At 36.6% G+C, this 288,358-nt stretch overlaps 4 protein-coding genes across 15 annotated transcripts in view; 3 read left to right on the top strand and 1 right to left on the bottom strand.

The window, feature by feature from the left end:
* The window catches only part of ANGPTL5 (angiopoietin like 5), a 15,931-nt gene extending 13,009 nt beyond the window's left edge, over positions 1–2,922 (bottom strand). The window contains exons 1-2 of the mRNA XM_058544516.1: positions 2,778–2,922; positions 872–1,016 (exon numbers count right to left, since the gene is read on the bottom strand). Coding sequence (XP_058400499.1) covers positions 872–1,016; positions 2,778–2,873 — 241 coding nt within the window. The 5' untranslated portion in view covers positions 2,874–2,922. The remainder of the gene's footprint in view (positions 1–871; positions 1,017–2,777) is intronic.
* A 4,912-nt stretch (positions 2,923–7,834) lies between these two features.
* On the top strand, positions 7,835–85,414 carry CEP126 (centrosomal protein 126). The gene is made up of 11 exons (XM_058545350.1): positions 7,835–8,170; positions 15,131–15,250; positions 37,862–38,007; positions 43,085–43,196; positions 53,309–53,507; positions 57,139–59,294; positions 69,316–69,427; positions 72,327–72,402; positions 74,035–74,244; positions 78,753–78,817; positions 85,227–85,414. Exons 1-11 carry the CDS (start codon positions 8,043–8,045, stop codon positions 85,287–85,289), a joined length of 3,387 nt encoding a protein of 1,128 aa, XP_058401333.1. The 5' UTR covers positions 7,835–8,042; the 3' UTR covers positions 85,290–85,414.
* Positions 85,415–131,280: 45,866 nt separating this feature from the next.
* Positions 131,281–158,084, top strand: CFAP300 (cilia and flagella associated protein 300). Its single transcript, XM_058545349.1, has 7 exons — positions 131,281–131,416; positions 131,633–131,714; positions 140,931–141,006; positions 147,502–147,668; positions 151,395–151,567; positions 156,626–156,692; positions 157,535–158,084. The coding sequence occupies exons 1-7, from the start codon at positions 131,307–131,309 to the stop codon at positions 157,661–157,663; spliced, it is 804 nt and encodes a 267-aa protein (XP_058401332.1). The 5' UTR covers positions 131,281–131,306; the 3' UTR covers positions 157,664–158,084.
* Positions 158,085–174,720: 16,636 nt separating this feature from the next.
* YAP1 (Yes1 associated transcriptional regulator) lies at positions 174,721–286,326 on the top strand. 12 transcript variants are annotated; one of them, XM_058545336.1, is made up of 9 exons: positions 174,721–175,473; positions 178,493–178,743; positions 228,655–228,770; positions 247,864–247,983; positions 263,234–263,427; positions 266,042–266,089; positions 277,130–277,260; positions 280,714–280,826; positions 282,621–286,326. In XM_058545336.1, exons 1-9 carry the CDS (start codon positions 175,153–175,155, stop codon positions 282,857–282,859), a joined length of 1,533 nt encoding a protein of 510 aa, XP_058401319.1. In that variant the 5' UTR covers positions 174,721–175,152; the 3' UTR covers positions 282,860–286,326. The 12 variants fall into 12 exon arrangements, with proteins under 12 accessions (XP_058401319.1, XP_058401327.1, XP_058401323.1 ...); XM_058545337.1 differs by having other exon boundaries at positions 174,722–175,473; positions 247,864–247,977; XM_058545338.1 differs by having other exon boundaries at positions 174,722–175,473; positions 263,234–263,415.
* Positions 286,327–288,358: the final 2,032 nt, after the last annotated feature.

Below are 288,358 nucleotides of genomic sequence, written 5' to 3'. Positions count from 1 at the left end.
TGATTTCCTTCATTAAGTAGTAGATAATAACAACAATAAACAAACACATAGGGACAGAGATTGGATTGGTGGTTACCAGAGGGGAAGGGGGGAGGGAGGAGGGTGAAAGGGATAATTCAGCACATGTGTGTGGTGATGGGTTGTAATTAGTATTTTGGTGGTGAACATAATGTAATCTATGCAGAAATAGAAGTACAATGATGTACACCTGAAATTTTTACAATGTTATAAACCAATGTTACTGCAATAAACAAAAAATTAAAAAAATTAAATAAAATGAGATTTTTATACTTTTTCACCTAGGAATTACAGTCCTATAAGAACTGGATTAGATTATCACCTCCTCTATTTCTGATCCCCCTTCTTCAACCCACCCTGTATATACATATAATAGACCATGAAAATTACTGCACTGTTACTAAATAGTTTTAACAAAAATTGAGATTTTAAAACGTTTTATTTTTTATGCTTTGCTACATAAATCAGCTGTGAATTTGTATTATACCTACCGGAACAGTTATTCAATATTAATTAATTTCCTCCTCAAAAATAAAGTGAAATTCCCCAGTGTTTTAGATGAAAGTGAGAAAATAGCCCAGGTGAATTGATACAATACTACCACCAGTGCCCTCTGGCTTGCCCCTTCCCTCTGGTCAGTTGATACCACAGGGCTATATGGAAGAAGGACTCATTCATTTACCAAATATTTACTAAGCACCTAGTATGTGCCAAACACATAAGACCTCTGGCCTAGGATGATCAGGATATATATAAAAAGACTCAAACAAAAGCTAAGGTGTATTTTTTCCATGTCTACCTTAGAAATAATAAATCATATACCTTTATAATTGCGGTTATTTTTAATACTTACTACACATGAAATGCTTTTCTTCTCGTGTAATTTTAGTTTTAACATCACAGAATTCCTCACAGTCTTCCTTATAAACAGTATCATTACTTTTACTTTCATCTTTTGCACTAGACACATCTTCTACAATGTTAACTACTGGAGAATCCTTCACATAAAAAAAATAAAAATAATAAAGAATATGTGAAATATGTTATATGACCTAATACATAACAAATAAGAAGACTACAGTGAAAAGATGAGATTTCAGGACATAACAAGGATGATTGCTAGAAAAAAAACATAATGAATTGGTTAGTACAAACTTCCATAAATAAACCTTATGGGTAGATTTTGGGTATGCATAATAAGTATATGTTACTTCAATTTTGTTCTCCTTTTTTTCCTCAAATTCCAAAAGGATTTATTTAGGGTTTGCTGCCCATAACTATGGCTCTATGGGCTTGACCTTTACCTTTCATGCATTTTCACCTTCTTCCAAGAATCTCACAATTTTGTTCTTGTCGTTGTTGAGAAAGATTTGCCCTGAGCTAACTTCTGTGCCAATCCTCCTCTATTTTGTGCGTGGTAGCTGCCACAGCATGGCTGGTGAGTGGTGTAGGTCTGTGCCTGGGATCCGAACCCACGAACCCAGGCCTCCAAAGCAGAGCACACCAAACTTAACCACTGCACCATGGGGCCAGCCCCATCTTGCAATTTTTAAGTTCCCTGAATGTGGACTAAGAAGGTTCCCTGAGATACCTACAACATTTCCATGCCAAATGGACTTTCTTTCACCAATTATTAAGAATCATGTTGGAGTGTGAGGGGTATGTGTAGGAGAATTGTTGCTTTTGTATAAGCTAAAGTATTCAAGATTTGAAAAGTATCAGTGATAGAAAAAAAAAACCATGGAATTTTGCTTTGCAAAATCAACAACAGATGTCATTTTAAGAAGCCAACTATAGCTGTCATTTCAAAGTTATCTATTCTTGTCGGTACTATTGGTTTCTTCAATGTTAAAACATTCTTTGGTAGAAGTTATACAGATTTAAATAACTCCCTTATTAAAAGAAAATAATAGCAAGCTCTGTCCTCCTTTGACCTGGATATTGAGAGAAAGATAAAGAGCTAATCATATTATAAAAGATATTTGCCCCAAAAAGATGCTTACATTTTGTTACATAGATCTATTTTTAAATTCTTGCTCTTTCCCCTCAACTCCTATAATAATTGACATACTAGATCTTTTCAAAAACCTAAGTTACAACTGTATTTTTTCAGATCTAAATAAGATTCTTAAATTTGTAGTATTTTAAGGAATTAAATTATTAATATTTCTGTAGCTTTCTTAGAATTTATTCTTGCTTGAACTTTGGAATTTGGTATTGATACAGTGGTAAATACATTTTATAACATCAAAAAATTATAAGCCAACATTTAAATATGTATTTAAATGAATTCCAAGCCCCATCTACTCATAGTATTGCATATACCATATTAGCTATTATTCTGACATTGTTTTGAAAAAAAATTTCTAATTTCCTAGATAACCACTCACAAGACTATATTTGAAATATGAAAGTTTATAGAATATTTTTTTAAAAAAACAAAGTGAATTTCTTTAATTACCCACCAGATATTTAATTATCAAAGTTAACCGGAAAGTTTGTGGCTAGTTTTTAACCTAGGCCTGCAATTTCTTTAAAAATTTTTCACAAGAAATGTGTTAAGAGTCAATACTCAGTTTATGGTTTCCTAAGTTTAAAAGTAGTATCATTTACGCTGTCTCAGCATTTCTAAATAACACCTTAATTTTTCCATAAATTATATTGGGTAGCATAATTAATCTTTTCAAACATCTAACATATATCTTGAAAACTATATAACCATGCTTTCCTAGCTAAAATAATATTTCTGAAATTCTTACCGTGGAATGATGTACACAGTTAGCTTGTATAGGTTCTCCACAAATACAAATACATATATTTAAGAATAAGAGTGAGGCTTGGGAAAGATACATCATACTTTTCTTGGAGAAATGAAAAGCTTCTTCAAATATCAGTCAGCTCTCTGTGAAAAGAACTACAGTGCGTAGAGTCTTCAGTTAAAAACTTCTGGAAGTTGTACAACAAAAACAGAAGCCAATACTTAGTAGTTTCCACACCCTCGTTTGAAGCAACACCCTTCATACGAAAAACAAGGTAGCCTCTAGAGATCCTGTCATCTTAAGTTATACAAACACTTATTTATTACTACATGCCTACACTATAAATCCATGCTTTTGGAATAAAGCAATAAATAGATATATAAATAAGTAAAGCAGGAATTTACAAATTCATCTAGTTTTTATGAGTCAGATTTTTTTTTTTTTTGGCCTTGGAAAAAATGCTTTTGGTAAGATATACCTCAATAATTGTGAACTGGTTTTCATAAAAATGGTAAGAAAGTAGAAATGAGTGATGGAGTGGGAATAGGATTACACGGGAATTATTTCTACAAAATGCTAAGTAGAAATTTAACCAATGTGGACATCCAGAGTAGATAATTCAGACTTAAAATATGCTTCTAACTGAATTTAGCTATCAATGATGCTCATATTAACCACATAAATGCCAAATTTCCAGGACTCTAACTGATTTGTATGTTTTTCATCTATATAGTTAAAACTTTAAAAATTCTGAACATAAAGGGAACTATTTTTATTGAAAATTACCACTCTCTGAAAGTTGATAGACCAATGTCTGTGATGAGTCTTCAAATTCTCCCATACAATGGCTCTTTCTCTTCATTATATAAAAATGCCTAAGTCTTCACTATCCTAAAATTAAGAGGCAAAGCAAAACTTTTCTGAGTCGTGCTTCCTGTTCAAGGTATTATTTCCTCTATTTCCTTTACCAGCCTAAGAACCACAGGACAAAGATCATAGTTTTTATGGTACTAGCATAGTGACTGGCATACAATGGGCACTCAAATATAAATTAATGAAGTAATATCTTAAACTAATTATCTATTCTCTGACTTTACTTCCTCACCACCTACTATTTAAACCCAAACACTCTTATCTGTTATTCTACTGAAACTTTCTCGGAGTTTCTCCAGTGGGGGGTGGGGGGTGGCTGGGAGTGCTGGCTCCAGGACAAGATTGCCTAGCTTTGAATCTTGATTCCACCACTCCCTTGCTCTGGAAACTTGGGCAAAGTTACCTAATATCACTACAGCTTAATTACTTCCTTTGTAGAATGGGGATTGTTGGGTAGATTCAACGATTTAATATATGTAAGCACTTAGCACAGTGCATAAGAGACAAGCACTCAAATGTTATGTGGTGTCATAATTATTATTATTATTATTATTATTTGACTTGATCTATAATATAGTTCTAACATTGCTGACAATATTAGTGACCTTTAAAATCTATGTTAGGAGTAGATGAGTATATATCTTTAATCTTAAATTACTAGTTGAAGTCTTTTGAAATTGAAATGAAGATGGCAGAACTTTAGCAATTTTAAATCAGCCAGACATTAAAATTCTTTGTTCTTTCACAGCTTGCCCAGAGACAAATTCAGGAAATTCTTACTTGAGCAAAAAAATACTTCAGCAGAAGATGGAACAAATAGCCTTAGCCAAGATGAAAGTGAAACTCAAAAAATTGATCATCACAGGCTGCCTCACATAACTCACAAGGTTATACCAGTATTCAAATTGGATAAGTTATATGAACGTGCTTTGTAACCATAAAGAGGTCATTATTAGTTTCTTTTGTAAATAGAACATCATTAACAATTTATAAGACCATGTTAATGAAGTTGGGTGTCTAATAGACATCTCATATTTAACATGTTTGAAGCCTGAATCTTATTCCTTCTCCCATCCTCAACCTATTCCTCCGCATCTTAGTAAACGGCAATATCCTTTATCCAGTTGTTCTAGTCCCAATCTGAGAGTGGCATTTGATTCTTTTTTTGTTTGTTTCTCTCACTTGCCACAACCATTCATCAACACATCTTATTGGCTCAAGGTTAAATTTTGAACACTTCTTGCCACCTCCATTACTACTGCCTAGTCCAAGTCTCCATAATCTCTCACCTAACCTACTATAATAACATTCAAACTAACCTCCTTGTCTCTAGTCTTATCAACTATAGTCTAAGTTTCCCCACAGCAGCTACAGTGATTCTTTTAAAGGTTAAATTAGATCATATTACTCTCCTATTCAAAATTCTCCAGTGGCTTTCCCACCACTGGAAGTTGAATTTTATATTAATTCCTTGCATACTATATAAGTCCCCACTGAATCCGCAGTACATCCCCATGTACTTCTCCAATCTCATGTCTAGCACACTTCCTCTACCTCACTCTGTTCTAGACCCGGTGGTCTTCTTACTGTTCTTTGAACACAACAAATATAACTCTGCCTTCAGAGCCTTTTATACTTAACAGCATCCTCTGCCTGTAATTTATTCTTCATCCAGATATTTGAATGGCTACCTTCTTTTTTCATTCAGATCTCTGCCCTAATTTTCCTTCCTCAGAGGCCTTCCCTTAGCACTCTATCTAAAATAGAACTGACATCAGGCTCTATCTCCCTACACTACTCCATTTTTCCTCATAGCACTTTTCACTACCTAATATATTCTGGTGGGAAAGAAAAATAAATACAAGCTTTATGAGTACAGAGACTTTGAGGTTTTGTTCACCACTGTTTTCCCAGCACCTAGAAAGTGATTGGCAGAGTCTCAGTATATATTTCCTTAATAAAAGAATGAATTATTTCATGATTTTGAAGTGTGAAAGAATCAAGCATTATGTTTAATACAGATGTCTCTTTTGACAAAATATAGAGATTTTAGTACAATATTCTTTTTTATTGCTTGAATCATACTTGCCTTTTCTGTCAAGAGATAAAGTTTATAAATGCCTCAAATTATCTTTCTATTATCCAAATATCTAACTTAAAGCCTTTTTTTCAGGATCTAGGACTATATAATTTAAATAAAACATGGAGAACCTGCTTAATATTTCAAAGACAGAAAGAAATAATTTAAAGGTCAAAAAGTAGTTCCCGTGATTAAAAAAAAATTTGGCAACATTGTGTTTAAAATTTATTTTCTTCTTGGTTATCACTGTAAAGCAACATTAGAATGAAGAGTGTTTATATGAGCAAGCATTTGTAGGTGATTGTGAAACCAAGTCACGCTTGCTAATATACCATGCAACAAAGCAATAAGATGCCTAGGAGTTATGAGATACCAAACTAATAGCAAAAGCCAGACTTTCAGGGGTCCAGCCTGGTGGTGCAAGCGGTTGGGTGCGCGCGCTCCGCTGCGGCAGCCTGGGGTTCGCAGGTTCGGATCCCAGGCACGCATCAACGCACTGCTTGGCAAGCCATGCTGTGGCGGCGTTCCATATAAAGTGGAGGAAGATGGGCACGGATGTTAGCCCAGGGCCAGTCTTCCTCAGCAAAAAAAGAGGAGGATTGGCAGATGTGAGCACAGGGCTGATCTCCTCCCAAGGAAAAATAAAAAAAGCTAGACTTTCAGGAAGGTTAAACATGCCTAAATACTCCAAACAGCAACCACAATCTTCTGTTATTCGTACTTTGCTCTGCCCTACTTTGCTTATGCTCTCTCTTTCTCTCTCTCTCAAATTGGCCCTAGAGAATCAGAGTTGTGATGACAGCAGTGCGAATACAATCAAGGTCAATGCCTGAGGCAAGGCCAGCTAAAAACTTGCCAAGATAGCTAATTGTCCAAGTGTACATATTTAGCCTTTCTTTGCCAAGATTATATATTCCGTCCTCTTGGCATGGTCCTGAAGGGAGCTTGCATTTTTTGTGTTGTAAATCAAAACTGGATTTGTCGTGGCATTTTAAAATCTCAGTCACCAGAGCACATTCCAGTTTGAGTCACTGCATCCAACTCCGCAAAAACTCTGTTTTAAATTGTTTCAACTGGAAAAGTTTATTATTTGAACTCTAAAAACGAATAAATTGATTCACAAAGGCAGAGACATTTGAACGGTGGGTGAGTGATCTTTATTTGGTTTGTACATTCTGCTTCCAATCTGGGAGTTTTTCCACCAAAAAAATCCTGGCTGAAATACAGTCGGAATTTATATGTACTTTTATAATGGGCTCCAACAAAAAGTTTCAGCCTTTTTTCAAATTTTCGCTTGCGTAGCTATTAAACTGATGGCTCAAAAATTCATTTAATTTTCCATAGCTCCTGAAATAATTTCAATATGATGATTTCTTTTGGCATATCTTCCCAGGAGATTACTAGGTTAAATCTGAACTTCTTTCCAGACCACAGACGCTGTGATGGTCTATTTCCAGAATCTGGCAGCAAGGCGGGCACCATTAGGAGCCTTTGAAATCTGTAGACCTTTTAAGTAGGGAAATGGCAAGGAAGTCGACTGCAGAGGGAATAGCAGAAGCATCATGGAGTGGGTGAGAAAATGCCGAGGAAGGAAATTTCCATTTCACAAAGCCTTTTTAAAGAGATGCCCCAGAAGGGCTCACAACTCAAACTCCACAAGAGGATTCGATAATTAAACAACCAATTCTACTCTGAATTATCCCCAAGGTAACCCTTTCAGAATCCCCACAGCGGCATTTGCCTGTATCTGGGGATTTTGCATCTCACTATCTTTCATCACTCTCAATACCCCCACGAAAACGTCGTCATAAAAAGGGAGGTAGAACTGAGTCAGTTCTAACGCACAATCCAACTCTCCTCTCCCGCAAAGACCCGGGTCCCTGGGAACGCCAAGGTTTCTACCGCCGCCAGCAGGGCAGCTCGGAGGAGGCGGGGGGCGGTACGGGAGGGGGAGGTGGGCCGCCGCAGCCTCCTATTGGCTGCCTTGGGCTCCCCGCCCCGCCCCGCGCCGACACCCTGGTTTCCGTCGCGAAGGACGCGGCGTCGGTTGGTTGTCAAGATGGCGACGACGGTGGTGAGGTTGCTGCCGCCACCTCTGCCACTGCCAAGCAAGGTCGCCGCCGCAGCTGCCGTCGCCACCACAGCCACCAGCGTCGCTGCGCGGGAACGAGAGCTGCCGAGGCCAACCCTTCCGCGCCCGTGACGCGGGGCCTAGAGACGAAGTGTTGGGAGGGGCCGAGGAGGAGGAGGAAGCCGGAGCTGCCATGAGGGAGGCGCTAGGGGCAAGCGGGGAGGCGTCTCTGAGGTGAAGGATGCTGGCCGGGAGGCCCGGAGTCCGGAGCGCGGTGGCAGGCCTGGGCCCTGAATCTTCGGACGCTCGCGACAGAGCCCCCCTCAGCCCTCGGTTGAGCGGCGGGCGTCACCGACCTGGCGCTTACCTGTATCCTTCCCAGCCGTGGCTGCCGGGGTAGCGGTGTTGGAAGCGGGGCCCATCTTTTTCCCATTAGATTCCCGTTACCACTGACGCAAGGTGATAGAAACTAGCCAGTCATCTTAGTGCGGATATTTGCTTTAGCAACTGTCGTTGCTCCCCTTAGTCCTGAAATTACACCATTTTATCCTGTTCTATGACGCTCTGCCCACCACCTGGTTATCCCACCCCCATTCAACTTTGGTGTAACATTTTTGCAAATTTTAAAATATATCAACCGTATGTTCTCTGGGGATTGTTTTCTTCTAGAATTATGCATTAAGTTCTTTACTTCATATTATCCACCTCCTGATTAATCATGCTACTTGGAGAGAAGAATTCCACCAATAAGTAAAATGTTTTGCTATCCTGAAGAAGTCCGTTTTAACAGTTAACCTAAAACACTCCTAATTCATTTACCAGAGCTGTTAAAGCCTAGCACAGCTGGGCAATTTGTTTTGTTTTCCATCCTCTGCCCGGTCTGTTGTCAGAGAGACAGCAGAGAGAAAATGAGAAGCAAAGGAACTGGACGCTTCACGCTGGGTTGTCTCTGACCTTTCCCTAAGAATTGGTCGAGTCTACCTTTGATGTTGCTGATGGTTGCACTGCAGAAAGTTGAAAGAGAGTGAAAGAGTTTTGTTTTCAAAATATGTAAACCATGTTTATTCCTTCAGAGAATGCTACAACAATTAGGCTTTAACCTTTGTACTCTCAAAGCCCTTGGTTGGCAGTGATGGTGCTGTATAATCATCTTATTCTTGTCAGAGAATGAAGTGTCCTCTCTTTCCACGTTAACCCCCATTTTCTTATTCCCATTTTCTCCCACTTCTGGGATGTTGCAATTTTAACAGCATTCAACAAACCATTTTAATTTAGTGCCTGCTCTTTGACAGTGCTAGGGGTACAACTCTAGTGAGGAAGACAGGTATGTACAGAGCTTCATTAATGGTCAAGGTCCCTCCTCTGATCATCATGCTTTCCTCAAGCTTCCATCCCTTCTGTCTTTTCTTTCTTTGGCCAAGTTCTCAAAATAGTAGCAGCTTCTAGTTCTTCTCATCTATTCATTATTAACCCCATTCACTTTGGCTTTTGCCATTGCTGCTCCCCAAAACTGTCCTCTCAGAGATGTATTCTGAAATAAACAGTATTGTTTTCTGTATGGATTTAATTCTGTCCCCTTGACATTGTATTTTCTTGGACACTCAACTCCTGTAACACTGACCCTGATTTATATGTCAATCAGAAAATAGGGAAGCATCGAAAGTGGCTCATTGACAAAGTGTATCTTTCCATCATTTTCATTAATGAAATGGTCGTAGACTTAATTTTTTTAAACTTATGTGGTATGAACATTGATACAAACATCAAAGAAAATATTTGTAAATAGAATTCGGCAGTACTTCAAATGAACAAAACCAAATAGACTTAATTCCAGCATTGGAATGATGGTTTCTTGTAAAGAAATATATTACTAAAAATAAATAGTAAATATATGGTTAAAATTAAGAAAGTTGCAAATGATCATTTCAGTAGATGCCCAAGAGGCTTTGATAAAATCCAACAACTTTTGTTTGTGTGTATATATCAATATATATAATATATAAATATCTACATATGTTTTTTGCTAGTTTGCATATATATTTGCTAGCATATATAAAAATATATATAGTGAATATATATATTGGGATAAAGGAGTTTTTGAACATAATAAAGACTATGACACTAAATCAGGAATATCATTACGTTTCTAGTTGGAGAAACACTTAAGCACCTCTTGCAAGTATTTTGGATGTTCATAGTGTCCGTAATGTTTCTCATTGGATACCTGGTACAAAGTAGGTGCTCAAATTTAATGAATGAATGACTAAATGAAAGAACTGTAGTCTTAAAATAAGCAAATGGCTTCGTAAAATTTCTACATTTGACTTCCAAATATGAATTCAATACTCAGAAGCCATCTAGCTTTTTGGTGAAGATATTTTCTTACTTGAGTCAGAATGTCCTGACTCTAAAGGATATCAAAGGACAAAACCTTATAAAGTTCATCTAATTAAAATTAGCTAGAGTTCTATCATTTCAATCTCTTAGAAGAATTCAAATAGAAATAAAATAAAGTTTGTTTAAAAAAAAAAGTGAAAGGTCTCTCATGTACCCTTCACGCTGTGCCTCTTTTTTTCTCATAAATATGTCCAGTCTTTTCCCCTCTCATTTTATCCTAGCACTCACCTTGCCTCTCTTTATTCCCTACCCAGTTTATACCCTATTCTTGATTAGCTACAAATATTTTCTCACTAACATCCTTGGTTCTTTGCACTCATCTCCTTCTGCCTCAACCACCAGTAACTACTGGAGTCCTATTTCTCTACTCCTTCACTCGAATAACCAAAATGCTGTCAGAGAAAAATCACAAAACAATAGACTGCCACCACTACAGATTGATGGTGTCCAGCCAGCTTCACCTAAACAAGAACAAGGTTCTCTCTTGTTCCTCTCAATGCCTATGGCAGATCTTTATCACCTCCCCTCTCAGTAGACAATCTTACCACTTCATAAGACAATGGATGCCATGAACTCCCTCAAGTCCCTCCCAACAAACAACAGAAACCCGCATACTCCCATCACCACCCCCAATCCCCTGCCCTGTCTTGTTTTCCAGGCTCACTGTTAGGATATCACCTTTACTGTAGAAGGTAAATCCATTCGCTTGTGCCGTTATTTCCATTACCTCTCTTCTCCGCAGTAACCCTGGATTATAAAGTATTCCGCCTCTCTCTTATAATTTACTTTCACCTTCTCTAATGGCCTTCTTTCCCTACAGCCTTTAGTCTTGGCTATCCTTAAAATTAACTAACCATCAAACCCTTTGAGCATAAGAACCCTTTTAACTATATTCTGATATCTCCTGTCTCCTTATTTTGACTTCTAAAAAGAGTAGTCTAAATCACTGTCTCTGCCATGAGTCACACTTTATACTACGTTCCAAAATAAACTTGAGCTGATAAAAAGGGTAAATATAAAATAAAATTGTAAAAGAAAACTGACAGAAAATAGAATTTCACATTTTTCATGTGTTTAGAGGTATAGTAACTTTACTGTTTGAGAAGAAAGAAGAAATTTCAAATGAAAAATATTTTAAAGATAACTCATTTAATTTAAAACTTTAAGGGGAAATTGTCTAAATAAATAAAATAACTATCGGGAAAATACTTGCAGTAACTGATAGAGGATTAATATCTACACTATTCTATCTCCATTAATTTTACTGAAATTGATTTTTTTAAAAATCAAGTTCTCAATAGATAAATGGCCAGTGACTCTGTACTAACAGTTCACCAAAGAGGAAAATAAAAATTAGTAATCAAAAGTGGAAAGTATTCTACTTCGCTAATATGTACCTTAAAAAACATGATTTTCTACCTGGTCTTTTGTTAAAAAAAAGAACTACCCTATGATCATGAGGTTTTGAAACATATACATATGTTTCTAATTACTTGTAAATTTATATAACCATTTTATAAACCAATTTGTCTATAAGGCACAAAAAACTATAAAAATGCGTATACCTTTTGTCCTAGTATATCTAGCTAGAATTTTCTCCTAAAATTTCTCTGAATGATTTCTTTTTATAAAATGATAGCTTTTATTAAGCCCTTACTATATTCTAAGCACGATGCCAGGCATTGGAGTTATAGAAATGTAGAGGAGACACATATGATGTACTCATGAAGGTGTCAAGTCATCCCACAGGGGCTAGAAAAAGCTTCATAGGGGAGGAACTGCTTTGAGGTATGCTCGAAAGATGAGGAGAGTTAGCCAAGCTTGTGCGGGGAGATAATGGCATGACACATCATGGCTTGTTTTGTTAATAAGTATCTTAGTGTGGCTGGGCATAGGATTCATGCAGGGAAATGTTGAAAAAGGAACTTGAAAAAACAGACTGGGTTATAGAATGCTTTATATTCCAAGAAATTTGGAATTTATCATGAAGGTGATAAGAGAGCTTTTGGAGAACAACAAAGAATGAGAAACCAAATCAGATTTGCGTTTAGCTGGCTTTGTGTAGGTTCAAAAGGAGGCGGGAAGGTTAGGAATAAGGAGATGAGTTGGAGGACTACTGAAGTAGTCCAGGCAAGGCATTTAGAGCGCCTGAGCCAGGGCTGTGGAAGAGGGTACAGAGAAGAAGAAAAAGAATCAGGACAGCTCTAATAAATTTGGAAAGAATATAGGTTGCATGATTCATGGTTATTTGTGATAGTAACATATTTAAAACAACCTAAATGAGCTGCAATTAGAGAAAGACTAAATTGGAAGAGGGGGAGATGAGAATGAGGTGGGGTAGATTAGGCTATGCTTTTAAATTATAATCATTACGTATTACTCACCCAATCCTACAACCCATAGTATTCTTGGGTGTTTGTTTTTTTTCAATTGTTAAATGTATGAACATTACCTTCCTTTGAACAGTGATTCTTAGGGAAATATCTTACCTGTATAATACAGCTTGTATGAAAAAAATTTAACCAGCCATCTCATATTTTTTAAACTTGAGTACCATACTTTGAAAGATGCAAAGACAGCAGCATTCTTTATAACTCAGCAGGCAAAAATTATATTTATATATAGAGAGAGAGAAAGAGAGAGTCATTTGGTTAAATTTGAGAATATATAGTTGTCAGAACATTACAAACATTACATTTGTGATTTTCTTTATGTTCTTGTGATGACATCTCAGGCATGTTAAACAGAGAACAGAATTGTCTCCACCTGTGTCATAGTCCTGCACACTCTCACCTGAGCCAAAGCAGCTTCTCCCTGTCCTCCCCCACAGTGTTGCTCTTGTGTGCCCTGAAAGGAAGTTGCACTTTCCTCCACTGTCGTGTTGTGACTTTTAGTAGCTAGCCATCTTGTAGAAATCAGACTCCTCCTAATAAAGTACTCTGTTAAAGAAGAACGAGATAAATCTTGAGCTGTTTCTATGCTAACAAAGAACTAGATTTCCTTCCTTTTTTGTTTCATTTTTATAAATCCTTCAAAAGAAACTTTAAGTAAAATATCATGTGTGTGAGGATGTGTGGGTATGATTATCTTGAGATAGTGCAAAATTTTATAATAAAGGTAAAATGAATTATGGCCAATGGTATAAAGATGGTTAAATAGCAACATAATTGAAAACAAATGAGCTCCCATTAGCAAAGTTTCAAATGACCAAAAAATACAAATAAACATGATTGTTTTGAAATATATAGTAAAGTTTTTTTCATAATGTTGATGCTGAAGCACCATAGGATCCTAAAATTAACACATTTTGAATTAACAAATTATGTACAACATAATTTATTACTGAATGTATTTCTTGTATTCTGTTTTACCATTAATAATTTATGTCATATAAAAAACCTTGATTATGTTGACCTCTTAAAAAGAATTTTGAATCTCTATTTTTGGGGGAAAAAAATTTAAACAGGCTCTTTATTCTAAAAAGACAAGTAGGCATACCCTGCAATATATAACTTCAGTACAATCTCATATGTATCTACATATAATGAAGTAGTACTGAATAATGGTGAAATAATTGAATTTTTTTAATTCAAAATCATTAAAAACAGAAAATACTGTGATAAATTTGGTAATGGTGTTCAACGACAGTTGAAACACAACTAAATAAATTGGGACATCAATTAACCACATCAATACAACTTATTTAAAGAAAGTTTAATTTTATATAATAAATTTCAAATGAATGGATGATTAGGATAACTAAAATATTTTCTTCTCTGGCAAACTTCTGAATAAACATTGCTATGCATGGTTTTCCTACTGGTTTTTTTTTGTAATTTATAAGTAAATCACTAAGTAAATAAACTATATTCCCAAACTCTCCTGTTATATTGCTATTTCATTTTTTAATATTTGAATATGATTTCATGCAATAGATTAAAGGATCTACTGAAACATTTAATTCATCTACTTTCTTTTTTTTAATTTTTAATTTTTTTTTTATTTTTTTGTGAGGAAGATTGGCCCTGAGCTAACATCTGTGCCAGTCTTCCTCTATTTTGTATGTGGAACACTGCCACAGCATGGCTTGATGAGCGGTGTGTAGGTCCACGCCTGGGATCCAAACCCGTGAACCCCAGGACGTTGAAGTGGAATGCATGAACTTACCCACTATGCCATGGGGCCAGCCCCAATTCGTCTAGTTTCTATTAGAAAAATATAACCTTCTTACATTTTCCTCTATACGTGCCTAAGAGAGTACTTTGTTAATAATTACTCGAATATCTGTGTAATGAATGAAAAGATATGCAGTCTCCTTGTCAGAGTTTATGAAATCTGAAAGTAATTTATTTTTTTTCCAGGGAAAGTGAGATATATCTTCAGTTCTAATACCAAGTCAGTATTTTTTTTTTTTTTAGAGAGACCTCAGTCTTTTATTGTATTTATTTATTTATTTATTTTTCATGAGGAAGATCAGCCCTGAGCTAACATCCATGCTAATCTTCCTCTTTTTGCTGAGGAAGACCAGCTCTGAGCTAACATCCATTGCCAATCCTCCTCCTTTTTTTTTGCCCCCCAAAGCCCCAGTAGATAGTTGTATGTCATAGTTGCACATCCTTCTAGTTGCTGTATGTGGGACGCGGCCTCAGCATGGCCAGAGAAGCGGTGCGTCGGTGCGCACCCGGGATCCAAACCCGGGCTGCCAGTAGCGGAGCACATGCACTTAACCGCTAAGCCACGGGGCCGGCCCCCAAGTCAGTATTTTTTTACATAAAACATCTGACAGTCATATACTAATACTAATGTGTACACATACTAATTGTTCCACAAAAAATCATTACATTATTAGTATGAGGCTATATTTATCAGATAGCACTGACACTCATCCACTAAAGATGTAAACCATTGTCCTTAACTTTATGCTATCGTTAGAGATATGAAAATCCATCTAGAGAAAAATTTAGAAGAAGAACGCCAAATATTACTGCAGCAACAAAAAATATGTCGAAATCGAGCACGTAGATATTTTGTGGAGTCAAATCGAAGAAGAAAGTAAGTAATTGTATTTTATCCAGAAGTGTATAAATTCAAAGTCATTATAAATTAATAGTTTCTCTACTTTGTAGCATTTTATGAACCTAAGTCATGACAGTGCTTTATCTATAAAACACTGATCAAGATTTGTATGGCTTTGTAAATTTTATTATTGTTTTTCTGCCTAAAGCACAAAGATAGTGGTGTATTATCTAGTTTACTGTGACCATAGCAGTCTTTTCTTGTCATAGAACTTTTTATTATAGTGTCATATACACTTCTTAAAATGAATATTAAACATATTATTGTCTTGGTTTTTATATCATTTCATCATAAATTAAAAGATTACCAATTAGCATTTAGTCTCTAATGAATATAATTTGATTTTAATTTATTATTCACTTCTATATAATTTTTCTATATATGCTACCCTCATTTATCCAATCAGAAAAATGGGGGAAATATGAATAATGGTGGAAACATGATAGAAAGAATTTTATAAATGACTACCATAGAAAAAGAGCTTTCTAGTATAAACTGGAAACTAAATAAGGTAAAAATGCATACCATCTAATCACTGATTAAAATTTTTCAAAATTTGTTTGAATTATTAGATTTTTTTTTAGACAAAGTAGTTATGCCATTTTTTAATGTTGTTTTTACCACCTTGTCCATATTTCTACAATACATGAATAGCAGAAAATCCCCAGAGTTTATTAACTACATCATTGGGCATATGTTGCAAATCCCATTTGGGGAATACAAAATTGTTTACCTGTAATTTTTTTCTGGCATTATATTTCTCTTTAGATTAACTCTTTTATTGTCTGGTGTAGTTGAAATTATTTAATGAAGCTTGTTTGTGTTTTTATTTTGTACTTGTGTATTTCTGTTTTTCTCCTACATTTCGGTTCCTGAAGCCTATAAAAGGCACATGACAGGTGTTCAATAAAGATCAATCATCTTATGTAAAAAGGGTCATGGGCTTTAAAGTCAGAGATCTAGGTTTAAATCCTAGCTCCATGAGTTAGAGCAAGTTATTTTCTTTGAGCCTCAGTTTCTCATTTATGATTGGAATTAATAGCATCTACTTCAAGGGATTGTTATGCAGAGCAAAAAAAGTATTTTTTCCTACTAGTAGAGACAGTCTCCTTTCACTATTTGTCGGTTATACTTTGACATATTTTGTGCTGTGACCCCAGTAGTACTCAAAAGATGTTCATAGCACCAAGTGCTCTTTATTTACATTAATTGCCTAAAATCACACACATTTTCATTTTCTTATTTACTACTTCCTTGTTTTTCTATTTGCCAATATTTTTCTTGTATGTTTTTATCACATTCTCAAGTTTTTTATTCTCTCACTCAGTGTCTATACAATGGAGTCTCTTTTGTTTCCCTCCAAGCCCTCTTCCGTTCATCAATAGGTACTGCTCCAAGAGATACTGGTTACCTTTAGGCCTAATGCACAACTGGCATCCCGAAACTTCCCTTTATTGCTCTTAGGAGTTGGAGCCACAGTTTCTTGCCTATGATAGCATCCCTGTTTTTGTTTTGTTTTATACCATTAGTTTGCTGGAGTACATCCTCAAGTAACTTTCTAATATGCTGCTTTGTAGACCAAGTAATTTTAAGATACATACACACATAAAGAAAATTAATTTATTTCCTACATATTTTTAATCTTCAATTTTAGAACTATCTTTTGGTAAATAAGTAAATATTAACTCAACAAGCATAGCTGATTGAGTACCAATGATTAGATATTATATCAGAAGAAAAAATTATTCTGTTTAATCTATTCTACCATTAAACTTTAGAAATGGCAATAATCTGATTTCATGTGACTTCATGAAGAGAATAAATTGAAATAAATTTTAAGAAGAACCCAAAAGGAGCCTTCAGATAGTTTTAAAACAACGTAATGTAAGCATATAGACTTAACAGTTCAGATCATCAGACAAAATTCCTATGTAATTAACTAACAGAATAAGAAAGAAAAGGACAGCATAGGGAAAATTGCCCAAATAAAGAGAAAAGGAAACACTACCAAATAATAGATGAGGGACAAGCACTTTGGAAGAGTCACTAAAATTTATAATAAAAAAGATTCCTTAAATATCCTAAAGGCAAAAAAAAAATTACCTAGAGAATCATGGAATGAATTACTTGGTGAACATGAAGTTTGGGGTAGCTGCATTATCTATTTGTGAGAATGATGGAGTTTGGATTTCACCATGAAGCAAGAAAAATGTACCCTTAGAATAGATAAGCAGGAATTGGACTTGAAGCAGTAAGTCATATTTATCAAACCTCCATATACGGATGTATGGTATAAGCTAAAAAATATAAATAGGTTCAAATAAGTTTAGGTATCCATAGGTTTAAATATCCATGGGTATATTATTTATAGTATATTCATAATATATTAAAGGAAACAAAGGAATTTAGGATATTTGGAAGTTATGTTTGTCGTAGAGGACAGCCATTTATTGATACTCAGCTGACATTTACTGGGTTTCCTATACTGGTGGATAAAAAATAAAATGAATACCTGGAAAAGTAAAGTCTTATTAGATAAGCAGGAGTTAGCCAGAGGACATGAGGGGTGAGGGAGAGAGAACAATATGTGAAAAAGCTTAATGTTATGAAATATAAGACAAGAGTTTTATGTGATTTGGGCACGGGAAAATGTGGAAGGGTATCAGGAGTATCAGGAGATGAAGCTATAGAGTTGGTGAGAGACATTTCATAAAATAACTTTTGTGCCGATCTAAAGAAATTAAACCCTATCCTTAGAACTCTGAGATGCTGTTGAAAGAGTAAATTCAGGTAAGTGTCATGATCAGATTTATATTTTAGCTCATTATAGCAAAGAGGGTAGAGGATGAATTGAAAGCATAGGCTGGAGGCAAAGACAACAGGTAGAAAGCTGTTATACTGACTTAAGCAAGAGAATGTGTCCGGAGGTAAAGTTGGGATTGAGTAGGTAGGGTCAATAGAAGTCAAAGGTCAATTAAGGGTGGTACACAAAGAGCACTGTCAGAAATGAAATATATATAGATTATGAAAACTTTAACATTTTTAATATCTTCCTAAATTACAATGCACATTACTGTAATCTTTTATACAGATGGTTATAAATATAGTTTGATCTTTTCTTCATGCCCTAGAATCATTATTATGAGTATCAAATAATCTATTCTGTTATATTACTGTATTACCCTTGATCTACTACACTTTATTTGGTTTACAATAGTAGCCTTTAACAGGTAAGCTTGGTGAATTCTTCTGTTAAAGATTTTCTCCCTCCCTGTTAGCTGTAATTTCTATTTTTTAAATTAAACTCTTTATTTTCAGATAATTATAGATTCACATGCAGTTGTAAAAAATAATACAGAGATCCCAAGATACCCTTTACTCTGTTTCCCCCAGTGGTAACATCTTGCAAAACTATAGTTCAATCTCACAAGCAGGATAATGACATTTATACAGTCAAGACACAGAACATTTCCATCACTATGAAGATTCCTCACATTGCTCTTTTATAGCCACACCCACTTCCCTCCTACACCTACTTCCTGGAAATCACTAATCTGTTCTCATTTCTACAATTTTTTTTTATTTCTTGAGTGTTATAAAAATGGGGTTATTCTGTATGTAACCTTTTGGGGTTGGCTTTTTTCACTCAACACATTTCTCTGAGATGCATCCCAGTTGTCGTATACATCAGTAGTTCATTCCTTTTTATTGCTGAGTATTATTCCATGATATGAATGCACCAGAGTTTGTTAACCATTCACTCATTGAAGGACATCTGAGTAATTTCCAGTTTGGGGTTACTATGAATAAAGCTGCTATAAATATTTATGTATAGGCTTTTGTGTGAACATAAGTTTTTATTCCTCTGAGATAAATGACCAGGAGTACAATTGCTGGGTCATATGGTGATTGCATGTTTAGTGTTTTAAGAAACTGCCAAATTGCTTTTCAGAGTGACTGTATGCAGCAGCAGTGTAAGAGTAATCCAGTTTTCCACATCCTCACTAGCACTGGTGTTGTCACTATTTTTTTGTGTGTGTGTGAGGAAGATCAGCCCTGAGCTAACATCCATGCTAATCCTCCTCTTTTTGCTGAGGAAGACGGGCTCTGAGCTAACATCTTGCCAATCCTCCTTTTTTTCCCCAAAGCCCCAGTAGATAGTTGTATGTCATAGTTGCACATCCTTCTAGTTGCTACATGTGGGACACGGCCTCAGCATGGCCGGAGAAGCGGTGCCTCGGTGCGCGCCCGGGATCCGAACCCGGGCAGCCAGTAGTGGAGCGCACACACTAAACCGCTAAGCCACGGGGCCGACCCTGTCACTATTTTTTATTTTAGCCATTTTTATACATGTGTAGTAATATCTCATTGTGGTTTTCATTTTCATTTCCTAATGGCTGATGATACAGAATATCTTTTTCAAGTGTTTATTTGCCATCTGCCTATCCTCTTTAATGGAATTTCTCTTTATGTCTTTTATCTATTTTCTAATTAGATTATTTGCTTTTTTTACTGTTGAGTGTTGAGAGCTCTCTGCATATTCTAGGTGCTAGTCCTTTGTCAGATATGTAGTTTACAAATATCTTCTCCTACACTGGAGCTTATCTTTTCACGTTTTTTAATTGAGTCTTTCCCAGCGCAAAAGTTTTTAATTTTTATGAAGTCCAGTTTATCAGTTTTGCTTTTTATGGATTGTGCTTTTGGTGTCAAGTTTAAGAACTCTGCTCAACCCTAGATCCTGAAGATTTTCTCCTAAAAGCCTATAGTTTTATAAACTATAAACATTTATAGTTTTACAGTTAAGTCCATGATCTATTTTAAGTTAATTTTTGTATAAGCTGTGAGACTTAGGTGAAGATTCTTTTTTTTTTTTCTGCCTATGGTTGTCCAATTAGTCCAACATCATTTGTTGGAAAAAGTATCTTTCCTCCATGAATTGTTTTTGCACCCTTGTCAAAAATCAATTGAGCATATTTATGTGGGTCTATTTCTGGGTTCTCTATTCTATTAATCCATGTCTCTCCCTCCACCAATACTACACAATTTTGATTACTGTAGATATACAATAAGTCTTCAAATCACACAGGCTGATTCCTCTCACTTTATTCTTCTTTTTCAAAATTTTTAGGTATTCTAATTCCTTTACGTTTACATATAAAATTTAGAATAATCTTGTCTATCTCAGCAAGATACTACCTCATTACTGACAGATGACGGTGGAAGTCTAGGTTTACCACCAGCCTCTGTTGACACCAAGTTGGGGAAGGGCTCCTTATTACTGCTGGGCAGTCGTGAGAGTTCCAGCTCCTCACATGGTCTCCAGTGACACCAAGATGAGAGTGGTCTTGTTACTGCTGGATGGTGATGAAAGTCTTATCTCTCCATGGCCTCCTCAGACACCATCCAACCAGGGAGAGGTAGGAGCACCTCGTTGCTACTGAGCGGGTGGAAATCCAGACTCCCCACATAGTCTCTACTAATACTGGGGGTGTGTGGCGGGGGGGCCTTATTACCATCAGGTGGGGATGAAAGCCCAACATTCTATTCAGCTTCTCTGATGCCATCCCGGCAGGAGGGTTGGGGGCGCCTTCTTACTGCCTGGCGAGGATGGAAATGAAATCTAGGCTCCCCACTCAGCCTTTGCTGGCAGGACCACAGTTTTTTTCTGTGGCGTTTGGACGTCGTAGTACGATTATTGTCTAAAATTTTCTCTCTTGGTAGGTTAGCCTTTTCCTCATCATGGGGCTAGAGAAAGCAAGCTTTAGTTGGGACTTTTTTTTTTTTTTGTTCAAGCCTGTTGGCATTGTCTGTTTCTCCCACTCCAAGTCTGGAATATATGAAGCCAAAAGAAAACCCAGGGAACTTACCACATGTCTTTCCTGTGGTCCTAAGGTCCCTAGCCAGTCTGCCTCCTTCTCTCCACCTTTCAGACTCTTCTTGTTTATTTTTAAATATATATAATGTCCAAGATTTTTATTTGTACTTAGTGGGAGAAACAGCAAAAAGTATGTTTACCTCTCTCTTCCCAGAAGCAAAATTTGTTTCTTTTTGATGTTAGTGTTTCTCCTTCCAAAAGACCCTTCACTCTTCTTCTTTTATATTTCTTATATATAATGACCTAAGTAAATAGAGGATTTTGTTGGAATTCAACCTAAAATGAGAATATATGTGAATAAGTACCTAAGAGACTCTTAGGATTAAAATTTATGAGCTTTAGTTAATTGATATTGACATGTTTATTTTGGCTGACACCTCAGCCTTTAGAGATATGAGGTACTATTATATTTTCTCTTTGTAGTATGTACATTACTAATTCTATGTGATAAATAAGAATATGGACCTTTGTTGTTTGGGTGTTTTCCTCTCCAATAGTGTGTTAAGGATCATTTTTGACTTTTCGTTTGTTTTCTTTTCCAGTCCAATGACAGTAACAGACAATAAGTTAGAAATATGATTTTCAATAGAGAATTTGGGGATTTCAAATAATTTCGAGTCTTGGCTAGAATAGGATTGACAACCTGGGACACATATGTTTCTTACCAAGCAATATAAAACTAATTTCTTATAGGCTGTTGACATTACTGTTTGTTACAAATGTTATGCTTTATTTTTAAAAACTATTTTTTCTCCAATTGGATTTTTTCATTTGAAAGAGTGATATTTTATCCTATTTTTAAATTTCTTTCATTTCTAATTATCTCAAAATATAGTTGTTTTAAACTTAAATAGGGTCATGTCTCTAGAAAGTTGTAACTACCTAAATCTGAAATATGGTTCCATTCAGCAAAAAGAAATGCATCACAAAAGGCCGGCTCTCCGTTACCGCCTGTCTCCTGTGACCTCAGATAATCTTAATACTATTGCTTGGGTTTTATTGTTAAAGAAAATTGTTGCTGTGCTTGTTATTTGTTCACTTCTTAAGAGTATTTCCAACAGAGGAAAATGATACTCCATAGTTGTGGATTCCTGGGAAACCAGAACAGTTTGGCATATGGCCATCATTTGATGAGGTGGCTCACTTTGAGCCAAAATGGTCTACATGTTTCATGAGGAAGAATTGCACATGTTAAACAGACCCTTCAAAAGTTGCTAAGGCACATTCTTCACAGTACCCAAGACATGGAAACAATCTAAGTGTCTGTTGACAGATGAATAGATAAAGAAAATATGATCTATGTATATATACATACCATGGAATATTATTCAGCCTTAAAAAAGAAGGAAATCTTGCCATTTGTGACAACATGGTTGAACCTGGAGGCAATTATGCTAAGTGAAATGAGCCAGACACAGAAAGACAAGTATCGCATAATGTCACTTATTTGTGGAATCTAAAAAAGAAGTGGAACTCATAGTAACAGAGTAGAATGGTGGTTTCCAGAGGCTGGGAGTGGGAGTAAGAGAAGGAGAGAAATTGATCAAAGAGTACAAACTTTCGGTTATAAGATGAATAAGTTCTAGAAACCTAATGTACAGCATGGTGACCATAGTTAATAATAATGTATTATATTCTGAAACTTTACTAAGAGAGTAGAGCCCAAGAGTTCTTACCACAAAAAAAAAAAAATGTTAACTATGGGAGGTGATGGATGTGTTAATTAGTTTGATTGTGGTAATCATATCACAATGTATACATATATAAAAATATGTTTTACACCTTAAATATAAACAATTTTTATTTATAATAAATAAGTTTTTTTAAGTTGCTAAGGCAGAACATGTTTCTTCTGTGAAAGAGGCTAATTCCAGGGTTAATGGGAAGCAGCAACATAGTCTTCCAACTCTAAATTCTACAATGACAGAGGAGCTATCTTTCTCATTTTTATCACCAGATCCTTCTATTCACACAGCACTTACCATAGTGCTTGGCACATAACAGCCTAAAAGGAAATCAATAACTAGTCATTAAGTGAATAAGGAAAGAACTATATTAATTATCACTACAATTGTTTATTTAAACTTTTTATTATTGGGCCTATCATTGAGTTTAGGACTGGAAACTTCTGCTTTTTGGTCACATTCTATCTCTAGATTAATTTGACTTAGTGTACACAGGCTTTATTCCCTATGGTCCTGGAAAGTAGTGTGTGAAATTATTATTACTATGTATATGTATTTTAGCCCAGAGAACAGAACCACTGTGGAAAATATCACCTCTTACCTTTGCAAAGCCGTCATTCCTCATTGCCAAACTCTGCTGAACTGATGGGATTGCCTCAGTTTCTCAAACATGCTAATTTTTTTTTTCTTTTTTCCCAACTCAGGACCTTTGGATACTGTTTCTTCTGCCTAGTGTACTTTCCCCCCATTCTTTTTGTGACTGGCCCCCTTATTCTGAAAATTTTAGCTTAAATGTCATGTCTCCAGGGAAATATTCCCTGTTTACCTCTTTTAAAGTGAGTTCCCTTGGTTCCGTATCTCGGACCAGAGTTTCTTTCCTTCATAGCACTTATGACAATTAGTAATTCTTTGTTTGCTTGGTTTTGTTAGCTTACCTCACTAGATTATAAATAACTACATAGACCATATCTGTTTTACTTACTGTTATATCACCAGCAGATAAATTATTAAGTCAAAATAATAGATGACTGCTTTTTAAAGTGCTGTGATCTATTTAAAGTTCACATATGGTCAAGCATTCATTCAACAATGTTTCTTAAGCATCTACCAGGTGCAAGGCTTTGTGTTAGGCCCAGAAATTCCAGAAGTTAAATTTTTAGCCCCTGCACTCAATGAACTTAGAGTCTGATGGAAGAGACAATCAATTAAAATGCAATTAATGCCTTCATTCAACAGTTCTACAGAGTGGCTGCTATGTTCCACGCACGGTGCTATGTGCTGTGGCAGACACTGTCCTTCTTATGATACTTAGTGTCTAATAAGCAATACTGAAAAGTAAATAGATCATTACAATTTACTGAGATAAATACTATGATAAAGTTAAACTTAGGGTTGATAGTAAGACAATCTTTTGTTATGTGTGAATATTGGGGATAGAAGTGCTTTGAAGAGAAGAGAAAAATTACAAAGTATGGTAGTTCAAAACCAGGCAAAATCAGACTGCCTAGTTTAAACTCCCAGTTCTTCCACTTAGTGATTATGTGACCTTGAAAAAATTACTTTATCTTTCTAAGACTCACTTTTTTCATCTGTAAACTATTCAACTCAGAGAACTGTTGTGAGATAAAACAAGGAAATACATATACAATACTTATCATATACAATGCTAGGACATAGGGAGCACTTGTAATAAATGATTATTATCATTGTACCATTTTCACAGGTCACCTTATGTGTAGTGATGAACTTTCCTTTGCTGGCCACCTTCCCCCAAACTTTCTGTCTAAATCAGTCCCTAGAATCCTGATCGTATCCCCTGTACAAAATACAAAAGTCAATTATATAAACACTTACCCACATGTATAGTGCCTTTGGGAAGAAAACAAACATGGAAAATGTTTACACCCTCCAAAAAAATTTAAGATTTAAAGCAGTTGAAGACGTGTGATTGTATTAGAAACTGTTCCTAGAACCTCAAATTGAGATCAATAGGTACGCAAGTAACTTTTCTGGTGTGTAACAAATTCTCTGCTTACAGCTTCTGTTTTTCTCTATGATAAAGAATGTGAGAGAGAGGTAGAAGGTGATACTATGGAAAGTGTGAAGAGACTAGTAGATATTTTACAGATACAACGGATGAGATATTTGGAGCCACTTTTGCTCTTCATTGTTGCTTCTAACCATTGCCCTCTCTTTTCTTTAAAATCCCTGAGCTCTTTTGAAGCACATCCCATCAAACTATACTGCACACCATTATCTCTCATTGCAGTCATCTATAGATTCTCTATGTCGTTCCTTAAAAGTTTTAGCACCTGGTTCTTTTTGTCTCCCTGCCACTATTCCAGTGACCATTCTTTGTAATTTCATTATCTGCATAGACCATCCATCTAACCTGGTGGCCTGTCATTTTCTTGAACTTCACCCACTCAGTGGCACCTCACCTCAGCTATTTCAATTACTCCTCCACCTACAAAATCGTGATTTCAGGAATCTCAGTCTCTCATCTATACCTCCTGTCTTTCCATGTCACTTCCTCTCATACTTGGAAGTCAGGCAATTCTAAGACCGCACCCCAATCCATTTACCTTATCACCCTTTCTCTGTGCATTCCATCCCTCATATCCTCACTTTTATTCAAACTGAGCTTCTTACTCCGTGTTCTGTCATCATCATTCCCTTGCATATACCTTCAAATCGTTGTAGTGAATCTCCACCCTCATAGTAAACACAGTTCTCATTTCTGTTATCAGAATTAGTTTTGCCCGTTTTTGCACTTTTGTTTCTGGCTTCTCTCGCTTAATGTTGAGATTCATCCATATCATTATATGTATCAATAGTTCATTCTGTTTTATTGCTGAGTAGAATTCCATTGTAAAAATATACTGTAATTTGTTTATCCCTTCTCCTATTGATGGACATTAGGTTGTTCTAATATGGGACTATTAATAAAGCTGCTGGCTGATAGATAATTCAAACTGAAATGGTAAAACATGAGAGAATCAATAAGTAAGAAATCTTTTTGTGGATATATGTTTCATTTCTTCTGAGTAAATACCTAAAAGTAAGAATTGCTGGGTCTTAAGGTATATGTATGTTTATTCATATGTGAAACTGTCAGTTTTCCAAAAGGGCGGATCATTTTACACACCCACCAGCACTGTACGTGAGTCCCAGTGGCTTCATAACCTTCCCACTCAGTCTTTTTAATTTTAATCGTATAGTAGGTATAAAATGGTTTTATTTTGTACTTCCCTGATTAGCCATCCCTATATATTTTTTGTGAAGTCTCTGTTCAAATATTTTGTCCATTCTTTAATTGAGTTTTCTTCTTCTTGTTAAGTTGTAAGATTGTTTATATGTTCTGAATACAGTTCTTTTGTCAGAGATATATATCGCAAGTATTTTCTTCCAATCTGTAGCTTATCTTTTCATTTATTTAATGAAATCTTTCAAAAGCCAGTTTTAAGTTTTGATGAAGTACAGTTTATCGATTTTTTGTTCTATAGATAGTTCTTTTTTTGTCCTCTCTATTTTGCCTACCCCAAGGGTATGAATATAGTCTTCTCGTTTTCTTCCAGAAAATTTATAGTTTTAGCTTTTAGGTTTAGGTTTATCATCTGTCTCAAATTGTGTGTGGTGTGCTATAAGGGTTGAGGTTCATTTTTTCCATAAGTTTCTCTACTTGCTCCAGCACTGTTTGTTGAAAAAAAAAATCCATTTCTCCATTTAGTGGCCTTGACACCTTTTTCAAAAATCAATGAACCATGTATGTTAGGGTCTACTTATGTGCCCGGTATTCTGTTCCATTGGTCTATTTATCCTTATACCAATACTACACTACCTTGATTATTGTAGCATTATAGCAGGAATTCTCAACAACCTCACTGTTGACATTTTGGATGAGATCATTCTTTGTTGTTGGGGGCTGCCCATGAATTGTAGGATGTTTAGCAGCATCCCTGGCCTCTATTCACTAGATAACAGTAGCACACACCAGTCATGACAATTAAAAATGTCTCCAGACTTGGCCAAAGATCCACTTAGGGGGAGTGGACAAAACTGGCCCCAGTTGAGAACCACTGTTTTATGGTGAAGTAAGATAGTGTGCGTCCTCCAATTTTGTTTTAATTCAAGACTATCTTGCCTATTCTAGTTATTTTTGCTTTTCCATATAAATAACTTGCCTGGTTTTGTGTGGAATTGTGGTGAATATGTAGATCAACTTAGGGGAATTTATAACTAACAATATTGAGTGTTGTAATACATGAAAGCCATGAACATGGTATGTCTCTCCTTTCCTTCCCCCTCTTTTTTTTTTAATTTCTCTCAAAAGATTTCTCCCAGAAAACCTCAGCATTTTCTGATTTTCAATCTAGAGTTCTTGCATATCATTTGTTAAATTACTCCTAAGTATTTCATATTTTGTGATGCTATTGTAAATGAATTTGTTTAAATTTCATTTTCCCTTGTTTGCTGTTTATATGTAGAAATACAATCGATTTTTCTATATTGACCTTGTATTCTGAGAACTTGTTGAATTCATTCATTAATTCTAGGAGTTATTTTATAAATTCCTTAGGATTTTCTATTTGTATAATTATGTCACCTGCAAATAAAAGGAATTTAACTTATATCTTTCCAATTTATATGCCTTTTATTTTTATGTTGGCCTAATTGAACTTTCTAGGACCTCCAGTGCAATGGGGAATAGAAGTAATAGGAGTGAGCATCTTTGCCTTCTACCCTTTTGGGGGGAAGTGTTCACCATTTCACCATTAACTATGTTACTAGCTAGGGATTTTTGGTAGATGGCCTTTACCACATTGAGGAAGTTTCCTTCCATTCCTAGTCTGCTGAGAGTTATCATGAATGTGCATTGAATATTGTCAAATACTTTTTTGTGTGTGTGTGTGTGTGTGTGAGAAAGATCAGTCCTGAGGTAACATCCATGCCAATCCTCCTCTTTTTGCTGAGGAAGACTGGCCCTGAGCTAACATCTATTGCCAATCCTCCTCCTTTTTTTTTTTCCTCTTTTTCTCCCCAAAGCCCCAGTAGATAGTTGTATGTCATAGTTGCACATCCTTCTAGTTGCTGTATGTGGGACGCCGCCTCAGCATAGCCAGACAAGCGGTGCGTTGGTGCGCGCCCAGGATCCGAACCCCAGGCCGTCAGTAGCGGAGCATGCGCACCCAACCGCCAAGCCACAGGGCCGGCCCCAGTCAAATACTTTTTATACATCTATTTTGACTATCGTATAGCTTTTTTCCTTTATTTTTCCAATATGGTGAATTGCACGGATTAATTTTGAAATGTTAAGTCAACTTTGCATTACAGAGATAACTCTGTAGGAGTTTATCAATTTTACAAACATTTTCATAAACAACTTTAGTCTATGTGGTCTCTGTTTTTTCTTTACTATTTCATTGGTTTCTTTTATTTTTATCAGTTTCTTCTTACTTTAGAATAAATTTTCTTCTAGCTTCTTAAGGTGAAAACTGAAATCATTGATTTTAAACCTTTCTCCTTTTCTAATATAGGCATTTAAAGTTATAAATTTCCCTCTAAAGAATCTTTTTTTGTTTGTTTGTTTGTTTGTTTGTTTATTGCAGTAACATTGGTTTATAACATTGTAAAAATTTCAGGTGTACATCATTGTACTTCTATTTCTGCATAGATTACATCATGTTCACCACCAAAATACTAATTACAACCCATCACCACACACATGTACCAAATTATCCCTTTCACCCTCCTCCCTCCCCCCTTCCCCTCTGGTAACCACCAATCCAATCTCTGTCCCTATGTGTTTGTTTATTGTTGTTATTATCTACTACTTAATGAAGGAAATCATACGGTATTTGACCTTCTCCCTCTGACTTATTTCACTTTGCATTATACCCTCAATGTCCATTAGATTAAACAAATGTGATATAGTGTATTTTCATTTTCATATAGTTTAAAATGTTTTCTTACTTCACTTTTAACTTCTTTTTTGACCCATGGCTTATTTAGAAATTTGTTGTTATTGTTGTTTTTAATTTCCAGTTATTTGGAGCTTTTCCAGATATCATAATTGATTTCTAATTTAAATCTATTTTGGTCAGGGAACATACTCTGTAAGATTTAAATCTTATGAAATTCATTGACATTTATTTTATGGCTCAACATAAGATTTCTTATGGTGTACTTGAAAAGAATGTGTAATACAATTGTTGGGTATAAATAATCAATGTAGTTGATCATGTTGTTCAAATCTGTATTCTTACTGATATTTTTTATCTGGTTGTTCTATCAAATATTAAGAGAGGGATGTTACAATATGTAACTATGATTGTGAATTTGTCAGTTTCTCCCTTTAGTTTTTGTTTGCTTCATATATCTTTAAGATCTGTTATTAGATGTATACATATTTATGATTTTTATGTCTTCCTGATGAATTGACCCTTTTATCATTAAGAAATAGTGTTTACATCTTTGGTAATACTCCTTGTCCTAAAGCCTACTTTGTCTGATATTAATTTAGTCAAATAAATTTCTTCTGCTTTCCCATCCTTTTGCTTTCAACCTATCTGTATTTGCAGTGATCTTCTTGGGTCTTGCTTTATATCCAATCTAGCAAGTGCTAAATCAGAAACTGTGAAGGGTCTGAGATTTTAACCTACTTGCAAGCTAGTGATTCAGCTTACCACAATTTCATATATATTGTGGCAGGCTGAAAGAAAACACAAAATCCCTCATTCAAAGACAAAGACTGTATTACTCATGGGAAAAGCAGCACCCAAAGCAATACCTTGTGTCAGTTCCCCAACCTCCAGTCCCCAAAGGGCAATGCATTGAGGGCCAGACAGTACCTGTACATGCAGTGGGGTTCATTATAGACTAGGAACCACAAAATTTGAAAACTCAGATCTTATACATGGCTGCTGCCTATCCTCACCTCCAAAGAGAGAAAAAGAGAAAGAGAAGCCTATCTTTACTCTGGAATGTAAGCAAGTATTATCTGGGGAAGCAAAGGAGAGACCTCTGTCTTTACTACCCCAGACTGTCTCCAGGAAGGGAGACGTCTCTTAGTTTTACTATCCTGGAATGCCTCCTTATACAAACATTTTTAACTTGGCTGTAAATGCCTTTACTCAGAGGACCTAGACTGTGCAGAAACATGAAATATTCAAAGAGAATGTCTCCCCAAAAATAATACTTTGTCTTTTAAATGGAGTGTTTAGTCCATTTACATGTAATAATTATTGAAATGGTTTGATGTAGTTTCACCGTTTCACTATTTGTTTTCTATTAATTCTATATTTTTTTCTATCATTTGTCTTTTCCTCCTTTCCTGCCATTCTTTGAGTTAATCCAAAAGAAATTCAATTTTACTTTTTTTAGTGGCTCCTCTAGGGATTACAATATGCATACTTAACTATTTAGACTTAATATTGGACCATTTCACATAAAAATGTAAGGATCTTTCAACATTGTAAGTCTATTTACCTCACGACCACCCCTGACATTCTTTGTGCTATTGTTATCATTTCTTTTACATCTACACATTATAAACCTCACAAGACAATGTTGTAATTTTTGCATTAAACGCTCAGTTGTCTTTTTAACAGTAAGAGAAAAGAGAATAACATACTCTTTTCCATTTACCCACGTATTTCTTGTTTCTGGTGTTCTTCGTTCCTTTGTGTAGATCCAAGTTTCCATCTGGTTTAATTTCCCTTGAGCCTGAATAACTTCCTTTGGCATTTCTTATAGTACAGGATTTCTGGCAACAAACACTGTCAGCTTTTGTTTATCTGAAGATAACTTTATTTTGCTTTCATTTTTGAAAGATAGTTACACTGAATATAGAATTCTGAGCTAACAGCTATTTTCTTTTAGCACTATAAAAATGCCACTCTCTTGTCTTCTGACCTCCTAATGATAGTTAGCTGTCATTCATATTGTTGTTCCTCTGTATGTAATGTGTCTTTTTTCTATGACTACTTTCAATATTGTATTTTTATCTTTGGTTTTCAGCAGTTTAGCTAAAATCTGCCTGGGTCTGTGTTCTTGATATTTGTCTTAGTAGGAGTTCACTGAGCTTTCATCTGTAATTTAATATTTTTTCACCAAATTTGGGAAATTTTAAGCCATAGTTATTCAAATGTTTTCTGCCTCATTCTTTTTCTTTCTCTTCTATTTTTGGGACTCTGATTACACATATATTGTACACATACACATAATAATGACCACTTATCATTTAGTGACCCATAGGTCACTAAAGCTGTTATTGATTATTTTCTCCATCTTTTTCATTCTGTTCTTCAAATTAGATAATTTCTATTAATCTGTCCTCATGTTTACTGACTCTTTTCTGATGTCTCCAATGTGCTCTTAAGCCTACTAGTAAAATTTTTAATTCAGATATTGTGCTTTCAGCTTCAAAATTTCCTTTTCACTCTTTTTTAATTATATTTTAATTATTTAATTTTATTATTAGTTATTTCAATGACTTTCATTTCTCTCATGTTTTTGTTTTCCTTTAAGTTCTCAAGCTGTAAAAGATCCTCACACATTTCCTATTTTGAATTTACTAATATAAAACCAATGTAAAGATCAATTATATTTTCTCTCTGTTACAATAGTAATAATGGATAATGTGTAACAAATTTTCATTTATTATTCCTTGCTTGCTAGAATTTCTTCAGGATCTCTTATCTTTACAGTACCAATGAGTTGGTTAATTCATTTTGCCTGTTTTGAGATACTAAACAATAACTTATTTTTTTGTTTTTGTGTCTGCTCTGCCACGTAAATGTTCACTGTCTTATTTGATGACTCAGATATGAGATATCACTGAACAACATCACATACTTGAATTAGAGGAAAGTTTACGTAACTGTTATTTAATAAATTCTCTTAAGCTGTAGGCAGCCATGGATTTCTCAAGCCAACTCTCAGATTTATCTAGAGTTAGCTCCATATCAGCCAGATTAAAGGACAGACCGTCAAAGCATTTGCCCAGGAAAAAACAAATCTAGAAAGATCACTGAAGCATCACTAAAATAAGTCAGTAATACGTATCAGCTAAGGTTTCCTCCTTACCTAGCTAGATAAATGTAAATTGTTCTTATTACCAGTGAAATAGACAGTGCTTTAGAAGAAAAATACAAAAATACAAAAAATACCTTGAACAGACAACTCTGTTAAAAAATTATATATACACATATATAGAGAGAGAGAAAGTGTAAATTGTTTTGTGCAATTACATGCTGCACTATCAGCCATGAGCCGTAGAGATGGCAGTTGGCGAAGTTGCCAGTTGCAATCCACTGATACTCTGAAACTATGGCATGAATAATTTATGGCATAGTGCTGTTTACTGAGAACACTTTATTTTATTATCAAAAACTAATTTCCAATATGCTCTTAAATTTTCTTAGTCAGAAAAGCATGTATAATAAATGGATGTAATAAATCCTTTATAATTAACATAAAGAAGTAAACAAATTTTATTAACAAATATTTATTCCCATCCCCACTAAATAAATAACTGGTTAAAAAAATATTAGTTTGAAGTTATTATTCTGGTTATTTATTGGTGTGTAACAAAAAGCCCTAAAACTGAGTGGCTTAAAACAATTTTTGCAGTTCTGTGTGTTGACTGGTTCAGGTGGTTGATTCTCACTTGGAAGTCTCATGCTGTTGCACTCAGATTTTGGCTGTGGATGGAGTTATCTGAAGGTTCTGAGCTAGAGATCCAAGATGGCTTCTTGTCACATGTTTTGTGCTTGGGCTGGGATGGCTAGAACAGCTGGAGGCTAGCCAGGCATCTCTCTCCATGCCCTCTCTCCCTTTTGCTAGCTTGGACTTCTCATCATGGTGACCTCAAGGTCGTCGAACTTCTTACATGGGATCTGGCTTTTCCTAGAGCAAGCATTCCAAAAGACCAAGTTGGAAGCTGCAGAGTTTCTATTCTAGACTAGGAAGTCACAGAGCATCAGCATCACTTATATAACATTCTATTGGTTATGAGAGTCGCAGGGCCAGACTGATTAACATGGAGAGGACTACATAATTATGGTTCATTGGAGACTATCTGTGGAGACTAGCTCCCAAGGGAGTGTACTCATATTTCAGTCACCTTGACACTGCCATTTTAATCTCAAGTAACAGCATATGAATTTAGAATTTTGAGTTAACTCTATCAGCTTCTGCCAAGTAAGCCTCAGCTCCCTCCTCCTAACAGAAAGTAGAATACTTTATTAATGCCTCCATTTAATTGCCTCTGTTTTCTTTATCTCTCTTCAAACACTACGTTAAAAAAATGAACTGATCTGCCATAAATACTTTATTTTTATTTTCTCAACTCCCAGTTCTCTCTTTATAATTATGTCCAATTTAGGTGTCTTAATATTCATGTCCAACTTGAACCTCTTCCTTCCTCCTTTCTCAAAGGTTACCTTTCTCTAATCTAATGGAAATTGAGGGTGGGAGTAGGGAAGTAGGTGTTTATCTTACCCCCCACCCTAATTGTTCACCAAGTGTTATTTCTCCATATAAACTGACCCTAGCCATCCCCAATTTTGTTGGGGCCTGCTGCTGGTTATTGCCAAGAAGTTTTGGAGCTAATCCTCTTGATAGAATGCTGTTCAGTCCTCATGTGTGGCAACAGAAGTGTAAATGTCTGATAGGTCCACCATTCTCCAACATTCCACCACACAAGGCTGTAGGCGTGTATCACACTTGATTGAAAGATTTCCCAGTGGGTGAGCCTTTAGTATTTGGAGTAGAATAATTCTTCTTTGTATGGAAATGTCCAATGCATTATATGACATTTATCCAATGCATTATATGACATTTAGCATCCCTGGTCCTGGGGAACTAAAATCTGGTAGGTCACCCCAATTATTGTGACAATCAAAACTCCTCCACAAATTCCCAAGCCCTCCTGGGGAAGGGAAAATATCCCAGGTTGAGGACTACTGGATTAGAGTAATTAGATGAAACTTTATTTAAAAACAGAAAAATTTTGTAAAATTAAATAACTATGTGTTTTCCTATGGTCTAAGGGAAAATACTTAAGAAGTTCAATTTATCCCTTTAAAGACCTTCCTAGTTTCTAACCTGGGTACCTTGTCCTCAAATCTTTGCCTGTCTACAAAAGCCCTTCCTCCTTCAGAAAATCACACTGCCTACCAGCAGAGATTCTAGTCTATTAAGATAGCCACCAGTCTCATGTATCTATTGAGCACTTAAAATGTAATTAGCCCAAATTCAGATGTAAAAATACACTTAGTACAAAAAAAGATATAAAATATTCCAATACTTTTTATATTGATACATGTTGAAATGATAATACTTTGGATATATTGAGTTAAATAAAATATTGAAATTAATTTTTCCTGTGTTTTTTTAAATGTAGCTATTAGAAAACGTAAAATTACATGTATGGCTTACATTTTATTTCTACTGGACAGTGCTAATAAATTATGTTTCAGTATGGAGGGGCTTAGGGGTTCAAGCTGGTTAGACAAAGGAACTTAAAGCTGCGCTTGTATTGTACATTACACAAGGTTGAGAAAACATCTTCAATATCAAGGACCTGGGGAGATTCTTATTTTTTGTTGTCTAAAATATACATAACATAAAATTTAGCATTTTTAAGTGTACAGTTGTGGCAGCAGGTATATTCACATTGTTGTGCAACCATTACCATCATACATCTGCAGAACTTTTTCATCTTTCCCAACAGAAACTCAATGCCCATTAAATACTAACTCCCCATACCCTCACTCCCTCTAGCCCCTAGCAACCACATTGTACCTTCTGTCTCTATGAATTTGACTACTCTAGGTACCACATGTAAGTGGAATCATACGGTATTCGTCATTTTGTGACTGGCTTATTTTTCTTATCAGAATGCCTTAAAATTTCATCGATGTTGTATCACGTGTCAGAATTTCCTTCCTTTTAAGGCTGAATAATATTTCATTGTATGTGTATGCCACATTTTCATTATCCATTCCTCTGTCAATGGACACTTGAGTTGCTTCCACTTTTTGGCTATTGTGAATAATGCTGCCATGAACATGAGTATACAAACATCTCTTTGAGCCCCTGATTTCATTTCTTTTGGGTATATTCCTAGAACTGGAATTGCTGGATCATATGGTAATTCTGTGTAATTTTTTGAGGAATCACCGTACCGTTTTCTATAGAAGCTGCTCATTTTACATTCCCACCAACAATGCATAAGTGTTCCAATTTCTCTACATGCTTGCCAACAGTTGTAATTTTCTGAGTTTTTTCTATAATAGCCATCCTGATAGGTGTGAAATGGTATCTCATTGTAGTTTTGATTTGCATTTTCCTAATGATTAGTGATACTGAGCATCTTTTCATGTGTTTATCTGCATTTGTATATCCTCTTTGGAGAAATGTCTATTAAAGTCCTTTTCCCATTGTTTAATCAGATTATTTTTGTTGTTATTGAATTGTAGGAGTTCTTTATATATTCTTGACATCTATCTTTTATCAGGTATATGATTTGCAAATATTTTCTCCCATTCCCTGTGTTGCCTTTTCACAATTGATAGTGTTCTTTGATCCATACAAGTTTTAAATTTCGATGAAGTCCAATTTATTTTTTCTTTTGTTGCCTATGCTTTTGGTGTCATATCCAAGAAATCATTGCCAAATCCAGTGAAGATTTCCTCTATGTTTTTTTCTAAGAGTTTTATAGTTTTAGCTCTTATGTTTAGATCTTTGATCCACTTTGAGTTAATTTTTGTATATGCTGTAAGATAAGGATCAACTTCATTCTTTTGCCTGTGAATATCCAGTTTTCCAAACACCATTTACTGAAAAGACTGTCCTTTCCTCAGTGACACAGGGTTTTGGCACCCTTGTGGAAAATCACCTGACCATGCAAGGGCTTGTTTCTGGGATCTCTAATCTACTCCACTGGCCTTTATGCCAGTACTACACTGCTTTGATTACCATAGATTTGCAGTAAGTTTTTAAATCAGGAAGTGTGAGACCTCCACCTTTGTTCTTTTTCAAGATTGTTTTGGCTATTTGGGGTCCCTTGAGATTTTATGTGAATTTTTGGATAATTTTTCTATTTCTGTAAAACACGTCATTGGGATTTTGATAAGAATTGTCACTTTGGGTCATGTTGACATCTTAACAATATTAAGTCTTCCATAACATGGGATGCCTTTCCATTTATTTGTGTCCTTTTAAATTTCTTTCATCAATGTTTTGTAGTTTCAGTGTACAAGTCTTTCACTTCTTTGGTTAAGTTTATTCCTAAATATTTTATTCTTTTTGATTCTATTGTAAATGGAATTGTTTTCTTAATTTCTTTTCCAGATTGTTTGTTGTTAGCATATAGATACATAACTGATTTTTGTGTGTTGATTTTGTATCCTGCAACTTTGCTGAACTTGTTTATTTATTCTAAAAGTGTTTTTGTGGAATCTTTAGGGTTTCCTACATTTAATATTACATCATCTGTGAACAGACATGATTTTACTTTTTCCTTTCCAATTCAGATATTTTTTATTTCTTTTTCTTGCCTAATTGCTCTGGCTAGGACTTCCAGTACTGTGTTGAATCAAGTGGTGAAAGCAGGCTTCCTGGTCCTGACCTAGGGGGATTCTTGGGGAAAATTATTTGGGGAGGTAAAAATTTTCTCTCCCACCTGTGATACTACACCACTATCTCCTACCTACCACAGGGGTTGAACCACTTGAAGATCTATAGCCCTACTGCTCAGAAGTATAGTTCCCTAAATATGAGTTATTTAGACCAGAATAATGATCCAGCCAGTGGAGGTCTTTGAAAGGATGGTTAATAGTAACCTGTGGCACTAAAAATCAAAAATTGCTCTTACCAAACATCCCCCAATCCCATGCTTTCCAAAGAGGTCACTTGGAGATTACCTTACCAATGAGTTGCAGGCTTGCCTTTTCATTTTTCTTATTGTCCAGCAGATAATTATTGAATCACACACACACATACATTTTCTACAGACAAAATTAATTCTTTGAAACAGTTTAAACTAGAGAACATAAACTCAAATACTTATGAACAATCAGAAATAAATGAAATGGGAAAGTTAACAAAAGTAGGGAATGGTAAGGATGATGGTTTGTAGCCATGTGTGAATAAGAGTAAAAGTTTGCCAAATCTTCCATATTTTCAAGAGAACTTGAGAATCAAGATTTTTATATAAATTGTCTGGACTTTTAGCATAGTTCAGACTTAACATGACAGCCACTTTTAAATTTTTGGTCTAAAAGAAAAGGAGAAATATACAGTATTTTCCTTACTGCCCAATAATTTACAAGGCTGCTTCTTTCACCAATGAATTAGTTCTTCACATTGCAAAACATAGTATAGCTTTTTAGAAAAGAATTTTTCCATAGCAGTGCTTGGGAGTGGGAACATGTGTGCAGGCCTGCCAAAAATAAGAAAGAGCCTCATTACAGAGCTTCTCCTAGTTGCAAAAGACCTGGGTGAGATTCTGAAATTATCACTTACAAGATATTTAAATTCTTAGCCAAGGGCCTTTTTTTTTTTAATTTAAAATTTGCTGTTTCTTTTTTTTTTTTTTTGTGAGGAAGATCAGCCCTGAGCTAACATCCGTGCTAATCCTCCTCTTTTTGCTGAGGAAGACCGGCTCTGAGCTAACATCTATTGCCAATCCTCCTCGTTTTTTTTCCCCAAAGCCCCAGTAGATAGTTTTATCTCATAGTTGCACATCCTTCTAGTTGCTGTATGTGGGACGCGGCCTCAGCATGGCCGGAGAAGCGGTGGGTCCGTGCGCGCCCGGGATCTGAACCTGGGCTGCCAGTAGCGGAGCGTGCCCACTTAACCGCTAAGCCATGGGGCTGGCCCCTAAAATTTCTAAGTAAGTAAACTTTTGAAATATGAAAACACTGTTATATAATAAATGCATAGTTTTGAGATATTCTCTGTGTTGAGATTTTAAAAACATTGCCTAATTCTGTTATCTACTGTATGTTTTAAATGTAGAGCTTTTGAAGAGAAACAAAAAGAACAAGAAGAAAGAGAACACCAAATCAGAGAACAAATACTTCAACAAAGAAAACAGAAGTTTGAGGAAGTTACTGAAAAATTCCAGCGTGCCCATATTCCTCTTTCACAGCGAAGGAGAGCAGGTACCTTAACTTCAACAACATGAGAACAAAAATGAAAGTTATAATTACATTCAACTTGAGTAGACAATAAAATGATAAATTAAGAAACAAAGTGGAAATTCAAGCTAAAAAGACCAGTATGTCTTTGAGTGACAGGACTTTAACCAAATGAAAAATTACAATTTAATTTAGGTTTAATTTGGAGAATATTTTGTTGGCTCTATTAGTAAATTTTGAAAGCTCACAAGTTTGATTCTACTTCATATTGCCTTACAATGTTTTGTATTTTTAAAATTGATTTAATAAAATAAGTATCTTAATAAAAAGAAAATTTAACATTTAGGTTCAATAAAGTAGTGTCACATTCATTATGGCATTTTATTCACATTTTGGTTTAAATTCATATTTGAGAGACTGGCAAAATAAAAAGAAAGTTTACAGAGTGATATAATCCAACAATCTAAGATCAGGAACCAATTAAGAATTTAAATATGATTACAGTTATTCTTTGGTATCACAGCTATATTTTTTAAACCTTAAAGAATAACACAGAATTAACAACAAAATGTGAAAGCTTCAAAAAGAAAAAAGACAGGCAGAACATTTATATACTAAGCAAACATATATTGTACCATGTTGTACTTAGCCCTGGGCTAAGCTGAGGTACAGAGAAATTTAAATATACTCTACCATTAAAGATCTCACAAAAAAGATCTTATTTTGGAGGTGAGAGTAATATAAACAATTAATGTCAAAAAATGTAATGATAATTGCTATAGTAGCAGAATGGGTAAAGTACTATAAGAGCACAGAGGAAAGAACAGTAAACCTATACAGGGACATCAAGGACATCATCTCCGGAAAAATGACATAATTTGAATCTTAAAGAATGAGCATTTTGCCAAGCAAAAAGAAAATTAAAAAACATTCCAGACAGAAGGAACAGCTTTTACAAATAAATTCTGTATTTCAGTATATCCAAAGCATAGGATGGGAAAAAAGAGAAGAAAAATGGATATGAGGCTAGAAAAATAAGTTGGAACCAATCCTCAAAGAGCTTTGTATGCCATGCTAGGAATTTCATCTTTATGCAAAGTGCAGTCCACTTAAAGTTTTTTAACTAGGAAGTAAGCCGTTACTGTATCATTAAGAGATCTTACTGTAAATAAGGGCAGCTAGTAACACAGCTAAAAATAACAATAGTTTAAACATGATAGGAGTTTATTTTTCTCTTATATATTGTGAAGTCCTGAGTTAGGCAGTCAAAAGCTGGTTTGATGATTCTGCAATGTCACTGGGAACCCAGACTCCTTCTGTCTCTCAGCTTAACCATCCTTAGCATGTGGTTTATATCATCACTCTCATGGTCACATGGTAGCTACTGGAGCTCCAGCCATCATGTCAGTGTTGTAGGCAGAAAGAAGGAAGAAATGTAAAGGACAGAAGGATATACCTTTGAGCTCCCTTTAAATTGTTTTCTAGAAGCGCCCATCTATCTGTTTATATCTAATTGGCAACTCCATCTACAAGGGAAACTGGAAAAAAAAGTTTTTTTAATGTGGCTATATTGCCACCCATGACAATATAGACTCTGTTGACAAGGAAGAAAGGGAAAATGGATATTACGTAGGAAACTAGGGGTCTCTGCTATAATTAGATTTGTTTGTTAGAAAGATAATTACAGTTACAGCATGGAAAATGGACTGAAGTAGAAACAAGCTAAAGTAGTTAGACTAGTAGGAGACTATGTCAGTTTTTGTGGCAAGAGGTGTTAAGCTGCTAAATTAAAACACTGCACTGGATGTGGAGATAAGAGGTAATATATTCAGGAGGTATAATTAATAGGATTCAGTTACTAATTGGTGGAGAGTGGTAGAAGAAAGGCTAGGAGGAGAGCAGTTCCCCTAGGACTTAGCAGAGAGCTTTACACATTTTTAGCATTCAATAAATACTTTTTTAATAAATTAATTATTTTGGTAGATGATGATATTTATCAAGGTTACAAATAAAGGAAGAGAATCAGGTTAGAGGTGTGAAAGATCATTTATTAATTTTTAAATGTATCGATTTTGAACCTCCCATGGCTCATCCAAATGGAGAAATCAAATCAGCAACTAGAAATATGGGTCTGAGACTTAAGAAAAAGATATGGAATAGAAATATATATTTAAGAGTCAATAATGAATAGATACATAGTTGATAAATGAAGCCATGGGAAAGATAAGCTAAATAACAGAAAGAATATAGACCACAAATTGAGGATAGGGCCTAAAATAAAACCTTAATGCATACTAGTATTTACTGCAGGTAGAGCAAGAAAAACTGAAAAATGGATTTTGAGAAGTAGTTATCAAGAAGGCAGGAGGGGAAACAAAAGCAAATAATGTATAAGAAGGCAAAAGAGACGGTAGTTTTAAGAATGAGGATGTGGTCAATTGTGTCAAGTGCCTCAGAGAAGTAGCCACCACTCGTGAGTATTATTTGCCCCAAAGAGGGTGCTGACTACCAAAGGATCTAGGTAGAAGAAGTCAGGAATTTTTGCAAAAACAGATGACATAGACATCCACCCAACAGAATGTTCTGAAACTTTAAAAAAATAATGGGGAAACTCACTATGGACTGATATGGAAAGATCTCTAGCAGAAGCAGATTTACCATGAAGCTAATGAGGGTTAAGTTTCTGGAGCCCTCACTGTTTGGCCCTTACATCTATTTTATATTAGTAGTTTTGCATTATTTTTCCTTAATGAGAGCCCCCGAATTGTATAGGCCTTATACTCTCATAAAACCTGGATCTGCCCCTGATTTCTAGGATATATTGTTAAGTATAAAAACAAGGTCCAGATCAGTATACGTAATATTCTGCCTTCTGTGTAAGAAAAGGGGAAAATTAGAATATATATTTATATTTATTTGTATTTGCTTAAAGAAAAAGTGAAAGAATACACAAATGACCAGTGAGAGCAAAACTTCCAAATGTGTATCATATATATTTTTTTGATTTCTGAATATTAATATATTACCTATACAAAATACTAAATTAATCTCTTAAGAAAATTCAATGTTATGAATGAAGAGCAAGAACAAAGATGTGAAAGACAACTACTTATTTAATTGTCTATTAGCTTACTCCTAAATTATGAGAGTTAAACTAAAGGTTCACCAGGTATGCATGATAGCTGACTCTTCTCCTTTCTACAAAGGATAACAGATTGGGGGTTTCAATGAGGTCAGAAAATTGTTGAAGTGAGAATATTAGCGTAAAAGAACTGGAAATATTAGAGCTAGCAGATTAAATGAGATGATAAAGCCCTAATACACAGTAAATACTCAAAAATGTAGGCTTAAACTATCATCAGTGAAGGAGAGGTAGTGACTGGAAGGTCATTAGATAACAGCAACAAGAAGCAGTAGTCAGTGGTTGTAAATTGACCTAAGTTAGTTTTAAAGTTAGTTTTTAAGTTCTCTTTGGTAGACAACAAGTGGTGAGGGTTGATAAAAGCAAGTGTCAGACTATAATCTAGCACAACTAGACATTTATTAGCAAAGCAGACACAAAACAATTTATACAACCGTTCAGTAAGTTTAACTAAAGTCCCAACTCTCTGTCCTTTTAGGTGCTCTGACTACACCTTACATGAAAGATTCACTCAAGCATGTACAACCACATTCCAGTGACAGAATTCTGTGCCTTCTGGCATTGGACAATGAGAAATGTTCCTATATTAATGGCTGGACACCAGACTGATTAGAGATCAAGCCTAAGATGCCATCTATAAGGGTGAAGGGTATAGATCTCTCTAGATTTTTATTCTCTGTTCATGCAAAGGTAGAAAGTGATCAAAATATGTTTAGGAAATCCACTTGTCGTGCATACCTTTAATTTCAACAAAGAAAGCCCATTTTTAACATTCATCAGGCTGTTCAACAGGCTATTATTTTCACGAATTAAAAACCATTTTTGACATTCAGTATGCTAATTAGAAAGACAGTCAATATGTAAAGCCTGATAGTATCTGCCTCAAGAGGATTGCTCCTTTATGATTAGAATATGCAGCAAACCATCCCATAACTGTGCGTTCTTCACTAGCATATTATGCCATCACCCTTCGATTAGGAAAATGGACTGTCTCTAGACTTCAATTTGAACTAACCATACATAATAATATACTGGTTTTGCTTAAACATTTTAAGGTAAATAACAAACATTGTAATACTAGAAAATCTGATTACATGTGGGTTTTTTCAAGGACAAAGGAGGAAAGACAATTTGGAGGTGTCAATGGAGAGCTAGAAAGTCACCTAGCCTACCTCTAGGCCTTGACTTATTTGTAGTGTGTCATGGGAGGAAAAGAACCTCTCCACTTAAGAGGGCTGCAGCAAAAGCAATATTCTTAAAAGACAGCTGTGTTTTAACTCGAACAAGAAGGTGAAAAGAATATTTAGAGAAGTAGGGGAAGTAGAGTATGTTGAGTACCAAAGTGCACAGGGGAAGGCTTTGGGAAATGGATGCCTCTGGGAGGTAGGGCTGGATTAGAGGTTATGCAGAGTAGTATGTGGATGAGTGTCCATATAATATGTGACCTTGAAGAAGTTACTTACCTTCTCTATGCTTCAGTTTCCTCAGTTGTAAAAAGGAGTTTCAAATAGCATCTGCCTCATAGGCTGTAGTGAGGGTTAAATTAGTTAATACTTAAAAAGTGCTTAAAAATATGTCTGCAACAGTAAGTGCTTAGTAAATGTTGGTTGGTGTTTTTATATCTTCCCCTTTTCTCATAAGAATATTTATAAATTTTGCCAGAAATGTGTGGAACTATGAGGTCAAATATAATGGGTTTTGCATGCCAGAACAAAGAGCCTAGGCATTTCTCAAAGTTTCTTTTTTCTGGATAAATATTCTTAAAATTGGTGCTGAGAATTTTGAGGTAACAGTTTCTCTTTGGGAAATTTGATGTCTAAATTTAAAATATTTACACTATTTTTTAAAATATTTTCTTTTTACAAAAGTTTTAAAGTAGTATTTTATCATTGATCAATAAGAGATCATTGAAGATGAAGTGATTCTGTACTATTTGATCTTTCTTTATTATCTCTTTAGTTTTCCAAAAACCAGTTCCTCCATTGGAAGAGGCCCTCAAACAAATTCAGGAATCCAACTTAAAATCAGAAGTAAACCTTCCCTCTTCCCACAGACCCACAATAAACCGGAGGTAAGTAATTCATGACTATTATGTGTAATTATTATATATAATAATTAAATAGCTTTCTAATTGCTGAGTTTGTAGGCTTTTTCATCAGTTACTCCTCACCTCTGTTTTAGAGTTTACTATTTTATTTTCACAGATTAAGTTGAGGTAGAGTGGAATATAAATTCCTTCAAAAATAAGGCAAAATCCTAATTTGTTGTCTTTGTTATTACAGTGCTGCCTATGTTGAATAATTTTCTATGGAAACTATCATCAAAACCATTTTATTTTATTTTATTTTTTTTATGAGGAAGATCAGCCCTGAGCAAACATTTGTGCTAATCCTCCTCTTTTTGCTGAGGAAGACCGGCTCTGAGCTAACATCTATTGCCAATCCTCCTCCTTTTTTTTTTTCCCCCCAAAGTAGATAGTTGTATGTCATAGCTGCACATCCTTATAGTTGCTGTATGTGGGAGGAGGCCTCAGCGTGGCTAGAGAAGCGGTGTGTCTGTGCGCGCCCAGGATCCGAACCCAGGCCGCCGGTAGCGGAGGGCGCACTTAACTGCTAAGCCACGGGGCCAGCCCAATCAAAACCATTTTAAAATATTGATATTGGTTACTCATCTTTCCTGAGAGGAAAAAATTGTGTTGAATTGTAGTGACATAAATTTAGGTAAAAAGAATGACTTTATTGTAGAAATACAATAAAGTCCCAGCTGAAAATCTTTCCTGGATGTCTTGAAAAAGCTACAATGTCTCCTAGTTCCTCTCCAGATTCACTTAAATGAATCATCTAGAAGCAATAGGATGGACCAACCAACCACAGAATACCCTCTGACATCCTCTATTTTCCATTTATTTATTATAAATGCTTATTGAAGCTACTACATGCTTAGCACTAGGTCAGGCATTGTAAAGGAGATATGGAGAAGTATGATATGGTAAAATACAATCCCTAGTATATATTCTAGGAGAGAGGTGAAATAATGCTTCAAAAAGTATGGAATAGTACCAAATGAGTAATGATAATAATATTTAATATTTATTTATACAAAGATATCTACAATTCAGACACAAATTATGTTAATTTTTACTTATACATAATGTTATTTACTAAAGTACTTCCATTTTTAGAATACATATGGCTAATAGTTCCTTTGTTCAGAGCTAGGAACAATTAAATTCATCCTCTCAGTCTTCATTATAGTTCAGGAAAGACCTCATGGAATAGAAGACTCTTCAGCAAGGCTTTGAAGAAAATAGAAGTTAATCATGAAACAAGTGGATAGATAGTATTCCAGACAGAGGGATCAGCATGTGCAAAGGCCTAGCATAAAGAAGGATTGATGTGTTCCAGGAGTAAGAGTATGGCTGAATGATAGAATGCAAAACACCAATAGCTTGGCTAGAGATGAGATTGGAGAGGTAAATGCATCGATACGCTAAGGAATATAAACTGTATCCCAAGAGTTTAAGACGAGTAATAGTGAAGGATTTTAAGCAGATGGATAATAAGATCAACTTTTTTAACATATCATTCCAATCTACTGTGAACAAATGTGGATAATGGATTGAAAGAAAACAAAAAAGGAGGCTATTTCAATATGTGTGAAATTATATGGGTCTAGAGCTCAAGAGAGAGATCTAGGCTTAAAATATTTGAAGCCAACACAATGGATGAGATCAGCCATGGAGAATACGTACTGTGACGACAGGACTAGGATAGAACACTGAAGAACAACAACATTTAAGGAAATGGAAAAAAGAGAAGCCTGCAAATAGGAACCGATGGTTGAGAGAACACTAGGAGAGGGTGGTATCATGGAAACTAAGGAAGTATAGAGTTTCGTGGAAAAAAACAGTTTACAGAGATCAAATGGCTTCTAGGGAGTCAGTAACGTAAAAAATTGTATCAGTCAGGATCCTGGCAGGAAACAGATGGCACAGTTAAAAATGGTGACTGAAAAGAGGTTTAATAAAGGGACTGGTAAGCCAACAAAGGATGGTGAAGCACCCCCAGAACTGACGACAAAGCCAGTATTACCACCACAGACGTGAACTAAAAAGAGCTGTAGCTGTAGAAGAGGGCTGCTAGCCAGACCTGTGGTCCTGGTAAAGCAACATTGCCACTGCTAAACCAACAGAGAGGAAGCCAGAGGAATAATTATCAAAAACCTTTCTTCTGTCACCCTCCCATCTCTTGCTAGTGCTTTCCTTTGGCCAAACTTAGCCATAAATCAAAAGGCAAGGGATCATTCAGTCTCTGCTGAGCAGAGACAAGTGGAGAAGTGTGGAATGTGAATCTGGAGGGGCAAAGAGTGAATATCCAGCACAGAAGCAATGTGTCCACTATATTTCACAACAAAAAAGTCATATAGGTGACTTTTGTCAGAGAAATCTCAGTGGAGGGATGGGGACAGAAAAGAGACAGCAGTGAGTTGAAAAGAAATGGAGAGCAAGCAAGTAAAGATAACAAGTGTAGCTTGGCTGTGAAAGAAAAAGAGAGGTAGAACAATAGCCAGAGGGAATGTAGGGCCAATATGGCTTTTTGTCTTAAGATGGAAAAGAAATCATGTTTAAGTATGGATGTCAAACTGATGAGTAACAGAATTTCAGTCTAGAAAAGTAGAAGAGAATAAAAATATGAAGTGTCTTAAGTACCTATTCTGTGCTGGACACTGATTAGCATTTGTTACACGTATGAATGAGACATGGTCCTTTGCCCAAGAAGGTTTATGTTACATTAAATTATAATACCATGCAGTTATGTTATAATACCATGTAATGATAGTTACATTATAATACACATGTAATACTGGGTAATGGGGGCTGTTACAGAAATATTAGCAAAGTGGTAAAAAAGTACAAAATTTAAAGTTGGTAAGAAGTCTTAAAGGATGAGTATGAATTGTCTAATGAAGCCCAGGTTGGTTTTAGGCATGTTCAGGCCTACCATGTTGTAAAAGGCACAGACCCAAAAGGAAATAGAACTTGTTTAGAGTGTCAGGTCTGTAGGATGTGTTGCCTGTAGGAGAGTAAATGATCTAGACATGTGGATTGAGATCAGATGTGAAATGCTTGTACGTCTAGCTAGGAAGATTAAACTTTATCCTATAACTAGTAGAGAACCAGTGGAGGTCTCTAAGCAGGGAGTGATATAATCCTCTTAATTATTTTAGAAAGATAATTGGTGTCAATAGAATAATACTAATTTTTATATTGAGGAAAGGATAAATTTGATAAAGGATTAAAAATATTTTGAGTGGTTAGAAGGAAAGGATGAGAGAGAAGAAAGAATGAGAATGCCTTTTCACAATGTAGAGAAGTGACATAAAGAATAAAGAGTTTAAGAATGTTGATCAAAAAGAAGTAGAAGAATTGGAGTATGGAGAGAATAGTGCCAGAAAAATCAGGAGGCATCCAGCTATGATTTTGAAAGGACTTACGTTAAAAGGGTGGTAGCGAAGTAGAAAAGAAAGAAAGAAAAGCTATTTCATGGAAAGAATAGATTATGAGTTTAGTATTTGATGGAATATAAAATGAAAAAAGCAAAAAAATCAAAAGAAGCTGAAATTTTGAGTCTTGATGGTTGAGGGAATTTGGTGCTTTAAAAATAAAAAGGAACATAATGAAAGAGTACAGGTTTGGCAAGATATTGCTAAATTGCATTTGAGCCTTCTGAGTGAGGGGATAAATATCCAAGTAGAAATGTACAAAAACAATTTGACCTAAGACGAAATGAGAGGTCAAGGCTATCAAAACAGATTTGAAAGTCATGATTGTATATGTTGTTGCTTAATTTTTATGTGTACTTATGTCTCCCCAACCTGATTGTAATATTATAGAGAACAATGGCTAAATCTTATACATGCAGGTATTCCCTATAGGGCTTAGCTCAGTGCTATGCGTGTTGGAGGTATTCAGTAAATACTTGGAGCAGAGAAACATCGCTTACATAAGTGAACGCTTCTCAGAGAGTATAAACTTGACCTGAAGCCTAATAGATGAGGAGGATATTCACCAAGGACAAACATTGAGAGAGAAATCCAGACAGAAGGAGTAAGTAGTATGTTAAAAGGCATAAAGGCATGAAAGGACATGTTGTGTTAAGGGAGCTGAAAGGAGTTCGATTTGGCTAGTGTGTACAGTGAGAAGAGAAGCTGTAAGCAGACAGATTGAAAGGAAGCCATGGGTTAAATCATGAAGAGCCTTGTTAAAGAGTTTGTCCTAAAAACAATTACTGAACGATTTGAAGCGGGCATACAACATCTATATTTTAGAAATATTGCCAGAATGGGAAAGAGTAGTGTAAGACTAAAGATGGGAAAATCAAATAAAGTTGTACTTTAGTTAGTGAAAATGATGACTTCCTGAGAGCCATTTAGGAGGTAGAATCAACATGATTTGGTAACTGTTTAAGAGTTGAAAGGTGAATGGGAGGAGTCAAGAATGACTCTGGAGATTGGGTTTGGTCAGTTAATGGATAATGAAACCATTTATCAAAATAAGGACTATTAGGAAAGAAGAGGTTTAAGGAAGGGAGTAACTGGAAGGAGGATTTATAAGTTGTGAGTTTGAGAGATTTATGAGATATTCCAGAGCCCAATTCTCATAGTAAGAAATCTGGGCCATGAATAAAGATATGATAGTTGCCAATGAATGGATGAAGTTAAAGCCATCATTCAGTACCCACCAGTGGTGGTCTTGGGTTAAGCTCAACAATCAAACTCCCATGACTACAATAGGTTTGGCTTCAATTAGAGGACAGAAAACACTGCATGTCAAGAGGCAGTGTTCTTCAATAAGAGGAATCCTCATGTCAAGCCACAAAGCAGTCAAAGGGCTAGTCTTTGCTATGCCTCTATCCAGACAAGTGACAGTCTGCTGCAGGGAAACAAGATCACAATGGGTAGGCATATAGCCACCCTGGGTTAGAAACCCCATGTTCCAAACAGGACCAATCTTCCTTGTAAGGGCTCCACATGAATAGCTTCCAGGTCCATGCAAGAGACATGTCCAGTTATAAGAATTACCACACTCAGGGAAACCTACAGCTATAGTTTCCTACCAGTTATCTCTGGTTGATTCACAGTCCTTTCAGTCCAGATGCAGTTTACTAAAGAAGGGGCATTTTAACTTAATCCTTGTAACACAGTTCAAATCCTACTAATAATCCAGGGGAACAAACTTAGAAAGTTAACTCAAAGTCAAATTCCACAGTGAAGAACGGATTTTGTTACCCCTTCACTCACATACAGATATAGATAAGATCACACAGACAGTATAAATAAGATCACACAGAGAGTATGGATAGAAAGCGATGAAGAGGGTCACATAACTCAAAAATTCCAGCATATAAAAGACAAGCAAAGAAAGAGGCGCTCAAGAAAGACCCTGAGAAAGAACAATCAGAGAAGTAGGCAAATAACCAGGAAAGCATGATGATATGGAAACCAGGGGAATTAAAGTCAGGAAAGATAGCCGTCAAGAAGTGTCTATTTTTACAATTATTAGGTCAATTAGTGAATCCTTAGCAAAAGCAGTGTATTGGAGTGGTAGAGGTGGGAGCCAGATTGCAGTGGGTTAAAGAACAAACGGAAGTTGAGGCAGTGAAGGCAATTTTAGAGTATTCCATGGAAAAGCTTGGCTGAAAAGGGAAGATGACAGACAATTAGAGCAGGTTTTAGGGTTCAGGGGGAAATAAGAGTGATAAAAAATTCCAAATCATTTAGTATAAAAATAACGTACATTTTTGTATAAGATTTTCTTCACTCTCAGGTTTCTTTTTCTGTGTAACAGTTGTTATCCTTTGTGTTATCAGATATTTTCAATTAAAAAAGCTCTTTCTATGAATGAAAGGGTAGACTTTTTTTGATCAACAGTATACAGTTCCTTGACGTCTTAGAAGAGATAAAGTGTCAGAATAATTTTGATTTCTCTATAGCAAACAAATATATTGTTATCATTATACCAAATCTGTGCTAGGACCATTAAATAACATATATCATCTTCATTTTATGAGAAATGACCTCCATTCTAAATTAGAATACATAGTTTTTATTTGTTATTGCAATGTACAATTATGACTATGACTTCATGATATCTATATCTATCTAGATGTATATACATACACACACACAAAAATGTAATGTATTTGGAAAACAACAAATTTATAGAGAGAACACTATGGTTTACTTATTACAAAGTTGAGCTTCTCTCCACAGATAACTAACAGTATTAAATAATATGTGCAAAAATGCTTTGTAAACTATAAAATGCTATACAAATATGAAATCTTGAAATATTAAGGATTCAGTGTCAGGCTAATAGAAATATTTATATGTATTATTTATTGAAAATATAACTAAGCTACAAATATTGATAAGCTATTGTCACATTAAAAATATATTTTCTGGGGCTGGCCTGGTGGCATAGTGGTTGAGTTCGCCCACTCCAGCGGGAGTGGAGGCCTGCAGTTTGCAGGTTTGGATCCCAAGCGCTGACCTATGCACCACTTATCAAGCCATGCTGTGGCAGGCGTCCCACATATAAAGTAGAAGAAGATGGGCATGGATATTAGCCCAGGGCCAATCTTCCTCACTAAAAAAGAGGAGGATTAGCAACAGATGTTAGCTCAGGGCTGATCTTCCTCACACTCACACACACACACAAAAAAATACATACTCTGAGGAATATAAACCTAAAATGTGTTAAAGAATAAAGTAATGCCAAGAAACACAGAGCTTCCATAGAAGTGGAAGTATATCAGTACTCATAAACGATTAGTCTAATGTGGAAAATATTAGTGGTAGATAAAAATAATTTAAGATGTTGGTAATGTGATAATCTAAAGGAGAAAAAAAAATGTATGAAAAATGGAGGATATTCAATGCTTAAGCCTCATGAAAAATCAGAGACTATGTCTATATGAAAATAGAAGCTGTTTCAGGAAATAATGAGATATGAAAATATTAATAAGGGACTAACATTAAAAATATAAGTAATCAGGGGCCGGCCCGGTGGCGCAAGCGGTTAAGTGCGCGCGCTCCGCTGCGGCGGCCCGGGGTTCGCTGGTTCGGATCCCGGGCGCGCACCGACGCACTGCTTGGTAAGCCATGCTGTGGCGGCGTCCCATATAAAGTGGAGGAAGATAGGCACAGATGTTAGCCCAGGGCCATCTTCCTCAGCAAAAAAAGAGGAGGATTGGCGGATGTTAGCTCAGGGCTGATCTCCTCACAAAAAAAAAAAAAAAAAAAAAAAAAAAAAAATATAAGTAATCAGCCTTCCATCACAACCAAATCCTTATCACAAAGATAATATACTTGACCGTTCTGGAAGGTGTAGGGTAAAAGAAGCTATATTTTCTCCCATATTAAATTTTTATACTTTAAGGTGATGATGTTAGATATCTATCTCCAATATCCATGTATTTGTGGTGAGACAGTTGATCCTGAACCACATGCTACCCTGAGAAATCTGGCCAGAGCTGAGCAGTGATTTATTTGACCTCTATTTGCCTTTTGTACCAGTACTTTAAACCAGGTTTTCTGACCCATATTCATTATCTGTATGACTACCAGGCTTCTGAAATGTGAAAATATTTTAAGAGCAAGGAATGAGAAAAGGGGAACCTGAATAAGCTATGTACATTTCTCATTCCATGTGAGAGGATACTGGTTGAACAGAAGAACATCATGTATGGACCCTCAGGACAAAAAAAATATATATGAATCAAAAGCCTAGAGACAGCCCAATAAACTAAACAACCATCTTAATAAGGCCATCTCTCTACCTGCCTGTCCAAATGCTTTTCCACCTGTGCAGATCCATTCCTGCCTGTCCAGCTGTCTCCACACCTGGTCCCTACTTACCTGATCAGCTGTCTCCTTCACGGGCCCCATTGCTATCCCACCATTCCCAAATTCTTCCTAGCTATCCAACTGTTTCTCCTAACCGCCAGCCCCATACCCTGCCTATCCGTCCATCTGTCCTCTCTGCTCTTCCAAAGACCTTTTTACCAGGCCCATTACTGTCCTACCCAGTCAAATATCTTCCTCGCCCTCCGGCCGCAGTTACTTCCAGCTTTTCTAGCAGTTTCCCTCGTCTACCAGCCCCAGTTCCTTCTGGCCCACCTGACCATCTACCCCACCCACCCCAAAGTTCTCCAGTCATTCCTGAGTCTGACCCACAGAGCAAGTTATTTTACAAAACTTTTAGGCCCAAACATTTCCTTCCAGCACAACATTCTACCCCAGCCACTCTAATGCCTGCCCTTGTTCATCGTTCCCTTCCAGCTCGACTGGTTGTTTCCCCAACCCCTTTGGAAGCTCTCCCTGTTTTGAAGCCTTCCTGTTTGTCCAGTCATCCCCTTCATCAACCAGTCCCCACTCTTTCTTATATCACTCCATTGCCTGAACATCCTGCTAGTTTAGATACTTTTCAGTCAGTCCAGCAATCTGTTCCACAAACCACAACATTGTCAAATCTGCCCCAGGCCTTTGTAGACCATCCACCTGCCTCAGTTCTCTCCCATCCACCTCCCTGTCATTCTCCATCCTCTTCTTTGTCTCTATCTCCTTCCACATCCTCTTCTTCGCCTTCTATAGAGGTTTCTTCCTCTTCATCCGTTCTTTCCTCTTCTTCACCTTGCTCTTCTACCTCTCCATTCTTACCTCCTTCATCTGTCCCTCTTTTTTCCTCTCCTTTGCATTCATCTCCCTCTCCATGTTTGCCCGCAATGTATTTAGATTTTCCTTCTCCAATTCCTCCTGTTTCTTCTTCCTTTATGATTTCTTCTTCCTTTCCTCCCATGCTTCACTCTCCCTCTCTTTCTACCTCCCCATCTCCTTTTATTCCTATCCATCCCTTCAATCCTCCTCACTGGGGGAAGGAAGTAGAGAAGAGAAGCAAGTGGAGTAGAGAAGAAAGGAATAGAGAAGAAAAAGTTGACGACAACTTTAAAGGTAAATAAATTGAGTTTATTAGATATTTTGTAGATTTAGCAATATTTTATTTGGGAAGGGTGATGAAGGGGAAGGTTTACGTAAGAGTAGGAAAGCCTAAAAGGAAGAGAGAGAAACATCCTCTCAATGTTCAGGAACTTGTGTTAAATACCTTCTTGCCCTCCCTGATCTCCCTGTGGTAACAAAAAGATAGTCAGAAATCTAGTAATCATTGACCTTGACTACTTCAGTTTGTCCAAATAAAGATATATATGGGTATTGGAGATAGGTATATGTCACATGTGGCCATGTGTCGCCTTCCAAAATATTTTCATCCTCATTGAATTGGGAATAATTCAAATGAATTGGAAATAAATGCCCTTGGGATTCACACTACAGCCCTAGTCAGCTATTTGATATACCTCATCCCCACCCACCCACCCCCAAATCTTCCTTTGTTCTTTGCTTTTCACTTTGTACATATGCTGAAATGTAACATGCTGTAAGTTTCCAGAAGATGCAAAGTTTTAATAGAAGGTGATGTCATTATCCACCGATAATTTTTGGGTGGTGCTTTGGCACACTAAAAGTAGACTCTGCATTAAAGGTACCCCTTCTGTGGCATGAAAACCGTGCTTATATTTGTGATACACCTGAACACAAATGTGTACACTCTCCTCCACGGAATAAGATCCAACCTTCCAAATCTAGTAAAGTTTTTTTTACAAGTAATTTTTATATTTTCTGTCTGCTTGAATCTTCAGCCAATTCTATTAGCGTTATAGGAATGCCTACCAGCCATGACATTGGCCTTAGAACTAAGGGTAATGCAGCATATTATTATCCAGATAGGAATGCTCTTAAAGAACTGAGGACTGAGTCTACACATCTATAGGAATTCCTTCTACATCCATCTCAAACAATAAAGGAATAGGATTTAATAATCAAAGCTGTGAATAATTGGGCATTCCTACATGAAGGTGGAGTGCTTTATTGGCACTATAATCTCACAAACATTTTTATTTTACTATTGACTGCCTTAATTCCCATTCTAATATGTCTATATATTTCTCCAATATCCTTATATGTGATTATCTGGACATATACACCCACACACACACATTACATGAATGTAATATATATATAAAGAAGTTTATTTAAATGTACTAAACATTTTTTATATATGGTTCACAGAACTATAAATAATGCCTTGGTTTCATCATTGTCAAAAAATGATCACAAGCATCAGAAACATCTCTTATCCAAAATCAATTGTGATAAAGAAATGAAGGAAAACAGCAGGGCAAACTTGACTACTAACAAAGATGCGTTCCAGCTTAAACTGGAGGAAACTCAGAAACTCCTAGAAGATCAGCATCTAAGCAGTTTGCAAGTATGAAACTATAAATATGTTATTAATATTTCAATATCTAGTAATAATTCTGTCCCATCTTTGCAGTGTTCACTAAAGAAATGTATGCCATTAGCTAAGGGTAGGATGTGGATGAATCAGCACAAATTCATCACAGATACTAAAGAAATATTCTTTTAGTTTTTTCCTTATCTTTTACTCATTTTTCTCTCTGCCTCCTCTATTCTTCTTTTACCATCACTCATATTCTGAAAAATATGCTTTATGACTGTTATTTTCTGACAAACATGAAGGCTATTTGAAAGTACAATGTAATATAAGTATCATTGTTAGATACTGGATTATAAAAAGCAACCTGAAAATTATAATACCTCTGGACCTTAGGTTCTTAATGAAAATATGGCACAATTAGCTAGAAATGGTATTTCTAGTCTCTCTCTACTAGGGCATTTATTTTGTTTTTTTCCCACAAATGAGTACAGATTTCACCTGATTTTCCTGAAATGTTCATACACTTTATTTTTCATGTGTAATTACACACATTTAGGCAATTCTTAATAGGCTGATATCAAAATTAAATTCATAACTTTGGCCTGATTTATCCAACAACGGAGCAATAATGGCAAGGCTACAAAAGCAAAGCAGGAGAATTCTTCTGGCTATAATGAAGTGCTTTCTTGGCATAAACAACTATAATTCTGAATAAAATATATGAAACAACTATTTTTAGATATTAGACAACAGGCACTACAGGATATAATCTTGAAATAAAGGGAAATAAGTGAGGTAAGCCCTGTAATAACATAGGCTTTTTACTTGGACACATTCTCTGGACAAGCCTCAAAAAAATTCACAGGTAACCCAACTGCCTGTCAAAAAAAACTTAACACTTTCTTAAAGAATACTGAAATCTAGTAATACAATATAATGCTTACAATGTCCAGCATTCAAGCAAAACTTGACATGTATAAAAGCAGGAAAATGTGACCCATAACCAGGAGAAAAATTAATCGGACACAGAAATTACAGAGATGATAGAATTCATAGACAAGGAATTTAAAACCATTTTTATAAACATTTTCAAGAAATTAAAGTAAAAATGAACATAATGAAAAAAGATCTTTTTTAAAGAACCAAATAGACTTTCTATATCTGAAAAACATATTATCTGAAATGAAAATTTCACTGAGTGGGCTTAACAGTGCAGGCATTACAGACAAAAAGATCAGTGGACTTGAAGTCATAGCAATAGAAATCATCCAAATTGAAGCACTGGGAGAAAAAAGACTGAAAAAAATTAACAGAATGTTAGTAACCTGTGAGACAATATCAGGCAATCTAACATACATTTAATTAAAATCCCACGAAGGGGAGAGGGAATATTTAAAGAACCAGGGGCTGATAATATTTTAAATATGATGAAATTATTAATCCACTGATCCAAGAAGCTCAACAAACTCCAAGAAGGACAAGTGTGCATATGCATTCACACTCACACACATACCCTTCACAGAGTCATATCAAAATTAAATTAAGACAAAAGAAAAAAAAACATACATTACATGCAGGTGAACAAAGATAAGATGGACCACACTAACTTCAAGCCAGAAGACAGTGAAACAACATTTTTAAAGTTCTGAGAAAGAAAAAACTACCAACCTAGAATTCTACATCCAACTAAAATACCCTTCTAAAATCAAGGCAAAATAGGCATTTTCAAACAAACAGCTGAACACCACTGCACTGCACCAGCATCTGCACTATAAGAAATGCTTTACAGAAAGTTTTTCAGGGAGAAGGAAAATGATATCAGTTGAAAACTCAGATCTGTAGTGATGGAAAGCAGATTAGTGGTTGTTAGGGATGGGTAGGTATTGACTACAAAGACACATGAAGGAACTTTCAGGAGATGAAAAGGTTCTATATATTGTTTGGTATGGTGGTTATGGGTGAATAATTTGTCAAAACCCATCAAACTATACATTTAAAATGAGTGCATTTTATTATAGATAAGTATGCTTCAATGAAGTTGATTTGAATACTAAAACACAAAAAAACTAAAACACAAAAGCATGTTAAATGTAGTACAGTGCATATCAGTAACTTATAAGAAAACCTTGAATTAGACCATAATGTTTTATTTTTTAGTGGTGAGAAAAATTCAGGGAAAAAAAAGTATAGTTTAATGAAATCAGAAGTTATTGAACTTCTTTTGAGGTGCTTTGGGAGATGAGGCCATCACAGACCTATGCAAACAGAAATCTTAGAGCCATGGACATCACACTTATATCTATAAGGACCTTTTAACCCAGATTTCTACATCTCACTAGATACAATCTCAAAGGAAGCTCTTCAGGCCTGGTTTCCTTATCACTATCAATTAACATAACTCAGTTCCAAAAACAGGCATTAAAGGAGCTATGCTTGTTTTTGTTCTCCTAATTAGGTTAATTGACCATCACTTTAAAAAGACATTGCAATACTGAAGGATGTAATATCAAACTCTCATGAATCATTTTCAAAACTTATTTCACAATAATATATCAATAAGCATTAACTATACTAACTAAAATATTTTCATTCTGTAACTGATTTCCTTGATTTCTTAGTTTATTTTCTGGGCTAGAAAAATAATAAGTTTTTGTTTAATACCAGAATATTTAAATTTTCTAAAATTTTTGAAAAATCTTAAGGAACACTAATTTTCTTGAGTCCATTTAACTTTTTGACTAGATTTGCAATTTAAAGTCTTCTTGAATTTATTTCTACGTATGTGATACAGATTAATGTGCTCTAGATATGTGTGAGAAATTAGAAATATTTTTAAACATTTACCATACTTTGAAGTGATCATGAAATTTTATTAAATACTGGTAAGTTCTATGAACTTGTATTGAAATAGTTATGAGAATGTCTATGGACAATGTCTATGGAATAATTCCATGGAAATTATTCCTGTGCTAGATCTCCAAAAAGGAGCCATTAAAATCAATAGTTCTCAACTTTAAATCCACATTAGAATTACCTGGGGAATTTAAAAATAATAATAATACCAGTACATGGACCCCATCCAAGTATTAAATGAGCAGGATCCAGGCATAGATATTTTTACAAAGCTCCTTATGTGATTCTAACATGCAGCCAGAGTTGAGAACTCTACTATATAGACCACAAGATTAACTTTTATAAAAAGATGTAGCCCTACCAAATGTGATAGAACTTTTAGTTATAGAGCTTTTAGGAGTCTCATTCATGTCCAGTGAAAGTTTCGGGGAAAAATACCATTTGTAAATAAATGTTTTTCAGAATTTCACATTCTTTTATGAAACCTTCAAGAAATTCCATACTCTAAATGGAATACAATAGCAAAATTATTTTCTAAGCTATACCTGTGGCTAGAATAACTGAAGTAGTTACTTTAGGCGTGGTGAGGCAAACACGCTTTATTGTAAATCTTTGTTAGCTCCCTCTTTTTTTCTCTGAGGACTGCTTCAGGGATATAGATTATTTATATACCTACACTGTTTATGGTCATATTACTCTATTTTTTATGCCAAGGAGAATTGAACTTAGTAACAATGGTGTGTTGAATCATTAATTTTGGCATTTAAAAATTTCTAAGTTATAAAACAGTGTTCTTTTTTTCTTTCAGAAATTTCGTGATGAAGTTAATCAGATAACAAATTCTGAAACCCTCTCAAGTATAGACAGTCTTGAGGCTGGGGCACATGAAGAAATATATTCAACACTTAATAAGGAGCCTTCCACATCAATCCAGCAGAATTCTGTTTTCCTCACATCGGCAAATCTGCAATCAACTAATCTACGCTGCTTTGATGAAGATAAACTGTCATTCTCTAAAACTCAACGTATAAATAATTGGCTTACAAATTTAGATGATCCAAATACTCAGACTGTTACACCTTTCTCAGATATTTTAAGTAAACCTAATGTTCTACCTTCATGTGAATGTTTTAATAGTAAAGAACAAAATACATCTGCTCTGAGTAGAACTGTGGAAAGAGCCACAGATACTGCTGATAATTCAGTAGCCTTTGTATATAGTCCACCCATATTTGTTCAAGACAAAAAAAGTGAAAAGATCTCTGAAACTAGCACTATGAGGACAACTGACTCTTCTTCTGGAGCATTCAAAAAGGAAAGACCATTAGTTACTGAGAGCCCAACATTTAAATTCAGCAAAGCCTGGACCACTCCAGATTCTCTAAGCCAGGAAATGGCTGCATTTTCGGACCAAAAGAAATATTCTGAATTAACTCAAGAAAAAAGAACTACTTCAATTCCTACTTCATTTGTACCTGTGACAACGCCTTTAGTTTTGCCATCTAATAGACAATCAGCTAGGCCTTTACCAAACAGCAGTATACAGATAAAAGAAATTGACCCAGTGCAGTGTTCTGATAAGTTAGGGGAACTGGAAGGTATTAAAGATGAAAAGATAAAATATTTTAATTTTAATAAGGAAGAGTTGCCTTTCTTTTCAGATGACCTTCAAGCTGCCTATATACCTCACAACTCTGATTCAAAAGATAAAAAACAGAAAATAGCTGAAACGCCAACATCATTGTCTAATATAATATCTAATTGTGACTTAGTTGGTCAGCACAAAAAAATGAAATACGACATTCATGAGAGAAATGGTGTGAAGTTTCTTAAAAGTATTTTAAAAAAAGACTCTAAGTACGAACATGATTGTTTTAAGGCACTAGTTATAAACCAAGGCTTCAAGTTAGGAAGTCAAAGAGCAGCAATTATCAGAGATAGTATTGAATTAACAAAAGAAAAAGGAAAATGTTCAGAAATTCCAAAGACTATTAAAAAACTGAGATGGTTTGATGAAACTGGAGATACAGAAAAAAATGCTGAAGATAATCATTCACTGAAGAATAGATTAGGAATATCTCAACAGTGGTCTCACCCATTCCACATTCAAACTGAAAGTGGTACTGCCAGCAACATAATTAGTGTTCCCGCCTGTGCTATAAATTCTGCTGACAGAAAAAAGCCCAAGGATGATTCTGTCTCTGGAAATGTCACTGCTTCAGAAACACCTGGAATAGACCATGTGCCTTTGAACTGTTTTATACCTTCAGGTTGTAATATTGCTAAACATGCCTTGTCAGCCTCAAAAAGAGAGGAAAGTAAATCCCCTGTAGATAGTGGTGATTCTAAAACTCAGAAAGCTAATCCACAAAGCAGTGGAGCAAAAGTAATTAGAAGAACAAGACCTGCTAAAGTCCAATCAGGCTTTATATATACAAACAGAAAAGGTACTGTTATTCGACCACAGTCTGCAAGCAAAGCCAATACATTTCTACAAGCTCAGGGTAAATTAATTTTACCTCATCCCCCTCCTAAATCTCCATCAAATATTAGGAGTGGTAAAAATATACAAGTATCTCAGTGTCAATTAGTAATATCTGAAAATTCTCAAAACATTATTTCACATAACTATTTTAATTCAAATTATGTGCTTCCAGCAGAAAACAAATTGAATCAGTGGAATCAAGAAAGTAGTCTTCCACTCTCACATGTTTGTTCTGACTTAGACACTGTGATGCCATCTCTACCATATTGTTCTTCTGAGTGCCAAACTTTAGCAAAAATAAATCATTCAAATGGCATTCACATGGTTGCCCAGCAAGATGAGACATTACATTATACCCAAAGATGTCCTGTTTATGAAGAAAGTCATCATTCTGTGACTCTTAGAACTACTAAAGAAGAATCTGTTCCCTTGTGGAAAAGACAGCATAATATTCTGGGTCAAAATGAAAAGGCTGCTGGTAAGAATAAATTTATATATTTTTATAGATAAAATATACAACTTTTTAAATTCATATGAAATTTTTCCTACTGAGGTATGGCAATGTGTACCTTATAGATATTAATATTAAATAATAACTTAGCCTTATAGAAATAATTTATATCCCTTAATATTGTATCCTTGTCTATCTAGTAGCTGAAGCTTTTAAGAGAATGGCCCAAACTTTACTCAACTAAAATTGGAAACTTGCCAGCACCCATTTTTTCCATGACTTTTCTTGTTATTTTACAAGAGGGAGAACAAAGAATAGGGTCTGATTCTTATCCCATATCTTTCTGTCATTACCCCAATATTATAGTCAAAATTTCTGTCAAAGTAAGCACAGTGAAAAATATTGTTTAAATTATTCTAAATAGGTGAATAAATGTGGTTATAATACTTTCCTTTATTTTTCTTTAAAGTGTTTGTTAAATTGAATTGTTATAAGCTAATAATAGGAGTGCCTAACCCTCCCATTCTCTTTCCAAAAGAGTGGTAGTTCTACTTGTATCTGTTATGTATGTTGGTTTTCATATGGAGAAAAAATGAAGCTTTCCTGTAAACATTTTTGAAAATTAATTCTCTATAGAATGCTATTGTCCTTAGTAGCTGGTTGACTCCTTGTAAAGGTACTTTACTCTGAGAGAATTGACTAGAAGATTAGAAATATATCCTCCCACCAGTAGGAATTAGTTGCCTATTGCGAAATAGATAGGACTTGGGGAAAAATCAGAAAAGCAACTCTTTTCTTATCTCAAAGATATGAATAAATATTAAGAAGATATAAAATGGGAGTTAGTTTGAAATTTAATATTCAAAGTCTTCTTCAATTAGACTATGAGATTTTAAGGACAAGGGACTTTTTTTGTAATTTATGACTGTATCCCAGATCCTAACAGTACCTGGCACTTAGCAGGCACCCAAACTTTTCTTGAGTTGAACGGACACAAGCCTATTAGCAGATGGAAAACTAAATGCAAAGACTGGAATCTAAAAATCTTCAAGACTTATCTACAAAAACCTAGAGTTTAAAAAATTATTTCTCTCACTAAAGGTTTCATTCTCCTTTTATTCAGTCATTTCACAATGTAGCTTAAGTTTTCACACTACTTCCAAAAATTGAAAGCATCATATAGATTTGATATTCTAAAGTAAATAATGATAAATAAATTATGATGGTTACGTTTTTTGAGTTCCTAATCTGTTCAGGTTACAGTGCTAAGTGCCTTACCCTTATTGTCTCATTTAAACCTCATAACAACTCTGAGAAATAAGTATTTTTTAAAATCCCATTTTGCAAAAAAGGAAATAGAATTGCCCAAAGTCAAGAGCTAGTGAATAGCAAAATTGATATTTTAATCCAAATATCTATGGCTCCAAGTCCCACGCTTTTTCTACTAAAACTATATAATAAATATAGTTATTAAGGAAATATCATATATCAGAGTCAGAGCTGATTGGGAAAAATATTAGGAAACATAGTTTCCCAATAGCTTAAGCATAAAAGGGTAGCATATTAAAATTATGTTCTCATTCTCTGATAAAATAGTATATATGTTCATCTAGAGAAACCAATATTTTCCTAACATTTAATCAAAGGAGGTAGTTCATAGGGGTCTTTGTATAAAGGGCACTGGAAAATGTAATGAATTTTAACGTTTTTAGTCATGTTTTTAGAGAGAAATATTCAAGCTGTTGTATATGTCTATACTTCTTAATACAGTGATTATACCTAGAAAATTTAATACTAGCAATACTAAATACTTTGTATGTTTAGTCACTCAAACTTTTTTTTCAAAACTATTTAAAATTAAGCATTTCAAGTGAACCCTTTGCTAGTATCAGATTATAGTTCAGTGAGCATATATTCATTTTTTTACTACCCTATTTGCCAAGTCATTTTTATTCTCACACTCAGTGTACCCAGGGTTGACAATTGTGGAGGGCATCTTCCTCTCCATTAGCATTTCCACAACTCTTTAGCAAAACTCTCCCGTAAAATGGCATGAGACCCCATGCCATTCAACTATATCACTTCCTGACCTCTCAAGTCATTTCTCCCCTCAAAGATGACTTTGGCATCTGGTTCACAGTCTTCCTTTCCATGCAAAGTTTTTGCCAATATACTGCTGATTCAGCTTTCATGTGGATGAACAATCCAATACCCTGATCTCTCTCAATTTCTTTCTCATCTCTAATGACTTTCTATACCATTCTGCCTCAAGTACCCATTTTCTTTGTCATACTCTGGACCTTGCCAACACTCATAACCCTTCTACTTCTAAAATCAGTAATTCAGTTTACATCCTGCTCCCTGACTACAATACGGTATTTGCACAAGAATATTTAGACCAACAGAATAGAATAGAGTCTAGAAACAGACCCACATGTTTGAATGCTTAATTTTGGGCAAAATTGGTACTGTATAGTAGGGAGAAAAGACGTCTTTTCATTAAATGCTGCTGAGTCAACTGGATGATTATATGGAATTAGTAAAGTGACCCTTACCTCACACTATACACAAAAATCAATTCCAGGTGAACTGTAGATATAAATATGGAAACTGAAAAAGAAATGCTTCTAGAAGATAACATAGGGAATATGTTTATAACTTTAGGATAGGCATAGATTTCTTACACAGCCTAAAAAGTGCTAACCATTAAGGAGAAGATTGGTAAATTTCACATTAAAATTAGAAACTTTTTTCATCTGAAAACACCATTAAGATATTGAAAAGGCAAACCACAGAGTGAGAGAAGATATTTATAATGCATAATACTGACAAAGAGCTCATATCCAGGATATACAAAGAATTCTTACAATCAATAAGAAGAAGACAACCCAATTATATCAGTCAGAGTTCAACCAGAGAAGCAGAACCAGTAAGATATATTAAGATATATTGCAAGGGATTGGCTTACATAATATGGGAGCTGGCTAGGCCAGTTTGAAATTTTTAGGGCAGGCTGTGAAGAAGGGCAGGCCAGAACTCATAGGGATAGACTAAAGTTCCTATCTACAGGAACTTTTTATTCTCTCAAAGAAGCCTCAATCCTACTTTTAAGTCCTTTGAACTAATTGAATCAGGTACAGACAGATTATCTAGGGTACTCTCCCTTACTTAAAGCAAACTGATTATGGATTATAATAACCTCTACAAAATACCTTTATAGCAACACCTACGTTAGTGTTGGATTGAATAACTGGGGACTGTAGACTAGGTAACACATCAAAAAGACCATCACAGCAATTTTTTTTTTAAGGTAAAACATTTGAATAAGCTTTTTATAAAGAAGGATAGCCAAATGGTCAATAAACATATGAAAAGATAGCCTCAGTCCTCAGGAAAATTCACATTAAAATAATTAGATACAACCACATACAGCAAAATGGCTAAAATTAAAAAGATACAATACTAAGTGTTGGTAAAGTGTAACCCCTGGAAACTCTCATATCTGCTAAAGTTGAATGTATGCATATTCAGTGACCCAGCAATTTCAGTCCAACAGATTGTGTGTGTGTGTGTATGTGTGTGTGTGTATGTGTGTGTCAGAAATTCATTCATACGTAACCCAAAAGACATGTACAAGAACTTTCACAGCAGCTCTATAGCCAGAACCTGGAATTTTCTCAAATGTCCTTCAACACTACAATATATAAATAAAGTGAAATTCCATGATTCATTCAATGAAATACCATAATGAAAATGAATGAGCCACTGCTAAGAAACAGTAATGTGGATGAATCTCACACCATAATATTGTGCAAAAGAAGCCAATCATAAAAATGCATATTATATTCCATTTCTACCAGGTTCAAGAACAGGTGAAACTATGGTGGAGGGTATATGGAAATGGGTAATGAGGGAAGCTTTTTCAGTGCTAGAAATGTTCTATTTCCTGACTCGGGTGTCTGTGCAATCTGGGTGTGAGTATATAATCTGTATACTTAAAATTTGTGCTTATTTCAATAGGTGGTTATACTTCAGTTTTTTTAAAAGCCAAATGATGTTGGCATATTAAATACTTCGAAATCTGCTTTCAAAAAGAATGCATTTTTTTTTCTTTTCCGGGAAGTATTAAGAATACCTTCAAGGAATCAAAAATTTGATTACTAGAAAGGACCAAAGATACAGTTGAGTTTAACTCCTATATTTTATGAATGAGGAAATTAACACACATAATAGTGAAATTAGATAACCCAAGATGACACAGCTAGTTCAAAGCAGAGCCAGGATTTTGTATTGCAGCTCCAGTGTTCGTACCTCAGAACAAATTTAGTTTTCATGAGATCAGAACTTTAATCAGAGACACTGAAGCAAATTATTAAAAATTAGATAGCATTTACTATGTGCCAATCACTATTCTAAGCATTTTACGTATGGAAACAAATTTAATTCTCCCAATAACTCTGTGAAGTAAATAATATTACTCCCATTTTATAAATGAGGAAACTAAGACAGAGAGTTAATAACTCGTGTAAGTCACATAGCTAGAATAAATGGCATAGTCAGGATTAAAATACAGGCATTCTGTCTCTAGTGTCTGTGCTCTTAACTACTTAGCTATTATCCTTTAAAAAAAAAAAAACTCTCTATGTGTGGGGATGGAGGTGTTAACTAACCGTATTGTAGTAATCATTTTGCAATATATACTTGTATCTAATCTTCACATTGTACACCTTAAACTTAACTATGTTGTGTTGTCAAATTATCCCAATAAAGCTAGAAAATATTAACTAATTTAATTTTTAGAACTCTGAATAGCCACAGGTTTTTCAGTGATATACGTGAAAAAAATATTACATTGATCTATATAATTTATGGAAGGCACAGAGTAACAAAGGAAGTCATTAATAAAATGGAGGATGGAATCAAGATTCAAAATCATTTTTACTAACTGAAATGATAAACCAAAACTAATAAAGTTCAACTTAGCAGAGATAACTGTAAAGTCTGTATTTGCATTCAATTTGCTTTTTAAAGTTCTTTAATTGTGAAATATATCTCACATACAAAAGAATGTATATAATTTATAAGAACAAGTTAAAGACTAGTAATTTAAAAAGAACCCTGTACCCACTACCCGGTTTTAGAAATGAAAATCACTACTATTGTTGAAATCTCATGTGCCCCTCCCTAGTTGCATCCCCTTCTTCTTTTACAGAAGTGACCACCATATAGAATTGTGTTAATTATTCATGCTTTTTTTTATAATTTTACCATATGTAAATATGCCTCAAACAATATATTATTTAGTTTTGCCTAGTTTTGTAACATATAAATAACGATTTTGTCTATATTCTTCTATGATTTGCTTTTTTCAATCAATTGTGTTTTTTAGGTTCATTATTATCGATTAATTTAGCTGTACTTCACTTCATTTGTATTCATTGCTATATTACATTCCATTATATGAATGTACAAAAATTTTTAGTCTCCTGTCTTTGGATATTTGGATTGCTTCCAGTTTCTTGCTTTTATGAATAATGCTTCTAAGAACAATTTTGTATGTCTACTGATACACATGTTGCTAGGTCATATGGTATGTCTATTTTCAGCTTTACTAGGTAATGCCAAATTATTTTCTAGAGCCATATATAAAAGTTCCCCTTACTATATGCTCACCAAAACTGATAGTCAGAATTTGTAGTGTTTTCAATTTTATGGATGAGAAATGGTGTCTAATTTGCATTGGTTACTGGTTATTAATGATTTGAGCATTTTTCATATGTTTATGTTTTATGTGCATTTCCTCTTCTGTGAAATGTCTGCTCTTGGTTTTTTTCACTTATTGGTAGAAGCTCTTTATATATTTTAGGATCTGTATCAGTTATATGTGCTCCAATTATGTCCTGATAGTTTGGGATTTGTGGTTTCACTCTTCTGGATGAATAAAAGTTCATTTTCATGTGGTCTTTTCCTTTGCAACTTGCTTATATGTATTTAGTTAGGATTTTTTGTTGTTCTTGGGAAGATTCACCCTGAGCTAACATCTGTTGCTAATCTTCTTTTTTTTTAACGTGAGCCACATCATGGCCACGAACAGACAAGTGGTGTGGTTCTGCGCCCAGGAACGGAACCCGGGCCGAAGCAGAGAGGGCCGAACTTTAACCACTAGGCCATCGGGGCTGGCCCCAGTTAGGATTTTTTTTAATTTTATAGTTCCAAGAAGAAAGATATTCGCCTTGACAACTGTTCTTTTAAAAAAGAAAAAAAAAAAAAACCCACACCAGACTACACCAGAAAAAAAGTTTGCTGTAGCTGTTAAAAGCTTAATATAATTTTAGGCAGTAATGACCAGATCTTTGGAAGTACTGCTGTACTCTACATTATTTTAGGCCGTAGGTTTTAAGGGCTATTTAAACAAGCAGGGGTGACCCTAGACTCTGGAAGGAGGGGTTGGATCTGAAGACCAATTAAAGGAGCGCTAGCCTAAGAGACGTGATAGCTGTGTACAAATATTTGAAGGTTTATTATGTGAAAGAAGGAGAAAACAGAACTAAATGAAGGGGTAACAATTGCAAGGATGTTTTCAGCTCAGCATAAGGAAGGGTTTGAGCTAAAACCACCAACAATGGAAGAGGGTGCCCTATGGGGCAAGGGCTCCCCATCATATACCATTCAAGCAGAGGTTGACTGTCCACCTGTGAGTAATGCAGATCTATGAGTAAGAGGGTGAACTTCTAAGATCTCTTCCAAAGCTATAATTCTGTGAACGTCTCCAGAATTTTCCCTTATGTTTGTAATTAAGAATACTACAAATTTAAAAATCTATAATACTTTATTAAAGATTTGTAGGTTTATTTTGAAGTTTTGGTAGTAAAACTATCATATCTATAATTTTCGTATGAGACTAGAAATTTGGCAAGAGATACCAGTACAAACTATATTGTTTTTGCAAAAATACCAAGGTTCTCAGCTATTATATTAATTAGTAGATAGTATTTAAGTGCATGTTGTGAATGGAACAATACATAAACAGTTTTAAGCATATACTATATCTGTTCCTGGGACCAATAATCTACAATCCACAAAACTGAACGCTTACACGAAGAACAATAAAGCACAAAAAAAAATAATTATGCTACAAATCAAGAAAGTACAAAAGTGTTGGTAGATCTTGCTTCCAGAAGATTTCTGAACAGGCTGAAGGAAGGGAAAAATTCTTGATGTAGCAGTCAAATGGCCAAGGAAATTTTCATTTAAGGTATTTTTAAAGCTGTTCAAAAATGGAAAGATAGGGACTTTACAAAATTTAGGGAAAGACAATTCCAAGCATAGAAAACAGCATAGAAACTTTATTGCTGCCCAAATGATCTCACTAGAAACTATAGTATTTAGCATATTTAGCATTTAGCATACCCATATGGGTGGGAATAAACATAATACAGTGCTTTTTAAACTATGTCATGACTCATTAGTAGATTATGAAATTGACTTGGTGACCAGAATTTTTTTAATGAAATATAATTTTAGAATCAATATTCTAGAATAGAAACTACCAGAGGACATCATATATTGTAAAGGTAAATATGTTTCACAAAATTGTATATGCATCCTGGGTAACAATGCAAAATATATTTCTTTCTGTGAGACACAGTCAGATCAGAATGAAAGTTAATAGCATAGAAAGTAAGAGCTAGAATTTTAGATTTTAGAGACTAACTGCTTGGAGCTAAATACCAGCTTTGTCCTTGACTGGCTCTGTGACCTTGAGCAAGTTACTTATCCTCTCCTGTGCCTTAATTTCTTTATCAATAAAAATATAATGATAATAGTCCCTGTAGCCCTTGGAACAATGCCTGGACAATTATAAATTCTCAATACATATTAGCTAGAATTATGTTATTATTTCTTACTCTAAAAGGTCAAGTGTTCAATTACTAGCCAATTTTCTTGCAAGTTGAAAGCTTTTGTATCTTTATTGTTATATAGATATAGATAGTTATATATAGTTACAGTTTTATATGTGGTTACAGTATATGCATATAACTATATATGTATAGTTATATATAGAAAAAATATATATATATTAGCTATAATAACATAAATTAGATTCAGTATTCAAACTTATGTTCTGAGCTAAAAATATTTCAGAGCTAAAAATATTTTCATCTTTTTCTCCTACCTGAACTCTTATCACAAAAGCACACACACACACTCCCATGTACTTCCCAAGACATTTGTGTGTTTACACACATACTCATAGTCTATGCCCCAGACTAATTGAATTTTCCAGCTCTCAGCCTCAAGAGACTTAACTATCCATCATTGTTGCTTTGTGCATTTGAACCTAATGTTCTTTTTGACTCAAAAAGTCCTTTTACTTGAGAACCTACTACTCCTTTAAGACCAAGCTCAGGCATAACCTTCTCTGTGAAACTTTTCTTGACTCGCACAAAGACACTCCAGCCTCTGTGCTTTCGCTTAATTCTGTTTATAGCTCTACATACAATTTATTCATTTTACTGTAATAATCCATTTAAATTTATATCCAGGGCCGGCCTGGTAGCATAGTGGTTACGTTCGCGTGCCCAGCTTTGGCAGCCCAAGGTTTTTGGGTTCGGATCCCAGGCGTGGACCTACACACTGCGCATCAAGCCATGCTGTGGTGGCGTCCTATATACAAAAAAAATAGAGGAAGATTGGCATAGATGTTAGCTCAGGGACAATCTTCTTCACCAAGGGAAAAAAAAAAAAAAAAGGAAAGACAAGCCACAGGATGGGGAAAAAAATAAATCTGCAAATCATATAAGGATCTAGTATCCAGAATATGTAAAGAACTGTTCTAACATCCCAAATATGTAAAGAATCAAATTTTAAAAAATAATAAATAAATTTATATACATTCTTCTAGACTAATGGACTTCAAGATTTTTTTATTGTACCACTATTAATAGAAATTTTTAAAGAATGAGATAAAGATGAAGTACAAACTTTTAGAATAATTTTTAAATTTTGTATTTGATAAATAAAACATTTTAAAATCATTATAAAAATAATTTTATGCATTAATATATCAAATACTTTTTCTCTCATATATTATTAATAATCCTCCAAATGCTTAGTTTCAAATGTCTTGTCAATTATGATGACTTCATTCCATGTACAATCATTAGCTAATATCTCAAGGCACAATACGCATTTAGGGTGAAGTCTATTGTTATAGTTTTTTTGATAATTTTTTAATTTGTGATCCTAACTTTGTTACAAATACAATTATACTGTCATTGTAATTATGTGGCAAAGAGTTTGTAATGAGAATAAGAGATGTGTCAGCTCTGCCTTTTTCTTATTCATCTGTGCTTGTATTATTAGTATTATCTTTGATCTATGATTTTGCAAGAATGTTTTTAATTAGTCATACAAAAAGTGTAGAAAAATTATAAATATCCATGTATCCACCACTCACATTAAATAATAAAACATTATAAACTTTATACCTACAATGGAAGCCCTACAAAAGTCCTTTTTAGCCTCTTTCCCATTTTGTGAGGACTCATTCAGAATACTATGAGATATCCATAAATCCACTTACCAGGGCACACATAAAATTTAGTACATTGCAGAAAGCAAAAGAGCACAATGAATGATACCACTGCCAACCTCACATACTTAGAACTTCCTCCAAGATAACTTCATTTACTGTATGCAATATATGAACATCTACCTTGCAAACTGACAGAGGTGCCAGTGTCAACCATATATTACCATAGTAAAGTTTAATTTCCAATTTTTAGATAATAAATATAAATTGGAATTCTGATATGTTCTTCCTGCACGGCAGTGATTTATTTTGCAGATTCTCCTGATATTCTAACACCACACTTTGGAAGTCACTGCTGTAAACTATAAACCCCTCAGAAGCAGATATTTTGTTTAATTCCTGATTGTAACTGTGCCATGCATAGTACTTGTAAGAGAAGCTTAATAATGCAGTGGATATATATTATCTACTCAACTTGTATAAATTTTGACATTGTGCTGGCATTTGTTTAAAATTCTACCGTTATAAGAAGAAAACGAATTGTTGAAAATAAGCAGAGAACTCTTTTAGAGCAGAAAAGAGAAAACCCTGGATCTGTAGGACAGAAGTATAGTGAGCAAATGAATGTAAGTACAGTATTAGTAAAAATCTCTATTCAGTAGTGGAAAATTGCTTGGAAAACAGAATGCTCTTAAAGGACTATGCTCTTGCTGTAAAACTGTGTACCACAACATAAATATAAATATAGCCATAGCCATTGTGAAGCAGCCTTGGAATCTCAATGCTAGGAGCTTATTTTACTATACTTATTTGCTGTATTCTAATTAACCTATGTTATGAGCTACTAATGAAGATTTTAAACCAACTTTAAGAAATCACCATTATTATTTTATTTGTTATTATTTGTAGTCAACTCTGGAAAAAAACTGAGGTTATTCACAGCAAAGTTATTTAAATATATATATATATTTTTTTAAAGTAAATTAGAGCCATGGATAGAGGAAGAAGTATACTAATTATAAAAATTAATATAGTTCTATATGTTTCAATATCCTCTTTGGATCTGAGCTTCCTGGAAGACATGGCAAAAGGAAAATAGGATGAGTTATATAGTTCTCGGGGAATATTGAAAATGATTTTGCTTAAGGTACACTATATTAAAAGACATTCCCATTGAGGATCTTCTGTAGGGGACCTTGAAGTTCATAATGGATATATCCCTATTAACAGTACAAAAATGAATAAGGAGTTTCATTTGGCTGTTTGAAACAGAGATCTTCAATAAAAGTCAAAAGCATAGTAACGTTAATTTAAAAATTACTGGAGGTAATTCTCTGAGAGCTAAGTAAATGTGACCTAAATATGACATTTTCTAGAGGTCTAACTTTATACAAGGATTAAATTTAAAATAATAAAAAAATCCAGATGGGTGAGTGAATAGCATTTCACTTGGAGTTTCTACTTTAAATATCACTTCTCCTGAGTTTTTTAGTAGAAGTGGAATAGAAAGCATTATGAAGAATTTATATTCCAAGTTATAGGTTGAGGGTCCTGTTATTTGTATATTGTAGGAACTGTTGATTTTTTTATGGATAAGATTATTAATATGGAGAACAATCAACCATGATATAATCTTATCAGCAAAAGTCATTTAGTTATTTATTTATGTAAATAAAGTTATCCCATTACCAATGTATTCTTACTGCTTAATAAAAAACATAGTATTTAATTACAAATGTAACTTCCTGATTACAATTACAGTAATGCCTAATAAGTCTTTCCTTTTTAACTTTCCATGTTCTCATGAAACATCTCAAAATCTATAAAGTGAACAAATTTTTTTTCTTTATTTTTATTAATATATTTTGTGTAAAAGTAATGTGTAGTTATAACAAAAAAATGAACAAACTAAATCTTAAATGCCTATTAGTACCCTCTCTAAATTCATCTTTATTTTTCTGCATCTTATTTTGTTCTTCTGTGTCTTGCTCCTTTGTCTTCTGTCTTACTGCCTTTAGAGTCCATTTTTGTCCTTTCCAGAAGCCTCATTTGCACTGTCACATATACATCTTTCACTCACACACCCGCTTACACATCTTCCAAAGCCTTGCTAGCTTTAGAATAGTCAGTGTTTCTGAATCAAAATCAAGTTTTGAAGTTTAATTTTTTCATCCCTATTGTTTTGTTTTGATTTTTGGTTTTTGGTTTTGTTTCTTCCTTTGCTAGAGAGCCTAAAGAAGGGTTCAGTTACTATAGCACTGGCCCCTGTCACTTTGTCTTAGGAAACGTATTTTATCATACTGGATTTTTCCCAGTCCACTACTTCTATGTGAAGAGAATCTAAAAGAGATCAGTGGAAGATAGGAAAAGCACAATTGCCACTTTGTGCCAGGGCCTCAGTCCAAGGTGTCTCAAGTATATAATGGAGATCATTTAAGGCTATGAGAGCTGTTGAAAGAGGGCTGTTGCAGAAGCCTACATCAGTTACTCCTTAGATTAGACTGAACAAAGGCTAGGTATAGTCATAGCCAAGCAATTTTATCTGAGAGAAACAGTCATTTCTTAAAGTAGAACAGAATGAGAATGAAGAAGCAAAATAGATCCCTTGCAGGACATTTGGGCCTGTCCAAAATGTCCAGAAGACATTTGATCCATGCCAAAAGGTCCGTGATATTTGGTCCACGCCAAAACGTCCTTGACATTTGTTCCTATCCTAAATGTCCATGAGTATATTTGGTCCATGCCACATGGTTTTGGACAGGACCAAATATCAAGGACCTTTTGGCATGGACCAAATGTCTGAAAGACATTTTGAACAGGACCAAATGGTCCTGCAAATATCAAGCATGCTTTTGGCATGGACCAAATGTCTCCATGGATGTTTTGGACAGGACCAAAGTTGACCATGCCTTTTGGCATGGACCAAATGTCTGATAGACATTTTGGACAGGACCAAATGTCTGCTAATCAAGTAAACTATATCCAGGGAGGGAGAGTTGGTATCCCTCAGAGAGTGTTAAATGGGTGTACTAATTGCCAGCGCTCTGAGATTTCCCGATTCTATGCAGCATTAAGGCAGATATCTCCTTTTTAAGCTTTGTCGTCTAAGATACTTTCCTGTCCTTAGCATTAGCCATAATTAGAGGCTTTCGGCTAGTAGTCGTGATTTACCTTTACAATGGTAAACCAACTAGGTTACAAACCTTGAGGTAATTTTTTACCTTTTAATTAGCACTTTTGATTGCCACTCAACTTACTTTCCTCTTCCAAATATCCAAGACAACACTACAATCTGAAATTTTTCCAAAATTGACATAAAATATTTTTTAAAATATTCAAGTACCATAGAAAGTCTTTATTCCAGTAATTCTTGATTTCTGCTCCAAAAAAAAAGAAAATATACAGGTTACATGAACAGTGATAGCTGAAGATATATACAGCAAATAAGAGTTTTTTAAAGTCAATATATATATCATGAATTTTAAATATGAATTTATGTTCTGATTTAATATTCTATTTTTATAGCATTTTGGACAAAGTGTCCAGCTAAGTTCAAGTGAGCCAAAACAAACCACAAGGGGTACTTCTAATATTGAAGAAGGTATGTTTTAGTTTAAACATTATTGTCTGAGCTTTGTTCCCAGTGATTTCTTTTTTCTTACATGTATTTTCCCAAGTACTTACATAGTACATGACTGTTTAACCACCATTTGGGACCTGAATTCTCCTCACCCTGCACATTTAGGTTGTTGCCAATTTTTGTTTATTCTAAATAATAATGTATTGAACATCTTTCTACATCAAGCTTTTTCCTCACTTTTCATTATTTCCATAAGATAAATTCCCAGAATTAAAATTATAGTACTTGGTATGTAACTGGCACCCAATAAATATTTGTTGAATGAAACTCTGCATCTTAAATGAATACTGAATCAAAGGAAATAAGCATTTTTATGGCTTTCCATACATATTCCTAAAGTATTTTCCTAAAAAGTATTATCATTTAAAATTCTTCTGGGGTATATGCCAACTTGAGGTAGAATCACTTCTATTATTTGCTTATATGAAAAGCAAAGAAATGGTATTTTATTAGTTTTTATTTGTACATGTTTTATTAATAATATGCTTAATTGTTTTTGTATGTATATTTATTTTTGGTGAATTGTTTCGACATATTCTTCTTCCCTATAGATATTGGAGTTTTGGTATTTTCTTACTGATTTCTGAAAATTCTTCAAATAGCAAGGATTCTAATCCTTATATTAGTTGCAAATATTTTTACTACTTTATTATTTGCATTTTATTTCACTTATGTTGTATTTTTACATATAGAAGTATTACTTGTCATTTTTCATTCAATAAATGATTATTGAGAGCTAATTTCCTCCCTGCAGCTAGATATTAGATACACAATAATGAACAAAACATTAAAAAGTCTTGCCCTTTAGAAATTTAAAATCTATTAGGGAAGACTGGCCTTAAATAAACACGTTTTTAGTCTTTTCTTAGTGATTTCTCTGTTACTTTTAAGCTCAAAGAACCTTGCCAATACAGAAATTTAGAAATATTTATTTCTTTTTCCTCTAGATTGCTTTCATAGTTTGATTCATTAAAGTTAATTATTTAATTTCTTTGGAATTTGTTTAAATGGATGGTGTGAAGTGAAACTCCAAAATTCTTTTGTAAGCAACAAACTAATTTATTGAGTCCTCTCTCCTTTCTCTCAAGTCTTTGATGCTTCTTTAATCATTTGTTAAGTTCTTATATCTAACTGGGTCTGTTTCTAGGCTGTCAGTTCTGTTCAGCTGATAATCTAATTTTCTAATCTTTCCTTAAGTTCCTTTTCTCTTGCTCTCTTATTTATAACTCGTCTTATTTGCTATTATAAAGACAATCTACTTCATCTTGTCTTTGTACTACCAATGAATAACAAAAACACAACACAAAAAATAATCTAAACATAATGTATTTTTTCTTTAGTTCAGGAATTTTTATTACTCTAGGAATTTTTATTACCTCACTGCCATCATTTTGAATATCTTTTTTTTTAATCAAGGACGGGAAAATGCTAGATATAGAGGATCCTGATAAATAAAATGCCAAGTAATAGAAGATTTACTGAGTTTCTGTTTGTGAAATGAATACATACAGATATATGTCAGTTAAGTATGTATAAGGGCTCATCCCAAAGACAAAACAGGATCAAAGAATACTTAATGTAAAGTTTCTGTAGTTTCAGACAGTACTTCTGAGTTTTTGATGGCTGAAAACCTAGTGAATGCTTCAGTGCCTGAGGATGAAATTCTAACTGTCATGAATAGCAAGCAGCTACAGAAATCAAATCTGGCTTTAAATAAGACCCAGCGATTCAATATCTGTGCACTATCAGCTGAAGAACAGAAGATCCTACAATCCCTTAATCGTCTCAATGAAAGGTTACACTGTAAGTCTGGAAAAACATCTTTTGTAAGAAATATTATATTTCACACTTAGACAATTTTAATTTAAAATTTAATTTAAAAATTGAAAATAAAAATACAAAATGTATCCAGATTATCACTTACTTAAATCAAGTATATAATAATTAAAAATATGTTTGAATATACCATACTATTTCAAGTATACCTTACTCATGTCATTTATAATGATGCCAATTTCTTCAGCAGGCTTAACTGTCTTTTATAGGAATGTATGAATACACTTCCATTTCAGCAGTGTGACAGACTAGGTATCTGTGCTGACTATCCATCAAAAACAACCATAAATTCTGGATTAAGTACTTTAAAAATCTTAAATATAGCAATGAGCTGGTAGGAATATAAGGAATTCCTAAGACCAGGAACTGAATATAGATAAGAACCCAGAAAGATAAGGAGAGTGCTGCCTACTAGCTTTTGTCTTGAGGACGTTTAACCCACAGAGTGAAATTAAGCTGTGTTTTTCATGACCTCACAGAAGAAAGGGAACAGGAGACAAAATTCAGGGTCCACTCCAGATGAGTAGTCTCATAGACGATCCTCCCACCCTAAAACTGGGCTTCCCAAAGAGCTGCACTCTACAGAAACATACACATACACAGAGACAGAGAGAGAGAAGTGAAACAAGCTTGCATATCTTGAACTTCAGTATGGAGCAGATGAAGGTACTGGGATAGACACAGCAAACTTTGTTGATTACCTGCAGGGCACAGGTGAAAACTTACCAGGGTTAGGGGAAAGATAAAAGAAAAACACTTCTACTCCTGGGGGAAGAGCAAGAAACAGGCATGGGCCCAGATTATTAGAGGTATCCTGCTACTGGAGGAGAGGCACAAAATTCTCTTACACAAAACCTGCCAAAGAGACAAGGCAAGGTTGACTGCCGTGGAAAGAAGGAGTAGGATGACTAAGAAGGCACAGAGGACATGCCTAAGACTGAAGCTGGACCAGGACAACCTAAAAACTCCCCTATTTCCCCACCACGAGGCCAGCAAGTACTAAGTAACAAGCAATAGAAATCTGCTGGAAGAGAGGCAAGAGCATAGAGAGAGCCTCCTTCTATTGCACAGACATATAGGAAGGCCAAAAGCTGAGAGTGGAACAGGAACATTGAAGGAAAAAAACTTCCATGACCCCTGCAGGAGCACAAAATAACACTAGATGAGTTTGAAACCAGTGATGTACTGAAAAGTAGCCATAGCAACAACAAAACCCCAACCCAGCTCGATTCCTAAGTTAACTACACACACACACACACACACACACACACACACACACACACCAATTGCCCAGCCGAAGAGGCATGCCCATTTCCAGGTACAAATATATACCTCAGTATACACTATTCTAAACATGAAGTCCAGCATTCAATCAAAAATTATGAGACATACAAAAAAAGCATGGAAAAAAATTCACTATCAAAGGACAAAGCAATCAACAGATTGAGACACAAAGATGACCCAGATGTTGGAACTATCAGACAGGTAATATTAAATAACTATGACAAATATGTTAAAGGTTATAGTGGGAAAGGTGGACAACATGGGAGAGATAGACAACATGCATGAACAGATGGAGAATTTCAGCAGAGAGATGGAAACTTGAAGAAAGAGTCAAATAGGGGCCGGCCCGGTGGCATAGCAGTTAAGTTCACGCGTTCAGCTTCCGCGACCCAGGGTTCACCCATTCGGATCCTTGGTACGGACCTACTCACTGCTTATAAAGCCATGCTGAGGTGGCATCCCATATAGAATAGCTACAACTCTACAACTATGATACACAACTATGTACTGGAGCTTTGGGGAGAAAAAAGAAAAAAAGAGGAAGATTGGCAATAGATGTTAGCTCAGGGCCAATCTTCCTCAAAAAAAAAATAATAATAAAAGGCAATTTAGAAAAGAAAGAGTCAAATATAAATGTGAGAAATAAAAACACTGTAACAGAAATGAAAAATGTTTTCTATGAGCTCATCAGTAGACTCAACACAGCTGAGGAAAGAATCAATGAATTTCAAGATAGGTAACAGAAAATTTCCAAACTAGGACACCAGGAGAGAAAACAAAAAGATGAGGGGAAAAAAACAGAACGGAGGATCTAAAACTTGTGGACAATATAACCAGTCTAACAAACATGTAATTGGAATCCCAATGTGAGAAATTGCAGCCTTTTTGCTGGGAGAAGGAGTGACTGATCTCGTAGGAAGTTGGATTTAGGCACAGCACCTCTCACGTGGGGTGAAAACCTGTTCTTGGATCTCAGCACACTGACAGAAAAGCTGTGAAGAACCTCAGGGGTCATTTTCAGACAAGCTGTTTTTCACTTCATATTGGGATAATTAGATACGAAATAGGAAGAAATTAGATTGAACTCCCACCAAATACTATACAAAAAAATCAGTTCAAAAGTGATTGAAGATTAAATGTGAAAGAAAATATATAAAGCTTTTAGGAGATAATATAAGAAAATTTTTTCTAACCTAGGGTGAGGAAAGATCTTTTTTTTTTTTTTTTTAATAAAGAGTCTGTCTTTTATTTATTTATTTATTTATTGGTGAGGAAGATCGGCCCTGAGCTAACATCTGCCAATCCTCCTCTTTTTGCTGAGGAAGACTGGCCCTGAGCTAACATCCATGCCCATCTTCCTCCACTTTATATGGGACGCTGCCACAGCATGGCTTGACAAGCGGTGCATCAGTGCACACCCAGGATCTGAACCGGCGAACCCTGGGCTGCTGCAGCAGAGCGCGTGCACTTAACCGCTTGTGCCACCGGGCCGGCCCCAGGAAAGATTTCTTGAGAGCACATGGAACATAATTCATAGAGGAGAAAATTTAGCTATAATAAAATTACAAATTTCTCTTCATATCAAAACATTAAAAGAATGAAAAGATAGGCCACGAATAAGAGAAAATATTTATAATACATAGAATAAAGGACTCATTCAAAATATATAAAGAACCCCTATAAATCAATAAGAAAAAAGACAACTTGTTAGAAAAATAGGGAGGAAAAAGACTTGAATGGAAACTTCATAACAAAGGAAATACAAATGACAATAAACATTGATAGATATTCAACATCATTAGTAATAGGGAAATGCAAATTAAAACAATGAGATATAGTTATATACTCATCAGAAAGACATAAGTTTAAAAGCCTGGCAATGCTAAGTGTTGGTAAAGAAGTGCAGCAATCGAAGCTCTCATATAATGCTGGTGGGAGTATAAACTGGGGCAACCTCTCCAGGAAACGTTTTGTCACCACCTAATAAGTTGACATGTACATACCCTACAACCCAGCAATTTCACTTTTAGATGCATACCCTAGAGAAAACCCTGCACTTGTACATCAGGAGACATGTATAAGTATATAGAGATCATCATTGTTTATAAAAGCCAAAAATTGAAAACATCTAAACGTGGTACATTTACGTGCTGAAATACTATTCAGCAAGGAAAATAACAAACTATAGCTATACACATCATCATGGATGAATCTAAATAATAGATAATTTTGAGCAAAATAAGGCAAATCACGAGAATGTGAAGTTCAGAAACAGGCAAAACTAAACAATATTATTTGGGGGATGTATTTATATGTGTTAAAACTACAAAGAAATGAAGTCAGTATGGTGGGTTACCTCTGTGAGCAAGGGAAGGGAGTGGAATCCACAGGGTAGTGTGGAGATAAGGAGCTCCAGGAAGCTTCTAAAGTAGTAATAATGTTCAAATTTCTTAATCTAGGTGGTTACAAAGACATTAGCTTTATTGTTATTAATTAAAATGTGCATATATGTTTTATATACTCCTTATGTTGATTTCAAAATTAAATTTTAAAATAATATATTAACAAAAAGTAAGGTGCTACAACCACAAAAGCAATACAGAACTAAAGCTATAAGTTTAAGATGTAAAATTATGCAATAAAGAGTAAAAACCTCAAGTCAGTTTTTTGGAGAGGGTTTTTTTTTCCTATTAGATACTTCCACATATTTAAATGCTTCATGTAAAAGATTCTGCCTGAATTTTGTGTTCTTTTGCCCAGACCCTTGCTATTATATGGACAAAAACCTAAACATTGAAAACGCAAGAGTTAGCCAATTACTCCACTTTTTGTCCCTTAATAGCTAAATAAACATCTTCTCCTCTTTCCTGAGATGCTCCACAAATGAAATTCATTTTTAGTTTTTAAAAAAAAAGAAGAAGAAAAATAAAAAAAGAAAGAAAACCTAGCATTAGAATAAAGATTGTTATAGAGTAGTCAAATACTAGGAATTCTTTTTTATTAACATAAGTTTTACGTAATTGTTTTTAATCAAATTATATAAAGACTGTTTCTGGGGACAATAGACAAAAGTGTCATACTCAATTTTGAATATTTTGACACAGCAGAATTTAATTTTTGATTCTTTAGTCATTCTTCCCTTTCAATATACATAACTAAATTATTTTTCTATCATGGTATAATTATTTCAGATGTACAAGAAACCATTTGCAAAAATCCATCCATCAAAAATACCTTACAAATAATACCATTTCCGGTAAGTATGTTAAGCTTTTTTTTTCTTGTTTTAGGAAACTTCATGATTTTTATGGGTAAGAATCCTGTATTGATATTAATTTTTCTTGACATGGGTTTTTAGAGTGTTTTTCTCTCCAGTCAACATTCAATTATAAGATGTTTGTTAGAATCAAGCAAATATCCTTTCATTTAAAAAGTCATAATATAACAATTTTTACATCCAGAGTATTTCACCAATCATGGGAGCAGAAGCAGCCATCAGTGCACTACTCTTCAAATAATTTTAGATATGTAGCCTAATTGGAAAATTGCTAAGAAGTTTACATTGGTAATGATCCCATCCTTGCCCATATCCCCTCCATGTCTTCAGCATTCAAAACTAGACATTACTATTTTGATTTTCTTTTTCATTTTTTGCCTTGGCACTAGATTCTGGTAAAGATACACATGTAAATGAAAAACAGCCATTGCATTCAGGAATTTTCAGTCTAACAGGGAGAAAGACACACATGGATAATACATAGAAATAACTGAAATACAAAGTAAGATAAGACTATGTGAGGCACAGTCTTAGGAAATCACAAAAGGAAGAAATCATATCTGGCTAGAGGTGATCAGGAGACATTCAGGTCTATAGAAAGGGCATCCTCAAACAAAGATACTACCTGTACTCTCACAATCCTCAATTTTGGTGTGCAACAAAGAAATGCTTTGTTAGAGAATTAATTGTATGCTTGCTCAATTGTTTCTCATCATGTACCCTCAGTTCTGAAATCTTGACAGGAAAAAGTAAGATTATACAAATATACTTCATTTCTTATTTGCTTTTACATGAATAAAGTTACACATTTCTTACCTATGTTTCAGATTTGTGCTATGCTCTGGGTACAGCAGTGAATAATAGTGAGTAAGAAAGAGGCTGTCCCCGCCCTCATGAGGCTTATTGTTTACCTCTGAACACATGGTTCCTATAAGCGGCCTTTTTTGTGTGGTATTTTTGATGCTGTGATTTTTAGACACAACTCTTTTGGCAACGGTCACTTTGACTTCTGATACATTTTTTAATGGTTACTTTTTACATGCTAGTTTGGCTTTTTGCTCAATTTTTCATCTCCATCAATTTAGCAAGTTAAGTAATTTTTGCAGTGATAATTTTTCTGTCTCTGAATTTTGACCGTAGCAATTTTCTGTCATTTATGACATTTATGATTCTTATTTCGCTTTAGTGAGATAATACCTTATAGTGACTGAGATCACTCTTCTACACACTTCAACTTAACCAGAAAACAGTGTACTAACCACAAGACAACTAACTGAGCATGAATTGTAAATACTACTCAATAAGAAGAAAAAGTTACCTAAGCAGCAAATTACTCTGTTGTCACATTGGCGCGCTGTGTCATTATATTCCTAGAGTATCTGACTAGTAACTGAAAAGTTAATGGTGTGGATTAGAGACCATTGATAGGCTTTAAATCATTTTTATCTTACATCTTTTTCATTCTTTATGACAGTTGGTAACCATTAGCTTTCTTCAGTGTCTTTAACTCCAACCGTGTTACTCTTCCTTATTTTAACATCACTAACATAGGTCAGAAAACTTCCATTTATTTTCAGGGAAAATGGTAAAAAAAAAAAATCACAAAATTATTAACTGCCTGTTTAAACAGCTGGCATCAAAATTACCCCGTCCCCCTTCCCCATCAAAACTGCTTCATTTGCCATATTGTGCATGTGGATTGGAGCATTTTATTCTTGTTTGCTCTTTTTTCTGCTATTTTTATTTTATGTTATTTTACTCTTCACTTGGATTTACCAGTTGTTGACATTTTGTCATGCTTGATTTATCTGATAGATGGATGGGTGGATGAAGGACAGAAGAAAGAAAGAAAGGGGGGGAGGGGATGCAGGAAGGAAGGAAAGAAAGACGAAAGGAAGGAAGTGGGGGGAGGGAAGGGGAAGGAGGGAGAAGAGAAGAGAATAACTACAATAGAGATACATACATACACATATACAAACATACATTTTAATGATGGTACTTCCCCCCCAAGTACTTCAGCATACATGTTCTAAGAACAGACATTCTCCTACGTAGCCATAATACCATCATCACACCCAAGAAATTTAATAGTGGTACAATGTTATCTGACACACACTCCATATTCCAAGTTCATCAGTTGTCTGAAAAAAACTATCTTGTTTCTCTGATCCAGGATCCAACCCAGGATTATACATTGCATTTGGTTGTCAGGTCTCTTAATCTAGAAAAGTCTCTTCACTCTTTTTCAGTCTTTCATGCACATTGACACTATTGAAGGTTCCAGACCAGCTGTCTTGTCGAATATCCCATGATCTGGATTTGTCTGATTGTTTTCTCATTATTAGATTCAGGTTAACATTTATGGTGGGCACAAAGTTTCGTAGTTAATGTTTTTATAGGCTGTTTGTTTTCTTTTTATGACCTGGCTTACTTCTACCTGTATCTTGCTGTCAAGTCTTCTATTTAGCTGCTTACAATTTATTTTGACTCCAGAAAACATATGTCCAACCTGTTAGAGTTATATTTAAAGCAAGAATAGATAGGTACTTAATGCCTCCCTTGGGAATAAAGTATATGGGCTTTAGATATATTTTGATCTTTTAAAAGCTTTCAAAATTTGTTTCTGGATCTCCATTGCATTTCAAATAAGTAAAATTATTCAATATGTCAGTTCTAGAAAGGTAATATATAACCATATTCCTACACTTTCTGTATGTATGACATGAGAGACCACCAAAACTGCATTGTATTTACCAGGACAATTGTGGATGGCCTAGTTCTAGTCAATAGGGATTTTTCTGAAAAAACATTTCCATGTCTCCATACAATGGCAGAACTATCTATTTGGGAGTATTTGTTGTTTTGGAGATGTTGCAGGTAAGCTTTTTATTAATGTTTTTATTTTAACTTACATTTCAGATCCAATGTTTTCAAATCCATATGAACTTACAAGAATTTTTAAATTATAACGTGTCATATATGTCTAGCTTTATAATTTACATGTATTATGTAGTTAATTCAGGAACTGAATTTCTCAGCCTAGCAACGTTAATTATATAATAAATCTACCAGGTACCCTAATACTGAAAACTCAAATGCCATTGGCTTAAGATTTGAGAATTGATGTTTAATTCCGAGAAATTAGATCTCTCTCTGGAAAATTCACCACCTGGGTGAAGTTTATATATTAATCCACCACCTTCCACCCCACACATGCATGTTTTTGTTGTTACTGTTTTTTGCATATTTCCCCCATTCTATTGCCCTTTGGGTTTCTTTTCTCCCACAGTACTTGATGGTGTTGATTTGGGTTTCTCCTCTCAGACAAGGAAGTGAATTGATACATTTATTCATGCTAAGGTGTTTTGCATGAATTTTAAAAGATGATTTGCCATTTTTAAAAATCATTTTAAAAGATTTAAAACCATTTAAATCATTTAAAAACAATATCTGGAAAGAACAATAATGAATTTCTAAGAGTGGGATTTCAGACACTTGAACACTTGGATAAGAGGAGTAATTTTGAGCAGGAGAGCCTTCTCAGTGTCTCTCATAGCACAGGCAATCAGCTACCATTGCTTAGAGCAAGTGCTGTTCTGAGATTTCAGAGGAGAAAAATTTAACCCACCTTTTCCTGTGTCCCTTCAATGAACACTCCTAATCATCTTAATAATAATGGTATCTACCTTCATACATTATGTATGAAGATACTCTGTGAAGATTATGTGAGATAATCACGCATGTAAAGTACTAAGAACAGTGCCTATAACGTACATGCTAAATACGTGTTGGGTTACCTTATTTTTATTGCTACTGTTGTGGTCATCTTATCTATTTATGTCTCAAAAAAATGTAACATTCCTGAAAGTACTTAAGTGAGATTTACATGCAAAGCGTAACTTTCCCTTCTAAAAAGCAGGAATTATTCTAACAACAATTTGTAGTCCCACCTGCCTTTCCTCTTACACTATGAATCTTCCAACTCAGCCAAAATGTTTAATATATTGTCCATCAAGTTTGCAATACTCTGTTCTGCCTCCGTGTTTTTCTCATGCTTTGCTTATGTTCATGCCCAATTCCCACCTGCACTGTACTTTTACTCCATTTTCCAAATCCAACTCATCTAAGCACCAACTTAATATTATTTCCACCATGAAGCCTTCCATGACCAATCCAACCCTCCTCTGAACTTATCATGAATCTTTGGTTTGGTACTTGTACTCCATAGGCATTTTTGTTAGTTGTCTTTCTACATTAATAATCTTCTTTGGAACTATATTCTTTTTTTTTTTTTTTTTTTTGTGAGGAGATCAGCCCTGTCCTAACATCTGCCATTCCTCCTCTTTTTTTTCGCTGAGGAAGACTGGCCCTGGGCTAACATCCATGCCCATCTTCCTCCACTTTACATGGGACGCCGCCATAGCATGGCTTGCCAAGCAGTGCATCAGTGCGCACCAGGGATCCGAACCCCAGGCCGCCGCAGCGGAGCGCTCATTTCACCACTTGGGCCACCAGGCCAGCCCCCTGGAACTATATTCTTGAGGCTGTTTTTCACTTATCTATCTACTACATAGAAACTAGTACATACTAACCACTTGAAAATATTGGTTGAGTCTTTATGATTTTTTTATACATAGTCTTTGAATACATAAATTGCTTCCCTTTTTCAGACTGAGATAAAATGCAGTGATTTATTCAAACCTGAAACTTTTTTTTTTATATTCTGAAGCAAGACTTTATACTCCATAAAAGTACCACTGTTTCTGGAGTTCTTCCAAAGCCCTTTAATGAGTGTTAGTATTTAATCAATTAGTACCCTTTAGTGGCAACTGAACATTGTTGAAATATATATAATTAGAAAGAAGAAAGGAAATGCACATTTACTGGGTTTCTACCATTGAAAGTATTGTGCCAAATGGTTTCACACATATTCTCTTGTTTAATCTTCTAAGCTAGGGACATTGAGTAATTTTCTCAAGCCTCAGAACTAACTATTCAGTGGCAGGTCAGGATTTATATTTTCCCCTATTCCCCCCAAAATCTATTCTACCTTTTATAATTCTTATTTCAATTAATGACACCATCATCCACCAAATTTCCCAGACTTTTCATCCAGACTTTTCATTCCCCCATACCCTAGTCAATAAATCCTCCTAATTATACTTACTAAATGCATCTCAAATCTATCCACTCCTCTCCATTCCTACTGATAGTGTCTTAGTTTAAGAATTCATCGTGTCTCATCTGGACCATTTCAACAGCCTCCAGGTTTGCTCTCTCGAGTGCATCTTTCATATCATCACCACCAGAGTAATCTTTGTAAAACACGAATATGAACGTATCACTCTCCTGCTTAAAACCCAGCCTCAGTGGTTACCCATCACCGAAAAGATAAAATTAAAACTCCAGAGAACTGCATTCAACACCTTTCCACCTTCACCTCTAGTTGCTCCCCAGCTCATAACTTACACACTGTTGAGTAACAGGCAGGAATCTCTGGAACTCCTTGCATGCTTCCAGAACCCACACTACTCCCACTGCCTCATAGGACTTGCTCTCTTAAATGCCTCTCTCCTACTTATTCTTTAAGACTTGACTTCAGTGTCATCTCCTCTAGGAAGGCTTGTTCAGCTCAAGCTTTGTCCTGTCCAAAATTTAAAATTTCCTCCTTTTGGCAACCATAGCAGCCTAATTTTTTCTTTTTGTAAAAGTTATCATATTGGTCTCTTTTTATTCATTGAACAAATATCACCTGAGTTCTTACCATGTGTCAGGCACTCTGCTAGGGCTGGGACTAGAAAGAGGAAAACACTTTCCTGTCCTCAAGTAGCTTGCATTCCAATAGAGACAACATGTGAACAATATAGTATAACAGAGTAGCTGCAGGGTATCCTCAAGATGACTGCCATGATTTTCATTGTAAAAACTATGACTCTTAGAAGCAGAATTTTCATTTTGGAATATTTTATTTTTAAAATAAAATAAATTTAATGAATTTTTAACAACTATCCTCCCAAGCAACTTATTTCTTTAGCCCAATGTATGTTGTTATATGACATATAACACCTCCTAGGGTGTTATATGAGCTCCAAGTGCTTCCTGTAGAAAATAAAATTATTAAATTTTGACCACTTACACAGCAAATTATGATGAAAAACACCTCTTCAGCGCATCTTACCAATAGCAAAGAGTGAAGATTATGAATTATTATAATTACTATGATGCCTTACATAAAGTGGTACTTATTATGTTGAGATTGATGTATATGTAGCATTTGAGAATTTTAATTATAAGTTTAGTCTTATTAAAATCTATAATCTGTAAGGAGATTTACCTGTTAAAGTCTATGAATACTACAGTAAAAGAATATTCTGAAATTATGTTACAGAACAGCCAGCCAAGGACCAGTCTATCTCCTGATGTTGGATCCAGACTGCAGAGAAAATACTGATGAAGTATAACAGTAACTATTAAATGGAATCATTATTTTTAAGAATCTTATCTAAATATATCATATATTTCTGTATTTGTTAATGACTTAAAACACTATAACCATAAAATAAAGGTAAATCATAACATGGGTAATGAAGATAAATTGACTAGTTTACATTTATGCTACAAATTATACTTTATTATATATTTTATTGTTAAATACATTTTTAATGAATGGAAATACTTTATTGTTTTCAATGAGCAGGCTACTGGAAATAATTCATTATATTTAAAAATAAAAGAAAGGATATTTTATTATTCAAATTATGTATTAGCTATAGTTGTGAAGCTTTGTTTTTCTGAAGTTCCTAATAAATTCTATTACATTTTTGTACAGTGATGTAAAAAGTTTATGATTTATCATATCCCACATAAATAGTAAAGCTATTTGTTTAAGACTTTGAAGATCTCTGTCCTTTGGAGATGTTACCAAAGGGTCTTGTTCTCAATTCTGCATGTTCAGAAATTAAAGTGATCACTTTATCCAGGGTAATTGGGTTCTAAAGAACTGACCACACTAGCAAAGCTCACAAAGTGAATGGTAAATATAAAAAATAAACTGCAATCGCAACTGGATTACATGAATTGCCTGGTCAATATGTTTTTTTCCCAACAGGAACGTCTACTGGGGAAACCAGGTTTATATTAAGGGGTTGTTTTTTAAAGTATAGAAACAAAGCCAAAAGTTGTATGATCATAAAAAAAAATTTTTCATAGAATTATGATAGTCTCATACATATTTTTATTTTTTCTCAACTATTTCTACTTCAGGCTCTCATCACTTCTCATCTGGACTATTTCAAGCTGAGTTTCTTACCTCAGGCACCAATAAGCTGCTAGAATGGCATTTCTAAAGTGTGAGTGAAATGGCCAGAGTGAAAATCTATCAATCATATCAATCCCATCTTACAAGTTTTCAGAGTTTCCCTTTTGGCTACTGGAGAAAATTTGCTCTTATCATGGCATATAAGGCTCTTCATTTTCTGAGTCCTCCCTACTTACCTAGCATCATCTTTACCACCTTTTCCACCACACCACTCATTCCAATGTACCAAACTCTAGAGTTCCCAAAATACAGCCTGCTATTTCATGCCTCTCTGCCTGTACATACACTATTCTCTTAGCTTGGAATGCCTTCCCTCTCACCCTACTTACATCTGTCTGATAAACTGGTATTCATTTTTTCAAATTCTGCTCAAGTTGAACTTTCTCCAATTTTTCCTAATAATCCTCTTTCCTACCTCCTCTATATAAATTATGTCCTTTTTACCCTGAACCATAATTATTTGTGTGTGTATATAAAAATCTCTTCTTCTAAATCAAGAGCTTGTGGAAAGTAAAGATTGTCATTCATTTCTTTGCCCTTAAGAATTAAAATAGGGTACATAGTGGCCGATCAAAATAACAAATAAAGGAAAAAATATTCAATTGTTCAATTTATTAAGCCCTACTATATGCTAAGTGCTGCCCTATGTGTTTGGTATACAATAAAAGGCAAAACAAATTATTTGCCATCATGAAACTTAAATTTTAGTGGAGAATACAGATTTTAAAATGTAAGAATATACCATCAGTTAGTTATAAAGTATACTGAATGAAAACCAGAGCATGGTGAGAGGACAGAGAGTGACAGGAGTACTATTTTAGAGAGAGAGGTAGAGTGGTCAGAGAAGGTCTCTGAGAAGGTGACATTTGAGCAAATATCTGAGTGAAGTAAGGGAGCCGAGCTTGGTGGTAGTGGGAAAATAGCATTCTGCATAGAGGGAACTGTAAAAAGGACCTTATACAGGAGCATGCTTAACGTGTTTATGGAATAGAAAGCCTAGTGTGCCTGTGAGCTATGAGCAAGGCAATTAGTGGGAAATAAGGTTGGAAATGTAGCCACAAGCAGGATCATGTAGGGCTTGTAGACCATATGAGGGATTTGGGATTTCAGTCTAGAGTAATATGAATGAATCCTTTGTAGGGTTTAGAGTAAGGGAGAGATATGATCCTTTTAAAAGGATCACTCTGGTGTCTGGAGAATATACTCAAGGCAGAAAAGGAGGTAGCAAGTATTTAAGGAGGGGGAACAATTAGAAAGCTTTTGCAATAACCTAAGTGAAAGAAGTTTATGGCTTAGATCAGATTAATAATGGTGGTGGTAATGAGAAGTGGTCAGATACAGGGTATATTTTGAAATACTTATTTTATGATGGATTGGATGTGAAGTATAGAAAAAAAGGAGGAATCAAGGATGATTCCAATGTTTTTTGGCCTGAGTAGCTGTGTGAATGATGGAACAATTTACTGAGATGGAGAATACAGGGGGAGAAGCAAGTTTGGGTTGAAAATCAATTTTTAGATTTAATATGCCTGTTAGATATCCAAGTGATGATATTGGATGGGCAGTTAAATACAGAAGTCTGGAATTTACGGGTGAGGTCCTGGTAAACGTATAATTTGGGAATTGTCAGTGTGTAGATGGTATTTACAGCCGTGAAATTGGAAGAAATCACCTGGAGGGAGAGGGTAGCTAGAGAAGAGATCTGAGGAGCCAACCAAAGAAATTATTTCAAGAAGAGGGGACGAATCAACTGGGTCAAAAGCTGATAATAAGTTTGAGTTAGATTAAGGCTGAGAAATTCCAATTGAATTTGGCTACCTGGAGGTCACTGGTGGTCACTGCTGGAAAATGATTCCAACAGAGTATTGGGACAGAAACCTAATTGGAATAGGTTCAAGAGAGAGTAGAAAAAAGGATAATAATAGGATATTATTAGCAACTTTATGGTAATAAAGTTAAAAGTTAGACAAAATAGATGTGTTAAGCAGAATAATAATCCCCCAAAATGTCCACATCCTCCTCCTTGGGACTTGTGAATATATTACCTTACATGGCAAAAAAGAAGTTTGCAGATATTACCAAGTTAAGGATCTAGAGGTGGAGATATTATCCTGGATTATCTGGATGGGCCCAATGTGATCATAAGGGTCCTTATAAGTGAAAGAGGAAGGCAGGAGAGTCAGTGTCAGAGTCAGAGAGAGATTTGAATATACTAAATTGCTGGCTTTGAAGATGGAAGAGGGGGACACAAGCCAAGGAATGCAGGTAGCCTCTAGAAGTGAGAAAAGGCAAAGAAACAGATTCTCCCCTAGATCCTACAGAAGTAACACAGCCCTATCAACACCTTGATTTTAGCCCACTAAAACCCATTTCAGATTTCTGACCTTTATAACTGTAAGGTAATAAATTTGTATTGTTTTAAGCCACTAAGTTTGTGATAATTTGTTGTGGCAGCAACAGGAAACTAATACACTACTGTATGTAACATATTTATGGGTTATGGGGATTAGAATGTGAACATCTTTGGGGGACCATTATCCTGTCTACCATAATCCATCCTCTGGCCTCCAAAGATACACATCCACCCCACATGCAAAATACATTCACCCTATCCCAAATCCCTAAAGATCTCCTCCCATTACAATATCGACTCAAAGTCAAGAATCTCATCTAAATCTCGTCAGATCAAAAGTCCCAAATTGCAGCATCTAAACTAAGTATGAGTGTGACACAATTTCTTTTCATTTGTTTACCTGTGAAACTCAAAACTCAAGTTAACTGCTCTCAAAATACAACAGTGGGATAGGCATAGGATACCAGTTATGGTTATGGACATTTTCATTCAAAATGGGAAATAATGGAAGGAAAAAAAGAGTCAAGAAATTTCAAAATCCAGCTGAACAAACTCCATTTGGTTTCAAGGCCTGAGAGTAATCCTCTGTTGTTCAAAGCCCCACCCTCTGGCTCTCTGTTCCACTCTTTGGACCATCCTGTCTCTCTTATGAAAAGTAGAACATGTTTGCAGCTGAGTGGTTTTATCAGCCTGTTTCCTGCCTATAGAGTTTTGAGTTATCAGACAGCCTTCTTTCATTTCGTATTCTGTTCTTTTATGTCCAAGTTGACAATGTTTCTGCTGATATAAAATTCTCAAAAACTTTGTGGGTATCCTGGATATGTTATAGGAATTCATTCCATTAGACAAGAGGCTCCTCCAAGACAGTCACACCCCTATTTTTGGCTTCTACTGAGATAGCTGAGTCACACACAATCTCTTTAAAGAGGCATTTTTATCACTGAATACTGTGATCTTTTGATCTTTCCATGGTATTAGGAAAAGATTTTTACAGCCACATCCTAGCTTTTTCTATTCTGATAGTGAATCTCTCAAGTTTAGCATCTTTTGAAATCTGGTTAGGTTAAGAATTTCTCAAACCAAGTCATATTTCCTTTTTCTTTAACAGTTCTTCCTTCAATCTATCTCTTTCCTCTGGCATTTCACTATAAGCAGCAAGAAGAAATCAGACTGCACCTTCAACACTTAGAAATCTCCTCAGCTAAATGTTCAATTTATTGTTTGTAAGTTCCACTGTTCCACTTAACTGCAGGACACAATTCCACTAAGCTTTCTGTTGCAGTATAACAAGGATGCCCTTTCCTCAAGTTTCCAATAACATATTCCTCATTTCCATTATGAGCCTTTACCAGCAGCTCCTTTAACATTCCACATTTCTACCAACAGTCTGTTGATGATGATTTAAGTATTCTCCAAAACGATATATGTTTTCTCTACCATGCTCTTCACTTTCTTCTGAGTCCTCACTAGCAGAGTCATTAACGTCCATATTTCTGCCAATAGTCTGTTAAAGGCACTCGAGGCTTTTTCTACTTTGCTCCTCAAAATTCTCCCAGCATCTGCCCATTGCCCAATTTCAAAGCCACTTCCACATTTTTAGGTATTTATTCAGCAGCACCCTTTATCCAGTACAAAATCTGTATTAGTTTCCTATTGCTGCTATAACAATTACCACAAAAAAATAGCTTAAAACAACACAAATTTATTATCTTATAACTCTGAAGGTTAGAAGTTTGATACCAGTCTCACTGGATTAAAATCAAGGTGTCAGTAGGGCTATGTTCCTTTCTCGAAGCTCTAGGGAAGAATCTCTTTCTTTGCCTTTTCTAGCTTCTATATGCCACCCGAAGTCCTTGACTCATGGCCCTCTTCCTCCATCTTCAAAACTAGCAGTGGTGGCTCAAGTCTTTCTCACGTCGCATCACTTTGACCTCCTCTTCTGCCTCCATCTTCCACTTTTATGGACCCTAAGAATTACATTGGTCTTCCTTGGATAATCCCGGATATCTATCTTAAGTTCAGCTGATTAGCAAACTTAATTCCATCGGCAACCTTAATTGCCCTTTGCATGTAAACTAACGTATTTATAGGCTCTGGGATTAGAAAGGGGACACCTTTGACAGGGGACTCATTATTCTGCCTACTGCAGGGATGTAAAGTCCAGAGAAGATTTGGGGGACAGAGACTACAAGTTGTCCTCTACTATCCACTCTATTCTTTTTTCCTTAGTAATAAAATCTATTTTACAGGTACCTGACCACCAGAATAAAAACAATGTTACCCAGCCTCTCTTGTAGCTAAAAAAGGCCATATGACTAAGTTTGGAGCTGTGCCCTTAAGCGGAAGGGGCAAGCCCTCCTTTTCCCCTTCTACCTTTTCCTTCTCCATGCTGGCTGGAATGCAGACTTAAGGTGTATCATCATGCCATGCAGACATGGCTCATAAGCTAGGGATGGTGGAGAAGCAAGCTAGAAGAAACCTGGGCCCCTGGTGATATTACTGAGCAGTCACCACATCAGCTAGGACTTTTATGTGATCAAGAAATAGAAGTTTAGCTTGGTTAAGCCACTCTTATTTTGAATCTCTGTTGAAACAGCCTAACTTAAATCCTAGCTAACACATTTTTTTAAAGCTGGGAAGTGTTACAGTGTTGTAACCACACTTGAGAAGCAGATGGACTCCCACCCAAAATTTAATTCAGATGTGGAAACTGATGATGCCGCACACACACCAAGAGGGTATGAAAAGTTTTATTTCTTACATAACTGAAGTCTCTAGGGGGAGCAGGTCAAGCCTCTCAAGCAGGTATGCAATGGCCTCATGGCTTGAGAGAACAAGAAAAGGAGACTGGCTCGGGGTTTTTATTATTGTTAGGGGGTGGGACCAGGCTAAGGGTGCCCATGTATAGGCTGGGGCTTAAATCTCCTGGTTTGAATCTCCTGCTGGAACCAAAGGAGAAAGCAAGCACTCAGGCTCTCTTATCACCGTGCTCTGATGTGGAGCAGAGGGGAAGAAAGAAGGGTGAATCTTAAAAGCTGTCAGCAGTCAAACATCACAAAATGGAGTAAGACTCTTTATTACATATAGCATAATTGTCATGCAGTTAAGAATGATTCAAGAGAGAAAGATATCTATAGGAGCAAAGTCCTTGTGTAGGTAATAGTGGTTAGGCTCTACTGCAAGGGAAGGAGCTGCCTATACAGAAGCACTGAGGAGGGAAGACAGATATATGGGTACAGAAGTAGGTAGATTTAGAGATATGGTAATAGAAATATAAGGAAATTCTCTCTGATAGCTTTTATTTTCTGTTAAATAAGAAGCAAACCCATCAATTGAGTGAGGAGAGGGAAGAGGGGCTGAAGACTTGAGAACGGAGAAGATGTTAAAAAGTTATCACACAGAACTTGAGAGTGAATTGTAATAGAGAAACTTGAGGTATCTGGTCATACTTAAAGCGTGATTATTCGTCATGATTATGTTTCGCATCAAACTTTGTCAGTTCATATAGAAGAGCAGTTGGATTTGACCAGGCTTGAGTTTTTACCAAGTGTCTTAGCCTACCTTCCCAGAAAGCAGCCTGAGACAAAGGACTTATGTACTATTATTGGAGGGACAAGGGGCATGTAGCAGGGAAGGGGGGAAAGCCAATATGAGGATAAGATCATATTCATAGGATCATATTTATATTCATTATATTCTTATGAGGATAAGATTAGGTATGAAGGTATGAAGGAGAGGCCAAGAAACTGAGCTGCCAGGGTATTGGATGGATTGTCTATGTGGATGTTTAAATCACCAGAAATGATAATAAGCACAGGAGTGAAGAGAAAATAAGCCAGGTACTAAAATCTTCACTGAATTGTGGGGAGTTTCTAGGATGAAAGCTGATGAGTCAACCAGACGGTAAGCAAGGAGAATATTTTCCTAGCATATATTTCAAAGGAGGTGGCACTTTTTAGGAAGAAGAGAGGAACAATGGTCTGGAGAGTGCTTCTCAAACTTTAATTTACTTTCCAATCACCTAAGGATCTTGATAAAATACATTTTCTAATTTAATAGGTCTGGGGTAGCATCAGTGCTGCTAGTCCATGGACTACATTTAGAAAAACAGGGGTCTAGAACGTGATCTTGGCTGCACATTGAAATTGGATGGGGAACTTTAAAAAATACTGTAGCCTGAGTTACACCAGGGTGCAGGTTGGACATTTGGATTTTTAAAATCCTCTCCAAAGAATGCTAATGGGCAGCCAAGGTTGAGAAACGCTGGTCTAGAAGCACAATGAGAAGCAATAAAGTCACCTACCCTTCCTCCAAGTCCAGTAATACAGGGCTGGGGAATCAAAATGTAGCCTGCACTATGAGGAATGCCAATGAAGCCGTCAGTCTGGATACCCTCTCCCGCTGACAGTACTGAATACTCTGACAAATTATTCTTCTTCAGACAGTCCTTTTCTGGACTTCCCTTAGTCCTCAGTCTATCAATAAAATAGCAATACTACATAAATATTAAATTAACTATGAGTGATAGTCAAGTATATTGGAGGCAATTTATGAAATACTCTTATATCTCAGGAGCAAATTTTGTTTTGCTTCTCATTTGCAGTATATGAATACTCTCGCCATTTCTTCTTCCGTTTGTTAAATAATAAATACTGTTTATGTGCCAAAAACTTTGCCACATTCTTGGAATACATCATGAGCATGAAACAGCCCTTGTTTTGTCAAATTTGTTAAGGCTGGGATTCACATATCCAGGTTAGAATTGGCCAAAAGAGGAAGGTAGAAGTGACCAGAAGCTGTTATTCTTAGAAGGTCATCATGGACACTTACAATGATAAACAGACACAGAGGTGCCCCGCAGTTTCCAGCTTGTCCTCACCCTTCTCCAGTCTGCAGCATCTTCCCAACTATGAGCCCTGCTGACCATCAGCAGCCCCGGGCCTACCATCAGACACTAGACTGCAGACCCACAGAGACAGCTTTACCGAAGCAGTTTTCCCACATATGGCAGTTTCCATAGGTTTCCATAGTTTCCATAAATTTCTCTATCAAGCTCCCTCTTCATGTTTCCACTTCGGCAGCTGGGCATGCTTGGAATATCAGATTTCTCTGCAAGCTTCAACTTGCCCACCCACACAGGGGATCCTGGATCCTGATTGAATCTCTGATCTTCTCTGGCGTTCCTCACTAGTGCAGTCTAGATTTTGATCCCCTGCCTCATGTACCCTGGTCCTCCAATTCTCTCCTTCCAGACATTCATTTTCCAAGCTCCTCACATATTTGGTAAAATGTCATTCCTACAATAAATCCTTTCGTCCCATAATTCTTATAATGGCTTTCTTGACTGATACAGTCTGATGGAGGAGACACACAAGTAAGCACTTGTAAATCAGTGTAAAAAGTGCTAACTTCACAAGGTATATGAACACATGAGAGACGAATAACATTTTGAACTCTGAAAAAATCTTCAGTTAGCCAAATGAATACTGTTTCCGAGAATGTAAAGGAGAAAAGAACTTCCCAGGCCTGGATGCGGCAGAGTGCCAGGAAAAGAGTGAGAGAGGAAGCTGGAGACAGAAGGGGGAGCTGAAGTACTCTGTAGGTTTCTCTCTGAAGTTCCCTAACCATGTGGGCTCCATGTCATCTCATCGCTAGTGCCATCAGTGTCGTTTTCACAAGTTCACTCCTAGAACTGTCCTTTCACTTATGCAACGCTGTAGAGCTTTCTCGGTACTCCCCTAGAAAGAATTTTTAAATAAAGAACTTTAAATACAGATGCAAATAAATTAGAATTTATAACTATGCTCTCAAACCTGAATTTTTAATGAAATTATAAAATGGACATTTCCAAAATGGGAAGTTTACCTTTTAAAATGGAAAGGTACTAATTAAAATAACACGAGGATTGAGGTTAATGGTCCTGGGAGAATTACAGCAGGATTCATTGAATATGCGGTTATTTGACATGCTGGCCTAGTTTGTAGCTGCAGGGTTTTGGCATGTGTTTCTATGTTTCTTCCTTCCCATTTCTAGGAGAAGAAAGGATAAGAGGGAAGACAGGACTAACAGCCTCAGAGACAAGAGATATTCCAGCGAAATTCATCTAAGAGGACTTTTCATATACTTCTCTCGTACTAGAGGCTCACTGTTTGCCAGAACCATTCATAGGAAAGCAGGTGAGCAGCAGAATCCCTGAATATTTATCCTAACTCAGAACTGGAGAGTGGTGAAGTTTGGCCTAATTCTGAGAATACCATGAAAGACATCATGTCTGCTTGAGCAAAAAGCAGGACACAAGCTAGCTCTGAATACATACACAGGATGAGAACCCAGCGTCGATACTTGTGAGTAGAGCAAATATGCATTTTTCCCAAGAATTCACTGTGCTCCTTTGCAGTTACAGATTCAATGGTTGAAATATGTGTTAAATAGAAACTTCCATTTATTTAACCTCTTACTCTAACTTTGAGAGAAAATTTTTATAAAAAATAACATTTTGGATTTTTTTTTAGTTGCCCATTTTGGTATATATTCCCAAAGTTACCACAGCCCACAAAATGGCCCTTGGTGGCAGCAATAGAACAGAGGTTATCTTTCTCCATGGTGAAGGGAGGCCCTCCTAAGGCCCTAGGACAATTGTGTCTTCCAAATTTGATAGTTGGCACTTTGGAATACCATTAAAAAGGAAAAAAGTGAAATTTTTTATTAAAAGGTAATGAATCAAAATTAGAAATTAAAAGTTTTAAGAGAACAAATTATTGTGGCATTTTATTAATGACACTGCTAAATTCTGGTTTGCAAGGCTTGATGTAGTGGGAAATACCTACCATACGCCAAATACTGTGCACATACTTTTATTTAATCCAGCCAGCCAAAACATGGATATTTTCATCTTCATTTACACGTGAAAGATCAGAGGCTCGGAAATAGTAAACCCATCCAAGGTCACATAGCCACTTAGTGACAGAATCAAGATACAAACCAGGTCTGTCTGGCTCCAAAACCCACATTCTTTCTGCTATGCTATATTCGTAATCATGGGAACTACTGGACAAAATTAGGGAGAAGAGAAAAGGAAATGAAAAAGTGAAGAAAGTTAGTTAAAAAAAAATGACTGACTGAAAGAGGGAGTATTTCGTACTTTCCTCTTTTGGGGGTATAAACATAGAATTTAGGAAGGCAACAGAAAATTTAGAGCTCAGATTTTAAAAAGTAGAAAGTTTGCATGCCTCTACTATAAGTATTTGGGGAGTTTTTTATGCTATCAAGATACACTTTTGTGAATTGGGATGTCATTTGTAAAATCCACCTAAGAGGACTTTTCATATACTTCTCTAGTACTAGAGGCACACCGTTTTACATTACGTGTACTTTACATGTACATTACATTACATGTACTTGATTTATAAAATGACATTCCAATGGGGTAAGCAGGCCATGTGTGTGCCATGATGTTTGTGAAGCCTTCCAAGCACCTCAAATGAAAACTCAATTTTATTAAAAAAAAAAGAGAAAGAAAGAAAGAAAAGGCAAAGACTTGTATTTATTCGCTACTGTAGATGTACTCAGCGGCATCCTACATGCCAAATCAACTTCACAGTTAATAATCCCTAAATTTAATACCTTGTATTTGTGCACCAAAGAATGTCTCTACACCCAAAGGATAGCTAAAAATAGTTAAAATTCAAAGTCAGGCTAGGCCAAAAAAGCTCAACTAAATGTAAGCTGGTAAAGCAGGATAATATTTTTATTTTACTAGTACTTGTACATTACGACACTGTTCTTTTATGAAACTACGGTATGACCAGAATCCCTGTGTGATACTGGCCATAAGTCATCCAGAAAGAGATGTTAGAATTTTAGCAAATCCAGAGTGGGTTCAGTAAAAGTGACAAACGTAGAAAGACAAATGAAGATGAAAGAGTCCTTGTGAATGAAAGTGGAAGAGAATAGCATTTTGCATGCTATAAAAGTGAAGACTAAATGAGAATGTGATAAAAAAATATATATAACATTTTTAAATAATATCAGAAAAAAAAAGCCTTAAATACTGAGTTTTAAATTTTAGTAAAAAAGAATCTCGTTTCAAATTGAGAAGGTAAGTTTAGAGGAAATCAAAGAAAACATCACTTTCTTCAATGAATAAACATAAAACTCACTACAAGAGATAATAATCTTTTGAGAAAAGAATATCAAAAAATCAAAAGAAGGGGCCGGCCCGGTGGCGCAAGCAGTTAAGTGCGCGCGCTCCGCTGCGGCGGCCCGGAGTTCGCTGGTTCGGATCCCGGGCGCGCACCGATGCACTGCTTGGCAAGCCATGCTGTGGCGGCGTCCCATATAAAGTGGAGGAAGATAGGCACAGATGTTAGCCCAGGGCCGTCTTCCTCAGCAAAAAAAAAAAAAAAAAAGAGGAGGATTGGCGGATGTTAGCACAGGGCTGATCTCCTCACCAAAAAAAAAAAAAAAAAATCAAAAGAAAAGTCTGGACACTTTTGTGAGAAGCAAAGCTTCTAATAACTGATGAGAGAAATTTAGGCAAGTCTATCTGTAAAATTGGCATCAGGGAGGATTACTTTCTTACAAGAGGAGAACACGGAAACACATTTGGATGTTGGCTCTATCTAAGGATGTGTCCTGGAAATTTTTTAAGTAACTGTTTTAATTAAAATACAACACATATATAAAGGGTGAACAAAGCATATGCATATACAGCTTGATAAAAATTTTATGAAGTGACCACCAGCCAGATTAAGATACAGAACATTACTAGCACCCCAGAAGTATCACACGTTACTCGCCAAAGATGATTGCCATTCTGACTTCTATCACCAGAGATTTGCTTGTTCATTTGGGGTCTTTATATAAATGAAATCATACTCGGAAAAATATATATAATAATAAAATAAAATGGGCATCAGGGAGGATTACCATGACCTCACTTTAAATCCATGTTGGCCATAAAATGCACCAATACTTTTCAATAAAAGAAACTTAGAGATAACTTTATAATTGTTTCTAAGACAAACAAATTCATTAGTTTGAGTCAGAATGGCTATGTCTATGTTCCTGTGAATGCTGACACTTTTAGAGAAAACTACATTGTATACATATATAAATAAATATACACACTTTGTATATATTTTGATTATTACATGTACTATATTTTCTCAATTTCACGTAATTTTATCTTTTTCAATAAAAATAATTCATTAAATGTATAACTGAATATGATTTAGTTTTTATCTTATAAATATTTTATACAAAAAATTCCAAAAATGCTTATTTCTCTCTTCTTCCTTTGACTTTGAGAAACGTGGCTCTTAATATCTGTGATACATGCACTGATTTGTTTAACCCTAATATACAATGAAAAGTAGTTTCAGAATTGCTAACCCACACACTTAACGCAAAACAAATTTACCAACTAAATCACAGTCTTTATAACATTCTTTTTGTCTTTAGCCTTACTGATTCACTCAATATGTTTTCCAAAGTTACTTAGGTCAGCTCCTTTCTTCCCCACTCCCTTCAGTGTGGCTCTGTCATTAATTTTAACATAGTTAGATTTATTTGTTACAATCTGCATTCCATGTTGAGTGCTTCCAACATCTTGGCTGATATTTTCTTAAATTTGCATATAGTAGAATTCACTTATATGGGTATTGACAAATGCATAGACTGTGTATCGACCACCACTGCACCATGAAGAACGGCTCCATCAAGCCCAAAATTCTCTTGTGCAGCCCTGAGCAACCACTGATCCATTTTTTGTTCTTATAGTTTTGCCTTTTCCAGAAAGAGGAAATGCTAGAATAAAACCCATGGTGCTGGGTTAGAGTCAGAGGTATCAGCATGAATTCATGCTTTTCTAAAATATATATACAGATAGATGGATACAAAAACATAGATATGTACATATACATGGGTTAGTACACATAAATATATTTCCTTACTCTGTCTACTGAGAGGACCTGGCACTCAGACCTTGGTTTCTAAATACCATTCTCTAATAAAAGGAACCAGGGCTTTGGGGGAAATGATTGATTCCAGGACTGGTACAGGGGAAATACAAGACAGGCCTGGAGTAAGGATGTACTAAATAAAAAAATAAATAAAACTGGGGACATTTCAAAATGTCCAACCTGTCCACAGGAGCCAAACCGAAAGTGCTCCCAATAGCCAAAGCTGGAACAATTTGAGCAACAAAGTAAATAAGGATAATATTGGATTATAACCCAAAAAATAAAATAAATATACATAAGTCCATACTGATATAAATAATTGATTGAATAAATAGATGGGGAAGAAGGAACAACTCTTCTTTACAGAAGAATTCCAATTAACGAATGTAGAAGAAATGAGGGAAATAGAAAAGTTATCATTAGAAAACCACACAATTAATTGTTGCAAGCAAGATCCACAAATGAATGCTGAAATTATCTAAAATGTTTAAGAAAGAGGATATTTACATAGACTCAAAGTATCTCCTCCAAAATATTTATTAATACTAAGGGGGAAAGGTAATTTTGCAGTAGAGAGACCTGGCAGATATCACCTGAACCAAGTGATCAAGGTTAAAATTACCAGTAAGAAAACATACAAAATCATTTTGTACCCCCTGATATAACACACTGAAAAGAGTACATTGCTTCTATGAATTCTTCCCAAAAATCCATAACCTCAATTTAATCAGGAGAAAAACATCACACAAACTTAAATTGAAGGACATTCTACAAAATGGTACTTTCCAAAAGTGCCAAGGTCATGAAAGAAAAAGAAAGACAGAGGAACTGTCACGGATCAGAAGAGGCTAAAGGACATAACATAATGTAACATGATCTCTCAGACTGGACCCTGAAATAGAATAAGGACGTTAGTGGAAAAAACCTGATGAAATCCTAGTAAAGTCTGTAGTTTAGTTAATAGCATCATGCAAATGTTTGTTTCTAAGTTTTGATAATTCTACCATGGTTACGGTAACCACCGTAAGATGTTAACATTAGGGAAAGCTGGGTAATGGGGATATAGGAACTCTCTGTACTATCATGACAACTCTTTTGTAAGTCTAAAACTATCCCAAAATAAAAAGTTAAAATTTCTAAAAACTCTCAAAATGTTTAAAATCATCTGTTGTACCACATGTGTCAATTTTTGGTTCAGAACAAATGTGACTATAATCATATAAAACATTAAAATATATACATAATAGTTTGTAAAAAATGTATTAAGCACTAATGTATATATGCCATTTTGATATGGATTATACAGAGTAACGTTACTACACACAGGAATTAATATTTTAGACAATCTGTTTGAAAGCCATATTCTAAGCCCACCATCAGTGATGCTGAAGAACAGAAACTTCACTCTTGCCAAAGTAGTAGAAGAGCCTCAAGGTGCTTGATAATGAGGCAGTATTTCCCACCACATCTGCAGGGGCAGCAAAGGTAAGAACTCTGTGGATGTGAAACACCGGGAGAGACATGTTGAGGCCAACAAGAGTCCCCCACAGGCTGTAGCATCCCACAGGGGGAGGCTTCATTTCACCTTCACCAAGGTTCTCGTGGTCACAAGCCATCATTTACTTATGGCATATGTCTTATCAAAATGACAAAAATAACCTCTCTTACTACCATAGTGGGGAAAAAGAATCCACTAAGTACTGGTTATTTGAAAGAAAAAGAAAAATCTATACGCCAAGAAAAAAATAATTTTATCTTGCAATAAAGACCTTTATTACTGTAATAATAGCAAACATTTATTGAAAGCTTACAATATGCCAAATCTTCTACAAAGCTCTCTATATGCAAGATCTCACCTAAGCCTCCTGGCAACCCAATGAGGTAAGTATTATTGTTGTGTCCATATTTCAAAGGAAAGAACTGACATGTAGTGAGGTTCAGTAATGTGCCCAAGGTCACAAAGTTAGGAAAAGATATAAGGAGTCAAAACAAAGTCTATTTGACTTTAGAACTCACTTAACCCTTATAATGTACAACCAGGTCTCTTTACAGAGCAGAATTTTCTAAATGATTATGAGTATGGGCACATCTATGAGATTTAAAACAAGCTAAAAGTATTATTTTAATCTTTTTGCAAGCATATCTAAAGTGAACATATAACAAAAACTTTCATAAGCAAATACATATACCACTTGGATGGAGAATTGTTTAGTTTGCCACTTGAGTACTTAGGGCATATTGAAACTTGACTCTAATTCCTTCAGCTTTTGTAGACCACAAGTGGAATGTACTAGGCACCCTGTCTTCTTTTAAAGCTAAAGGTGTCAGTGTTATTATCTGCTAGCCAAATGGCAAATAAAACCAACTTACCTACTTGGCTAGTGTAAGAAAGGGATAGAAGAACAAGGATTATTTAGCCATGTATTTCTAATGGCTCAGCCATGTATTTCTAAAATGAATATCATCCCCCCAGGTCTCATGAGGGAAATATTAGGGAAACCTAAATTATCCCCCCAAATTCCCTTTCCCTTTCTTATTTGGCTGAGCCTGACTCTCTCTCACCATCGGCACATCAAAACAGTCTGTCTTTGGTTTGCTTTGGAGATTGGATAGCTTCTTTTTAGTGGCATGTACAGAAGAAGAGGGTGGAAGTATCATTGGAGAGATTATGTAGGAAATGATCTCATTACTGCATCTGTTCATTGCACTTCTATTTGCTCATTTGTTAAATATGCATTTTAAGCACTGTCTATGTGACAAGCAATATCACAGCTAGAGAAACAAAAATGAATAACACATCCCCTGCCTTTCAGTAGCTCAGTTTCCTGGGGAAAAGAGGGAAAACTAATCAACAATAATAGGGCTAAACTTGGCCCCAAAAGAGTGGAGTGGGAAAAGCACATACTTGGACTTAAAACTCAGCCTGGGACAGTCAGGATATTGGGGCTTGTGGTGTATATTAGGGTTCACCAAGCAGAGAGAAGCATGAACAATATTCCAGGAAGAGAGGACAGCATGTGCGAGGCAACCACAAGTAGCTCAGCATGACTGCAGCTCAGGTTGTGAGTTGGGGAGTGGCAGGATCTGACACTGAAAAGGCAGACATAAGCCAAACAACATGGATAACTGCCTTATACTATCACATTGTCTCCTTACAAAATCATAGAACATGTCCTATTCATCAATATATCCCTAACTTGGTGTATACCACGTATAGGTCCTCAAATAACATTAAATTAACAATCCAACAATGTTTTTAAGTGTAAGTTTATGTCTATCATAATCAATTGTAAAACTAGATCAAATTGTATTAAGCTGTTATGGCTGAGATTTTTTTTAAAACTAATTTGGTAATATACTGCCCTCTAGTGGTTATAAAACAATGGACTTTTCTATCACAGTCAATGCCAGTAGCTTTCACACTTTTTAAAAACAATGCTGGAAAGAAACAATAGAAATACAGGACAACTGGAAAACAAGAGATAAAATGGCAGTATTAGGCCCTCATATATCAATAATCACTCTAAATGTAAATGGATTGAATTCTCCAATCAAAAGACACAGAGTTACTGGATGGATTAAAAAACAAGACCCAACAATACGCTGCCTCCGGGAAACACATCTCAGCTCTAAAGACAAACATAGACTCAGAGTGAAGGTATGGAAGACAATACTCCAAGCAAATGGCAAGCAAAAGAAAGCAGGTGTTGCCATACTTATATCAGACAAAGCAGAATTCAAGATAAAAAAGATAATGAGAGACAAAGAAGGGCAGTATATAATGATAAAAGGCACATTCCACCAAGAGGACATAACACTTATGAATATACATGCACCTAATAAGGAGCACCAAAGTATATAAAGCAACTATTAACAGACCTAAAGGGAGATAATGACAGCAACACAATAATAGTAGGGGTCCTCAACACCCCACTTATGTCAATGGATAGATCATCCAGACAGAAAGTCATAAATGAAACACTTCACCAGATGGATTTAATAGATATATATAGAACATTCCATCCAGAAGCAGCAGAATACACATTCTTCTCATGTGCACATAGAACATTCTCAAAGATAGCCCATATATTGGGAAACAAGGCAAGCCTCAATAAATTTAAGAAGATTGAAATCACATCAAACATCTTTTCCAACCACAATGCCTTGAAACTAGAAATCAACTACAAGAAAAGAGCTGGGAAAGTCACAAATATGTGGAGACTAAACAACATGCTGCTGAACAACCAATGGATCAATGAAGTAATCAAAGGAGAAATCAAAAAATACCTGGAGACAAATGAAAATGAAAACACACCATACCAACTCTCATGGGATGCAGCAAAAGCAGTACTGAGAGGCAAATTTATAGCAATACAGGCCCAGCTCAACAAACAAGAAAAATCTCAAATAAGTAATCTTAAACTACACCTAACAGAAGTAGAAAAAGAAGAACAAACAAAGCCCAAAGTCAGCAGAAGGAGGGAAACAATAAAAATTAGAGCAGAAATAAATGAAATAGAGACCAAAAAACAGTAGAAACGATCAATGAAATAAGAGCTGATTCTTTGAGAAGATAAACAAAATTGACAAACCCTTAGCCAGACTCACTAAGAAAAAAAGAGAGAAGGCTTAAATAAATAAAACTAGAAATGAGAGAGGAGAAATTACAATGGATACTACAGAAATACAAAGGATTATAAGAGAATACTATGAAAAACTATATGCAAACAAATTGGATAACCTAGAATAAATGGATAAATTCTTAGACTCATACAACCTCCAAAAACTGAATCCAGAAGAAGTAGAGAATCTGAATAGACCAATCACAAGTAAAGAGATTGAAACAGTAATCTAAAACCTTCCAAAAAGCAAAAGTCCAGGACCAGATTGCTTCTCTGGAGAATTCTACCAAACATTAAAAGAAGATTTAATACCTATCCTTCTCAAACTATTCCAAAAACTTGAGGAAGACAGAATACTTCCTAACTCATTCTATGAGGCCAACGTTACCCCGATACCAAAACCAGACAAGGACAATACAAAGAAGAAAAATTACAGGCCAATATCACTAATAACATAGATACAAAAATCCTCAACAAAATATTGGCAAACCGAAAACAGCAATACATTAAAAGGATCATACACCGTGACCAAGTGGGATTTATAGCAGGGACACAGGGATGGTTCAATATCCACAAATCAATCAATGTGATACACCACATTAAAAAAAATGAAGAATAAAAATCACATGATCATCTCAATAGATGCAGAGAAAGCATTTGACAAGATCCAACACCCATTTATGATAAAAACTCTCAATAAAATGGGTATAGAAGGAAAGTACCTCAACATAACACGTGCCACATATGACAAACCCACAGCCAACATCATGCTCAATGGTGAAAAACTGAAAGCCGTCTCTCTGAGGACAGGAACAAGACAAGGGTGCCCACTCTTGCCACTCCTATTCAACATAGTACTAGAGGTTTTGGCCAGAGCAATTAGGCAAGGAAAAGAAATAAAAAATATCCAAATTGGAAAGGAAGAAGTGAAACTATCGCTGTTTGCAGATGGCATGATCCTATATATAGAAAACCCTAAAGAACCCACCAGAAAACTATTAGAAATAATCAACAACTACAGCAAAGTTGCAGGGTACAAAATCAACTTACAAAAATCAGTTGCATTCCTATACACTAATAATGAACTAGCAGAAAGAGAAGTCAAGAATACAACCCATTTACAATCCCAACAAAAACAATAAAATATCTAGGAACAAATTTAACCAAGGAGGTAAAAGACCTACACATGGAAAACTATAAGACATTATTGAAAGAAATTGAAGGAGACATAAAGAAATGGAAAGATATTCCATGCTCATGGATTGGAAGAATAAACAGTTAAAATGTCCATATTGTCTAAAGCAATCTACAGATTCAATGCAATCCCAATCAGAATCCCAGAGATGTTCTTCACAGAAATAGAACAAAGAATCCTATAATTTATATGGAACAACAAAAGACTCCAAATAGCCAAAGCAATCCTGAGAAAAAAGAACAAAGCTCGAGCCATCATAATCCCTGGCTTCAAAATATACTGCAAAGCTATAGTAATCAAAACAGCATGGTACTGGCACAAAGACACACAGATCAATGGAACAGAAGTGAAAGCCCAGAAATAAAACCACACACCTACAGACAGCTAATCTTCGACAAAGAAGCCAAGAACATACAATGGAGAAAGGAAAGTCTCTTCAATAAATGGTGTTGGGAAAACTGGACAGCCACATGCAAAAGAATGAAAGTAGACCATTATCTTTCACCATACAAAAAAATTAACTCAAAAAGGATTAAAGACTTGAATGTAAGACCTGAAACCTTAAAAATCCTCGAAGAAAATTCTTTAACATTGGTCTTAGCAGCATCTTTTCGAAGGCCATGTCTACTCAGGCAAGGGAAACAAAAGAAAAAATAAACAAATGGGACCACATCAGACTAAAGAGCTTTTTGCAAGGCAAAGGAAACCATGAACAAAATGAAAAGACAACCCACCAACTGGGAGAAAATATTTGCAAATCATATATCCGACAAGGGGTTAATTTCCAAAATATACAAAGAACTCATACAAGTCAACAACAAAAAAACAAACAACTGATCAAAAAATGGGCAGAGGATATGAACAGACATTTTTCCAAAGAAGATATACAGATGGCCAATAGACACATGAAAAGATGCTCAACATCACTAATTATTCAGGAAATGCAAATCAAAACTAAATGAGATATCACCTTACACCCATCGAGATGGCTATAATTACCAAGACAAAAAATAACAAATGTTGGAGAGGATATGGAGAAAAGGGAACTCTCAAAGACTACTGGTGGAAATGCAAACTGGTGCAGCCGCCATGGAAAACAGTATGGAGATTTCTCAAAAATTTAAAAATAGAAATACCATATGATCCAGCTATCCCAGTACTGGGATTTATCCAAAGAACATGAAATCAACAAACCAAAGAGATTTATGCACCCCTATGTTCATTGCAGCATTATTCACAATAGCCAAGAGTGGAAGCAACCCAAGTGCCCATCAACTGATGAATAGATAAAGAGGATGTGGTGTATATATACAATGGAATACCAGCAGGCATAAAAAAGACAAAATAGTCCTATTTGCAACAATGTGGATGGACACTGAGGGTATTATGTTAAGAGAAATAAGCCAGACAGAGAAAGACAAACACCATTTGATTTCACTGATGTGGAAGATAAACAAACACATGGCTAAGGAGAACAGATTAGTGGTTACCAGATGGGAAGGGGGTGAGGGGCAGGGCAAAAAGGATAAAGGGGCACGTATGTATGGTGACAGATAGAAACTAGACTATAGGAAGTGAGTAAGATGCAGTCTATACAGAAACTGATATATAATAATGTGCACCTGAAATTACACAATGCTTAAACCAACATGACCTCAATAAAATAATTAAAAAAAAAAAAAACAATGCTGGTTGTTTCCATGTGTTGGCTGTCCTAAATAATGCTGCAATGAACATAGGGGTGCAAATATCTTTTCAAGAAAAGAGATTTCATTTCCTTCACATAAATACCTAGAAGTGGAATTGCTGGTTCATATGGTAGTTCTATTTTTAATTTTTTGAGGAATTTGAAAGTTGCTTGGATGTTAGCTAAACTTATTGTGGTAATCATTTCACAATGTATGCTTACATCAACACATTATGTTGTACACCTGAAACTAATATAATGTTATATGCCAGTTATATCACAATAAAAAAAAATACTGGTTACAACCAAAAAGATATCATCACTCACTAATAGTTTGCCACCTACTTTGAAAATCAGTGGTCTCTGATAACACTTGTTTTTATATTTATATTTATATTTATATTTATATTTATATTTATATGTGCAACATAGACTATGGTTCATGATATAATTCATTCTGAAAGTAGATATGATCTAATTTTTTCTCAGATAGTAAGTAGGTTAAGTTTAATAATACAAATAAAATTCCCCATACACTAATACTAAAAAATAGAGTAAATATATTACATTTTCTAATTTATATACATTTCACGTGTATTATCTCAAAAAAATCTCTACTACAAACCTCTTTACTTTTATTCTTCAGAGTTAAAGACTGAATTTCCTCAAAGATAACAAAGACAAATGTATGTAATAAAGCTTATTTTTATAATAGGAAAATTTAATAAAACGCTCTACCTGACAATAGGAAAATTATTAAATTATGTACATTCATATGATGACCATTACACAACCATTAAAATCATGTTTTTAAAGAATACTTAATGAAACAGAGAAACAGCAATGATTCATTGCTAAGTGGAAAAAGAGGGCTATACTTTTAGTGTCTTAACTATGGAGGAAACAAACAAACACGGAGAAAGAAAAGCCAGGAAATGAATGCAACAGTGTTAGCAGTGGTGGTTTCTCAGTAGTAGGATTTCAGGGGATTTTAATTTTTCTTAATAAATTTTTCTATATTTTTCACATTATCTACTTTGTGAATTTATTACTTTTTTATCAGATAAATCCAAAAAAGTTAAGAGCATGTGAGATTGTCTCCTTTGATAAAAGTGTACACATAAGGGGAGAAAGAATGCCCCTCAAAGTCTGCCTTTCCAGATTTCCTGTGAAGCCAAATTCTGGACCACATAACAGACTTTCCATAATGGAGGTTGAGTTTGCTTGTCACAAAAGCATCTTCCAGGGCATTATCTAAACAAATATTCCTAAAAGGGGCTCCTATACCTTCAGAATCAGAAGATGAGTAACTAAGCATAAACTTGCTTTAATTCCTCCTAAATATGAATATCAGTGAAAATAAACTCTCCAAGAATTTCCCTTGGAAAGGCTACAGAAGTCCAGTTTCTGTTCCAGTGCTTGGCATTTCTGAAAACAGAGTATAGAAAAGCTACAGAGTAGTAAACTAGTTCATCAAAAATACAATATTAAACGGCTGCCTTAAGGATTGTTATGTTTATATTTCCTAAAATTTGGATTATGACCTAAAAAATATTTACGAAACTCCTAAAATGTTTTTCAATCTCTTCTCCATTTTTAATATTTTATCCTCATATTTTATTGCTTATGTAGTAATTGTCATGATATCTTCCTCCTAGAGATGTTTATAATGCCTAGATATTTAAAAAAGAAAAAAAGTAGTAAGCTTTCAAAGAATTTTAAAGAAAGAACTTTAGACATCACGTACTCCAAACTCCTCATATTAGTGATGAAATCCAACTTGTAAATGGCGTTGGTTAAAGCATCAAAATCTAGGGGCCGGCCCGGTGGTGCAAGCAGTTAAGTGCGTGCACTCCACTGCAGCACCCAGGGTTCGCCAGTTCAGATCCCGCGCACACACTGACGCACCGCTTGGTAAGCCATGCTGTGGCAGTGTCCCATATAAAGCAGAGGAAGATGGGCACGGATGTTAGCCCAGGGCCAGTCTTCCTCAGCAAAAAAGAGGAGGATTGGTATCGGATGTTAGCTCAGGGCTGGTCTTCCTCACACACAAAAAAAATCTATGATTCTAACATCCATTAAAATAAAACTAGTATTTTGCCTTTTTGGTTTCTACAGTCTGACAAAGAAAGAAAATTTTAAAAATCCTTATCTACAGAAAAGTGAGAGCTTTATAAGTTACTGCATTTACTGGAAATCGATTCAAAGTTATGTGATTTATCTATGTATGTATCCACTCAATACAACTCTATTGAGTACCTCTTAAGTCATCTCTGTGCTTGGGACTTTGGACTTCAATAGAGATCAAATACAGTCCCGCTGTCAATAAATGCATAGCCTATGAGTTTTTAAAGGCTGGTAAACAAGCAATTACAGCAAAGTGTGATAAATGTTACAATAGGAGTAACAAAGATTATAATGCAATCACATAGAAGGAGTGGCTGACCCAGACTTGGGCTATGAAGGCAGGCTTTCTGGAGAATGCGACTACTCCACTGAGACCTGAAGGATGGGTTAGACAAGCAAAGATGGAGAAGAAAGAAGAGGTAATTTCAGGCATCAGAAACAGCACATGGCAAACTCCGCCTGCTTTACGTTTGCTTCTTAAGTCTCCAAATCAGAATACTAAGAGAGCTTCCAGGCAAGGAGAGCAACTGAACACACACTTTTACCTCTGCTTCTTCCTAAACCCAACTTAAATGACAATTAAGGGATTAAAAAGGAATACAAAGACAAAGAAACCACGAGAGAAGACAGCACCAAACCTTTGAAAGTTAGAAAGCAGGTGGTCAAGTGGTAACTGACTTAGATGACCCAAGAAAGCTAACACCTCTGCTGGCCTTGGGGGAAGCCTGAGAGCAAGCTGGTCTGTCCTGCAGAACCACAGGAAAGCTCGGGTTTGAACAACAGGTAGTTCTGAAAACTAGGGCAAATGTGAGATTGAAACAGGATTAGTAAAAAGTCTGTTTAAGAAGCAATCAGACCCCAGATCCAATTCTCCACACCACAGAGCTGGGCAGCTCCCCTTCTTTTGCCAATGCAGGAACATTTAACAAATTAAGAATAAAAGAAACCTTCGTCAACCTGTTCAAGGGCATTTAGTGGTCGCTGTGATACTCTGCCGAGATTCCCCCTTCAGGACTGAGGAGTCTTTGCCCAGCTGGTGGGAATGTCGGCAGCTGACAGCTCTCAGTTGAGTCACTCTGCAGGCATTGTCCTCAGGCCAAGAGACTCCTCCCAAGGGTTATAGCCAGTCCCTGAGGGCAGCCCTTATCCAATGCCTGGTTGATGTGGGGTATAAGGGCCAGGCTCCTTTGCCTCAAGTTAAGACAATTCTGAAAGGCATGACTATACACCAGCAAGAAACAGAAAACGTAACTTTTTTAAAGAAAAGATAGCATTTACATCAGTGACAAAAATTGAAATTACCAATGATGAGTCTTTAAAAAGATATGCAAACCTTTTCTGGAAAAAAAAAATTAAAAATATTGAACAACATTGTAAAAGACTTAAGTAAATGGAAAGATATACCACGTCATTGGATTTGAAGATTCAGTATCATAGAGATGTCAGTTCTTCCCACTGATCTTAAATATTCGGTGCAATTCCAATTAAAACACTAAAGGGCTGTTAGTGGAATTTGATAAGCTAGTCTGAAAATTTATGTGAAAGAAGAAAGGAACAAGAATAGCCCAGATACAATTGTGTAAGAAGAACAACGCGGAGGTACTTGCCTTATCAAATAATAAGACTTAATAGAAAGCTCTTGTAATTAAGATAAGGTAGTATTGGCACAGGAATACATATAAAAATCAATGGAACAGAATAGAGAACTCAAAAATAAACCCATGCAACAGAAACCTGATTTACGACAAAGCAGGCATTACAGATCAGGGAAAAGGATAGAAGTGCCGGCCGTGGGTCTGCACTGCTCAGATTTCCTTTCAAGGATAACCTGCACCAAGGAGGATCTTGGCTGACAGCCTCTACCTGCTGTACCTTCAGCATCCACCACAGGGTTCACGCCAATGCCATGCTCCCTCCAGGCTGTTCCCTGTGACCGAATATAGTGAGTATACTAGAAGTGGACAATTCTTGACCAATGGGGTCTCCTCTAGTGAGCAGTCTTTGTCACAGGTGCCTCACTGGCCTGGGAAAGACTTTCTCAGAGCTGCTTCTTCCTTCCTTCTCTCCTTTCCCAGGTGTCATACCTGCATCATAATACCAAGATTCTCCTAGCTAATCCCTGTTCCCGCTCCACTTTATCCTTCACAGGTGTTTCCTCCCAATAAATCTCATACACCTCTAATTCCTTCATGGTATCTGCTCTGCAGAGGAACTAAACTGAATAGTTGGTCCTGGGAATGGTCCAAGAAAGTAGCCTGTAGGGTGGAGATTGGATCACTCACTGGCTGGCAAGGAGAATCCCAACCTGAGTGGAATGTTGGCCATAGATTGTCTCTGGCACAAGGTGGTTGCTCAACTGCTGAATATTTCACAGATAATGACCCGGGGAAACATCCCAGTGGAGACAAAACAGGCTGAACAATGCAATAATTCAGGCCTTTAAAAGACACAGAAGGGACAACGCCTGTAAGGACAGAGGCTGGTTATTACTAAGTGAATTGAAGTCCTTCAGAGGGATAATGAGAAACTGAAGGCAGTTAACAAACAGTTAAAGGCTAAGTGTGAGAGCCAACATATCTTGTGGTGGTATTGCTTACAAAGAGATCCTTATCTCCCTGCAGTGGAAGAGAGAACACAGCTGAGGAGCAATCACACGACTTCATAGTTAGAGTGGGGACCTGCAGAGGCAACTAAATGCTCTGTTACGCTAAGGTCAGAGCCCTGAAACAAGGGATGGGGACATCTGGGTGGATGTCCCCAAGAATTGGGGCTCAACGGACCCCCAGTTCTATGCCCACTCTCCTACCATCAGCCCCAGACTGCAGAGAAGAGCCACTACTGAAGTTCTTAGGGATGTTGGCGCCTCTCTTACCATACAGATCCTTCTTGCAATTCCTTCAGGCCCAGAACTTCCCTAGCTGTATTGCACCGGGATTTAGCAATAGTTATCTGCCTGTCAGCCAGCAGAGGAAGTGGAGGTGACTCTGAGGGGTACCTATGGCTTTGTGGTGGAGAGGCCCCAGTAGGGTCTTCTCACATGGGGTAAGTGCTAGCTCTTAACAGAGAAGAGTGGTACCACTAGGAACGTCAGTGTTAGTTCTCCTCTGTGGGCCAGGCTGAAGGTATGAGAGGAGGTCGCAGAGATGGACATGATGAGCTCTGAAAGTAAGAGAGACCAAGTAGCAGGACTTAACTGCCAGAAGCCAGGGGGCCACAGTTACCATAACAACCAACAAGGTTAAAGAGGCAGCCAAGAGAACTTCATTGGTAGGGAGATGATTAATAGAATTAGGGGTTCCTAAGGACAAAATAGCCAGACACCCTTCAAGGGTACTACTATCTACAATCAGAAGGTAAGAATGAAGGAGCAGGAGGCTGAGGACAATGGTTCCAATAAGAAGTCATAATGCCTTACTCAGTTCCCAGACCTGAGCCAATTTTCAGATCTGGAACCCATTGAATGAAGAGATGGCCAGGTCCCCAGGAAGAAGGACCCAACGAATATATACTGTAAAGATTCCGTTGGTCCTTGCCTAGAGGGACCTATAGCCATTTCAGTGAATATACATTGAGAAAAGGAGAATAACCAAATATTCAAGGAATATTGGACTTAGGATCTTAGTGCACAGTGATCTTAAGCAACTAGAAGATCTGATCTACTAAAACAAGGGAGTAAACTGAGAAAACAAAGATATGAAATCTAAGAAATAAGGTGGCTATGGTGGCCATGAGAATGCACCTTGCAGCCCTCTAACTACAGAAGCATAACTGACCAAGGGCCCTAGCTGCTGTGCTCTGAAATCCAGCCCAGCCCACACTTCCCACACATTGGTTTCAGCGAATGACCCAGTTACTAAGGCAGGCTTATTTCTGGGATACCCAGCACTCTTCTGATGGGCCACTTGAAGTCTTGTTTAACTTTCCTTAGACCACACGGGGCCTAAGACTCTTCCATCCAGGGTCCTTCCCTCAGGGGCAGGCTTGCCTCATGGTCTGATGGATCCCTCAGCCTCTCCCAGCTCCCTCTCCATTTTTGCTCACAGGCATTTCTGTAATAAAATCTTTGCTCTTTTAACCCCATCTTGGCATCTGGTTCTTGGAGGAACCGTTGTCAACACAGGAAAAGTTTTAAAAAGAATTCCCAGGATGATGGTAAAGGAAGATTCCAGCTGTGCACCATGCCTAGAAAGTAACTAGTCAAGACAAATGCAGAAGGGATGGCTACAAGAAGACAAAAATGATAGAAAACCTACTGTGTTTGAATGTTACTTCTTACTTTCACTCTGACAGAGTAAGAATTAGCAATAAATTACATAAAAAACTGAAGCAAAATATCATAATTTTTAATAACCAAGACAAAAAGTTGAACAAGAAAGAAAATATATTCACGGTATACTAGATGACAATAGCAAAAAAATATATTTACACAGTCATAATAATGTAATTATTAAATATTAATATAACAGAAATTATAATATATTGGTAATTATTTTAGTAGGTTGAGAGGAAGAGAAGTGTGGGGAAAAGGGTAGAGAATGGTATGAGAAATGTTATATAGTTGGAGGTTAATATATCATATATGAAACTGAAATATCAAGAATGACAGTATAAGCATGTTGTTTAGACATATGGAGGTAAATACTAAAAGAAAAAGCTAAAAGAATTAAAAGTAATTATCTTTGGGGAAGAAGAATGGAGATGGATCCCGCTACTTGTTTCAATAATAACATGTAGATTTTTAAGCTATGTGTAAATTTGGTAAAGTTTAAATTTAAAATAATTATTAAAATTAAAGTATATTAAATTAAATAAATATAATATGAATAAAAAGTATTTTTTAAAATATAAAATTAAATTCAAAATCAATGAGATTGCAACAATTTGACAATCGTATGTGGAATATACAAAGAGTTCTTAGAAATCAATAAAGGGCAAACACTACAATGTAAATACAGATGATTCATAGAAGAACTAAAAATGTGAATAAGAATGTAAAAATACTTCATTTCAGAATTAATTAAATGAAAGTTAAAAAAAGCAGTGAGACTTTAGTCATGTGTTGCTTAATGACAGGGATATGGTCTGAGAAATATATCATTAGGCGATTTCATCATTGTGCAAACATCATAGAGTGTACTTACACAAACCTAGATGTTATAGCCTACTACATACCTAGGCTATATGGTACTAATCTTACAGGACCACCATTGTATACGTGGTCCGTCATTGATCAAAACATCATTATGCGGTGCATGACTATACTTCTAGATATATACCTGAGAGAATAGAAAACATATGTCCACACAAAAACTTATACACAAATGTTCATATCAGCATTATTCATAATAGTTAAAAAGAGCTGATGGACCCAAATATCCATCAACTGATGAACAGATAATTAAAATGTGGTAAACCACATAATGGAATATTATTTGGCAATAAAAAAAGAATAAAGTTCTAATACATGCTACAACATGGATGAATCTTGAAAACGTTATACTAAGTGAAACAAGCCAGTCACAAAAGGCCACATATTGTATGATTCCATGTATATGAAATGTCCAAAACAGGCAAAACCACAGAAGCAGAAAATAGCTTAGTGGTTGCCAAAGGCTGATGGAGGAGGAAATAGGGAGTGACTGCTAATGGACATGGAGTTTTTTTACGGGGTTATGAAAATATTCTAAAATTAGATGGTGGTAATGATTGCACAACTCTATGAATGTATTAAAAACCCCTGAATTCTATACTTTATAAGGGTAAATGTTATGGTATGTGAATTACATCTCGATAAAGCTGTTGTAAAAAATAAAATAAAACCACAAAGAACAATAAAAATACCAAAAAAAAAGCAATAAGAAGTGCAGAGCAGAAGAAAATAGTAAGATTAAAAGAGGAAGAAACAGAAGAAAAGCAAAAAAACACAATTCAAGCAAATGGTTAAATAAATGAGTGATAAATTACAGAGATCCTCACTTACAGGGTCACACATTGAAGTTTACATCTCAAATTCAAACATGATAAGTATAAGGGTCATATTACTTTTGATGTGTCATTTCTGTATACAAAATATTTTATTTTATATACCAATTACCACAAAAAAATGTTGAAATAGCTCAAGATAGTTGTTTGTTTTTTAACCTTTTTTAAGGGCTAGGGATTAGAATAAAAACCTATCATAGAATCTATTTCGTCAACATAAAGAAGTAAGACTGTTTTCTCCTTGGCTTGAGGAAAAAAACAAAGAATAAATGGGATTTTTAAAAAGATAAACTACTAAAGCCACAGGTTTAGCAAGCAGATACCTTTTCTAGGAGAATCTAGCTGATCTATCCCAAAATATTCCACTGTATTTATTTAGGTTGCTTTCCAAATGTGTGTATTACCTGAAGTGAGTAAGGTTTTCAAATGGCTTTTTGCCAAATGGATTGGGAAGGCAAAAATATCATCAAAGACCCAGAGATGCCATCAGAGCATTACAAGGAAAGACTTGGAAGGTGTGCATGGCTAGGAAGCCAAGAGGACCTTTAATCCAAATGAATCGTGAGCCAAAAGCATTATTTTAAACGGGAGAGAATGAAATCAGCCTCTTCCATAAAACCATCTCCTCACTTTCCAGTTTATTTCCATGACAAACAAACTAGAAATTACATCGGATTTAATTGACAAGGTTAGTTTTTTAATCATTGAGTCATATTTATAAGCCAGACATAAACAAAAGTTAACCCCCTCCAGAAACATCCGCTATGGTATTTCTCCTACATGGAGCTTTCATTGACACATATTCTCTCTCCATCAAATGAATCCATTAAATAGTTCATGAACTATTTCATCTTTCAGCTTGGATACCTAAATAAATATCAAGTAAACATGAACACTTTTAAAAAAAATTTTAAGAAAACAAAAACAAAAAAGGAATCTTTTTGAGGAACTATTTTGAGAATTTCCCATTTTCAAAAAGAACGATCATTTTTTTATGTCCCACGATTTCCAGAAAACATTTCATTCTAAGGTAAAATTCAAACTTCCTATTAATGAAATATTTTGATATGCCTTTTTTTTAGATTAAAGCAATCAAATAAAAAATAATTTAAGCGACAGTCGATTTAACATATATGACCTGACAATAGATTCCGGTACCCCGTAAACGGAAAGGCAAGAAAGCGCCAACTAAATCTTCACTCAGCTTTTATTGAGGACCCACTTCATGTCAAGCGCTCGAATTAAGGACGAAGTCAAAGAAGGTATGCCTATGAAACAAAATGGAAAACAGTTGTAAATTATCACTAAACATAATTAAAGAAAGCGTGAGCTGCAACCAGTTCAGGAATATACATTTTAAAATGCTAAACATTTTCCAAAGAAATCTTTTTTGGTGAGACATAGTACGTAGGAGTACACCCTTGAAGGAGTCAAAGCATTCAAGTCTTCATCTTAAACTTAATAAACCCAAAAGTTAAATCACCTCCCTCCTTGCACAGAGTTAACTTTCCACTTGTATGAACTCCTACCCTCCTCCCTGGGCTGCAGGAATGGATTGCTCACAAGACCACAGGGAATGCCAAAATCAAAAGAACAGAAAACTAAACTCCAAGAGGCCAAAGTGAACTACAAATTAAAGGGTCTAGAAACAGATACTAAAATCAGTGTAAGGAGCCAAGAAGAGCACAACAACCAGGGAGACAGGCGATAACTGATCCATGGATCACAAGGAGAGGTCTGGGCCAAATGTTGTTCTTTTGTTTTGCTTTTATAAACCGGCCACGTGTGGAGCACGGGCTGACAGCCAAGTTTAAAGGTCCAGAGTCAAAACAGACACAATTCTTTCCAAGGTAGGGTGGAATTAGTATTTTCCTGGTTAACCCAATGAGAAGTTGTAATGAGTTCTAGGTATTCTTGAGGTGAATGCATATTCACATGACCTCTTTCAACCCCCAAGCACTCTTCCAAATACACTAAGTACTTGAACTGAGTTGGTGTTGAAAGCAGTCTAATGCTTTTCCACTCTGTATTCAGTTCTGCATCTCAGATTAACAGAGTGAGGGGTAGAGGGCAGGCTTTCAGCTCTCCAGGTGAAGCAAGAAAGTGCTGGAAGATGGGGCATGGAAGAGAGTAATTATAGTGCGAATATCGTAGCATTAACGAATTCCGCAAAGATGAAAGACACAATCTCCAGTTGTTTCTGTCTTTGTTGTTGTTTTTATGGGAAGGCAATGCATATATGTTGGAAGGAAAGATGAACAGCGTCTCCCTCATTGCCCAGTAACGATAGGTCTATGCCTTGTTCTATTAATAATAACCACATAACACTGCCTTTGAGCAAACTAAGTGATAATCCATGGAAAATGTTTAGAACAATGTCTGGTAAAACAGTACATGCTCAAAAATATCAGCTAAAAAAATAGCTAAAAAATTTTTTCGGCTATTATTTTATTGTTATACTATCACTATACTATCATCACTATGATCATCATCCTGGCATTATCATCCTGGCATGTATCAGTCTTCTTTGGCAGCCTGTAAATCCTCCAGGTACTGGCCAGCTACTGGGGTAGTGATACAGAGAGATCATGGCACTATGAAATAGGAATGTTTCAGCCCAGATCTGGGATAAGGGCAAGGTTAGGTCTGGAAAGTATATGAATGCCATCTTAAAAATTGATGTCACCTGCCTAAGGTGTGTCTTCTGTTAATTGCCCTCTCTGGACCAAATGAGTGGTCATTAAACTAGTGTCTCAGTAATGGTGGCACAAAAAGAGCACTAAGGAGGTAGAGTGTTGAAATCTCTACAAATGTGCTACCACTTAAGTATGGAGAAACTTTGTTTTGGACTTGAATAGGGAATATATGACTCAGACCCTGGCCACAAGCTCTGTTTTGAAATGACTCCAATTTAGGGGATCTCTTTTACTCCCAGGCAGAGTCTGAAAACATCCTCTGGCAAGTATACTTTGTTCAGGATTCAAGGCCCATGTGGGATGGGAAGCTGGGAGGAGGAGGAGGTTGTATGATAGTTTATTGGAGTCATAGATAATGCTATTGGCAGAATTCAGAGGTAAAGGAAGTATAGAGTGTGGATTTCCAAGTAGGAGAGACTGAGAGCTAGAGAGAAACACTTGCAACAGATGAGGAAAACTATCAATTCTCAGAATCCAATCCCATATATAACTCTTGGGGACAGTTTTACAGATCACCATGGCCCTTAGCAGAAAGTGTCCACCAGCAAAGGCTACCTCCTCAAGAGTAGATTTGGGTCTAACAAGCAGCTAGACCAGGACTGGCAGTATATTCTAGTCTTCTTCCTTATGTGTGTGTATATATATGTGTGTGTGCATAGATAGGTAGGTAGGTAGGTAGGTAGGTAGGTAGGTAGGTAGATAGATAGATAGATAGATAGATAGATAGATAGATAGATAGATATTACAAACAGTGGAATCATTATTACATAGCTTTTCTTAGCTGCTCTTCTTTGCCTGATAATATATCAAGAAGCGCTTTCCATATCATTAAATAGAGTTTTGTCAAATGTTTCATTGATTCAGCAAAGATTTACTGAGCACATACTAGGTGTCAGGTGCTGTCCTAGGCACTAAGGATATAGTGATGAAGACGACAGATGAGGTTCCCAGTCTCAAGGAGACTGCAGTCTGATGGGGGAGAAAATAAATAAATAATAAGCAGAGAATGAAAATCCCAGGGCTGTGTCAGGCAAAGAATTAAAATAAGGTGATGTGATAGAGTGTCTAAGACTATTTTCATTTGGATGGTCAGAGAGGGCCTCACTGAAGAGGTGTTAAGTTGAGATCAAATGACAAGAGCCAGCTATGCAAAGATTAGGGTAAGAGTATTCCAGACAAACAGAAAGCAAGTGCAAAGGCCTAAGGCAGAAACAAGCTCAGCCTATGTAAGAATAGCAAGAAGGCTAGGATGACTGAGTATAGTGGGGAAGGGAGATGAGGTTGCAGAGATTAGAAAGGCCTGGATTCCCCAACAGCAGAGAGAGGAGTATGGAGTTCTATTCCAAATGTGAAGGGAAACCTTTGTAGGTTATTTTATATACTATCATGTGTGTGTGTTATCAGCTTAATAGAGGTATATTCTATATACAATAAAACTCCCCCAATTTTAAGCCTACAATTTGATTAATTTTAATAAATGTATATAATTGTGTAATCAACACCACAATCTATGATGTAAAACATTTTCATCACTCCAAAAAGGTTCTTCCAGCCTCTTTGCAGTCAATCCCCTCTCCCCTAACAACCACTGATCTGCTGTCACTGGAATTTTAATTTCTCTAGAAGGTCATATCAATGGAATCATGCAGTCAAGACCACTACATAATTTGCAGGGCCCAGAGCAAAATAAAAACATGGGGCCCCTTGTTAAAATTTTTAAGAATTTTATGGCAGTCAATACAGAGCATTAAACCAAGTGCAGGGCCCTTCTGGGTGTGGGCCCTGTGTGACCGCACAGGTCACGTGACCGTGAAGCCAGCCCTACACTCGGTATGTAGTTTTTTCATGTCGAAGACTTTATAGTGCAGGTGAGAAATGATGGAAGCTTGGACTGGTTTTGAGCAGAGGAATGACAAGATCTCACTGTGGTTTTAATCAGCATTTTCCTAATGACCAATGATGCTAGACATTTTTCATGCACATATTTGCCACCCATTTATCATCTTTAGTGAAGTATCTATTCAAATCATTTGTCTATTTTGTTTTTATATGTAGTTCTATGATCCATCGGAGGGTTTTAGGCAGAGGAGCTCAATCTTTTCACAAGATCATGTGGCTGCTATGACAATGGATTATAATGAAGCAAAAATAGAATCAGAGAGATCAATTAGGAGACTATTTATAGTCCAAGTAAGAAATCACGGAGGCTTGTACTAGAGTGGGAATGGGAGAGAGGAAGAGAAATGGACAGGTTTGGAATATGTTTTAGAAGTAGAGTTGATAGAAGCTGCTGGTAGATTAGCTGTGGAAGATGAGGGAAAGACAGAAACCTAGGGTAATACTTATATTTGGGCTTAAACTATAAAAAAGATCGAGGGGCTGTTGACTAGAATGGAAAAGACTAGAAAGTAGTGGATAAAGCAGGAAGGAGAGGTGGCCTGTTTTGGCCATATTAGATGTGGGTGCTTGTTAGACATTAAGGAGGCATTTGGAGATACAAATCTGGAATTTCAGAGAGAGGTCAGAGACAGGAATAGAAAAAAAAAAACGACATGTAGATGCTGTTTAAAACTAAGATAATTATTATGTATGAAATTGTGTGTCCCCTTCCAAAATTCATAGGTTGAAGCCCTAACCTCCAATGTGATTGCATTTGGAGAAATAGCATTTAAGGAAATAATTAAGGTAAAATGACGTCATAAAGGTAGAGCTCTAATCCAATAGGACTGGTGTCCTCATAAGGAGCAGAAAAGACACCAGGAGTGCACAATTGCTAAAAGGTCAAGTAAGAGAAGAATAAAGAACAATAAGATTTAGAAACATTGGAGGACACTAATGACCTTGACAAGAGTAGTTTCTATGGATTGGGGCAGACAAAAATTTGACTGGAGCAGATGGAGGAGAAAATGTGAAGTCAGACAGTGGCTACAGACAAGTCTTCAAAATGTTTCGCAGTGAAGGGGAGCTAAGAAATCAGGTGGTAGCCAGAAGAGGATATGAAGTCCAAAGAAGATTTTATGGATTTGTTTTTGTTTGTTTTGTTTTTAGGATGGGAGATAATAGTGTATGTTTGTGGGAATGATCAAGTAGAGAAGACCAAGTAGAGAATCAAGTAGCGAGAAAGAGATACCGTAGGACAGAGGGAAACAAATGCAGAAGATAAGTCCTTGAGGAAGTAGAGGGGATGGAATCCAAGTGAAGGTTTTGATGTTTGACGGGGGATGCGGCAATGGTATTTCATGTAGGTTGACAGAGTAGATGGTGTGAAATAAGAGAATTCTCTCTGATTGCTTCTATTTTTCTCATTCAAATATGAGGCAAAGTCACCAGCTAAGGTGGAAATGGGAATGTAGAATTTAGAGGCTATAGGAGAAAATGTGGTATAGCTGTTTTGGAAAGTGGGAAAGTGAACACACTAGAGAAATTTCACAGGCTTGTCCAGCAGCGTTGAGAGTCCAGGGAGGAAAGTCCTCCCTAGAAGACTTCCAGCTGACTTAGCGTTCTATTTCAACAGCCTAAATGGACCTCTGCTTTTCCCCTCAACCAGGGACTGGAACAGCCTTCATTGAGAACATTGGACCTATATCCAATCCAAAAACATAACTATGATTCTGTTGGCAAGGAAGAAGGCTGGGAAGTGGCTTTGGGATAGGCAACCAACAATATCTGCCATACTTTCCCAAGTTGATAAGTGAAGAAAAAAGACATCGTTGGTTTAATTTATACTTATTTCTTTGATTATTAGAAATGTTGAGGTTTTACTTTTTTCATTTTGGTTGGTTATTTAATATTTTTATTTTGTGAATTGGTTGTTCATATACTTTGCCCAATTTTCCATTTTTAAATTGATCATTATGAGCCTTTTATGTATTCAGGATAGCAATCTTTAATCTATTTTATTTATTTCAAAATGTATTTTCCAATTGTCATTTGGCTTTCTTTTTTGGTTATGGTGTTTTACATGTGCAAATGTTTCTAGTTTTTCATCTAAATCTCAATCTTTTTCTTTCTTTCTTGAGTATTATGCTTAAAAAGAATGCCCCCAGGTAACTCCTGTGGTATCATGCTGTTAAGGAAAGACCCAAGATTTTATAAATATTTATATATTTTTATAGTAATTTTATGGTTTCCTTATATGTATGTCTTTAACCCACCTGGAAATTGTCATATAGTGTGAGGTAGAGATTTGATTTTTTTTTTCCCATATGGTTGCCTCAATGCAGTTCTCATCACGTTAGTCCCTTAATAAATTCTACTAGTACTCTCCCTACCCTCCTACCCTCATCTCCAGAATAATGTGCAGATTTCCTGTCCTAGCATTCAAAGCACTCAGTGGCCTGGCCCTATTTTCTTGCCTGCTCTATTTCATGGCCTCTGTGGTTTTCCTACTAGTTTTCAAACTCTACTTAAATGAGACCTACGAGGTATGTAAAACCTTCTGAGAACCATCTTGGCATTGAACATGGGAGCCAAACAGGCAAGGACCCTAGCACTCACTCCTGATTCAAGCACAGAAACTCCTCCTTCGCCTGATTTACATGTTGATGCTTCCAGATAAGAATTTTATTTAAGTAATTCAACTGCTTTAAAAGAAAAAAAAAAAAAAATCCCACTTCTCTAGACCAATTGACCCTCCTGTGCAGGATCAATCTCACAATGTCTGCTTATCACAGATCGAGTTCCCCAGGAAACAGACTTTGAGGCAGAGATCTGTGCACAAGAAGTCTTTTGTGGCACGCCCTCCTGTAAAGGAGTGAAGGAAGTAGGACTAAACAGAGTGAGAAGTTGGCACTATAAAGTAGTTACAACATAGATTCCAGTCAATCCTAGAAGGAGCTCTGAAGTTCCGATGAGATGTCCCAAATTGAGGTAAGGGGGCAGCGTTGTCCAGTTGTTGGATTGTGGTTGCCCTGAGGAAGTAGTGTAAACTTGGTAAAGAAGCTCTCTTTGGTTGTGGGCAGTTCCTGGAGAGACACTCAGCTGTAAGCCCTCCACAGACCACAATTCCATCAGTTGGGGGAATGAGTGCCTAAATTCTGCAAGGGGTTCTCGGTGGCACACACAGCATGTACACCACCTCTATGCACTGGCTCAGGCTATTTTGTCAAAGATGACATTTCTCACCACCTCCAAGTCCTACCTACCCATTAAGCCTAGCTCAAATACCATATCCTCCATTAAACATTTCTTGATTCTTGTCACTGTAAATAATATTTTTCTCCTCTAAATTTCAAGCACTTTATCTACATTCCCCTTATGGCACTATGGCATTTATCTTGTGTGTGTACCTTCCATTAGAGCTATTTTTCACTTCAATAAATTGAGAACTTCCGATAATCTAGGCAATAAACTAGGACCTGGGGATACAGAGTGAACAAAACAGATATGATCTTCTCCATCCTTTAAACAAATAACTGAAAATTAAAGAGTTCACAGCAATAAAAGAGCATGTAGAACAGAATTTAATTCAAACAAAGGTGTCAGGGAATAACTCTCTAAAGAAGTGACATTAAACGCAGACCAAAAGGAGAAATAAAGAGCAGCTCAGTGAAAGGAGGTGGTGAAGATAAGGAGTGGATTGTATTCAAATAAGAGAGAGTGGCAAATGCTAATGTTGACATTCATTCAACAAATATATATATTGATCTCTTCCTGTATGCCAGACATCACTTTAGGTGCTGGAGTTTCATCACTAAACAAAAGAGAAGAAAATTCCTTCCTCTCATGGAGTTTACATTCCATGAAATAAAGAATCCAATATAGCTGGAGTGTAGAGAACAAAGGAGAAAATGGTACAAGATGGGACTGTAGGGGTAAGTACAGGTAGACCACTAGTGGCCTTGTAAGAATTTGAAGATTGTAACACCACAGGACTTACCATCAGGACCACCACTGATCAGATTGTTTTTTAAACAATCTCTATGGCTGTAGTGTACATGTCTTGCCTCCCCTACTGTAGGCTTTTAGAGGACTGCTCTGTAACTCATAAGCACATAATGCCCCTTTGTAAATAATGGACCCCAAACAAATTATAACAATGGCTAATACTTGAACATTTTCTACGTGCAGGAGACTGGTCTAAACACATTCTGTATATTAAATCATTAATCCTCACAACCCGCTATCTTAGTTAACTGGCTGAATGAGAGGAGGTATGCTTATTCATTTGGAGCATTGGAACCTGGACACACTTGAAAATCTACAGATATTAGCCTGCGTGTTTGGTAGGAGGAGAGAGAGGGAGCAGAGAAAAAAAATCAAAATGCTACATGCGCAACTCCATATGCCCTTGCATCTTATTCAAACCAAATCACTTAAAAACATTCACAGTGAATTACAAAGACAAGAAATACATGGACATGAAAACAGCATGATCCTGTGGCCAAGAAAGACTGGTGTACACATTTGCACATCTCTAGGACCTTCATCATATCATCTGTATTAATAACTATTCAAGCATACGACTAAAGAACATGATAAGCTGGTTTAACAAAATCATTGTGCTTTCTGAGGAGCCATTTATTACAAATCATAACAATCTATTAAAGCATCAATGATGGTCCTCTGGTAAAAAATAAAAATTAAAAAAAAATTTTGAGAATTTGTCACCCAGGATCAGCAAAGAGACCTGCCTGATTGGGAGACTTCACTCATTCCCACATCTCCCTGACTCTGCAAGACACAAATAAAAGACTTCCGGTGGCTTTGAAAGAGGGACTGTGCCTGTCTCACTGAGAAGCTGGATAAATATTACACTTATGAAGAGGCATCAAGGAACAGTCACAGACTGAACCTCACAAGTATGTTCCTATTGCCCAACGAGAAACAACGCAACGAGCCAGGGCATCTCAGAGATGAGGAAAGGCAGTCAAGGTGTGAGGACATGGCTGTCTGGTAAAGGGCGGTCACAATCTTGACCAGAATTCCATTTGAATACAAAACAAGTGTGAAACAGCCCAGTGGTCCTTTCCTTCAAGCAATTGCAGTCAGTTCTTGGATGAAGTATAGGTTTACCCATAAAGAAAAACATATAAATAATATTCAAGAGCCACTCTCTCCCCCATACGAGCTTTATTTCTGTGGAACAATTTCCCTAGGATCGACCCTCGCTTTGACTCTTTAGTGCTTTCCTCCATCACAGGCAGTTGTTATAGCCCCTCACTGGGCCTTATCTCTCCCCGTCCCCACCGCCACTGCTGGAGGAGCGACAGGCGGATTTGAGTAGGAAATTGGGGAACCACATTTTATAACATTTCATAAACTTTGTTTAAACAAGTGTAAACCAAAACCAGGATTCTGCAATAAAAAGTATTTTTACAGAAATCAAACAAGACTAACATGAGTTGGACCCAGCCATTAGGAAGGCAAAGGAACTGCTTTTCTTGATAGCCCTAAAAAGCTTTAAATTAATGTCAAAGACAGGAGTCCTGTCACAGAACAGAGACACGTTCCAGCCCCTGCTTGTTTATATCTTCCAAGAGCCAAAACTCCACCCCACCCCATGCCCCCTCCACCCCACCCCCACCATAGATGTCTTCCAGAAACAGAAGGTGATCAGATTTAACTCTTTCCTTTACCACAGGGCTTTTTAACTGCCAGCAGATATATGACATGATGAACTACAGGGTGTGCTGTGCTAAACGTAGTCAAAATTAATAAGCAAGTAATACTAATGTCAATTAGTCAGTACATACCAGGCACTGTAATAAGCATGTATATACATTTCCTCAATAAATTCTTACAACAACCCCGATGAGGAAACTGAGAATTAGAGAAGGTAACTTGCCAAGTTACCTTCACACAACTAGTAAGTGGCAGAGTGAAGAGCACATCAGCTTGAACCTAAAATCTATGCTTTAACCACAGTACTACACTACCTACAAATTAAATTTATAAAATGTTATCTTTAAATAGGCTTCTTAATCCTTAAGAGCTCAAATTGTTGTCAATTAAATATATCCAGGCAGCAAGTGTGCCTGTGACTAAACTTAATGCTTACACAAAAACATAACTGGTCAACTTGGTCAAATTATTTGTCTTTTTCACATACAATATATAATATAATATAGATCAGAATCATTGATTCATTTGCTCAATAAATTTTTTGGAATTTCCTCCTGTGTGCCAGTCACCAAGAACACAAGGTTGAACAGAATTCTCAGTCTCCGACCTCTTTAATTTTACTGGCTATATAGACAAATATTAACTATAGAGCACACAAATATTTAAATAACTGCACATTGTTGTAAGCGTTGTGAGGGACAAGTATGTGTTATGAGAGAATAAACAGGAAAACCAATATTGACTGGGTGGTCAGGCGGGTCCCTCTAGGAAAGGGATTTCTAATCTGAAATCGGAAGTATGCACAGGAAGTACTTAGGCCAAAAGTAAAGGGAAGGAAGGTGTTTCAGGCACAGAATATACTTTTTACCAAGGCCCTGAGCAAGTAAAGAGCTTGGCTCTTTCCAGACCAGTAATCTCTGAGTAGGGAGCCTAGAAAGGAGATAGGAAATGAGGCTGGAAAGGAAGAATATAAATGATCAGCAGTTTGGCTTTTACCTTAAGTGCAATGGAAACCCATTAAAGGATTCTCAACAGTGTAGTTTTAGAGTCTGATTTATCATTTTGAAAAGTTCAATCTGGCTGCTGTGTACAGTAAGGATGTCAGGAGGGCAAGAGTGGAAGAGGAGACCAGTTAGGAAGTTTTACTTACAGTCATCCAAGCAAAATGATGGTGGTAGCTCAGACTAAAGTGGCAACAGTGGAACTGGAGAGGAGTGGACAGATTGTATATACATTTAGAAGTTTATAAGATTAAGTGATGAATTTGATGTGGGATAGGATAGGGGAGGGGTGGGACAAGGTGGGATCAAAGAAAAGTCCCAGGTTTCTGATTTGAGCAACTGGGTAGATGGAGGTGTAGAATAGCTTGAAAATAAGAGTATACAGGGGTGAGGCTGGTGTGTACAGTGGATGGATATTGTCTGGACCAGCGCTTCTCATTTAATGTGTATGAATCACCCAAGGAATCTTGTTAAAGTGCAGATTCTGATTCAGTAGGTATGGGTTCGGGCCAGAGAGACTGCATTTCTGCAAGCTCTCAAATGATGTCAACGCTGTTGGTCCATTGACCACATTTTGAGTAGTAAGGCTCTCCTCTAGGCAACCCCATGCACACAGGGTTGTAAACTTTTTGCCAGATAAAAATAAGTTTTTTATTTAATTATCATGATTTCCTAAAGAAAGGATATTTTAATTACCAAAAAGAGGGAGCATAATTTAAAAATAGAGAAAGTTCTTTAATAGGAAGTGATTTAATTTTATGAAAAAGTGTATCACCCTTAGTTTGTTCATTTGGCCACATATGAAGTGAAATTTTTATCGTGAACTTTGAATAGCCACTGATCTAAACAAAACAACTTATCGATGAACAACCTTTGTGAAGTTTCAACTAGTTGTGATCATAGTCACTATTTCATTCTTCTATAAGAGTCAAAAATCTATCATTATTTATCAGGAACACACAACCACTAGAATCAACCTAATATTGTTCTTGGCTTTTAGGTATGTTCAGTAAATTTTTTTCAAATCATTAGAGTCATAGAAAGTGTACACCAAGTAGAACCACAGAAAGAAAATAAGTGCTGTTTTCGCACATTGATATGAGTTGATATTAGAATTAGCTCCCTCTTCACTTCATTGAATGTTTTTGGTCAGACTTACTTTAGGTCAAACATGTGTATTCTTAAAAGCTAGTAGCTTGACAACTTTGAACAGTGACTAGAGGGCAAGTAAATAGTCAGTGAGAGGAGTAGTATTGAATTTTAGAAAGATGAGAGGAAACAAGTTGAGTTTAAATACATAAAATAGGGCCGGCCCCGTGGCTTGGTGGTTGGGTGCGCGCGCTCGGCTGCTGGCGGCCCGGGTTCGGATCCTGGGCGCGCACCGACACGCCGCTTCTCCGGCCATGCTGAGGCCGCGTCCCACATGCAGCAACTAGAGGGATGTGCAACTATGACATGCAACTATCTACTGGGGCTTTGGGGGAAAAAAATAAATAAATAAATAAAAATTATTAAAAAAATAAATAAATACATAAAATACCAGGTGACAAGAATTGTTCAATAATTTCCAACTAATTTGTAAGGACTTTGCAGGCAGGATTAATATTTTATACATTTTGGGATGCCCATAGTGCCTAGCAATATGCAGGGTATGTGCTAATTGGCCAGATGAAAAGAAAGTAAAACTTAAAAGAATAATAACAGCTCCTGACAAAATATTAGAACAACGATAATGTTTCACTTGGTAAGATTTTAAGTTAAATGAAGTAAATGGGAGCCAGTAGTAATAATTAACACATTTATCTTGTAATGACAATTTGTAATCCAATGAGGCAGTCAGTATTAGTGTCTATGTTTTAAGGATGCAAAACTGAGGTTAATAGAAATTAAGTGATGAAAAACTAGAAATAGCTAATGGAGATAAAACAATCATTTCTAACCCAATTAGTCCCTAGAGGATAACCATAAGTTGAGATATGTCAAGTCAAACCTTATTTCCTATATATACAAACTATATATTGAAATTCTGTTCTTAGAAGCCCATATGAAAATAACCATTAATATTGATGACTACCATACATTGGAATTTTAAATGTCAGTCATTGTGATAAGCACTTCATACAAATTAACTAATTTAATCCTCATAATAATCCCACAAGGTAAAGAAATTTTATCTTCAATTTACAGATGAGAAAACCTAGACACTAGAGCTGGAACTGGATTTCTGATCTGATTTCATTGTCCATGCTATTAAACATAGCTATACTGTGAAAATACAAAAATTGAACATAAAAATCAATAAAGATAAAACAACCACAAACATATGTAAAGCCAAACACAATATGAGAACTGCTTTGTAAATATGAAGTTTTTTTCCCACGTATACTTGTCTGGCCAGGGCTTCTTAAAGTGTGAATCAATGAAATTTAGACTGAAGACATCTTTTTCTGGTGAATTTCCCTATTTGGAAAATATTCTTCATTGTTCCAAGAATTTGAAAAATTATATCTCTAGGATTATGGGTATTTTTATTCTTTTTGCTTATTTTGGGGTTTTTTTCTGTATTAAACATGTGTGACAACATGATTTATTTTTACAAAGTTTAAAGATAATTGGGAGATACTAGAAAAAAAACCGTCATCTAGACTGAATTAATAAATGTTGTATAGAACATATATTAATGATGCATATTTAAGTGACATAAATGTGACATGTTTGGGACTTGCTGAGCCTTTTGAATCCTATAGTTGATGTCATTTTTATCATTTTTCAATAACTCCTAGCCATTATCTCTTCAAATTTTTCTTGTACCTTGTTCTCACTCTTTTTTTCTTGGACTCCAATTACATGTATATTAGAACTTTGACTGTGTCTCATATTTCTCTGTTATCTTTTTCAGTCCTTTGTTTCTTCTTCTGCTTCAGCTTTTCCATTCTCTACTGACCTGACTTTGAATTCACTAATCTTCTTTTCTGCTTAATTCTCGATTTCAGATATCTTATTTTTTAGTTCTAGAATGTCCATCTTAATCCTGTTTAATAGATTCTATTTTATTCAAATTCTTCAATTTTTCATTCAATAGTACACATTTTTCTTTATTTAACAGATTAATCAGAGTTATTTTGAAATCTTCGAGTGTTTCAACAGCAGGATTATTTTTGGGTCTGCTTCTTTTGCCTGTTTTATCTCTTGATTATAAATCATGTTTCTCTGCCTTCTCACGTGTTTAACAACTTTTTGTTTTAGGTACATTGTGTATTTAAAAAATGTAAGAGATTCAGAAGATATTATCTTCCACCAGAAAGTATTCACTATTTGCTTTGTTAAGTAGATAAGGTGAATAGCCAGTAACTTTGATCTAACCAGGGATTCAATGGGTCAAGACTGAGTCGTAGTTTTAGTAGGACTGAATGCAGTCTGTCTCTTTTGTTCCTATAACTTGGGCATGGCCCTCCCAGGCTTTTGATTGAAAATCTAACAGATCTCTATCTTCCCAGCCCCCAAAGATGAGACGATTCAGTTCTGCCTTTTAGAGGTATTGATCTTGCACTTTAGCTTCCCATACTCTTCGGTACTAACATCTAGGAAATGTCTTAAAGGGGAGACTGAATGTGTGGTTGAGGTGGGCCCCATCCTTCTAGAAGGACTTTGTTTTCTAAGCACCATGAAATTATGGAAGATTTTACTCTGTGCTTCAGAAGCCTTTGGCTGAGCAAGTCAGCATCCTATACATAGCCCCCAAACTCAGCACATTTTCTTGGGAAACACGTTTGGGACTCCTCAAACTTCCTTGCATGACCACCAAAAGCTTTCAATTTTCACTTTGCATATGTCAGTAAATGAGACTATTGAAGGAAAAGTCATGTAAACTCGGCTCATCTTGGAATGATTTCCTGGGGGATCTATTAAAATGTAGATTCATTGATTCCACCATCAGAGACTGAGATTCCATAGGTCTTAGATGGCGCCTAGGGATTTTTATTTTTTATTTTATTTTTTTTTTGATGAGGAAGATTCGCCCTGAGCTAACATCTGTTGCCAGTCTTCCTCTATTTTGTATGTCAGCTGCCGCCACAGCACGACCACTGACAGACTAGTGGTGTAGGCCGGTGCCCAGGAACCAAACCCAGGCCACTGAAGCGGAGTCCTCTGAGCTTAATCACTAGGCCGTCAGGGCTGGCCCACAGGAATTCATATTTTTAATATGGTCTTTGGATGAATTTGATGCAGGTTTTCTAGACTGTTCAGTGAGAAAAACTTTCCCACACTTTCTTTACAATTTATCTTAGATTCCACCTCATGAAGGAATTTATTCCAAAACTTCTGATTTTGTATAGATTTAGATCTTGCTAGACAATCAAATATTGATCATATGCTATTTGGTACTTTTATCTTTCCGATTTTTGTGAACATCTTTCCAAATAGATTATATGATGTTCAACATGGGGGAATTTGCTTAATACTTTATAAAAACATTTTCTGGACATAAATATGAGAATGCCTCCATGACTCTGTGTAGGCAAAAAACAAACATGGCATATAAAAGAAAATTAGTTGGACTTCATTAATATTAAGAATTTCTGAGCACCAGAGCTATAAGTAAGCTACAAAAAAAAAAAGGAAAATGTTTGCAATACATGTATCTGGCAATAGACTCATATCCAGACTATGTAAAAACTTCCTAAAAATTAATAAGAAAAGGACTAACAACCTGTCAGGGACAAAACATTTGAATAGGCACTTCATTAAAGAAGACATCCAAACCGCCAATATGCATATAACAAGTTGCTCAACAATATTAGCAGTCAAGGAAACGCAAATTAAAAATCACAATGAGAAATTAATACAACCTCACCAGAATGGCTAAAATTTAAAAAGACTGATGATACTATGTGTTGACAAACATGCAGAACTGGTAATCTCATGCATTGCTGGTTGGGGTGTAAATTGATCTACTTTAGAAAACTTTCTGGCAGTATCTACTAAAAGACCCACTTACACCCTGTGACTGAGCAATTCCAGTCCAGGATATATTTCCAACAGGAAAGAGCGTGTAAGTCCATCAAAAGACATGCACAGGAATGTTCATAGCTGCTTTCAGAATAGCCTCAATCTGTAAACAACCCAAAAGGATAAACTGTGGTATAGTAATGCAATGGAATACTAATCAACAATGAAAAAGAATATCGTGTGTGTGTGTGTGTTTCTGTCCCTCTCTCTCTCCTGCTGCTGTGGCTAAGGAATAATCAAGATAGTTCTTGATGACTGTTAGCAAAGAGGTAGAAAAGAACTATCCCCCCATTCTTAAACCCAGATATACTGCTATTAGACAAAACAAAACAACAACAAAAACGATAGATACAAAAGGTAATTTTCAATAGAAAATAAGAAATGTGTGTTTCTATTAAACAGTATGTTGTACTGTAGTGTGTATGGAAAAATTTTTTTAGCCTTCAGATGTAACTTTTAAAGAAAAAAAGAGCCAGATGGTAAAAAAGAATAGTTTCCCAAACAGTCATATAGACATTTGTCTTCCAAACTAGATAAACCTAATTAATTCAGAATAATTTTTTCTTCAGAAATGTTTGATCAAATTTAGATAATCTATAAATCCAAGATTACAGCGTTTGAGACTAGGAAATTATCCCGCTGAGTAATTAAGAGTTAATTTCAACAAGCATGCATTGGCCATTTTTCTCCATCCCCGACCCCTAGTTCCAGAAGCCCCCGGCCGGGTGCAGGAGTGTGAGTGTGCACCGAGGGGAGGAGCAACGGCACCTACCCCTCGGAAAGCTGAGACTGATTTCCTCTGGGGGCTGAACCGTCCCGGCGGTGAGGCTAGACTCCTCCGTCTGGGTCAACGCGTGGCCCCGCCCCGCCCCGCCCCCGCAGCGTGGGGCCGGCCAGACGGCCGCCGCGTCTCTATGGAAACAGCCTCCACTTCGGCGCAGCCGAGAGCACGATGGCCGCGGGGGAGCCAGGGCGTTTGCGCGGCTACTACTTCAGGTTCCTGCCTCAGAGACCCTTCCAGTCTCTGAGCACCCAGGAGACCGCCAGCCGGCTCCGCCAGTGGTGAGGGGCCCAGGGGCCGGGAAAGGAGAGCCCCTCGGCCTTCGCGGCTGTGGCGGCGCGGGCCGGGCGTCGAGGCGGCCCGGGCAGGCCCGTCCTGAGCGAACCCCCCAGGCCCCAGTTGCACGGGCGCAGGGGCGGATTCCGTGGGTGGGACCCACGGCATGTGCGCTCCGAGGGTGCTGGCCCCAGGCTAACACTTGTTCTCCTCTGCCCCAGGTCCATGCTGGGCAGAGTCAAGGCGCAGGCCTTCGGGTTTGACCAGACGTTTCAGGCCTATCGGAAGGATGATTTCGTTATGGTTGGTATGGGGGTTGTAGAGTTCCTTGGGTCTCTGCTTATTTTACATTTTTTCCCACTTCGGCATGTATTCTTCTGAACACGCCATGCCTTAGTGACGTCGTTTTCTTGGAGTTTGAAAATAATAAAAGGTGTAAATGATAAGTTTTAAGGGAGGGGGGAGGGCGAAAGGGATAATTCGGCACATGTGTGTGGTGATGGGTTGTAATTAGTATTTGGGTGGTGAACATGATGTAATCTATGCAGAAATAGAAGTATAATGATGTACACCTGAAATTTATACAATGTTATAAACCAATGTTACTGCAATAAATAAAAAATTAAAAAATTTAAAATAAATAAATAAAAGCAAAAAAAAAAAAGGTACTTTTACATTTCCTGTCACCAAAATTAGCTCTTCTTCGGTATCCTGCCATAGAGAACTTCAATTTTAGAAAGTCAGTCTCTCTAGAAAACTAGTCTCTCTTTTTTAATAGGCACACCTCATTTTTGAATATTATTGCCCAGCTTTATCACCCAGCTTTATTTACTAGGCTTCACTTAAAATTACTTTTGGTTGTTTCTCGAAATCAAACCTACCCTGTGAGAACAGGCTCAGACAGCATTTCCAAATGAGGAATTCCAAAACAAGTTTTAAGCAATGGCAGAGTTATTTGGAATAAGCCTTTAGCTGCTGGGGGTGACTAATTTGAAAAGGGAAAATCTCACTTGAAAGTACAAGTTCTGGTGTGTTAGTTATAATTCTGTCACGTTAATATTTTAAATCCTGGGTTTTTTTTTCTCAGTCAAATGGAAAATACTGTTATGGTCTGTGTTATCTTTGCCATCCATGACTTTCAGGCATTGACTTTATAGTTAGCATAGTTTACTTACTCATTCACAACCACTTCCAGAGGGCCTATCATGTGCTAAGAATTCTGCCAAGTGCTGGGGATACAAGAAGAAACAAGACAGACAGGAGCCTGGCTTTCAAGGATCTTACAGGCCAGTGGCAAGACTGCCAATAAACAAAAACATCAGATCATCTCATATAGGGTGATAAGTGCAGTGAAGAAAATAATAACCTAATTAATAAACCAGAATATTTACTGTGAGCGTATATTACTTTCCCAGAGCTGCTGTGGCAAAGTACTGCAAACTGGGTGACTTAAAACAACAGAAATTTATTGTCTCACAGTTTTGGAGGCCAGAAGTGCAAAACGAAGATGTCAGCAGGGTTACGTTCCCTATGAAATCTGTAGGGAAGAATCCTTCCTTACCTCTTCCTATCTTCTAGCGGTTGCCAGCAATCCTTGGTGCTCCTTGGCTTGCAGCAGGAAGTCACAGTCCCTTAGCCTTCTCTTATGTGTCCATATCAGTGTCTCTTCTCTTTTTATAAGAACACCGGCGATACTGAATTAAGGGCCCACTCTACTCCAGTATAACCTCACCTTAACTAATTACAGCTGCACCGACCCTGTTTCCAACTAAGATCACTTGCAGAGATTCTGGGAAGGACATGAATTTTAGGGAGGACACTATTCAACCCTTAACAGAGGGTAAATTGGTAAATGTCTATTTCCCTTTCCCTAAGATAGTGTTATAATGTTAATATAATGGAATGCTACTGATGATGACATTTCTCAAATATTCAGGGTTAAATTTTTATAGTTTATATTTTTCATTTGTACCAGTACTGGCTCTCAAATTAATAGTAATTTTTAAAAAAAAAAAAAAAAGAAGAGAGGACCAGAATTTTAATTCACTGAATTTGAGTGCTGTAAATGTTTTTAATATGTCATTTATTCAGTGAATATTTGTTGAATACTTACTGTGTCCCGGGGTCCCGGGGCCGGGGGGGGCATGGTTTAAAAAGATGGAGAGACGTGATCCCAGCTTGTGAGGGATGTACAGTTTTGGAAGCAAGAAATGTAAAACATTCTCTACAATAAAATAATTGCTATAATGGAGGATATATAGGGGGCCCTAGGCACGGGGAAAAAGATCACCTGGTAGAGGGGCATTGGTGTTGGGAAAAATTTCATGGAGGAGGGTGTAGAATTAATTTGGGTTGTTCAGTAGACACAGAGTTCTTCAGCAGATTCAAGATTCGTCCATAAAGCACAACAAATTTCCATAATATCAGACAATTTTTTTCTAACTAATTTTCAAGATCTTCATATTTATTTATCCTAATTTTTTTCCTGTGGTAGACAGTATTACTCCCATACTTCAGTTTAAAGAAATGTCCTCATACGATCATTATTTTTATTCATGTAAGTAATTTGGAGGAAATAAAGCATTGTGGCTCAGAGCATGGCCCAGAAGGGAATTTACCTTGAAGCTAATGAGTTCCTGGAGCTCCTCACTTGCAGAAGCCCCTTCCAAGGAACTCTGAGAGACTCTACAGTATGTTCACATGGTCATGAGTTTTTGAAATTTTTCAAAAATAGATATTTTTGTGTTATTAGAGCCCCTAAAATTGTATAAGCTTAAGGCCCTACAAAACCTGGATCTTCCCCTGATTTGGCCTCTAGTAGCTGTCTGTGTTCAGATTCCAACTTGGCCACTTACAAACTATATGACATTAAGCAAATTACTTAACCTTCCTCAGCCTCCGTTTACTTTTCTGCAAAATGGTCACAGTGCTTGACATAATAAGTATTTTTGAATATGAAAATAATGCTGAATATCTGATGGATTGTTATAAAGATTAAATGAAATAAGATATTTAAAATATTTAGCAAAATGCCTGGGTCATAATGTGCTATTATTGGAACATTTGTATAGTACTTTACAAAGTGTTTTTCTTTAGCAGTAGTGACTCTTGTGTGCCAGATTTAGATTTCAGCACTTTTTATACATATATCACTAATCTTTACAACAAAGTTTGGTGTTTTTGATTCCCATTTTACAGCTGAGGAAACTGAAGCTCAGAATGGTTAAATAATTTGTGTAAGAATGCCCAGCAAATGCAGAAGCCAAAGCTTTTGACTCAAACTTGCATGTCGTTTCTACCACAAAAACTCATAACTAAACGAAGAGTATTGCTTAAATTAGAAATCTAGATTTTGAATTTTCCCTTTTAATTTAAAAACAAATTATGTTCCAAAAATTCATTTGTGAGGTAGTAAATGGTTAAAAGGAAGGAAGGAAGGAAACATTCATCCAGCAAACATTTCTTTAGTTCCTAGGGCTGTACAGTGGAACAAGACACAGTTAGAGAGGGGAACAGCCAAAAATTCCCTTGTAGAATGAGAAGTGATATGAACATACCATATGCACAAGGTACTGTGATGGTACAAAAGAGAAAGTGATTGTTTTTGACTGAGATGGTCTAAGAAGGGTTTACAAAAGACAAGCCACTTGACGCAAGCGGTTAAGTGCGCGCGCTCCGCTGCGGCGGCCCGGGGTTCGCTGGTTCGGATCCCGGGCGCGCACCGACGCACTGCTTGGTAAGCCATGCTGTGGCGGCGTCCCATATAAAGTGGAGGAAGATGGGCACAGATGTTAGCCCAGGGCCGTCTTCCTCAGCAAAAAAAGAGGAGGATTGGCGGATGTTAGCTCAGGGCTGATCTCCTCACAAAAAAAAAAAAAAAAAAAAAAGACAAGCCACTTGAGCTAGGGCCTGAAAGATGAGTAGGAGTTTGTCAGGTAGACAAAGTGGGGGGATAATGTTAGATGGGTAGGACAATATTTTAGAAGACCTTTTGTGCCATGCAAAAAAGTTTGGGCTTTATCTAGCTAACGAGTCACTGAAATGATTTCAGCAAGACAGTAAAATTCAAAATTCTGAGATCACCTTGGCAGAAGTGTGGAGGGTGAATTGTTAGGACTGAGTCTCAAAGCAGTGAGACCAAGTTGGAAACTGTTGTTCTCCAGAAAGTATATGGTGATGTCCTGAATTAAGACAGTAACACCGGATGGCCTGGAAAGATGGTTATGAGAAAGGCAGTACTGAAGGACTGAAAGGTTATTGACAGGGAGACATGTAGGATGACTAAGTTTCTGATTTGGTTGACTAGAGTGGCAGGTGATGCCATTTAAGACATAGAAAATGCAAAAGAATAAACAAGGAAAATGAGTTCAGTTTTAAGTATGCTAAATTTGAGGTGCATCCAAGTGGCAATATCCTAGATAGTTGAATATAAGATCTCACTTTGATTCTCGAGAGAGAGCTCTGGACTCAGTATATAGTGTTGGCATCCTCACCATGAGACTAAGGATAATGAGGGGAATCTTCCACATAAACTGCAAGGAAGCTCCTTAATTTACAGAGCTCTCCTGTCTGCACAACACTTTTGCTTACATCTCATGGCCACATACCACAGAGACTAGGAAGTACAGACTTTTGGCTGAGCATATTGCTATTGCTGTTCCAAGTAAAATTGGGATTACTTAAAGAAGAAAGAGAATTGATAGAGGGTCAGAAACCAGCAGTCTGATATGGTCAAGTATCTACCTATATTTCATATGTGTGGCATATAATAGACATACATTTAAAATTATACAGTATATAAAATAATGTTATTTTAGAAATACTTTTTCCACTCACATTTTATGAAACAAGTTTATTCAAATATTCACATGCATTTTGACATCAATATCTTTGTTATCACTGTAACTAGTTTATGAATCATCTAAAATTTTTCTGAAGCACATCAGCTTTCCTAAAGTTATTTGAGACACAGAGAATCCCTTCTAATGCCTCACTGGAAATTCTATAACAAAGCCAAAATACCATTTGCATACATTAGGGTAGAGTTATTTGGTTTTTTAAAAAAAAAAAAAATTCATTCTTTAGGTGTATAGTTGTAATCTCAATAACATAATTATCGTATCGCTTTATTTGAGGGGCTTTTATGAAGACTTATTTCCGTTGGCTCCAGGTCAGTTCACTGCAGGCGACTTAGCCTAGTTCCATTTATAATGACACCTAAAATATAATTACTAAATCTGAATTAAATTTTCTCTTTTCCTGATTCTTTCAAAAGACTTCTAAAAAGCATTCAAAACCAGTATTAATTCAGGTTAATTCCGGCTTACATGTCTTTTCAAAATGTACTTTACATAAATTAAAATAGTTGCGTGAATACTCTTTAGTTTGAAAGACTTTATAAAGTTATAATGCACTTTCCTTTTTTTCTGAGGGAATTCTGAGTAATTTGGGGGAAAACTTACTTTTTTTGTAATTGGGCATATGTGATACCTGTAAAGTGTGTACCTTTCTCCTCCACCACTAGAATGTAAACTCCATGGGAACAGGGACTTTGTCTTGGTTGGCATAATGTAGACATTCACAAATACTTGTTGAATGTATTAATCTTCACCCCACACACCTGATCATCTTCACTGTTCCCTTTCTTATTAAATACCATTCATTCTGTCTGTTTCTTCATGCAAAAATTCCAGGAGTCATCTTTGATTCCTCCTTCTCCCTTTTCCCTTTCTGCTAAATATTTATTGAATCCATCCACTTCTCTACCTCCCCGCTTGCTATCATCTTGACTGATGTGAACAGCAGATCTTCTTGGTTTGCAGCAGTACCCTCCCTCCTAACCAATCTCTTTACAGCCTTTCAGTTTGTTCTTTACACTACAGCCAGAATGAACTTTAAAAAGTGACTCTCCCATCTTTCCTCTGCTTAAATCCCTTCAGTGTCTTCCTACTGCCCTTAGGTCAAAATACTGACCAATCTGGATCTATCTTAGATCAAGATCAAAATTTTTGACTTGACCTACAAGGTCCAGTTTAACTCACCAACATCATCTGACCGTTGCCCCTTCAACTCTGGTCATACTAAATAAACCTCATTTCTTTCCTTGAATGGGATGCCCCCTCCTTCCTCACCTTGCAACTTTAAACTTGCCATTTTTCTCCACCTTAAAAAATAGTCTTGGGGCTGGCCCCATGGCCTAGTGGTTAGGTTTGCCATGCTCTGCTTGGGTGGCCTGGGTTCGGTTCCACTGGTCAGTGGCCATGTTGTGGCGGTGACCCACATACAAAACAGAGGAAGATGGGCACAGATGTTAGCTCAGGGTGAATCTTCCTGACCAAAAAAAAAATAGTCTTTCCCGTGTCATCCTGGAACCAGCTCAAGACAGCCTGACTGCTAAATTTTCAAGAATCTTTGCTGGTTGTTAAACTATTGGCATCTTGAAATCCACCGTGGAAATTGGCAAATGCTACAAATTAGGGCTTTTGGGGGAGGGAGGGGTGTCAGTTGTTAAGCATTTACCAGTATACCCGTTTGCCTAGCTAACTCCTACTTACCTTTCAAATTGAAACGTAAATGTTCTCTCTGCAGTAACCTTTCTGCACGACACCATTATATTAGATATGCCTGTTATGTACTTCAGTAACACCCTGCACTTCTTCACAATACTCGTGGCATAGTACTTAATATCACCCCGTTTAGTCTGTGAACTCCTTGAGGGCAGGGACTGTGTCCATTTGATTTTGGAATTATGAAGTCAGGTGTCCTTTTAGTTGAGTGATGGGAGTAGGAACCAGGTACAGAAGAATAACTGGTAGACAGAGAAGTGAAACAGGTAGGTTCCTCTTTCAAGAAGCTATTTAGGAAAAGAGTGATAGCTTGAAGGGAATGTCAAAATAAGAGATATGTTTATTGCAACAATCTAAACCATAGAGAACAATTCATAGAGTCAACAATCTTTACCAATGTAGTCCTACTTCCTACCCTCTCAACCCGCCTCTTCCCACAAGCCCACAACCACCACTTCTGAGGTAACTATTGTTAATGGTTTGGTATATATTCTTCCATACTTTTCTTTAAATGTTCATCTGAATAGATAGAAGTTTTATTTTGTTTTGTTTTATCATACACATTACTCTTAAAATATTCTTTTTCTACTCAAAATATTCATGGTTTTTCTTCAAGGTCAATACAGTGGATGTTTATTGAGTAACTGCTATAGGCCAAGCTCTGTTCTAGGCCATGGGGATATAGCAGTGAATAAAAAAAACAAGGCCCCTACTCTTATGGAGCTTACATTCTGTTCTGATACTTTCTTTTTTTTCTTTATTTTATTGAGGTCATAATAGTTTATAAAGTTGTGAAATTTCAGTTGTACATTATTTTCCAGTCATCATGTACATATGCCGCTTTACCCCTTATGCCTACCCCCTCAACCCCTTTCCTCTCTGGTAACCCCTAATCTGTTCTCTTTGTCCATGAGTGAAATCAGGCGGTGTTTTTCTTTCTCTGTCTGGCTTATTTTGCTTAACATAATACCCTCAGGGTCCATCCATGTTGTTTCAAATGGGACGATTTTGTCTTTTTTATGGCTGAGTAGTATTCCATTGTAATACTTTCTTTTTAATAACTGCATACTGTCTAGTGTAAATGTATTTTATTCAACCATTCTTCTATTGATGGACATTGAAGTTGTTTCCATGTTTTGACACTACAAAAAACACTATAAAAAATTCTTTATACATAAAGCTTATCTACTTGGTGGTTTCATTTCTGTGGGACATTTACCCAAAAGTGAAATTTGTTGGATCATAAGATATACATTTTTGGGCGAGAGGGGTGAGGAAGATTAGCCCTGAGCTAACATCTGTTGCCAATCCTCCTCTTTTTGCTGAGGAAGATTGGCCCTGGGCTAACATTCGTGCACATCTTCCTCTACTTTAATATGGGACGCCGCCACAGCCTGGCTTGACATACGGTGCGTCGGTCCACGCCCGGGATCCAAACCGGCAAACCCTGCGTCACTGAAGCAGAGCATGCAAACTTAACTGCTACGCCACCGGGCCGGCCCCAAGATATGCATGTTTTTAATGTACAAAATAATATGTAGTTACTTTCCCAAAATGTTGTAAAAATTCACTCTCCCATGAGCAGTGTGTGACAGTGCATATCTTCTGGTACTCTCACCAAAAGTTACCAGTCTTTTTAAATCTTGCCAATGTAATGGGTGAAAGTGATATCTTCTGGGTTTTATTTTCATTTCTCTCACTGCTCTTGAAGCTGAGTATCTTATCGTAAGTTTATTGGCTATTTGTATTTTTTACATGACTTTTTGTATCTTTTGGCCATGTTTAGATCATGTCAGGTTTCTTTTTATCACAAATATTGGGCTTTTTTTTTAACCATTGGGGATGTCAACTCCCCCCCCCCCTTTTTTAAATCATATTTGTTGTGAATATTTCCTCCCGGTCTGTTGTTTTTCTTTTCTTTTATTGCTTATCATGGGCATCATTATGTTTTCTGACTGCCCAGCACTTTTTGAACATATGTGTGATTTGGGGCTTATTTCCACCGTTCATTTTTAGGAAGTCCAAAGATGAACCCAAAACACTTGCCTGTTTTGTACTCAGAGCACAAAGCTGGGATCTAAGTTTACCAATCAACTTATCAGTGCAGGACTGGGATTTCAAAGTTGAGCAACTTAAGCAAAGAGATGCACACAGAATCCATTTCACTGGCAAAGGTGGTGGCAGAGGCATCCAGCTTTTGGGCAGGGAAGGCTTGGCACAGCAGTGGCCTTGGTGGGGAAGGGATGGTGGAAGCTTCTTTTACTGCTTGATGGGGCTACAGCCAAGATGATTGTTTCCTTATCAGGGCAGTTCTACGTATGATTTTGGATTGTTCCCGGGGCCAGCCTTTGGCCTGATTCTCTCCACCTCCTGAAAATTATGTAGACTACCTGAGATACTTTTAATAAGTTTCTCTTCTGATCTTTTCAGCCAGGGTCAGCTGCTGGTGCTTAGAATTAAAACTCTGACTACTTTATTTTCTTTTGCCATACAGAAAATTTTCAATTTTAGGAAGTCAAATCTATCCCTTTTCTATATGCCCCTTGGGTAGAATTAAATTGGTGATTGCTTTTAGATTTAGATCTAGTTAGGGGGAGTGGGAGTGGTGATTACTAAGACAATTAATTGGGAAAATAAGATTGAAGGAAAACAAAATTTTCAATTATCGTATAACCTCCTACTTTTCACTATAAATCATTATTTTCTATTTATTAAATTAAGTCTCAAAGATATCTGTACTTGAACATACAGTGTTGTTTGTGCTGTTCCAACTTGAAGGTAACAAAACTTCATTTCTTTGTAAAACATTTCTTACTTAGACATTTTACCAATTTAAAATTATTCTTCTCCAATTTGAGTTAAATGAGGTTTTACCATAGTTATTTTAGAAGTTAATTCTTGTTATTGCTCATAATAAAGTCTCTAACTTGTTCCCCTCCAATTTGTATTTTAGGCTTTTTTCAAAGACCCAAATGTCATTCCCAATTTGAAGTTACTTTCAGAGTCTTCTGGACAGTGGATTACATTAGGTAAATAAAATTTATTTTCATCTTATCCGATGACTATTTTACTATTATAACAAAATTTTGCCTCAGGAATTTTCATTATTAAAATACAAATTATGAATAATGACTCATTTGTTTGATAACATCAAAGTCAAGTATGATCAGCCGTGCCAGGCCTGCCCTGTGTCTTTCTCTTGGAAGTCCACAGCTACTATCTTGGCTTAGCACACAAGAGCAATTTTTATCCCTTCTCATTCATTTGTAAAGTACTTATTATGCATCTTCCGTGGACTCTGCCAGATGCAAGGAACATTAATAAGGTAAATAAGTAAAAGTCTGTACTCAAGGAACTCATTGATATATAAAAAATATATATGCAATAACGTATCACAGGTACTACCATAGCAGTGGGAGCAAAAGGAGTGGAGGTGGTCAGTTCCACCCAGGGAGAGAGGGTCAGGTGAGATTCCGCTGCTGTGAGGATGCTGGGGCAGACTCTCAGTTGGGGCAGGGGAATGGATTTCTGTCAAAGGAAGCAGCCAACATGGAACATTCTTTACAAATAGTAATATATTAAACTATGGAGGAGAGAGTCTGAAATTCTCAAAAGGAGAACTTTATATATATAATATTTTCATAGTACATTGAAACACAGCTAGAAATCTTTAAAGAAAATTGTGCAAACTCTTAAACACTTAATAACACTCAAATCTCTTAAAGAACTCTCTGGTCAAGGAATAAATTAGAGAGTTAATAGAAGACTATTTTGAAAACAAAAACATGAACACTGTATTCTAAATTTTAGATTGAGGCCTCAGAACAATAGAGAACAAATCTTCATTCCTTTTAGAAGGAGAATCTGCTTGGTAATGTGGATTTGTGCTCTAGCAAATGCAAGTTGGTTTTAAATCAGATGGGATTGTTTTGTTAAATTCTTATATTGCATTTTCATGGAATTCTAGTAGTCTTACACAAAAATATCTTAAAGTATTAGGCAAGAACAAGATTACAAACAGTTCATGATGTTAGACTTAGTAGGTCAGATTTTACTGCTTTTGGCTAAAGATTACTGCAAAATTTATAGCACAAAAAGCTGATACAGCGTGATCTTTAGACTACTTACAAAGTTAAACTGAGTATCTGAGCAAATATGTTTACCAATTCAAAATCTTCGAAAGGAAATAATCAGAGCCATGTACCACAGTGTTTATAAAACTTGTTTACAGTAACTTCAGTCAATTCATTTACAAAAAAATCAGGTTCTTTAAGGGGCCGTCCCAGTGACGAAACAGTTAAGTTTGCGTGTTCCGCTTTGGCAGCCCAGGGTTTGCTGGTTCGGATCCTGGGTGCAGACCTAGTCACCGCTTATCAAGCCATGCTGAGGCGGCGTCCGGTATAGAAGAGCTACAACTCTACAACTATGATACACAACTATGTCCTGGGGCTTTGGGGAGAAAAAAAAGAAACAGAGGAAGATTGGCAACAGATGTAAGTGCAGGGCCAATCTCCCTCAAAAAAAAAAATAAGGTTCTTTGAAATAAGTGTTCAACTTTCCCCCATATTGGTACATACTTCACAAGACAGCACTGACTTTTTTATGATTTTTAAAAAGGCATTGCAAAGAGAGAGGTTCTAAAATTGCACATGTACCTGACAGAATCATTTAGAAGTACTCTGAAAAATAGGCAGAAGAGGTAGACAGCACTGCATTTCAGAAGCCGAAGTTTCTAGTGGTTTGCTAGCACTCTTCTGTTAGCTTGTTTTTATCTCCTTCTATTTGCTTTTCTTCTTTTTCTTATATATCAGACATCATCTCTCTAATTTTCCTTTGGGGGCCTTTATAAGCAAAAGAAACAGCTTTCAAAAATGAGAGAAAAGACATTCTTCTAACAAGCAAACCAGTTTTAAAGAGAGTGATGATGGAACCTCCTTCGCTACTGTTTGCACTGCCTAGATTGCTAGTTGTTGGTGCTGCTTCGCCCTCTCAGCCAGTTGCCATAGCTGCCTTTGTTTAGACACACTTTGCCATTTTTTTGGCTGACATATGGATGCTTCCTATGTGCTCAGCTAAGGGCATTATTCACATTACTTCCTTTAATTCTCAGCTCTGGAGAGGTATTACTATATATTTTTATTTCACAAATGAGAAGTAAGAGGCATGAGCTAAGTAATTGGTACAGTTTTACACAGCTGGGCTGGTAGAGTTGAGATTCAAATCCAGGCTCCAGAATTCAACACCATGACCACTATACCATTCTGACTCTGCCACTTCCACGTTAACAAGGTTGCCAGAAAAGTACCAACCTGAACACCAAATAAAAAGGAGATACCCAGTGTATTATAAAGCTAGTATCGGGGGAAAAAACAACACATTCATAACTTTCTGTGTGATCATAGTGATGCATTATATATCTTATAAATAGTTCAGATATAATTTAACCAAATTCCTCCATAACAGATGCATGTGCTGTGGACTGAGCTGTGTCCCCCCCAGATTCTTATGTTGAAGCTTTAGCCTCCAATATGATGGTATTTGGAGATGAGGCCTTTGGGAGATAATCAGGTTTTAGATAAGGTCTTGAGGGGCACTCATGATGGTATTAGTGCCCTTATAAGAGCAGGAGGAGATACCAGAGCTCTCTGCCACGTGCAGACTCAGCTAGAAGGCAGCTACTTGCAAGCCAGGAAGAGTCCTCACCAGGAACCAAATCAGCCAGCACCTTGATCTTGGACTTTCCAACCTCCAGAACTGTAAGAAATAAACGTCTGTTGTTTAAACCACCCAGTCTGTGGTATTTCGTGATAACAGTTCGAGTAGACTAATACAAATTTTGGTTCTGAGAAGTGGAGTGCTCCTGTAACAAATACCTAAAAATATGGAAGTGGCTTTGTTTTTTTTAATAGCACTCCCCCTTAGAGTTGCTATGAGGATTAAATGAGGTAATGCTTTTTTTTTTTTTTGAGGAAGATTGGCCCTGTGCTAGCATCTGTTGCCAATCTTCCTTTTCCTTTTTTCTCCCCAAAGTCCCAGTACATAGTTGTGTATCATAGTTGTAGAGCTGTAGCTCTTCTATGTGGGACGCTGCCTCAGCCTGGCTTGATGAGCGGTGACTAGGTCTGCACCCAGGATCCGAACCGGCAAACCCTGGGCCGTCAAAGCGAAACTCGTGAACTTAACTGCTGTGCCACCAGGCTGGCACCATGGAAGTGGCTTTGAAACTGTTTAATGGTTATAGGCTGGAAGAGTTTTGAAGTGCATGCTAGAAATATGAATGTTAAGGTTGATTCTGGTAAGGTCTCAAACAGAAAGGAGGAACATGTTATTGGAAACGAGGAAAGGCAATCCTTGTCATCAAACGGCAGAGAACTTTACCAACTGTGTTCTAATGTTTTATGGAAGGTAGAACTTGCAAGTGATAAAATTGGATATTTAGGTGTGGAAATTTCTAAACAAAATGACGAAGAAGAGGGTTGGCTCCTCTTGAATACTTCTAATAAAATATGAAAGGAAAGAGATGAATTGAAGAAGGAATTGTTAAGCAAAAAGAAACCAGAATTTGAAGATTTGGAAAATTCTCAGCCTATCCATCTTGCAAAAAATAAGAAAGCTTGTTCTGAAGAAAACACTAAGAGTATGGCTGAGCAACCATTTGATAACTTATGGACCTAATCAGCCATTTCAGCAGAAGCCAGGAATAGAGATGGGACGGTAATAGCAAAGATGCTGCCAGTTGGAACTAAAGGGGACAGAAAAATATGAGACGAAATGAAAGCTGTCAGACTTCCTAGATTTTACAGGACCAGACCATAGAGCATTCAGCTGCAAACATACTCTATTCTTCAAGTAAAGAGAATTACTGAGAAGGCAATTCAGAGATCATCAGGGCCACCCCCTCAGTTTCAGTACCACACTGTGCCTTTTGGGGAGAACCACGGAGGCAGGGCCGCCACCCCAGTGGGTCTGAAAGGCAGAGCACTGAACCAAAGAGGGTTATTCTTGAAGCTTAAAATCTAATGGAATTTGTGTTGCTAGATTTTAAGTTTGCTTGGGACCATCACCCCTTCTTTCCTACTTCTCCCTTTTGGAATGGAAATATCTATCTTTTGCCTGTCTCACCATTGTATTTTGTTTTTTTGTTTGTTTGTTTTTGTTTTTTTTTAAGATTTTATTTATTTATTTTTTCCCCCCAAAGCCCCAGTAGATAGTTGTACGTCATAGTTGCACAGCCTTCTAGTTGCTGTATGTGGGACGCGGCCTCAGCATGGCCGGAGATGTGGTGCATCAGTGCGCGCCCGGGATCTGAACCCAGGCTGCCAGCAGCGGAGCGCGCGCACTTAACCGCTAAGCCATGGGGCCGGCCCTCACCATTGTATTTTGGAAGCATGTGACTTGTCTGGTTTCACAGGTTTATAGCTGGAGAGGGGTTTTTGCCTCAGGATGAATTGTACCTCAAGTCTCACCCATATCTGATTTAGATGTTATTTAGATGAGATTTTGGACTGTGGACTTTAGAGTTGACGCTGGAATGAGTTAAGACTTTTGGGTCTGTTGGGATAAAATAAATGTATTTTGCATGTGAGAAGGACATGAATTTGGGGGCCCAGGGGCAAAATGCTGTGGACTGAATTACATCCCTTCAAAATTCATATATTAAAGTCCTAACCCCACCCGTGATCTCATCTAACCCTAATTACTTCCCACAGACCCCATCTCCAAATACCATCACATTGGGGGTTTAGGGCCTCAACATATGAATTTTGGAGAGACACAATTCAGTCCGTAGCAAATGCTATTTGTATGTCTCAGATTAAGTGGTTTGAATTTAGTTATCTTCTCTCACCATCCAAACCCTCCTGCTGCTTCCCATATCAGAGCTAGAGTGAATTTATTAAAATGGCATGTTGCCCAATGTCAATCCCTCATCCTGTGGCTACCAGTCCATCTTTGAAGACTGTCTGGCCCTACACTGCTCTTGTTCTTTGGTCTTTCAATATTGCTCAGACTTACTCTATCATTTTCTGTGGTATTCTTTTCGCTTTAATCCCCCAGAGGATTTTGCCTCTGAAACAAAAGGAGCTTTTCTTAGCAGCATATCTTTGAAATTACTGAGGCATACGCAGTTCCTGGCTCCAGGCATCCTTCTTGCCTCCACACTAGCCCAGCTCAGGATCAGAACAAGAGCAACAGGTCCCAGCAGGACTCTAGGTGGACAGCCAGAGGGAAAAAGTGCAGATAATTGCCAGTATTACTCTTCTCAAGCTCAAGCTACTTCTCAGGTCAAAGACCCAGCAAATATACTGGGGGGAGGACACACCAAGGGCCACCATACCTAGGTCACAGTTTCCCTAGAACTTTGAAAAAAGAACACTACCCCTTTATATTTGAGTGAGTGTGTGTGTATGTGGGTGCATAAGAGAGAGAAATTAAGTGACTCATTGAGCCAATAATGAAAATATTCACTTTAATCTTTATGTCTTTCTATAATTTAATAGAAGCTCTAGTAACAGAAAATCCATTCCTGAAAGACACATTCAGGAAATAAGTCTGGGGTGGGGGAAGGAGTGGGAGGGGGAAGAACTAGAGCTGCAAGAGAAAAATAGACAAAACACCGTGATTTCAAGTTTCTCTAATTCCAAACTTGTGATAACTTGATTAGGGTCTGACCTGGAAATTTACCTTGACTTGGAAAACCTTTTTTTATAATAAACACTGTAAATGAGATCACAACAGAGAAATTTCTAAAGAGAGAGAAACATTTTCAAGATACCCACAAGGACTTTAGAAACACTCATTACTTACATTAATTAAAATTTTTGAAATATGAGGTATCAAGCATTAAGCATAATACAAATCCAGTCATATAAAGCAATTCCTATACTTTTATAGGCAATTCTGATATATGCATTAAAACTGATCTAAGAACGTCCTACTACACAAAAAAGTGTATTTTGCAAGGCCGGCCCTGTGGCTTAGCGGTTAAATGCGCACACTCTGCTACTGGCGGCCCAGGTTCGGATCCCGGGCGCGCACCGACGCACCGCTTCTCCAGCCATGCTGAGGCCGTGTCCCACATACAGCAACTAGAAGGCTGTGCAACTATGACGTACAACTATCTACTGGGGCTTTGGGGGGGAAAAAGGAGGAGGATTGGCAATAGATGTTAGCTCAGAGCCGGTCTTCATCAGCAAAAAGAGGAGGATTAGCGTGGATGTTAGCTCAGGGCCGATCTTCCTCACACACACACACACAAAAATGTATTTTGCATTTTCAAGTACTTTCTAATCTATATATCCTTCATGTAGGCCTGCAATGGTGAAATTTTGTTATAAACTTTTAATGATTAATAAAATGAACAAGCTGCAAAATAAGAATTTAATAAAATCCTAAACTAATTTGTCTTTTAAATATATCAAAACATCATATTTGGTTACTTCTTAGAATCTCTGCATAGTGACATTTGTTTTGGAAATAATGTAAATTAATTTTTATAACTCTATTTATAAAATATCTTTTTTCAGGAACCGAAGTGGAAAGAATTGAAGCTATAAACGTTCCTTGTACACAGCTTTCAATGTCATTTTTCAGTCGGTTATATGATGAAGATATTGTACGAGACAATGGACATATTGTTAAATGTTTAGATTCTTTTTGTGATCCCTTTCTTATTTCTGATGAGTTACGAAAAGTAAGTACAGGATTTTAAAATTTCACAATAGAATTTTGTTTTAGGAAATGCTTAATGTGAAAACCTTTTGTCTGCCTAAAACGCATAAAATACCTCTTATCAATGAATAATGATCAGTAATAATTATTACATTGGTAGATTTCTTCCTGGGTGGGACTTTTACTGTCAACTTACTTATTTGCGTATTTCAGTAGTTCTCAACTGGGTACTATTTACATCTAACAGGTAGAGGCCAGGGATGCTGCTAAACATTATACAGTGCACAGGACAGCCCCTTACAATAAAGTTAGCTAGCCCAAAATGTCTGTAGTGCTAAGGTAGAGAAACCCTGGCCTATTTGATTGGTGGCTATTTTTCTTCAATATGGGGCTCTTAAACATATTCTTAAATAATATTTAATTAATTTATTATTTATTAAATTAAATATTCTTAAAAATATTTAAAAACATCTATGGAGTACAAGAATCTTTTAATCTCACTGCTGATATGAAAAAAGCCATTTGATTAAGTTAATTTTTGTTTTAGTGAGAGGTGTACTGAACTTGGAATCAGAAGACATGCATTATTTACCTAATTCCTGATTTTTTATTAACAAGATAAAAATAACCTTAGGCAAATCATTTAATATCTTGAACCTCAAGATCTTAGCTGTACAATATGGAAATTAAAATGCCCATTCTACCTTCTTCTTGAAATTGTTGAGACAGTGAACTGAGAAAGCATTTAAATGCACTTTGTAAAAATATGAAATACTGTTAAAATAGATATATTATTATTATTTTAATTATTGAGAAAGAGTATTTACAAAGTGGTTAAAAATTAGGGCTTTCGTATCAAGTAGACATAGGTTCAAATCCACACTCTGCCACTTAATAACTGTGATACTTAACCTCTCTAAGCATCAGTTTCTTCATCTATAAAATAGGAATAATTTAAGAATTGTGTGAGATAATGCATTTAAAGTGCTTAGCACAATGCCTGGCACTTAGTAAGCTTTCCATAATATTAGCGACTGCTACTAATTACTATTATTTTTCTACATTAAGGGAGAAGGGAGATACACAAGTCTAATGTATTGCAAATCCAGATAGGAATGAACTAGGGAAGCTACTGATGCACTGTTCTAGACGTAGGAATCTTGTCTGTAAGAGACCAGGAGGCATCCCAGCCAGGCAGTACATTGCTCTACACTAGGACAATACCTAAAAGAACTGTTAGTTTAAGAAGAAAATAGGGGCCGGCCCCGTGGCTTAGTGGTTAAATGCGCGTGCTCCGCTGCTGGCGGCCCGGGTTCGGATCCCGGGCGTGCACAGACACACCGCTTGTCTGGCCAGGCTGAGGTGGCGTCCCACATACAGCAACTAGAAGGAGGTGCAACTATGACATACAACTACTGGGGCTTTGGGGGAAAAAAGTAAATAAGTAAGACAAACCTGCATCTGGATGGCTCCAAAGCCTTTATAAAAAAAAAAAGAAGAAGAAGAAAATAAAATTAACTAATTGAGAATACCCAAACTCATGCAATTGAATGGAACTATATGTAGTTTGCTCGTTAGTTAAGTGAAGTATTTTTATATGTAACACAAGATAATATGAATACTCTACAGTGGGGATCTGATATTAATTTCTACTCCTCCTTACCAAGGATTGGAAGTTAACATTCAGAAAGTGTCTGGTCTAGTCTGGGTTTCCCTCCTTTGGGGTACTGCTAATCTCAGCTCTTCTCTCTGTCACTGATTAGTGCTGGCACACTTAGCTCTTTGTCTCAAGGCCTTTATCCCTAATTTCGGAGAGTTCACCATCTCTTCTCCAGAGAGACCTGCAGCAATGGACTTTTTAAAAGGAGGATTTGCTTTCCAACAGAATACTCTGCAAAACTGCTTGCTGCTGCCTGTCTTATTTATTGCCATGAATAGATCTCTATTCAGGATGTGCGGGGACTCGGTGTTTTCCTGCTAGTTGCCTGTATGTTTTGCTCTTTTGTTCTTTACCCCTCTGTGGCAACAGGGAGGGTATTAATTTGGTTGCTTTCTGGCTGAAAAAAATAAATAACTTCGAGCTTTAGCCTGAACTAGAAAGGACCCCCCATTGTGCAGCAGCACAGATTCTGTTGGCACACTGTGTAATGTAAGTACTGATAATAACCTCCTTCCTGACTGTGGCTCAGAAGTTTGACTCGTTAACCATTGCATACCTACTCTTTGAGGACTACACAACTAAACAGATCTGTATGTGAATGGAGAGGGAGATCAGCCATGTTGTTATTGGCTTTGACATTGTTCTGACATTCATTCCAAAATTTTTTTAATTATTGTAATTTTTAAATTGCACAGCCTAATCAGTTCAATATATGAGTGCTCGTGTAAGGCGTGTGTTAACTGTTCATTCCTAAGGGCTTTAGTCACTCTTGTATTAAGCCAGATCTTTAGGTAGCTGCAAACTTGGGCTTCAATATCACATCATTTCCTTATGGGGGTGGTGGGGAGAGGGGGGGGAGATGTGCAAGTGTTACGTGTGGCACACCCAGAGAGCAATAAACTATGGACCACTTCCCCTAACCTGACTTTTACTATATATAACTTTGGCTTTCATCAAGTTGTTATAAGTAAACTGTATATAGACAACATCATAGAGTTTATTATTTTTAAGTGCCTCTTATATAATGACCTTGCAATGAATTTTCCTTTGAGATTGGGATAAATAAAATGTTAAGCTTAATCAGTTTTCCTAATTAAGTGTACTTCTTGCTATTAGACAGTAATTGTTGTATAATTCATATTTCCCTGCTTTACCTATGGTAGTGCTAAGTGTAATGCACAATTTTTGTAGCTTTTTTCCATGTAGAGTTCCTTATGTGTATTTATTTTCTCTTCCCACTTTATTTCTTGGTTACAGTTTTTTGTCTTTTATTATTTTTATCTTACTGTATCTATATTTTACTGTTAGCTATTTCACATCCTTTTTTAAAGTAGGTGGGGTATAAACAATTCAATAAAAGAAATATATGTTATAGCATACATTCATCACCTTGTTCATGTCCACCACAGTCAACAAATTAATCAGTTATCTGTAATGCCCAATAATGTAAGAAAATCCCACACATCAGACCTAGTCAGTCTGTTTTCTGAAAGAGATAGCAAGGTCTCAAGAGACCAAGAGTCAATGTAAATTGGTGATGTGTAAGGTGATATTAGAGGAGAGCAGGAAAAGGAGAGGTGGTTATGAGTCTCCAATTACCTGAATAGTTCAAAATAGAGTAATTGTGGGGGTAAGGTAAGTAGTGACCCAACCACTATAAGGTGAGAGAGCTTAGAAAAGGAGCATTTCTGTTTAGCCTCTGGATAGAAGTAAAGACTAGAGACCTTATGGGATGGAGAAGCTTCTCTATTTATTAATGCTTCTATTGTTTCCAAATAAGATTTTGGTGCTAACACTGCCATAGCACTAAAACAATTACTAAAGATAAAAACTAGAAGAAAGAAAGAAAGCAGAAGAAGAAAAGGCTTAGTTTTAGATTTATTCCTTTCATTGAATGTCACTACCGAATGATAAAATGGAGGGAAAATAATTGCAGGTCTCACAGGTTAGTCTCTCCAGTTGCCTCAAGATTGGTTCTTTAAATACGTCTAAGATTATTTGTAAATATATAAATTGAAACTCTTGAAAACATAAACATTAGAACCTCAAATTATGTTACATTAAGATGAATTTTATCATCTTACATAGGTTTTGCTAGTGGAAGACTCAGAAAAATATGAAGTATTCAGCCAATCAGATAGAGAAGAGTTCCTGTTTTGTCTTTTCAAACATCTTTGCCTTGGTGGAGCCCTTTGTCAGTATGAAGATGTGCTTAATCCGTACCTGGAAACAACAAAGCTTATCTATAAGGATCTAGTGAGGTAAAGTTGCTAGATTACAATATGGAAATCTCTGGTTAATAAATTATTTGTTTAATATGGTGGGATTACCCAGCATCTGTTTGTGGTCATATTAACAACCAAAGTGTCTCAAAATAGCACCACCCAGACACCCTTCTCATAGCCTCCTTCTCTTCCAGGCTGGAAAATTTCTAGATTTCCCTGCCCCTCTTTTAGTCCTCAGTCCCCTCATTCTTCGTCTGCCTCTTTTCTTTGTTTCCTCATTCAGACCTGTCACCCACTCTATCCCTGGTTAGCAGCTGCCGTCTTCCGGGTCTCCTTTGTTCCCTAGGCCCTCCTTTTAAATCTCAAAGGAACATGAGATCCCTCAGGATGTTTGAATTTGCTTGACTAATAGTAATAAATGATAGTAAGAAAAATGTATTACCTTTGTTCTGAAGAGGTGGAAGAATTTTCATCTAGGTGTTATCTTTACGTCTTCAAATTAATCCCAAAGCTATACAGTTTGTTTTACGTATTCTAGTAGGTTTTTTTTTTTCCTTCTTGAAGATCAAATGAGGATGAAAATTTTACAAATCTTTTATTTATACTTTTATTTTAACTGAAGTGAAGAATCTTTGTTTGGGTTTTTAAATAATGATGATATTGGATCATCTTTATAGGCAAAGGGAATAGGAACAAGTAAAAGCAAAGGGTGCCAGAGTTTAGTTATAAAATTTTACCTTACTAGGAAAACAAAAGAATTAGCTTCTCATCGGACTCTTGATTGTTACATTACTTATATTCAACACCTCAATTCTCATATTCATTCCATGTGTCATTATAGCTGTACAATAAGCTGCATGATTTAGTTATTTTATTTAGTTTATTTCTGATATGGTTTTAAAAACAGAAAAGTTTTTCTATAATCTGTCTCTGATTTTAATGAAAATGTCATTGTGTCAATACATAAAGACTGTTGGAAGAGATGTTAGAAACAGAATTTCAGAAAAAGCATACATGTACTTTCATCACACCTTCTGTCCTTATCATTTGCAGCTCATGAAAACATACGAGACTGCTTCTAGCACTCCCCCTAGATACTCCTCGGTATACCGTAGATACACACACAGACACGCACACACACATGCTCGCGTGCGCGCACACGTACACACGCTACTGCCACCAGTGTGGCACAAGAACCTGTTGAATTCCTCACTACCATGTGCTATGGAGGAGGAGATTCTATTGGAGATATTTGAATTAGAAGTAACTTGAGAACCTAAACATTGAAGAAACTGCTATTTTTCCCAACATTCCCTTCCCTGGATTCTCACCTGTGATTCTCTTCTATACTTTTGGGGTACTAAGAAAAAGTATGACTCAGAGTAGTAGCCACTCATATAATGAGTAGCCAAAATTCATGACATCTTACAGAAAGAATAGAAATTGTGTCCATGGAATCATCACTTAATCAGGCAACAGCAAGTTTTAATATTGTGCCCAGAACTCTGCCATGCTCTAAAGAAACTACAAGAGGAGTGTTAGACAGCCTTTGACCCTAAGGAAATTATAACAAACTAACATACTAAATAACAGTAAAGTAATTGTTTAAAATCTTTTGTAAGTAAAACTTTTTATATAATCAAATGTTCAGTTATTTATAGGCAGTTGTTTACAGCTCTTTATACTGTAATAAATACCCCAGAAGTTCAAAAGAAGAAATTGTCAGTGTGAATGTGAGCAGTCAGGGAAGTCTTGATGGATTGGAGTCTACAAGGACCAGCAAAGAGAAGAGCAGTCTGTTCCCAGTTCAGAGGAGGTACATCACAAGTCTGTCGTTTTAGGGAAGGCTGGGAAGACCAGCCCAATTACAGCATTGCTTTTCTTTGAGAACCACTAAATATTTCTCTCAATGATCCAAGTTTAAGCATGCTTATGAATTTCTTTGCTGAATGAGGAAGTGATATGAACTTGTCTTCCCAAAGCAACTTTAGTAGAAAATTATAATTAGAATAAATATTTGCTTAGGATGGCTTAGGTGCCAACACAAAGCAATTGAATGGATTAAATGATCTCAGAATGCCTTAAGAGCTATGTTGGTTGGCTTATCACATGTACTATATGTGACTTTTCTAGTATTAATCATGCAGATTTGGGTCAGATGCTGTGTCATTTGGCTAAGGTAAAGATAGGGTGGATCAACAGAGCAATTATCGAGTAATAAGTCAGTAGAGGAAGCAGATAAACTAATCCATTCTAGCAAAGAAGTCCATCCCTTATGTTTGTAGATGTTAAGGGCGCATTACAGAGGCTGATTTTAGGAGTCTCTGGCTCAAACAAAAGGGTAAAAACAAGTCCTATAAAATACACCTTTTAAATCACGTAGTTGTTTCATTAAATTTCAAAAACGTCTATGCAGAAATAATTCTATAGTTACTAATGGTGCCTGTATCTTTTCTACTTTAGACATTAAACACGTGCTCTTGTCAAAGTTTTTGGAAAGGTTCCCCAAACTACATATCTGCCACAGATGTGAAGTTTTATGATTTGAACTGAAAGGCTTAGATTATGACCTTCAGGTGCTAATTAAGTAGTGGGATCCTTGTTTCTTAAAATGAGCAGTTACCTAGAATGGTCTGTACATCATGAGATTTAGAAGTCACATGGGACCAATCCTCAGAAATTAGCACAAATGATATTGATAGGAAACCATTCATTATATTATTTTATTTCTAAACCATTAATATAATCACACTTTTAAAAAGAACTATATGGAAATTGTGTTCCAGCATCCTTAAAAACCATGGTTACCTGGAGAGTACTTTAGTGACTGCCAAAAAGTCTGATACAGTGCAATTATTAGTGGAACTCGCAGACATTAATGAATACCACTTTATATTTCCTTCTCTTTTTTTCTTAAGAGAGATAGGACAGGTGATACTGTACTTTACTTGACCTATAAAAATTATACAAATTACATTAGAGATATTTTATTATTTTTTTTTCAATTCCCCCCCCCTCAAAACCCCAGTAGATAGTTGTATGTAATAGTTGCACAGCCTTCTAGTTGCTGTATGTGGGACGTGGCCTCATCGTGGCCGGAGAAGCGGTGCGTCGGTCCCCGCCCGGGATCCGAACCCGGGCCGCCAGCAGCAGAGCGTGTGCACTTAACCTCTAAGCCACGGGGCCGGCCCAGAGATATTTTAAAGTAAGAGTAATACAGGATCAGAGATAATAAAATGGAATAATATGATTTATTTCTATTAGGAACCAACTTCTAGTAATGTATAAATGGTAGTTTCTTTTTTAACTAATACACTTATGGTACATGTTAATATGTGTTAAGTGATTGCTAAAGGAAGCATCAAATACTAAATTTTCCTCTGTTTAATAAGTACAAACTTTTACAAGGGTTTTTTTTTAGATATTTTTTAATTGAAGGGTAATTTACATACAGTAAAGTTAACAAATCATAGTGTACCTTTGGCTTGGTGAATTTTTGTATATGTTTACACCCATATAACCACCTCCAGATGAGATTTAAAATTAGATATAACCATAGATATGTTCTGTATTTTGATCTGGGTGGTTATATAGGTGTATACAAATGTTTTATATGTAGTGGTTATAGTCATCCCTTGGATAGGCACAAAATTTTATATGTAGTCTTCAACTTTTAAGCAATATATCTTAGGTATTAGAGAAATAAAAGAAAATGACCTCAACCTCAGTCATAGAAATATATGGAAATGAATTTAATTGCATGATTCCTGGGTTTAAATCTGAACGAAATGTTTTAGAGATGAAAACTGCCTAAGAATCTTGAACCCTGAAATGGCTTAGGTCTGGCCATCTCCAATAGGTGCACAAGCTCACACACACACACACACACACACACACACACACACACACACACCTCCCTCCCACAGAGTCCCCCTTCTTCTTCCTCCTCCTCTCTCTCCCCATTAGTTTACATACACACACACTCCCATAAAGTCCACCTTCTTCTTCCTCCTCCCCTCTCTCTCCCCATTACTTATACATATGTAGTGAAGGAGAAGCAATGCTTTCACCTGATAAAGTGAAGAAGAGGGATATCTTCCTGTAAATTTAACCTTCACATGTCACACATGAATAATACCTTTGATGCATATATATTTAGAGTGTGAGGTGTAGGGAATGAAAACTGGGATCTGTCACCTACATTCTATTCCCAGAAATGCCACTTTTAGTTGGAATGTCTTAAATATGTCCTCTAACTCCTCTAGTTCTGTTGTCTATAAAACTGGCAAAATAAGGCCTATCTCATTGAGTTGCGTGATCTTTATATGAGGTAAAGTATATAAAGGTATTTTGCAGATTGTAAAGCATTATAAATATGTGTATGTGTGTGTATATATATATAGGTTAATATATAAATATATATCTGTAGCTTAATTCCTCAATCCTCAGTTTGCTTCCTTGTTATATATTGCCATAGGTTATCTTTTGAGGGGAGAGTAACTGAAAGAGAGCTCCTGAGAGAAAATGATTTTAATATGATATAGTTTAGTAATACATAATTTAACAAATTGTTTTCATATACATTATCCCACTTAATTCTCATATAATCCTAAAAGGAACCGTATTATGCCCAGTTTATATATGAGAAAATTGAGGTTCAGAAAGGTTAATCTTGCCCAAAGTGAAATAACAAATCAGTGGCAGAACTGGCATTTATGTTTAGCTTGTTTAGTTCTCTAGTTTAGTATGCTTTTGTCTACTCCTTACACCTGTCTACAGTTCAATCTGAGTTATACCAATTTCTGTTTTTCCAATAATTGTCTCTGGCCCAGGAGTCATTTCATCATCTGAGTCTCAAACTGACTCAAACCTTCTAACTGTAAAATTCAGCTTTCTGCAATTTCAGTTCCGTTGACCTTGCCCCATGTTTGGATGACACCGCAGATGCCATGCTTTTCAAACCGCTTTAGTTGGATATTATATATTTCCATGTTATATATGAATAAGAACACCTGAATACTAAAAGGAGTATTTTAAATTTATTATGCCGATGCTTGTTATATTTAAAATGTACCCTTTTCTCCCCTATTTTAGTGTTCGAAAGAATCCTCAAACCAAGAAAATACAAATTACCTCTTCTGTCTTTAAAGTTACAGCATATGTAAGTGTTGAGGGGAAATTTGCAACCAGTCAATTTAATTACTTATTACTGATAGAGTTGTTAAAACTGGAGTTAGCAACTAGGACGATGTTATGCCTTGAAGAAAAGATGAGGATATTTAAGTTTTTTTTTAAATTAAAAGTTGATAAGGTATACTTTTATTTTGAAAACAGTATGAACTTTTTCCCCCCAGCTTCCTTTCTGTCGTCCGTGTCTAATAATAGTCGTTACTTATTTTAGAACTAAAACTGTGACTCAGATGGAGTAGAACACAGTTCTCTAGTCTGTCAAACCGTAATTTATAGGGCAAATAAAAAAGAATGTCATAAATGTCTTTACATCACAGAATCTGATACTTGAATTTTAGTATCGTACAAAAGATTATTAATATGAAGCAGTTTCTAAGTATCTTCATTTAATAACTTAACAGATATTTACTGATTATCTACTGAGTATCAGCTACTGAGCTGGGCTAGGGCACAGTGATAAAAGAAACATCGTTCTTGCCCTCTTGTATGGAACATGTTCTAAAAGAAAGCAAAGATAGAAGGAAATTGCAAAACAGAAATTTTGCAATATTAGCACTTTTTTAAAGGATAAGATTTCCTTTTGGACTATAAATTCCTTAAGAATTGTGCATGTTTGTATAGAACATATGTATTGTTAACACGATAGACTGTACTGTCAATAAATATTTTAAAATATTAGTTAACTTCTAATTTATTGTCAAAGATTTTATGTATGTTTAATGACATTTTAACAGAACATATATAATAGCTAAATATGTTGATTATTATTTAAATGTAGTTGTATACTAAATAATTCAGCTTTATCTTTTTCAGGATTCTGTTGGTATGTGCTACCCTTCAACAAAGAGTCATGAACAGACATTTTCTTACTTTATTGTGGATCCTATCAAGCGTCATGTTCATGTTTTATACCACTGTTATGGTGTGGGAGAAATGCCTTAACAATGTTCTTTCAGATTATCTATACTTATTTTTTTTATTTACCAATTTTTTATTTTAATACTGATTTATAGATAAACATTTACTTTGCAAGCTAATTCAAGTAAAGTGCGAAGAACCTGCTTACAGCAGAAGAAAACCAACACTAAGATGCTTTTTTTCAAATTTGTCTGGAATACTAACATGGGAACAAAATTACATCCCTAACATAATCTATACCAATACAGTTGTGGAATTTTTACAGAAAGTTACAAAGAACTAAAACTATAGTTTATATTTGTTGCACTAAGATTCAAGTGAGTGCTCAATTTTCCATGTATGTTATTTTAGAAGCTAATTAATTCTGAATTGAAATTGTGGCAGAAAATTAAACATCTGATTGTTAATTAAACTGATTAATTAATTAAACAAATATGATCATTAATATGGATTGTTAGCTTTTAAAGTTTGAGTTTCATTTAATTACATTTCTTCATTGCATAAAGATTTACATCTCTGGGGCTATGAAAAGCATAACAATTCCTTTGCTTGATTTGTCCCACTGAAATCCTCAATAAAAATGTAACGTTCTGGGGGCCAGGCCAGTGGTGCAGCGGTTAAGTGCGCACGCTCCACTTCAGTGGTCTGGGGTTCACAGGTTCAGCGGCACCAATGCACCGCTTGTCAAGCCATGCTGCGGCGGCATCCCATATAAAGTAAAGGAAGATGGGCATGGATGTTAGCCCAGGGCCAGTCTTCCTCAGCAAAAAGAGGAGCATTGGCATTGGATGTTAGCTCAGGGCTAGTCTTCCTCACACACACACAAAAAAGTAACGTTTTGAAAGTAGTTGTAAACTCTTTTATCACGTAATAAATGAAAACTGCAGCTGCCCCATAGCTAATACAAGAGCTGTGTGTAAACAGAGGAAGTTGCCCTGATGGTATTATTAGGTTGGCAAAAGGGTACATAGCAGAGTCTCTTAGTACTGTCCCCTCGTTACATTCGTAGAATGAATATGTAACTTAGATTTTTTTTTTAATGGAAAAAGTGATTGACATGTATCCCAAAGGTGATGGAGAGCCTGCACAAGATGTTGAGACTTTGAGGCAGGGCAAGTTTGGAATATATGTTGCTGTGTTGTAGCGATAAGGATGATAATCTTGGATTTGAACCTGTGGATATATCTGGAAGGCAGCTGGCAATTTGGGTATAGAGCTCAGGAGAGTTTGTTTTACTTCTAATACCTAGCACAATGCCTTTACATATTAAATGTTATTGAATGAATATTTTTCAGATATGTTCATAATATCTATAGATTTTTTTAAATTGTATTAAAAAAAAACATAAAATCAAGAACAAGAAGGTCCACTTGCTACCAGTCTTGCTGCCTACCACACACACCCCTACAACCTGAGGGCCCTCTCTTAATCAATCAGTTGGTCAATCAACAATTCTTTTTGAGTACCAATTCTGTGCAAGGCACTGTGCTGTTTACTTTGGGGAAACATACACTCCCTGTAAACCTAGTAGAGAAGGTAATCTGTAAGAATGTGTCTATAGACAGTGATTGTTAATGAATTCAGAGATAGAAGAGATCATTGTGAACTAGGCCTAGGAAGGGTTTGGTCTGGCTTCTATAGAAGAACTGGTAGGATTTCAACCACTGAAAAGGGGAGCAGTCCAGCCCTACAAGTAGAGAAACATGATGTGGCAGGGTGCTCTGAGCCTGACCCTGGGATGAAAGTTCAGAGGCAAAAGGTGGGGGACTGGTACTGAGGAGTTGCCCGTGTTTTTTCTCTGCTTTAAAGGTGGAGGAAGACTACATCTTTGAGGAAAGATTGCACCATTGTTTTGGGAAAGTCATTTTAATGACCCATCTGTGATTATGCAAATTCTCTGAATTGAAAGGTATAATAGCATAGTAATAAAGAACTTGGCTGGGCAGTAAGATTGCCTGGATTCTTAATTCTGCCATTTCTTGCTGTGTGACTTTGATCTAGTTATAATTTTTCTGTGCCTTAGTTGCCTCATCTGTAAAATGGGGAAAATAATAGGATTCCTTCATAGGTTATTGTGAAAATTACAGAAATTAATGTATATATTGGGCTTAGAATGGTGCCAAGCACATAGTTTAAGTATTCATTTTGGCTCTTTTCATTCTCTATTGAGGCAATATGAAAAAATCAGGAGCTAAACTGTCTGCCTAATAATGTAAAAAGCTTTCTTCCTTAAGATCAGAATTACCTTTCTACAGATTATATCATTATTAATTTGACTAAATAGAATGTAAGAGGTGGGAACACGGGTTTTTTACGCTCTCTCTGGACCCCAGAGAATGTAGAGGACAGGACCTAAGCTTGGACTCCAGGCATTTCTTTGGCAGCATTTTGTACACTTAGAATTATTTGCTCAACTATTTGTTATAATTTATTTAATGTCTGTCTTGAAAACAGGAACTGTGTCTGTTTGGTTCATCCGCAATACCTAGCACAGTGCCTGGCACTTAACTGACACTCAATATGTGTTCTCTGATGACTGAGTCTGCTTGATGGGCAAGAGCTGGCCCTTGAAGTGTGACTGCAGGAGTGGAGAGTGAGGGAGCAGGGAAGAGTGGGCGACTAAGGTCAGAGAGCATCAACAGTGCAGTAGTTCCTTTCATTATCCCTAAGCCTGTTGTAAAATTTTGCACACTATTGTAATCTGGATTTAGCTGTACTATGTGGGATTAGATATGCAGCCTGGGAGCTTGCCTGGGACGAAATTGTCCCTGGAGAACAGCAGCAGCCTGTAGAGGCCAGCTTTGAAAGAGCAAGCTTTGATAAACTGAGAGTGGAGGATTTTTCTGGAGTGAGAAACTAACTTTGGTGACAAGTGACAACAGAATGGTTCTCTGCGACTTGAGAGCGTTCTTCAGAAATTCTTAAAGTTACTTAAGGAGCGAAGGCTCACAGAATTATAATTTGGACATTCAAAAAAGGGCCTTAGACTGAAGACTGGAGAACTTGGGACATTTAGGACCCATGAGCAAAAAAATAAATACAGAGGCATAGAAACATAAGGTAGTTTGAGAGGACATGAGTACACCTGACTAGTTGGAACTGAAGAGTCCTCTCCAAGAGTTCTGGCTAATAACACAGGGGAGACAGATTAATGGGGACCTGGTCACTGAGGGCTGTGGGTACAAAGCTAAGAAATTTAAATCTTTTAAGTAGGTGATGTATAGCAGTCATTAAAGACTTTTGAGCAGGGTAATAGCATCATGAAAGTGATATTCTGGAAAGATTAGTCTCACAGTGATAAATTGGGGTGAACAAAGTCCAAAGATCTAATAGAAGGTTATAGTAGTTGTGAAAGCACAGATTTGACTCATCTGAGTTAATGGCAATGGAAACCTTTCTGGACATCATGAAGTATGTGACAATAGAATGCTCATTAGCATTCTAAAAAATAAAATATAAAAATATTTTATATTTTTATAAAAATCACATATCGCCCCCAAAGAAGTTTAGCTACTGGGCGAATTATGAAGTGTTGGGTATTTGAGGTACTAAGGAGTAGGAAGTGGGAACTGTGGTAGGAAGTTGTGGTCAGAGAGGGGAAATCCCTCAGCCTGCCTGTCGTTCTTGCCCTAACCCATCCTCAACCAACTTTGGTCCTTACAACTTTGAAAAACCTATGTCTGAAGGTTCTAAAAACTGACTGGAGGCTTCTTAGGAAAACTGTCTATCCTGAAGGCTCCTCAGTCATCCAATTAATCAGCAAGTATTTGTTAAGAACCAACATCATTCCTTCTTCCACAAATATTTATTGATCACCTACTATGTGCTGGGCACTTTCTAGGCACTGCAGAGACAGAAATGAACAAAACAGACAAAAATTTCTATATTTGGGAGTTTACATTCTAGCGCCCGTAACAGTGTTAGGTGCAATGAGAGATAGAAATACCCAATTACTCTTGAGAAACTTGAAGTTTTGTTGGTGACGTGACACCCCATTTTTAATTTTTTTCAATCTGATGGGTGTGAAATTGTATCTATTATTTTAATTTCTCTGACTGTTTTGAGGTAGAGCATCATTTTATATATTTCCTCAAACAATGTATATTGATTCTGATGGGCCACTCCAGGGTTGGGAACCACTGCTGTACTCTCTACTTCTTTTCTGGTTTAAAAAAAGAGAGGGAGAGAAAGAAAGAATAGATAAGAACAAAAGAACAGAGAAAGAATAAAGGACAGGGAAGTATGCTGTCTCTTACAGTAAAAGCTGCATTAATTAGCACTAAAAGCAGCTTTTAGGCCCCATTTAGCAGTGTCTAACTGGTGCACTCTAGCAGCTGGTATACCTGATATGCTCTAAGTCTTCCATCTCTTGACTTGGCACACATGTTAAAGTTCATTGGGATGGGCAGGCTAAACTGGGTTTCAATAAGGTTGAAATTTACCATTCCTGTTTATCTTTCTTTTTTTGTAAAAAGAAAAAATTAAGTCACCAGGCTTTAGCAAACACTAAGAATCTGTAACTATTTTTTTTTTATCTTTCTCGATACTAGAAAGGTGTGTGAGAGAAATAGTAAAATGGAAACCACCTATGACAATATAAATTAACTTTTTTTTTATAAATTAGCTTTTATTCAACCAAATTTTTGATCAAGTGTCACCCTTTACTCCCTTAACGTATTGTAGAATAAAACATTTATTCTGCTTAAAAGTACTTATTTCATACATATAAAATAAGGCTAAACATACCACTGAAGTTCTGAGTGAACCTAGAGAGGTCAGAGTCAAGGATGGTTGACAATGAAAGGCCTCCTTGAGAAGGGGATTGAGGTGCATTTTAAAAGAAACAATAGTCATGGATTAGCTTAGAGGAGGAAAGATTTCTAGGTAGAGAGAATGTTCCATGCTATGGTGTAGAGGTAGGAAAAGCATGTGGAATTACAAACTTCCTTGAATAGAGCAGCAGATGTGCTTAGGAAAGTAGATTATTCAACTAGTGACTATGGTGTGCCAGGCACAATGCTAAACCTGGGGACACAGTGGCGAACGAAACACAAGATCACTGCTTCCAAAAAAGTTAAAATCTAGTGACAAAAAATATGGTCAAGTACATAAGGTAATTATAAATTAGGATTATTCTAGGAAATGAATGTAGTTAGTCTGAGAATATTCCTCTGAGGAGGTTACATTTGAACTGAGACTTAAGCATATTTAGTTCTCAGAAAATATATAGCATATGCAAAGGCCCTGAGATGGGAATGAGTTTAATGTGTTCTAGGAACTGACAGAAGTCATTGTGAATGCAGCATAGCAGGCAAGAAAGAGTGGCATGAGTTGAAATTGGGAAAAGAGAAAGATCATGCACGTCTTATAGGCCAATGAAATGGGTGGAATTTAATGGTAGTGCAATGGGAAACTACTACAAAGATTGTTTTTTGGGTTTTTTTTGTTTTTTTTTTGTGAGGAAGATCAGCCCTGAGCTAACATCCATGCCAATCCTGCTCTTTTTGCTGAAGAAGACCAGCTCTGAGCTAACATCTTTGCCAGTCCTCCTCCTTTTTTTCCCCAAAGCCCCAGTAGATAGTTGCACGTCATAGTTGCACATCCTTCTAGTTGCTGTACGTGGGACGCGGCCTCAGCATGGCCGGAGAAGCAGTGCGTCGGTGCGCGCCCGGGATCCAAACCCCGGCCACCAGTAGTGGAGCGCACGCACTTATCCTCCAAGCCACGGGGCCAGCCCCGAAAACCACTATAAGGTTTCAAGCAAGGGAGTGATGTACATTTTCAAAAGAGCAAAAGATCACTATGGCTATTGTATGGTAAATGGATTTGAGAAGACGTGGGGAAGCTATTACCATGGTCTAGTGAGAAATGAAGACAGTTTGGGCAAGGGTGGTTTCAGTGAAGATGGAGTGGTAAGGGCTGAATTGTGTTCTCCCCAGAACTCATATGTTGAAGTCCTAATCCTCACTACCTCCAAATGTGACTGTATTTGGAAATAAGGCCTTTAAAGAGGTGGTTAAGGTAAAATGAGGTCAAATTTGTGGGCCCTAATCCAATATGACTGGTATCCTTATAAGAAGAGGAGGTTAAGGGGCCAGCCCAGTGGCACAAGTGGTTAAGTGCGTGAGCTCTACTGCAGCGGCGTGGGGTTCACTGGTTCGGATCCCAGGTGCGCACCAACGCACCGCTTGTTAAGCCATGCTGTGGCGCATCCCATATAAAGTAGAGGAAGATGGGCATGGATGTTAGCCCAGGGCCAGTCTTCCTCAGCAAAAAAAAAAAAAAAAAAAAAGAGGAAGATTGGCAGATGTTAGCTGAGGGCCGATCTTCCTCACAAAAAAAAAGAGAAGAGGAGGTTAAGACACAGAAAGACACCAAGGGTAGACTATGTGAAGACACCAGAAGACAGCCATCTACAAGCCAAGGAGAGAAATGTTAGAAGAAACGAACCCTGCTGACAGCTTGATGTTGGCCTTCTAGCCTCCAGGACCATGGGAAAATAAATTTCTGTTGTTTAACCCACACAATCTGTGACAGTTTGTTATGGCAATCCTAGCAAACTAGTATATGGAGGGAAGTGGATATATTCCAGATGTATTTTTGGACCCAGAACCAACGGTATTTGCTGATGGATTGAATTAGGGGGTGGGGAATGGGAATTGGAGAAGTCAAGGATGACTCGCAGGTTCCTGGTTTTAGAACTTTTAGAAAAATATGCTTAAAATATTTAACAAGAAACAGTCTTATGAAATAAAAAGGCAAGAGTTGAACGCCTTGAAGTCTAGAAAGATGGGAATTAAATGAAACAAGATAATGTATATGGAAGCAAAAGTGTCATGCAAATTTAAGTCATTGTTAACTTTATCATAGTGGTTGTTAGTGTATGATACATGATAGGAATCTACTATAGTTTTGAGTAGGAGAGCAAGGGTGAAAATGGCACTCAAGGGAAATGGGTTTAGAATCATAGAAGATTGATGGGAGCGGGAAAGGCCGGATAGAGCCTGGGAGACCAGCCAGGAATTGGCTTCAGAAGTTGAGGTGTGAGCTGAGAAGTGTCTGATGTCTCTGGGAAGGTCAAAGGGACTGGAAACGTTTCAGTAAACAGACTCACATACACACATATGCACATTTACATACATATATACATGAAATGGCTGGAGGCCTGAAGGGAATTGTAACTAAACCACCTGCCATTTACACAGGCAGCAATGCCCCCAAAGTAATTTTCTTAAAACTTTCTTGGGCTCAGGATCCATGCCTAGCACAATGCTTTGTACAAAAACTTAATAAATGTTGTAGATAGGATAAGTAATCTATTTTGCCTTTTTTAAAAGGTAGTAGTATGGTGGGTTATCTCCGGAGCAGGAACTGGAAGTTCTGGCTCTGTCACTGAGGAGTGGTATGGCTTTGGGCAAGTCATTTAACCCGGTGACACCCAACAGAATTTCCTGTGATGAGGGGAATGTTCTATGTCTGTGCTGTCTGATACTGGAGCTACTAGCCACATGTGTATCTATTGAACACTTGAAATGTGACTCGAGTGACTAGGGAACTGAATTTTCTGTTTAATATGTGCTAGTGGCTACCATACTGGACAGTGCAGATTAACCTCTCAAGACCTTAAGTTCTTGTGTAAAAGGAGGGAGTTGGGCTAAGTGATCTCCTTTGCTTTTAGTACTACAATGCTATTATTCTAATTCAGCACAGCAAATTCACGTGCACATTATAAGTTCACATTTTGACTTGCTGAAACAAAAGATATTTCTAAAGAATGTTAAATTATATACTTTTATACATAGAAAATATGTAAATAATGATCTTCAAAAATTTTAATTGTTCTTTTTTATAATTTTATTTTATTTATTTTTCCCCCAAAGCCCCAGTAGATAGTTGTATGTCATAGTTGCACATCCTTCTAGCTGCTGTATGTGGGACGCGGCCTCTGCATGGCCAGAGAAGTCATGCGTCGGTGTATGCCCGGGATCCGAACCCCGGCCGCCAGCAGCAGAGCACGTGCACTTAACCACTAAGCCACGGGGCTGGCCCTTAATTGTTTATAAATGATGTTTTGGACAGTATATAGCATATATTGTGACATCAACAACTGGAGAAGAACATGGGGTCCTTGGAGAGGATTCAGAGGACTGCAAGAAGGTGATTAAAGAGTTGAGAAATAAGACACTGAGTAAAGGTTAAGAAACTGGGATTGTTTAGAAAGAAAGACTGAAGGAAGACTTAATAATTATATTCAAGTATATGAAGGGCTGTTAGAGATGGTATCCAGATGTTCTCCATTTATTAGAACACAAGAAACTTAGGTTAAAGAGGAAATAAGTTAGATATTAAGAGGCACTTCCAGAGAGTTTTGTGTATTCTCAAAAGAACTTTAGTTTTTAATTTAATGGTTTTTAAAACTTTTACGCCACCTGTCATGTTGAAAATATGCATATGTCAAAACAATAGTCACAGAACGTTAAATAAAACTATAAACAAATTGGAATCACTGCTTAATAGATCTTTTAAAATAGGATTGATTGTCAGCTTTCAGGAAGGTTCAAGACATCACTTTTTGAGATCCTTTACAACATGAATATGTTACCAAATAGATTCTTTCAATTATCAAATAAGTACTATATACTAGATATAGATATTTCTAGAATAAATGATGAGATTAAAGGGATACTTATCTATGAAATGGTGAAGATATTTACCTTGATGCATAATGTTTACAAAGCATGACATTTAATATTTATAGAATAAAAACAATGTGGAATACATTATAGAGTAGTGGTTCTCAATTGTTGACATGCTTCAGCATCAGCTAGAGGGGCTTGTTAAAATACAGACTGCTGTGTCTACCTCCCGAGTTTCTGATTCAGTAGGTCTGGGTGATGGCCTGAGAATGTACATTTCTAACAAGTTTTCAGTGATACTGATGCTGATGCTGCTGGTTTGGGGACCACACCTTGAGAACCATTGATCGAGATTATAATATATTTAATATTTTTAGAAGACACTTTTTCGTTTTTAGTATAATTTAGTATAGAAAATGATGAGATCTAGTAGTCTTCACTTTCATGCCTGGATGTGGAAAGCACAAGCCTGAATTTGACTACCTGTATTGTGTCCAGTGCCAGAGAGGCTCTTGGGGGCTTCCATTACAGGCCCCACTCAGATCTGCCCTAAGCCTGAAGGGCTTCATACTCCAAAATTCTTCACATCCAGCTCTCAGAACAAACTTTAATTTCTCCCATATGGATAATTTTAGCTAGATTTTAGAAGAAATCTGATTTAAAATGATTTTTTTTACTGTAATATATATGACTTGACATTGAAAAAATGAAGCCTAGTAAGCAAAATGCATCTGTAGTGGTATAATAGGAAATATATATATATTCAAAAGGAGTGGGTCTTTCTGTAATAGGCCTGATATGTCCTCCAACATACCAAAAGAACCAGATTGAGCAATTTACCCACGCCCCCAATATTTTCTGGAAGGTTGTCATACCTTGATGTATTGTTTATTAGTGTAGGCAACTAGCTCACCTAGATACAAACCTGAGTAGAGTTGCTCATAAATATTTTTTCTGCTTTCAGAGAAAAGTGTCCACTATACAACCAATGTCAGAGAAGCCCATAAGTGAAAAGTTGGCATTATAAATTTTTTTACAAAGAAGTATTGTCAGGGCCGGCCCGGTGGCTTAGTGGTTAAGTGTGTGTGCTCCGCCGCTGGCGGCCCGGGTTCAGATCCCGGGCGCACACCGACTTACCGCTTCTCCGACCATGCTGAGGCCGCGTCCCACATACAGCAACTGGAAGGATGTGCAACTATGACATACAACTATCTACTGGGGCTTTGGGGGAACAAATAAAAAAATAAATGAATAAAAATAAAAAAAAAAGAAGTATTGTCAGATACTGTGGCTTATCTCTCCTCTAAACACAGCTCCCCGCTCCAGCTGATACTGTGTAACTGAACAGGGGTGAACGTGATTTTGTTTTTTTTAAACAATTATTTGCATATACAGTAGATATCCATTTCTAAAGTGCTTTGAAATTACCTGTTCTATAAAATTGGTAAACAAATGACACTTTGAGACCTTGTTTGTCTTTATTTGCTTTGGCTTATCATAGCCAAAACCTAGGAATAAAACCAGTCTACCACCACTTATTGTCACATACGTCAAAGTAATGGATTTGGAATTAATGAAGTTCCCTGGGAGTTGCAGCCCATACCTTTTAGCTACGTATATAGCTTTGCAGTGACCCTGTCTTCAAACATCTATCTGTGTGCTAAATCCCTTTTCCAATTCTGCTAATATCTGCTAAATAAGATCAGTAATTTGTACTAGTTTTTTGAAAAATTTTTTTAAGATATTGGTAGCTTACAGCTATAAATTAGAGGTAGAGCTATGAGATTTGGGATTCCCTTCTATCCACAACTAGACTCGAAAAACAGTGTTCAAACCAACAAGGCTCTTGGTCGTTATCATATCCATTTATTGTTCACAGTTGTTTCTAGCTATTACAGAGGCATCTCCTTCAAGCCAGAGACTCTCTCAGAATTACTGATTAGCATCTAATGTGAAACATGCATAACAATCAACAAAGGCTGTGGAAATAAACATTTTACATTTGCAAATTCAGAACATGAATTAGAATGAAAGAATAAGTAATTTCAGGACTATGTTAATTCACAAATACACACAAAATATCTTCTAAATATTAAAGTGGAGAACTCTGAGATAATGTGTCTGAGTTGAATAATCAAGTCCTCTCAGATCAAGCAGAACTTTATTCAGCAAGCTGTTCCTTAAATTCTTATGCAGTTAAACCAAGTCAATTAAATCTTGGGCCTTCTTAATCCACATGATGCAATAATAAAAATTCATTCACACTTCTTATTTTATTTAATCCTCGTTATTATCCTGTGAAATAGTCACTATTATATCAATTACTACCGATATCTGGCACATAATCAGCCCTCTACAAGTACTCATACAAATATTTCATCTTAATTTCATCCTCTCAATGCCAGACATATAGTTAGCAGATGGCAGAAAGACCCAGAAACAGGAGGGACTAAGCAGAAGCTTTGAGGCAATGAAGCCATGAGTGAACAGAAATCATGAGGAAGAGAGGGGAGGAGAGGCTTCTTCAGTTTTAGCAGAAAGGGAAGCTGAGTCCCAGTAGTGGATGACTGTGAAAGGGGAACTTACGAATAGAGAGTGGTCGATTCTGGTGGATTAAGAGATCGCTGCCCCACGCCCCCAACCCTTCTCCAGCCCCAGTGTAGGCAGAGCTACAGTGAATCCTGAGCAAGATATAGAGCTCCAGGAAACCCAGCTCCAGGTGCTAGATTGCTTCTTTCTCTCTCTTTCTCTTTGTGACTTCTTAAGATAGACCCTCATTAACTGAGGTAACCTGTATCCCTTGCAGTATGAAAAACCCTAAAAAATATATTGTCCGGTAAGTTTTTTAAACAACTCCTTCAGAATGAAAGACTGTCTCTTCACCCTTTCAATTTCTGACTTCCCAGAAATCAACCTAGCGTTGTCCTTAACATTTAACGTTAAGATGATATAACCTTAGGCCAGCCCCGTGGCTTAGCGGTTAAGTGCGCACACTCCGCTGCTGGTGGCCCGGGTTGGGATCCCGGGCGCGCACCGACGCACCGCTTCTCCAGCCATGCTGAGGCTGCGTCCCACATACAGCAACTAGAAGGATGTACAGCTATGACATACAACTATCTACTGGGGCTTTGGGGGAAAAAATAAATAAAGAAAATTAAAAAAAAAAAAAAAACCTTAAACCAGCACTTATTAGTCAACAGAAATAAATAAAATATTCCTTAAATGACAGAGTTCCTACACTCCCTTATCCTTGTACATGCATAAATTTGTCAATGACCCTTTTGAACTGTCTAAAATTAAACATAATATTCCCAAAGGGGAGTTTGAGCTCTGGAATCACAACTGTAGATTCAAATTCAGCTCCACCACTCACCAGCAGTACAACTTTGGGCAAGTTATTTAACTTCTCTGTGCCTCAGTTTCCTCATCTATAAAAGGTGGTTTTTTGTTTTCTTTTTTTTTTTGAGGAAGATTGGCCCTATGCTAACATCTGTTGCCAATCTTCCTCTTTTTCTTTTTTCTCCCCAAAGTCCCAGTACATAGCTGTGTATCATAGTCGTAAAGTTGTAGCTCTTCTATGTGGGGCTCTGCCTCAGCATGGCTTGATGAGTGGTGAGTAGGTCTGTACCCAGGATCCGAACTGGCGAACCCCGGGGGCCGCCAAAGTGGAATGCGCAAACTTAACCACTACACCACCAGGCCAGTCCCTAATTTTTAATTTTATAGAGTTGTTATAAGGATTAAATGAGATACTCCATTTAAAGCATTTAGCACAGTCTCTGGCATAATGTTAACTGTTACTTTTATTCCATCAAGAATATTTGAAAATTCAGGCAAATTCACTAGCATTTATTAAGTGTTGTAAGTCTTAGAGGTATATAATATAGAAACACCTGTCTGGTCTGTGGAGACTGAATTTTCAAAATTGGAATCATGGCAGCAAGTTGTTTGAGATCCAAACCCATTCCTTTACTTTTGGGCTCTGGGATCCCTCCTTACCTCTTTCCCCTCCTTCTTTTCTATATTAATTGAGCACCTACTATTAAGCATTGCTGGCATAGGAATAAAGAGACGAGAGGCACTGTTGCAGAAGTACTCAGAGTGGTGTCGGGGACACAGACACAGAAAAATAATTACAACAAACTATGGTAAATTCTATGCTGGAGGTGGTGGGCGGATTCTGTGAGAGCCCAGAGAAGAAGCCACTCACCTACTGTGGGGTGGAGACCAGTGAGAAGGGGAGCGCCAAGGAGGGCTTCATGTTAGGGGTAGACAAATGGGTTAAGTTTTGAAGGTTGAGTACCAAGGGAAACCAGGTGAAAAGGGGAGTAAGGGAGTTCCAAACAGCAAGAATAACATCTGCAGAGGCCAAAAGGTGAGAAGGAAAATGGCTTATTCAAGGAACCACAAGTGATGCAGTGTGCCTGGAAAACAGAACATATATAGGTGAGTCGCAGGAGATTGGTTGAGGAGAGAAGCAAAGACTAGAATGGTTAAGGCCCTTATCTATCATCCTAAGAGATGTGAATTTGTCCTGAATTACATTACAACACGATCAGACTTTTATGTTGGAAAGATCACTCTGACATCAGAATAGAAGTCTGATGGAGCCACATTAACTAGAAGCAGGGACATGATTTTGGAGCTCTGCAAAAAAATGATGGGAAGTGAAGTAGAAGTGGAAATGGACATGGAGCTGGGCAGCAGACTTAAGAGAGCTGAAACAAAATCAACACACGTTATTAACCAGTTGGATGTAAGTGATGATGAGAGGGAGGCAATTAAGAGGACGCTCAGTTTTCTGGCTTGAACAAGTGGGTGGATCATGATGCCATTAACTGAGATAATGAATCAGAAGGAGGATGTGGCTTTGGAGGGTGTGTCTGTGGTAGGAAGTGCAGGAGGTTAGGGGTAAAGAGTTCGGTTTTAGGTGTGTTGAGTGAAAGGGTAAATGAACAAAAGGTGAGGAAGTGAAGAACAGTCATTCGGACTGCTCTTTCCAAAAATGTAGCTGTGGAGGGTAGGGCTTGTGAGGTTGTATATATGTTTCCACAGGTTCAGAGGAAGATTTAGGGATTTTGTGCATGGTGACCTCCATTTCTCTGAGCAGATGGAGGTGATATAATTTTCTGAAGGGTAGGGAGATGATGAATAAATGTGATGAGGAGAGTGGTACAGTTTAGAATAGCCATATCATGAGAATGATAAGCTAATTGCAGACACAAGGAAACCTGGTTAAAGACGATAAATATGGAGGGGCACCAATCCACTCGCCTGTGAGATTCCCTCCAGCTGTCCCCAGGAACCTGGGTGTCAACTAGACTTTCCAGAGGCTGGGAGAGGGCTGGATACTTCTTCTTTTCAAGTCCCCAGTATATTCAGTCATACCGGAATGCCAAGAGAGGGTTATAAAACTAGAGTACATTTCAAATGCTTACACTTAGCAAATTAATACTTTTAACACACAGTGATTACAATGCAATATATTTGTGCTATTCACCAGATAATGACAGAATTTACTTAAAATATTAATTCATAATGCATTACAGATAGTGTCATTTGGTAATAGGACAAAGTTTAAAGTTCTACAGTGAATGCCTTCTTGTAGTCATGTCAGTACATCTCTGGGATGATAGTACAACCTCACTTGGACAAAACGTCAAAAGCTTTGATTGAAGCTTTCAATGAATGTTGGGCACGGACCGCCATAAGCCTTAGGTGTTGGAATGGAAAAGACAGATAACTGGATTATCCAGTTTAATAGATCCAATTCACTAAAATACATGGGGCAATGGAATTGAGGGCATAGATGATTATGAGAGGTTGAAGCAATGAGTTATGATTTCTAAAGTGAATTGGGAAAGAAGTGAAAACAGGAGGGAGTGATAAGTTGGTAGAAAAGAGAGAGGTGTGAGTAATGAAACCAGAGAACGAAATGGCTATGAAGAGAATAGTATAACTGTTGGATTTTGCAACTGGAGTATTTCTGGATGACAGGGTGTGGATACAGGAGCAGGCAGCTAAAGTGGAGTGGAGATGAGGGTCCACTGTAGTTGAGAGGGCAAGTCATTGTAAGACTAGTGTTTTGAGATAGTTATCTATACAGATATTGAAAATGATCCAGGATAATGGTGGGTCTTTGTATGAAGAAGGCGACTCCCTATCTCAAGGTTCCTTAAACTGATAATTGCTCTAAAAGTGGGGCTGGAGAGGAAGAGAGGAGACAAAGGATTGCGTACATGTTATCTTTATCCCATATCAACCCATGATTGAAATTTTATAAATGAGGAATAGTAAATTCCAAAATCTTGGTTGATGCTACAGCGATGCTTACAGAACATAACTCGAAACAGCCTTTCAATCCACTTATCAAAGTAATTTTGTTCTCAGTTTAATGGCAGGTGAAACAATATTGAACAAAGCAACCTCTGCTGTACCCTAAGCCCTTTAATTATAGTGTTCATAGTAGTAAATGCTCTAGTTAAGCGACAGCTTCCATTACAATCCTAGGTGTTCAATCACTGGTTCTTAAGTTTTTTTTCAGTTGAAGTTTTTAATGCATAGTTTCTGGCCAAAGTCTTTGTTTGTGTGGATAGATTATTGGATGTGAGATGAAGAGACTGCCAACAGGGCCCCTAAAGGGGGTTGCTGCAAAGGAGAGGCCATGTTACTACACGTGAAGTAATCTGTGAACATGGGACAATGATAGCTGACATTTATGCAGAACTCACCACATGTCAAAAACTGGGCTAAATACTTACTTTATGTCCATTGTCTCATTTAACACCTCAACCTATGAAGTAGGTGTTATTACCCCTGACCCCAATATTAAGGAAATTAAAAAACAGGAAATAAGTAACTTGTCTGATGTCTCACAACTCGTAAATGGTGGAACTGAGATCTGAAATCAAATCTCTATAACTCCAGAACCTACACATTTGTGGTTAAATGCACTTGACATTTGGGGATGGGAGTGGGGATAAAACCAAGAAGCAGTCATGGGCGTCACTGATTCCTTTTTTCAGAGGAAATGGGAGTCCAGAGCAGCTGATTAGAATCTTGCCTTACAATCTTGAGGGTCTGAAGCCTCTTCCCCTGGCCCCACCCTACCCCACCAAGTGATACAGATTCTTCCTCAGAATTCTCCTGGGCAAGTCCTGGCTGGAGGAAGAGATTATCTTTTTGCTCAGGGGACATTTTCTTGCTTAATCCTATTTATACATCTGTTTCACTAGCATTGCAGACAAAATCATTAAAACAAGCCAGATTTGTTTAGAAGGGGCTAGTGGATTTAAAATTAGAGTGATGTACAACTCTGTGAATATACTAAAAACACTAAATTGCTTAAATGGACCAATTGTGTGGTATGTGAATTATATCTCTATAAAGCTGTTTTTTTAAAAAAATTAGAATGTATGAATTAAAAAACAAACTTTCATTGCTCTTGAGTGATTTCAAATGGACTCCTTGCATATAAGACTGCCATATACAGAACCAAGTGAGCTCCTCGCCCATCCATTTCTTATTCAGTCAACATTCACAGAGTCCAGTCTTGTGCCAGGCACAGGGATGAGGGGTAGGCTCCCATCCCCTCGAGGATGAAAGGCAGGTACACATAGGAATGCTGTAACCGAAGTGAAGCACTGATTTTTTGCGTTGAGCTTTTCATGACCATGTTGCAAGTCTGAGTGTTAAAAAAAGTTTTCACTTTTAAAAAATGCATTTTTTTTTTAGTAAATTACATTGAATCACACATCTAGTCTCAAAGCTTCAAATCACAGTAATCGTTTATCTCTTTCAAGTGGGTTTTTGCATATGAAGAAGTTTAAAAAAATCAAGTTAATGTTAAAAAACGGACCCTTATTAAAATCAGTGCCAGTCTGGGGTATCTATTTTAACTTCAACCTATCCTTGAGGATTTAAGGCCGCACTGGCACGCCGGATGGTCAAGTACAGCTAACGGGAGGGCAGTTTAAGTGGATTTACACGTCCCCTCCCGACTCCTTCGGGCCTTCGCATCCCGGGGCGAGCTGGAAGCCTGTCCGCCTTTCCCGAGGACTGGCGGCGAAGGCGCCGGGCTGGGCGGTAGGACTTCCTGCGGCCAAGGGCGGCCGCGTTCTCCGCAGAGGCCAGGGTTCCGACCCAGACTGGACCCAACGTTCGTCGTCGGGCCGGCCGCCCTCCCGTCGCGGAGGGCCAGGCACGCTCTCGGCCCCAGCGCCGGGAAGCTCTGGCGCAGTCCGGGACTGAGGGCGACTGGGTCACGTGTGGCCGGGAGGAGCGTCGGAGGCCCGGAGTCTGCAGGAATGTTGTAACTTGCAGGGAAAAGTTTCCCTCCGCGGCCGGCCGCGGATCCCGTGCGGGCGGGCGCGCAGAGGAAGGAAGAGCCGGGAGGAGGCGGAGCCGGCGAGCGGCTCGGGCGGGCGGGCGGTTCTCTCAACTTTAGTTTTGGCGTCTGAGGCGAGTTTCTGTCTCAGTCGGGCGCAGCCGCCGCCGGGGAAAAGAAAGGGAGGAAGGAAGGAACAAGAAAAGGAAATAAAAGAGAAAGGGGGAGGGGAAAGGCAACTAGCTGTCCGGCATCCGTCAAGGGAGTGAAGGCAGAAAAGTTCTCAGGCGCCGCAAGTCCGGGTCTCTCGCAGCCCCTCCCGAGGCGCAGCCGCCAGACCAGTGGAGCCGGGGCGCAGGGCGGGGGCGGAGGCGCCGGGGCGGGGGATGCGGGGCCGCGGCGCAGCCCCCCGGCCCTGAGAGCGAGGAGAGCGCCGCTCCCGCCGCCCAGCCGCCCTCGCCGCTTCTCCCGTCTCGGCCCGACGAGCCGGGGCGCCCGGGCGGAGCCCTCAGCCCGCCTGGTCGGGGTGCGCGTCGAGGGAGGCAGAAACCATGGATCCCGGGCAGCAGCCGCCGCCTCAGTCGGCCCCCCAGGGCCAAGGGCAGGCGCCCACGCAGCCCCCCCAGGGGCAGGGCCCGCCGTCCGGGTCCGGGCAGCAGGCACCCCCGGGGTCCCAGGCGGCGCCGCAGGCCCCCCCCGCCGGGCACCAGATCGTGCACGTCCGGGGGGACTCGGAGACCGACCTGGAGGCGCTTTTCAACGCCGTCATGAACCCCAAGACAGCCAACGTGCCCCAGACCGTGCCCATGAGGCTCCGGAAGCTGCCTGACTCCTTCTTCAAGCCGCCGGAGCCCAAATCCCACTCCCGACAGGTAACCTCACCGCCCTTCTCCCCGCTAACTCGTCGGGCGGGCCCCAGGCCCGGGGGCGCTCGGGAGCGGCGGCCGCAGCGCCGGCCGGGGGAGGGGGGCTCCGGGAGCTCGAGCCGGGTGGGGGCAGGGGACCTCGCGGAGAAGTCGAGGGACTGGAGGCGCCCGCTCGGCCGCGGTCCCCCGCTCCCCACTCCTCCCGGAGTCTGGGGCCGAGATTTGTTTTTTCCCCTCGGAGTTTCTGTCTGCCGATTGCAGCCCCGGGGGCGTGCTTTTCCCCTTCTTCCTTTCTTTCTTTCTTCCTGGGGTTCCCGGGAGGTTGGCGGGAGTGGCGGGGGAGGTGGGGAGGAAGGAAGGGGGTGGGGAGAGCTGGGCCCGGGCCGCGGTGGGCTCGCACAATGCGCGCGCCGCCGCGCTCCGCACCTTCGCCGCCGCCGGGCCGGGAGGGGGAGGGGCCCCCCCTCTGGCATTTGTGTGTGGGTGAGTTGCCAGTGGCGGCCGAGTTTGTGAAGTTGAGCCCTGGGCCCCCTTTCCTTCGGGGCCTCTCGGTCCACTTCAGTCTCCTGGGGAGTCAAATAATTGTTCTCTTGTTTTCCAGTGTTGATTAGGGGTGGGGGTTCAACCAGTCCATTTAGTTTCTTGCTCCTTCTCCCCCTCCCCTTCCCCCTCCCCCTCCCGAAAGCATTTATTTTCCTCGCGGCCCCGGCGCTTTCTGAATACAGGATCCAGACTTTCCTGGAAGTTGTTTATGGAGTTAGCTTTTACTCCCGCGCTTCCCTTGCGCCTTGGAACTGGGGCAGGCTCGCTCTTATCAAACTTCGTAGGTTCACGTGTTGGTTTCCCAGTTGTGGACTATTATTTACAGTCTGCTGAAATGCTTTTAAACTAGCCACATGTGCACGTTGCGCAGGTCCTGAGTTGCGCTTTACAATGCCTTGGTTTTAACACAAGCCTTTGATAATACACTGCAGGTTGACTCATAGGCCGAGTCCTGCCTAGTTCAACTGTGATTAAAAGTTAATGTTTGGGAAGCGATGACTAAGTTGAGGCTCGCCATTGCTTTTCTAATTCTTATTGAGGATATGAACATGGCTGTTCCACATAGACAACATTCGCTTATTTTGTCAACTTCATCCAGCAATGAAGTGAAACTATTATGAAAGTGTTAACATTCCGACAGGCCCCAGTAGATTTGTTTAGTGTAGGTTTTCCTTTCTTTCTTTTTTTTAAAAAACTTGCTTCAGGCTAAACTTCAGCCTAGGAACTTTGTCCAAAAGTTAATTGGTTTTCCAAGTACTGCAATGTAGTTAGTCCACTCGGGCTGTAACTTGAGTGGAAAGAAGAGTTATCACCCCCACTCCCATTCCCACTCCCCCTCCTGTTTGCAGGCCTGTTGTATGTTCTGCCGCAGACTAAGGGGGTTTTGGAACTCAGAGAAACTCCCTTGACTTGCTGACAAAAACCTGGGTTAAGGAGGAGGAAGGAAAAACAATTTAGCTGCTTGCCGAAACACTTCAGTTTGTAAGAAGTAGACTTAGGTATGCTTTTTTCTCTTCCCCCTGGAAGTGGGTGTCTGGACTCATTATGGGTAAATGTGTGTTACCATTGCACCCTACAGACTACACAGCTATGCAGCTGGTTACTTAATATGTTTTGAAAGTATAATACATATAGGACATTGAATTCCTCATTTTGTGGCATGTATAAGCCCAAAAGAATTGCACCTGAAAAGTGTACTTACACTTCTAGTAAATAATTGCACGTGAATCCAGCAGTTTATGGATTCGTACTATTCATAATCTATAGTTTTGTTACTTTTTAGTAAGTTTCTTAACTAAATGTTGTGTATGTGTAAGTTTGCCTTTTGTTTCTGCTAATGATTTCCTAATTCAAATTTACTCTGATGGGAAATTCAGAAATGTACTCGACTTGGCTATAAGGAGTAAATGCCTCCGCTGATTGCTTCCAGTGTCCCTTTCTTGCCTATGTGAATCTATGAAGTTCTATCTTTTTGATGATCAAATCCTAAATCTAATCAAGGAATTTAAATAACTATACTAGATTATGAATAGTATGAATGTGGATTGTAAATACTATTGTCCACAAACTATTGGATATAAATTCATTCATATATGTGTTTTCCATTTTTCCATCATGAAAGAAGCTATTTTACAAATGAGAAAACTGAGGCTCTCAGAGATTAAGATATTGTTCAGTGTCACGCTAACCAACTTGGACTAGAACCCAGTTCTTTAGAGTCTGAGTGCAGAATTTCTTCTGTTGTTACACAGTTGAAAATATGTAAGTGTGTAAGTTCTTAAGTTATAATTGAACTGTTGACATCTTTATCATCTAGGTACAGATATATGATTGGGTTTTCATTTCATTCATTAGTTGGCTTTTAAGAACATTTGGATGGTTCTGAATCTTTTGCATTCATTAAAAGTTGTATAACTTGTGATGATTGCTTTATTAATTGCATTTGTCCATGGTGAGAAAAAAATGACAATTGTCACGTGTTTAGGGCTTGGTAGGAAAAAATCACTAACTACTTAAAACCTAGTTAAAAAAAAAGAAAAAGAGCATAGTTATTATATTCCTTGGGTTGTGTTTATACCTGGAACATTTTAGAACTTGGAAAAACACCCATACTGCCTTGGCCTTTTAGAAATTAGATTTTAAAATTTCACCACTTCTTATTTTAGGAATGTTTCATTCTTTCTGTATTATTGGCTTCTAAAATATGTAGAAAGCATGTCTAATGTGTAATAGGTCGAAATTTACTTAGGTGGCCTGCTCATCAATAAAATTACGAATGTTTGTAAAAGTACATATTAAAATTACATAAACCATTTAAAAGTATCCATCTGCAAACCTGTATTCCTCTCTGTCAAATATTAAATATTGTAATTTGCCTTTGATACTTAGGTATTTGGTTGCAATGAAATTTTATCTAGGAAATTTAAAGGGACTCACTTGAAAGACAATTTTTAAGAAATTTTCCTTTTAATATTCCTAATAGGCCAGTACTGATGCAGGCACTGCAGGAGCCCTGACTCCACAGCATGTTCGAGCTCATTCTTCTCCAGCTTCCCTGCAGCTGGGAGCCGTATCACCTGGGACACTGACTCCCACTGGAGTAGTCTCTGGCCCAGCAGCTACACCAGCTGCTCAACACCTTCGACAGTCTTCTTTTGAGATACCTGATGACGTACCTCTGCCAGCAGGCTGGGAGATGGCGAAGACATCTTCTGGTCAGAGATACTTTTTAAAGTAAGTGAAAATAATGGTGGGAGATAGTGTTCTAAAAAAACATATTTTGGAAAACAGTCCAGTGACATCAATATAAAATGTCATTTATTTTTATATTTTACTTAATATTTATGTGAAACTCAGTTATATCTTCCAAAATTTTTTTTTTTTCTGTTTGATACGCCCTAAATACCTTCTTTGGCTTGGGTAATATTTTGAAAGATTGATTCTGGGTTTAGAGCCTTTTAATAACCTTTTCTTTTGAGGCAATTTGGATATTCTCATTTTGAGTTTGTGCCAAACCTACTGATTAGCTTAACTGAAAACTGAAAGAATACCGTGAAAAATTTCAAATTGTGGGAATTATAAGGCTGGCATAGGCTTATGAGATATGTATAGCGCTACTTATATTTTTTTAAATAAATATTTTATTGGTAGAACTACAAAATAAGTATTTGGGAGTCTAATTTTACAGTATTTTAGATTGTGAAATGACTAACCTTTTACCTGCGGTTTGATGTGATTTATCCATTTTTTCCCCAAAATGTGAAGAGAAATATGAATTTTTAGGTTTGATATGCAGTCACTCTGGCAAACTTCTTTCAAGCTAGCAGGACTTTAGGACAGAAGCCCTCTTCTCTGGGAAAACCAAAACAAAGGCATTGGGTTATTTATTTTTGTCAGCCTTTTTGTCTTTAACAAAGTGGCAAAATATCATTAAAGCTGAAAAGATCAAAATAGAATTTTATCCCCTGTCACTTTGAAATTATAGATGAGACCTTAATATTTTTATCTGGCTTTTTGGATTAAGTGTATACAAAATGGTTTCTAAAAGTAATTATTATAGACTGAAATTGATGTTTTTAAAAAGTTGCTTACTTAGTACTGTTTAATCAGGTTGAGATAATGAAGTGAAAAACAATCCAAGTTTTGATTAAGATCTGTCTTGACAATCTCCTGAGGCAAATGTAACATTTATTTATTAGATCAGATAATTCAATTAATGATACTGTTGTGTGAATCTCAATAAGTATTTTATATTAAATGTTTCTTGGTGGGTAGTTACTTTGTAATGTAAGAAACAGTTCTGTGACAGGCTTATTTAGGAGAATGGCAGAGGAAAAAGTTAGATCTTGAAAAGTTTCTGCAGTTTTTTGGCCCCTTTCCTGCAACTTTTTTCTTCTTTTTTTAATTCGTTTTCTGGTGTCCTGGTATCCATTTCAAAGGGTCAGGTTTCAACCAGAACAATAAAGTGCCTGAGACTGGAAAGTACACACAAGTCTGGCAAACTCATCTGCATGAGCAAGATCATTTGTTCTCAAGCAGACTTCCAAAGTAAATGATTGAAAGAGCTGCTAGCTGTGAGGGATGTGTCTTGAAGGGAAAAAGAGTGGAAACAAACCAGGTTGTTAGGAGGAAAAAGAAAGGCTGTACTTTTTTGAACCTCTCCCTGCTGGGTCACAGGCTGACCTGGGGAGATTTTTAAACAACTTAATAGCTTGCTTGCCTCCTTTCTTTGGTTCATGCTGTAGCTAAAAGCATAAGGTTAAAGAGCAACATTTATGCTCTTCTTAGTCTTTTGTATCTGTAATAATTGCTTGTAGATGGTATTTGCCTATATTTTCATTATTTTGAATGGTCTTTTTGTTTTGAGCTGAAATAAATATTCTATAATTTATTTTTAAAAGTTTCCAATGGTTGTTACTTTGACAAGAAATGTTTCTCTTAAAGATAGTGATAAAGATGAATTAGTGTACACCCCCTCCCAGCCAAACACCCCAATGGAGTGGGCATGGAGGGAAGGTAAACCAGGCCAGAATAATATGAAAATTATGCCATATGAGTAATGGTTGCAGGAGTGGAGAGAAGCTTACCTGGAAAAGAAGCTGGGAAAGAGGAGAGAGAAACATGATTATTCTTCAAGATTTTTGAGGGATTCTCACGTGGAAGTAAAATTAGGCTTGTTCTATAATAAGAAACATGAGGTTTTTGACTCCTTGGAATAATTTTCTCATATCAAACCTTTCAGAAATAGAATGGTTTTCCCTGAGAGATGGGTCTTGGTCAATAAAAGCAGGCAAAATCAGAGGTTAGTTGGTACATGTCAGGAATTGTGGAGAGGGCACCCTAAGCATTGGATGTGGAAGATAGGTACTGTGGGCTTATAAAATTTCATATTTTTCTAAGGAGTATCTATTTCATGAACAATATGCCATTTGGAGAAAAGTTATAAAAAGATTAGTTCACGTCCAGTTTTTAGCTACTTCCATGATATTATGGGCTGTATGAGTTGTCATAACTTATTTTTGTGTACTGCACAGATAAATGAGATTAATATCTACCCTGACTGTGAGTCAAAGATGATGGTGAATGAAGCTTTTGGAGCCAAGTTACTGTTGTCCAAGTTCATCTTTATCCTAGTTTTGATGGTTTAAAATCAGGCTGTCTTTGCAATCAGTACTTATATGTTTTCCTCTTGTGTCTAAAGAGGGTTCTTGTTGCCGGCTAGATGTAGAATGAAGATTTAAACTATGTAGTTCCATACTTTACACTCATTTCAACAGTGAAAAATTATGTCTTACTATACATCTTCTTAGATACTTGTTGGAACTAACTTTTAAGTTACAAAGTATATAATTTATTGAGATTTATACTTGGCATGAAGAAATCTGACCATCAACGGTCCATACGTGCAAGGTGATGTAATTTGATTGAAAACTTAGAAATGTTGACTTTGGAAACAGCTAATTGTTGCCTTGTGACCATAGATGAATAACTTTTTGAAGTCCGTTGTTCCATCTTCTAGTTTCAAGGCAGCATAATTACTGAAGGATTATGGGCAACTGATGGTTGGTATTTTCAAAGCCTTCCCTAGGTTAGTAAGATCTTCTGGAGAAGAGAAGACTTGTACCTTAGCTTGGCAAGTGATAAGGTGAAAGTGTGGTACCAGCTGCATTTATCAATGACGCATATGCCAGCTCTTTATGATTGTGAAGTACGTAAAAAAAAGTTTTGTCTGTATATTACATATAATATTTGTTCTACTGAATTTACTGTGTAAAACTAATTTCTTCAACATTGTATATTGAGCTTTTATTTAAAAAGAATTCTTTCTCTTTATTACTCTGAGAATTATTGCCTTCTTCAGCTGTCTTATAGTTTTCCTACAGGAAATAGTTCTTCAAGTAGTTGGTCAACAACTTCCTATTTCTTTATAAGCTGTTGAATAACTTCCTGAATTAGTATTCTATAATATCTCTGGTTATAAGGAATGTTTTTACTTCTCAGATTTATTTTATTGAATCTGATACCTTGTAACTATTACCATGTACAAAGAACTTCTTGTATATAATGTACCATACAGGACCTTATAATTTGATTTAAGAAATCTGATCCAATGATTTTAGAAGTTTGTGGATTTGCACTGTTTTAATAGTGATCGTCTAATTTTTAAAAGGTCATTTTGTTTCTCATTTCTATTTATCATTTTCTGAATAACTGGCTGCAGTGTTTTTAGTCCTTGAAATTTCAAGGTTTCTTGTGGCTAGGATTTGATTAAAAGTTATATATATTGAGTATCTTGATCCATAGTTTAAAAAGGTATTTTTTCAGAGATTTTCAACATCGCACAGCATATATAACTTAGCCAGTATCCCAACATTAAGTGAACTTGCCTTGCAGCTGTTATTGATCTCTGTTAAGTGGTTTGATTCTTTTTTTTGCTATATATTATTTCAGAAATGAATGCTCCACTGCCCTAATTAAAGCTGCCTCAGAAATGTATCAAAGGAGATGAATTAAACCATTTCTTGTTATAATTTGATCTATGCTTCTTCTCCCAAACGCTTACCCAGTATAAGACTGTAAACACATACAATGTATATTGTTACCATAATGATTAGATGTTTTATAATATTTTTTTCTTACAACAATCTTCTATTCACGTCAAGAGTTTTTAAATTTTATTTATTTTTTTATTTTTTTCCCCCAAAGCCCCAGTAGATAGTTGTATGTCATAGCTGCACATCCTTCTAGTTGCTGTACGTGGGACGCGGCCTCGGCATGGCTGGAGAAGCGGTGTGTCAGTGCGCGCCCGGGATCCGAACCCAGGCCGCCAGCAGCGGAGTGCATGCACTTAACCGCCAAGCCACGGGGCCGGCCATGATTAGATGTTTTAAAAGGAAACAGTTTCATAAAGAATAAGGCTATTCTGGGGCCTGCCCGGTGGCACAAGTGGTTAAGTGCACACCCTCTGCTGTGGCGGCCTGGGGTTCGCAGGTTCGGATCCCGGGCGTGCACCGACGCACTGCTTGGCAAGCCATGCTGTGGCGGCATCCCATATAAAGTGGAGGAAGATGGGCACGGATGTTAGCCCAGGGCCAGTCTTCCTCAGCAAAAAAAGAGGAGGATTGGCAGATGTTAGCACAGGGCTGATCTCCTCACACACACAAAAAAAGAATAAGGCTATTCTGTTTTTTGGTTTCTTGCCATATCAAGTGTAACCCAAGTGATTTCCCTTTAAAAATGAAAAGCTTGTAATATTGCTGTTAAATGTTGATTAAGCTGCAAAAAGTTCAAATTGCAGTCACAAAGTATTACCCTATCTGACAGGAGGGCCGATCTCTGCCTGTTTGTCTTGCTATTGAGGATGAGTGGAGAGAGAAGATGAAAGTATGCCCTCAGCTCTCAGAAAAAATGCTTGCTTCTGCTCAGTGGATGGGCATCCCGGGGAAGAATGGCCCACAGTGCCACAATGATTTAGGCAGAAAAACTCTGGAGGAACTGTCGAATACAGTGGCAGAAAAAACACAGTTGGAAGATAGTGGATGTGACGTATTAAATAGAACATAGAGATTAATTTATTTTCTGGGGGGGAAGGAATGAGTGTTTTTAGTGTGAGCTAAGAAAGATATTTAGTTAACAAACTAGATGTTTAAATGCAGCAGACTCAATTGGCTGCAAGATGGTAGCCTAATTTTCTTTAAAAAAATAACATTAAAAAAATATTCCTCCCCAAAAGCCTCATGTTAACTATTAAGGGAAAAACCTAGGTGGTATTTGAATAGTTGAAACTTTAAAAAAAGCATTTTTGTGGGCCAGTGTGGTGGTGCAAGCAGTTAAGTGTGTGCGCTCCACTGTGGCGGCCCAGGGTTTGCAGGTTCGGATCCTAGGCGCACACCAACGCACCACTTGTCAAGCCATGCTGTGGTGGCGTCCCATATAAAGTGGAGGAAGATGGGCACGGATGTTAGCCCAGGGCCAGTCTTCCTCAGCAAAAAGAGGAGGATTGGCAGATGTTAGCTCAGGGCCGATGTTCCTCACAAAAAAAAAAAAAAGAAAAGCATTTTTGAAACCCTGAGGTCAGTTCTCATTCGTAATGTAGAGAAATATGTTTTACTTTATAGTTAGAAAAATAATGTAAATTAGTATCCTAAAATAGTAATGCTAGCATGACTCTGAATTGCTGTTTACCTTAAGGCTTTTGAAGATAAGTAAACTCTAAACCTAACCTTTTGGTTGAAAAAATGTATAGTGAAGTTTAGGTTTAGGGCAAATCAGAGTGAAGTCATTTTAAAAGTCAGTTGTTAAGATTTAGGATTATTCAAGCTTAATTTGCTACCTTCACTTATAGCATAATTTAGCCATTAATTATGGCTTGAAAGTTTAATAATAGTTGAGTAGCTTTGTATAAAAGGGAGGTCTTAAAGAGCTGTATGGTTCCATAACTATGGTTACGAAGTGATGCAGTTCTTACAAAAAAGGCTTCTGATTCTAGGATTAATCAGAACTTCAAGCCATGAAAGGGACATTGCTGTTTTTATGAAGAAGAGTTGCTCCATGGTTCTGGTTGCTCAAGTACTGTACCACCAAATTTCCTGGGAACAAGTACTGCCACCGTGGAAGCACTTCTGTTTGTGTAGGGCTTGACCCCTTCTAAAAGCAAACAAAGAAGTTTGGTATAAATCACAACAATTCTTTTTTTTTTTTTTCCTTCTCTTTGATATTTTAGACAAGAAAAAGTGGTCGGTAGTTTAATCCTCATTGGCTCTTAGCATGAGAAGAATCATAATCTTTAACACATCAAATTTGATAAGATGTTGTTACTCTGAATAATGTTGCAAATTAACAAAATAATCCAAATAGAGGTATCTATTAAAATACTACTGTTTTCTTCCACCAAATATTTTCAGAGCTTTATTTGTGTTTAGCACTGTTACTTATTATCTTCACTTTAGTGTGCTTCTCTATCTCTTCGCAGGATAGTGTTAGTCACTAGACTTAGCAAATTCTTCAGCTGGGTCCTGATTTGGGGGTGGTGAGGGTACATTTTGTTAAAGGCTCCTTTCTTCCTCTTGTAATTGCTTACTTAGCTTTTTTGATAAATGCATGAAAACTTAACTATAGACTATTTGATTTGGGGTTTAGAGTAAAGACGGCTTTATTCAGAGTGCTACTATGTGCTCTCACAAAATTGAATGTGGACTAGAAAGTTGTTTGAAATTTAACTTCTCACATATCCTGAAGTGATGGTAATATGGAGCAGGCTCTTGGAAAGGAACTAAACCCTACCATCTTACCTACCTAGGAGGTGGGAGTAAGATGTGGGGTTTTTTTCTGTACAAGCATGAATGTGGAGTTATTTTATATTTATAAAACTATCCTCCCTCCCTCTTATTCCTCCCCCATGTATCTCATTTTATGGATTTTTAATAAGGTGTTTGTTTTTTGTTATAAAAATAACATGTGCTCATTACAGAATTGAAAAATTCAGGAAAGGAGGAGGGGAAGAAGCACCTAGATTCTGCCAAGGAGAGGAGTTTAAAGATGCTTGTTTTCATTGCCTCATATATAAACATATTTTGAAATTTAATTTTTAGGTGGGTAACATATACATAGATTTAGAAAATTCCCTAGTAGTAGAAGGTTTATAAAGAAAAAGAGCAATTCTGACCCATTTTTTTAAATCTCTGGCTTGCATTCTCCAGATACAGTCAACTCCCTTGAGATTTTTCCCCCCAGTACCTTTAAAAATTTCATATTTATAAAATATGCTGCACTACTATTTCTTAAATTTTCTGCACCCTCTACAATCCTCCTTTCCATAATCCTCCCAGTATACTTACTATAATTTTTTTAAGTGTTTTTACATTCTTGTGACTCTTTAGGGTTTGCCTGCAGCTGAGCTGTATAATGTAATGTGATTTCCTGAACAACTTTGATATTTTCTTGGAATTGTTAATTGCCTTTTGTTTGTTTGTTTGTATTTCTGTTGCCTTTTTGCCCCCTTGGAAGCATTCCTCAGTCCTTTGTCTTCCTGCTCTGGGCTAGACTGGTTGCTCTCAACTTGCTTCAGCGGTTTCATACTGGGACTTCCTTTTACTTTCATCCTGGCAAGTCCCTGCATCCCTCTTCTTGGTTGGATACCCTATTTACTGTTTTTCTCTTTCTTGATTTGCTCACTCTTAGCATTGGCTTATTCCTCAGGAATTTGCTGAGAAAAAAGGGTGCATGGTAGGTAACTGCATTGAGATCTGTGTCTAAAAATATCTGTATCTGTTGACATTTGGTGGGCAGTTTGGTGGTAGAACTCAAGGTCGAATTATTTCCCCTTAGAGTTTTGAAGGCACTGCTGCATTTTATTCTATGTTTCAATTTTCTTATTGAGCAGTTAAACCCAATTTGCTTCCCTTTGGGATTTTGGTATGTTTTTCTTTATCTTTACGGGGTGGTCTTAAACTTCATGATATGCCTTGGTGTGCACCTTGTCTTTATTCTCTGTAAACACTGCATGGTTTGGAAACTCAGTCTTCAATGTAAATGGTGCTCCTTAAAGTATTGCAGTGCTGTTGCACAGTCTTTGGCCCTGGGAAAGATTTCTTTTAGTAGTTCCTGCATAATTTCTTCCAGTCTGTTTTATCCTTTATCCTTTTCTGGAATTCTTGCTAGTCAGAATAACTCTTTAATTTTCTTATTTTTCCCTGCTATTTTCCTTGACTTAGCCTTTTGTTATGCTTTCTGGGAGATTCCTTCAACTTTAGCTTTCAATTTTTCAGTCGATTTCTTTTTTCTTCAAAAAACTATTTATCATTCTTAACTTCTAAGGACTCTTTTCTGAGCTCATTGTTCCTTTGTTATTTTTAATAACATGCTGTTCTTATTTCATGGATATAGTAATATAATGTCTCTCTGAGGATATTATAGTGGGTGTTTCTTTTTAAATTTTCTTCTGCTGCTTTCACTGTCTTAAGTGGGTTTCCCTGGAGAGTGATAGAACAGGGATCAACCAGGCCCTGAAGTTGTGAGGGGTCCTCAGTATCAGTATCTTAGGTTCTCTTGTAGTGGCCATTTTCTCCAGATGAAAATCTGCCAGTCCCCTCTCTAGAGAGCATTGATGGTGATGAGTGCTAAGACTGACCACCAGTGTTTTAGAGTTGAACAGGGTGGGGCTTCATCCCTGTTCTTGGCTGTGCCATGGGTCTGAATCCAGAGCCTCTGAGTCCATTTTCTCTGAAGATAAATTTCCCATCCCCTGCTTGGGCCAGGGAGGAGGATGTGCAGTAGGTTTTTAAAAAGTTCTATGTAGGCTGAATTTTTGTGAATCTAATTTGTAATTATTAGGTTGACTAAATCAAGTTGGCCATTTTCTAAGCCCAAAACAGTGACAGTTTCATATGATTTGACTTAAATATCACAGGATCACTTTTTAATGAATACTTAAGTAGATGCTTTTACCAGGCAAATGATTAATTCCACTACATTTGTCCCCTTTACTGTCGGTGTTGCTAGTTTCCAACTTGGTGTGTTGGATTTTCTTAAAGGGGGAACTGTATACTTTGACACCAGGGTGGTTGGCGTTGGACAGTGGATGAATTTTGTTCAGAGTGTTTGGATTCTGAAACAGTGTGAAGGGGCAGAGAGATTGGAGACTTAATTCCTGTTCTTATATATGATAGTAGAGATATTCCTATCTGTTTGTATGTCATTTTCAAGTTCTTTGTCTAGTCTACACAGCTTTAAAAAGTAGGGCTTTAAAGTAAAACAGCCTTATGAAATTAGTGTGTGTCTGTCTTCCTTTCTTCCTTTCTTCCTCCTAGTTTTCATTAATACGGATGGTGGTAGGATAAAGAAAATATTTATGCATATCTAAATTGATTAAATAATTACTGTATACTTATGTAGGTTAACCTCCAGAGATATATAACTTGATTTTTTCTTAATTTAGGTTGTTGCTTTCCCTGGCAAGTGCTCTTTGAATAGATGTAGCTCAGAAAAGTAGCTGTGCTCAGTCTTCACTAGGCCATTGTAGGTGTTACAGAATAATATTAGTATAGAGAGAGTATTTTTTACCTATAAACTAACCATGGGAATGTAAGTAGTTAGAATTTCATGAAAGCTGGGTTTAGGTTAAAATAGATCCACCCATAGATGGTGACTGAGATGAGTTAGGACTCTTTGTTGTTGTTCTCAAGTTGAATTTCTCCAGATCCACTTTTTCAGCAATCTCTGCCTTGAATAGGTAAAAAGTAGTTACATACGGAAATCTTTTGTGGAAAAAGAGGAAGCAAACCTTTTAAAAACCACATAAAATCTTAAGTGACCAATGCAAAACCAGACCAGAGCACTTTAGCCATCAGAGGAGAGCGTTAAATGGTACTGAAAAAGTCAATACTTCTGGGTTGTAAAAGGTATTAAAATGTTGAATGGTGTGAAGGAATGGAACAGAATTAATACATCTTAGTTAAATATGTAGGGTAAGGAAATGTGTTAAAATAACCAAGTGCTAATGTTAGAAATGAGCTAAATAAATGGAGATTTTGGAGACTCTGCCTGGAACTAATCCTAACCAGTGATAGGGTCACAGTTAAAATTCACCAGGCTCTCCTGGATAACTTTTTAAGATTAAAAAAAAAGACACTGGGGAAGAGTTGGCCAAAATACAGATGTTTCTGTTTTTCCTCTACACATGTTCAGACTGATATAGGTTATGTTTCCGAAATGGTGTAGTTTGGATGGGCTCCAGATGATGTAATAGGATCACTTTTAACCCCTCCCAGCTGGAGGGTGTGCAGACTTTCCTGTTAGAACTGGTACAAATCTCTTCTTATGGATGACAAAATAATCGCTGTTTCTAGACAATGATATATAAAATTAATATCGTCTTCTGTATTTGAAGACAAAGCATGCCCTTTGTGTACCTGTTTATTCTTAAGTTTTTAGTTAGTGCCTATCGCATTATAGACAAGAATTTGGCTAGCATCTCTGTCCGTGGCCTGACTACCTCTACTCCTTCAAACACAGGGTGATTTTTTCTCAAAAAAGACCCACTTGGTTCCGGATGGTGTGTGTTGGGTCACTTGCATTGATGTGGTTATTGTTTCTTTCTCTCTGCCAATCTTAGTTATTTTCTTTGAATTCACTATATGTGCTTAGAGGTCTCTTGATTTCATAAACCACCTACATAGTGGTTTTATGTAACAGCCGTTGTTTTAAGGGTTTGCTGGGTCCCATTCTGTGGAATTGGGATGAAATTAATATGTCAGTCTTGATGGACTGGATGGGTCTCAAGATTCCATTCATTGCAAGTCATCTTGTTTGCCTTTTCATTGCTAACTGTCTCACTGGAGAACCTGTTAAGGCTAACTATTTATAAGCTCAATAAAGATAGATCTTACCCTCTGCGTTCAGCAGTATGTATGTAGCTTTTGATGTATTTATTGGCAGATGACATCCCTTAGACTGCTCATTTATTTCAGAGTCTATTGGTTGTTAGTCACCCTGATTAATGCCTGTAGTTCTTGTATAATTATTATTGCTGTGCAACTCCATGCTAAAAAGATGCTAGAGTATTTACTTTGTGTATTCTAAAGTTAATTTTATAAGTTTCAGATTCTTAAACTCAACTAGAACTATTAAAAAAAGATACTGCTGCTTGTTTTCTGCATATAAATGAATAGTACTACTTTAGGGTATTACAAGTTTGTTCCATGGATAAGGGAGTATTTGACTGCTTTAGACTTACATGAATGAAAAATAAAATTCTGTTGTTGTAAAAGTGATATTAGTGAGTAAACAACTGTGGGCGTTCAGGGGAGAAGTGCTGAGGTGGTGGCAGTGGGACGGTGAAGAGACAGTACTCAAGTTATGCTTATGGAATTAGCATTTTCAACTCAATGAATGTGGGGATAGAGGAGGTGGGGAGTCAAAGACTGAGCTGCAGAAAGGTTTTCTGATAACAGCCAAATGACTTGCTCTTCTTGCCTTGACTGATATTTGCATGTTAAGAGACTCCTCCCTTCATCAAAATGAAGCTGTTAATTGTGGTTAAATCTGCACTCTGACTTTGGGCCTTTTGTAAAAACAGTTCTACTATCTAAATACTTGAAAAACCATTAAATGGCTTGGTTTTATTAACCGCTTGGAAAAAAAGTGTTCTAAAATTGAGGACCATCCATTATAAGAACGTTGTCAAATAGAGTTGTATCCTGTATGCATTTTAAAAGTTTATTTTGATGTTACAGCCTATTGAAGTTTTTTTTTGCTACTTTTTGACACTTATTTGTTAGAAAATCCTAGTTGAAAGGGATTGTTTTCATTTTTCTGCTACTGTTTAAATTTAGCTTAATGTTCATTTGTTTACCAAGTAAAGTTTATTGGAATTAAGCAAAGTGAATATAAACCCTTTTCATACATTGATTATTTCTGTTTTAGATATTGAAACTGCATAAACTAAATAGTAAAATATGGTGTAAAAAGTTAGAATATTTTACTTTTACAGTTGCATAGGAAAGCTACTGATGACTGCAACATTTTCTTTCAGAGATTTAAAGAGTTTTTAAAATTAAGCTTTAGAATTTGTTTTAGACAAGCAGAATCAGATGTTCAGTCCATTTTACATTACCAAAACCAAATAAATATTTGAGTGCTTGTTTATTAATTGACTTTATTACAATAAATTGTAAAACAAATCTAATATTCTACCTGTTACCATTAGAAGTTACTCTGGAAACTAAATTCTGTCGTTTAAAACACTCTAGGGGGCCGGCCCCGTGGCTTAGCGGTTAAGTGCGCACGCTCCGCTGCTGGCGGCCCGGGGTTCGGATCCCAGGCTCTCACCGACGCACCGCTTCTCCAGCCATGCTGAGGCCGCGTCCCACATACAGCAACTAGAAGGATGTGCAGCTATGACATACAACTATCTGCTGGGGCTTTGGGGGGAAATAAATAAAATTATAAAACACTCTAGGATTTTAAATTTATTAATAAAACTTATGGGACACAAGACAGTCAGAATTCTTTACCTAAACTCAGAGTTTAATATGGTTTGGGAAGGAAGTTAGGAGTTTCAGGAATGCTGGTAATTAAGAAATGAATATAGTCAACTGCAACATATTAGGCTGTTAAGATTTCAACTCTTTTATAGTATGCCACATGGAGGTCATTTACTGTTTCTGGTTGTCTTAGTAAGCTGGGCTGCTGTAACAAAAAACCATAGACTGCGTGGCTTAAACAACCACGAAGTATTTCTCACAGTTGTGGAGGCCGCAAAGTCCAAGATCAAGGTGCCAGCAAGGTAGGTTTCATTCTGAGGCTTGTTTTCTTGACTTGTAGGCGGCTGCCATCTTGCTCTTTGCTTGCATTTACCTCTTGTAGGCGCACAGAGGTTTCCTTACATGTTGATGGATGAGGATGAAGGCAGAAGCTGCAAAGCCTCCTGAGGCTGTTGCATAATGTCACTTCTGCTTCATTCTGTTGATCGGGGAGCATGTGACAAGATCAACCCAGATGCAAGGGGTTGAAAAGTAGACTGCCTCTTGATGGGAGGAGCTGCAGAATATTGTGGCCATGTTCTTCAATCTACCACACTTGTATTGGAAGTTTTTTCAAATAATGTTCAAGTTGGATGAATTATCAGCTGGGGCCTAGAAAACTCAGGGTAGAACGTAATGTCACTGAAAAAGTTTCTACTGTTAAGAAGTAAAATCTATTTTTTATAAATAATGTAAATATTAAGTTGATAGGTGTTTCCTCTTGCGGTGCAATCAAATCAGCCAAGTTATTTTTAAACCATTCAGTAGGTCGGTCAGAATATGAGCCTTTTGGTTACAGTTCAGCATTTATGTTCAAGACCATGAATTCTAATTGACGTCTCATTGTAGTTATCCTCTAAAACTTGACTGTTCTACAAAAAAAACCTGTCTCATTTTAAGTTATTTATCTTTAGATTAATTTAAGCATGAACTCAGAGTTAAAACTGTAGCAGAAATGGAACCTGGATTTCCTGGTGCTTACTTGTATTTGATTTAATTGCATTGCTGCTTTTTTTCCCCTACCTAAATTCAATTAAGTTGATAAAAATCTTCAGTTATTTCTAATAGATTTGACTTTGTTAATTGACTATTCATTGAATTTTTATTAATGTACAGGCTAGTAAGTTATCTGAATAATCAAGTTATGTATGTGTATCTGTAAATATGCATAACTAGAAAGTAATGCAAGGGGCAAATAATCACAGTGATTTGAGAACGTTTTTATAAATGTTGCTTCTGCTTCAGAAAAGTGTTTTCTGTGACCACACCACACATATCGAGGTTTCCAGGTTGCTTATGAATGAACACTCCAGGAGCACAGCTTCACTGGGAGTTAATGAAGACGTTCTCAAACATTTAATTTCAAAAATAAGGATATATCTTTTTTTTCTGAAGCCGTGTAAAAACAACAGTTCTTTTCCTCTGGAAATTGAGTGATTATAAAAACTGATTTAATCCATTGTAATTTTTGTTACCTAGAAGTTGAATTTAAACAGTGAATCAGATTTCAGCACTGTGATTCATACTCCCAAAATGAGTAATGTGGTTAATAGGATATCCCTAGTTGTTCTCTTGACTTTTTTTTTTTTTTTTAAAAAAAGATCCATGGTGACTCCTCCATTTTTGGTAGTGAAGTTGTATTGGGTCTATGAAGAGCCTTTACAAGAAAAAGGAGCAGCTATTTATGGCGCATTTCCTCAGGCCTGCAATTTGAAGCCATTACAGCAGAGTTGCTGAGCAAGTCAGTGATTACGCGCCGGCAGTCACTGAGGCCCCCACCCTGCAGCCTGTGTGGAGTAAGAGTTCTGGACTACTGCTGTGCAAAGTTTGCCTTCTTCAATTATTGTCAGTCGTTTACTTTTTAAAGAGCAGGAGGGTTTCACGTATTCTAAACCCACTTTCTTAACGGTTAGGTTATTAAGGATATATTATAGGATATAAGCTAGTTTTTGAGTTTTCAAGAAATAGTTCGGCATCCAAGAATACAATGATTCTCCCATCCCCCACTCCCTTTTAGTTAATTAAAATCAGGTCATCTTATCAAATGCAGAACTTTTCCAGCAGTTTTGCTTAATCTCACAGAAACAGATGTTGAGAGTTGTTTATCAAAGGAATTCCAACTTAATGTATGCATGCTTTAGACCTGGAGTCTATGTTTGAGAGGAGTTTGATTTTTGGATTTTGGGTAACTTTGTTGTGTACCTATGAAAACATTATTCATTTCTCCATGGACTTTTTTTTTAAATAGCGTAGAAAATAAAATTGTCTCATTTGTGTTTTTTGTCATCAAGGGATGAATGGAGTTATCTGAATGTTTGGAAATTATATTTGATTAGATAACACCACATGATGAACTGAAAACCAGTGAGTTTCAGTCTGGTCAGGATAAAATTAGTAACAGTTTTATCTTAAACAAGACACTTCTAATCTGTGAATTTTACAACCTTTTTACTCTTTGGTGTTGAACTTTTAAAGCTTAGTAGCTTTTCTGTGTTATGGTTTGATATCTTAAAAAATTTAGGCATTGTTCCACGGTATCCCCATCCTATAAAAAAATCTGTTTTCCCATTGTTCTGGATTCAATTTCAGGAAAATTTTAAATGACTGAGAAAAATGGTTTTTAGGAAGACCTATGATTTTAATTTCAAGAAAGCATCAATTGATAAAAACAGGAATTATGTTACAAGAATAGAAATCTGTTTTTAATTCAAATTCTTTGAAAGTGTTGACATTTCTAGCTATAATAATCTAGGATATTTGAAATGGTTTTCTAGTCATGGACGTTATATATAAGAGAGAAGTATTTCCTAATTTACTATGTCTCTATAACTCTCCCCTCCTCCGGCCCCCTAACCCCCAGAACAACCCATGACAGTCAGCATAGACTAAAAGGAAAAAGAGAACAGTATTATAGGATGTTCCCCCCAAATTACTAGGCCTTTTAAAAATGGCACTGTAATTCCTGAATAATCTTCTTGAGTTTCACAGTTAGATTGAGTGAAATAGGGAGTTTCTTAACCGTGGCAGTTATAATTGAGTGAAATTTTCTAGTTCTGTGACCTAAGTTAAGGTTTAGGACATTTCTAAATTTAGCTAAATGGTAGCTTTTGGGAACTGCTTTTTGGATTTCATCATGCCCCCCCTCCCCTTCCAGGAACTATTTAAATGAAATACAAATTCCTACAAGATTCAGTTCAGATGTTAATTCCCCTAGAGCGGCTTCCCAGATTTTTCCTAGCTCCACATCTGCCTTAGAGTCCCCTCTTCTAGCCTCCTAACCTGGCTGCATTGGAAATACATTTTCACTTGCAGACCTCTTGATACTGTATTCCCCACACCTCCCATAGTGCCAGCACATATTAACTCCTCACCAAAAAATGTTGAGAATTGCTTTTAAATGTTGTTCCTAGTCATTTCAGAAGCATTGAGTTATTTTCATCTGTTTTCGTGCCTTCAGAAAGCTTCAGCACTGGGCTCAGAGCCAGAACATAAGGCTTGAGACCCTTGTGGTCCCCATGTCCTCAGTTAAGAGGCAAGGTGTATGAAACCGTTAGAAATGGCATGAGAAAATACCTAGCTGACTACTAAACAATGTGGTAAGCCCTAGGTATAGTGTATGTTAGTAACCTGAAAAAGAGGAGATTGCTATGTTGCAGTTGTTGGAGAAGGTTTGTGGAGGAGTTTGGTCTTTGGTTGTATTTGAAGGATGGACAGGATTAGATAGAATAGGATTTTATGCTATGCTGAGTACTGAGTCCTTTTGTTGACTTTGCTTTATTTGTGAGTGGTTTTGTAACTTGACATTTTGTGATTTTAGTAAAATCCTACATCTGGTAAAAAAAATTTTCCCTCCTGTTTGAATTTGAGGTTCCTGATTGCTTGTCTCCCCACTGGATATTGCAAGGCCCATTCAGTTCACCATTATGTCTCAAGCACTTAGCATGGTGTCTAGCATATAATACATGTTTAATAATGTGGCTGGCTGGCTGATTTACTCACTTAATTCCAGAATCCTTGGTTTCCTCATCTGTAAAAATTAGTGGATTGGAATATATGATTTCTAAGAACTTTTCTAGCTCCAAAATGCTGTGAAAATCAGTGAAAAAATTCACGTGAATTCCCAGGTCTATGTATAAATATGAAAGGAAGTATTATCTGACATAAATGTTGTTTTTACAGTGCTTTCCATTCAGCATCAAGTATACTAAATGTAATATATAAATACTACTGTTAAGCAGAAAACACTTAGTAATATTGGCAATAGGAGGGGTATTTTTAGAGAAGAGATTTTTCTTACTGTGGAGGAAAATGAAAAGTAAAGCTCTAACAGTGACATTAAGAGATTTAAGTAGAAATTAAGATGGAATTGATATTTAGGGCTGAAGGAGTTAGAAAAGAGAGAACTGAGCTTTCTAGATAAACAATTAGTGATTTGTTTTGGGGTGTCGTTCTGGTAAGAATACAAACTGATTTTAAGTATGGTTCTTTATGAGAAAATACTAACATATCACTAATTGTTTATTCTCCATTGAACTGTAAAAAGATATCAGAAAAAAGAAATTCGAGATTTAAACTTCTAGCTCTCTCGCATTTGTATCTTCTTTTCTGGCACAAAAACTGAGAAGCTGTCACCATTCCTGAGAGCCAAGGAAGGGGTTTTTATGGCCTTCTGACAGAAGAGCTGTTCCGTGTTGTTAGAGCCACAGCATAGCAGTCCCAGACATTTTCCATGTGTTTCAGAGTCTATTCTTTACAGTCAGTTTTAATATTGGACTGTTTTGATTGTCAAATACAATTTAGATTTTTTTTTAACCCATTGTAGGCAATAAGGCAAATTTCTGACGATTGTTTAGTTGCTTTACTCATTCTAGTTTATGGAAGAATGTTAATATTTGGTGAGTAGGGTAGTGATTTATATTTAGATTTAATTTCAAAGAAAAACATTTAAACAACTTCCTTTTGACCGTGTAAAATTTGTTTTATGTACTGCATTTGATATTACTGCTGTAAATTTAGAGTAACCATGTTTTGAATACTTGCTATGTGAGTACTTACCATGCCTTATCTCATTTAATCCTCTCCGTAGTCTTTTAGATGTAGGTGTTATCTTTTTTATAGATTGAGGGTCTGCCTTGGAGAGGTAAATTAACTTACACACAGATTCACCCATCCAGGCCTGTGTCATTTCATAGCATGAGCTATTTCTATTAGATCTATGGCTGTCTCTTTATGATCATAAAGTTTTTTTGTTTTTGTCCTACAACAAGTGTTTTTTGTAGACTGAGTTAAATCTACACTGTATTTCCTGCAGAGTCTCATTCAATATTGCATACTTATTTGGTGATTAATAAACACATATTGAATTAAACTAGTATGCTTTAATTTATCATGTTCCTTAAAAAGAAGTGACACCAGTAAGCATGACCTACTCATTCAAAAACTTCTTGAGTGATTCTCATGTATGCATCCACTTATCAAATAGTTGTTAATGAATTGAAAAGACTTGTCAGATTCAACATGTACTTATTATGTACTCTTTCATATCATTAAACATACATCAAGCTGTGAAATGGGTGGATGCTCATTTTACAGATGTAGAAGTTTAGCCAGCACTTCTTCCCCTTCCCCCCACCCCCAACTGCTGCTGATTTAAATTCCCTTTATTATGTATATTTCTGATAATGTATGTGAGAGTACTACATTAACTGTGAAGAACCATATAAATGTTGTCCTTTATTACCTGGCTTTGTTTATTGCTAAGAGCAGGTCATGTGGTATAAGCACTAAGGGAGAAGAGCTTACACAGACATCTTGCTTTATCTGAAAACTAGTGTTTTGAACAAATTATGTTAGTACTTATACATTGGATTAGAATTTGATAAGGATTTCATTTAGGCTCCTGTTGTTCTGCTTTTCACAGTAGCAGATTCAAAGTGATACTCATTTATTATAACTTCCTTAATGGAACTGTTCTAGTTGGAATTTCCCAGTTCTGGGCATGTTAAGCAACAGGAATGATTTCTTTCATAGTACCTGGTTAAGATAAAGTGGGCTTCATCATCAAGATGTGTAAGGAATATTAAACAAATGTACAGGCTGGCAGGTGTGTGGTAGAGGGCATTCCAGCATTGGCAATCCAGTGCGAGAAGAGACAGGATGACCTCCTGGGTGCCCTCTGGCTCCAGACCTGGGATCAAGAGTTCATAACTAAAGCTGTTTGAACACTGAAAATAATGATACCAGACAAGCCTATTTAAAATGAAAACTGAAAATTCATGTTATTATAAAAGATTATTTATACCCACACACACAATTTTTTCCCAACTATGTACAAAATTGGTTCAAATTGTATAATTTTATCATGATCTTAGGGCTGAATTATTCCCATGGACGTAAAATATTTAATTGTATAATTTTAAGTAGGGAAAAATAATTTTATCTAAGGAAATTTAGGACATTGTAGGACCTCTGGGTATTCTTTAAATTAAGACACCTGTTGTATGAATTTTAAATGAGGCTTATTGATTTTACTAGGATGCCTATTTTTAAAGTACAGAATAAGCTTCTGCTTTCAGGAATTCAGCCTAGTGTTTTAAATAAGAGCTCATGTATTGCAACAGTATTTATCTATTTTTGTAAAGGGCTGTTAATCACTTGGTGCCACCCTGTCTGAGTTGTGTGCTTGTGAATTGTCTACATGAAATCACTTGATACAGCCTCCCATTTCTGCAAAAATTTTTCTTATGTTTTTAGCCCACCACCCTAATATGAAGCTAAATTATACAATAGAAATATCTAGAGACCAGAAGTTTCCTTTTAATAAAATCTTTATTGCAGATGTTGCCCTACTCTCTTTGGAACAGAGCAGTGTTTAAAAGCAAATGTCAATGTAGTTGTGAAATATAATTAATTTATCCTGCCTTTGGCCAAAACACACAGGCACACACACACATATTCTTGCTCTCTCTCCTGCTATTTCTAAGCACATGGTCTTCTGTTTAAAAGGAGGATTAGTATGTCCAATTTATTTCCGTATTTCTAGATTTGGAGTTTTACTGGATACTTGTTTTTTGATGGGACTGTCATTTAATGCCTCTTGAATTATTCTGCAGGAGTGTTAGCAAGGCTTGTAAACTGGAGTTCTTATATGAAATGTGAAACTGTGACTTCTTGATCCAGAGGCCCAGGAGTGTTGCCAACTGAACCAAACCCTGCTGTTTCCTAAGAATAGAAGTACTCTGCTTAATGATTGGAGTTCAGCTCAGTGCTTATGGTGTTCTCCAATAATTGGTCAGAATCCCAGATATACACATGTTGGTTTTATATGGACCAGCAAGTGGACAAGCAAGTATTTCTTTGTAGGGAGAAGGAGAGGCAAAATGTGAATAATTTCTTCAAAGAGTTTGGGAAAGGAGTTCTAGTGTACCAGAAATACCACTGATACCTGAGACCTGCCTCTGCCCTCACCCCACGGAAGTTGTCTTCAAATGGGGAAAGAAGTGTGTTTTTATGTTAACTATAATCAACTTGAAAAGAAACGTGTGATAAATGTAGCCTCTAGATCTTTCGTCCTTGGAAATGTAAGCCCTAGAAACCATACATTTTGAACTGAGAAAAAAAGTAAAGGTAAAGAAAGATTATTTGGAAACATGAAGAAATAGGTTGATCTGTGAGGCATGAAATATTTGTAAAATGTTGACCATATTTTTCAGCCTATTAGTTTGAACTGTTCAAAATCAAAACACAACAAGCCTCACAGGTCTTCATTTGATGCACAACATTAATAGTACTTCATAAATTCAGGATTCTTGTTCTCAGATCCAAGCTGCCTTATATGTATTTCTACTTTTCCTACTCCTTTGCTTACTCGTCATGTTCTTTATGCTTTTCAAAATTGGCGGTGTTGTGATGTCTGGATATTTTGGAGTCTTTCAGGACAGATGTGGTTGTGAAGCCATGGTCCACCAGAGAGATAGAGAGAAGAGAAGCCCTCTTACCTGACCCAGGTAGTTGAGATGGGTCACTTAATCAAAATTCAGTTAGGTTGAGTTAGCTGAGTCAGTTCTGTCCAGGATTTAGTTTGGTTAGTTAAATTAGTTCAGTCACACATAAGTAATGTATTTGTACAAGTCAGTGGAACCACTAGCCTGGAGATTAAGGTCAATAACCTGGCCCCAAACCACCTTTCTAGTCTCATCTCTGTCTACCACCTCTTCCCCTCACCCTCTCCTGCTGCCCACCATACACCACCAGTCAGTTGCACTGCAGACTATGCATGTTCATGCCTTTGTAACTTTGCATGGCATGTTCTGGCTGTTTGGGCTACTTACCTGAGAAAGTCTCCCCAATCTCTTCTTATTTTTATTTTATTGTTTAAGGCTCAGCTGCAGCTCAGATGTGGGCAGAAATTTTCCTGCAGCTGGCATTGACAATTTTCAAACCTCCTCATCTCAACTTTTGTAGCATTGACTTCACTCATTTTTATTCCTATATGTATATTCTTTGATTCTAATATGTATATTTTTCACACTTTTACCTCTGAAATGAGGGTACTACTTGCAATTCATGGGTTCTCAGATTTGATTAAATAAGGTACCTCTGTTATGGTACATATTACAGAGAATTGAGGTTCTGTGGTTGCTCCCCTTCTGGAATTGCGCTCTTTGTTAGGGTTGTATCTTTAATTCTTTTTCCAGCTTAATTTAATACCTGATGTTTATGCTCAAATGTTGTTGAATGAAACTGAAATACAGGGATACCTCAGAGATATTGTGGGTTTGGTTCCAGGCCTCTGCAGTAAAGCGAATATCGCAATAAAGCAAGTCACACAAATTTTTTGGTTTCCTAGTGCATAGAAAAGTTATGTTTACACTATACTGTAGTTTACTAAGTTTGCAATAGCATTATGTATAAATAAACAATGTACATACCTTAATTTAAAAATGCTTTATTGCTAAAAAAAAAATGCTAACCATCATCAGAGCTTTCAGTGAGTCATAATCTTTTTGCTGGTGGAGGGTCTTGCCTTAATGTTTGTGGCTGCTGACTATATCAGGGTGGTGGTTGCTGAAGGTTGGAGTGACTGGCAGTTGCTTAAAATAAGACAACAATGAAGTTTGCCAGATTGATTGACTCTTCCTTTCACAAATGATTTCTCTGTGGCATGTGATGCTGTTTGATAGCATTTTACCCACGATAGAACTTCCTTCAAAGTTGGAGTCCATCCTCAAACCTCAAAGCTGCTGCTTTATCAACTAAGTTTACGTAATATTCTAAATCCTTTGTTGTCGTTTCAACAATCTTCACAGCGTCTTCACCAGGAGTAGATTCCATCTCAAGAAACCACTTTCTTTGCTCATCCATAATAAGCAACTCCTCTTCTGGTGAAGTTTTATTATGAGATTGTAGCAATTCAGTCACATCTTCAGGCTTCACTTCTAGTTCTCTTGCTGTTTCCACCACATCTGGAATTACTTCCTCCACTGAAGTCTTAAACCCCTTAAAGTCATCCATGAGAGTTCGAATCAGCTTCTTCCAAATTCCTGTTAATGTTGATATTTTTACCTCTTTTCATGAATCACAAATGTTCTTAATGGCGTCTAGAATGGTGACTCCTTTCCAGAAGGTTTTCAATTTACTTTGCCCAGATCCTTCAGAGCAATCACTGTCTATGGCAGCTATAGCCTTATGAAATGTATTTCTTAAATAATAAAACTTGAAAGTTGAAATTACTCGTTGATCCATGGTCTGTGGAATAGAATGGATGTTATGTTAGCAGACTTGAAAACAACATTCATCTTGTTGTACATCTCCATCAGAGCTCATGGGTGACCAAGTGCATTGTCAAGGAGCAGTAATATTTTGAAAGGTATCTTTTTTTCTGAGCAGTGTGTCTCAACAGTGGGCTTAAAATATTCAGTCAACCATGTTGTAAACAGATGTGCTGTCATCCAGGCTTTGTTGTTCCATTTATAGAACACAGGCAGAGTAGATTTAGCATAATTTTTAAGGGCCCTAGGATTTTCAGAATGGTAAATGAGCATTAGCTTCAACTTACAAGTCACCAGCTGCATTAGCCCCTAGCATTAACTTCTCTTCTCTAGCTATGAAAGTCCTAGATGGCATCTTCTTCCAATATATGGCTGTTTCATCTGTATTGAAAATCTGTTGTTCAGTGTAGCCACCTGCATTAATTATCTTAGCTAGATCTTCTGGATAACTTGCTGCATCAGCACTTGCTGCTTCAACTTGCACTTTTATGTTATGGAGATGCCTTCTTTCCTTAGACCTCATGAACCAACCTGTGCTAGCTTCAAACTTTTCTTCTGCAGCTTCCTTACCTCTCTCAGCTTTCATAGAGTTGACGCAAGTTAAGGCCTTGCTGTGGATTAGACTTGGGCTTAAGGGAATGTTATGGTTGGTTCCATCTTTTATCCAGACCACTAAAACTTTCTCCATATCAGCAATAAGGCTATTTCACTTTCCTATTATTCCTGTGTTCACTGGAGTAGTACTTTTAATTTCCTTCAAGAACTTTTCCTTTGCATTCACAACTTAGCTAACTGTTTGGCGCAAGAAGCCTACCTTTTGGCCTGTCTAGGCTTTTGACATGCCTTCCTCACTAAGCCTAATCATTTCTAGCTTTTGATTTAAAGTGAGAGATATGAGACTCTTCTTTACTTGAACACTTAGAGGCCATTATAGGGTTATTAATTGGCCTAATTTCAATATTGTTGTGTCTCAGGGACTAGAGAGGCCTGAGGGAAGGAGAGAGACAGAGGAAAGGCTGGGTGGTGGAGCAGTCAGAACACAAACACATTATTCTGTTAAGTTTATATGAGCGCAGTTCATGGTGCCCCAAAACAATTACAATAGTAGCATCAAAGATCAGTGATCACAGGTCACCATAACAAGTGTAATAATAATGTACAAGTTTGAAATATTGCAGGAATTACTAAAATGCAACACAGATTGAAGTGAGCAAACACTGTTGGAAAAATGATGTTGGTAAGGCTTATGTGATGTCGAGTTGCCACAGACCTTCAATTTGTTTAAAAAAAAAATGCAGTATGTGCGAAGTACAACAAAGTGAAGTGCAGTGAAATGAGGTATGCGTATTCTTCATTTGGCTTTTACTATATTCAGGTAAATTTCAAGGATATGATTCTAAAATACATCAACAATAATAACAATAATGACTGGCATTTGTTGAGTGTTTATTATGTGCCAGGCACCGGTTTAAGTCTTGTATATGGAGTAATTCAGTGAATCCTCACAACAACTCTATTATTTCCCATTTTATTGATGAGGAAACTAAGATCAACCAAGATCATATGACTAATTGGTGCCACAGCCAGGATTCCAGCTCTGTCAGTCTGGCCCCAAAGTCCATGTTTTTAACCACTATTCTGTACTAAAATATAATTGACTCTTTATTTAGCCAGGTCCTGTGTTGCGTGTTTTAGCTGCATTTCTTATATAATTCTCATCACAGCCCCATGAGGATTTATAATCTAATATAATAGAACACTCCCACTAGTCATCTCTAGATGTAAATTCTAGTTCCTATTCTGACCCTATAAAGAGATAAACAGGATAATTTCCTACCCTTAAGGGGTGTATATGCTAGAGTATGGGGGTTAATAAAATGATCTTTCTAGGTCTCCTCCGCCTTTTGAAATTATTAAACTCAGTTGGTGAAATTCAGATCCTAAAGGAAATGAACTAACATTGAGCACCTTCTACACTTAAGGAAAGTGGGCATCACCCCTATTTAAGAATGAGGAAACTGAGGTTCAAAGAAATTAAATAACTTGACCAAATGGTGGAACTAGAAGTACAGGCAGAATTCAATTTCAGCATTGGATCTCTGCCTCTGACAATGACTTCTAAATAGGCAGGTTCTCTGTGGTGTTAGTTTATTTTTATTTTTATTTTTAGGAAGTCTTTTTTTCCCACCATCCTTTTATTCCACCAAAGAATTATCTTAAAACTCATTCAACAGTTGTTACCAAAAATTTCATAACCTTATGGTTAATATTAAGCCACATAGTTTCTCTGCCAGCCATGCCATCGACTTTAAAAAAATCGATATATTAAAAAAAGAAATTAGAATGATAGTCTTGAAAAAGCAGCAGTAAAATGTTTACTATTTAGGTTTTAGAAATTATTTGAGTATATTGTGGAATTTTGGTAAAATAAAGCTTTAGAGAAGTCTTTAAAAAGCTTTAAAAGCATCCTTGTGAATTTTCTAAGTCTGTACTAACTTTATGACTATCTTTGATTGTTTAGGATAATTAACATAGAATATAGTCTGTACTGGAAACAAGAATTTTCAATGTTTTTAGTCCGTTTTAAACTCGAGCCCATTTCATAACATATGAAAATGATAGAGCATGCTTAAACTTGGGAAACTTGGGTCTTTCTTAGTTGACTTGTAAGAGAGATTGCAGTTTTGATCTCTGAACTGCAGGTAAATATCTGACTTGTCTGTAAATACCTGGTTTCAGGGCTTTCTGAGAGCCTAAGAAGATCATTGGTATGAAAGCTAAAATAACTTTATGTTTATAACAGCCTGTGTTTCTGCAAAAGGAGAGTAGGTTTGGATTCAGTGTTTCTCTCTGAAAAATCTTGTGTAATGGATAAGAAGAAAAAAAGACCAACATGGTTTAGCAAGTGGTTCATTCAGTTCAGTAAATCCTGTGTGGTCACTGTGTGCCACACACGGGTAGTTTCTGGGTGGCATTAATGTGCCAGGTTTAAGGATCCTATAAGAGTTAATGATACTTTCTCAGTGTTGGTGTCAATTTTGTGGTAGCTTATACAGCACTAGAATCATTATAGAGTATTTATTTGATATTTTTTTAAAATGCTATCTTACTATTCTCTGGATAGCACACCAATGTCTGAAATGCCTTTATTCATCTTCTACCAGTTCCTAATCATATCAATTCACTTTTAAAAACAAATACAAATTATATTTTTTATTGCACAAGTAATGGAGGTTTAATGTAGGGGAAAAAATTAGAAGATACAGAAAGGCCAGAAGCACAAATAAATTACCCATGATCGCACCACCCATTGATAACATTTTGCCTATATATTTTCAAACGATTTGCACTATAGTTTTTGGATATTGCCAAACAACTCTCCAGTAAAGTTATCACTGTTTCTTCCCGCTAGCAGCATAAGATAGAGCCTGTTATGATGTTTTTATTGCTGTTTGTGGTATTCTAGTATATTGTCTTTTACCTCTTCACATGTTGCTGTGTAGTTTTTATTTAATTACATTTTGAAGTATGAGTTCCTTTAGGTTATTAAAGTGACCACTCCGGGCAAAACACCATACTGGAGGATATGGAGGAAAACTTGAGATTGTTCCTATAAAGCAACAGATTAAAGGACTATTAATTTTATACAACTTGAGCACATTCAGATAGGATGATCACCAGCCAAGTGGAGTTGAGTCTACAACTTGCTGAACGAGCTGTTTTGAAGTCAGAATTTGAAGGGACTATAGGATAGGAGAAAGAAGAGGCATGATTTGTACAGGGAGATGGAATAAGACGAGCATGACCTGTGTGCTGGAGAGGAAATTGACAGAAATTGAGAGAAAAGAAGCTCATGAGATATGGAGGGTCAAATTGAATGTTAAGCCAGGGGACGAATGAAAAGGGAAGCCAGATTTATTGTTGTAAAGAGAAGGGAAAGACCAGGCATGAATTGTGTTTAAGGGAAGCTGGCCTACCAGCTTGTGTGGAAAGTGGCCTGTGAGGCAGGGAGTTGAGTTTGTCTTTTAAGGTGGATATGAAATGATTGGCCAAACTTATTATTGCTGAGTATAGGAAGTAAAAAAAGAAGGGGTATGTAAATGATTTAATATTGCTTTTGTGATTGTGGAAAAGTGGGAAGAATTTGGGAAAGTTCAAATGATTTCTTTTAAGTTATGTAAATTTATTTCCCTTCTGGCCCTTGTTCTGTTGAGTCTTGGGACTCTGGTTGGCTACTGAATCTCCCTTATTCTGTACCCCATGTCACCCCACATGATGACTTTGCCCATAGCTGATGCTCAGGAACATTCATTGACTAATTGCATAAATGAAAGAATATACGTTACTGTGGGATATTTCAACACCAAGACAGTCCTGTGGAGACATGAGGCTATCATTGCATACAACTTCTCAAGGCTAAATAAACAGGAAAAGCTGTCAGAAACAAAGTGAGGAGATAGCCATGGGCCAGCTCATCAGTGCCAGAGAAAACTCTTGACTCACTCTACAGTGTTTAGACAGACCAAAGGAGAACACACACTTGTTTTCTTTACATTTCAATTTTTTTTAACTCCTCTGCTGCTAAGAAAGAGATTGCAAATAGTGTGCTCACTGTTTTCCACAGAAATTAGGAGTGTCATTTTAGTGTCCCTTGTCTTTAGTCTGTCAAACAGAAAGTCTCAGGAAGTTTTGATCTTTGGCGAATTGAAGTATTGCCAGCAAGTATTTTGGGAACTTTTAAAATGATGGCTTAGTGATCAATTATCTTGCGTTGCAAATTGTTGAGATATAAAATCTAATGACAAGTGGCTTTAGTTTTCAGGTTAAGCCTGAGTTAAATAATGTATTTTGTTATTTAATACTTTCATCCAACTCTCTTTCTCCCTTTAGATGGCATCCTCAAGAGAGTAGAGGTTCTATCTTGTAGTATTTATTTTGTAGTTCCTATGATGTCTATTGAATTGTGCATGGCCTACAGTAGTTAAAAAATAATGTGTATACTGGTCTGATATATGCTTTAATAATATTCTGAAAGATTTTTATTTCATAAGATTAAGAATGTTAACTTTTAAAAGGTGAAAAACTCTTTTTCTTTTTGGTCTGCATTTCCTTGTGAAAATACATATAGCCAAACAGTATTCCTTTTTTTTTTTTTTTTGTGAAGAAGATCAGTCCTGAGCTAACATCCATGCTAATCCTCCTCTTTTTGCTGAGGAAGACAGGCTCTGAGCTAACATCTGTTGCCAATCCTCCTCCTTTTTTTTCCCCAAAGCCCCAGTAGATAGCTGTATGTCATAGTTGCACATCCTTCTAGTTGCTGTATGTGGGACACGGCCTCAGCATGGCCGGAGAAGCGGTGCGTCGGTACGCGCCTGGGATCCGAACCCGGGCCGCCAGTAGCGGAGCGCGCGCACTTAACCGCTAAGCCACGGGGCCGGCCCAACAGTATTCCTTTTAAGTAGTTGTAATCATAGTGTGAAATTTCATTTTCTTTACCTTGATGAAATTATCAAACATCTTTTTCAATCTTTGTTTGCCACTTTTAATCGCTTAGGATTCCCTTTAGGAGATATTTACTTAATTTTAATGATTGTGTGGGAGTGTCATAGAACAATGTACCCAATCTTTCACCCTGCACAGCAGGATATTCTACTTTGACTTGGGCCTAAATCCACTGTTTTCAGAGTCAATTAAAATTATGCCTCTTGGGGGTATGAAATGAGCCTGAAGCCTTTACCTAAAGGGAGTATATATCTCGTTTGATTGCCCACAAGGCTGGTCTGTCTGCCTTTCTAGTTTTGTGGCTAGAGCCCATTATTTATAGCTTTTCTTCAGTTCATCAAGAATTTCTGCTGCCTTACTTGCTTGCCATACTTATTTATAGCTGCCGAAGTGTAGATCTGCTCATTGTATCGAGTGGATTTGTGAAGTCCACAGAGACTGGAAAGAGATCTTGATTTTCTTTGAATTCTTCCCTGCAGTGAACCTGCAAACAGGTTCACTGAACCTCCTTTTGAGTTCAAGCTGGTTGCAATTCTTGAAAGACAAGGTTGAAAATGTGGTTCAATAACACATTTAGAGGAATATTCACCAGATCTTAGGCTGTGAAGGAAAAAGAAACATTAAATAGTCTGCATGATTAACTTCTTTACCTTTTAAAAAAAATTTTTTTTAAATTGTGGTATATAACATACACATATACATACCATAAAATTTACCATTTTAACCATTTTTAAGTGTACAGTTTGGTGGCATTAAGTAATTCACAGTGTTAGACAACCATTACCAATATCCATTTCCAGAATTTGTTCATCATCCCTAATAGAAACTCTGTACCTATTAAAGAGTAACTCTCCATTCTCTCCTTTCCCCAAACCTCTGGGGGAAATTTTATTCTGCTTTCCATCTCTATGAATTTGCCTTTTCTAGGTACTTCATATAAGTAGAATAATACAATATTTGTCCTTTTTGTGTATCAGCCTTTCATTCCTGTTATGGCTGAGTAATATTCCATTGTATGTGTATATCATATTGTGTTTATCCATTCATGTGTTGATGAACACTTGGATTTTTTCCACCTTTTGGCTATTGTGAGTAATGCTGCTGTGAACATGGGTATACACATATCTGTTTGAGTCCCTGCTTTCAGTTCTTTTGGGCATATATCTAAAATTGGAATTGCTGGATCATATGGTAATTTTATTTAAGTTTTCGACGAACTGCCAAATGTTTCCACAGTGGCTGCACCATTTTACATTCACATCAGCAATGCACAAGGGTTCCTGATTGCTTCACATCCCTACCAACACTTGTTTTCTGTTTTTTGATAGTAGACATCGTAATGGGTGTGAGGTGATACTTCATTGTGGTTTTGATTTGTATTTCCCTAATGGCTTGTGATGTTGAACATCTTTTCATGTGCTTATTAACCATTTGTATATCTTCTTTGGAAAAGTGTCTATTCAAGTTCTTTCTTACCTTTTTAATTATTTAATTATTAAAGATAATAATCATAGTGAAAATTTTGAACCCTTATTTTTTTCTATATGATAGGTGAGGAGTTTAGAGCCTGTAAAGATTCTTCAGGAAGTACTCTCATGTCTTAAACATCTGAATGGACATCTTGTCAGATACTAGCAGCACTTTTCTGTATTTTGTATAAGCAGAGGCTGGGTTATGCTGGGTAACAAACGATCCAAAAATCTCAGTGGCTGAACAGTTTATTTCTTATTCACAAAATATTTTTTGTGATCTGATGGCTTTCCAGGGTGCTCCCTTGTTAGTGGTGATTCAGGCATTCCAGATATAACTTGCTTGTGACTTTGCCATTTTGACATGTTCATTGTCATCACACAAAGGGAAGAGAAACAAGGAAAATTCACACCTGTTCTATGCTTTGGCCTCAAAGTGAAACATAGAACTTCTCATAGCCCATTGACAAGATCGAGTCACTGGATCCCTCCTTGCTGTAAGGGACAGACGAAGTGTAGGGGAGCATTTGGGGATTTTTTTTGGTGATCAGTCAGTGTTTCTGCCACATAGAGCTAATAGGGACTTCTAAATTTAGGATCGAAGTTGTAGCATTTAATTCTTAATAAGTAAATATTAAAATCATTACTGTTTTTTAATAATTTCTCCTGCAGTAATGGAAATCGAACCATATCTGTTCTTATTTATAGATATTCTGTGTATACTTTTTAGAAGCATATAGTCAGCCTTATCCTGACAATTCATGGATTATTAGATCTATTCTTGTTTTTTTTTAATTCTTCCATTTTATTATTTATATATATGTATATTCAGTAGCCTAGTGTTTGTTAAGTGATAACATTTTAATAGAACATGTTAGCTATACAAGTAAGAAAGATAGCTTAGAGCCAGCCCTGATGGCCTAGTGGTTAAGGTTTGGCTCTCTCACCACCTCAGTGGCCCAGGTTCGTTTCCCCACCGTGTAACCACACCACCCGTCTGTCAGTTGCCATGCTGTGGCAGCAGCTCACGTAAAGAACTAGAACTTAGAACTAGGATATGCAAACATGTACTGGGGCTTTGGTGAGGGGAAAAAAAAAAAAAGAGGAAGATTGGCAACAGATGTTTGCTTAGGGCAAATCCTTCCCTGAAAAAAAATAAAGTCTTTAAAAAAAAAAAGCTTAGTTGAAACAATATTATTGAACATATAAGGGATTCTTAGGAGCTAGAGGTACAAAGATGAATAGAACATGATCTTGATTCCTAAGACTAGAGCAGTACTTCTCAACCAGAGTTGTCTTTGGTAATGTCTGGAGACACACTTGATTGGTAGAATCATATTAAATCTTTTTCAGCCAGAGGAGTTTTGTTGAAATCTACTTTGGCTCTTTTATTTAAGTGGACAAAAACCAGCCACACCTCTGTGATTTAACCCATGTTTTCCTCTTCTTTGTGGAATGCTTTTCAGGCCTCTTCAACTAGTTAGTTTTATAGACTTTAGCACTTCAGGTCAGAAGTTATCTCCTCTTTGTGTCCTCTCTATCCCTAGGTTGGACCAAGAACCTTTCCACAAACACTGTGAGCCTCCCTCTCTATCATTTTTTATTAAAATTTTGTCTTTGTGGATCTTCCCCGCAAGAAGGAAACTTCTCCAGGTCAGGGACTATGTCTCACTCATTTTGATATCAGCAGTACTTGGCTTAGTAGACATTTAGTAAGTGTTTTAAATGAACTGTAGCTCAGATAATATTGTTTGGCTTGGATTTAGTTTTTCTGGTGGTATGGGAGAGGGTTGGAGTTGTGGAGAGAGAAGTTGATTGACAGGAGACTTGAGTTCTAGTCCTGTCTCTATCACTCACTAGTGTCATGATCTCAGGCAGGCAGTTGAGTGACCATCATGAGTCTAAATTCTGTCATCTGCAAAGTGAGGGAGGATTGGACTTACAAGATCAAGAATAGCATTCAACCTATAAGCAGTATATCACAACCCACTTAACTGGAAACCAGAAGACTTTATTGAACACAGCTAGCTGTGTGTCTAAGAGTAAACAGAAAGGCCTCAGTGTAACTTCCAGATATTTTCCCCATACTTTAAGGCAGGCGATTAGAAACAGTAGTTAATAGTAAATAAATACCAAACACTGAGAGTCCGAATGAGGAGATCCCTTCGCTTATCTGTGAAGGAACTTTTAGGGTACACTTTCTTCTTCATTGATGACCTGGATAAGTCAAGTATTATCATATTCAATCCAGTTCATATATAGTCTTCAGTAAGCATCTCTTACCTGGCTAATGAAAAGCTGCCAGATGCTGATGAAATGGCTTTGTTGTGAGTTGTTTTTCAATGTCTGAGTCATTGGCATCAAAGCAGTTGTAGTTGCTGCTTCTACCAGTGACCTTGATGTTAGCAGTTGTTGGACAGGTAGGCAGTGCCCACGCACCTTTGACTCTGGCCTCTCCAGACCAAGCTCCTTGATTTAAGAGATCAGTCTGAGTGTTGCCTAAGAAAGCCATGTTACTCTGTGAGTCAGAAAATCTGTGTTATAGTCCCATTGCAAGAACTTAGTTAAATGACTCTCTGTCCATTTCCTAATCTATAAAATGAAACAATTGGTCAGATGGTCTACAAGTTTTCTTCTAGTTCTAATATTGTACTATTCTGTGTAAGTAAGTTTGCCCCTTGGATTTCAGTGATTTTTTTTATTTGTATTGACTTAATCACCAATTAATGATTCAAAAGATTCAGGTTATGCCTGGAACATAACTGAATGATCTGAATATAATTTAGGGTCTGCTTCAATTAGTAGAAGTAAGTTGTACCGTCTTTGGGTAATTAAAGGGAAACTTGAATAGCCTGTCTTGGAATATATAATACATATTCTGTTTTTTTCCTCCCAATCAGTAACATGAGTTTGTTATTCTGTGCCTTGACATAGTGTACAAGAAACGAAAATAAACATTTTGTTTATAATCTAGTTGATGAGATAAACCATACCAAACAATCATCCTGTAGTAGATGTAGAATCCCTCAAAACTGTGAAACATTTCTATTTATCTTTTGTTTCCTCTGCACCTAGTAGCATGCTTAGTGTTAGGAAATTGAATGTTTAAATGATTTGGTGATAAGTAACTCACTATAACTACTATAACAGTTTTAGAAAAGAAAAGATCATTAAGAGCTGAAGTAATTAAGAAGGTTTTATGAGACAAATCAGACCTAAACAGATTATTGAAAGAACAAAGAGATTTGGGACCCCCCCCCCCAGTTTTATTGAGATATAATTGACATACAGCACTGTATAAGTTTAAGGTGTACAGCATAATTATTTGACTTACATATATTGTGAAATGATTACCATATATTTAACATCCATCATCTTACATAGATACAAAATAAAAGAAAAAGAAAAAAAAATATTTTTTTCCTTGTGATGAGAACTCTTAGGATTTACTCTCTTAACTTTCATATGAATCATACAGCAGTGTTGTATGACTATAGTCATTATGTTGTACATTACGTCCCTAGTACTTATTTATCTTATAACTGGAAGTTTGTACCTTTTGACCACCTTCATCCAATTCCTCATCTCCCACCCTCCACCTCTGGTAATCACAAATCTGATCTCTTTTTCTGTGAGTTTGTTTGTGTTTTTCTTCAAAATTTCACATATAAGGGAGATCTAAATCATACAGTATTTGCTTTCTCTGACTTATTTCACTTAGCACTATTCCCCTCAAGGTCCATCCATGGTGTCGCAGATGGCAGAATTTCCTCATTTTTTTTAATGGCTGAATAATATTCCATTGTGTGTGTATGTATGTATGTGTGTGTATGTATGTGTGTATATATATATATATATATATATATATATATATATACACACCACAATTTCTTTATCCATTCATCCATCGATGGACAGTTAGGTTGTTTTCATGTCTTGGCTATTGTAAATAATGCTGCTATGAACGTGGGAGTACATATATCTTTTCAAATTAGTGTTTTTATTTTCTTTGGATAAATACTCAGAAGTGGAATTGCTGGATCATATGGTAGTTCTGTTTTTTTTTTTTTTGAGGAACTTCTATACTGTTTTCCATAATGGCTGTACTGATTTATAATCTCACCAACAGTGCACAAGGGTTACGTTTTCTCCATATCCTTGCCAGCACTTGTTATGTCTTGTCTTTTTCATGCTAGCCATTCTAACAGGCATGAGGTGATATCTCATTGTGGTTTCAATTTGCATTTCCCTAATGATTAGTGATATTGAGCATCTTTCATGTACATATTGGCCTTTTATATATCTTCCTTGGACAAATGTCTAGTCAGGTTCTTTGTGTTCATTTTTATATTGGATTATTTGGTTTTTTGGCTTCTGAGTTGTATGAGTTCCCTGTATATTTTGGATATTAACCGCTTATCAGATATATGGTTTGCAAATATTTTTTCCCATTCCAAAGGTTGTCTTTTCATTTTGTTGATTGTTTCTTTTGCTGTGCAGATTTAGGATCTTTTATGCTGCCTAATGTTAATGATTTTCTCAAGGCTTTTACATGATTTTGGAGGTTGCTTGAACTAGCAGGTTGGGTTGGGTTTTGTTTTGTTTTGTTTTTCTACCACCCTTTCTCACCTTTCCCAACCCCAGAAGCCACCATATGTTGCTTATTTGGACATTTTTGATTATAGAAGAAAAAGTCAGTTTTACCTTTTGTTTGCCGTTTTCCTAATCTGTAACATAAGTATGTTGGATTAAGTAATTCTAAGATCTTGAGGAGCTCTTCTCACAAATAGTGGGTCTTTTACCTGATGCCAGTTGGCAGATCACATAAAAACTCTCTTGATACAAGTGTTTCCACTTTAATTTATGCATCTGAAATGATTCATATGATAGAGTTTGGCTTAATACTAATAAAACTAACTCTCAGATCCTGATTTATTGTCTGCCTTAATATTTGTTATGGTGGTATAGTACTTTTTTTCATATTGCCTCACACTTCCATAGAGCTTCATAAATCTACAAGATTCCATTGAATGTCGTTTTCTGCTCTTTAAAACATTTATGAATGTGTATTATGTATGGAAACTCCTGAGCCTTAATGAGCTTATAATCGAGTGGAGGTTGAAGGATATTTGCATCACCCTCTGATCAGTATAGTGGTAACTCTGTAAAGAAATTTCCATGAAAACAGGAGGGGGCAGTTAGATCTGTTAGGGGCTGAGTAGAGGTGGGGAGAGCTCAGAGCTCCGGGAGGCCTTCCTAGGAGTGGACATTTGAGCTGGCCTCAAAGGCTTTTGACAGGAGAGGAGTAGGGGAGGAAAAGGAATTGAAGGCCGACATACTGTGTGAGCCAAAGGCATGGAGACATGAAATAGTGATCAATGACTGAAGTTTTCCTTCAGGTGTAAAGTGTTTTTCATATTTTGAGAACTTCAGAATCTTCCTTTCCATTTGTGATTTTAATTATATCTCCACTTGGACTTCATCTTTATAGACTGAGGCATTCCAATTAGGCCTAGTCTGTTCCATCCCTGAAGCTATTTTAAGAGTTTGTCTTTGTCCAGCAGCTCCATTATGTCAGTCTTGAGCAATAATGACAAAAACTTTCCACAATTTCACAGATACGGGTGATTCATAATAGGCAGACATTATTGCCCACTCTGCCACTCGGCTGCTGCTCCTTCCCACCAAAGTTGTAGTGGACAAAATATTTTATGAAAACTGCTGTAGAGAGGGTTTTTTTTTTTTAAGATACAAAGAAAATCTTTATAATTCAGGTATTTCAGTCTTCTCACCTGAAAATCAAATAGAGTGTTCTGATACTATATTAAAGAATCAGCTATTTTCTATGTATGCATTATATGTGAATTCGAAGTTTAACAAAATGAGTTCCATAGCTAACCAAATTAAGTTCCTGCTTTTAAGAACCTTTTTCAGTTATTAATCATTTTAGTTACTGAAAGAGAATTTTAAAGAGAATTTCAGTGAAACTCTCAATCTAGTAAATAGCCTCTTCATTCACTTCTTAGATTCCTAGAGGTTGGATTTGTTCTCAGTAAGCTCGTGGATGTTTGGCTTCTTAATCAGAGTAGAGGAATGCCCTGTTCATACATAAGAACTCTTAAAAAAAAATCCCTAAGAACTTAGAAACCTATGAAACTGCTCCTTGGGCAATGTCTCATGTAAAATTGAGGATCCAAACTGCTCGCATGGTTCTTGAAGATTGAGGCAGTCCCTAAGTGATCATGTTACTTAGTGTTTAGAGTATAAGCTTTTTGTTAATTTCCTTTTAATGACCATGACTGTTTGTAACATTTCCTACCAATATCCATAAAAATCTCTCTCAAAAAGGTGTTAATATATTTCTTGGTGTAATTGAATTTCATAGTCACTTAACTTGAAAGGTTCAAAGAAGAAAACTGTATTTTCACTGATAGGATCACATTTCAATTGCAACTTACAAAAAGCAAGTTGAATTCTAGTTTTCAACCTGAATAAATGTTCTGAATCTGGTGAACTGAGGAGTTTACAAAGTAATCTTCCTTTCCTTTTTAATGAAGATATTAAGTTCAGAGGAGACAGAAGGGAGACATTTAATCTGTATTTATAATTTAGTGTGGATAGACTACTGAGTATTTTATGTAAGCCAGCCCTACCTAATAAGGTAAACCTGGTTTCTGTGAGTGTCCAACATTCATTTTCTTAAAAAAAAGATTAGCATGGCATGACCATACAAAGAAAACTTGATGGAAGAAGGGTGGGTGACTACTTGGCCATGAATGAAAGAATTCTACTCCCCCTTTGCCACATTTAAAATACACAGGCCTGGCAGACCACCTTATTAGCATCTGTAGTAGTCCTGTATGTAAAATTTATTCATTGATGTATTATTATCAATAACTTTAATTTAGCTAAGTGGTTCTATCAATCCATTCAAGATAATTTTTCCAAGTGTTGCCATCAGGTATTAATTTATTTACTTTGAGAATAGTTATATGGATAAGATGCTTGTTTTTAGTTCAGTAGATGTTTGAAATGTGCAGTATTGGTTCTTATTTAATGGAGGCCTATCATATATCACAGCTGTTGAAGCTGAGGTTCAGAAAAGTCCAATGACTTGACTGAGCTTGGGTGCCTTAACTCTCAAGTTAAGTAAATGAATATAGTGCCTTTCCACCAGTGTCCTGCTCTCTCTCCTCACTGTGGAACCCCTGAAGGCATTACTAAAATTTCGGAGTTATCCAAGTAACATACCCTAAACTGACATCTAACTATTAAATAACAAAACGTCAAAGTAAAATAGGTTTTATATAACATTTAATGAAATGCAATTAAGACTAAATAAGACTGTATGCTTACTATTTATTTGTATAGAAACCATCTCTCATTGTTTGACATGCATTATATCTATTCATCCTGAAAATGCGGTATAGAATGTGTACAAGTAACTGTTTTAGATGTTGGAGTCCCTTCTCAAGTTATTTTGGTGATTTCAATATGAATCTTTGTAGATGATTGAAGACAATCTGTAGTGTTATCAAACTGTTGTTTAAAGCAAGTGGCAATAAGATTCTTGAACTATATTTATTATTTTCATCAAAATGGCAGGGGTGGGGGTACTGGCAGTTTACGTTAAAAGTTCCATATGTGTTTTGTTTTGGTAGGGCCATTTGCCTACTCTGCTTAGAAGTGTTTATTTTGGATTTTCTTGACTGCGTTCCTGGTGATTTACCATTTGGGAAATGTTTCTCAGGCTGTTAGACTTCATGCTGTATTAATATCTTGGGTGGCTGAAGCCTTGTTGTGTTAACAGTTGAAAACTTGAATGTAGCCATAAATATGCAATGAATATGCTTCCAGGTTTGTAACTAAATGTGATTTCCTTACAGACACATGAGCCAACAGACTGAACAGATCCTTATTTGGAAGCCACTGTGTCTGATGAGACACAGAAAGCTGATTATAGTTTTGTTTGACTGCCTAAACCTGTCTCCCTTCTTGGTTCTTGGTTGAGGGCCTCAGGCCTAAGTCATGTCGTGGCAAATAAGATCAGAGTTGGTACTCAACACATGTGTTTCCTTATCTTCACAGGTTTTTTTTTTCCTATTTCAAGACTGACAGTTATAAAATGAAAGAATAATACTGCCAAGGTCTTTAATGTGTATAAGAAAGTTCACTTATTTTTGACATCTGACGTGTAGTAGTTTTATTTAAAACAGTATTTGCTCAGGAATATCAGTTTAAACAAAACAGCAGAATGTGAGAAAACCATCAACCATCTTTTGAAGAGATTGGATTCCTTATCTGGCTCTGGGTAAATAAATGTCTTACTAATTGTATGTAAGGATCTCAGAGTATTCCGTATGTAAAATTGCTAGATCAATTACTCTCCAATCTTATTGTGGTTAAAAATACTGAGGAGCTAATAAGTCTTCCAGGTAATTCTGATGCAAGTGTTTTAAAGACCACATTTTGAAAAATATTTACAAATTGTTTGTGTGCTAACATTTCTCAGAGCTTTTTTTTTGGTCATAGTTTTGTTGTTTCTTTTTTTGAAGGTAACTTATGAAGGGAGCTAGGTAGACCTTATAATTGAGAATCAAGAGACTTGAATTGTGGTCTTTGTTCATTAATACAATTATGAGTCTCTTTTCATACTGTGATGACATCTGTCATTTTCTATATCATGGAATAAAGACAAATCCCTTTTTTTTTTTGAACTTTTGGGGAGAATGTTCTCAGTCATTATGGCATTATAAAAAGGATGTCACTGCGTGTAACTACACATAAAAGCCATCTTGGATCAAGATTGAGACAACTGTGTGTTTGTTTCAGGAAGCCTCCACTTGAGCTTTGGCATTATTCTCATAACTACTCATCCTCACCTCTTCCCTAGGGAATACCTATTTCCAAAAGGAGATGTATGTAAGCATGTCACTCTTATAAGGCAACTTGGTTAAGTTGTGTTTAAATTGATTTCCTACTTTTGAACACATGTTAATTTTATTCAACTGAAGGCCGCAGGATCAGATTACAGTGTGGCATACAATTTGTAGAGTAGAATATAATCAGTTGTCACATTTGTCTTGATGTGTTTCTGCCCACACTTCTTCATAATTTTAACCCATTTTTAATAGCCTTTAGTGATAGCCCAATTATTTAAATTTTAATTTAAGATTTTGATTTCCGGTAATATAAAAATTATGTTATCATAGAGGCAAAGCACATAAGTCTTCTCCATATCAAGAAATTATAGCATGTGCATATCTCTGAACTTTTGAGGGTTCTAAAAATAGTCTGTGGTAGACATATACAAATATAAAAAGCACGTATGGTTGTGGCTTAGGAACTGTAGCTCATAGAAGGATTAGACTGAACAATGTATCATTGTTCCTAGAGTCAATTAAGCGTGTAGGTTTGGCTAGCTTGGGAACAGCCTCTAGCATGTGACTCTATAAATAACACTTGCACAACAAACACAGGCTTGATAAGTGAGCCATAAATCTGGGCTGACTGCCCACTCTTCTAAATTTTAGAACCAGTCCTGCCATCATAGTATTTTGAGGGCCTAGAAGCAGTAACAGAAGTTTTAAAATTAAAACATTCCTTACATCTATTTTGTATTATTCCTGGTTTTCCAGTTTTAATCTTATTTTTGTTGTTTACTACATGTCAACTTTTCTTAATAAAAAGAATCCTTTAGTTTGGTCACTTGGCTTCTCACTAGATCCTTAGGTTTTGTGGTCTTATATATACTTAACTACAAATTTTCTCATTTTCTTGAGGAATGGTGGTGATTTGGTTGCCCCGATGTCTCTAGTATAAAAGCAGAGCACACTTTATTGTTTCATCTTTGTTCACCTTTATTAGGAAAAATTAGGAATTTCTAACAATTCCTATAATATAGATGAATTACAAGTCCATGCAGCAAAGATGAGTTCACGAAAGATGAATTTTGTCAAAGGGTCTAAGCAGGTCATTCTTACCAAAAAAAAAAAAAAAATTTCGTTTTTTTTGGTTTGGTTTTGTTTTGTTTTCCCTTATTGCAACACAACGAAGAAGGTCTGAAAGGTGTGTTAGGAGATTAAAACACTTGTTGGATGTATTTTTCTATGAAGTTTCTGTTCATATAGTTTGTAGATTATCTTGCTAAATTCTTACAACTAATTTGTGCTGTCTGACACCACAGAATCTTGACAGAGTTGGAGTGAACCAGTTTGTTAGGTAGCTGTGTGCAGGTACAAACAATTTAAGACTACACTGCTGGGATTTTGTGAAAAATGGTTTTATGGTTTAGAATAAAAACATTTTCAAAAGTAGATTATGAAAAGAGGGTAAACCATACATAGGATATGGTTAGGCTTAAATTTTTAACAGCTTCATTTTACTGATTACTAGTTCTCGATTTTAACCAGGATTGCAGCATTCTACAAATTGGCAGGGATTTTGAGAAGACACTTAGCTCTTCATTCTCTGTCCTCCTCTCTCCTCTCCCCCCCATTAAACCATCTTTGTGTTCTCACAGTTCCATATGTATAACTACATTGTTAACACTTAACACCTCATATTGAAATACATATTGGTGTATATTTTCTCAATACTCCACGGGGTGGGGGGGCAGGATTTTGTCTTTATTCTCAAAATTTAGCTAGCTTATTCATTACTCACAAGTGCCATGCCCTACATGTCAGTTGATCCCGTTTAGGATTAAGGTCACAGTATTACTTGGTGGTTAAAAAATAACCCAATAGAATAAGCTTTCAATTCATCAAATGGTTATTGAGTGCTTACTTGTAAAGCACTGTGTTCATGAATGAAATATAGAAAGGGAGGAAGGGTGAGATTGTTTACCCTCCAGAAGTTCGTGATCTGATGGGAAAGACATATTAGACTTCTGCTATAAAAATGCTCTCTCTCTGTAGTTTATGATCTCTTAATGCAATGGTTCTTAATCCTGTCAGTCCCATCAGCTCTTTTTAGTAAGAAATATTTTGGAAAGTGTTTATTATGCTAAAATTAAATTCATATGTAATATAACTTTAATTACATACATAAATTTTAAGAAATCAACATTATATCATAATCTTACATAATGAGGAGAAATAAAGTAATGTATGATAAAATAATATGTATATTAATATATAAATGCTTTATTAGAAGCTATAATAAAATAAAGTGCCTGCGAGTACACCTAGAATTGCCATGAATATGACAGTTTTGAATAAAGACCAAGTGTGTTGAGTTGATAACTAAAAATACCAAGGGGACATTGCTGTTTGATAATGTGATTATCCAAAAAGGACATACTATTAATACGTTTCCAAACAAAACTGAGTATAATTGATTGCCTTCCAGTAAAATTTGGTATATAATTAAAATTGTGCAAAATATACTTTGTGTGTAAAGTGGAGTTTTATTTGCAAATGTGGATTTTATTTACATGAAAGTCTGGCAAGACATTCATAAGTTGTGGAAGACCATCTACTGCATTGCAGGAAATCTAGCATCCAGTACCCTCTCCTCATTAAATGTTTGTAAGACTGTGATAACCAAAAGTGACCCCCATTTCTAAATTGAGAACCATTACTCTAAGTAAAAATGTGTCAGTACAATATAAAATCAGTTTTTGAAAGGCTGCAGCACTTATTGGTTTTAATTAAAAGGCATGAAGGAGTGGAGAAGACTATCACCAGTGCAGCCAATGATGTTAACATGCAGTGAGAATGCAGCTTCCTTGTGACGTAAGTGGTACACTTATGGTGGTACAGTGGCTGATGGATTTCAGTGTACCCTTTTGCAGTAGTGATGCAAATTAAATTTTGAATTTTTACCGCAGGTTATTGGTTTTGCTTTCTTTAAGTCTGATATCTCAACCATATAGTTCTTCATGTACACGAAATATTTATCCTCCAGGCATTAGTCATCTTTAAAATACAGTGTAGGTGATCAGGTCTCAAAGTAGTATCTGAGGCAGTGCTTATCAAACTTTAATGTGCATACAGATCTCCTGTGGATCTTGTTAAGCTGCAGATTCTTAATCAGTGGGTTGGGTGGAGCCTGAGGTTCTGCGTTTCTAACAAACTCTCTCCCAGGTGTTGTCAGTGCTGCTGGCCTGAGGCCCACCCTCTTGAGGAGAAGGCTTGTTAAGGGAATTGTTAGTTGTCCATTCCGTGAGGTTTCTAAACTAACACCATATCAGTGTCAATCACAAAAATTATTTTACTCAACTACATTAGCTTAGTTCTCTAATGCTTTCACTAATGAGCAGCATAAAGTTAATGCTAATCTTTCAGGTTAGATACACCATCAATATTTTTTATCACTTTAAAACCCATTTCCAGGGCCTGCCTGGTGTTGTAGCAGTTAAGTGCTTGAGCTCTGCTTCGGCGGCCCTGGGGTTCGCAGGTTGTCAAGCCATGCTGTGGCGGCATCCGATATAAAGTAGAGGAAGATGGGCACAGATGTTAGCCCAGGGCCAGTCTTCCTCGGCAAAAAAAGAGGAGGATTGGCAACAGATGTCAGCTCAGGGCTGATCTTGCTCACAAAAAAAATAAAACCCATTTCCCATTATGTTGTTCAGTGTCCCTTAAATAAAGTTTATGGATTCAGTATTCAGTAAGAAAACATACAACCAAGAATTTGAAGAGCATTTTAGGATTTGTTGGAATGGTGTTTGGCTGGTACGTAAGAAATATTGCTTTTTCTTTGCCTTGGTTTAGATTGACAGAGTTGACCATTTTATGGCTTAAGTAAAAAAAAAAATATATATATATATTTGTATGAAGAGATTTTCAACAACGAATATTTTGAGGCATTTGGTTATAGGGCCAAATTATTTTGCTACTGTTCCCCTAGGAGTCAGTGTGTCTATACTTGCCTGGTACTTTTTCTAGTTCATTCTTACTCTCTGCTGATAGCTCTGTGCAACTTGAACTAATGGTCCAGAACATTTTTATCATTTCTGTTTCCTGCTGTGAAACCTGTCGTGTCTACCTGTTGCATCTCTTCATCACCCATCAGGTGAAAACCAAATTCTTTTCTAGACCTCCTAAAGCCCTGGATCTGTCATCCTCACTTAACTGAACTCTTATCTCATTCTTTTTTGTGTGTGTGTCAGGAAGATTGGCTCTGAGCTAACATCCATTCCCAATCCTCCTCTTTTTGCTGAGGAAGATTAGCCCTGAGCAAACATCTGTGCCCATCTTCCTCTATTTTTTTTTTTTTTTTGTATGAGGGACACCACCACACATGGCTTGTTGAGTGGTGCGTAGGTCTGGGCCCGAGATCTGAACCCGTGAACCTTGGGCCACCAAAGCAGAGCATGTGAATTTAACCACTATGCCACCAGGCTGGCCCCTCTTATCTCATGCTTAAATGTTTTCTTGACTTGACCCATCCACCATGAACTTTTCTCATTTTAAATAATGAACTAGCACAAGAATGAAGTTAGGAAAAATATTTTGAGGGCCTTTTGTGTACCAGGAGCTACAGTATTAGTTTCTTTTATATATGTGACTGAATTTAATCCTCGTAATCCTGTTAAGTAAGTAAATAAATTAGTCCCGTTTTACTGAAGATGAAACAGATTGATAAAATGACCTGCCTGTACAGCCCAGGTTATCACTGGCAGATCTGGGATTTGAATCCGTGTCTGCCTTACTTTTCTCACTATTCCACAGAGGAGGCTTCTAAAAGGAGGGATATGAGTCTTGAAAAGATTAGGTTAGAAATTAGGTATTTTGTGGTCCCGTAGGGGAAAAGATTACCTGAAGAACAGTCGTCTCAAGAAATGGTAGCAGATGTTTCAAAAGAATCGGAGATTCGTATTAAGCTTGTATAGCTGTTGATTATATAGTGTTGATAACACTTGATTTGCGTAAAGGATTTTTTTTTTAAGTACCATACATTGTCTAAACCATTTCTCTATGACCTGCTTCCAAAATGGATTCACTACTCATCTTAAAACACATCTGTTTATATGCCATTGTAATGATATACGTTGAAGTAAACAATACGGAGAGTTACTTTTGGTAGATTCTGAGACATACAGGAGTCTTTGAAACCAACACTTTTATAGGAGATTAGATACAACAATATAACAAGAAGACAATGTCTAGATAAGGGAAGCAACTTGCAGGTTATCATATCTGTGTCTAGATTTATACTAGAAATCTTTTCTATAAAGTAGGAAACAAAGTAGGAAAAAGAAAAACCAGCATAACATTTTAGAGCTGCAAACCACCAATTTAAGGAATAGAAATAGCAAGCACAATACCCCCATAATTTATTTCTGTACCAGTGCCATCAATTAATCAATCGTTGACGTTCTCTAATGACTGTGCATTTTGTATACTAAAGATAGTTTTCTGTTCTGATGACAGAGCTCATTTGCTAGTCCTGGATTAGTCTTAATAGTTGATAAATTGAAAAGGAAAGCGTTTACAAGGATTCTGTTTCTCTTTTTAAATTACAATCCCTGAAAAAAAATCTATTCTGCTAGAGTGGCAAATTATCATTTTAGAAAATCCTTTTCTACTTAGAGACCAGTAAGGTGGAGTGAAAAGAGCACTGAGCTAGAGGCAAAAAGACGTTTTAATCCTGGCTATGCTGCTTACTAGCAGTGTGGCTGAAGGCCAGTTACTCAGTTTTCCTGAGTCTCTATGTCCTCTTTTGTTAAGGAAGGATTGTTCTGAGATGTGAATGAAAACTGTGATAGGTTCCCATTCTTAGGTAGAGAAGTCTTGCCTGTGCCCAGTCTCTACTTCTCGCCATCTCAACACCAGATTCTCTAGTCCCTTTTCGTTGTCTGCTGTCATTGACTCCTTGGAAGAACCAGATCATCTTGAGAGCAGTTAACAGAAGTTGGCAACTTTCCCCTTTGCAGTAAATCCCAGGGTTTCAATGGGGAGGCAGCACATGTATCTAATATGTGGGAAAGTGTCTATAGGACGTTTCTTTGACCTTCAGAAGTCACAGAGGGCTTCCCCTCCCCCCACTACCCCGACCCACCCCTAGTATCCAAGATTGATCCAAGGGATCTATGAGAAAATATGCTTATCTGTCATTGGTCCTAACTAAAATCCCTGGGAACTTCTCTCGACTACCATATTCCCTTTGTATTTGAGTGGGAGAGATGCAAATGAGTGTTATCCTGGATCTACTGGTTGATGTTGCAGAGGAGATTTCTGTCTGTCTTGTACTTAATTATTGCAAAGATTGGAGGAGGGGAGGTGATGATGTAGAGGTTAGTCTTAAGAAACCTAAACAACACCCAAAATGCCGTTACAAGGTAAGAGGAAGTCTGATGTAGTAGAAAGAGTGCAGATTTTGCAATTAGTTCTGAGTTTAAGTGCCAGCTCTGCTACATACTGGTCAGCTGCCCTTGGACGTATCACTTAAGCTTAATAAATTGTAGGTCTTCTTTTTTTAAGTGATTGTTTTTTTCAACCTTTGTGAGAGATTCATGAAACAGTGGCACATTATCATCCTCTCTATTGAACTCTGATCCTGGAGAGATGAGATCTCTGGGTCTCCTCACGGTAGCTTCAGGTAGCATGTTGTGTTCTTATGATTTCCCCAGCAATTTGAAGATGTGACAATAATATTATTCTTTGTAAGGTCAGAATCCCTGCATGTTCAAAGCCCCGGTTTGAGTTTCATGAGATTTACGTCTCACAGGAGAATATGAAGCTCTCTAAATATTTCTAAATACCATAGCCTCAGTTAACTTGTGGGATTATGCAAAAAGTCAGTTTTCTAATGGTTCACTTCAAGATTTCTGCCCCTTTTTTGGTTCTGTATACGTTTTACTAAGTTATCCAGTATGAGACCAGATTCTACAGTGTAAAATTAGAGAGACAAAAGCCAACAGGAGACGTGGCTCTGTTGTATACACAGGAGAGACTGCTGTTGGACATGGACCTTGATCAGAGTACAGTCAGTCGCTTATGTTTCATCAGTCTAAACTTTGGCAAATTCATTGTTTCCCAGCCTTAGCTGCTCTAGAGTGAGATCATAGGGTTTATCTTGGTCATAAATTCAATCTCCTTTTCTTTTCCAAAATAACAGCAAAGAATAATTTATTTACATATCTTGAAAGGGCTGTAGAATTTCACACTTCTTATTTTCCTATAGTAAGTTCAGCAGCTAGACTATTCTAAGAAACAAGATAAACTAAATCTTTAATTATTTTCTATGTTATATATAACCACTCATATTTTTAACTCTGAAAATACTGTTTTATGAGTTTTCCTTAATTTTATCTTCTTGGTTATGTATTTCTATTCTGTTATTTATAATTTGACATTTTTTAAAATCAAGTGTAGTTTGAGTGATAAAATTCTCTTCAGCCCTGTTCAGATTAACATTTATGTGAACCCTTAATCACCTACATTTCTTAAATAATGCGCACTGCTTTAATATTCATTCAATTCAGCACATATTTACTGAGCCCTGCTGTGTACCAGGCACTCTCCCAGGTACACCTCCTTCAGAAGCTTATATTCTAGTGGTAGCAGAAATTGTGTTTTGTAATATTCTGGCATCTTTTATTGAATCTTCAATACCCATGGCTTTTTATTCTGCTTCCTCTTGGTATTTATGCAATATTTTTGTTATTCAGTATGTATTACACAAGAATTGACATTTTCGATTATTGTCATTTTCATATATATGTCTAGTGCAGAAATTGTTTTCAGAATTCCTGGGTATCAGATACAGTTCTGTGTGTACTGGATGTGTGACCTTGTGCAAGTCCCTCAGTTTTCTATTTGCATAGTGGGGGTACCAATAATGCCAGCTTCATTAATCATCTTAATGTTATACCTCTTGATAAGAGGGTAGAAGCCATCACACCAGAACTTACTCAGCTTTCACCAGCCAGTGAAATTATTTGCTTCTGCCCCATCCTTTCTTTCTCACCTCCTGTTAGAGGGGAAGCAGTGTCTACATTCTGTTCCTTCCTACCCTCTGATGGGTGACTGTAACTCTTCAATGATCCCTTAGCACATCTTCAGCTACTCTGTTTCCATTCACATTTAAACACTTGTGTCTCTTCCTCTTAAACAAAAATTAATGTCATGTTCATCCAGTTGCATTTTTGCTTTCCTCTGTACAGAACTAAATTTGTCTGCTTCCTTACCTCCTATTCACTATACTCTCATCGTGGCACTGAAGCTGCTCTTGCCAATGTCACTAATAATCTCCTTATTGCTAATTCTAGTGGATCTATAATCCTTACTTGTAATTTCATTTTTGGAAAAGGTGGGTGTTGATAAAATCAGTAAGGCTATGAAGCTTTGGGAGAAAGTTTGATGTACTTAGAGCAAAAAAGAAAAAAGCTTTCTTTTCATTAATTCATTGACAAATATTTATCAAGCACCTTTTTAATCATTGAAGATATGGTAGTTAATAAAATGGATAAAAGTCCCTATTTTCCTGGGGCTTATGTTAGTTGGAGGAAATAGGCAAACAAAATAAGTAAAAATATATCAGATAATGATAAAGAATTATCAAGCAAAAATGAAGCAAAGAAGAGGGAGTAGAACCTTAGACAGGGTAGATTTTAGATGGCATGGCCGGGGAAGGCCTCATTAAGTATATGACTTTAGAACAAAGACTCCAGAAAGCAAAGGAAGGTACTATGCAGATACCTGCGGGAAGAGTGGGCCTGGCAAACTATTTTTTATTGGTCTCAGAAAAAATACTTCTTTGTGGTATGAAATGTTTTTATAAAGATTCTTGTTCGTATGATAAAAAGGAAGGCTGGATATTTTCAGGTATACTGTTGCAAATCAACTTATTGTAAAGATAAAACGGTATTTTTCATGATTTAATCTTACAGAATAAGTGAAAACAAAAATTCTAAAGTTAATTTTATTTCACATTTCCTTTGACATCTAAGTGGTTGCATGCTTTTATAGTTGGACAATTTAGATAATGGCATCTTTACTCCTTAAAGAGATGTGGATCTTTTTTAAGTAATAGGAATAATAGCTGAGGTAACATAGTACAGCTCTATAGAGATTTAAACTAACTTAGTGAGGTTCAGCAGCTTTTTCAGGAGGAGAAAAGAAATTTTAGCAATTGTACACTTAAGTAACATTTCAGCGAAGTAAAATTATACATTCTCTGCACTGTATTCAAAACCCTAATTTATTTAAAGGAGAAGGAAGCCTTAAGAACAGATTTGTGGATTGGCTCCAATATTTAGGAAGATTCATATGGTTCTTATGTTTAGTCATCAAAATGGGGTCTTCCTAAACTCTTGGGTGGAGCCCTATCTAGTTATAAGTGGATTAATATGATTTATGTAATCAGTTTTCAGAGAAACTCAACTGTTAGATATTTAGAAAACCTTCAATCAGAATCCTGAACTTGCTTCTAGTATACCTCCTCCTCCTTTATGCCTCATAGATGCTGGGGATTTTAAGTACTGGAGACAAGGAGTAGGCAGTGGCATGCATACACTTTTATTGAAATTTAAGAGCCGGTGATAATGAATCACTGGCCGTTTGTTTTACTGGTTTCTTAACATTATAACAGGAAGTGAAAAACATTTCCCTAAATTTTGGTCTTCTTGTGGATTTTAAGCTTCTTTCTTGAGTATGACAGTGTTAATTGCCAAATGTGTATTGCTTGATATCTGGAAGGATGAGAAACACTGTATATCTAGAGAACATTTTATGGTTTAATTTGTTCAGTGGCTCATACAGAGAATTGAAAAGGAAGAGAAATAAGCTCTTACTGGGCCTGATAAGGACTTGATCTTTTGGAATGAGGTGCTTACATAGCAAGACTTGAACAAGGTTTTTGCCTATGTTGTCTAGACCAGAGCAAATGCTAGAGCTGCTGCTAGAAAGCATATATGACTGGTAGAAAAAAAGAAGTGCTGGTGAGTTAACATTTGAGAAATTATATACTCCACTAAATAAATAAATATTATCTCTTAATATTTATAGTTGGTCTGTAATAGCCTTGAATTGACAGGTACTGTTGTCCATCCTAAGTATACAAATCTTCCACATTCTTACTTCCCTGTTTTCATCTCATTTTTGCTTGCCAAGGAGCTAGAAGAATTCTTCTTCCATCTCTAGTAGATAATATTAAAGGTCCACTCTAGCCAGGGTTGATGATCCTTTTTTACTGTGTTATTGATAAGATAACATTATTGATGAGATAGCATTCTAGTTCCATTTCAGGAAAGTTAATGACAGAGTGTCATTTCCTTACCATTTACATGGGTAGTTATCATGGGATGATTCAAAAAGAGAGAACTCGGATTTGAAATTTATTTATTTATTTATTTTATTTTATTTATTTATTTTTTTGTTATAACTTTATTTATTTATTTTTTTCCCCCAAAGCCCCAGTAGATAGTTGTATGTCATAGTTGCACATCCTTCTAGTTGCTGTATGTGGGACGTGGCCTCAGCATGGCCGGAGAAGCGGTGCGTCGGTGCGCGCCCGGGATCCGAACCCAGGCCACCAGCAGCGGAGCACGCGCACTTAACCGCTCAGCCACTGGGCCAGCCCCAGATTTGAAATTTAAATGGCCATACAAAAAATGATTTGAAGGATTTCTTTTTTAAAATTACCCTTATTTCTGGCTGCCCCCCTAATTTAAAGAAGAATATGAATTCATGATCATTTAATAATGGAAAACCTAGCAAAGCAGAGTTCTGTAATTTTGCCATCTAGAAATAAACTGTTAAAACATCTGATATCTATCCTTCCCATATGTTTTCAGTACACAGATACACAGATATTTAAACAGCCTCATATTGTACGTGCTGTTTTACAACCTACTTAAAAAGCCACATTATGAATATTTTCCATGTTGTTAAATATTCTTCTAAAATATTTTCAACAGCTGCATTGTAGTCCATCATATGTAGCAATATTTATTTAACCAATTCCAATCATTAGGTGTTAGCTGGCTTTCAAATTTTTGCTTTTATAAATTATGCAGAAGAGAACTTTATGCATAAGTCTGTGAGTACTTCTCTGGCTGTTTCTCTAGGATAATTTTTTAGGTAGTTTCATGTGTATAATTTTAGTTTTTGTTTCACTAAAATTTGTTTGTTTTTAATTTAATTTGTTTTGAAACAAACTTTGCTGGAAGACGAAAACTAATATTTATTGAATGCTCATATACCAGATACCATGCTAGATGCCTTGTAGTTTTATATATCATAGAATCTTGAGCTGTTTTCATTTCCAGTTTTTTATAGATAACGAAGTCTGTATGCACACATATAAGATATTTTGCAGTAAGTTAACAGTATGTAGAAAATGTTTAATGTTTTGTTGAGCAAATAACAAAGGCCTTTAACAGTTACAGGAGGCAATGAAAACTTACAAATGAAGTTTTTAATTCTGTTTTGGCTTTGGAGTATATATTGTAATATGAATTTTTCAGCTTTTTGTGTTTTACAACTAAAGGATTTTAGGCTTAAAAATTATGTATTAATTGACATTCTTAGCTCTAGGAGGAAAAAAGTGGATGATTCTCTTGGGAATTTTGGGTTTTAGTCATATGACTACTGTTTTAGATGGTTAGTTTATAAATCACGTTTTATCTTTAAATTAGAAGCAGGTAATAATTGTCTACTAGGTGAAGTTAGTTTCCCTTCACTTAAAATTCCAGGCATAGCTTTTTCAAATCTTGCACTTACAAGATCTAGGAGGTGAAAGTTGAGTGATACAGGGATGAAAAAGGTTGCAGAGGAAGGATGGGAGCTGTGAGATAACATAACTGTGCTTTTTACAGAGCTAGTTTAGAACCCTTGCCTGTTAGCCCTTCTATCTCCCCTGTTTTGATAAATGGGATTGTTGTTTTTAGGACCTAGTATTTGTTATCTAATGCAGTGGTTTGTTTTGTCTCAGTCACATCGATCAGACAACAACATGGCAGGACCCCAGGAAGGCCATGCTCTCCCAGATGAACGTTACCGCCCCCACCAGTCCACCAGTGCAGCAGAATATGATGAACTCGGCCTCAGGTGAGTGAGACACTGTAATTAGAGCACACCAGGTAATGCTTGTGCATTGGTAAAACTTTCTCTGGAAAATAGTAATTATTCTTTTAAGGAAACTGGAGCATGAGTGATGGTTATTTTCTAACCAGTTTCATATGGGAGACTTAGTTTTATTTCAAAATAATGTGCTATACCAAAGCCTTCTTTAGTCATTAATACATAAAGGGGCTGGTATCTGAAAGCCAACAGTTTTTAGAGTTTTAGTTCTGAAGTGAGTATCTCAAATTCCTAGTTTGGTTAGTTTTGACATGCTGGTGTTTTATTCTGCTGCTCTCTTGTGTCTGAGATCTTAGAGTTGAAGTTTCTCTCTTCTTCTTGTGGTTTGGATGGGAAGCCAGGCTGTGGCGTTCTTAACCTACCTTTTAAAGTAAATGTTCATTCTACCTTGAGAAAAAACTGGAAGGTAGCAACTTATAAACCCCAAAGCATCTTTCTTAGGTCTAGTACATGTTATTGAACACATTTCCACCTTTTTCACAGAAGATAAACCTGAATATAAATCTTTCTCTGCCTCTTATTTGGCAATTTACTTAAATCTGCTGTTTTTCTCATCTGTGTAATGGGGAGTAACAATGCCCCTTACTATAGTGAGGAAGATATTAAAGAAATAATATAATATGTATAAAGCTTTTATTACAGTTCTAGTACAGAGTAGGTACTAAGTAAAGGTTTAGTTCCTTCTTATGTAGTCATTTAGATGCTGTCTTCTTTCTTCTTTGTTATGTGGGCCCAAGAGGATAGCTACCCCATTATACATCTTAGTGCATATGAGGATAAGGTGCCCTTTCCTCTGGGAAGATGCAACCCCATGCCTAGCATCAGGGCTTGGAGCATTTGGGCTGGATTTTGACCACAGCCTTGCACTCCACACTTGACGCCCTTTGATGAGTGCCCTGGTTCAGAGCACAGATGGCAACAACAGTAATTGGCAGCCCTAGTGGTGTTGATGGCTTTCTCTTTCATAGCCCATCCATCTTCCCTATCCAGCAAACTGACCAACATAATATTGATAGCTACACTGTAGATTTTCTTAAACAACAGCTTTTGGAAAGGGACCCGTGGAGGTGGGGAGAGTGGTACAATTAGTTGACAAAAGGATTCCTTGACTAGGAGAGCTCACAGAATTTGAAATGTTTTTCTGCCCCTAACGATGATGCCAATGTGTTGGAGTGTTTCTGCTGTTCCATAACTCTCTGCTCTTGCCTTTGGTGGGTGGCACATCTGAATGCTAAAGAGTTAAGAGCTGAACGAAAATCAAGGCAGGATTTGTATCTGAGCTTTCCTTGTCATAAACTTCCTTTATGTAAACTCTTGAAGAAAGGTTAACTCCTTAAGTCGTCTATTTTAGCTTATTTTAATATGAATACATTTACTTATTTTCAGAATCTGTTTTATATGTGACATTTAATTGAAATTAAAAATTTTTAAAGGCAAAAAATTATGCGTTTATTGACTAATATTTTTATTTGGCAACTATTTTTTTTAATTACCAAATTTCCAAATAAAATTTGTGAAAGCTGCCTCGTATTTAGGGTCCAAAGAAGATGATTCACGTTATTCATTTTGTCATGCTCCGTCTAAGACTATTCCTTAGGAAATAAGTAACATAACTCATTAATTTAAATTTTATTTTGGAGGATTAAGCATTTCGCATCTAACAAGGTTGATTTTTTGATTCTTTTAGAACATTGGTTTGTTTGTTTCCTATTAAATTTTTTAATTGTAATGGTGTAAGGAAATGGGGAGAATTTATTTTCAAATTTATGTTTACAATCAAAACTATTAGGGCCGGCCCCGTGGCTTAGCGGTTAAATGTGTGCGCTCCGCTACTGGCGGCCCGGGTTCGGATCCCGGGCACGCACCGACGCACCTCTTCTCCGGCCATGCCTAGGCCATGTCCCACATACAGCAACTAGAAGGATGTGCAACTATGACATACAACTACCTACAGGGGCTTTGGGGGAAAAAAAGGAGGAGGATTGGCAATAGATGTTAGCTCAGAGCCGGTCTTCCTCAGCAAAAAAAAAAAGAGGAGGATTAAGATGGATGTTAGCTCAGGGCTGATCTTCCTCACAAAAAAAAAAAGTATTATCAAATTGGTTTTAGTGGGTTATAAGGTATTTGTCTATATTTTATTTCTGCTCTGCGTTTTGTTTGTAAAATATGAAGTGTATTTATATATACTGCATATAACTACGTAGGCATGCTTACTTCCAGCTGTATTTAGTAAAGAGAGGTGACTTGGCAGGAACAGTTTAAGTGGCAAGAAGTGCAACTGTAGTGGGTTAGGAGTGAGGCGGGAAAATGTATGGAGAGAGGCTTGGAAATAAGAAGTTGGAGGGATGGCCGGAGATGGGAAAAGCTACCCCCAAAGAGACTTGAGCATGTTTAAGTGGTAGTAGAAGGTATTCAATAATAATAAGAAGCCCTATTTATACGCCAGGCATTCTGCTAAGGTCATTTTGTACTATCTCAGTTAATTCTGATAAAGACCATTTAAGTTAGATGCTGTTATTAGTCTCGCTTCACATATGGAAAAACTTGGGTGACCTTCCCAAAATTACACAGCTTTTAAGTGGTAGGAGTGAGGATGCAGACTTTGGTAATGGTGTTTGAGAGCCCGTGCTCTTAATCTACACGTGAACCAGGCTTAGGATAAGTGACAGAGTAAAGCCTCAGTGAAAGCAGAGGGGATAGGACATATTAATGCGCTGGAGGCACTATTTTAAAATACCTTGGAGAAGAGAGACTATTTAAAGAGGACACTAGAGGTCATTGTCTTTAATGGGATGATCAGACAGTATGTTGAGTTAAGAAAGGAAGAGACAGGTAAGGTGAAACCAAAAAGCTCTTTTAAAAAGAAAAACAAAAACTGATCCTAAAAAGAAAAAGAGTGACCTAAAGTTTCAAAATGCGAGTAAGGTATTAAATTTAAGTACATATGAAAATTCTCAGAATGGGACAAATTTAAGTCTGGATTATTCTGAATTTGATCACAAATACAAATGGGGTCTTACCTCTCAAATCAGGTGTTGAGGCTATTGATAACATCTGTATAGTACATCCCTCTTTGTTACTCTGAATTACATGCACTCAATTGTTGTCTTTCATTTCTTCCATTTCAGTGGGCATTCAAGAGTAAGTGGAGAACTTCTACATGGTGTTGAAATGCGTTGGAATGAATATCATAGGACCTGTAATCTTAATATACCTCCTGTTCATGTAAAATTATAGCCATAATGTCATGTTAATGAGGTTTCAACCTAGAGGCTTCTCTTTCTCCATGTGGAAAGCACCCACAGTGCGTGGTGGCTGTGCATTCTCTCTCAAATAGCTTTAAGAGAAAATGATCTTATCTCTCCTTGAGAAAAGCAGCAAAAGTGATGCTCATCTGTGCTTGGAAAATAACCTTTTAAGGAGTTTTTAGAGCCTGGAGACAATGAGGAAGGAGAATTGTGAGGGTATTTAAGTAAGTTTCGAGGGCATTTACCATAACAAAGCAGCAAATGGCTTCCAGGTAAGCAGGGTGTCTACAGACAATTTTCACCCTGAAGGGAATGCCTTCTGAATCTGCTAATCTGAAGCCTTCAGATAAAAGAGAAAGCTGCACAACTCTTTTGAGGCACTGTATTGGGTTAATCAAGCTAAATGCAACTTGATTTACATTTTTATCATTAATTATTTTAACAAGAACTTTCTAGTTTTGCTCTTTTTTAAAAAAAATTCTCTTCATTCAAATATTTGAGTCTAGCTTTGTGTTCTGCTCTAATTATGTCTAATCAGACCAATTTCGTTAAAATACTGTCATTTTCTCTAGACTCTCCAGACCTGTTTTCTGTATAATCTTTAATGGTTGGCTGGACCAAATGATCTTTTAAGATTCTCTCCTCTTCTAAGATTTTATGAAATCCTATTTCTTTCTATCTAATTTGGTTTAGCAAAAATGGTCAGTTTACTTTTGTTTTCACAAGTCCTTTTTCAAAATGTGAGGTTGAAATGATGAATTGCGTTGCTAGACTGGAGACCCGTGGTTCGTAATTGGCCAGATTTCTAAATATATATAATCGAGAAATCACTTAAAAGTGCACCTGGAAAGGGTTCTAGAGGCAAAACTTACTAGATCCTGTGAAGAAGATTAGTTTATCTTCTTTAACTGTTCGTTTAATTGGCAAGTAAATAGACAGTGAACTTTGTGAAAGGAATTTGAAAGGTGAGGAAAAGAAAATTAAAAAATAAAAAGAAATTTGAATAATTCAGTAAGATAATGGTTCTATTTTACTTTACATTAAAATATATAATAAAACATAAAATTATTTTTATATAATAAAAATAAATAATAAAAATTTAATTAAATAATTAAATAATAAAAATAATAAACCCTATTCTATTAAATTAGTTGATGATTGCCCTTTAGAAGTTATATTAAAGGTATTATGCTTGTATCACATTAATTTAATAGCCTTTAGATGCATGCTTGGGATCTTTATAAAATAGTTCTTCTACATACTGAGGGTTAGGTAAACATTAGTGATTTTTGTGTTAGACATTAGAAAATAAGGACTTGGAGAGAGAACAGTGATACTTATTTAACCAGCTCTATTTATGTGAAGATATTAAATATTTTAGTAGTAGCTTATTAACAGTGACCCACAAGATTGCTGAATCTTAAAGCAAAATAAAGTCAAGAATTTATCAAGTAAGAAATTATCAAGTCAAGAAAGTATACTCTGTGGTGATCCAGAAATAACTTTACGTCAAAGGGCTCTTAACTGCTTAGGACTGTTAAAAATCATAAGCCTTGATTTAAATTAAGCTAAGTCAATTAACCCAATTATCTGCTTTTAAAAAATGTACTTTGATAACAATCCAAAGTCCCATGTCTTATTACAGGTACATTTTAAAGGATTCATTATTTTTATATTTTATAGTCAGGCATTTATTTGACTAATGCCCAGATCTACCAATGCAGCGCTTCAGATTTTCCTATTCTGAAAACGTGCATGAAATTCCTAGGAAATACCTCAAGATGGGTGGAGAAAATGCCCTCTTGATGGTGAAAGATGATGCATGTTAGAGGAATGTGCTCAACACCTTGAAAATGTTCAGAAGCCAAGTGAGGGGTCCAGAGCTGCCTTACTATCTGCCTGGTGTGTTACTCCTGCTTTGTGTCATCTCTGTCAGAGCACAAAAGACCAAATGGGAAACAGAGATTGTTACCAAGAAAAATGACAGGTAAAGAATAGATGTGAAATGTAAAAATGGCAGGTAAAAAGTAGATATAAGGTTTTTAACTTTAAAAAGCACAGAAAGGGTAAGGATGTATGAGAAGTTGCAGAGCTGACAACAGGTTTTAGGAGTTGATAATTCATGTGTTATAGTTCACAAACTTTGAAGTTCTACTTTTCACCTCTGGAGTGAACTGAGACGGAATTCAGAATAGGGGTCAAGAGCAAGGGCTCTTGGAGAAGGGTGGACATGGGTTTGAGTCCCAGCTGTGTCGCTTACTGCCTATGAGATCTTGGACAAGTTACTGTATCTACCTGTGCCTCAGTTCCTTCACCTGGAAAATGGGGATGACAATTATAATAGTAACACTAAACTTATAGCCTATTGTGAAGGTTAAATGATACAGTCCATATAATGTGATTGTTAGAAATTATTAACAATATACAGTACTTGGTATGTTGTATTGAATATATAATAGATAAATAAATGTGATCTATTTTACAATTTAATCAGTTTATATTAACTGATATTTTACAATTTAATCAGTTTAGATTAACTGATAGCCACTGCTGCTTCATCGAAAATAATTTTAAAAATCTGTTACCACACTGTCTTTGGGCTGTGTTTATCTCCACAAGCTTTTTATCATCAGATGTGGGTTGTTGGCTCATATCCAAGTCGTGTGTTATCTTTTGGCTTTCAGATTCACATAGATTCTCTATTTGGTATAGATGGTAGAGTCTTAAATATAATTATGATTTTCTTCTTTTACATCAGTCAAAATTTTTCTGATTCTTCTGAAAGTTCTTGATTATTGTAAGTTGGAAATTATTTGTCAATCTGAAGTCATAATATATGGAACAAGACTATATTAAAGTATATCGAACAGGAATAAAACTGTAACAAAGCCCAAAGTCAGAGCAATGAATGAAGTAAGAGACAGAGACAGTATATTTTATTAATTACTCTCAAACTCCTGTCTCAAATATCTTTTTTTAAACCAAAATTGCTGCTTTCTTTTTTCTCATATGGAAATTTAGATGAATTAGAAAAGATGGCCACAGGAGAAGGGAAAATAGTAAAAAGCAAAAGTATAATAATCCAAAATCAACATAACTAATCCTTAAGAAACTCGGTTTATTTTATATAGTTTGTGTCATGATTTATGTGATGATTGAGTTCCTGAAAAATGGTTAGTAATATGGAAACAAGAAACTATTTTTCTTATTTAAAAATATGGGCCAGTCCATTTCATTTTAATAAAAGTTGCAAATAAACAATATATGGGGAATATGAAGATAAAAATACTTGTGAAATAGAAAAAAATAATTCAGTGAAAATGTCCAGTCAAGTTGCAGATAACATTAGCTTGCCATTATCGTTATCTTCTCCAGTATAGGAGTTCTTCTGCAGTCTGTTAAACCCACTGATGCCCTACACATGGCACTTTTTAATCTTGATGGCTTCTTAACTTTGCTGCTTAATGAAGCATGCCACTTGTGTCTGGGCAGCTCATGGCCTCTGTTTTACTCTTGTGGTGAAAGCCTTTCACTCCCTCTCCACTGAAGATCACTCTTGATGTTAACTGATTCTAGTCATGATTTTTAACTTTTCTAAATAATATTAAAACTCAAAATACCTGGGCAAGGCAGCAACGTTTGGCAAAGGGAACAGTAGATGTTGGCTGATAAATTGTCATTCTTTATGCTTAGTCTACCCAGCTGGGCTTCTAAAATAAGCTCCCAAGGTAAGGACCCTTCACCTTCCAATATATCAGCAAAACTTGAAACTCAGTTATTCTGAATTGAGACGTGTTTATATATTACTTAATGTATTGGTGTGTACAATCTATAACTTGTGTGTGTGTCTGAGAGAAAGATCGGCCCTGAGCTAACATCCAATGCCAGTCCTCCTCTTTTTGCTGAGGAATATTGGCCCTGGGCTAACATCCATGCCCATCTTCCCCTTCTTTTTATGGGACTCTGCCACAGCATGGCTTGACAAGTGGTGCGTCGGTGCGCACCCAGGATCTGAACCTGCGAACCCCGGGCTGCCGAAGTGGAGCATGCCCACTTAACCGCTGCGCTACTGGGCCGGGCCCTATAACATTTTTAAAGTATTCATTTCTTCATTCCTTTATTGGAAGAAACCCAAATTAATCATGTTAAAAGGTGGTTATATAGAATTATTTGATTTTCCAGTAGCTGCAGATCAGTATTTTTTAAATGATTATTTCAGTTTGAGATTCTGATATCCAAAATAACTGTCTAAATTTCAAATGTGTTAGGGAATACTATGTTCATATATTTAGTTATATGCTTGATTATTTCAGAGAAAGTAATTCCTTCCTGTCTTCTTTGCTTTATATTAGAGGTTATCTTCTAAAGCAAGGGGAGATATATAGAAACTCAAGGTTGTTGAGTTCCTTTGACCTAATCTTAGAGCACAAATAACAAATATTTTAAAAAATCTATTAGAAGAAGTCTTTTGAAGTAATCATTTGGGAAAGGAAAGTTCATTTGAATTCTGAAAGTTACTAAGATTTTAGTGTAAATACTGAACCTAATGAAGAAGGAGAGGATACAAGCTTATTTCTGTTATTTTAACCAATATACTAATTTAGAAGAGGAAGAGGAAGAAATTTTTAGATACATTATATTTTAGATTTTAGATACATCATTGCCACCAGCTCTCTTAGAAAAATGAGTTATTAGATAGTGGTGCTTAAAATAGAAGTATCCATGTTTAACTTTGCTTCAGTAATTATTTGTAGAATTTTGGAAACTTTGCTCAGCTTTGGAGTGGAGAGGATGAGAAAGAGATTAAATTATTTACATTTAAGAACCAAATAAATGCCTGTTTTATTTCTTCTCTTGATAAGTGTTGGAATATAATTTTTGTCTTTCCCACTGATTTCTAAATCCTTCTGGTTACTCTATTGCTACAATAATTTTATGACTCATAAGAGGAATATTTGTGTGAAAGATTAAGATGCTAATTCTTTAAAAATGGTATCCATGGACTGCCATATATAGGCAGCATCAGTGAAATGAAAAAAATCCTGCAACAATAGACATAGTTTTCCAAAAGAATATTTTCTTTTGATGTCAATTAGATAAGGAGGTGGTGAAACGTACTTTAGGCTAAAGTTGTAACAAAAGGTCATTGCTTTATTTGAGCATTCTGAAGTTTAAATGAACTTACAGAAAGCTATCTTTTATAAATTAACTTAGTAAAACTCTACACTATTAAGTTCAAAGCTAAAGGACCTAAGTTGCACTGAAGAAAGTCTGAGGAGTTGTATATTAAAAAGTTCTCTGAGCTTATACTTGGCCTTTTGCTCTGAGAAGTTCATCCAGTTGTAACAAACGGGAAAATGATTTTTAACAAAGTTGCATTGTTTCACCTTGATAAAATTGTTGCCTTTCTAAATCATTCATTCAACAAATATCCAATGCCCTACTAGGCACTGTAATAACAACTGGGATTGCAAAGTCAAGTTAAAACAATTTTTTCATATAACAATAAAGGTTACGGCAGACATACGCACCGAGTGCTGAGAAAGTAGAGGAGGAATACATGAATTAGTCGTCGGGAGGGTAGAGAAGACATCTTTAAGGAGCCAGGGGTTCATTCATTCCCTCAACAAATATTGAATACTTAATATGTGCTGGGCCCTATTCTAAATCGTGAGAATATAGAATATAAACAAATATATAATGTGTCACATAGTTAAAAATGGAAAGAGAAAAGTAAACCAGTTAAGGATCAGAGGGTGATTGGCTGGAGATGGAGGGAGATGATATTTTAGATAGCTTCTCCAGTGCAGGCTTCTGTAATTGATGTCTTTTGTGCAGAGATATGAATGAACTGAGAGCCATGCAGATGTCTGGGGGAAAGGGAAAGAATGTTCCATGCATAACATAATAGCCAGCTCAGAGGTGCTGAGGCATGTTTGGGGAACAGCAAGAAGGCCATTGCAACTGGAAACAGTCAGTGAAAGGTAACACGGAAGTCATGTAGGTCCTTATAGGTTTTGAACAGAGGAGTGATAACGATCTGAGTAAGTTCTTGAAGAGGAAGGAGATTAGTTAGGGGGCAGTTGTAATAACTCAGGGGAAAGGATGGACCAGGGTGGTAGAGGTGGAAGTGATGACAAGTGGTTGGATTCAGGACCTGAATTTTAGTAGATGAGTGGGAGTTAAGTTTGCTGAAGAAAAGAGAAGGTAAAGCTAGCGGTATGTGAAAGATTACGGAGGCCTGAAACCCCCAGCACCATATAACTAATGGTGGATGGTGCAGAGATGAGACTGAAGACATCCTCAGAATGCCTTTGTGTGATCAACTAAGAAGTCTGGGCTTTATCCTGAAAATTTTGGGATATCATTAAAAATAAAAATATGAGGGCCGGCCCCGTGGCTTAGTGGTTAAGTGCGCGCGCTCCGCTGCTGGCGGCCCAGGTTCGGGTCCCGGGCGCGCACCGACGCACTGCTTCTCCGGCCATGCTGAGGCCACGTCCCACATACAGCAACTACAAGGATGTGCAGCTATGACATACAACTATCTACTGGGGCTTTGGGGGAAAAATAAAAAAAATAAAATAAAAAATAAAAAAAATAAATAAAAATATGACTCTTCTCTAGGATCTTTCCCCTATAGAATGGGAAACCTTCTGTGGGTTCCCTGTTTTTGTTATCATTTCATCTTTGAGACCCAGGTTTATTTTCTCATAAACCTACCTCTCTATATTATACATGAATTTTAGTAAGTTACATATATTGTTGGAACAAAATGGCAGAACTATTCCCTGAAAGAGTAGGAAACTGACTTTTTTTTAAGGTACCTACTATAAGCCCTACCCTATGTCAAGCACGTTCCCCTTTAATCCTCTCAACAATTAATTGAGAAGAGTGTTCATCTCCGTTTTCTAGATTAGGAATGTGAGCGTTAAGCAGATTAAGGAATTTACCCTGGGTTAGAATAGGCTAATAAATATTAGATCCAAGATTTGAACACAGGTCTGTCTGAATCTAAACCTTTTACAGTTTTCTCTAAACTATGCTGTCTTTCTAGAGTTTAATATAAGCCTAAAATCATATTTAATTTCATTTATAATGCATCAAAGGTGTTTTTTGTTTTTTTCTTAAACCGAGTAACCCATTGAATGGTACTTTTGCTATGTTGATAAAGTTTGGGTTAATGATAGGTAGTTCTATAAAAGAGTTTAATAACAAGTGAGCCTTATTAGTTTTCTCTATTCTAGATCAGTGGTTCTCCGTTTGTAGTGTATGGAGGAATTACCTGGGGATTTGTTAAAATGCAGATTCTGGGGGGGCCAACCCAGTGGCCTAGCAGTTAAGTGCGCACACTCCACTGCGGCAGCCTGGGGTTCGCAGGTTCGGATCTCGGGCGCGCACCGACGCACCGCTTATCAAGCCGTGCTGTGGCGGCGTCCCATATAAAGTAGAGGGAGATGGGCACGGATGTTAGCCCAGGGCCAGTTTTCCTTAGCAAAAAGAGAAGGATTGGCGATGGATGTTAGCTCAGGGCTAATCTTCCTCACACACCCCCCCCACACACACACACAAATGCAGATTCTGATTCAGTAGGTCTGGAGTGAGACCTGAGATTCTGCATTTCTAACAAGTTTCCAGGTGGTGCCGATACTGCTGGTTCATGGCTACACAGATAGAAGACTAGAATAGTAAACTTAACAATGGAAATATTATTAAAGGTCTACTTTGTTATTCCTATTTTTTTTTATTCTTATTTTCGGTTGGAATTATACCTTTACTAAGTACCTAATAGATGTGAATGACTCCATCATTTCCTAAGAGATCTTATATAGAAATCATGTAAAATGTTATCAGCATTTAAAAAACCTATGACTTATAAAAGCAGAAACTAAGGATCTGAGAGATTGTGACTTGACCAAGACCAATCAATCATTCTTTCTGTAGATAAGTTCTTAATCACTTTAGCTTAACAAACCTTGATTGTATTTAGTGGCAGTGCTAAGCTCTGGGGATACAAAGACAAAAAAATCAAGTTGCTTACATCAAGGTGCTTACTTCAGGCTCATTAGAGCCTAATGGGCAGAGAGGGGCATGTAGGCAGATGATTAGGGTACAGTGAAGCATCTGCTGTAAAGGAAACACGAGCACAGTGGTTGAGGGCACAGTATGCTAGTGAGGAGAATGCAGGTAAGTAGCGCAGTGCCAGGATTCCAACCTAAGCCTTCAGATGTATGTGCCAGAGTTTCGACTTAATCTACTACACTGTCCATTGTGATTTACAGGGGTTTGGGCTCATCAGCATGTTCTAGTGGCTTAACAGAAGAATCTTCTAGCCACCCTACACATAAGGTGAACATAGGAGACACTGAACTCGAGGGAAAAAAAAGAAATCGGTTGGCTACCACTCTTGCATTTGTTTGCCTGATGCAGATTTTCATCAGTTTATTTATAGTCTTTTTAGTTTCCAGCTTCTAGGCCTGTACACAAAAGTGATATAGCCTGAGCTCATGTCTTTCACCTTGAGAATAAAACTGTTACTATGGAAACTAGAAGAGAAATCATATTTCTTTTAGCAAAACTTGATTTTATAAACTGCTTTTTCTTCAATAAATGCATTTATATGCAGTTGTTCCATATTTGGCTTATTGAAGCCACAAAAAAAGTTAGTGACAATAATATTTAATATTTATTGTACATGACAACGTTTTCCTATTTTGTCTACCTGAAAATTTTAGTAATGTGAGCAGAACTTTATTAGGGATTGTTAAGGGCTTACAAGGTCAAGAATATGAATTTCAGACGTTTGTGTTTATGGAAGAGGCCTTTGGAAACAAAACTGCAGAAGAGTCTGGGGTGAATATATTTTAGTTCCCATATATTTTGAAAACCACAAGTCTGCACAGGTCTGCAGATCACAGTATCACCTGGTGGTAGTTTCCAATAAATGTTGCCATCTTTGTCCTGAGCAACCTTGCAAAATTGAGCATACCCACTCAGTTAAAAAAAAAAAAAATGGAGAACTCTTTTTCTATATTCTAGGGCAGAATGATAAATTCTTCCCACACTACTACCTGGCCTATAGTTAAACTAAGTATGAAAGAGCAAATAAAGATAATCTGCACTAAGCATCCAAGAAATCAAAACAAGTGCAATTTCAATTCATAGGTGGAGAAGAGTCTCACTAGTGGGATGGAATTGAGAAAAGCTTCATAAAGATATAGCATGAGAATAGAGTAGAATTTATCCAGTGGGTAAAAACAGTGGAGGCTAGGAGGAATCAGGCTAGGGGGTGGGTGCATTGGGGATGTATGTGGAGGTGAAAAGTGCATGACGCTCCTAAGTACTGGAAAGACAGGAGTGAACAAGCCATGTAGCTGGGAGGACTAACATTGAATGGATTACTAAATTACTAGTGTGATGGAATCATCTTACCAAAGAGAAAGCACCTGATGCAATAGGAGAGGAAACCATGTAGGCAAAGCCCTCTTGAGGAAGTGGCATTCACATTGGGGAGGGATGAGTAGGAGTAGCTGAGCAAGGAGGGTGGAGAGGTGAGTTCCTGCAGAGAGGTCCTGGAGAGAGGAGAGGAGAAGTTTGAAGGATTGAAAGAAGACTGAGTGAGGAGGGGTGTAAATGCTAGTGGTGGATGCTTTCAGGACCTGTGCAGTGCTACGTCGTGCCTAACTATAAAGGACCTTCAATAGCTCAATAAAGATTGGAGAATTTTTCCTATGGGCTTTAGAGAGCCTGAGTCAAGAGAGCTATTTCCTCAGAGGAGGGGGGAGGCAAGATGATCTTGCGGTGCATGTAATGTTTAATGTTGCAGTTGATTAAGTCCAATTTAAGAGGCTACTGCTAGAATTTAATCATGGAAATGTGAAAGTCTACATTAAAATTTTATTTGAGGAACAGATGAAATTGTTATTCTAAAGTAAAATCCACTCAATATGGGGACGTATTTTGTGAAGTGCCAGTGTCCACTTGGTGGAGAAGAAATAACTAGTGTTGACCCTGTGAGAAGCCTTAAAGGTGTAAGAGTCATGTACTGGAATATGACTGGAGCTATGGGGTTTCATGAAAGTTATGGGAAAACAAAAAATTAAAAAAAAAAAACACAACTTTTGATTAATGTTTGTCGTATTTGCAGTGTACTTAAGTACACTGAAGTACTTGCAGTACTTAAGAGTATGAGTTCTGGAGAGCTGGAACTGTCTAGGTTTGAATCCCAGCTCTTCCACTTACTAGCCTGGGCTAAATCATCTTGGATAACTTTTCTGTGCCTTAGTTTCCTCATCTGTAAAGTGGGGATAATAATAGTACCTATGCCATGGCTTTGTTAAATGAGTTAATATTTGCTTGTGAAGCACTTAGAATACTGCCTTGCATATAGTAATAACAGTTTGTGATTCATCATAAAAACAAGAGACCAGAATTTCAAAACTGCAATTGGTCAGAATTAGATTCCTTTAAAAGATCATTGCATCTATTTTCTGGCTACTTCTCTTATGTTCTAAGGAAACTACTTCTTGGTAGTCTTGTACTTTGAACCACCCGTGAGGGTGTGTTTAGTAAACTTCCAGTGTCCTGGGTGACTTCTTTATTCCTGAATTATGGGGCAGGTGGAGGGAGAGGTTGATCTTCTAACTTGTGGCGTAATCAAGACTTTCTTGTTTGATTAGATATTGCAAGTGGTTTGTTAGTCATTACTAATGCAGAGGGTCTTTAGACAAGAGCAGGAAGTTAATGTTGAGTCACTTTCAGTATTATGACATGGAGTATTTTGTTTTTAAAATATTGCAGGAAGTTAGTATTTGCTATAGTAGATAAGATATCATTCAACCAGTAGTAATAAATCCTACATAAAAATTTATTTTCCCCAAGGATAAGTAATTCTGATTTATGAATTACTTTAATTATAACTTACCACTCTCTCTTGCTTATCTTAATTTAAATTTCTCACCCTCTTTACATCTCACTGAAATGCTGACCTCTGTTTCTCTGCATTCTTGATGCAGGGCCTATTTTTTATCTCCTTTTCTTTCCCAAAAGACTTTCCTAATTGACTTTCATTTTGATTTCATTTCAACCATGTTTATTCCTGCCTTTTCTGAATAGTAGGCACTCTACTAGACAATAAAATAGCAAAATGCATAATATACACTCTTGTGTTCAGGCATTTCACAGTCTAGCCTGGAAGAAAACACACATAACCAAGAAATCCAGTATGGTAAGTGCTATGGCACAGGTATGAAGAAAATATTTTGCCAGCACAGAGAAAGGCTCTTTATTTGAATAGAGAAAGTGAAGAGTTCTCAACTAAAAAGGTTTCGAAGCTGTTACCAGTCATAATTCCAATGGGTCACATCAGTTCATCTTGTCTCCAGAGTCCTACTCTTCATTTCCATCTGGTCCTTAAAGGACAAACAAGAAATGAATTTTGGTCTACTTCTCCAAAATAGTTGTTTGGGCCATTCAAGTTTTTTTAAAAATCAAAAAGCATCACCCTTATTATGTCTGCTTTGTCCCAATAAATGTGAGCCATTTGCCTCATCTTCTTATGGGAGGTGTGGCTGTGTGCTGTTTCAGACATGTAGTGCTTGATAGTTGGGTCTCTGAACTGCGCATCATGCCTAACAATGAAAAATTGAAGTTGTATATAAGTTAAGTATATTCAAAAAGCCGTTCTGTACCAGCTGAAGATTTCTAAGTAGTTATTTTTAGGTTAGTGGTTTTCAAAGTGTGTTCCTTAGACCAGCAGCGTCAGCATCACCTGGGAATTTTCAGGCCCAACCCCTAACCTACTGAATCAGAAAATCTAGAGGGGGGGAACTCAGCAACATGTGTTTTAACAAGCCCTCCAGGTGATTCTGATATATACTAAAGTTTGAGAGCCACTGTTTTAGATCATCTTATGTAAATAAAATGTTACTACTTACATTTGCTTCATTTTAAATACTCCGTATTGGAGAAGTTATGATATTTATAACACACTAAAATCAGAATATAAATTTAACTCAAGGCGTACTAAATTTGTTTTGATCTATCCCTGTGGTGTCCTCTGATAAATTTAGTTTCGTGGGAAGCCCAGATTTCCCCTTGAACTTACTGACCTTACCTCCATTCTAACTCTAGCCCAGACAGACGCTTGAATCAAACTTGCAGTAGCCCGTGCAACTTGATGATTCAGAAAATATATCGCTCTTGCTTTCTCTGCTTTTCATGGTTATTCAACAGTTATCTTAGTTTAACATGATTACTTAGAATCCTGCATTAAGTATCAAGCCACTGAATTTCTTTTAAGGACCATTTTAACTAAAAATTCTTTTTTGTGTGTGACTAAAGCCTATATCTGTATTGTTTTATTTAATTTACATTTAAGATATAAGATTTGGTTCTTTTCACTTTTCGTTTTCTACTAATAAGGATTTGATTGTGGTGCAAAGCTATTTGAAGGTAATTTTTCCTCATCTACTCCTTTGCCTTTGATCAGTAGCTTTCTTTTTAAATAAAGAAAACATTCTGTTTTGGACCATCTCTTTCCACGTAACATATTTTTGCCCAGAGTGTTAAATGAAAGACATAAATGAATATGTAAAGTGTTCTTTTCTCTTCTTTTCTGTTTAGCATATATATTTTGGGATAAATTTGAATGCTTATAAAATTGTACAGTAATTATTCTATTTCATATGCAAATCATTCTTAGAAATATGGTGGGAAAATAAGCAGCAGTCACTACACTGTTTATTTGTACTGGGCTTATCTCTCCTTTATATATTCATGTCTAAAATTAGTGCATTTAGAGGTTTGTTTTTAATTGTTTGTTATACAAGAACAGTATTGGTGAAAAGTTTCCTGAATTTAATTTGGAAGTCTGCTGTTTTTTAGTGAAATACTAAATACTTAATGATTTATATATGATAAATACTTGCTAAATATATGATTTATATATGATAAATACTTAATGATTTAAACTTGTGTATAAAAGGATAAAGTCACTATTCCACTTTGTGAATTTAATGTCTGGAAACACCTGCATGAGTTTTGGGGGTATTTATGTCCTTGGGAAGCAGCATATTGTAATGGTTTAAAAGCAGAAGCTCTGAAGTCAGACTGCCTGGGTTCAGATCTTTACCTTGGGTAAGTTTACCCAAGTGTCTACCTTGGACACGTTACCTCTCTGAATGTCACTGTGTTTGATCTGTATGGTAGCACATAGAGCCACCGTGTAGATCATTGTGAGATGGTAGTAGTGGAGCTAGTAGTGGTAGAGGTACTGCTGCCATCACTGCCCCCCTGGGGTTGTATGTTGTACTATTATTTATAACAGCAAAAAAATTTAGAAACAACTCTAAATTTGTTGGAGGCGTGGGGCAGAAGGATGTCTGTGATAACAGGAAGAGCACATACAAGGAGATGGCATGATTTTGTGAAAAGTTGGTGGTGGTCAGGGATTGGGTATGTGTAGAAGACTTAAGAAATGAGTCCAGGTGGCATTCTCCTTTTGGTAGTAGAGAGCAAGAGAAATGTTTTTAAAGGCAGTGAGTGACATATAAAAGTTGATTAGGTAGTATTCTAAGAAGAAAACTCTGATGGCTTTTTGATAGAAGACACTGGAATGAGAAGAGGAGATGAGAAGTCAGGCACCAAGGAAGGAGGCTCTGTAGCAGTTAAAAAAAAAGCTGGTAGCTATTGATGGCTGAGTTCTTAGAGATGGTGTGGAACAGATCAATCAGAGAGAATGAAAGTGGAATCTACAGGATGGAGTGGGTGGAGCAGATAGGGAAGGTTGGTTTGTATCCAAGATACATACTACTGTTCTTGGTTCTAACTCTGGACAGCTAAGGTGGAGAACCATACTGTTAAAAAAAAGGTAGAGAATCTGTATTGAGGCAGGTTTGGAGGCTATAATGAGGTCTGTTGGGGTTGTTGAGTTGAGGCTCCCGAAGGCATCCAGTGACTCTGTTGACTTGTTCACCATCTTGATGTCTTAGAATTTTAGTTACTTGTTTTTAAAAAGCATTTTACAGTTGAGCCATCTTCACAATTAAAGGTAGTAACAAACCATTAATATTCCGTTTTGGAGATTCTGTCTTCCTGGTGCGGAAATAGAGCCCAAAGTGACAGTGAAAGCTACTGAGAAATGGTTTCATTTATGTATGTTAAACAAGTTTGCTTCTCATTCACTTTTTAGTAAACGTGGGATCCCTACAGCAAATTCCAACTCTGGACGTGGTTAGCATTGTGTACAGAACTCCACATCCAGAACTGGAGGAGAGTCTTCCCCCTGTGGCCTCTCTAGAAGTACAGAACACTCTAGTTTCACATGTCTGCATGTCCTCACAGGGTTTTGCCTCCATTAAAGCAGACTTTTGACAATAGTCTTAGTAGCAAATTGGTCTGTTCCTGATACAAATGAAACTGACCTAGAATTAGCAGTTTGGGTCCCTTGGGCCTGTGTGAGTGCTCTGTTTAACCGAAGTTACTTATTCAGCATCACTCATAAGGCTGGCTTGGACTTCCAATATAGGAAGAAGGAACTTGTTCTGTTTTTGCACAGGAAGCCATTCTTAGTTTCTGGTCTTGGATGTGAGAGATGAATAAAAAGAAGTGTAGTTACAAGCAACAGTGGCTCAGGAATTAGGCTGATTGGTTTGAGTATCCTCCCTAGCACTAACTAGCTTTGTGATGTTGTACCAGACTGAACCACTCTGTGCCTCCGTTTCCTCATTAGAATGGAAATAGTACGACTGCTGATGTCATTGGTGGTTGTAAGGATTAAATGAGTTAATGTGCACAACATACTTACAACAGTGACTGGCGCACAGTAAGCACTCCATTCATGTTGGTCCACAGATGGAAAAATTGTAAGCATTTCCTCAGACTCTATTTCCAGTTTACTCTTGCCTTTCCTGACTCCTGGTGGGGATGGGAAGTGGAAGAGGGGTTGGGGAGACAAGGAGATGAGGAAGAAATATGGTTGAACTTAGTAATTTATTCTGGGTCTCTCTTTTCTTTGCTATTACCTCCCAAAAGTAATTGTCTAGCTTCCTACCCTCCTAAAGATAGAATCATCTTCTTAGACTTACTATATTCTTTAGTCCTGTCTTCCAGATGTTGTTTCCTCACTCTATAGCTTTGAAATTATATCTTTTCTCTTTCTTCCTGAGAAATCTGCCTTCCAACAGTTTTAGCGTTTACCCTGCCCCCTTCTAAAGCCTCTGACAAACTTCCAGCCACAACCCCCACCTCCTAGCAACTTCTGAGCTGCTTAAAAATAAGCTTTTTTTTTGGATTATAGTTTTCTTGGTGTGAGCCAGTCCTATAAATAATGAAAGTAAATGGAGCTTGGCGGCCTTAGCTAAAGTGTGCTTTATATTAAACAGAATGTTTGTGATACTTTAGGTGTTCTGAAATCACTTGCCTGTATTCCTTATTAAAGAACCTTGGAGTCCCTAGGAAGGTACTGTCACAAAACTGACTGGATTAGGGGGTAGTCCCTGAGCTGTAGCATTTCTTGTCTTGTAATAACAGTAATAATTATTTGGGTCATGACTTCCAAAAGGATTTTTTGAAAATCTGACTTTTTTTTTCCATCTGTGTCTTCAGGGATGTAGATTTTATTATTTGGTAGTTTCTTTTTAGTGGAGAAGAATCAGGTATATAGGTTTACCTTTCTTCTCTGAAATCATGCTTACTTCTGTTTTAATGAATTGTTTTATATCAAGATGTGTTTTCTTTTTAAATTAGCACCCCTCCCACTTTTTTTTAGGTGCACCAGATAAAAACCAACCATGATTTTTTTTCTGTATTTATAGGTCCTCTTCCTGATGGATGGGAACAAGCCATGACTCAGGATGGAGAAATATACTATATAAACCATAAGAACAAGACCACCTCTTGGCTAGACCCAAGGCTTGACCCTCGTTTTGGTAAAGGTTCATCTCAAAACCTTTTTAGATATTTTTGATTACTATTTTTTGTATATGAATTTGGGAAGGTACTTTAAGTAACATTGCATTGCTTTATAGTATTAAAAAATGACTGCCCACCCAACTTTTCCAGTACTATTTTTATACCTCTTTTTATATCTTTCACGTTAAACTTGAGAAATGCAGGTCCAAATCAGCTTTTTAGCTTGGACTCCTTGGGATGAGGGTGGGGGAATGTTGTGGTGGCTGACTAACCAAAATCACATTTCCTTTCACATTTCTGGGAGAGAGAGTGATCTTGTTTAAAATGATCTCTTTCTAGCTGCAATAATAATTGGGTTGTCATGCTACATCTAAAACCTGGGATACCAGCCTTTGCCAGTGACCTGGTGTCTGCTTATGCTTAACTTCAGAGAGCAATGAGTACCATCCTGTGCCTGGGTGTTGTAGTGTTTTCTATCCTAAGTAGGGGGAAAAAACCCTGTCACCCTAGAGATAAACCAATGAAAGCATTTTTTCCCTTCTCTTCTCTTCTGGCTTTTTTTTTTTTTTCCCCTTCAAGTAAAGGTCCTGTTCTTTGTTTTTCATTTAGGAAACAAAAAGCACAAAGCTGTATTTCCTCTAAATCACATGACTAAATCACTATTTGCACAAAGGAATATTCACCTCTCAAATGTGCACATTTTGATAATAGTATACAAGCTCTTTAATGCCTTTTTATCCATAATTTTTCACTGTTTTCAGTTTCTTCAGTTGGGTTTCTGAGATATTTTTCCAAAGCCATGGAAAAATGAATCTAAAAAGGAGCAGATCATTGTGGTTTTAAAGCTTTCGTCTTGGACTGGATGCAGCTAAATGAAAACAATGTGCAGATCACTGAGTAGGTCAGATTGAGGGGACGCGGAGCCTTTGAAGCTTTACAGGGGTTGACCTAACAACAACTGTGGGGCCCTTACGGGAAAGAGGAATTAACTCTGTGAATGCCATCAAAACACAACCCCCGGGGAAAAAAGAAAAAGAAAAACTCTACCCAGAGCTGGTTGAGTAAAATAACTTCCCTGTCAGGAACATTATGAACAGTTCTCCTATGTCTTTGTGTATATCTTTAAAAACCCCAACATTTGGGTTTGCCCCAAACTGACTGGTCAGCTTCATGGACTGGTTGAACCCCCTATTCAAGTGAAGTCAAAGGTGGGATCAGGGCAGAGACTGTCATTTTGACAGATACCTGGTTTGGCTTAAATGCTAGCCTTTTGAGCTTCAAGACCTGTTTGGGTGTTAAAAAAGTAATGTGGCATGTGAATAATTTGCAACTTCAGATTCTGTTTAATACTTGAATAAGCCCTCGTGGTTGAAACAGGAAACCAAGTAAGGTAGAGAATTTAACAAATGTTGCCATTTGTATGGCCTGGAATGATGATAACCATGTTTCCTTAAATCATGCTTAATGAAATGAATTCAGCTTTTCCACGTTTTGAAAATTTAAAAAAAATGGTACCGTGGTTTTTTTCCCCCCACCATAAGGTTATGAAAGATGATGAGTAACTCCTAACTGCAAAAATCAGAAATTGGAACAAAACTTTTTTTTTTTTTTTTAAGTATTTTCAGTTAAGACAGTGAAATAAAACAACTTGAGTGTGAACTTAAGTAGATCCATTAATTACACACACTTTGGTCTTTTGTTTTAAATTGAAGAAAGTACTAAAAAAAATTTCTACGTCGCTACCTCCGATACATATGTACACACAAGCATACAATTAGATATGCCAAAAAAAGTTTCATAAAATTCTCTTATTGCCTTTAGTTTCCCTTTTTGGGCCCAGTGTGTATGTGTATTCCAGACAGGCTTGACAACATGCCAGAGCTTTTTATTTTGTGGCCCGACTTTTAATCTGTTCCAGACCTTTTCAGTCAGAGAGCTCAAGTGTAACTGAAGGGGGGCAGGAAAGAAAAAAAGTGTGGGTTTCTCTGATCTAGAGTGACAGCAAATAGAGACAAGCTGTTAGCTGCTGAATTTGAAGGAGTTTTCCTTGAAATCTGGAGCTGTATAGTGGATTGTGTTTTATCTCTGCCAAAAAAATATAAACTATCCCCTTTCTGACTCTTTGAGCCATGCAAACACAAACAAATGGTAGGTTATTGCTTTCATGGTTAGGGAGTTTGCTTTCCTATATTTCCCAAATCTACGTTAAAGTATTTACGAATTAACTTGAGTCAGGTTGTCCTGTGTCTTTTGACATTTTGGAATGGAAGATAACACCTCTGAATGAGCTTTACTTTATCACTCACCTCCTTCAAACACCAGCCTCTTTTATATTTCTATTCTTTATCATATGCTTTAGATGGATTGTATTTAGAATAACTTATCAGTCTTTCACATCCCACATGAAGTTAATAAATTATCCATGTAACTTCAGGAAATTAAATAGTAATTTATTGTGGATTGGTTCTTTTTTATCTGATTTTTCTTATTTTTTAGCATTTAAAAGCTATATCATTTATAGTATTTTAGAGAATTTATTATTAATTTATAACAAATCATGATGTGACATCCAATGGCAATAAGGACTCGCTAATAACTATTGGCTTTGAAAAAAGGAGGGCTTTTGTTTGTTTTTAAGGAATCATAGAGGAATGTTTTTACCCTGTGTTAAAGAAAATTGATGCTTAAGTATTATGCAAGCCATTAAATTATTTCATATAAACACTCTTTTTTCCTAGAGATTTTATAGTTGTAAACATGAAGAGTCTCAAGTTTAAACATTTTCTTGTACATTGTAGAATTATTGTTTTATATAATATAGTCATATGAATATTTTCCAGTAAAAGCTCTAATGAAAACACAAAAAAAATTATAATTTCTGTTCTTCAGAATGAAAGATCTACTCCAAAACACTAATAGTCAATGAATTGATTGTTTCTGTAATGTTATTGTCCCTATTGTTTATATAAAAGGACATATTAAATAGTTTTAGCAATCTGTGTTTCTGAAATAAGTGCTAATGGCACCACTGGGATAAAAGCATACTTGGTGTAAATAAAATATTGGAACCAGAGATTTGGGCTAAAATATGTATCTTGAGTCTTGAAGTAATGAACAATCTAGTGTGGCAAAAACAGAATATCCTTTAATTCCTAACAACAGTTCTGTGCATAGAAATTCTGTCCATGGAAATGTCAAAGGTAATTAAAAACCAGATGTTGATTTTGGTCCTTTGTTTCAGAGTGTCCCAAAACTTGGTATACACTCTGAGTTTATTTGTGTGTGTGTGTGTGAGATATAATTTCCTAAAATAATAAGAAAATTAAAAGAATAAGTAAAATATATATATATATAATTTATTAAGTCCCAAAGCCAAAAGTTGTTTAATACATCTTTAGTATCAAAGTTGAACATTTTGCATCAATAGAGATCTACTAAAAATGTTAACTGTTTAGACATTCATAACCTTTTCCCTTTACGATCAAATATTTCTAATAGCTGTTACATGAAATGACCAACTAAATACCTAAGTCTGTCCTGTTAGAGATGGGAAAAAACACTAAAGGCTGTAGAAACTAAACCTGTAACTCAGTTAATAGAGTCTTGGGTAAATAGAATATCAACATCTAATCATTTGAATTTTATTGAAGCAAATCTCTTGATATTCATGCATTCAAAACAAGGGTTTTGTTTTGTTTTGTTTTCCATACTCTCTCTTAAATCTTTCCTGGTGATCCTAAATTGTCAGTATTTGGTTGTAGACTATCTTATTACCTACTTAGGATAGGGAGGAAAAGATGTTTCAGTGTGTTTCAGGTTAGAAGACCTGTTGCTAACTAAAAATTTTTAACAGATAAACCTCACAAAATTTGGCCCTGAAAAGGAATTTATAATTCTTCTAATCAACATTTCTCAAAAGGGGAGAGAGTGTGTTTGGGCACTGTAGGACATAAAACATCCCTGGCTCGCCCACTAAGTGCCATCGTGTCACCTAGTCGTTGTGACTCCCCAAAGCAGCAACCTATGTTTAAAAAAAAAAAAATACTGGGAGAGGTAGAGAATATTGCCCCAAATCTGAGCTCCTCTGAAATCTAGGGAAATTGTGACCTATCGAAGGTTATGTAGTTGAATGACAGAACCAGAATCTGAACTTAATCTTTGACACCTAGAATTTTTAAGAAATTTAGATTACATACAGTTAATCTTTCAGAAACACCTAATTCACCAATACTAATACACGGAAATTTCAGAGGGAGGAAGACGAGCGTGGTTAATGCATCTACTTATATGCCGATATTGTGACTCATCTTAAGGAAATTACCCAAAGTAATGAGTTTCCAGTTACAGAACAGTATTATAAGATCTCTGATTGGAGCAGACTGTGAAGCCATCTGGATAAATTATCATCCCTCTCCTCTGTCATATTCTTAAGAGATTGTCTTCCAACCTTAGCTTTGACCTTTCCCTTGACTGGGAGCTTACCACATTACAAGGCAGTCCATTCTATTTAAGGAAAGTTCTAATGACCAGAAAGTGTGTGTCCCTTTATTACTCAGAAATTCACTTCCCTTCAAATTTGTGAATCCATTTCTAATCCCAGAAGTGTTCTCTTCTGTGGTTTCTCCAGTTTTTTCATGTGAGAAGAGTTCTAGATTCTTTACCAGTTCACTCCTCTTCTCTGGATGCCTTTCATTTTACTAGTGCCTCTTTGAATGTGATACTCAATGTAGTGTTTTATATGTACATTATCCAGTGTAAAAAATAGTTATGGCATTGCTCTGACCTTGCAATTTATATGCCCTCCAAAAATCCATTTTTCAAATCTGCAGTAGAAGTTAGCTAGCATCCTGTTTTCTACATGGTAGTTACATAATATATTGAATTCAAATGAATTAAATTGTGATGTAGAAAAATTTACCTACTTAATTGGGTATCAAGTAGACGCAAGTTCTGGTATTACATTGTAACACCTTGTTCAGAAAGATACCTGACAGCTATTGACTTAATTGGGACTCATCTGTAAAATGTGACTGGATTATACTGGATGCTTTTAAGAATATTTCCAGTCATTAATTAATTTAATACAATATGCTAGATCGTGAATTCTTCAGTGACTGCTTTGGGCTCTTGGTTAAGGTTACTTCTCAATAGCCTTATGGATTTGAGTGCATTGAGGTTTCAGAGAGACTTTTGAACTATTTATTGCACCATTTAAGTTTAGCTTTTGGTCCTCTAGTCACAGCTGGGAATTACTTTTGAAGAGGAGACAGAAATCTTTCAACCTTTAATCTAAAGATAAGCCTTATCACATGGTGAGTATGCCCAGGCAAACAAATCTGATGGGGATGGGTGGTGCTGGGTGGAATAGTTTTGTCCAACTCTCCAACTGTTGGAAGCATAGAGGAGTTTAAACATGCTTATATTAGCATAGGGTTCAGCTTGACTGCCTTAAAGATGGTACATTTTTGGTATGCTTTGTTTCTACAATTTAGAGCTCCCATAAAGTTGCCATGATAGAAAGCCTGATGTAAGCAAAGTATAGTTCTGGGCTATGTGTTTAGTGAAGCCTGATTTAAAACACACTGTTAGAGATTGCTACTAATTCTTGCCCTCACCACATATTTTTTTTACTTAAAAGATAAGCACTTACTGAAATGAATGTTTTAATGCATAAGATTAGAGAAAATCAAAATTAGTTCAACTTGAGGTTTGCACTTTTATTCAGGTTTTTTTTTGTTTGTTTTGTTGTGTTTTTTAATTTATGTTAAATTCAGGAGAATGGTGCCAAAATAGTTTATCAGTCATGGTAAGCAGTCTCCACTACTTGCCAAAGGTAAATGAGTAGGCATGTGTTAATGAAACTAAACTAGTATGTAGTTTTACTTGATAATGGTTCAACAATGCGAATAATATAGTGAACAAATGTTTTTGTTTACACAGTGAGTTATTCATAGAATTTTTAAAACTTAAAATCTTAATATCAGGGCCGTCCTGGTGGCATAGTGGTTGATTTCATGGACTCCACTTAGGCAGCCCGGGGTCCACAGGTTCGGATCCCAGGCTCAGACCTACACACCACTCATCAAACCATGCTGTGGTGGCATCCCACATACAAAATAGAGGAAGATGGGCACAGATGTTAGCTCAGAGCCAGTCTTCCTCACAAAAAATAAAAAATTTTAAAAAATCTTAAGATCACCAAAGTCACTGAATGATGATTTAAATTAAATTGTTTGTGTTACTAAAGCCCCTAACGTCAAAGACACACAGAAAAACGTAATTAGTTTTTAAAAGAAAACTATGTTCAAGTTATATTTGTATCAACTCTGCATTAATGGAAAATATCTTGTAAAATGTGCTTGAGAAGAGAGCCATTTGGTGGTGCCACTTTTTGTGCCAACCCAGAGATCCAGATATAAGAAACAGAAAAAGAGATTATAGACTTCCTGAGGGAAAAGTCAAATACGTAGATTTTGATGAAATAAATCAGAATGATTTTGGAGGAGGAGAGTGCTTCATATTCTTTTTGTTTTATTCTCATTTGGTTCTGCTACCCTGGTTGCTGAGGTCTTTTTAGAGCTCATTCTGGACCTGCTTCAACTTGGAGATTCTCCTGTGCATTACTAATAGCATCCTACTTACTAGGGATAGAAACTATTTCAGTATTTATTTACTCAAATATTGAGTGCCAGTTATGTACCAGGTACTATGCTAGCCCTCAGGGAGGGGGTTGCAGGCTACTAAACAAATAAATATTACAAAATGTGTTAAGTACAGTGAAGGATAATAAGGTGCTGTGAAAGGGAATAATGTGGGGTGGAGGGAGCCTGCTTGAGCATGGGTTGTCAGGGAAGGCTTTTTTGAAGAGGGACATTAAAGGATGAGAAGAAGCCAGGCAAGCTCAAGACTATACAAAAGAGCCAATTTTTGTGCTTATCAGTAAAAACTAAGATATGTATCTCTTCTAAATTATAAGTTCCCCTAGTGAAAGAGCATCCATAGTGGTGATGAATTACATGTAATTAGAAATAAAGCTATTATTAATGGAACTGCTTATGCATTAATCTAATATGAATTCATAGTGACAGGTATATTTTAAAATGTAATTCCTCCTCTCTTTAGACTAATAGTCTCATTATCTGAACTTTTCTCTCCAAACTAGACTTTAAACTTGATTTTCGTAGTAGAGCGAAAAAACATGGTTGTACTCTGGGGACAGAGAGAGCTGAAAGCTAGTTAGAACACTTTCTCCCTTCTCTTCCTCACCTCATTTAGCAGTCCCTGTGTTCTGCCCCAAACTGCTTAATGAAGTGGTGAGGAGAGAATGTTCTGTTGAATTTTCTTTAAGTTCCATCCACAGTTGTATTGTTTGAAAAATACCATTATAAAGAATTTTCATGCCAATCTTTTGATAGATGGTTGAAGGAAGAAGAAATCGAATTGACCTAAATAATGATATTTGTTACTGATATTTTTGATCAGTTTAAAGATTTAAATATTTTAACCCAGTTTTGGGGGCCTGGAGATGGTGCTTGGGAAAGAAGAGAAGTGCAAAGTGTGGGAGGGAGAGATTTTTTTGCCTATGACAAGACCTAGGGTAGTCTTAGAGGTGAATTGTTACCACATAATACAAAACCACAATGAGATACCACTTTATTCCCAGTAGGATGGCTAAAGTCAAAGACAATAACAAATGTAGAAAAGAATGGAGAAATTGGAACCCTCATATATTGCTAACGAGATTGAAAAGTGATGTAGCCACTTTGAAAAATTGTATGTCAGTTCCTCAAAAAGTTAAACATAGAGTTACCATATGACCCAGCAATTCCATTCCTAGATATATATGCAAAAAATTGAAACTATATATCCCCACAAAAACCTGTACATGAATGTTCATAGCAGCATTATTCATAATAGCCAAAAAGTGAAAATAACACAAATGTCCATCGATTGATGAATGGACTAACAAAATGTAGTATATCCATACAATGGAATATTATTTGGCAGTAAAAAGGAATGAAATGCTGATATGTACCACAATATGGATGAATCTTGAAAACAAGCGAGTCACAAAAGGCCACATATTGTTTGTTTCATTTATATGACATGTCCAGAATGGGCAAATTCATAGAGACAGAAAGATTAGTGGATGCTGGGAACTGAGGGAGGGGTGATAAGAAGTGTACTGCTAAGGATACAGGGTTTCTTTTGGGGGTGATGAAAATGTTCTGGAAATTAGATAATGGAAATGGTTACACAATTCTACGAATATATAAAAACTACTGTTAAAAGGATGAACTTTATGAGTTGTGAAATAATCTCAGTAAAATTTTTTAAAAAATCATTCCTGGGCATGGCATTGTCATTTAGATATGTAGCTTAATTAAGTGTTGGGAAACATCTTTTGTATATTGATAATAAAAAGATATATTCAGTCATTAGATTAGAACCCTGGCCTTTTGCTCCTTTTGTAAGAGACGGATTTTCAGTGTGACTCAAGTAGTAAGTAATTATCATTGGAAAACCATCATTTTCTATTTAAATACATAAATTATGCTGATTAGTAGCAACTTTTTGTAGATGATTCAGTCCCCTAGGTTGTGTAGTAAACACTTAGCTAGTAATGGGTGTGTTGTTTTGTTTTTATTGTTTTAAGACTGACAGATGGCCTATTAGTTTGTGTTTTTAGAAAAGCTTTCATTTCTTTAAATAAATCTACTATTTTACAGTTTTGAGTACCCTTATAGATACGGGAAAAATCTAAAATTTGTTCCTAAATGTATGAACAGACTACATAGCCATGCTAATATGTAAACATGCAGTGTCTGAGACTGGATAAAATGTTAGACAAAGTAAAGAAATGCTTTCTTATGTTGTGGGAGATGTGATGTATATTAATGTTTAAAAGTTCAAAAATTGTTTCTAATTTTAAATTTACACTTAATTAGGTTACTAGGATCAAATTTATTATCCCAAAGTTTATGGTTGGTTACCAGATTTGTAGTACTCTGTAATAATTCCAAGGTTGAGGTCACAAATTATGTAAATCTAAAAATTGTCTGAAGTTTGAAAATTCAGATGTTTAGAATGAAATTTGGGAAGAGACTGAGGGTGATGACCTCCTTTTCTTTTTGAGAAGGTGGTCTCTTACTTTTCAGTAATTGCTGATTCAATGGTTCGCTACCATAAAGCTGTCAGGACTGATTTGTTAAGTAAAACTTGAAACAGTTACTATTTCATAGTCCAAGCAGCACAGACTCTGAATTTTAAAATATAGCATTTTATATATTTTTAAATTCTGTCATGTTTTAGAGATTATTTTTCTCTTTATCTTTTAGAAATTTTATTAAAACTGGGAACATCGGGGTTTCAGTACTGTATGTAGTTGATCATGGAGGGGAAGAAGTTGGTAATGCTATTCTTTTCTTTTCTGGCTGCCCTGCCCCCTTTTCCCAGGAAACAAAGCCTGTTTTGTTTCTTGCCTGCTTGTGAGGTCTCTGCTGCACCCTATGTGGGTGCACTGCTCTGTACTTTGTTGAAATGCTTGAGATACCCAGAAGGTAAAGAACAGGATGCTTCTGGAGAGGAATAAATCCTGCTTTCAGTAGATAAACAAGGTTGTTTGAATTGATCATTTAAGTGAGCTCTTTATATGGAAACCTTGTAGCACTGCTGGTATCCGTAGGTAACGGGCATTTAGGTAAACACAACTAAAAGTGCTCACCATTATTAGCCAAAGAGACTATTTCTGTTGCCTTTTTTGTGCAATTTTCTGTTTAATTCTGGAGAATTGTTCTTCCTCTATCTTTTGATATCCTATTTTTTCCCTTTCTGTGGTTTTGCATAGTCAGATAAGCTTAGATTTGAAAAGACCTTACCAACCAATTCATTCAGTATCCCATCAGCAATGGTCCCTGTTGTTAATGATTACTCTTTATGGTATCTAACTCTGGGAAACTGGTGGGAAGCAGAGGATATTTACCTCTTTATTTTTATGCAATTTTATTATTGTCTAATTAGTTTTCACAAGGAATATGTATTACTTTATATTAACTTATTAAGTGCTATATAACTTAATAAAAATCCAGTGTGGAAAGCTCAAAAGCTTTTGTAATTTCTTAGTAGATGAATAGCTCTAGAATCTGTTTTGAATCATGTTTTATAATTCCAGCACTCCTCAACTTACTAATGAGCTATTTCCTAGCAGGTTTTTATTAAAATTAATTTCTCTTAATTGCTTGAGACTGAAAACATTTTTTTCCCAGTAGTTGTTTGCCCTTGGCCTCCATTTATGAGATATTTACTGTATATGATGGATTCTCCGATTAGACCCCCCAATTCATATTTAACTCATATTATCGAACCTGACACAGCAAAATATATAAAAACATCTATGGGGAAATATGTTGAGTGGCCTGCTGGAATGCCAGGAACATGTTTCACCAAAAGCGAAGGATCCCTAAGAGGATTGAGCTAAGACTCAATCTCCACCACTCGTTTTTTTCCATTTAGATCTTGTAGGAAAGATAAATGTGCATATCTTTGTGAATCATAGAATACTTGGAAACAGTGAGTGGCCTGGTAAAGTGGGAGGAGGGGGAGGGAGATATGGGAATTCAAGCCAGGATGATTAGGAGTGGTGATCTTAAAGTTTAGAAAGAACTATTTTGGAGAAGGGAGAAGACTAATGTCTGTGGAGCATCTATGGTATTCCAGGACTATAGTAGATGTTTTACATATGTTCCTTAATCTCCACAATGACTCCAAAAGGGGGGTGTTATATCCCCAGGTATAGTTGAGGAAATTGAGGATTAGATGAATGACTAAATTGGTGTGCCCAACTCTAATTGTGGTTTGTATAACTCTAAAGGCCATGTTTTTTCTATCATACTATGACGCCTGTCAGTTGTACGTGTAATAATGTTGGTAACAGGGAGATATAAGCAACTGTATTAAATGAGGTTGTTGATTGGCCTGGCGAATCTTAGCTCTAAAAAATTTTTGCTTTTTTTCTATCCATTCTCCAATAAAACACTAAACTATAATCCAAAATTATGAAAGTTTTAGCCATTTATTCTTTGTAAAGATATTTCATAAATATGATTTTTTTTTTTTTTACCCTATGAGAGACTAATAAGGCTTAGAACAGTAGGGAGCAGAGAGTCATGTTTTGACGTCCCTTCTCTCCTCTGCCAGACAAAATATTAAAAAGAGATAACCGAAAAGACGTAACTGGGGTCATAAATTTGAAAAAGTAATCGCTGTAGGTCAGAAAAGAAAACCACACAAAGCAGTGAGCAAGGGCAGGGCTAAGGGCCTGCTGGGTTTAGGGGCTTTTTGGCTCCTGAAGATATCAAGAACTCAAAAGTGTTAAGAACAGAAACAGGCTCATTGAGGAAAGCCAGCATACATCCGGCTGGCCCTGGCCCTGCTACCTACAAAAAGCAAGGATTGACCATATGTCAAGTCACAAATTTCAAGAATCTATACAGACCACATTCTTTTAACCACAGTGCAATTAAATTAGATCCCAATAGTTAGCTTTAAAAAAAATATGGCCTGCCCTACTAGCTGTTAAAACATAAAGGTTGTAATTAAAACTGTGGTACCTAGTATAAGAGTACTTAGATTAATGAACAGAATAGAAAATCCCGAAACAAAATAACAAAATATGGAAATTTAGTCTATGATAAAGATGATTGGGGAAAGGATACACTTTACATGAGCAGCGTTGGAATTAATGGATAGTCATGAAGAAAGACAAAATTAGATCCATTCATGCCACATACCAGGATAAATTCCAAATAGGTTGGATTGAATTGCCAAATAAATATATAAAGTGGAAATATATAGTTTTTGAATTAAAAAATTGATGAGTTCCTCTGTCACAGAGTGGGGAAAATACAGCTCAAATTTCAAAAAAGATTGATAAATTTGCCTTAAAAAATAAACCCTTATATGAAAGAAAAATAAAAAGAGATGATAAACCGAAGGAAATTATTTGTAACATATTTGACAAAGGTTTTCTATCCTTACTGTATAAAGATTGTTTAAAATAGAGAAAGTAAAGACCAATAACAGGGCTGGCCCCGTGGTTTAGTGGTTAAGTGCGCACGCTCCGCTACTGGCGGCCCGGGTTCGGATCCCAGGCGCGCACCGACGCACCGCTTCTCCGGCCATGCTGAGGCCGTGTCCCACATACAGCAACTAGAAGGATGGCAACTGTGACATACAACTATCTGCTGGGGCTTGGGGGAGAAAAAAGGAGGAGGGTTGGCAATAGATAGTTAGCTCAGAGCCCGTCTTCCTCAGCAAAAAGAGGATTAGCATGGACGTTAGCTCAGGGCTGATCTTCCTCACACACACAAAAAAAAGACCAATAACACTAGAGGAAAAGATATGAGCACACTTCACATAAAAAATGTAAATTGCCCTTTAAAATATGGAAATTGATCAAACTCTTGTAATAAGACATAGCAAAATAACATCACACCGAGAAACCATTCCTTATCCTTCAGATTGGCAGAAATCCCAAAGTTTGGCAAGGCTCTGAGGGATAAAAAGACACTTTCATACGTTACTGGTAGAAATACAACCAAGTACAAGCCCTGTGTGTGTGGGGAGGAGAGGGAGGATTTGGCAGTATTACGTTTTTAACCATTAAGTTAGCAATCTCTCCCATCTAGGACTCTACCCCAAAGATACAGTAACAAAAATACAAAATAATGTGTTTATGAGCTTATTCTGTACAGCACTCTTTAGTACTGGTGAAAACTGAATAGGAAACTGGTTGAATGGAATACTAATTAGCTACTTTTAAAAAGAAAAGGGAGAAAAACTTCTGTATACTTCTTTGGAATGATCTCAAGGATATGTTAATAATCGTTTTGTTGATTATAATTTTACTAATGTGTTATTTTGAAATAATCGCATATATATCGAAGGATAACACGTATTAATATTAGAACTAAAATTTCAGCGTAAAAGAGAACATAGTTATAGGATCAAAGAATGTAAGTAAAAACTCTGAAGGATACATATTGAAATTATTTATGGGTGGAATGGTATAATGTTTGCTTGAAAATAATTGAGGAAAAAGTGACTGAGGATAGAGGTAAAACCAAATTGGCTATGTATTGATCATTGGGAAGCTGGGTGATGAGTATGTGAGGATTCATAATCCATATTACTTTTTCTACTCTATGTTTATGGAAATTATTTAAAAATCTTAAAACATGTTTAGAAGCATAAAAATGTCCTCCTAAGTAACTCATGAGCTAAATGGAAATCACAATAGAAATTACAAATATTTGGAATACAACAGTCATGAATTACACTATTTCAAAACGTATGACATGCAGGAAAAGAAATACTTGAGTAAGTTTATTGACTTAAATGCTCTGAGAAAAGATTTAAACTAAATAAGTTCAACTTAAGTTAGAAAAGGAAGTACAGAAAAGCTGAAGGAAAAAGTTGGAACAAAAAAATAGAAATAAGTGGATAATGCCATCACCTTATATTAATGAGTAGCTCAGTAGGTTGAATTGAACTAAGTAAGGCATTTGGAGAGAAGTTGGTCTGTAATTTTCCTTTTTTCTAATATTTTTGGTTCTGTATCGATGTTTTGCTCATGGAAGAGTTGGTCAATCTAAAGGGTAATTGGTAAGATTTCTATGTTGTCATATCTAAAATAGTTAAATTTCTGCCTCCGCGAATACTCAGAAATGTTTCAGTGTTTTTTCAGCACAAACTTTGTGTCAGATACTGTGAGGCATCTGAGGATATATACGTGATTAGGATACTGTCCCCACTCCTATTGCGCTAGAGTCTACAGAGGATACAAATTTGTAAATAAAAAATTACACTTGGGTGAGAAATGTCAGTAGACAAAATGGAAAAGTCCCGAGGCATTTCCTTGAGGGAAGACGATTCTTAACGTACACGATGGACCCTGGGAAAGGCTGGGTAGGATTGCTCTGGTAGTCTCCAAGAAGAGTTGGCATTTACCAGGCGGCCCATATCGTACAGCAGAGGACATATAAGAAATCGCCACAAGGCGTTCCCTATGTGGCCGGGAGGGCTGTCAGTGTGTTATTTCGGATTTTGATAGCGAAGTTCATGAGAGAAATTGGTCTGTAATTTTCCTTTCTTTTAATGTCCTTGTGTCAGGGTTATGCTGGCCTCATAAAAGTGTTGTGAAGTATTCCTTGTTTGCTGTTCTCCTGAAGAGGTTGTATAAGATTGGTATTATTTCCTCCTTGAATGTTTGTGAAGCCATTTAGGCCTAAGGTTTTCTGTGGTCAGTTATTAAACATTTAGTAGAAACAGTGACCCGAAATTTGACCTTAAAAAGTTGAATATGTGTCTGAAAAGGTAATATATCATTCTTAGCAACATTTTCACATCATAAAACTTCCATCTGCTCACTGAGGTTGCCACAATCCACAGTTTGATCAATGTTGTATTAGTGACAGAAATTCACTAGTATAAGAATCCAGTCCTCTTCTGATTGTCAAATGGAGTGTTATAGGGTCAACTAAAAAAATGACTACCTGGGCAGTATGGGGGCACAGTGGTGTTGAATGAGACAAATCTTTGCCATCCATATGCTTGTAAATAAGCATGCATCAGATCATTTTAATCTACTTCCTTTCTTAGAGGTATATATATATTTTAGGATATATTAAGGATTGATCATTTTGATGGGCTTTACTGCTCAAAATGCTTTGTTTATCTCAGTTGCTTTGGGAGATGTATTTTTAATTAAGTATATATTTATATTTTGTAATAGGCAATGCATTTACATCATTCAAACTTCTAAAGATACAAAAAATGTCTCTTCAACTCACTCCTGTAGTCACCCAGTTTCCCAGCTCCAGAGCAGAGCCAACAGGTGTTAGTTAGTTCGTGGCTGTTGTTCACTTCATATTCTCTGGATATGCATGCAATATATATTTCCTTTTTTTTTTTTTTTTTTTTTAACATTTTCTGTTCTGCACTTTGCTTTTAACTTACTATGTCTTAGACTACTCCATGTCATTGCATATTAGAGCTACCTCTTGTTTCTTTTCTCTTATGGCTGCCTTGGCGTCTTGCATGATATGACAACAACAATAATAATAAATTAATGTAAGGTACTATTGATGGATTTTTAGGTTATTTCCAGTCTTACTACGGAAAAGAGTATGTTGAATATCCCCAATTGCTTTTGAATAACTAAATCATCCTTTTCCTTTGCTAGTTTTTTAGGGCAGATCTTTTGTTTCATTTCAGCCATGAACCAGAGAATCAGTCAAAGTGCTCCCGTGAAACAGCCACCACCCCTGGCTCCCCAGAGCCCACAGGGAGGAGTCATGGGTAGTGGCAACTCCAACCAGCAGCAACAGATGCGGCTGCAGCAACTGCAGATGGAAAAAGAGAGGCTGCGACTGAAGCAGCAAGAACTGCTTCGGCAGGTGAGGCCACAGGTTAGAAACCAGCCTTCCACTTTTTTGGGTTTGTTTTCCTATGTGAAGTTGGACATATTTCGTTTTAGCATTTATTAGTTACAGAGGAATGTTTCTCTTTTATTTCTCTAAAAGTAGAGTGACACAAAAACATTCTTTCTAGCTCTGTCGCTGTCTTGGTTTCTTGACTGGCCTTTGATCACGTGGTCTGTAACTTGTAAATCCGTATCACAGAGATGTTTTGGCTGTGGTCATTGCAGTCAAGCAAAAATTGAAGGAAGCTGTACATGGAATTAGAGATTACTGTATTTCTGAGGATTTCACTGAGGGGGAAACTCTTAAGATCAGTTGGGGAAAAACATTTACTTTAAATGAATTATTTGGAGGAATACACCAATATGATATTACTCAAATGACAAATATGTTTCAGTTTTGCTAAATCTAAGATGTTGTGTTTAAAACGTAATACAAATTATCCTAAGTTTAGAAGATCTCATAGTGCTTTAAAGTTACCTGCTTATGGATGTTTTTTCATGTTGGGAAGGGTAGGACGTAACGCTAGAGAGCTTGAAACCCTTTATGACCATTTTCATCAGTTTTCTTTCAGAAAGTACTATTGGTCTTTATGTTCCATGAGAATAGATAATCCCTTGGGGGCCGGCCCGGTGGCATAACGGTTAAGTTTGCACACTCCGCTTCAGCGGCCCAGGGTTCACAGGTTTGGATCCCGGGCGCAGACCTACACACTGCTTATCAAGCTGTGCTGCAGCAGCGTCCCATATAAAGTGGAGGAAGATGGGCACGGATGTTAGCCCAGGGCCAGTCTTCCTCAGCAAAAAAAGAGGAGGATTGGCAGCAGTTATTAGCTCAGGGCTAATCTTCCTCAAAAAAAAAAAATCCCTCATCTCAAAATCAATTTTTACTTAATCTTGTGTCAGAGTGGTAAAGCCTAAGTTGAGATTTTGGGGATGTGATCTTATCAAAGTGGTATATTTTTAAATTCTTACATAAATTTTTTGAATAGATAATAATATGATTTTGGAACTGTACAAAAGGTGAAAGGACAGTGAAAATAAAACCTTTTCCATTTCCTAGTTCTCTTCTCTGAATATAAATAACAGTTTCTTGTATTTTTTTTTTCGGACACATTCTGTCTGTTAACAAACATGAAACACACGTATCTGTACTATTTTTTCCCCACCTAAATCATAGCATACTAAGTGTAGACATTAGAAAATCATTATACTGTACATTTCTGTTACCAAGTTGTAAGTATTTAAACAAGGTACACTTTTTTTATGAGGGCTATATTTTAAAAGTGTCACTTGAGTGTTAATGAAAATGCACGAACTTGACAGAATCACTGAACTCTGATTTGGGCTTTGAAGAACTGGTACCTGAGGAATTAAAGTAAGCCATGGAATTCCAGACAGACTTGCTTTTAAACAGTTTGTGCTGTTGGTAATCTGTCAGTGTAATTCTAGTGTGGTTGGTACCAAAAGTGAGCCCTGATAAGAGTAAGAGAGTTTGTGACAGCATATGATGTCAGGAAGTGGTCTTGAAGCAGCTATTTCTTCATCTGCCATTAAGAAGGTGGAGAGAGGGAGCATATTAACACAGTTTACTGTATCTCTGACTTTCTAACAAATTACTATAAAGGAAAGGTATTTTTCATTTAAGTAAAACTGTGTATTATCAGAACAAGGTAGCACCATCAAGAATATAAGTATGTAGCTATTAGAAGAAATAAAGGAATTTAAGAGTATGTTTTACACAGCCTGTTTTCATTGCTTGCTTTTCATTTTGTTGTTACCGAGTACTGGATGGTCTAAGTAAATACAAGTCTGAGTTTCACATATGAATTGAAGACTATCAAAACCAGGAAACCTTATTAAGAAAAATTATTTAATAGCTAATGTCAAAATCTTGCTGTTTTTAAAATAATTTTTAAAGTCTAGAAGTGGGCCATTCGTCATTTTGTTGTATGCAATAGATCAGCCTGGTTTTATTTTTGGTGGGCAAAATGCTGCTACTTATAAAACTCTTTCTTCCAAAGAATTGTTCTATCTTATTCTCTTACTCTGGGTGATGGGTCCTGGACAGAATAGCTTCACTTCCTTTAAAGGTAATTCTTACTTTGTTTCCTCTTTACTACCTATGTGTTGTCTTTTCTTATGTTGAAGTGACAGACCTGCTCTATTCTTATACTAATAGTCTATTTTTTAGGATTTATTTGTTTTTTAGCAATCAGTATAAGTTCAGTATATCTTAAGTGTGTTGGCTTCCTGTGAACTTCCATTGATAGTTTCTCTTATCACTGAAACATCAAATTATATTTTTCCTGCTTCATCTAATTCTCAGAAGCAAAGAACCTACCTGACCATTATCAAATTTTATTTGAGTCCTGACACCTAAAGTCTTGCTGTCCTATCCTGAATGCTGTTCAACACTTCTGAGGTTTCAGTTTGTTATGTGGTGACTCCATTGGCTCCTGTCTTACTTGGCCTGCTTCGTCTTGGGCTAGCTTGGGAATTCTGTGCTATGGTGATATGTCTGGATACAATTGTAAGTCAGCCTACATAGCCAAACTATGTGGCTTAAAGTAATTTTTATCCATCTTATTTTTTACTCTTAGGCAATGCGGAATATCAATCCCAGCACAGCAAATTCTCCAAAATGTCAGGTAGGCTCTTGTCTGATATTTTAGCACTGGAAAAAAAAAGAAAATTAGGAAAGAGAGAAACCTGTGCTCCAGGGGCCTGTCCTCACTGAAGATTAGCCCAGAGTATAACTTTGAGCCATCTTTCTGCCAAGATACTTAACATTGCTGTTCCCAGAAAGTCTACACTATCTGCTCCTCGCCCACTCCTCCCAGAGAGCTTCTAGTATTCATTTTGATTTTCTGGAGGTCTTTTTTTATTCCACATTTGAAATGTATTATGTCTCAATAGTACATCCTGTCAGCCTTGGGGTGTGCCTAATTTTTATTTGCATAGCTTAAAATAGTATTTATAATGATTTATAGGAAATAATAATTTGAAAAATAACAAAGGTAGCACAGATTATTTACTTGGGTAGGCTACTTTAGGAAACCTTATTAAGAGTCATAATGATATTGTTAGGAAAGGTGCTTTCTAGTGGACATTCCAAAGGGAGAATATCAAAATTATCAGAAGAGAGAAGGATCTGCCTGGGTAGTGTTTTGAGTTTCTTTGTTGCCTTTTATCAACATTTCTCCCTAATGAACCAAGGGAGCAGTGATTGTAAAGGCATCTTATTTAGATGGAAAGATTGTGGCTATTTTTCCTTCTAACACAGGCACTTATCTGACTCGTGGGAAGAATCATTTTGAAACCGAAGAGATTCTCTGTGTTCAGGGTTCACAAGATTTGAAAGAATTAGAAGCTAGGGGATCATTGCACTTTTCTCAGGTGGTCAGAAGTAACCATGAAACATTTCACATTCTGCATAGCTCTTCTGCGCTAGGCTAAATAAGTGCATTGTGCTAGAATCAGCTGTAGAAGTGAGAGTTGGCAGAATTCCACTCATTTTGGATATTGTTAACTTGTCCATTGGCGCACCATGCTGATAAAGTCAGATGTAGTCCCCAGTTGAGAACAGTTAACTTTGTGAAAGGAGAAACTCTATTCTTTATCTATCTCATAAATGCCTCCATTAATCAAGAGATCAGGGTAAGGGAATAACTCATGAAAGTCATCTTTGCTAAAGCAGAGCAAGACATTCTTAGGATGAGGGCCACTAATACCACATTTGACTGGGAAGAGCGCTGTAGCATTGGATCTTTATAAAGTGAAGACATTTTTTCCTTTTCCTCTGAAGTGTTTTTGAAAGAAGGCTTTTATTCGTGATAAATGAAGTGGTAACTAATATAGGAGCAGAAATTAACTCAAATGAGGTTTGAGTTCAAGCAAAAAGTCCTTCATGCCAAAAGTGTTTTGAAATTGTTTCTTTTTTTTCCTACTGAGATCTTTATTTTTTAATTTTTTTTCTTGAGGAGGATTGGCCCTGAACTAACATCTGTTGCCAATCTCCCTCTTTTTCTTTTTTTCTCCTCAAAGCCCCATTACATAGTTGTATATCCTAGTTGTAGGTCCTTCTAGTTCTCCTGTGTGGGGTGCCGCCTCAGCATGGCTTGATGAGCGGTGAGTAGGTCCGTGCCCAGGTGCCCAGGATCCGAACTGGCCATCCCCAGGCCTCCGAAGTGGAATGCGCAAACTTAATCGCTTTGCCACTAGGCCGGCGCCCTGCTGAGATCTTAAACCTTAAATCTGATAAATAAATTAAATGCTTCTAGGTCCTTATTTCATACTTTGAGTATACATGTAAATAATTGCTGTTATTAAAATTATCATTAGGAGTTCTTTTTTTAGTAGTTAAACTTTAGAAAAGGTGAGGCTTATAAGTAATAAAAATTTTATTAAATTTATATGATAGTAAAATTGTAGAGTTGATTCCTTAGATTTGTCTAAGCCATAGCAAGAAACCTGAAAGATGTAGATTTTTTAAAATCAATTTTGCATATGCTGGAGAATAAAATATTAATTTGTTATATAAGTTTTAGTTGTCAATGTATTTACCTGGTGCAATTGTGAAAATGTCAGTAAATGTATGACATTCCAATATAGGGTTAAATTTGGAGTATCTGAAATACATGGAACCTGGTGGTATTTGTATCAAGCAAGGATTTGTGTTTTTCTCTTCCTACATACTTTCTAGATGACCCTAAGCTAGACGTCAGGAAAGGTTTCACAAAGAAGGATCATATCTTAAGTGAAGATCACTTTAGATAGAGTTACCAAGATAATCAAGAAAGTGCTTCCTAGTCTCTAAGAACAGAATGTATAAAGGAATAATGGAGAAAAGAGGATGGATCCATTCAATATTTGAGTGCCAGGCACTATTGATCAAAGTTTTGTTTTTTGTTTTTTTTTAATTTTCTAATAGAAATTAGTGCAGATGAGTTAACAAGCAATGTGAAATCAATGTCATTATTTTATGATTATATACTTCATATGCTGTGGGATGTGGGAAGGTACCAAATTTCAAAATGTTTACAGATTACTTGTTTCAAAAGCTGTCTTGAAGTACTTCCAAATAGGATTAACAAAACGGGTCTATATTGTAGGATTCTCTGGTCATGGAAAGTAATGTCAATATGGGTGAGGTTAATGCAAAATTCTGAAAAATTAAGCAACTTTAAAGGCATTAGTATATCTTCTCAGTTAAAGATGGAAATTAACACCTAAAGCAGTTAGGGTTTGTTTGCAGAATTTTGGAAAAACGTGTCCTCATAGAGCTTTAAATTTTTAATTTCATTTTGATTCTTCACTATTTTTATGTTTCAAAAGCAGTGTCTATTCTCAGAAAAAACTTTTTGAAACTGTAGTCATCTTTGCTCTGTGAGATTGAGCATGTAATGCTCAATTTTCTAGTTATATCTCTTTCTGATACATTAATTGCTCCTGTGTAAATTGGAGACCTTTTGAGGGAGTGGGTTAGGAATGCATACCAGCTTCTGTTTCAAAGTCTTTTGAACACTTTGAGGAAAGATAGTACCACCTGAGTGTGAATATTTTTACCATCTCTTGTGCTTAAGAATGTAATTCTTAATACCTATGGTTCCCTAATATCTATGAAATCAAATCTAAACTCTGCAACCTCGCTCGTGGTCTGCGGTCGGTAGCCTTCTCTCTCACCGATTCTGGTTAAGCCAATTACTCTTCCTTCAGCTGAGTGCACTCTTCTGTCTTGTTGCCATGATTCTGCTCATGAGCTTTTCCTCTTCCCTCTTACTGATTAAGATTCTCCATGTCTTATAAGGCCTACGTCAAAACTCATCCCCAAGTGGTCTCATCCGAATTCTTGAAACTATGCAGAAAATAGAAACAAGGCTGCTGTATATAGATATCTTACTGTTATTTCTGAGCAAATAATTACTTTAATGTTCGTAGAAATTATAGCTATAAATATTTTGCAACTAACGAATATTGAGTAGTTGTCATTCCTTATGGGTAGTAATAAATCTACATTAGAGTCAGTCACTGGTTTAATGAGTGATAAAACCCACAGTATTAATGTTGAGGATATTGTACTACACCATTAGCTCACAATGATGAAGAGGTTCAGATGTCCATAGTTTTAGTCAAATAGACCAAAAAATACCACTGTTCAGAGTCATGTGAAAACAATTGCCATCAATCTTTTTTTTTCCTGAATTTAATAATAGCAAAGAATTTGGCTTTTTTCCCTCCAAACTGTCTTTCTTGATAGCAGACACTAGAAAAACTGTTTCAGAATCCAGTTAACACTTCTTCCAAGAATGTGTCTCTTCTTTTTGAAGTCCTAATATTGGATAAGCCATCGATTCATGTAGGTGTTTTCCCATGAATATTTTATATGTTATTCTTAATGGACATGTTGAAAACTTTCTTTAAAAGAGGAAGAGGTTTAGCCTCACACCTTGCATACTCTAATAGGTTATCTCATTTGTTTTATTCATTAAGGTTGCCATAATTGGAAGAACGCCATAATAACTTTTATTACTTTCATTGAGAGCATAATTAAGTAACACAAATTACAAAAGACCTAGTTCCAAAGATCTGTCAGAAGGAGTGTTAATGTTAAATCTCAGGATAATGCTGGGAATACCAAACTGCAAATCTATTTTGAATATCACTTCTCAGAGTTTAGGATTATCTTATAGATCTCATAACTATCCCCAAATCCATGTATACACATTTTTTAATCAAAATGTTGTTCTGAAGTTGAAAATGCTTTGGTAAATGGCACAAACTGTAAAAAACAAAAAGCATGCTAAGTATTGGCTAAATGTTTTAATAACTTGAGACATAATGAAATATCCTATGACTGTTTAAAGCCATGTTGAGAAATGGGGTATGGCGAGGCCTATCTTGAACAGTTGGAAGAAATGGCTTTTTTTCTATTTTTAGAATTGTCAACATAAACTACTATCACTAAGACAAACTGTTTAAAAGATGTATATTTTTGTTATCTCCATTTCTGAATTTGGATTTCTAGTTCACTAAACTAGCCTTCTTTAAATAAATTGATTACAGGGCAGGAGGGGGGACCTTCACTTGTGTGCCATATATTATTTTAAAATAGATACACTCTTACATTGCTTAGTATTTGCTAAAGACAACATTGCTTTAAGAAAGTAACATTGACATTGTATTTTCTATAAATGGAATCGTAACTTTTTCACCTAGCATGATTGAGATTCATTCATATTGAATCTATAGTTCATTTCTTTTTATTGCTAACTAGTATTCCATTATAGGGATATACTACCATTGTTTATTCACCTATTGATAGACATTTGAGTTGTTTCTAAATTTTGACTTTGTGTAGATATATGCTTTCATTTCTCTTGGATACCCTAAGAATTTCGTAACCTAGAAATGTTCTAAACGTTTCCAGACTACTGACTACTTCTACTGCCTTTCTCCATATTTTTTGAAATGATATGAGCCAAAACACTGATTTTCTCTTAAAGTGTCTTTTTTACCCTATGAGAAATGATATTGCTATAAATGAGAGGGGCCAATGGCTTATGTCTGGATCCTGAGTCCCTAAAAGTCCACTATATAAAGCAGGCAAACTCATGTTTCCGTTTATAAACCAAACCATCCTGGAAAGTTCCCTCCAGACCAAGCTAGAACCATCAGTTTTACTTATAGTGCAGATAGCTCTGACTCCAAATGTGTCCCAGATTAGCTAAGATTTACAAGCTCAATGGGAAAAGCCACCACATTTTTGTATTATTACAGAAGAAAATGAGCTAAAAATACTTGCTTCATTTAGAAAAAGTCAAATACTCCAAAAGAACTATTTGACCTTTGAAATACAGAAGCATGATTAAATTTTGGCTGAATTTCCTATAACTTGCCTGCTTCTCCATTTTTGAAAGTCTGTCAAACTATTCTAACTACCTTTGGGAAAAGAGAAGCTTAACGAACTTGTATTTTTAGCTCCTTATTCTAATTTTAGGCATTTGTTCAGAATAAAAAACTCCTTAGAGATAGACGTAACTTTCAACACAAAATGTTTCAACTGAAATCAGTTTTTGTAGACAATCCAGTTATGTGTCAAGGCTTATTTTTAAAACAGCTATGCCAGATTTACCCAATTACAAAATAATGTTCATATTTATCCAAAATGGTGTGTTTTGATAAAATTACTTTATGGCAATAGAATAGGCTTATTCTGCATAGATATATAGATATACAGGCTTATTTTTAAATGCAGTATAATGGAGAGTTTATATGGAATATATTATTTAAAGATTCAGATTATATAACTTCATTTCATATTTATCCATGTTAAAATAATTATTTTTCTCTAAAGTCACTAGCAAAAGATCTATACAGCTCTGAAACAAGTTTTCAATATTTTACTTCTAAAATTCATAATTTCGGGCTGGCCCCGTGACTTAGCAGTCAAGTGCACGCGCTCCGCTACTGGCGGCCTGGGTTCGGATCCCGGGCGCGCACCGATGCACCGCTTCTCCGGCCATGCTGAGGCCGCATCCCACATACAGCAACTAGAAGGATGTGCACCTATGACATACAACTGTCTACTGGGGCTTTGGGGAAAAAAAAAGGAGGAGAATTGGCAATAGATGTTAGCTCAGAGCCAGTTTTCCTCAGCAAAAAAAAAAAAAAAAAGAGGATTAGCATGGATGTTAGCTCAGGGCTGATCTTCCTCACAAAAAAAAAAAATAGAGTAAAATTCTTAATTTCATGCAGTGTGTTCACTTTCACACTTAAAATTCTTGGCTAAGAATACAAGGAATTATAAAGCTTACTCACAGTGAAAACCCGTGATTTAACTGTTCCTCACTGGAAGTAGGATAGCTTGGGGAAGAACTCTTTCAGTTAGCTCTGACTCCATGTTCATTCACCTTCAAATCTGACTATCTAAAGCATAGAGTAGGACAGTTCCCCAAATCTCCATTTCACTTCTAAGATCTGCCTTCTTAAAGCTATCTCTGTATGGATATGTGCGTGCATGCATGTATGTGTGTTTATGTGGGAAATAGAAGTAATTGTTTTTATATTCAATTAAACTCCCAAGTCATAGGTTATGAGAGGGGAGAAAAGATTGGCCTGTTTTCCTACATAAATACACACAGTTTCCTTCCCCCATTTTTGATAATTTCTTTAAAATATTAACAAAAATTTTCATCTTCCTTATTGAACCCAGTGAAATAAATTATATTCACAGCAGGTAAAAATATTAACATAAGAATTAAAGGCTTGGTAAAATATTAACATAAGAATTAAAGGCTTGGAGAGGGGGCTATCAAGTCAACTTTAATTACTTAAAGCAATTTTGTGTTTAGCAAATACTGAGCTATGTAAGAATATCCATTTTTGGATGATATACATGTAAGTTATTATACACCAATTATACCTCAGTAAAGCTGTTCAAAAATTATGTAAAGCATCTCATCAGCCCTGTTCTTTTTGCTGTAACTAGAAGTTTCAAAACTGAGCTGAATATTCATACGTTGAGTATGGTTTCTATAATCTGTGTATATGTTATTCGTATCATTGATCTTATCACATTATTTTGTTTTCATGCGAAATTCTTCCCTATTTGATTGATAATGCTAACACCCTCCCACCACACCAGTAAATAGAGTGGCATTTTTTCCTTGATCCTTTCAAGTGCAGTTTAGATGAATCCCTAGGCTAGTTACTCTTCAGTATGTTTCCATAGACCTTTAGGGTACTGGACATCTTGTTAGGCAACTTGGAACAATTGCCTCCTTATTCACATCTCTAATTTACCTTTCTTTGTAAATGTGGATAGTCGGTTCTGCAGTGTCTGCTGATAGTAGAAATTCAATTGTTAAAGGCAGCAAAAAGTAAAAATTTGACGCTGTGAACAAGCAAAGTGGCAAAATTCAAAGTTAACAAAAACATAGAGAGTCTGCACATGACAGTTAGCTTTAACCTTATAAAACAATCTTGAAAAAGTGGGAACTGTATCAAAAAGGGTAAAATAAAAAGTTGTAAAAACAATATGAAGGTTATTGCCAGTTTATTCAGTTATTTCACTGATGATTTACTGGTTAGTGTCATGTCATGTACTTGCTTTGTGCTGCAAGGAGTTCAAAACTAGATACACAGAAACATGAGCATGCTGCCTCTGATAGAAAGCAGATGAAGCTCTTTTCAAGATATTTGCAAACACTCCCATATTTTGAAAGACCTAGAGCTTCCTCACAGAACCCTAGGCATTAGCCTCATCCTTATTCATTTTAAAATGTATTGCTGTTTACATCTTCATATTTTACTTGCAACATAAATTCTTCAAAGTATTAGGAGTTATTGTTTTACACTTCAAAACAGTCCATTCATTCGTTAAGTGTGCCCTTAAGGGACAGAGAAGAAATAAAGAAATAATTACAATACTGTGTGATAAGTGCTAAGATCATATTTCATACATTTGCTTAGGGTCTTAAAGACATTACATCTGTCTGTCTAACCAAATTTGAAGGCAGAGATGGGACCATCATGGAGAGTTACCTAGAGAAGGTGACTGGGTCTTAAATAATAGGAAAGAAAGTATTCTAGTCAAGAAGAGCATGTGGAAAAACCTGGTACCAAGAGAGAACATGCCATACTACAGACCTGCAGGGAATGCACTATCATTGTTTTAAAGTCCCTTGTCACTTTGCAAGATGGGAATGGGAGGAGTCAAAGATAGAGTATAGAGAGAAAACAAATAAAATGGATCCCCAGAAGTTACTGAGAGAGTGGGTTAGCTTTTAACAGGAGGAGGGAGAAAAAAACCATTTTCTGAGACCAGAAAGGAAAGTTTAAAAGATGAGTATGAGTGAAGATAGCTTTGGGGGCAATAGGAAGGGATGGCAGGAGGAGCCAGAAAACCACAAATTGTGCCTGATTGCGTCAGTCTTCTTATTTAAATGGGAGAGAGATGGAAATGGATTCGACTGAATAGGGGCTTGAGGAGAGTATGCCAGATTTGGAGTAGTGACCACGAGAATGTGAGGAAAAACTGACCAGGGCCAAAAAAAGAAATCAATAAGTGGTACTAAGTGTCCAGCCAAGGCCAAAGACCATTAATTTATAATAGCAGTCTAGATAGTTGTATGATTTTTCTGTTTTGTTCTTGTTTTTGTTTTTGTGAGGCAGATTGGCCATGAGCTAACATCCATTGCCAATCTTCCTCATCTTCCTTGAGGAAGAGTGGCCCTGAGCTGACATCTGTGCCAGTCTTCGTCTATTTTGTATGTGGGACGCCACCACAGCATGTCTTGATGAGGGGTGCATAGGTTCACGCCTGGGATCCAAACTTGCAGACCCCGGGCCACCAAAGCAGAGTGTGCAAACTTAACCACTACGCCACCGGGCTGGCCCCTCTGGCATTTTTTATCAGTCTCAGTATAAAAATGAAGCAAGCACATTTTTAATCTTGATTCAGGTTTGGAATTTGCTGTGTTGAGATAAAATTATGTGTGGACTGGAATGTGAAAGGTGCTCATGTGCATTTCAAATGATCAGCCCAGAGTTCAAGCTTGTAAGGAAGGGGAAAGAAATAAGAAACCAAAAGGAAGCCAATAGACTGGAATTATAGGAGAGAGAAGGAACTGGAGTCCCTGAGGTTGTAGGGCTGGTAGAGTGGGAGTGAGGTTGTGCAGGAACTGGGTGGAGAGAAAAAATATGGTCCCAGAAAGCGGGATGAGTGCATGTAAGATTTCTGGGAGAGAAGTTTCTAAGCTAGTTCCAGGGTATTATCGAGGGAGTTAACAATTGAAATACAGCGGTGAAGTGGTCAGTATCATTGCAATTTAGAGATCCAGGAATTTCAATGATTACTATATAGTCATGCATCACTTAATGACGGGGATGCATTCTGAGAAATTCATCATTAGCTGATTTCACCGTTGTGCAAACATCATAGAGTGTACTTTCACAAACCTAGATGGTATAGCCTACTACACACCTAGGCTGTATGGTACTAATCTTATGGGATGACGGTCATATATACAGTCCGTCATTGACTGAAATGGTGTTAATGCGGCATATTACTGTCTAGGTTTCGTGCATGGATGTTGACAATTCCAAGGTGATGGATACAGTTGCAATGAAGTGAAACACTGATCGTTGTCTCAAACATGACTAAAGATGTAGAAGTAGGTTTGGTTTTAAATAACAGTGTCTTGGCTGTGCAAGTGGGTGATGGAGGTAGGTGGAGATGAAGATCATTGGAATCCAGAAGATCAAGGAGCTGTCATTTTGAGTGAATCCTCCACCTAATAATGTATAAATAAGAAACATGTCTTACAGCTACTATAATATTGAAATAACAATGAGCATAAATGGTATTTTAAGATATTTGCCACAACTGCAATATATGAAAATATCCTTTATTGATGAAAAGTCAAAGGTGTAGCAAATACTACTGTTTGTTGCCTATATTTGTAATTGAGGAAAATAGTAAATTTCAGTTTAGAGGTTAGCATATTTTTTCTTCTCCATCCAAGTTCACAGACCCTCTGCATTTTGTCATGATCCTCAGGTTAAGAAACCCCAGTTTAAAGGATGGTACATCCAGAAGGCATAAACCTGAATAAAAAGAAGTGGTATTTGCATGAGGAAGAATTCGTAGTATAGAAATGGTGATGCAGAGCTTGGAGAATATCTCCACTGCCGCTGGACTCAATGATGACTGTGGGAGTTAGGGGACTAGAGATGGTGGGTGTGTGCTTCAGTGAGTAGGCGTGGCTCAGGAAGGCTGCAGCCGGGGCAGTGTCCTTTGTGATTAAAAGCCATATTTCAAGTCAAACCAAAAAAGTTGAGGGAGAGGAAGCTGATGTTCTAGCAGAGATGATGTTTATGAGAGCTTGAGAGACACAGTGGAAATTCTTAGAGAAGGGAACAGCCAATGAAGGAAAGGGTATAGAAAAAGGACAGAGTAGTAATGAAGGTGTTAGAGGTTGGCCACAGTGAGATGAACTAGCCTGGAGGCCCTGGGGAAATGTAAGGCTGAGGCCTGGGATGTTTGGAAGCTTGTTGAGGCAGACCTTCCGCAACCATGAGGGTAATAGTGGCCCATAGCTTTTGCTCGTGTTTCCAGATAGAATCTTGCTGAGAAATTGTTGGATGCCCCTGAAGATAGTTCAAGATAGAAAAACTTGAAGTCAGAAAGAGACACTTGATAACAAAGTGTAAAACAATGCAGGGGGTGGTGGGGGGAATTGGTATCTTATAGTAAATCATCAAATGTTCTTCCAACTTTATTTTTATTACTGGTGCTGAACACACAAAACCATATGCGAGTGGGTGAGTGAAAATAAACTTTAAGAAGAATTCTTTTTTGAAAGACCAGACTTGCCAACCTGCCCCAAAGGAGGGATTTGGGAGTGTCTGCCAGAGTAAGGAAAATAACAAAATGAAATTAGGTAGTAAATTATATATGTTTTGGGGTTAATAAGACTAGATAAACTTTCAATTTATATAGTTTAATTTTCACTCACTTGAAATGGATAGAAGAACTTGGTCTGACTGGGAAGCTTATTAACTTTTAAATAGTGTTAATACTTCAACTTTATATGTACATGGTTACCCTAATGTGCATTTTATTTCTTTAAATATAACAATAAATTTGTTAATCAGTAGACTGATTCTGTTTGTGTTGTGTTTTCCAGGAATTAGCTCTCCGTAGTCAATTACCAACACTGGAGCAGGATGGTGGGACTCAAAATCCAGTATCTTCTCCTGGGATGTCTCAGGAATTGAGAACAATGACGACCAATAGCTCAGATCCTTTTCTTAACAGGTTAGTGAGAGTTGGTTACTGGCCAGTATCTGAAGAGGATCGTAGCTTTAAGATTATTCTCCTTAGTACTTGTAATAAGCTGTTTGAACATCTGTGTGGGCCAAAAACCATGGCTGTAAATGAATCTCTCCATAAATGGCAAGTACAATAAAACTTGAGGATTAAAAGCTGGCTCCTGTGAGAGGAAGTGAGATGTTCAGACTTGTAGAGTGGATACTTATTAAAAGTCACATGTTTGCTTCTGCCTATATCGTTGACTAACAGTTACTTAGTATTACAGAATTGTGAAGGAACACGTGAATGCCTTTCTATGAAAGCAAATGAACTGCGTCTTAAATCAACTTAGGGCTGCATTGTAAGGATCATTGTAAGGAATTTTCCACATAAGTGTTCAACCTGAGAGGTTTCACTACAGCAGCACTGTAAGGCCTCATGTTCTTATGGGCTACAGTATAAGGGTTAGAGATAAAATGTATGGCTGTGCCTCTTTCAAAAAATGCATTAATGTTAAAGGCAGTATTTGAAAATAACATAGCTTAAGGATGCTTTTGAGTGAGTTACCTCAAATGTTGGGTTTCAGGCAGATTGCAAAAATGTGATTATATATAGTGCTATGTTGAAAACTGCAAGCTGAAACAAGTCATATTCTTTGCCTAGAAAGCCACTTAAAATTAAGATTTGACTACAGTTCATTCTTTGGATTGTAAAATATTTATGGAGTTTCACTTTTAAAAAATATGGAACAAAATGCTTTCTGGTCTTTGTGCTTTTCATTTTTGTTTTTTAACCAATTTTAAACAACACACTTTTAAAAATATTTAAAGATATTTGGTTTGGGAAAGCTGTTGTGCTGCCCTTTCAGTTCTCACCAGTTGAACTGAAAACTTCATGATCCTAAGAAAAACAAAATATCTACCCTACCAAAATATTTAGTTCAATAGAATTTCCCATCGTTTGCTCAATCTTAAGATTAGTGCTGGTGACCTAGTTGGTAGGTTTGGTTTGGAAGGCTATCTAAAATGTATTTTAAGTTTGTATTTACTCTTCTGATACATACAGTTTAAAGTTCTGCCAAAAATTGAGTGTATTTATACAAGATTATAGTTCTGAATGTAAACTGAGGTTAATTAGGAAAGGTCATAGCTACAGAACATTTTTTTCCCCACAAGGAAAATTTCAGATCAATATAATTCCAGTACCCATCTTATTGAAGGCCTGTATTGATTCAGGGATAAAATTAGACTATTTAGAAAAATGGATAGACTGCATACTCTTCTGATAGTCATTTGTGAAGATCTTTCTTAAAACTTTTGATGGGAGCTGGGCTACAGTTTTATACTCTGTTTTCTGGTAATGATGACATAGTGACAGATCATCAGTATTATTAGTCTCAGGGCAGAATCCTATGTCCACCCTCTGTAATACCCTCAGTTTCTAAAACACACGTCTGACTATAACATTTCTCTTTGCAGAAACTCTTGATGGTTTCCCCATTGTCTATAATTCGATTCATACACATTCCTTAAGCTGTAAACCCTGTTCCCTAACTTGCCACATAGTTGACTCTTAGTAGTGGTGCGACATCCCCTTATCTCCCTTTTAGCCAGAGATTCTTCAAGACCAGCCCCAATGTCCCCTCCATGAACTTCAAGACCAGCCCCAATGTCCCCTCCATGAAACCTTTCCCCTGTACTTTTCAAGCTCCCTCCTTTTGTTCTGAAAGCACTTTGCTCACATAGCCCTTGCATATGATCATTCATGTATTTGTTCATCTCCCTCCCCAAAGTTGTGAGCCTCTCAGAAAGCATCGGTTGTAGGTTTTTGTTATTGTTGTTAACCTCTGTATCCTTAGAGCCTAGTCCAGTGCCTATCACATAGTAGCATAGCAGATGCTCAGTGAATGTTTGTTGAATCAGTGGGGGCTGCAGGCGGTAGGGTTCTGCAGGGAGCAGTTCCTAGTCAGGGAAATGGCCCTGTGAACTCTGTCCTCAGGAATATGCCCATGTGCTTCCCCTGTGGCTTGGAAGGAACTCTGCACAACTGTGTAAATTCAGCTCTTCTGAAACAGAGTCTTGAGTGTCTGATATGTGCCCCATACTTAGCAGTGGGAATGGAGTGATGACTAGGACCAGGCCCTTGTCCCAGATCAGGGGAGGCAAAATAAAAACAAACCACATCCTGAGGCTTTCTCCTGCGAGGCTGCATTGTATACAAATGGTCTCAGAGGCAGATTTGTGTTTTCTTGGATCTGCGTGAGGCTTTTGAATCTTGCCAAAATCTGGCAGAAGCATTAGAGTAGACCAGTGGTTGCAATATACAGAATGAGGGGGAGGGAGGACAAAGCAAATGCATTGAGTAATTTAGGGAAGAAATTTGGGGGACTGAGCTTTCAACTTTGAGCAACTGTTAACGCTTGTTTTTAAAGCTTAGTTGTTTCTTGTTTTTTAACTTTTGTGTAAGCTAAACAGCTGCTTAAATGTCCAAACTGTGGGGAAAGTTGAAGTTCACATCATAGTCACAGACCATTAAGAATAACAATTGCCTTTATTTCACACTTTACCATAAGATTTTCTAGAATTAGTAGAACCCCAGATTTTACAGTCAATGCCAGCTGGTGTCTATGTGCTACTAGCTTAGGAAAGTGTTCTATTTATGAAAGTAATGTTCTGAGGATAGTTACCATGCTTGTATGTAAATCGGGGAAACTTTCTTTTAGCCTAAAGTAGAAATCTGCCTTGGCTTATATTTTCTGACTTTCTCAGGATATGTGCCTTATTGTGGTTTGGTGTTTTTTTCCATCTTTCTTTCAACTGGAACTCTAAGGACTCCTATCTTACACTGAAGTGTTTGGAGTTTTTTCCCCGTCAACAGAAGCAAGGAGATCAAGCTAGAGTTATCGGCAGTGACTCGTCTGTTTTGGCCCAGACCAAAAAGGAATTCTGGTTCTTTATTTTGGGTTGATTTTTCCTTGGCTTAAACTCGCTGCATGAGAGCTAGGGATTTAACATGAGTCTAGTGCAGACCTGTCTCACCGCCCACCTGGAGTTTGCGTTTTGACCTTTGCCTTTTCTACCACCACTTGAAAGGTTGAGACCTTGAAACAAATGAGCTCTGTGGATCCCCCAGATGCAAATGGTATGACAGAGAATTTTCTGTCAGCTAGGAAAACTGAGAGTATCTGTTTTTCCCTTATTGCCACCAAGCCCAGAACCTTAGGAGAGATCTTGGCTCCTTAAAGCTGCCAGCTTCAATTAGGATTAGCTTGTCTATTCCACTTCATAGCATAAGGGCTGTGTATGGGCCCCAAAGGAGGGTGCTTGTTTCAGACATTGCAGGGCAGGAATTTCCACTAATCCTCTTTGAGAATCATGTTGCTACTTAGCAGGTGTTTATTTTTACTTTGAAATCATTTAAATTTTTTTTTGTATTGGTCTTTAACTCTCATTCTTGTAGTGGCACCTACCACTCTCGAGATGAGAGTACAGACAGTGGACTAAGCATGAGCAGCTACAGTGTCCCTCGAACCCCAGATGACTTCTTGAACAGTGTTGATGAGATGGATACAGGTTGGTATTCTTTATTCCTCTTAGTAATCTGACTTTCAGTCCGATAGAGTCATTTTATCACCAGGTCTACTAAGCTGCATGAGCAAAGATTATTGAGAACAAAACCAGTTAAAATCCTGTGAACTTCAATTCACATTGAACCTGCCTTTGTTTCTATATGGCAGTTTGTAATTTAAGTCTTTGGTTCCCAGTTTTTATTATTTTTATTTATTTATTTATTGTGTGAGGAAGATTGGCTCTGAGCTAACATCTATTGCCAGTCTTCCTGTTTTTGCTTGAGGAAGATTGTCCCTGAGCTAACATCTGTGCCAGTCTTCCTCTATTTTGTATGTGGGACATTGCCACAGCATGGCTTGATGAGCAGTGTGTAGGTCCACACCCGGGATCCGAACCCCAAAACCCCAGGCCGCTGAGGCGGAGCACGTGAACTTAACTACTATGCCACCATTGTTCCCAGTTTTCAAATGTCATGGATATCTTAGCTCTACTTGAACAAAACTGATGACTTATTTTAGCATTTAAAATATTGAGTTAATTGTCAAAGCAATTGAGGACCCTATTAGAAGTCTCTCTTATTATAGATTTGTATTCTTAATTCTTAATTTTTGTATTCTTAATTTTTAGAGAGAGATTTCTATGTGTGATTCAGTGTCTTCCCTCTTTTCTCTGAGAGTTTTTGGTCCAACTTAGGTATTATGGAGCTCAGGAAACCTGGTGGGAGAGGCTAAGTGGTGGGGCTCACCTACTTTATGGTTGGAATAGTTGCAGGGTTCTTGCAGGAGCTAAGAAACACCTGCCTCATAGGAGTAATTACAGAACCATGTCTCCTGTGGCTTACTTGATACCCACTGATTGCCTTGGACTTGGCAAGTATCAGAGGGCATGAACTGGCAAGGAAATGAAGGAGTTCTCCAACTAGCTAGTTCTTTGGCTGACAACTTCTGAAAGTGTTCGGCAAGTCTTTTGTGCCTGTGCTCATCCAGCTCATGGCTTTGATGCTTCCTAGAATCCACATCACCCTCTCCTCTCTGCTTATCTAAATCTTAAATCATCCTTAGGAGTCACTTCAAAGCCATCTTATACACAGTACGTTTCATTACCCCACTATCTTGATTTCTGTCCTCTCCAAACTTAGTGGTTTATAGTAGTTTTTCTGAAAGCATGTTCCATTGAAGCTCTAAGGAATGTTAATGTTGTCATGTGCAAAAAAGGTTCCATGGCCAGGTAAATTTGGGAGAGCTAGAAGCAAAGCTAGAAAGATTTATTTTGTTCAGGGACTTCTGGGAGGCTTGTTTTCTTATTATGAATGTGAATCTCCAAGAGTGGAATAGAGTTTTCATCTAGTCCTTTTATTTTATTTTACTGTTCCCCAGAGTGTACTTAAGGGAAAGATGGGTCTATACCATTCATTTTTATATTTTATCTTATGGTGGTGCATATCTGGAAGAGAGTCAAGTAGTAATGCTGTTGTGTAGTGTACTTGCTCTTTCTTCCTTGCTGTATGTAATTTTTCAAGGGATTTTAATTTTTTTCATGACCCCCTTCAGTGCTCAGCACATAGTAATAAGCAATCAAACTGTTGGTTCAGTATCTGAACAAATGTTGAAGCAAAAGTAAACTTGGAGTTATTTTGTTATCTGTGCGTTGTTTGGCCTAAAATAAACTCTGGGCATCAGTTCAGGAGGTTGGTCAGGAGTGCTTTTCTTTCTCGATGCATTTCTCTAGGCTCACATGATACAGCTCTGATGTTAGCTTTTCAAAAAGGACCTTAGTCTCTCTCTCTGTTCCAACTAGGTGATACTATCAACCAAAGCACCCTACCCTCACAGCAGAACCGTTTCCCAGACTACCTTGAAGCCATTCCTGGGACAAATGTGGACCTTGGAACACTGGAGGGAGATGGAATGAACATAGAAGGAGAGGAGTTGATGCCAAGTCTGCAGGAAGCTTTGAGTTCTGACATCCTTAATGACATGGAGTCTGTTTTGGCTGCCACCAAGCTAGATAAAGAAAGCTTTCTTACATGGTTATAGAGCCCTCAGGTAGACTGAATTCTGCATCTGTGAAGGATCTAAGGAGACAAGACGTGTATACCTGAAATGTCCAAATAAGCCAGTTGCAATCTTCTGGCTAATACAGAAAAAGATGAACAAACGTCCAGCGAGACTCTTTCATCCACTAGTTTGCTCTTTGTTGTCCATTGCTGCTGTTAATATATTGCTGACCTCTTTCATAGTTGCCTCTAAAGAATCAAAAAAAGCCTTTTTTTGTTTCTTTTGCTATTATAACTACTGTTTGTTTCGGGGGCTGGGGGAAGTGAGCCTGTTTGGATGATGGATGCCATTCCTTTTGCCCAGTTAGATGTTCACCGATCGTTTTAACTAAATACTTAGAATTGGAAGTGAAATGCTTCATGTCACAGCATTTAGTTTGTTCAAGCAATTGTTTCTTCAGCTGCCTTTGGCCAGTGGGAAAACATGACTTACTGGTCTGACAAGCCAAAAATGTTGTATCTGATATTAAGTACTTAATGCTGATTTGAAGAGAGAGCTGAAACCAAGGCTGAAGACTGTTTTACTTTCAGTGTTCTTTTTCCTCCTAGTGCTATCATTAGTCACATAGTGACCTTGATTTTATTTTAGGAGCTTATAAGGCATGAGACAATTTCCATAGAAATGTATTAATTACTGCCACATACTCTATAGGTTTTGGTGGGGTTTATTGTGGGTTTGTTTTGTTTTTGTTTCGTTTTGGTTGGTTGGGTTTTCTTCGGAACCTAGGCGAATTACAGTAGTAGTGAATCTGTTTATAGTTGTAGCTCGGGACGGTTATTGTAGTTACTTTGGTAAAATCTACATTTCTTGATTTTTTTACCATCATATTTAAATCTTGATTATCTGCTCTATATATACCCATACATACACTTATGATGTTTATGATAGTGTGATAGCAGAATGTATCTTTTTTTAGGTTTCCCTACTTTCCAATTTATTTTAAAATGGTAGCTTTGAATGTATGCATTTAGAATACATGATTAGTAGTTTATATTTCACAGGTAGTTTAAATCTGGTTGGGGCAGTCTGCAGATGTTTGAGGTAGTTTAGTGTTCTAGAAAGGGCTGTTGTTATGGATCGTGCCTAGAGGAGTACTGTATGCCCTCTGGACACACAATAAATATTATCTGATGAATTTGAAAGAAGCAAACAAGAAATGGCTTTATTTTCCCCTTGTTACTCCCTTGGACTAATTTTAAGTTTTGATGGGAAATCACTGAGTAGGTTCATAATATCCATGACAGAGGTAAGCTTTATATAATGATGTACCTTCCTTTAGCTTGGGAAGTTTACCTTCGCCTTAGTTTCGGAAGTAAATTCTAGTACTTTTAGTTCTCATTTGTAATGAACACATTAAAGACTACATTGAAATATTGCCTACAAGATTGTTCTTACTTATAAGACTTGCTCCTACTTCTGTATGCTGAGAATTGGCCCTGGACAGTATATAGGATACTGTAGGGTCACAAGTTAGCTGGTAAAGTGATTAGATTAATAAATGTATATTGGTAGTTGAATTTAGCAAAGAAATAGAGATAATCATGATTATACCTTTATTTTTACAGGAAGAGATATAACTAGAGTATGTGTCTACAGGAGTAATAATGGCTTCCAAAGAGTATTTTTTAAAGGAACAAAATGAGCATGAATCAACTCTTCAGTATAAGCTATGAAGTAATAGTTGGTTGTGAGTTATAGTGGCACCAGCTAGCACCTCTATGATTAAGGGTTTTTCAGTGTGTCTGGAATAAGCCCTTATTTTCAAGGGTTTATAACAGACATAAAATCTCTTTTCCTGACTAAAACTGCTATGAAAAGCTTCGACTTAGGAAGATAGGTTTTATTTTTTTTTTTTTAACTAATTACAAAATCTAAATATTTGACCCTTCAATTTAGAGGAGTGCAAAAGTTGGAAGTAAGAAGTTTTATATTAAGTACTTTCAGTGCTCAAAAAAATGCAATCACTGTGTTGTATATAATGATACATAGGTCGATCATTCGTAATAAAATTAACTCTAAGGCTTTTATTAAGAAAACAACAGAAAGATTAAATCTTGAAATAAGTCTAGGGGGAAATAGCCACTGTGCAGATACATTGATTTTTTTTTTTAATAGAGTAATAATGAAATTCTACCTAGAATGCATAATTGAGTATATGGATATATAGCATGTTGGTTTTTTTATGTGCAGAAGATCAAAGCTACTTGGAAGGAGTGCCTACAATTTGCCAGTAAGCCACAAATTAAGATCGCATCTTATATATCAGCAGAGTAGCTTTAGACTGGGGGGGAGGGTGGAAATGTGGGAGGGGGGTTGTGAAGACTTAGTGGGACCTTGATAGAGAACTTTATAAGCTTCTTTTTCTTCAGTAAAGACTTGTCTTGCATCTTGTTGTCATTAAAGGCAGTTGTTCCTAAAATTTCAGTCACTTAAGTACACCCACAAAACAAGAATATGGAGTTCTTCATTTCCCTTTGACTTTAATTTACCCAGTTATACCTCACCGTTGTAGCAGCACTGTGGTACCTGACAGACACAGTGCTTGCATCTTATCGTGCCCTCTGTACTGACCTGAAGGAGACCTAAGAGTCCTTGCTCTTTCTGAGTTTGAATCACAGCCTTGATGTGGTCCTCCTTATTTTATGTCCTTGTTCCTAGTGTAAAAGTGTTTAACTGCTTCTTGGTTGCATTGGATAGCATTGGGATAAGATTTTAACTGGGTATTCTTGAATTGCTTTTACAATAAACCAATTTTATAACCTTTAAATTTATAAGCTTTTTACATTTGTGTTCTTTTCAGTTAGGGCTACTTAGATCTACTTATGGTTGATGGAGCACATTGATTTGGAGTTTCAGATTTTCCAAAGCACTATTTGTTGTAATAACTATTTTCTAAGTATAGTGCCTTTTTTAAAAAAGAAAGGAACATAAAGAAGTGACTTTTATACAAATAATATTGCTGTTTTCAGTATTCATATTAAATAGATGCATTCTATATGGAACCTTGGCAGAAACACTGAAAATTAACAGTAATTAATTGTGTAATTCATAATTCATACCAATTAGTGTTGAAATTCAAACAAAAGAGGCAATATCCAGTGATTAATTTCATAGCTTTTGCACATCTGAGAAATGAGTGCTCACATCAACTTTATCTTCCGCAAGCATGTTTTTATAAGAATTGTGGGTGTGCCTATCTTAACAATTGTTTTCTGTATCTTGAAAAAGTATTCTCCACACTTTAAATGTTTTATATTAGAGAATTCTTTAATGCACACTTGTCCAATATATATATATAGTACCAATGTTACCTTTTTGTTTTTTGTTTTAGATGTAAGAGCATGCTCATATGTTAGGTACTTACATAAATTGTTACATTATTTTTTCTTATGTAATACCTTTTTGTTTGTTTATGTGGTTCAAATATATTCTTTCTTTAAACTCTTCTTTGTTGTTTTTAACAATATATTTAAAATTTTTTTTGGCTTCCTAATGGTTTTCCAATAGAACAAGTACTAGTAATAAAAGGAAATAAAAGGAGGTTATAGTAGTAACTGGTAGACAGATTAAACTTAAGGTTAATTTGGCATTTGGAACTTTTGAAGTACAGATACAATTCTTTGACTTTTATGCTCTGTACTCTTCACGTAGACCCATCCCTATCGATGATAATTTATAAGCAGAGTTGTGTCTCCTTCATTCTTAAATGACTTCACTGCATGTAACAGCACAGAAGAAACTGAAAAGGACTTGACACGGTCTTTCAAAATAGCCTTTCGTTTTATTTCTCCACAATATTCTCTCATGGTCTCCAAAATATAATTATTATTGTTTTATAAATAAAAACACTCAAAAATTTAAGTGGTAGGTCCTGAACTTTGACTAAGAAGTAGATTTGGTTGTCTTTGAAAATGATTTATTTGTGTTCATGTATATAATAAATTATTGACACACATTATCAGTTTTGGTGAGGCAGATCTGAAAATGTTTCATATTTTGTTATATTTAATTTTTTTACAATAGTAGAACACTAATTTTTTGGAGCTTGAAATTTATTGTTCCCCCTGTGCAAAATGTAGTGGTTGTACATCTTTGCTCAAAATCATACCTTGTGTCTATAGACATTTCACCTCTTACTTGGGAGTTGCTCTGAGAGGCAGTGCTCTTTATGTTGGATGGCTTGAAGTCCAGTAATGTGAGGCTACCTTCATTCTGGATCCTGTGAACCAGAATTGTATAATCTTTAAGTAACTGATTTAGTTAGTCTGATTCAGGAGAATACTCAGAATAATATATTAATTTGGATTTGGGAAGAATAGCCTCTAGAGAGAACAAGGAGGGGCATTCTAAATATTTGAGAAGTATAGTAGTCCTACTTAGAACCTGCTATTGAGTAATTTACATAAGGTTTTTCTTAGAAACACAGACTCAAAACTAAAGGAAAATAGCTCAGTAAGTGAATTGTCCAGCTGGGATAAATAGAAAAGTGGTTTTCCAGAGAGAAAGAACAATAACTAGTAATAAAAGGAAACTTAAGTGATAACCGCAAGAGTGGTCAGTAGACCAGTGAGTTACGTTTAATCCCCCTGATTTCCATCTTGTCAGCTGAGGGTGCAAAAGAAGAGTAGCCCCAAGAACCCCATCACATTTTCCTGCCTTCTGTAATGGCAACCACACTGTCCCTGGTCCTGGCAACCATCAGTTATATTAGTTTTATATTTGATTGTATTGAAAATCTGGCTTTATTTGGTACTTACGGGTAAATTCATGTGCTGGTCTCCCTCGGGCTCCGAGGTTCCATGTGCGGTAGTGCTGCTGGAATCAACCACGTCTTTGGCGGGGTATCTGCCATGTCATCCCTAACCCACTTTGAACTGTTGGCACTTAGTCGCTTTACTTTACTAATCATGAGAAACTTGATAAACAGTCTTTTATGATTAAAAATTTAATTACTGAATTAGAAATCAGATGAGAATTCTGTGGCATTTAGTACTGCAGTTTTTCCAAATCACACATGGAATATTTTTGCCATATTATCTGGATATGAAAAGCACTGATAGAACTAAAATTGATAATTTCCTAACCATAAACATAACCTTAAACTGGTAGATTTAATACCACCGCAAATGGAAACAGTTGCAGAATCAAAACACTAGCAAAACAAGATGATAGCGAAAAGATATTCTGAATTTTAAAATCTGCCAATATTTTAATGGAAAACAAAATTCCTGAACTAGGTGACTTGATATCCCTGTTAGAAGTTTAAAAAAAAAAAAAGATTATGTGCTATTGACAGCAATATTTGGAAATATCTGAGCAAAGAGTCTACTTCTCTTAAACAGTTGATGTGGTAATTGGAATGGTGTTTTTAAAAAAGTGAAACTATTAACTAGAGTTACTGTAACTTTGTGAAATTGATATTAGTTTGTACTCCAAGTAAATAAGTGGACACGGCTTGATTCTTACTAACAGAAACCT

This window comes from Diceros bicornis, chromosome 7 (assembly GCF_020826845.1).
Source record: "Diceros bicornis minor isolate mBicDic1 chromosome 7, mDicBic1.mat.cur, whole genome shotgun sequence".
NCBI classification, from domain to species: domain Eukaryota; kingdom Metazoa; phylum Chordata; class Mammalia; order Perissodactyla; family Rhinocerotidae; genus Diceros; species Diceros bicornis.
The sequence above is the reverse complement of the archived record's forward strand: the minus strand, read 5'-3'. Positions and strand labels throughout refer to the sequence as shown.

Coding starts and splice junctions, on each gene's coding strand:
- CFAP300 (XM_058545349.1), top strand. CDS start 131,307: ATGGCCGCGGGGGAGCCAGGGCGTTTGCGCGGCTACTACTTCAGGTTC. Junction 151,568..156,625: donor ATCTATAAGGATCTAGTGAG/GTAAAGTTGCTA, acceptor CCCCTATTTTAG/TGTTCGAAAGAATCCTCAAA. Junction 156,693..157,534: donor TCTTTAAAGTTACAGCATAT/GTAAGTGTTGAG, acceptor TATCTTTTTCAG/GATTCTGTTGGTATGTGCTA.
- YAP1 (XM_058545336.1), top strand. CDS start 175,153: ATGGATCCCGGGCAGCAGCCGCCGCCTCAGTCGGCCCCCCAGGGCCAA. Junction 228,771..247,863: donor TATGATGAACTCGGCCTCAG/GTGAGTGAGACA, acceptor CTGTATTTATAG/GTCCTCTTCCTGATGGATGG. Junction 266,090..277,129: donor CAAATTCTCCAAAATGTCAG/GTAGGCTCTTGT, acceptor TGTGTTTTCCAG/GAATTAGCTCTCCGTAGTCA.
- CEP126 (XM_058545350.1), top strand. CDS start 8,043: ATGCTGGCCGGGAGGCCCGGAGTCCGGAGCGCGGTGGCAGGCCTGGGC. Junction 38,008..43,084: donor TTCACAGCGAAGGAGAGCAG/GTACCTTAACTT, acceptor TTATCTCTTTAG/TTTTCCAAAAACCAGTTCCT. Junction 43,197..53,308: donor AGACCCACAATAAACCGGAG/GTAAGTAATTCA, acceptor TATGGTTCACAG/AACTATAAATAATGCCTTGG.